Source organism: Hypomesus transpacificus, chromosome 14 (genome assembly GCF_021917145.1).
Source record: "Hypomesus transpacificus isolate Combined female chromosome 14, fHypTra1, whole genome shotgun sequence".
Taxonomy (NCBI): domain Eukaryota; kingdom Metazoa; phylum Chordata; class Actinopteri; order Osmeriformes; family Osmeridae; genus Hypomesus; species Hypomesus transpacificus.
Window position 1 is genome coordinate 4,276,105 of NC_061073.1, and position 219,534 is coordinate 4,495,638.

Here is a 219,534-nt window from a genome sequence, read left to right on the forward strand (position 1 = left end):
TGCATTGACTGAGAGTCTGGAATTGTTTTTGGCCAAACATGAAGTCGTTTTGCTCTCTTGTTGTCCAAGCCTCGATCTTCTGCAGTGTACATGTTTATGATATTATGCCGTTTTGCGGAGGAACCCGCATCGCTGCTTGCAGCTATATTTATTATTATTTTTCTTCTCCTTGCGCCCCAATATCTCAAAAAGTCCCTTGTCATAAATTTTCTAATTTGGCACATTGATACTACATCCAAGTGGGTACCCCCACACCAAATATGGGCCACATCGGACCATAGGGGACGCCACAGGCCACGCCCAAAAGTCAGATTTTCAAATTGATGGCATTTCCACCTTATTTGTCCAATTCTTCTGAAACTTAGTGTGCATGCCTCATTTTTCATGAGGAACAAAAAAGCCTCAAAGACCCATAAGGTCCGCCATGATGGATTTTCCTGTACAGTGATAATTTGGGAAAACCTTCAAAATTCCTCTTCTCTTGACCCAAAGGTCTAATTGACTTGAAATGTGGTACAGATATGTATCATTGACGTATTGAGAAACGTTACTTAAGGCAATTGAATCAAGTACAAAATGGCTGAAAGGGGTGTATTTATGTAAATGTCTACATTGCTTCAATATGTTTGTGTCACTAAATCAAATGTATTGTTGAAGGATGGTTCAAACCTAATAGGCTTTAAGGTGACATGCCTCTGAAGTACCATGCAAAGTTTTACCTTGATATGTCAAAATATGACTGAATTACAGCTGTTTGAAATTGGACCAAATCTAACAATGCTCGCCATTGGAGAAATGTCTTCTTTTCTGATACAAAAACTGAATGATCTAATGTCTAAGTCTGTGAATGGCTTAGTAGGATGAGACGCAGTGCTGATGTGGGAAGGGTGGTACGTTTGAATACAGTCAAAGGTACAAACTTTTTTTATTTTATTCTGACAGAAATTACAGTTTCAAGTCTTCTGGTTAATCCCAGTGTAACTATCTATTATGTAAATTTTACAACATTTTGCCATTTTCAAGGAGGAATCCGCCGTTGCTGCTTGCAGCTATATTTAGGGTTCCTTCGGTAGGAGGGAATAGTGAGTGCTCATGAGTTCAAATCCCCATTCAGCCTATTGTTGTTGGCCAAACATGAAGTAGTTTAGCTCTCTTGTTTTCCAACTTTCGATCTTATACAGTGTACATGTTTATAATATGTTTCCATTTTGCGGAGGAACCCGCATCGCTGCTTGCAGCTATATTTAGGGTTCCTCCGGTAGGAGGACCCTATTGTAATTGTTGGTATTCTTATTATTATTTTTCTTCTCCTTGCGCCCCAATATCTCAAGAAATCCCTTGTCATAAATTTTCTAATTTGGCACATTGATACTACATCCAAGTGGGTACCCCCACACCAAATATGGGCCACATCGGACCATAGGGGGCGCCACAGGCCACGCCCAAAAGTCCAATTTTCAAAGTGATTGCATTTCCACCCCATTGCTCCAATTCTTCTGAAACTTGGGGTGCCTGAATTACAGCGGTTGTAACTTGGACCAAATCTAACAATGCTCGCCATTGGAGAAACAGCTTTTTTTATTATACAGTTATTGAACTTTGTGTATTCCATGCCTGGGAATTGCTCAATTGGCTGAGATGTTGTGCCGGTAAGCAAAGGGTTATAGGTTCAAAACCAGTCAGAGGCATAGTTTTTTAAATTTTTATTCTGACAAAACGGTTTCTAGTCTTCCGATAAATCCTCCGGTTGTAAAACATAGCAATGCGTGTTTATTTGAGCCCATCACAACACTCCAATCGTCTGTTTAGCGAGACTGTGTAAACCACTGCAAAACAAGCCAGGTTCACCACAGTAGCTAGCTACTGGAGGTCAGATGGCTGAGCCGTTAGGGAGTCGGGCTATTAATCACAAGGCTGTTGGTTCGATTCCCGCCCGTGCCTTGTGTCCTTGGGCAAGGAACTTCATCCTACTTGCCTCGGGGAGAATACCCCTGTACTTACTGTAAGTCGCTCTGGATAAGAGCGTCTTCTAAAATGACTAAATGTACTTGTAGTCTACGCATGGTAGAGATAACGCTAATGGTTATCTCTAATGAAGTAAATTGATTGTTCAGGTGGATCCCTTGTCTGTTGCACAAATTTATTTCAGTAACCTAAGCCAGGACACATCCCCACTGATGCTAGGCATTATTTGAAATTCCCTTCAATGACAAGTGATGGCACTCCAAACAACCTTTCATAAAAACTATAAGTAAGTTATTCTTTACAGCAGCAACCCAGTCATCCTGTTGTCCCATTTTTATAGGAAATTTATAAGCAGTTTCAAATTTGGCTGAATCTAACAATGCTTACCACAGGAGAAACAGCTTACTTTTTAATACAGTAACTGAACATGACAATATTCAACACTGAGAATAGCTCAATGGGCTGGGATGGTGACCTGTAAAGTATAAGGTCGTAGGTTGGAATCCAACCATTATCTTTTGGCCTGTCATCATTTTGATTATCTGTTTAGTTAAACAGGATGACATCATTCTGAAATACCCTGCACAAATTCATGCAATTTCACCTTGAAATTCCTAACCTTTGTCGCAAAGCTGACCAAAGCTAATACTCTGCCCTTTCTATTCATACAATCTCAACAGTTGGTGTGTAGCAGAGAGGATAGAGACTGACTTGTAACCTTATGCTCATGAGTTCAAATCCCCATTCAGCCTATTGTTGTTGGCCAAACATGAAGTAGTTTTGCTCTCTTGTTGTCCAACTCTCGATCTTCTACAGTGTACATGTTTATAATATTTTGCGGAGGAACCCGCATCGCTGCTTGCAGCTATATTTATTAGGGGCCAAGCAGCAGCAAAGCTGCTGTGGCACCTATTGTTTTTGTTAGTTTTAGTATCATTAGGGGCCAAGCAGCGAATGGCAGGTGGCAGGCCCTAGAAGCGCTTGGTCGAAAGTTGTGAAATTTGGCACACTCATTGGGGACAGTCCCCTGGTCCAATTCACAAAGTTTCATGTCCCATACTTTGGCACTCTAGCGCCACCAACGGGTCAAAGTTGGAGTTGTGTTTACACACGCAACTTTTGAACCGTATGACCCATATTCAAAAATGAGGTACCATGGGATTCCCTGGATCAAGCCGAGCTCAATGCACACCATGGCGTCCATTTCCGGTTATATAGATTTTCCGCTATTTCCGGTTTTATCAAAAACCTCTGAATGCCTACTCCTCCTAAAATTTTTGTCAAATCTTCTTCAAAATTACCAGATATGCTCTTCAGACCAAGCCGCACAAAAGTTATGGTAGAGCATTTTGATCCCCACAACCGTTTGTCCGTGAAAGCCAATCAAAATCAGCAGAAAAGCCACCAAACAGGAAGTGAAGTCATATCTCAGCAGTTCCTTGAGGCAGTGACACCAAATTTGATATGCCTGCTCAGAACCTTAGTTTGATTATGTCCTCCAAAAATGGTGTCATGTGACTAAAAGGGGGCGTGGCCAGAAGCATAAACGTGTTTTGGCTAATAACTGTTGAAGTGTTTACCTTAATAAAGTAATTTCTTTGTCGGTTGATGTCTTGTGAGATATCAAACTTGACCATCGATAATATTTCATAACAACCGAATTGACGCGGCCGCCATTTTGGATTTAATGGAAAAGTGTAAAAACCTTTTACACGCCCCAAATTGTGTCCAATGTTTACTAAATTTGGCACAGATGATCTTCAGACCAAGCTTCAAAAAAGTGTTGGGATGGATTTTCCATTTTCAAAACCGTTTGTTCGGTAGAGCTGATCAAAGGCGGCGGCGAAGCCGCAAAAGACACGTTAGAGCATAACTCAGCAAAAATGTGTCCGATCATCACCAAACTTCAGTTCCTTTGTTCCCACGAGGAGCAGAGGAGGCCTGTGGTTTTATACCAGAAAAAAAACATTTGAACCGTCAGTACTCTTGAACGCAAACAGATATTTCAACCAAACTTGGTGTGTTGCATGAGTGCAACAGGTTGCTGTGACTTAATTGTTGTGCAAGTGCTATGGCTTGTCCTGCTCTGGACTGCTTGGCCCCTCCATTGCTGCTTGCAGCTATATTTATTAGGGGCCAAGCAGCAGCGAAGCTGCTGTGGCACCTATTGTTTTTGTTAGTTTTATTATTATTATTATTATTATTAGGGGCCTGTGGCACCTATTGTTTTTGTGATTATTATTATTATTATTATTATACTTAGGACTAGGTGTCTATGGCAGCCCATAGAACCGATTGGTGTGAAGTTTTGAAATTTGGCACACTGATTTGGAACTGTCTCCTGATTATCGTCACCAAGTTTCATGTTGATCCCTGAAGCTCTATAGCGCCACCAAGGCGTCAAAGTTGGAGGTACGTTTACGCCCACAACTTTTGAACCGTAAGACCAATTTTCTTAATTGAGGTATCATTGGATTCCTTGGATGCAGACGATTTGATTGAACCCGGTGACGTCATTGTCGTCATTATGGTTTTTACGTCATTTGTATTTTAAGAAATGCCAACTTTTTCGAACTAGTCGTAGGCCGTTGCTCCGATTTTCATGAAAATTGTAACAGATCATCTTCAGACCATGCCGACAAAAAGTTATCAAAAGTTTATTGATGAGCCAAATCGTTCACGAATAACGCGCAAACAATTTTGACAAAGAGGACGCCAAAGCGGACGTGAGGCCTTGACTCTGTGACGGTTTACCGTATGGAGTCGAAACTTTGAGAATGTCATCACGAGCATGTAATCTAATCATCTTTTTACCACAATAACCTTGATATGTCAAAATAGGACTGAATTACAGCCGTTTATACTTGGGTGAGATCTGACAAAGCTCGCCACGGGAGAATTGGCTTCCTTTTTTTTATAATGTAACTGAACACAGAATTTTCCAGCAGCGAGAATAGCTCACTGGGATAAGACGTGCTCCTTTGAAATGCAAGGTTGTAGAATCGAATCCAGCCACAGTCATCAAGTATGTCATGACACTGGTTTATCTGTTTAGCGAAGCCAGGTATGCCACAGCAGCTGTCTAGCAGTATAATCATAGTGGTAACGATAACGTTTCATTGTCAGGGGATTTATAGTCAAGAAGAAGCGGATTTATTGTGCTTTGTAGATATAACGCTGCTACATGTAGCCAGCGCATTCTTTCTCAAAATGACATGAATGTTTTTTATGAAAATGTTGCTTTTTAGCTACTGAATTTCCATATCGAATGATGCTTGGCCCCTTTGATTGCTGCTTGCAGCTATATTTATTATTATTATTATACTTAGGACTAGGAGTCTATGGCAGCCCATAGAACCGATTGGTGCGAAGTTTTGAAATTTGGCACACTGATTTGGAACGATCTCCTGATTATCGTCACCAAGTTTCATGTTGATCCCTGAAGCTCTATAGCGCCACCAAGGCGTCAAAGTTGGAGGTGCGTTTACGCCCACAACTTTTGAACTGTGAGACCGTTTTTCTTATTTGAGGTATCATTGGATTCCTTGGATGCAGACGATTCGATTGAACCCTGTGACGTCATTGTCGTCATGATGGTTTTTACGTCATTTGTATTTTAAGAAATTGCTACTTTTTCGAACTCGTCCTAGGCCGTTGCTCCGATTTTCATGAAAATTGCAACAGATCATCTTCAGACCATGCCGACAAAAATTTATCAAAATGTTATTGATGAGTCAAACCGTTCACGAATAACGCACAAACGATTTTGACAAAGAGGATGCCAAAGCGGACGTGAGGCCTTGACTCTGCGACGGTTTACCGTATGGAGTCGAAACTTTGGAAATGTCATCAAGAGCATGCAATCTAATCATCTTCTTACCACAATAACCTTGATATGTCAAAATATGACTGAATTACAGCTGTTTATACTTGGGTCAAATCTGACAAAGCTTGCCACGGGAGAAACGGCTTCCTTTTTTTTATAAAGTAACCGAACACAGCATTTTTCAGCAACGAGAATAGCTAACTGGGATAGGACGTGCTGCTTTGGAACGCAAGGTCGTAGGATCGAATCCAGCCACAGTCGTCAAGCATGTCATGACACTGGATTATCTGTTTAGCGAAGCTAGGTATGCCACAGTAGCTGTCTAGCAGTATAATCATAATGGTAATGATAACGTTTCATTGTCAGGGGATTTATATTTATACTAGGACTAGGAGTCTATGGCAGCCCACAGAACAGATTGATGCGAAGTTTTGAAATTTGGAACGGTCTCCTGATTATCGTCAGCAAAGTTTCATGTCGATCCCTGAAGCTCTATAGCGCCACTAAGGCGTCAAAGTTGGAGGTGCGTTTACGCCCACAACTTTTGAACCGTGAGACCGTTGTTCTTAGTTGAGGTATCATTGTTGCCTATTGTTGATGGCCAAACATTAAGTCGTTTTGCTCTCTTGTTGTCCAAGTCTCGATCTTCTACAGTGTACATGTTTATAATATTTTGCCATTTTGCGGAGGAACCCGCATTGCTGCTTGCAGCTATATTTGACATTGTTATTGATTTCATTGACAATATAAAGTGGATACTTTCAGTAGGCCTATAGATCAGTGAATTATGTTTCACAGATTAAAGGTCCCATGACATTAGGGCTGTCCCTGAGTAAGATTTTCTTTGGTCGACCAAGACTCGACTAAAACGTCTGAAAATCGACTAATCGAAATTTGAAACGTACAAATAACGTACAAATATTTTTGCATCTGACTCAATGGCTGCTGGACATTGCAGATTCAGCCACTAATAGCCTTCTAATAATAAGACTCGTATCACCAGTCCTGTTGTAACCGAATGCCGATGGTATTCAGTTTCCCTTACAATGTACTACAAATTAAAAACATTGTTTGTTTAACATACAAATCATCAGAGCATGCTTATCACTGCCTGAACTTGCAGCATGCGAATTCACGTAGAAGCTGAGTGGGGAACTGTGCAACAGAGAAAGATTTTGTTGTCTTGGCTGGAGAAGATAATGTCATTCGATTTGGATGTGACTCTCATAATAGGCCTATTCATTTTTCAACCCAGCGTGTTAGCATGAGCGAAGAAGGGCCAACTTACGTTTTTCAGGTGGTAGGCTACCTCATATTCAACGTCGAACTATGAAAAATAAACCGTTGTTGGCAGAGTTTGCATTCAACGTTTTTCGAGTCACCCGGTACTTTGTAAATGTAAATGTACTTTAATGAAATACTGCCATACCATATATTTCTTTGCCATTTTGACTAATAACACTGACAAAGTATGCTATGGCAGAGTTTGTAGTGTAGTAGTGTGTAGTGTATGGAGGATTATAGGGGCCAAAACTAAATAAATAAAAATTATAACACAAAGCTTAAATAAATGACTAATTATATAATGTAATGCCTAATTGACAGACAAAATATATAAATTACAAATTAAATGAGACACTAAATATATAAATGTTACGTGTATTTGTGTGTATGTGTATATATTTATGTTTTAATGTGTTCACATTTATTTATTTATACTTACATTTATTTATTTATCGTTACATTTATTTATTTATCCTTACATTTATCCACGGTATAACTTGCTGCAGCAAAATAAATCCGTCGTCCCACGTCACCAAGTCAGGGGGCGGATTCAAGCCTCTGATTGGTGGTTCAACTTGAATCGACTGCTTTTGACTATTCCAAGATGGCAGCACCTTGTGCGGATTCAATGAATGAAATATTTAATGCTACAGTGGTCGAAATGTTGGCGGTAGCTGAAGAGATGGAGGCACCTGCCAGTTCACTTCTTTTTTACATCATATTGAGAGCTTCGCTGAAATTATAGGAATGATATTGGCCCTAACTGACTCAGACATCAATGAAAATGTATTCACGATCCTCAGCGAGATGATACAGCATAGGGGTGGGAAAATCGATCTCAAGACCGACAGTGGCCGGGTTGGGAAACCCGGCAACTATCGATACCAACGTTGGTATCAATAGCCTGATTGATAGCGTGATAAGATCGATACTTAAGTTTCATTCCACACTTGAGTACACAACTCCCTTTACATCATAGTGGTTGTGCAAACACCGTCTAACTTCGCTCAAACTCACTTTGCCCCTCCCCTGCTAGGCTGAGTTGTTGCCGTGTACGTGCAGTAACACGACCCAGCGGCACACATTAACAGTATTTTTGACAAAACTCGTTGTCCTGTGTTTTATTAGGATCATAATCATGAACAATTAATTAAAGGAAACATTTTAAATGTTCATTCAAATATTCATATTGATGATGCATTCACTTAATCAATTATGAGGCATTGCTTTCCCCGACACGAAAGTAGATAAACTGCTTTTCTAAGCCAAAAGTATCGGTATTGGCAGTACTGGCCCTGTATTTATTCCTTGGTATCGGATCTATACCACATCGTGCAGTGTCGCACACCCCTAGCAGCTGTAGAGTGAGGCGATAGAGGATCCCTCTAGAATGAAGAGAGCTTGATCGACTGGTGGAGTCTGCCTGGTGTGTAATACTGTTCATTCACCAATCAGAGGCTTTAACCCGCCCCCTGACTTGGTGACAAGGGACGACTGATTTATTTTGCTGCAGAAAGTTACACAGTGGATAAATGTAAGTATAAATAAATAAATGTAAGTATAAATAAATAAATGTGAACACATTAAAACGTAAATATATATATATACACACAAATACATGTAACATTTATATATTTAGTGTCTCATTTAATTTGTAATTTATATATTTTGTCTGTCAATTAGGCATTACATTATATAATTAGTCATTTATTTAAGCTTTGTGTTATAATATTTATTTATTTAGTTTTGGCCCCTATAATCCTCCATAGTAGTGTATTGTGCAAAATACCAAACCAAAACAAAGCGCAGAATAACAAAAGGGAAAATAGTAACACCTTTTCTTTAAAATTATATATTTTTAGAGTTGCTTTATTTGTCTTAAATAATACAATCTACAATTTCTTTAGAACACTTTGTTAATTCAGCAATGATGACACAAGCGGGAATCAGATCTCACACTGCCATACGGCAGCTCGACTAAGAAAATCGACTGAGTGACATGCTGTTTTTGGATGCTTTTATATAGGCCTTAGTGGTCCCCTAATACTGAATACTTAGGTCTCTTTCCCGAAATTCAGCCTTGGTGCATATTTACAGCCACTATGAGCAGTCCCACAATAAGCTTTCCTCCGGACGTGCTGTTTCTGTGTCTATAGCTTTAAATGCTAATGAGGAGGAGAGAGGCGGCACGAGGGCCGGTCCTTCCTACAGGCGATATAGGCAGCCACCTAGGACTGCATGAAGAGTGGGGCGGCATTTTCCGAAGTGCATCCATTAATTAACTGTCCCGTACTACCAGTAGAGGGCGCCAACCGCGCCACGTCATATTCGTGTTGCGTTTGGGGGGGCGGCTGTAAGATGCCTCATATTTTCCCATTCTTATCTGATCACCCTGGTTTGCAGAGGTGCACACTCAGTCATTTCAGTGGGGGGAAAGGCGGATATCGTGCGTGCCATAACACCAACAGCAGAATGGTTATCCAAATAACTGTACAACACTCGCGTTACAGCATGTGTATTCACACACATACTTGATGCTATCTACCTTTACATTAGACAGTAACTGAGCTGTTAGCTGCAGAGCTAATGCTACAGCCACATTCTAAGGGTAACAAACTAGGTAACCATATACAGTAAAGCAACAAAATGATATAGCGTTAGTTGACTTGTCCGAGATGTGTAGCTGGACCAAGGAGAGTTAGTACTGATCCAGAATTTAATTTTAGACGGTCAGCAAGGCCAGCTTTGTATTGGCTCAAGTTGAGGAAACAGTCGTGGCGCAGACATACAAAACTTTGGGAAGTTGTGTCGGCGCATTTCCAGAGAAAGGGGAGGTAACCTTCCCTATCTTTACGTCACAAAAGGAGGATTTTCAAAACCGAGCATTTGAGCTCTCGTTTTCTCAAAGGCAGAGAAGAATATCAAGGGCTTTGTTTACACCTATTGAAATTTCTAGCCACTGGGGGACCAAAGGCAGGCTAGGGGAAACTCATATTAATGTTAAATAACCTTCTAAAGGGAAGTTTTTATGTCATGGGACCTTTTATGTGTTTGCACATTTGGAAATGTGCTACGATATTATAATCACCAGCTGCATCACAGATATGGGCACTATTCCTACCACTTTAGCCTACTTGTGGATTTCTTGAGACATGGATAGTTGGGCATATGACAGGAACAATATTCGTACAAATTTAGTCTCCTCGGTCAGTTGTTGTGTCTTATTTATGAGAATGCGATACAGAAAATACTAGACTATTTTACAGCATTGCATAGCACAAAGAAAAATATACAAAGGTTTACGTAAACATAGCAAACACCTCTGATGTTGACCGAACAGAAAGAGAATTTTTTTGTGGCGAGATTACCATATTTTTCGGAAAATAAGACGCATTTTCTGTAAACCGCACCCCACCAGAATGGGAGCTTTGTGTTTGTAAATAAGTGAGTATAAACTGCACTGGAATATATGCCGCACTTGATACGGGAACAATGATACCAAGAGTATAGGCGATCTTACAGCATGCCGAAAACGAAAGTAATTAAGTGTGTAATGTATGTTTTTCATTGCCCGGGAATGAACTAATATTTACCTTTAGATGCATGAGTTCAAAATATTTCCCACGGTCCCCAAAGCGTACGTTTTTTTTCCGAAACGGTTGCTAGCTAGCTTTAGTTACCTTCTGGGCTAAGCTAGCAAGCATAATAGCTAGAGAAAAAAGTGTAATGTATGTTTTTCATTGCCCGGGAATGAACTAATATTTACCTTTAGACGCATGAGTTCAAAATATTTCCCACGGTCCCCAAAGCGTAAGTTTTTTTTCCGAAACGGTAGCTAGCTAGCTTTAGTTACCTTCTGGGCTAAGCTAGCAAGCATAATAGCTAGAGAAAAAAGGCTTTCTATTTTTGTTTTGTTATAAAAACGTGCTATAAGCCTCATCGAAATATAAGCCTCACAACCACAAGAAAAATTTACAATCGGGGTATATACCGCGGCTTTATTTCCTAAAATACGGTCCATGGAAAGTCAATGCAAACATACCTACTCACGTCTAAAAACGCTTCAGCTTGCATATCAGGCATACAGTGCATATCGGCTTGTAAAAAAAAAAAAAATTAATTGGTCACGTGTTGTGTATTTTGAAATCAACCAATAATCGGGAAATTACAAAAACTTCACAATTGGCTGGTACAAACACACAGGGAGTGATTAGACCTTCACCAAGTCGGCCTACCCAGTTGGTAGTAACATATTTAAATATGGCTTCTGTTAAAAACAGCTTGTTGAATGTGTAAATTAAACATGTGTGCCCTGAACATTGGTAGTCAGCATGTAATTGAAACAATCATCAACGTATCTGAATTTTAAGTTAAGTAGGCTACTTCAGAGATTACAAATCATTTCAAATGTGAGAGAAATATAGGTACCAAAGCCACTGAGAACAACTGTCATCACCAGCTGCATCACGGGCAATGCACTGTATCTATAATGTCAGACATATGTGTGTCACCGACATTATTGCAGGCACTGTGCCCTAGAGCGTCTGCTAAATGACTAAATGTGTGTTTGTGTGTGCCACTAATTTTATCATGGGAACTGTGCACCAGTAGATTGAAATGACCGTAAGAGCTGGGTGCCAAAACGAAATAGCCAATACCACCAAGCTCCATTGGGGCCTATGCTTCAAAATGAGGAGCTAGGGGAAGGGGCTTGAATTAGACTCCACATAACACCGTTAATCCTTTTGTGATGTGGTTCTGTGTGTCACATTGTTATTCAGCATAGAAAATCTCAGGCCGGGAAGTGCAGCTGGGGGCTGCCCAATATCCCCTCCCATCATTGTCATCTGCCTTCTCCTCATCATCAACATCAGCGTTTTGATCATCATCAATGTGTTGGCCATCTTTAATCCTCATCACCGTGAACCACCTATGGTATATCTGTCGCCCATTTGAGGATAGTTGCAATTTAAGCAGGCATCTGTGTGATCTGGACAGCCTTTAAACAAGTAGGGAGTCAGATGGCTGAGCGGTGAGGGAGTCGGGCTAGTAATCTGAAGGTTGCCAGTTCGATTCCCAGCTGTGCCAAATGATGTTGTGTCCTTGGGCAAGGCACTTCACCCTACTTGCTTCGGGGGGAATGTCCCTGTACTTACTGTAAGTCTTTCTGGATAAGAGCGTCTGCAAAATGTCAATGTAAAGTAGTACACATTGTTTATAGTTGGTATATGAGATATGAATTTACAATCAAATATTGGATAACCTCCAAGTTTGTTTTTACAAGAGAGGCGCTTGGCTACAGCTTCCCTCCGACATACTGTCACAGTGTCAGTGTGGTATGTGCTCTAGTGTCCAGTCACCTTTAGCAGAGTTCCTAGATTAAACCCTTTGACACTCTTACCAGTTAAAAAGCTCTGTTGAATTATTCATTGCGGTCGAAACAAGAGAAAATGTTCTAAAAGAAAATTTACTAATGTCAAGGTTGTCCTGTTTATTTATTTTTTGTTCAGTGCTTTTTTCTCAAAAAAAAGGAAAAGCAAGGCTTCTTCACTTTAAAGTCATGACCCGTTTTGCCACTCTATCTCCGAAATGAGCCGGGAGAGTCTGAAATCCCTTAAAAACCCTGCTCACCTCAAGGTTACACGCTTGGCTTTGCATCTTTATTCAACTTTATTGGGCAGTGGGTGGGAGTGTCAGCTGTTCGAGTGTGAATAAATGAGACATGGTTTTGCAGGCAGGGTTTAGTCATTCACCATGATTGAAGCTTGTTTAGCAAGTGTAGCTTAACACTTATCTACCAGCCATTATTCCAGAAATCATTGGCACAAGGGAGTGTTTCTGTTCCTTTACTAACGCTAAAATGGGTTATACTGCCACGGCCAGACAGGTTCTTCTCTTGTGGCTATAGCACGTCATACTGTTAGTTTCATGACTTGTTACTAATGACAAGCCATCTCTTCTCCTGCAGTTATTGAAGAATATATATCCTTTCACATTCTAATGAGAGAGACAGAATCATGTTTGTCATTATGCTTTCACAATCATATAATAGTGTGATCAGGTTTTATTGTTTTGGGAACGAGGGATGGATCATTTCAGAGGAATGGTAGGTTGAAAGAAAAGTGGTTTGATATTTAAATAAATCACCATTGATTCATCTAGATTCAATGCCTCTCTCCGGTAGTCTTCTCTTCCCTGGCCATCTGTGAGCGTCTGCATGGAGCTGAGGGCGGAATGGACGAAGGGAGGGATGTGGAGGAGGAGAGAAGGATATGATGGGAGGTGTGGGGTGGTCCAGTTAGGGCTCTGCTTGGCAGTTGGCACACCTCACACAGCGAAACCAGCCTGCCTAGCCCTGGCAGTCCGTACACGAACCACAAAGTCATATACAGACTAGGCGCTTCTCAGAGAACTGATTGCTGCGTGTGATGCTATGATCTGCCTCTTCGCTATGTTCGTGAACGTCCTCTTGGACCCCCGACTTATTTCTGGCGTTGTGATTTGTTGATTTCATTCCCGGGAAACGAGCATTGATTCTTTTTGCTTGTGTGGTGTTGTTCGAGCGTTTCATCTCGTTTAATGCTCAGATGTGTCGCGGACAACAGGGCAGCTGCCCTTCGACGATGTCTAGACTGAAAACACCGGATTTCTATGTCAATAACGTTTGGATTTTTACTTCAATTCATGACATATGTACATTTTAGTAGCCTAATATGCATTTATAAGGTAAGAAAGTGTTCTTTGTTGGCTGCCTTTAATGTTAGCTTTTTTTGCATTTTGCATTGAGTGTGTTAACATGAGCTCTGAAATGGCGGAGCGTTCAAGTTTACAAGATGAATAACCATTCGAAAATGCTTCGTGATATATGACCCGACGTCTTATTTTGTGCAGGCTGATCATCCCCGAATGAGACCGTATTTTGTTGCACTGCGGTAAATCAGATGTCGGCGCGCGCTGTCGTCAATTGTTCGCTGTCACATCCATTCTGTGCCCGACTTTGCGTTGCGTGAGACTGGACGCTTTTCTACAGGTGCCGCCACCTCGCCAGACCTATATGGTGTTGGCTGGGAAATATTTAGTATTTACTCAAAGTACAACAGGACATGTATAGCCTTGACTTGACTGATTCACTGTATTGGATATTACGTAGGCCAGCGGTAGCCTATACTACTTTGGAAACATCAACAAACTAAATGTATGGGGAAATTTGCTCTTTTGTTTAATTCCTTTTCATTCGTACATAGAGAAAGTCACTTGGCTTAGAAAATAATTGCTTTTAAGACAAACCCGGAATGGATTTGTTTGAATATCTCAGGTCAATATATGATACAGTTTTCTGATCTGATCTCAAATCGTGTGATGTCTATCACAAGCTATATCGTCAAACGTCAACGCATATCTTTTTTAAGCTGGCTTTTTGAATGATTACAAGAACAATTGTCAAGCCAATGGCATAGTCTATATTATGCTTAACAACACTTACAGATATTTGAATTCCGAAATGCAATTATAGAAATATTGTTTTGCTTTTAGATGAAATCCTCATTATTAGGATATAAAATAGTAGATTTATACATCTTTGAAATAGTCATCGCTTATGTCTTTGGTGGTTAACACTTTGCTGCTCTGTTATCTGCCTATGTGTCTCTTTTGTATAGCCTAAAACATGAATAATCTCAACGTAATGAGGGATCCTTATAACTCCTCTCTTCCTCACTATTCACACTCTCCTCTCTTTCAATCTCTCTGTCCTCCATGCAGGATCTGCCCATCCCTCGTCGTCTAGATGAAGTTATCCAGCCATGCAATGTTCTTGGAAGGCCGTGATTCTGCTGGCCCTAGCCTCTATAGCCATCCAGTACACAGCCATACGGACCTTCACCGCTAAGCCCTTCCAGTTGTGCCCAGTCTCCAGCCCTGTGAACTGCGGCCTGGGCTTGGGGCTCAGTCTCGGGGGGCAGGAGGCAGAAGGTGGTGAGTTCCGGGGCTGTGAGGAGATCTCCAACTTCTCCTACAACGCCTCCAGGAAGACCCATGTCCTCATCCTGGCCACTACCCGCAGTGGCTCTTCCTTTGTGGGCCAGCTGTTCAACCAGCACCAGAACGTGTTCTACCTGTTTGAGCCCCTCTACCACGTCCAGACGGCGCTCATACCGCGCCTTTCTCACAGCCGCAACACAGTGGACCGCCGGGTGATGCTGGGCGCCAGCCGCGACCTCCTCCGCAGCCTCTATGACTGCGACCTCTACTTCCTGGAGAGCTACATCAAGCCCCAGCCGGCAAATCACAGCACTGATAAGCTGTTCCGGCGGGGCGCCAGCCGGGCACTGTGCTCCCCTCCTGTGTGCGATGCACACGGCCCCGCCGAGGCAAACGGAGACGAGGGCGAGTGTGTAAGGAAGTGTGCCTTCCTCAACATGACGCTGGCGGCTGAGGCGTGCCGAGAGAGGCGCCACGTGGCAATAAAGACGGTGCGAGTCCCAGAGGTGAGCAACCTGCAAGCACTGGTAGAGGACCCCAGGCTTAACCTGAAGGTGGTGCAGCTGGTCAGGGACCCCCGGGGGATCTTGGCCTCACGCATCGAGACCTTCAGGGACACCTACCGCCTGTGGCGCATCTGGAGGGCCACTGGGCGCAGGCCCTACAACCTGGACCTCACCCAGCTCAGCATGATGTGTGAGGACTTCCTGAGCTCTATCACCACGGGGCTGAGCAGGCCTGCCTGGCTCAGAGGGAGGTATATGCTGGTGAGGTACGAGGACCTGGCTAGGAGCCCCCTGCAGAAGACCAGGGAGATCTACGAGTTCCTGGGCTTGCCCATGGACAAGAATGTGGCTGACTGGATCCAGAACAACACGAGAGGGAGCAGCGACCTGTCGGCCAAGCACAAGTACGGTACGGTGAGGGACTCTGCAGCCAACGCGGAAAGCTGGAGGCTCAAGCTGCCTTATGACATGGTTGATTACACCCAGACGGTGTGTCAGCACACCCTGCAGGAGTTGGGCTACAAGACAGTGAACTCCTCCGAAGAGCTGAAGAACCTGTCCATCACGCTTATTGAGGAGAAAACTTTTCTACCGTTTTTGTAGCAAAGGTCTTACTTATCGTATCCTTATTAAACTTTACTGCACAACTATTTTTGATATATTTATATTGTAGCCTTAATTTCCTTATTTCATATTTGCACTAAACCTCCAGAACCTTGAAGGTGATCCTGTGGTAATATACTACTGAACCACGTCCATATCAGCACAACACCCATTCAGACAAACGCTGTTTAGGACCTTCAGTGTGCATCTAGTGGTGAAGCAGATGAGAGGTGTTCAATTCAAGTGACATGAACAAAAAGAGAAAAAAAGCACCATCCTACTTCAATCTCCTGAATGCTGGCCGTTGCATTGACAAACGTGAATGTTGATTATTTGTACATCCAGTTCAACTGACCTACAACGTCTTTACTCACTGTACCCAATAAAGGTTGAAGATCTCATAACTGAGCTACTGAAATGTATGATAGGATACTATGTGCAATAAAAGAGAAGTGAATGTTTTTGTCCACCTTAGTGCTTCAGTAGCTTCACATCTAGGTCCCTGTCACATCCAGACAGCCAGATACTTCAGGACAACAAGGCTGACGTGACAGTCTCTGAGGTAAGGTTAGACCAGGTTAGAGTGTCCTGCTATCTGCTAGATCTAGGATCAATACAGTATGTGATGTTTAACCTTGCACCAGGTCAGGAGATAATATAGGCTGCAAGCAGCAGGTGACAACACAGTCTTTAACCAGATGAGTGGCTAGGCTGGAAGGGCATGTCACAGAGGTGTCTGCCATGTTGAAAGGAAGCGTGAAAGGAGAGGAAAAGGGAAAGAGTTTCAGGCAATCTCCGTACAAAGCTGACCTCTTCTCTAGCTGTCTCCTCAAGTTAGTATGTGAGATGGTGACAGCGTGTCAGTCACTCACAGCCAGGCAGATCTGCTAAAGCAGATCTAGCAGGTCCAGACTCAGAGCAGCTTGTGTTCAGTACAAACTCAAGAGGAGGGTTTAGCTTGAAGATGGAACTGATTGAGGAGGCTTGGTCAAACAAACCAAATGTAATCATGAGGTATTTCACTCAATCTGGATCCGTCATTCTGAATCCTCCCTCCTAGCACCTTCTCGCCAAAACAACTGATGTGCCAGGGAGAGATGCGTCACACCCATATGGTAAATCTGATAAGCGGACACCCGCAGGATTTGGTTCTTTCTCTCTGTTGTTTTAGAAACATCTCTGATCACAGATTTGTTAGGTAGTCCCTGCCAGCTCTTCCCGCCCCAGTGAGAACGACACTGCCCGGCTCCTGCCAGTAAATGAGCTGCTACGCTGAACCCCATTAAAAAATGTATCACTGCTCTGGGCGAGTCGATTTGTTTGTTCGCAGTAAACAATATCAAACCCTGGATGTTGAATAGTTTCCTGGAGTATCTGGAGACACTTGCTTGTCTCTGCAGTAGTTGGTGTCTTTCCTTCACGGCTATGACCTGCTATCCCCCGAACCCATCCTCTCTTCTACTCACTCCCTCCTCCCATCAAGGAGACAGTTCTGCAAGTGGGAGATGGTCCAGCAGGGTCCTGGTTCAGGTGTGTTCAAGCTCTCTGTAGGTGTGAAAATAATGGACTTTTCCATCCAGCTCTTCGATTGATTTCAGCTGCAGTCATGCCTTCTAATCAGTTCATTGACACATATGCACAAGCGCACTCAGGTGTGCACGCAAACACACACACTGGCACACAGACAGGTACACACACACACAGGCAAATCAGACATGCATGGAAAGGCTCATGCTGTATTCCATCTCTCCTGTGTGCTGAGGCAACAAGCTGCCCAACTGAGAGGAAGGGCTAGTCTAAGATGTGTTTGCCCCTTCCCACTACCTCTGGGCCTATTGGTCAGATATACTGGCATCCAATCAAATCTATTGGTCACACCTGTTGGACATCCAATCAAATCTGGTCTCTAGAGATTCAGGGGCGTGTCCAGACATTTTTGATAGGGGTGACACCAGGGGTGGCCCGCCTCTGACTGGGCATATAGCCAATCATATATTGGGGTGGCCAATCAGATTTCAGGGGTGGCCCGTGCCACCCTAGGCCACTACCTGAACACGCCACTGTAGAGATTCACTTTCCCATGACTGTTGGAACTACTGGATGGCTTAGGCTGTTGTTCAGACACTTATAGTTCTATACCAAGACCATATACTTTGGATATCATATATATACATTTATATATTAGGGCTGTCAAAGTTAACGCTTTAATAACGCGTTAATAACGCGTTAACGCAATCTCACTTTAACGCGACAAAAAACATTGTGGCGTTAACGCAGATTTCTTTTTGACCCTGGGAATCGCCTGTCGTCACATGACTTCGACTGCCAACGGTAGCTGAATGATGGAGAGAGGGCTTTTAAATGGGAAGTTCTATTTCAAGAAGTTGCAAGACGGCTCGGTTGACAAAACTAAGGCTGTGTGTACTGATTGTCAGGCTGAGTTTAGTTATCACTGGAGTACTTCCAGCCTACACTATCGCATGCAAGCAAAGCACACAGCTAGCAGCAGCAGCGTTAGCACTGTAGCAGCAGCAGCGTTCGCTCCTGTAACAAATGGCAGGCAACACTCGCAAAAGAAGCGTTCAACAAAATAGAAACTTTCTTGTTCAATATTAAGGTCAATCTGTGGTTGCTTAAGTATCTGAAGTATGTTTGAGTGAGATTTGAATATTATGGAGCAGGATATCGTAGTAGGCTATGAGACAACATGTCTTAAATGTATTTTATTTTCCAGAAATGTTAGTTTGTGAGTGAATAAAACTCCCTCACAATTTAAGTTGTGTTCCATCTGAACTTCTAATGTAGACATGATCATCCAGTTAGGCCTATGTGACGTACACCCTTTTACATTTAGTCATTTAGTAGACGCTCTTTTTTTCTTTTAATGTTTTGTTTTTTAAATCATTTATTGGGGTAACATTTTAACAGATTAAATAGTTTGCGATTAATTGCGATTAATCATGTGAAATAATGCGATTAATCGCAATAAAAATATTTGAATCACTTGACAGCCCTATTATATATACATTATATATGATTTGTATAATATATACATTAATGATTTTTTTTATATTGAAGTGTTTTTATGCACAGCTGGTGTGTCCTCAAATACAATCACCAAAATAAGCAGGCTAGGGGTGAAATAAAACACAAGGCCAATGTAAAATACAAGTAGCTTTATATAGAATACAGCATCAGTTTTGCAAAAATAGTTCTATGATAGACAAAATCTACTGAGTCTTAAAGTCCAGTTTGAAGTAACAGTCTCCAAGACATATTTACTACAGTAGCTGAAAAAAATGTGCAGAGGAAAGCGATAAAAACACACAGAGGGAGGTCAGAAAGCATTGAAAATGAAACAGAAATACAGGCTGCTAATGCTAGCATTGTAGATACTGTATGCTTTAGAACTACACCTTGAAGCTTGCGACACAAGAACAAAAGAAAAACGATGCAGAGTGGGAGTGTGTTATATGTTCCAACTGAAAATGGTAACAGTGACAATTGTGTAGTGTTAAATGCAACCGAACCAATTAAATCCAAATGAGTATGTCTACAGTAAGATAACACTCACTTCCATGGACAATAATTCAGTTGTCAATGTGTAGTAAACAAAAAATGAAATGGAATGGGACAAGAGTTGTGGAAAACACGTACGGGGTGTGTCGATGATAGGTATCCCTTCACCTCCGGCCATGTCGGGCTTAACTACTGTATCAGTACGTAATTAATCCCCAGAAGCACATACACTGGAGTACAGACGGCAAGAAAATAAACATGAACAAACTTTTTTTACTGATGTTTATGTTGGTGTGACTGCTTAGAGGTGGAAAAAAGTTTGTTTGGACAGCTCAAGCTCAAACTTAGATAATTGAACACGGCGTGGAAAGAAAGAAGTGCCGAGAGCAGGAGTTATTCACCATGCCCCCTGGATGAAGCTGTCCATGGATTTATGAAGCAAGAAAACGATCCATCCCCACCTCCACTATAATACAAATTAGTAGAAAAAGAGCTCCACTTATACTCACTGTAGGACTCACTGAGGCAGGCAAGCCTCAAAACAAGGTACATACTTAATTATACTGTATCAGCACGATTAACATATAAAAACTGTTCATTTCACTGATGTCTAACAATCAAAAGTAAAGTCGTTTTGTTGTCATATAGGCTTGATAACTATCCTTGATAACTATCCCTAAAAACTATCCTTTCAAGCACACTGATTTTATGTGTATTGGAACTGGAAACAAAACTTGGATAAACATAATTGTTTTGTTTGAGAATGGAGTTGGTGCTGATTTTAAGGCCAAATTCTTGTTAATCTATTTCAAATGTAACATTACAACATACTCACTCCTACTTTCTGAATCTGGTGCAAATTGTTCATCTGTCTTGTGCAAGACAGCAAACAGAACATTGTCCTTATCCAGAAATATGACCGACCCCCTCTCCCTCCCCAACTCCCTCTCCCTGTACATCTTTCCCACTCACTCCCCCCACCCTGCTTCTCATCAATCAGTAGTGAGACTCCAACGTTAGGACAACCTCGGCAGTGAGCTAAAACATTCATATCACCTCCCACATCCTAATAACCCCCCTCCCCACCCATCCCATCCTCTAAAACCCTTCTCCACTCGTCCTTATGAATCAGGTCTCCCACACACAAACCAATCCAAACACATAGTAAACAGGAAATGGGCAGTGTGTCTTGGTGGGGCCGTGGTCTAATCAGACTTGTCTTTCTTCTTTGGTGTGACTTTATTGGCCACCGCTGATCCCACCGCTCCGACGCCGCCTGTCACCACGGAGACGCTGCCCTTGACCAGGCCCACCCCGGCAGCGGGTACACTGGTCACCGCCGTCTTCGTGAGTTCAAAGCTTTTACAGCCCACCCAGGCCACACCCCCTAGCGTGGCGCCCACCGCACCCCTGGTAATGTTGAAGAGGCCACCTCCCACTCTCCACACAATGCCAGCTTCAGTCTTAGGGTGATCTTTCTCCAGGTCTGTGAGGAAAAGAGGGGGAGGGAGGGAAAGAGCGAGGTAGAGAGACAGAAGTGAGGGAGAGAGAGAGAGAGATGGACAAAGAAGGAGAAACAAAGAGAATGAAAGGAAGGAGGGAACAAAGGAAGAATAGAGAAAGAAACATAGAGAATAGGTGAGACAGAGAAAAAGGAATGGTTATATTATGTCTGCAAAGCAATAAAACAACAATACCGTATGACTTCCCCTTGGGAACCTTGAAATAGTGAGAGAGGTAAATAAGGAAATATAAAATGTTTATGTTTCTGTGAGTCTGTGTTGTGTGGTGGTGAATAACAACATGTGTTTGGTTGTTTACAACTCAGTCCCAGCACTAGATCAGCCATCAGCCAGGATGACTCATAGGCATCCACATATAGGAAAGAAATATGTGTGATAAAGCTTTTAACTGAAACCTCAAGGGGGAGAAAGAACACAGAAGAGAGACAAATGGGGCCGGATGAAAGAGAGGTAGAGATGGAAAGGATAGGGAACAAGGAAAAGGAGATAGAGGGGAAGACTGAAAGAGAGACCGGAAGAGAGAGAGGGTGCACAAGGAGAGAAGAGAAGGAGAGTAAGATACAAAGAAAGAGAGGCGAGAGAGGGAAAGAGGGGACAAGATAAAAGGGTAGAGAAGAGAGTGTACGTGATGAAAAGAGAGGTGATTGAACTGGAACTGACCCAATCTGTCTTGTAAGAGCACCATGCTAATAAATGTATTTAACGTTCACTGAAGTCATGTTCATGCTGTGTAATGGATCATCATATTTTGGATGAATCTAGTCCATTGATTTCAGTATGCCCCCTACCTCTCTCTACCCCCCCCCCCCCCCCCCCCCCCCGTGTTATCTCTTCACAGATAGCAGACTGCTTAAACCCTGCCCAAGTGATAAACTATTCCCTGTCACGTCCTTTTGTGATGTGGCGCCATGATATATCTCCTTCCTCCTCAATCCACCATGAACATGGAGGTGGCAGCCTTATGTGTTTTCCAACTCTCCCTCCCCCTTCCCCCTCCCCATTCCTTCCTCTGTCCCCAAGTGTCAGAGAGAGAAACAGAGAGAGGGGGAGAGAGAGAGAAAGAGAGGGGAAGAGAGAGAGCAGTGAGAGAGCAGGGTGAGAGCAGAGAGAGAGGAGGATGAGAGCAGAGGAAGATGTCCCTCGACTTGTCTATGTCATTCCTTCTACACAGACGTGAAGGCCATCCAGTTTAGCTGTTAGCACACACACACCCACATACCCACTAAAGTGTGGAATCCACTTTGGCAGCCCTAGTAGGATCAGGGCAGAACCTGGAAGGATGGTTGAGTGTAGAGCAGCTTCTCAGGCACGTTAGAACAGCTCCTTCTCTCTACTCACGACGCTGGGATGCTGGCAGGCCCGCTGCTAGTGCTGCTTCTATTTAGGGCTGCCTTCATCGAAAGACTGAAAGCAGGAGCAGCAGCACCACCCACACACACACCTAGCTACATAATGCTGGCCATCTAGAAGGGAGTGGGCTAGTGTTCAGATCAATCCAGATACAGAAGATGGCTTTGCTCTCTAATCCCAGAGTCCTAACTTCTAGAGACCTAACTCTTACAGTTCAGGGTACAGTAACTCGCTATCAATCCCAGAGGAACAGAGAAAGACAAGCAGACTGTAGAGTTCAGCTGGTGTACTATTAGTGCTATAGAGTATTAGTTAATATCTGTGATTAGGTACAAGTCCAGAGAGGAGGCAGGGCTCCAGACTAACTTTAACCTTGTTTACACTGGTGCGCCTAACTTTCTTATTTAGGTGCACCCAAATGTTTCCTTGCGTCGCCACAATTTCAAGGTCACCTTTTTATCACGGTCCATATACATTCATATATAATATGTAAATGATCCAAAACAAGAATAAGGTGTAGGTAAATAATTTTTTATTTGAAGCACAATTAGAATAATAATATTAATATTTTAAGTGCTTCACTGAGCTGCCAAACAAAACATTTTAGGCAAAATAAAACATTTCAAAATATAAAGTGCTACTATTTAAAAGTGCTTCCCTAAACTGAGACCTAACATTTCATGTCATATAGCGGGTCCCCCCTTGCTGTCGCTTGCCATTCAAATTCCCAACACCTGTAATTTGGCCTTCTTGCCCTTTGGCCTTGAATAAACCAGCTGGCCTTACTCTCCCTAACATCAAAATCACAGCTCCATGGGTTAGCTCCATGGCCCAGCTCCGTAACTCAGGGGTGGGAAATTCTTAAAAAAAAAAATTGATTAGCTGGTTATCAGAAGAATAATACGGAGCCCCTAAAGGGACATGAAAAAAAAAGAAAAAAAAGAAAAAAAAAAAAAAATCTGAAAGGTTCTCGTGCGCACGAGATCCTTTCTGGTGCGCACGAGAAAGTATCTTCTCAGACACTGTTACTTGTAGGCGAGGTGGAGGCTCGAAAACCACATTATTTGGTGGCCGTTGGATCACCAATAAAAACTGTGCGAGTTGCAGCATATTGCTGCTGCCATCAACTGTGCCAGCGATACCCCGAGTCGAGATACAATTTGAAAACAAAAGCGTTTTGTTATGAACAGTATTAAAGTTTGAAATGATAACGAGGACGTAAAGTGTTGCGATTGCGCCGGGGCTTATAACTGTATTTCCAGTTTTTGACATGATGATATATGCACATTATTAAATACATATTTTTAGTTATACACTGTGTTCTGCAGTTATCTAAAGGTAGGATGTATGATGTTATCCTGTATTCCATGCAGTCAGGGCATCTCCTGCAACCATAGTGGACCATGTGATGTTGAGACCGCCACATTTATAAATGAGACCCCTGCTCAAGACGGGTGTATCCCTTGTGCCAAAACAGACAACACAACTCCAAATTTGTTTTTAATGTCTTTTTAGATAATATAGTGGTGGCGACTCGCAAGCAAACGTCCTTAAAAGTCATGTAACAGCAGATCTAATGCACGCTTCTGTGCATGCGGTATCCACCAGATACTTAAGCGTGGTAACGAGAACGTTTCTCGTTAGCACCAGAAAGTTTCTCGTGCGCACCAGAAAGTTTCTCGTGCGCACCAGAAAGTTTCTCGTGCGCACCAGAAAGTTTCTCGTGTGCACGAGAAACTTTCGATTTTCTTTTTTTTTTCATGATTTTTTTTTTCTTCGTGTCCCTTTAGGGGCTCCGTAGAATAAGGATATTCTGTAAATATTTTGAATTTTGGTGTAGGTAAAATAAGAAAAGACTATAGAAGTAACAGTAAAAACAAAAACAAACATTACATCAGTGTTTCATTTTATTTTTAACTAGTTAATCTTCCCAAACACTGAAAAGTTGTTTTGCAGTATGTTAAAGATATGCAATTGATCAACTTCATACAAAAGCAATACCTTTTTTCAGTTCATTTTGTTCTGTGAGAGAAATCCAGTTGGCTTAAACAAGTGCATCAAAATCTGTCTGAATGTATGAGGTGGATATGCGAAGGAGAGCAGACAGGTGATGATCCAGGTCTGCAGTTTAACTTGCAAACCATCAGCAGCCCGCGGCCACTAAATCAGTCAAGTTCTTTAAGTCAGTCAACATTCTTTAACATTCCATATTAATGCGCATCAAATATTTCAAATTGAAAAAGAAGGCAAAGATGTCCCTCTGGCTGTTGCGTGGCAACGATTTATGTAGGAACTATACTTTGTAGTAGCGGAAGAAGAAGTTTATTATTAAACTATTTTGTTTCTAATTGTTTTTATTGATGAAACCATATCAAATATTTGTAGTAACAGTTTTAGAAAAGCAATAAGCCCCGCGAGTCCGTGGTTTACGCTGATTTTAGAACAGGTAAGGGGGTTTTCGGCACTCGGCTTCGCGTCGTGCCTAACAACTCCCCTTACCTGTTCTAAAATCAGCGTAAACCACGGCCTCTTGGGGCTTATTGCTTAATAATATACTAGAGTAACAAACTAACAGAGAACACTCTAATAAATAGAGAGGGTACAATTTCTGTGGAAATTGTAGGGTGTGCTTGCTTGCGTCGGTTGCAGAGGGGTCCGTTTTTTAATGACATTTTAAAAACTGATATTTCAGTATATTTTATATAAAAATGCATACTTATTATTTATAAAGATGACATTACATTTTACATTTAGTCATTTAGCAGACGCTCTTATCCAGAGCGACTTACCGTAAGTACAGGGACATTCTCCCTAATGCAAGTAGGGTGAAGTGCCTTGCCCAAGGACACAGCGTCCTGTGCACCGGCCAGGAATCGAACTGATTGGGTGCCCCGGGCGAGTTTATCACTTGCAGCCCCCCCCCCATCTTGTGCTGCCCCCTACCCCGCCGACAGTACACGGAACGAGGACCGCTCCTATCTGGCGGCACAAACGACGGAAATGCTGCAAGGCACCATCTCAGTAAGCAGGGGTGCCTGCAACTGCCTGAAGGGGGCGCCAATATGCCAATTCCACACAAAGTAAAATGATAAATACGAGAAAACCGCTCAGATATTGTTTTTTATTTATGCTTGTGCACTCCACGTGACATGAAAAAATGCCGCTCCGGGCGACTGCCCGGTCTGCCCATGCCTAAAACCGCCCCTGGGTCTATCCAATTGAGCGAAGAGGCATTGTTTCCGAGTTCTGTTGAAACATGCCCCACTCACAGCCCAACAAAGCGGTATCAGACTCATATCCGAGCCTGTTTAAGGAGAGCCTTGACACTCCCTATTAAGCCCCATTGTACCGAATTTTGTTGCAGTTCCACCAGAGTTCCACTGGGAGTGATCGCGGTGGAGTGCAAAATGAATGGGAGTCTATGGAGCTAAACGGCTACATTTGTCTCTTTGCCTGATAGTCGTTGAGAAATCTCAGATTTGATTGTAGTTTTTGCATGTTCAACATGGTTTACAGGTCAAAAGTTGAATGAACAAGTACTTATGTCAGGGGTGTCCAAACCTTTTTTAGTGGGGGCCAAATACAGAAAAAAAGACAAAGGGCCGGGCCACACACCAGAGGTGACATATTGACCAGGGGCGTAGCCAGTATTGGGCCAGGGCGGCACTGGCCCGCCCACATTACTCACTGGCCCGCCCAGGCAAATTTGATCAAAATGCATTTTTTGTTTGTTTGTATTATTCAAATGTATTTATATTAATATAAACCTGATTTATAGTTGACTGGTGTGTGTGTTTAATTTGTTTTTCCAAAAAAATTGGAACTGTTGAAGCAAGTTGTAGAACGAGCTATGTTTGCTAGGGGTTGCAAAGACTCTTTGCCGGCCTTTAGCCAGCTAGATAACTTTGCTAGACAATAGTCTGCTTTTTAGCCAATGTACTAACATCGCCACAATAATGGCTAAACAGGTGACCTGCCCCGGACGGTCTTTGTCCTGGATTCCTCTACTAGCCTGTTGTCTGGTAGGCTACCTTTGCTCTGTCATCAGTAGCGGCTTACCCATCGGGAGCACCGAGAGAATTCCAGATGGGCCGAAGCACTTCTGGGCCGGGGGCCGCTTGCCTAATAATTTTGTTTTCCTACAACAACAAAAAATTCGGCAGAAGATGGAGCGACACAGTTGGCCAGCAACACCGTTGGCCGGCCCCCCTTTCCCCCAGGGCTATCTGGGCGTCTATTAGTGCCGCATACACAACAGTGACACTGACAGATCGAAAGCTAGCTAGAGACAATATAAAGATGGAAAACCAAACTAAGAAACTTATACGTCCTAATTACGTTCACTAGACAATGTTTTATAAATTGAAAAAACGGCTATGTTCGTTTGTTTTATATAAAGCTCCCAAAAAAATTTGGCGCTCAGATCAGCAATTTAAAAAAAAAAGCATTAACCGTGGAAGTCCCTAACTAGCATCACATCAGGAATAGAATTAGCATGCATTAGCAGGGCGTTCGCTGTGGTAGGGTATACGAGACGGGTTCTTGTGGGCTGGTCTGGATCAAAGTCAGGGCCTATTTTTACTCCCAGTCCGTCCCTGCCTGTCATCCTGCCTCAGTGTGTACCGAACTCTTCTTAGATTAATTTTTTGCGTTCTGCCTGCTCCGTTTGGTACTTGTAATTTTGTGCGCTCTGCGCTTGTATCATCTACCCCAGTCTCCACTGAGTATTCGTTCCACTATGCTGGTTTGTCCAGCCTTTATTGAGCTCTGTTGGTTGAACATTATGTTTTAGATAGTGTTTTGTTGTTGCCTTTGTTGAATATTGTAAAGCAAAAAATGTTGCCACAACGTAGCGTTAATTATTATTTAAGTCATTTTTTCTAGGGAAAATTATAGGCCCACTCACTTTTGCACTGGCCCGCCCAAATTACAATATCTGCCTACGCCCCTGATATTGACGCATGAATATTGTGTGAATTTCGAACTCGCCTATAGTGTGAAGAACATTGGGTTAAAGTAAAGTTTATGTACCCCCTTAGATAAATATTAAAAATGAAAATTAGTTTTCGATTACTTACTTATTGAACTTGTATTTAAGTTAACTTTTATAAACTTTACTTTTACCGAACATTGCACTCAGTGGGAGCAGTGATACTGTCCTTTGGATTGAAGGATGGCTGACATGTCAGGAGAAAGTTTGGTGGTTGAGACACGAAGGACTTCACAGAGATGGCTATCAGTAATTCTAGTTCTCAGTCTGCTTTTGTTCTGATTTAACAGAGAAAATGTTTGTTCACATATGTATGTTGAGCCGACATGATCATCTTGGAAACGCAGGTTGAATTCTGTCACGAGAGATGCAATCACAGACCCAAATTTCTTCTTTTTAGCAGAAAGGTCAGCCTTCGGAAAAGCAGACTTAGTTTCAGACAGAGCTGGGAAGTGTGCAGCATTAAAGCCGCGTAGTTGTGTCTCAAACAGGCGGAGCTTTGTGCAGAAGGCTTTTATGTGCGCATACAGGTGTAGCACCAGCTGTTCTTTGCCTTTTAGGTTCTTGTTCAGTGTATTCATATGGTGCGTAAGATCAACAAAAAATGCCAGGTCGGCCAGCCACAGAGGGTCAGTTAGTTCATGAAAAGGGTCGGCCTCTCTCTTAAAAAAAAACGGTTGATTTCTGATCTCAGCGAATAAAACCGCTGCAGCACAGAGCCTCGGCTGAGCCAGCGCACATCAGAGTGGTAGAGTACATCCCCTTATTCAGCATCCACATCAGATAGAAAAGCCTGAAATTCTCACAGTTTTTACAACAGTGTTCATCACATCCCCCAGCTGGACAGTCTTGGCACACAGTGCTTCTTAGTGTATTATACAGTGCATCCTAACAGCAGGGCCGGCCCAAGGCATAAGCGAACTAAGCGGCTGCTTGGGGCCCCCATGGCCACCAGGGGGCCCCCAAGAGCACATTAAGTTACAGCTTAATTTTAAAATTATATTATGTTAATGGTAATTATACAAATTTGCAATAAAATCAATATTATGTTGACCGACTGGCAAGGAAAATAATAGCCAACTACTACTGGTTTAATATATTATCTTGGGGGCCTGCCTTTGTCAGCACTCATACAGCAACATGACGTTGTCGATTGTTCGAGAACAGAAAAGATCAGTCGGCAATCGCAATCTGACACGGCAAAAAGCAATGGCACAAAAAAGGACATATTCCTCTGGTGCAGAGAAAAGAAAACAGAGGAAGAGAAAAAACAATAAGATCAAGGTATGTTTGCAAATGTTTTAACCATAAACATTTACTGTCTAGAGATAAATGCATCAAACAAGCCTTCAACGTTAGCTAGAGCTAACTAGCTATCATTTTAGTGTAACACTTAGACTAGCTATCTTACAAAATATAACAAAAGCTAGCTCCATAGACCTTCATTCATTCTGCACTCGACCGTTAGCGCCCTCATATGGAACTTGAGTGGAACTGCAACCAGTTCAGAACCCGGAAGTTTCTTGAGAGTGGCAGTTCTACCCATAGATATATATAATGACTAGGGCTGTGTCTACTACCGCGCACTTGTGCACTTCGAGCACTGACTTTCAGAGCTTAGGGCGCTTCACTCACAAAACCAGAATAATTCAGTGCACTGAAAGTACCCGGATGGCGCACTGCAAACGGTCCAAAAAAACTGTGTACAACGATGGACACTACTCGCCCTAAACGGGCGCCATCTTGGCTACGTAGCAGAAAAGGAGGAGCCCTTTCGGCAGCTTTTTCCACTTGAGCGGAGAAGCTCATTCATTTTGGCAGGTTTTGCAGGTGTGGCGAGCAGATTTGCGTCCGTCAGTTCCACCAAGTGTTGCATTTGAGACAGCACTTATCAGCGACAGAGTGCACTGAATATGTAAGTGCACTGTTTTGCAGGGCACTGTATTGCAGTGTACTTCATAAAGTGCGCGGTAGTAGACACAGCCTAGATGTTTTACGTCGTAGTCTAGAACGTCCGCACATGGCGGCCATCTTGCTACAGTCAACTCGCTCACCCATAATATTGTGTTGATGTACTTTTTAAATGAGCATAACTTGCTCAATTTTCAACCGATTTCAAAACGGTCTGGTTTGTTATCAACGTCAGAAACGTTGTTATGCCACTGCATACTTATTAATAATTATGTAATTAAAAAATATATATAATAGAAGTATGCAGTGGCATAACAACATCTCTCTACAGACTACTGCAGGCAGCTGCAGGCAGATTCTGGTCCGCCTGCAGCGCTGCATGAAGTCAGTCCATGTCGAACGAACCAATTGTTCTGCTAGAGGTAGTCACACGTGTTTTCGTGATGTCAGTGACGTATAACGTCACGTCAGTGGCTAGCAAGTTAGCCACCTGTAGGAAAATGTTTTGATGTAACTGCTATCCTGTATAAGAATGATTCTGTATTCAGTATTACTTAGGTGCAAAGAAAGGCCTAACCCCAAATCTGAACTGAGTAAACATTCAAGACCCTTATCTTGGGGCTAAGGACTAAGAAGAGGGGGGTTTGGTTGTTTTAAGGAGATGCTGTGTGACAAAGACTATAGGTGGAGACGCAAAGGCTAGTGACCATTTGTTGACACCTAATGTGACGGAGCTTTTATGATTCCAGGACCGGAGATCCTGTTGTTGTGTTTCAATCAGGGTTGATGTCGTAAACACGCACACACTCTAACACGCACGCACACACGCGCACCAGGTCTATGCAAAAGAGCCAATGAAGAAGAGCCATAGGACATTTGCATGCCTTTGTCTTAACCAATGATTGTAAAGAGCGGGGCTGCTTAAATGGCTAGCTAGCACAACATGCTAGCAGACAAACTTTGTAGCACAATGGCGTGTGATGTTTTTGTCTCCTTGTGGGCCGGCCGCAAGTAATAAAGCTTTCTTAAACTTGTTCACCGACTGACTGTGCAATGCTTGATAGATTAATTCTTCTGACACCACCCTTAGCTTCACTTTTTGCCACAAAAACTTAATTTCAACTTAAACCATGCAACGGAACGTAACTCAATCGCTACCAAGACAAAACTTTTGACACCAACGTTTTCTATGTAGTCCAAATATTGACTGATGCTTAGGGGTGGGAAAAGAATAATAATAATTAGAGCTGTCAAACGATTACAATATTTAATCGTGATTAATTGCATTAATGTCATAGTTAACTCGCGATTAATCGCAATTAATCACACATTTTTTTCTATTCTAAATGTCCGTTGATTTCTTTTTCATCCATTATTTTTTCAAATTTCTATGCTCTTATCAACATGGAAAAGTGGTTCTGATTGCTTCGTACAAATGTTTTTTTCTAATTGAAAACAATATTGCAATCGCCTGGCTTTAACGAGCGGGCGGAGAATTTGCATCAGCTGTGTGCTTGGCCATCAAAATGGTATTTTAGACTCCACGACGTGCTGCGATGATAGCTCAGTTCACAACGACAGAACACACTGATCACTTTGGTCTTGTCAATGGAACCATTTGGCAACCTTTTAAAAGTAAACTTTCCATTCAGAATCTTATTGGCATCCATTTCGGCGTCTGGCACTGGCAATCAACTCAAAACGTAACGCCTACTACCAGAGAATGTCTAATATCCATAAACGGGCTCTGCTACTACTCTTTAGCCGGCTCGCAAGCCCAAACAAGTGGGTGTGGCGTGCCTGTTGTTTTGTTTCCGGTCTAGCTAGATCCGGCGCGGTATTGTAGATTTTCTAACGTCAGTGGTTGTTGCAACAGAATGTGAAAAAAACTACAGTTTTCTAGGTCAAAAAGAGCGTTAATTGCGCAATAAAAGAATTGACGCCGTTAATTTGGGTTTGCGTTAATAACGCGTTTAACTGACAGCACTAATAATAATATCTATGTGAGAGAACAAAGGTTGTGCCCTTGCCGAAGGCAGAGCACACCCAAATACGCCTATTCTTGCAATGAGACAACTCTTCATAAAGACTACATTAAACTAAACTAAGTCAAACAGAGCCACATACTTACCAGACATTAGGCACTCTTTAACATACTTTATCCTATTATCCTTATTAGCAAGACTCCCCCAGAGCAGAGATGCACAGTAGCATTGTGTCTTCACCCAGCCTGTAGCTTATATTACAGTCTGGGGAAACTATAGTGGCCAGTAATAAATAACTCTCATAAAACTGAGAGACAATAAAGAATGAACCTGTTGAGGGCCCTGTGTGGAGGTGAAGAGCAGCTGGAGAGGAGAGGAAAGGAAAGGAGAGTTTTTAACGAGGGTAATGAGTTCTGAGGGAGCTGATGCTGATGGTAGCATTTCCCTCCCTCATGGTGCATGATGGAATAGAAGGATAACAAGCCCTGAGACTCCTAAATCACCGCATGAGTGTTCTCCACATCCTGCACTGTAAGCACATCATCTCCAAACAAAGTGACCCACTCCACCTTTGCAAGCACCTCATCACCTTTAAAACAGAGACCCACTCCTCTTATGTCAGGCTGCAACGTCCAGACCTGCGCTGGCCTGGGCTCTGATTACAGTTGATGTTGATGTTGATGTTATTGTTGATGTGGGAAAGACGAAGACGGTGTTGAAGAGTCAGCTGTGGGGTGGTGAGGTTAGTTGTGAGGTGAGGTCAGCTGTGAGGGGGTGAGGTGTGGAGGTGGTGAGGACGTTAACTGTGAGTGGTGAGGTGGTGTATCGAGGTGAGGAGGTTAGATGTGAACGGGTGAGGTGAGCAGTGATAGCAGCTGTACAGCCGAGCGAATCCATATCTCCGGGTTGAACTACAAGCTGTTAGTAAACACGTCTAGTGGTGAGGAACATATAAATGTGTAGGCCAAGTGGGCTAGGCTTGAGTAGGCTGGCCTGGGGTGGGTTTGGCTAGGACTAGGATGTAGTAGGCTATATTGGGGTAGGCTATGTTGGAATAGGCTATACTGGGTTAGGCTAGAATGCAGGCCAATCATAGCTTTGATACCAGTTTGAAGATAACTGACAGTTAGAGAGAACTTTTTTGAAACTACTGCACTGTAAATTCAGCAAATCACAAAACCTCAATCTCCTAGACAATTTTCTCTTTTAATCTGAGGCTGGTTGAATGATAAAACGCTCAGCCTTGCTACCATCAAACTACACAGTAATAATAAATAGTAGTTACTAGCATGGTAACGGATGCACACGGCTCCATCGACACTGCTTTTGTCACTAGCCTGTCAGTGCACTCTGAACCTGTCTTAGCAGCCTCATTTAGGAGCTAGCCGTTCTCTCTCTCCAATTTCCTCTCTCTCTCCCGCTCTCTCTTTGTTCCTTTTTCTCTCTCTCCTCCTATCTCTCTCCTTCTCTCTAGTTATCCTTCACTCCCTTTATCTCTCTGCCTTCTCTCTCCATCTCCACCCCCCCCCCCCTCCCACTCCATCTTTCTATCCCTCTCTCCATGTCTCTCAGTCTTAATTATCGGAGGCTTCAGAGCAGACGAGGCCGTGTTAAGGTGATACTGGTGTCTCCGTGATATTTTCCTTCTCAACATCCCGTCTTTTCCGCAGTGCAATTAAAAGCTTGCTGCAAGTGTTTAAACCTGGCAGGTGATAATTATGTATTTTCTACCTCTTCTGTGCATACTCTGAGCATCGATACACTCACCCTTCAACTCTCTCTGGTTAAGTGGAGTTATAGTGTTGTTCTCTAACTAGCTAGAACACAAACTTTCTGATTTTGAACAATGAACAAATCCAGGATATGATCTATTACAGCCAGGACAGGACAGGACTAAAAGTTTAAAAAAATAACAGTATATCCTACTTCACATTTGCAATATACAATACGTACATATCACTCAATGACCCCTTAATCTGAATACTTTTTTGCCCCTTACATTTGTACGTCTATTTTTGCACAAGCAAAATCGGGCTCCTATTGTGCTTCTTTGTACCTTGAAGGCATAACACAACTGCTGAATCACATAGTTTATGTATGAGGCATAAAACTTTTAACAGGATCCACACACAGTCAGCTAGGCAAAAGAACACTGAACACTAAACATAGGGTAAGCAATTTAGTTTAAGATCAAACTTCTGAAAACATTGACGGACACTTTCCACTCTACAGATAGACAGACCGCCCCAACAGACACATGCACGCATGCATACACACAAGCACATACACACAGACACGCACACAAACAGGCACACGTAGACACACAGGTCCCCAAGTCAGCTGTAATATCAGAAGGTAGCAGCTTGTGGTCTGAGAGCAGTGCTGATGGGGCTAGACAGCAGGACTTTTAACAGGTAGACCTCCAGGAGCCCCTGAAGACTAGAGACTATGGCCCTGAAGACCTTAAAGACTTTAGCCCTGAAGACTGGAGCCTAGAAGATTGAAGCACAGAAGATTGGAGCCCTGACGACTGGAGCCCTGACGACTACAGCCCTGAATACCCTGAAGACCCTGATCTACAATAAGAGATGTGTTCCAACATCTCTCAAGCAGGGGTAGACAAGGGCTAGACAACACCTTCGCAGAGCTCGAGCAGCATGTTCCAAGTTCCGTAGAATAACATCATCATCATCGTACTTATCACCTTCATCTTTATCGCTGTCACCATCACTATCCCCATCATTGTAATCATTGCCATTATTAGCATTTTCATTACCGTCATTATTGTCATAATCATTGTCACCATCATCATCATCACCAATACCTTGGAGTTAAAGGTGATTGGTAAGGCTCAATACTCCCCCCCCCCGTTATCACACCCTGGCTATCCCCTGGTAATCGCCTCCTCCCAGGTTAACCCCCCTATCTCTAGTCTTATCGCCCATCCCCCTGGTTTTCACCCCCATTCCCCTGGTTATCATCCCCCTCTCTTCCTGGTTATCATCCCCCACGTACGGCTGTAGAAAGCAGGCAACTCGCCGTCACTCCATCCAAAGGAAATACCACTCTGGATTGATTCCCCAGTCAGGATAAGAATGTCAGTGTGTCCTGGGACAGCCCCACAGCCCAGTGCCATGTGAAAGCTCGAACATAAAGGTTGAGATAGACCTGGCTCTGTCTGGGGACTAGGGCTGTCCCCACTCAGTCGACTAGTCGATTTTCTGGTCGATATGCTCTTGGTCGACTAAGATTTTTTTAGTCGAGCTGCCGTATGGCAGTGTGAGATCTGAATCCCGCTTGTGTCATCATTGCTGAATTAACGAAATGTTCTACAGAAATTGTAGATTATATTATTTAAGACAAATAAAGCAACTCTAAAAATATATAAATTAAAAGAAAAGGTGCTACCTTTCCTTAATCTGCGCTTTGTTTTGTTTTGGTACTTTGCTCACGGCACAAGCACAATTGGCTGCAGAACTACAAACTCTGCCATAGCCTACTTTGTCGGTGTTATTACTCAAAATTGCAAGTATTTACATTTACAAAGTACCGGGTGACAACGGTTTATTTTTCATAGTTCGACGTACCACCTGAAAAACGTAAATTGGCCTGGTCCTACTTTGCTCATGCTAACGCGCTGGGTTGAAAAATGAATATGCCTATTCACAATAGGAATCACATCCAAATCGAATGACATTGGTCGTGTTTCCCAGATTCATTAAGAAGCTCTTAACGCTAAGAGCTTTTTAGGAGCGTTTTAAGAGCGTTCTAGAGCCAAACGATGAATTCTTCCTAAACAAACAACAGCTAACTCTTGCTCTCCTCCTCCTCCATGCTACATTACAGCTCCCAAGCTCCCAGCAGACTCCTCCTGAGGAGCAGTAATCAGTCTGAGTGGAGGAGGCGCAGAGGGAGAGAGGAGAGAAGAAAAGAGGCACAGAGAAAGGAGAGGGGAGAGAAGGGGAGAGGAGGAGCAGAGAGAGGAGGACACCTAAGTCTTTGAATATAGAGCTGTAGTGTACCTGCTCCCTGTCTAGCAGGAGCTATCCTGCTGGGATGGAAGGCTTCATCATTGATTATAAACTGAGCGAGCGAGACAAGGGAAATCTGCTGCTATTCCCTTGGATGATAAGGAGCAACAGCTCTGTCACATAAACACAGTAGTAAAATACTATTTTATCAACAGTGGAGTCCAGGCAAGTTGTAGAATGCATCATCTCCAAACCAGTCAGCCACAAATTTAGCAAGACAAACAGTCAGACAGCCATCTAGTCAATTAGCAAGCAGGCCATCCAGATACAGATAGTTCAGAAACTACCAGCCAGAGAAACAGTCAGCCAAACACAAAAACAGCCAGCCAGGAAAACAGCTAGCTAGACAGTCAGTCACACAGTCAGTCAGCCAGTAACCCAAATAGCAAGCCAAACAAAAATCCAGCAAACAAAACAAACAAGCAGCTAGGTAGCCAGACAGTCAGTGAAAAACCAGTGAAGACTATTTCTCTGCCCCTGGGTTGAAGGCTATTATCAGCAGCATAGTGGTGTACACAAACACAAAAGACCCAGAGCCAGAGGGACAAAAGTTAACAAGAGAGGACGTCATGAATAAATGTTTGTTCACATAAAAAGCGCAGAGCGGCTTCCTTTGGAACCTGTAGTCTAGTCAGGCTGAAAGCTAGCATGGGGGCATCAAAATAGCTTTTCGCTGACAAGACTATGGGACAGCACCATGACTGGACTGGTATTTAAGGCTCTGATTCTATCATGGTGCTCCACAGATAGGCCTTCCACAGACAGGAGAGAATGTCCAGACAGGAAGTGCAGAACATGCTCTATCATGTCTATCATCCACTGACAGGAGAAGAGAACATGTTCTATCATCCAGACAGGAAGTAGAGAACATGTTTTATCATGTAGACAGGAAGTACAGAACAAGCTCTATCACCCAGACAGGAAATAGAGAATGTGGTTTATCAGCTAGACAGGAAATAGAGAACCTAGTCTATCATCCAGACAGGAAAGAGAGAACATGGTCTATCACCCACAGACAGGAAAAAGAGGATGTGGTTTATCATCCACTGACAGGAAATAGAGAATGTGGTATCTCATCCAGAGGGGAAATAGATAACATGGTCTATCATTCAAAGACAGGATATAGAATGTGGTCTATCATCCAGACAGGAAGTATAGAGTATGTCATTGGGAGGATGGCCTAGTTTGCTAATCCAGAGGGACATGAAGCCCATCTCACTGCAGCTGTTGTTTTTAAAGCCCATTAATGTTATGAGGCAGAACTACATTTGCTTTCTCCTCCTGTAAGCGGGTCAGGGGATTGAGTCAGACAGTTCTGTGTCAGTCTCTCCATAAAAGATGAACATTTAGTCCGATGATTGGGGTGGTTTAGGGGGAGGGGGAGGAAAGGGTGACCTAACCCTAGGCAGATACTGAGGACAGTCATAGACTGGTAACGTAGCTCTGATGCTGTATCTATCTATGGATTCTCTCTCTTGCCCAAACTACATTCCTAACAGAAAACCTGTCCATTGCTCAGGGAAATGTTTAGTTAGCTATGGTCTACAGTGCACCAGTGCCTGTCCCTGACAGTCAGCAGGAAAAATAACCGTGAGTTTGTGCTTTACTGACAGAAGGCCGTCTGTAGAAAAACAAGTTTGTAGTCTGTGTGCGTGTGGCTGGATATGTTGTGTGTAAGTGTGCTACTGTGGGTGACTACATCTGCTGTGTGTGTGTATGTGTGCTGTCCTGTATGCATGTGGGACTGTGTGATGTGAGTGTGTGCAATTGTGGGTGCGTGATAGGGGAACAAATCAATTCACTTTTGAATGGCGATTCAGTCTTCTAGCGATTCACAAATTGTGTTTGTTTTTTATGTTTTTATTTATTTATGTATATATAAAAAGATTTAAAATCTTAAATCGAATCATGACCCCAAGAATCGATTTAAATCAAATCGTGAGGTACCAAAAGATTCCCACCCTAGTGCATGAGTGTGTATGTGAAGGCATGGAGCATTCACATTCCAAGGCAGCCTTCAAAGCCCGGGGGGCAGACCAACCAATGACACTGTTTATTACAGGATGTATTAATATCTCTTGGACAGGTAGATGTCCGTGTGTTGTGTGTGTGTTTGTGTATGTGTGTGTATGCATGTGTATGTCTGTATGTTTGTCTGTGTGATCAAAGTAATGTTCTATGGCAAGTAAGGCCATCCACTAGTCGTAACTAAGACAGTCGTAGCAGCATAACCTGAACCAAACATCACCAATCACAGTCAAAAACCTTGAACAAAAAACAACTTTCAATGCAACCTAATCTCCATTTAAGAGACCTCTTCTATTTCCAGGGTAAGCACATGAATAATGCATGGCGCTACACCTGGGCTCATCAGACGCCAGGTGAGAGGGGAAGGGGTGAAAACTGATTTTCAATAATTCAACAGACAGTCGTGTTTTGTTGTGTTGGCCTTGTGTCCCCCGAGCCAAACATTCCTCTCAACTGTGTCCTTGTGAAGCCGCCATATGGCTGAGAAACACTGAGGATTCCCAGTTGGATTGAATAGAACCCTGGAGTGAGTTTTTAACAAGTTTGTGATAATGTTCGTACGCTTACATGTGTCTGTTCTATGTGTGTGTGTGTCTGTGAGTGTGTGTCTGTGCGTGTGTCTACATGCAAGTGTTTGTATATCTGTTTGACTGCATGTAAGTGTGCATGTGTATGCCTGCATGTGTGCCTAGTGCATGCGTGTGTGTCTGTCTGTGCATGTGTGTCTGCATGCCTGTGTGTGCTCGTACTTGTGCACATTTTAGGCTTAGCCCCAGCTAATCCCTCACACTGTCTTTCAAAAACCGTATCGGCCCTTTAAGCTCCCTGCTCGCACTGTCTCCAGCCAGCTTTGATTTATGTCTTTAATTTGTCCTCACCTGGGGCACACAAAGGCTCTCTGGAGGCTCTGGGAAACAGCCCCCCTGGACCAGACAGGCCCATTCAACACGTTGCCATGGTTTGAGGGACTAGGTCATGAATATCATCTCACTGCTTCAATATTCAGGCTTCTTCTATGCTGTGTAACTTTCCGTCAATAGGCACAGCATGATATGGGGGGGACTGTTGGTGTAAGTGTAAGTGGAGTGTTTGTGTTGAAGAATAGAGAGAAGTGGAAAGAGCTGGTAAATGAAGTTGGTGTAAAAATTTGTAAATATCAGTGCAGATGGCGAGCTGAATCCCTGCTGATATCCATTGTTCTTAAGAGAGACAGCACAAGAAAAAAGTTGAGAAAAGGTAAGACAGAGAGACAGAAAGAGACCAAGAGACAAAGAATGGCAGAGAAGTAGGGGTGAGAGAGAGAGAGGTCTGTATGATACTGTCATCTCTCCAGCATTGTTTATCCTCTCTGATAGAATACAGCCCAGATGATAACAGGAAATCACACCGCAGGGGAAAATAATTGGGTGTGAAAAATAACCACTACAGGAGCAGCTTGCCGTTCCTCTTTATCTTAAATCTAAATGCTTTGCATTTGACAAATCAGAGGAAGACGTTCGTATCTTCTCTCTTTCTCTTTCACTTTCTCTCTATCTTCAATAGACAGCAAACGTTGTTGTTTTTCTTGTTTGTTTAAAATGCCTCCTGGCATCTTTGTGCTGTGTGCTGACAGGGATCCCTGAGGGGGATTTAACATGGACATTTTAAAAATCCATTCCCTTGGATGTCTTCACTAAAGCCTGTCTGTGCAGCCTGTCAGCATCTGATGCTAACATAGTCAGCAACACTTCCAACATCTTCCCTTCTTCACCTGTCGTTCCTCTCTTTCACTACATAATAATCAGCCACATCATGGCTGCACTCCCCCATTTCCTCCTCCCATCACCCCCAGCCATGACACATACCAATAATACCCCACACTGCAATCTTAGAACAGAGTATGCAGGATAATCATGTCGGTAGTGATGTACAAACAAAACCTCACCATACTGTCTGTCTGAGCACTGAGGATCTGCCCTAGGTTCACTCATAGCCTGGACTAAGGACCAGAAGATCAAGGCTGTTGTAGTCAAGTGCTAATCCCTCTTTTCTCTTTGATAAAACATTCTGGGAAGAGGCAGGCTGGTGAGGCAGGCTGGTCAGACAGGCTGGTGTATCAGGCTGGTCTGAATGGCTGGTCTGACTGGCTGGTCCCCTGTACCAGACACAGTATAAAATCACAGCATGACGCTGCATTTCATGGCTGGATAAACATCTCCGTCAGTGAGCTGACGACGCACTGAGCTGAAACAAATGGAAAGTGAGATCTTACTGGAAGAAGATACAGACTGAGAGACAAAGGGAGACAGGGTGAGAGGGAGACAGGGTGAGAGAGAGAGGGACAGAGGGAGATAGGGACAGAGAGCGAAAGACAGTTCCAGATGGCACCCAGGCATGTTCTGTCATAGAATCACAGGGTCTGACAATATCACACAGAGTCCATGGAGGTATTGCCTCAGGGACATAGATCTCATTCTATCTTTGCTTTGAGTGGTGTGTGTATTTATGTGTGTGTATGGGTTTGTCTTAGTGACAGTGTGCCAGCACTGTGTGTGTGTGTGTGTGTGTGTGTGTGTGTGTGTGTGTGTGTACATGTGTGTGTGTGTGTGTGTGTAGACTTAAGTGGAGGGTGCATTCATGTGAACATTAAGGGTTTGCATGTGTGTGACTGAACACAGAAGTGTGTGCATAGAGGTATGTGTATGTATGCATTTGTGTGTGTTTATATGAAGTAATGTACTGTGCAGGTAAGGGGATGGAGATTCCATTTGATGTAACCAATAAAGTAGTTCATCAGATTTCCATGCTAAACAACATCGTGTTTCTGCTTGTTTCATAGTGAAGGATATAGTACCTCCCTGTCCCCTGACAGAAAAGTCCTGTTCTGAATGGGTCAGTTCTGACTCTGTCGGTCTAAACTGGTCTGGTCCTTTTATGGGTTGGTCCAGTTCTGGGTTTGTCATGATTTAACTGGGTTGAAAAAAATAGCTTTTTGTTCCATAGCACCGTAAATATCAAACGTGTAAAGGAAACTTGGCATGAGACTACATCACATTGTCTCAGTCAGCCCTCAAGTACAATAAATACACCTGTCTGATGGGCACCATAAAGTAGAAATTGGCAACACACCATTCTATTACACTGGAACCTGGCAACCCACAATTCTATACTACAGTGGAACCTAGCAACCCACCATACTATATTACAGTCGAATGTGGCCACCCACTGTTTGGCCCATCATTCTCATTTTACTTTGCTTTAGATCCTAATCATGCAATGAACTAAAGCGAAATAATATTCAGTAGAGGTCACCAGGCTAATCACGACAACCATTACCCTAACAACACTGTGATTGCCCATAATTGTAATCCCTGAAATCAACTAGGCTTTAATAGTGTGTGATAATGACAGGGGGTGGGGCTGGATGGAAATACTCCCATGATGCAAGTGACTGGAACAAAAGGCTGGCAAGGGGAGGGCTGTCCTCATCAGACATCAAGCAGAAACACAGGAGAGACAAGACACCACACCAACACACACACACAAACACACACCACACAGGGCTGCCTGCGGCCTAACAGTCCATCCATCACAGTTTCACACGGCATCAAACAGTAGCACTGGTGTGTGCTGGATCTGTCACAATGATGGAGAGACCAGCATGCAACACAGGACAGGACAGGAGACGAGAGAAAAAACACGTCGATAAAACTTTCATTTTGTCCTATTAATAACTCATAACAGGTGGTATTCTTTGCAGCACCCTTCAGGAACATGTTTACAAGAAGTTTGGACAAATGAGCCATCCTCTTTTCTGCTGATCTCAGCTGAAATGATGAAACTCTGTGTTCAGAGATACCCTGGTGGTCATTTGATGACATGCATTCAAACAGTTTTAACAGTTTCAGCTGAATGTCTGGCCCTGAGCGTCTCTGACAGGTAAAGATGTGGCCTGACTACTATATTACACAGTCATGAGGCCTAGTAAACAGCAACATCTTGTTACATAAAGTCCAAGCTAGGTCAAGAGGGTTGGCTTGTGTATGGGTTTATGCAATGGAGATAGACAATTTGGTTAATTACAGTCTGGTTAATTACAAGGGGAGGTAAACAATCTAGAATCTACATAAAAGCATGTTTTTAAACACCACAAAACACTAACAACTTAGGGTTGCAGACGGGCACACGACTGTACTGGTGAAACGAATTACCGTAATTTCCTAGTCCTTGACCAAAAATAGCATTTGTTTAATGCCAAAGGAGCATCACCTAGTTTCTTTGTAGTGTCAAGATTAATTCAAAAAGAGAGGTAGGCCTATAAAAAAAGTCCTGTCAAGAGGAAGAAGGCAGCGTTTATATTCATATTCTCTTTTATGTTTCCTCACTGTATCCAAGGCCTATTTTACTGCTCCCTTTCTGCAGCCTAGTAGTTGCAATCTTGAGGTGGTTGGCTGCTGCTACCTGCATTAGTGCAAGGCCACTTTGACAAATGGACCCCACAATTCAGTTCTTTTTTTTAACCATGATGGAAATTCAAGCTTTCAAGTAACTCTGTGTGCAGTTACAAAATACGTGAAGAGAGAGTTAACACACAATTAAATATAAATATAAATAGCAGCAATGACATATCTAAATGAATGATTCCATGCATGCCTAGCGTATAACCAGGAAAAGGTCAGCTCATGCAGGCCAAAGGAGTTGAGAGGAAAATTCTAGACTAGTTGTTTGTGACTTCTACAAATAACAACAGAGACAGGTGTGTGATTGTGTAAATAAAACGTATGTTAAATGCACGACCCCAACCCAACTACTCCAAGTACCAACTAATTATGGCTGACTCTATACATTATTGCTGTATTCCTGACAGTGTTTTATGACCAAACTTGTATTTATAAATACTACTACACCTGGGTCAGTGCCCTCCAAGCCTGCTCCTAGGGGGCGACAGAACCATCCAGTAAGCCTTTGCTCCAACTACAATTCAATACACCTGATTCTAATAATGAACTGGCTGACAAACTAAATCAGGTTAGTTACATGTTAAGCTTGTTAAGGTAGTTGGTTCCAACCAATCACTGTCCTGATACAGGCTACACTGCCCTATGCCACAGGACTATCTGAGAGCCTGTTTCATAAACATGAACTAACAAGAAAACACTGGTGTTACATGTCCCTCTGTAGGCTACAAGACCACACTGCACCTTCAGAGACTTTTATCTCTCCATGCTGTCTGGGCTAAGGCTTTTACTCACGTAACACAGACTGTCGTGTGTGTCAATACAGACAATTCATCAAATGCCCCTACCAGAGAAGAGAACACTCTGGATCACTGCTACACTACAGTCAGTAGAGCCTACCACGCCGTCCCTCGTGCAGCACTGGGCCACTCTGACCATACCATGGTCCATCTGATTCCTGCATAAGGGCAGATATTAAAGCTCTGTAAACCTGTTGTGAGGACATCAAAACAGTGGACCAGTGAGGCTATGGAGGATCTACGGGCGTGCTTGGACTGTACTGACTGGGATATGTTCACGACTGCTACCAATAGTCTGGATGAACTCACTGAGGCTGTGACATCATGCATCAGCTTCTGTGCAGACTGCTGTATACCAACATGCACCAGGGTGAGCTTCAACAACGACAAGCCCTGGTTCCAAGCAGAGCTCAAAAGGTTGAGGTCAGAGAAGGAGGAAGCTTTTAGGAGTGGGGATAGAGACAGATTCAAGGAGTCGAAGAACAGGTTTAGCAAGGCGGTGAGAGGCTAAACGACTGTACTCTGAGAAACTGAAGCGTCAGTTCTCTGCTAACGACTCTGCTTCTGTCTGGAGAGGGCTCAGGCAGATCACCCACTACAAGCCCAGAGCCCCCCACTCCACCAATGATTCCCGCCTGGCCAACGACCTGAACAAGTTCTACTGCAGATTTGAAAGACAATTGGACAGTCCTGAACTACTCCTTCCCATCCATGAGGCCTCCCCCCCCTCTACAGTGACGACTCTCTCCATTCAGGAGGGTGAAGTTAACAGACTTTTCAAGAGGCAGAACCCCCGCAAAGCAGCTGGGCCGGACTCTGTCTCTCCTGCCACCCTCAAGCACTGCGCTGACCAGATGTCTCCTGTGTTTACAAACATCTTTAACACCTCCCTGGTGCCATGTGCCAGCCTGTCTCATGTCCTCCACCATCATCCCTGTGCCCAAAAAGCCAAGGCCAACAGGACTTAATGACTACAGACCCGTCGCCCTGACCTCTGTGGTAATGAAGTCTTTTGAGCGCCTTGTGCTGGCACACCTCAAATCCATCACAGACCCTCTACTGGACCCCCTGCAGTTTGCCTACAGAGCCAACAGGTCGGTAGATGATGCCGTTAAGATGGCCCTCCACTTCACACTACAGAATCTGGACTCCCCAGCATCCTACGCCAGGATCCTGTTTGTGGACTTCAGCTCTGCCTTCAACACCATCATCCCCACCCTGCTCCAGGACAAGCTCTCCCAGCTGAACGTGCCCAACTCCACCTGCAGGTGGATCACAGACTTCCTGTCAGGAAGCAGTGCGTTAAGCTGGGAACAAGAATTCAAGAATTCATTGGTTAAAATATAAAATGGCTTGCCATAGTCTGTAAAGTTGAACGCAATTACCAACGATTTCTCATAACTGCATTAACACTTCAAACACGGAGAGTTTTCTTAAATGCGATTCCTTTGATTCTTGTGGTTTTTTTAAGGAATCGCATTTGAGGCAACTCTGGCCGATTTACGACTGCTATTTCGAGTTCGGAAAGTCTTCTGAAGTTCGGAACAAATCCCAGATGAGAAAACTTTCATGAATGCGACAATTCAGAAGAAATTCCTTCTTAAATTCTTAACTGCGTTTGAGAATGAGGCCCAATGATGGTGCACTTCTACATAGCCATCATTGAGTCCATCCTCACCTCTTCTATCACCATCTGGTACGCTTCTGCCACTGCCAAGGACAAGAGCAGACTGCAGCGTATCATCCGCACTGCTGAGAAGGTGATCGGCTGCAATCTGCCTTCCCTCGAGGATCTGCACACCTCGAGGTCCCTGAGGCGAGCGAGGAAGTTGTGGCCGACCCTTCACACCCTGGACACTCCCTGTTCCAGCTCCTCCCCTCCGGCAGAAGGCTGCAGTCCATCAAGACCAAAACCTCACGCCACAAGAACAGTTTCTTCCCATCCGCTGTTGGCGGATCTGTATTTTTAGTTATGTTTAGTTTAATGTATGCACCTTCCTGCCAAAGTAAATTCCTTGTCTGTGCAAACATTCATGGCGAATAAAATCCCTTCTGATTCTGATTTGACAGAAGCATTGGCATACACTGTATGACATGCACTGGTGATTCATCAGAACAGAACAGAAGTAATTTGTCAATCACACAAAAACTCAGGATCATGTGTATTCTAGAGAATACGAGCTCAGTTGTCTCTGAACAGAGGGTCATGGATGGAGGATGGACAGAAGTACAAAGTATTGATGGGTCAGTGTTTACATTTAGGAGGGGGTGGGACCCAACAAAAGAGATATACAAGTTGTACTTGGGTGGTTCCCATACTGCTAGTGCCTTTCTCTCCCTCCACCTCTGACAGAGTTTGACTGCAGCTGTTCTCACCCTCTGGGGGCTCCTCACGGAGGTATGGTGGAATCTCCTCCTCCTGGTTGTAGTCCACCTGGGAGGAGCCAGCTTCTTCAACCACCTCGCTGTCTGTGTTGGGAACCTGCAAAAAAGAGAGTGTTTATGCTATTTTCTCAGTTTGCATAAGATTCTAATAGTTGAGTTGTTTTACAGAGGCAACACATCATGGTTTAATTACCTACTGTGACACAATGCTGTTATAATGTGAGTATGGTCAAAGTATATGGGGATTAAAGATTAAAGACACAGTCGGAACAAATGTGTGTTATGGTCAATCGATATGCGGTTTGCTGTGTTAGAGAAGATGTTGATAATCTGCAGTTGTTGACGCAAGGCAAAAATAATTATCATATCACCACACTGACACCACACAAAAGACAGCAGGAACGATGTCTAAGTGACAACGTGTCAGGTTTCCTCAGATATATAAACAGTTTAAACTAGGCAGCAACATAATCTGTAATTATTCGTTGTGACTGTGAGCAGAGGTTATTCGTGGAAGGAAAGATCAGAGTTAGCTCGTTGTAAATTCATAAATGATGAGTAACTCGGAGGAAATGTTGTGATGATGATGACACCAGTGCATTCACAGTACAAAATGGTATCTTGAACTAAGATTCCACAAAATACAGGCCGATACTTTCCAAGTCAGTGACAGTAGACTAGTACTAACTAGCTAGCAAACGCGTCAGAGAGCGAAATACACAAAACACGATCCATTATTACCGACCCCCCAACTCACCTTCATCGTCTAGCCCTAAAATTGCTGCGTTCTCTATTCCTATATTCAAAAATACGTTCCACACATCCACGATGCTACAAAACTTTGAATGTGTAAGCAGCAGCTGGTAAAAACACCATATAACACTGAATATGTTTTGTATTGGTCGTATTTTGCAGTGTTTTGCTGTCAAAATGTAAGCGGAAGTGACGTTTAGGATGTTTTGTTTGTTGAAAACCACCATGGTTTGCAGTTATTAATCTTGGCCACAAGGGGGTAGCCCCAGTCATCAAAGTCAATCTGATCTAGCCAACTATGGAGGTTTTTAGACATTTAGCTATTAAAAATGATCTATTTAATCAGTTGAATGTTACTTAAACGTTTCGGTTTTATCTCAGTGTATAGCTACGTGCTTATTACTGGGAATGCGCTTTTATGGAGAGTTTGCAGCCTGTCTGGTTGAAACGAGAAAACGACGGCGTTTTTTGTGTTGAATCTGTCCTACTGTTGTTTTATTTTATGTTACCCTAATGCATAAAATGTTTCCCCTAGTGAGACAATAACCTTAATAACCTTAGAAACGTATGTTTCCCAACTGATCAGCTATGCTCTGATCTAGAAAAATGAACGTTTTAAAGAAACGAACAGCAAAGTCGCCTTTAAGCTCACCCCTGCAAACTCCTGCGCTTTAACCCCCCTCTGCCTCGACCTGGGCACAGTGTGACATAGCAGTGTTGGCAGCTAGAGTAGCTGAAAGATGCCAATTATTTGCCTAATTATTTGTTCATTACATGTTAATGACCTAGGACACTAATGGTCCGCAACTCACAAGGATATATCTGTCTCACTTTCTCTTTCTTTCTCTATCTCTCTCGCAATCTCTCTTTTACTTTCTTTCTTGTAAACCAATGTAATTAATCCAAACTAAAATATTAATTAAGAATACATTTTCGTTTAGCCTGTTGTCTTCGAAGGTGCCCAAAGGTTTTCTTGAGGCCTTTGAGCGCGAGTTTTTTGTCTTTGTTTGAAGATGTCTATAAATAACGTCTCGGTCATTGACAAATTAGCTAATTCACCTGGAGTTTAACTCAAGCGGATTAGGTTAGTTCAGTATTGTGTGAAAGGTGAGATGGTGCTGCAATACGGTGCCAATTCAAACTAGGGATCGGTTACTGCCCAGATTCTTATCGTAAAAAATAGCTGTAATTTTTAGCTCTGAAATCATTCGGATGCTACCATGGGACAAAATCAAAGCGCGTCGGATGAAGAGGTTGAACTGGCAGAGATACAGGCTCTTTATACAGCTTTCATGAACAAATGCCCGAGTGGAGCTCTACACCTGCATGAATTCAGAAGTCTTTTTGGAGTTCCAAGTTCGTCAGTGGAGGAGAGTTTATACATGGAATTGATATTCCGGTCTTTTGATACAAACAGGGTAGGCCTAAACGAAAAAGTGTATTTTTAATCTGATTTCAGTTGTGGCTTATCTTTTCTAACAGCATCCTAAAACATCGCAAAATCAATTGAGGACTTGGACAGGCTACTGCTTGATAATACAATACCTCCTTGTTTTCAGGATAATGTGATCGATTTTATGGAGTTTGTGGCAGCAGTTCACCTTGTGCTACGGGGGAAACTCGAGGATAGATTAAAGTGGTCTTTTAAAGTCTATGACAGGGATGGCAATGGCAAACTGGACCGACAAGAGGTCAGGCACATCATCAAGGTACAGAGCAAACAAAGTTGTAAATGTCATTGGGAGTGTTACTCTACTGTGATAATGTGTTTTACTTCATGTCTTTTCAGATCATTTATAAAATAAACCAGAACAGCACTGGTATGACACCAAACGAAGTTTGCGACAAACTCTTTGAACTTGTGGATGAAAACCAAGATGGTAAATTTTCTGGTGGTTTACTTACATTCATAAGTATATTACTTATTCATAATGACATAACTTATTACTGAGGCTATTACTACACATACCAATCCAGTTAACACTATCTGGACAGTGTTAAGGTTAGTTTGTAGAACATCTAGGCCTATTTAGAATCTACAGACTGTCCACAGATGGACTATCCAACAGAAAAACAAAGTTGTGTTGATGAGTGATATTTGGGCGATGGTTTACAGAGTATATGACTGAGTACATAAGGAAAAGCCTCCTGACTACATTCTAATGACACAAACAGCATACAGTAGGCCCTATATTTAAATAAATATATTTATTGGCAATTAAAAGTATGACAGCCTATTGTAGGTTAACCCAGGTGAAACATTCTGCCCTAGGTTTAAGCAGTCTATTATATTAGAAAACAAGAACTATTCAAGATTAGACATTAAATTGAGGTCTGCTTGGTGCTAAGGTAATTTGTTCCATGGCTTAAAGGAGGGCTGAATGCAGGAACAGATCATGGTCTTTCTATGGAGCTGCATGGTCTTAAACTCCACCCACTGTCTAGTTTAGGAGGATGGGATGTTAGCTAGAGACTGGAAAAGGGTGACAGGGCTCTCAAACTATTCTTTCTCTCTCTTTAGTTATATTGAACTCCAGTTCATGTAGATGTTGATGTAGATACATATGTTGATGTTGATGTTAATGTTGATGTTGAGATTGCTCATCTTTCATCAGGTCAGATCTCTCTGTCAGAGTTCATGGAGGGGGCTCAGAGAAATGAGTGGATCATGAATATCCTCAAACTGGACGTGAATGCCAGTGGATGGTTCAAAGAACACTGGAGAAGGACATAATGAGGTTCCCTATGCCATACCTAGGCAGACTGGTAGAACTAAAGAACACTGAAGCACAATGTTGGATGGAGATTTCTGCTGCATCCAAGTCTTTCTTCAACACATCACAATTTTACACGTGCTGGTTGACCTGTTCTGTACCAATGTGTTCTCATCATATGTTCTGAAAAGCTGATGCCACAGTCAATCCAACACGGCTCCCAATCAAGGAAAAGCGGAGCTAAATCTTTGGTTTGGCTTTAATTCAATTCATTACACAAGAACAAGACTTGCTGCCTGACAGAAACACGTTGTGGTTCAGCTAAGGACGTATGCTCAGGGTGAAGACTGGCAGCAGCCATGTTTATAGATCACACAGATAAGGTTTCAGTATACCAGGCATGTAAACCCTGCCTACCTGCTGCAGCAGGTGAACTACTGTACACTGAACATCCGCATCAACTACTGAGCAATGGGCGATTGATGGTGCTGAATGTACATGGATGATCTTCAGTGACTAAATTATGCTGTGTAACAGTCGCACAGTGAAGATTCTAGCTTGTTGTGAAGTGAAAACATTGATAATTATTCTCACATCAATTTGTCACTTTGTCATCAACTTTGGAAATCAAACAAGGTACATTTGGCATGTTGTACATATTTCATTTAAATATTCGCATTCAAGTTCTCCAATATTTAGCAATAAGAAATGGCAAATCACTATATTCATATTTTTTCCATAAACATTTGGAGCTTGAAATTTGGTGATCGAGCACTTAGATCCATTTAGTTCATTTGAAATTTACAGTAAAAACAAATTCAGTAACCAATAACTTAAATATGACATTTCTTAAATAGGAAAGGTGCAACAGGAGCAGTGGGAACAATGGTTACCTTTCTCATCCCGAAATTTGCTCCATTCTGTTGTGATGTGACATCTAATGAGCAATAGTATTTTTACTAACTTGATGACTGAAGCCTCTTGACATTCTCACTTTACCAGCGCATTAGAGTACAAAGGAAAGTTTAAGTGATCACTTTATTAAAGTTGAACAACACCCATATCCTAGCCCGGTGAGAAATTAACTTCCTCTGAGTCCATTAAGTGGCTGTGGATAGATTCTGGGATGACAGGATAGAAATGTCTACAGACATTGTGTAGACTTGTGAAACTCTTGCGTTGTTAGCAGGAGTTGTCAGCTGTGTTCTGAGAAGTAAGCAAGTATGGAACAGAGCTGCTAGCTCGACATAAGGTGCCTAATCAATTCCCTGTTCCAAACTTTTTGTTCTGTTTAAGGACCCACCCATGCCCAATGCAAAACCTTTTAAAGGAAAAACATTTAATTCAGATGAGTTTTTCAATTATATTGTCTCTATATAATTATCACAACCAATAACTAGTCAATAAATGCACTGTTTTATGCTAATCTATTCTCTATGTAATACCTCATTTAACCAAATGTTTCACTTGCACTGTTTATCTGGTTAGGATGAGTGGATAGGAGGGTTGAAGAAACAAATTGAAATCTTTGGACAGAAGATTGGATACAGATGCTCTATCAACAAACTGCTATACACCATGTGTGAATATTAAACCTGACTATTTCTAAGCAGTTTCATACTGTTTCTGTTTAGTAAAATTTTAAGGCGAGAAGAAAACCTCTTGAATTTATTTACAGTTCAAAACACTCAGTAAGTTTCCATGATGGTATCAATTCGAATCTAGCTTTATTCGGACAATGCTATTTTGGGGGGCAACTGCTATTATCCTAATATATATGGCAGTGAATAAAGCAAATCATTGGCCGAAAGCATGTCATATCCCAGTACGATACGTGGCGCTGTTTTCATTATAACTATTGGTGATACAGCCATTTCCACTTGACCTCTTCACCACTCAGATATTGTGCAAAAAAAAAATGTAGAAAGTACACTTTCCAAATGTAGGCCTACACTTTATTACCTCTCATCCTAAATTGAATTCCTTGCAAGTTAGTGGGAAGGTCTACACGTTTCTCAAAGACAAAAGGGCCAGCTAGCAAGTGGCACCCATGTTAGCTTCGAAAGTTAGGGTTAGCTATTAAGAGGGATCCAGGTTAGCCTTACGTTTTGAGATTGTACTTTGTTTCCATCGTCGGGGGGAGGGCGGCGGGATCTCAAGCATGCGTAAAGTGAAGAGTCCAGTTCATAACCCAATTCTCCCTTTACAAGCATGCGATGTCCGAATTATCAACCGACTCGAACCGATTTATCTCGGGGTGTCGATCGGATCGTAGTCAGACCGCAATTATTCGAACAAAGTTGTTTACACGAAAGGGATCATTCTATTTCAGTCCAAATAAGCCAGTAATTCGCCATTAGGGCGTTTATGGAACGCCGAGTTAGTCAAAATTAAATAAGTAAATAGATAAATACATACATAAATAAATATGGCTATGAAATAAACTCTGAAATAAAACAAAGATGGCAATAAATATATAAATATAGCATTATATAATTATATAGCTGAATCTATTTACCGACATCAATAAATAAATAAATGTATTTATTTCAAAATGACGTTTTTGTAAAGACAACATTTATTTATTTCATGGGACTTTTATTTCCTAATGCCACATTTATTTATTTTTGAGACTTTTCCGCACCACATTTATTTCCACATATATTTCCACACCACATTTATTTCCACACCACATTTATTTCTGTGCTGTATTTATTTCCGATCTCACATGCAAAGGAGAGGGGCGTGGTTATCTTCAGACCAACGCAGCGGCACACCTAGATTCCTAGATAGCAATGCTACCTGTATGGGGGGTGACAGTGGCATCGCACTGCCGAAAAGCATACAATGTAGACAAGCTTTGCCCATAATGTCTGTGTCGTCTCTGCCTTTTTATCATTGGTTCCCAATGGGAGTGATGGCGGTGACCTAGTAGCCTACGTGTGGGGACTTGGGGGGTGTTCCATCAACGTTGATTAAGGGAAAGCGAGACTTATTTTGAAGTCTCACTTACTTTAGCGAGAGTTCCGTTCCATTAAGGTGGATTATTCTAGTTTTAGCTACGTAACCAAAGTTCGGAACTAGCCTGATCCGTGTCAGTCTAGAAGTCAAGCTAAACTGAAATGTGTTGCAAATAATTTAAAATAGGCGGAAACAGAATCTTAAAAGACAGTTCCGTCGAGTAAATTCCTGCGCGCAAAGCACTTTAGTCCGTGTTCGGAAACGTAAATTCAGACTTTGTGAAGTGCAGACATGAATGATTCACGTGTTTAGGCCTACTTCATCTCCCAAAAATATATTAATTTAAATTAACAAGTTAAGAAATAATGTCACTTTATCTGTTTTCAAAAGCCATTGGTTAATTGACATAAAATATGGCCTTAGAAACTAAGCAGAGCCTCAAGACAAATTACAATCAATTATGGCATATACGTTCTTTGACAAGCCTGTGGTGGATGAAGCTGCTCAGATTATACAAAGAGCGTTTATCCCACCAGCCCCAAGGGTCTTCAGAGACAGTAATGCTTCCCTGACCAGTATCTCCAAGGAGTCAGATGGCTGAGCGGTGAGGGAGTCGGGCTAGTAATCAGAAGGTTACGATTCCCCGCCGTGTCAAATGACGTTGTGTCCTTGGGCAAGGCACTTCACCCTACTTGCCTCGGGGGGAATGTCGCTGTACTTACTGTAAGTCCCTCTGGATAAGAGCGTCTGCTAAATGCCTAAATGTAAATCTGTGGCAGAAGTATAGGTTCAGCAGGCCCAGCATAGTTTATCTAGATTGTCATTGTAGATTGTCATTTTTTTTTAAATAAAAAAACATTATGTATATATACATATATATATATATATAAAATAACACTTTATCAACTCTTAAGGATGGCAATGAACACATAAGAGCAGCCGACCATCCTTTGTAGAAAGTAATAGAAAGGAGAGTAAACTATAATAGTAGAAAGGAGGGTAGTAGACTGCAATTTATGTAGGTAGGCCTAGACTATGTAGTCTGCTGGAATCACACACAAGGAAGCAAATTACCCACTGTAGCCAAGCCTTGACACTGTTCAGTCTGTCTGCATCTGTCTGTCTTTGCATGTGGAACGTTCTTGAACTATGCCAGGAAATATGAAGGGTATACTTTGCTCCAAGCAGTACCTGAATATATCATCAGTTGTTCCGGTAATCTTGAAACACAAAGAATCAAGGAGACTTTTTATTCAATTGTACAAAGTATTTTCATTGTTTAAAGTAGCCTATATGTTGACAAGCCTCTATATTACCTCTCCTCTGGCTTCCCCAATATTATAGGTGCAATATACTGGCCCCATGGGTGTATCCAGGCCCAGTGGAAGACTCAGGGGGTGACTGTGTGGTGCCCCCATGGTTGAAAGTGTTTCTAAAATGCCTTCTATGGCAAAATTAGACCAAGTGCCCTACTGTCTGCCATTCACATTGTGAAATATGCTTGAGTGCCCAGGATGCCCCACGCAAAAAATGCCAGTGTGCCCTCTATAAGTGTAAAAACATGTCTTAATGAGTTCCTTTATAGTATATAAAATGTGATGCAGTACCCTATAAGGTGCCCTTATAATGGCCTAAATTGGACTGTTCCCATGCCCTTACTTCCAATGGAAAAGGGTGCTGTTATGAAGTGCCCTTTATGCTGCCCCTACAAGACAGTGTCCCAAATGTTGCCCTTTCCAAAGAAGATGATTAGATGTTGTGCCCAACAGTCTCCGCTAATGTTCCCAGTAGGGCATGTTTTCCCAAAGTGAGTCTGTCACTGTCCAAGCCCCCTCTGGATCTGTGGAGGCAGACTATGTTAATTGGAAATACTCATGATATAATAATGATAGTCATGCTGAGCAATTTTAAATGACTGTTCTTCAAAACAAAGTGTGCAGTTTGGGTCACCTTCTGATCTAAAAAGTCAGTGCTGGATCTGTGCAATACTAGTCACTTCAGTGAATCCCTATTTTAGTCATGGTTACCTTTCCCTTTTATCTTAAATCTCAGCATTTAGCCTATCAGTTAATAAATGCGTGTGGCAAAGTAATTTTGAAGTAATTTATTGATTTTGTTCTAGATGTGAAGACAAAAACATTATTAGCCCTCATCAAGTGCAATTAACCATGGCTTTCTTCAGTGTTTAGAATTTTATCCAACAATTTTCAATTGCTGCCACATTCTTTTTTGGGCTATTATTCTCAATCTCCTGTTAATATATAAGAATATCGGCCATAGGCTAGCCTACTGTCAGAACGGTTTCAGACAGCTTATCAAATATATATACAGCTTATATATATATATATATATATATATATATATATATTTATGTGTGTTAAGTAGATTTGGTAGGTCTACAATTTACACATGTTAACGGTCGTAATGGTTTGACAAGTTGTCTCCCTTGCCATGTTAATTGCGGCAACATTGGCCTTTTTGGGGACAACTCCCCAAAAAACTCAAAAAATCTATTTACGCTGCTGAAACACCCCTCTGCTGCTTTGCGCTTTACTTTTTGCGACATAACTCCTCTTTTCGATGATCGCCTGATCTGGGCTCATAGTCTGGGCTGCACCATAGAGTTGATATAACTAGAGTAAGCTACTTTTGTCTTTCAAGATGGCGTCCCCATTAATTTCTATGAAAAGTGCTCAGTGGCGCAGTGAGGCAAGCGAGATCGCGAGACCGGACGCGGCCATCTTTCCACTTCCGTGTCTTCCTGTCTAACGTTAAACAGTGGCTCTTTTTTTCCCTAGCTCCGAGAGCGCATGTAAATCGGCTATCGGCCAATGTGAACTTCTGTGCTCGTGCCCTGTTATTATCCGCCAGCACATTTGCAGGCAACTTTCATTGACTAAGCAAATAAATGGATTGCTAGTTTACCCATTTCGGATTGGTTTCAAACTTAGCAAAAATCGGGAAAAAAAATTATATGAAAAAGCTAGTAGTATGAGCCAGGTTCGAGAATCAAACAAAAATTATTGGGGGAGATAGTTTTGTAAATATTGAATGGAGTTAATAGAATAAAAACGACCGGAAGAGTCGGAAACCTAACCGTACATGCAATACCACCTACATCCACAGGGGCCGTTGCTTCAAGCCGAGGGGCGAGGGGTGGGGGCTTGGGCTGCACAGTCTAATTTATTGAGGTATAGCTTAAATTAGCGTTGCCTGTTACTGGAACGGAACGTTAGTGGAACGGCTTGAGGCTTAAGTCTAAATTGACGTTTACCCAAGTGAGACTTATTTGTGTTAGCGCGACTTGCGTTAGCGACGTTGATGGACACGTCTTAGTTAGTTGCAACTTTAAATTGCCATTAATAACAAAGCGTTAAGAAACTTGACTTCAATTTGAAGCAGTACTGTAAATCCAAAGGTATGGGTAATGTCTGGAATGGTCTGGCTTCACTTCAGGTCTCGTTTCACTAAATGGTAATACCGGCATGGCATAATGGTGAGGCTAGATAGTTATAGCTAGGTGCCTTATCGACCTAGCTATCCACATAATAGAGGGTTTTCACAGACGTCACAGTCTGGGTAGTAACCCGGATGCGCGGCCATCTTGGAGGCACTCGATGTAAACAAGTCAACGGAGTACAACGAAAATAACGTAAATTCTACACTCTTTGGTACAACTGTAGCCATGTCTAAATGACCGAAAAGGTCACCAAAACATGTCCAAGATAATAATATGTAGGCTTATCTTATCTTATGAAACTAACTCAGATAGTGTACAGTGTACATAGCAAACTGGGGGTCTTTGAAATGAAAAGAAAAACACGATTGAGTGTCACTTGGCTACTAGTACACCTTGAGTATTGCAATGATATCATACAGGTATGGTTAGGTTGATTTAAGACGCTATTGCATTACTTACTTTGGCCTTCACAACACAACGGTCGTTGAGGACTTGGTACTGCATCTCCCTCACCCATCCACACACCATCTGATTGTAGGCCTCCAAACCTTTGTAAGCTTTAAGGTCTTCGGTATATGGGCTCGGCGAGAAAACCAGGTAGTTCACAATATCTGGATATCCAACTGAAGGCAGAATCACAGGGTCATCACAGATCCAAGAAAAGGGAGCTAGTTAACTGGTAGGGATCTGCACCGCCAATAAATAAAATTTTCTTAACATATCAACGGTTTTCTTGCGGTCCAAGGCCTTCCCTGTATGCCTTTGGATCTTGGACACGTTTTGGTGACCTTTTCGGTTGTTTAGACATGGCTACAGTTGTTCCAAAGAGTGTAGAATTTACGTTATTTTCGTTGTACTCCGTTGAGTTGTTTACATCGAGTGCCTCCAAGATGGCCGCGCATCCGGGTTACTGCCCAGAATGTGACGTCCGTGAAAACCCTCTATAGCAGAGCGATGTAGCGGTGGCAGTGATTGTCTTCTTTGTTAAGCGTAGCGACAGTTGCTAGTTGTGTTAGCTAACATGACCTGTTACTAATCGATGTGCGATGCCACTGTCACCCCCCATACAGGTAGCATAGCTATCTAGGTGTGCAGCTGCGTTGGTCTGAAGATAACCACGCCCCTCTCGTTTGCATGTGAGATCGGAAATAAACACAGCACAGAAATGAATGTGGTGTGGAAATATGTGGAAATAAATGTGGTGTCTAAAGTCAAAAAAATAAAATAAAATGTGGCATTGGGAAATAAATAAATATTGCCTATTTATTTATTGATGTCGGTTCATGGATTCAGCTATATCATTATATAATGCTATATTTATATATTTATTGCCATCTTTGTTTTATTTCAGAGTTTATTTCATAGCCATATTTATTTATGTATGTATTTATCTATTTATTTACCTATTTATTTAATTTTGACTAACTCGTCGTTCCATAAATTGGCACCGCGTTTATATATTTGCAGCGCGTTCTCTGTGTCAAATTAATGAAGATGTTTTCTTAATGTGCTTGTGTTTTGTCTATTTGCATGTGTTTTGTTAAGCTGTGCAGAAAGCACTCACCAGCAGCAACAGATCTGTAGCATGCGAACTTGGGGTTGATGAAAGGCGAATCCGTGAGTGGCGAAGTCAGCTACATTGTACACTTGTGATTTACTTGTGTAATAAATACTATGTTTTAATTTAAACAAATGAAATAACCGTTTTCAGATTTTTTTGGTGCAGCGTTTATTCAAGGGCGGAGTTTATTTGAGGGCGGCGTTTATTTGAGGGTGGCGTTTATTTGAGGGCGGCATTTATTTGAGGGCGGCGTTCAATCGAAGAAATAGGCTACGATAGATTGTGTTTGAACTATCTATGTTGGGTCTGTCAGAGTTGGTTATATCTATCTCCCAGCAATACCTGCCACGCCAGGATAGTGACACGGTTAGTACTGTACTCTACTACATTGGGAATGTACAGTACAAATTATGAAATTCTTACTATGTGCTCCATAGTGACATACTCCTGGGGGACGTGTGGTGAAAAGTATTTTTAGGTCCAGCCCTGGCTTGTGTGTTTCCAGCCCTCTGGATAATCACATAATGGGATTGTACCTGTGTGATCTTTGACATTAAGCAGCATTAAGAGCAGGCCCCTTCTTAATTAGCAGACTATATGGGGAGGTAAATAGTGTGTACAAAGGATTACTATGACTACTGCTGACACAGGTACGTTTAATGAACATATTGGTTTTGTGTTTTTGGAATTGCAAAATATATATATTGTATAAATATAGCCTATGACAATTTACTTATCGAAAGTTTTCACAAAATTGTTACCTTTCCATAAGTAGTTTCTGGTCTGACTGAGGGGTAGATGTCAGAGGTCACCCAACTTGGGGGCTTAGCCAATAAGAGACATGGGGGCTTCTTAGCCAATAAGAGGCGTCCTCTGGGGTTCTCTGTCCAGCTCTGTCTATAGTGGTTACATAACAAAAGCCATACATGCCCCAACAACAGCACTGTGAGACTGAATCTATTTAAATTGATGTCAGATACAGTTTGATTAATTTCCAACTTTGTAGTTTCAAACATATGTTTGAGTACAATTGAGAAAAAGGTCAAACATTTCAAAAGGCACTTTTTATATACACCTTCCGGTGGAGGTATGTATTTAAACCACATTGCTCAGTGACAGATGCCATGTTGATTGACAAACAGGGTTTCTGTGACATTGTGGAAGTATAACTGTCTGTTGTACTGCAGCATTCTGACCATTCCTGCTGTGACAGATTCAGAAGGCCATACCAACCCCAAGATATCCCTGCAGTCCCGCCATTCTGAAGCCAGGAAAAACACATGATCTCATTATTTCAATAGGTAGACAAAAAACGAATAATGAGAGTTATAATGAAAAACATGCTGTACCAAAGCTCAGAGCTGTATTTTGTAAACCTGCCCCCTCATACTTATCCTGTGTATTTAATTCAAGGTTTCACTCTGTCAGGATGTAATGGTTTCTGTCCTGTGTCATGTATAGTAGAGACCGTCTGTGTATATATCTGAACAAGGATCTGGGGAAGCTGGTGCTATTTTCAGTGGATAAGAATGCTAACTATGACAAGTGGTGGCATTGACACAGACCGTCTGGTCACATGACCAGCATAGCAACCAGGGTTCCAGGAAGTGGATCTCTAATGGAACAGTACACAGCGCTTGTTTCATTTATCGTTAATTATTTGGGGCCACCATGGTCATGCCTATTTAATTGTGAGGGGCTCAGAGGTGTGGTGAGGTGCGGAGGGAAACGGTGTGTGTGTTTGTCTGGGTTTGTGACTATGTATGTCTGTATGTATGCATGTATGTGTGTATGCGTGTATGTTATAGTGAGTTGTGTTTGTGTTTTTGTGTGCCTGTGTAAGCATGTGAATCTGTGTTGTGGGTATCTGACAATGTATTGTGTCTGTATGTGTGTGTGTGCTACTCTGTATGTATCAGTTTAACAGTGTGTGTGTTTGTTTGTGTGCTGTTGTTGTTGTTGGGTGCCAGTCCTGGATGTGGTCCAGCTGTTAAAGGGCCAAGGCCAGCGGCCTGCAGTAGGAGTTGACATGAGAGAATCACCCATGTGCTGAAATAACTAGGTAACCTGGTGTCTTCACTGTTGCACTCATGACCTCCACACCTCCACTGTTGACACTAGGGGTAATAAAAGGGTAATAATAGGGCAAAGAAATGAAATACCCTATTAAGAACAGACAGGGGGCTTCGTCTGTCCTCTATAGAACCCTACCCCCAACCTAATGCTAACCCTAACCTCCACCCTCACCTCATGACACATAGCATGTCTTATCCTAGTTTACTACAACCCTGATGAGCACTCACACTGAGTAATAGAGGAACTGGCTGGACCTGGCTGTCCCATGTTTTAAAGTATTGAAAAGAATGACAACTGTTTAAAACAAAGCAGGAGTAAAATGTGCATAAAGATATTGATATTTGATTTCCCTACATATAACATTCCTCACCATAACCCTAACCCACATATGGTTGCCCCAACCCTATTCCAAACCATACTCATAACATGTACCCTAACTCTAACCTTCCACGTCAATATAGTATGCAGAAGGCTGCCTCCGGTATCAATATTGTGACTCTGGAGATTGCGCCCCTGGAGTTTTAAAATAAGACGAGAAAGGATGAAAACATATTCCCCTTTTACACAGATATCAATTTGGCTCTGTGACTACCCCTGTTGCCAGTTTAATGCCGGTACAACAATGACCCCCCATTCTGTGTTTGAACTTTTTATACAGAACTGCGAGATTGCATGAAGGCGCCACATTCCCACCTTGAATGGCTTGTGTAAAAGGGGCTGAGTTGATAGATTTGGAAGAAACAAGAATGAGAAGGCATGGTCCTTCGTGGGTTATCTCACCACTCATCCCTTTTCAAAACTCATCCCTCTTAACCACTCATCCTCTTCAACAGTCACCCCTCTTCACCACTAATCCTCTTCACCACTCATCCCTCTTCACCACTCATCCTCTTCACCACTCATCCCTCTTCACCACTCATCCGTCTTCACCATTCATGCAAATTTTTATCAGTAAAGAGTGAAAAAACGGCGACTGGTTCAGACAGTCCCATCAAAGCTTTTCAGTGGGCTTAACAGACAGGTTAACTACTGTGGCATCAGTAGGCCTAACAGGCAAGTTAACAAATGTGGCATCAGCAGGCCTATCTGGCTGGTTAACTACCATCAGCAAGCTTTCTGAACATAGCCCGCCACAGCGCTGCTGTCTTGTGCCAGCTGAAGAAAGATACTGGGCCACGGTCCAATGACAGGGCATTACAGCGAATGGGGGGCGTAGTTTACTTGTCTCCTCTGACCTGCTGTTGGCACTGGGCAGCGAGGAGGGCCTTGTCTTTCTATTGGCAGAATAGACTTTGTCTTTATATGTCTTTATGTCAGTCCCTATCCACACCCCAGGACCCAGGCCGCTTCGAAACTTCCTTTGATGGTATGTTGAGAAGGTTATGTGGTAGGGTTGTTATGGTGGTTGGAGCCTGAATGACAAGACAAACACTCCATTATGACAGATGCACCCTCAGTCGGCTTATTTATAGTCACTAACCAACATACCTCCAGCACTGAACACACACTCACCCTCCTTTTACACCACACAACAATAAATTATCTTATCACACCATGACTAAGTTGAATACTCTATTATAATTGACTGCTAGGTGGGTATTCAATTCATACGCACAGTGTAGCTTTTCACCAATCCAAATCAATACTCCAAAGTTGATCCTCTGGCTATGAATTTCATTCTAATATTAAATTAAGTGTGCGTGATGGACAGGCAGAGCGGGCATGCATCCAGGCTCCTTATTCTTACAGAGGACAACCTACCTGTAAGCAACACATTGGCCCGTCAGGAGGGCCAATGTCTCCTAAAAAGGAGTTGGCTTGGGGAGGTATGTGAGGCCATGGGTCCTTGCTCCCCCTATTTAAATACAGAGAGCAGGTGAAGCCAGACACTCTCTTGTTCTCTGTCTCTGTCTCTCCAGGGAGCTTCCCTTCCTCATTACCTTTCCGGAACCTCAGGGTAAGTCCAATTATCATGCAGCTACTGCATTTTTAAAACTTCCATTTGATTAATTTAGCAGATGCTTTCATTCAAAGCTACATACAACTAGTGCACATAGTACATTCAGCAGACAATAATATGACAGTATAATAATATAATTATCAGAACCAGAAGTGCACAATTCGAACAGTATTGTGGTTAGCGCTGAGGAACATCTGTATGTACTTCAACCAGATCTGGCTCAGTTATACAGATGTGGCACTTGTGTCTGATGTGTCTCACATTTGGATCCTAAAGGACTGATCCATTGGTTTATTAAACCAAGAGAGAAAAATCAAGGGCACCCAAACTCTTTATTCAAATAGTAACTGACCCATGTCGGACTAGAACCAAGGCCATGTCTCATTAGAACATCAGTTAACCTGGTGTACCTATATATATTACATTGTTGCTCAAACAACTTTGGTTGATGTTGCACTATACATGCTGCTGTACTATGAAATATTGTAATTGAGATTATAATATCCCTGTAGTTGAGATATATATTGCTGCACCATGCTTGATACCTGAGATGTGGTTACTTTGCACTGTGCCTGGTAGACCGTTCCTTGACTCTGACCACTGACATACAGTAAGAACTTTAGACTTTGAACTTTTTTTTCTGCTGTATTTTCTATATTCACTATTTGAATGTCATTTGGATAAAAGCCTCCCCTTAATGTATAACATATAGGCTATATGTAAATAATGTGGATCTATGTGATGAATAAAGTCAATAAAGGTGTGTTTTGCTCTGGGTAATGCCCACTGTCTCCAAGGATTATAAAGACTACCTTAACTGTTTAAACATATTTGTCTGGCCTCTTATCAAGTGTGACTTAGCATCGTACAGCAAGCAAAAAGAGGGTTCAAAGTGTCTGAGATTGCAGGGCAGTGTCAGGTTTCCGAAACAGGATACGTGGTGTTCTCTGTGTCACTGACACCCTGAGTTGTGAGCAACACCTGGGGCTAACAGTAGCACTCCACAGGCCACTCAGATAGAAACACAAGACCTAGACCAGACATCCTCCTTTTTCACAGCACAGAGCCAGGGTCATGTCTGATCTGTTCAGCCTATTTCTATATAAGGTGAACCATGAGTTTCTGCCTTCTGAATACATCCCAGGGTCTGTTCAGAAGCTGAGTGTCATGATTAACACCATTGTAAGAAAATGTATGTCAGTACAACAGAGGCTTCAAGCTTGTCTACAGGTGAAGAATTGTTTCTGATATAGTTAAAGGTTCTGTCATGAAACACTGTCCAACACCTCGCCCTGTGTAAACACTCCTCTGGTGTGTGTTGTTATGCTACAGGTCAACAGCTAGCTAAGCAGACATGTGCGATGAGGAGGAGACCACAGCCTTGGTGTGTGATAACGGCTCCGGCCTGGTGAAGGCGGGCTTCGCTGGGGATGATGCCCCCAGAGCCGTGTTCCCTTCTATCGTTGGCCGTCCCCGTCACCAGGTAATGCTCACACACACACACATAAATTTGCACACTTGAAATCCACACACACACAAACTTAGAATCCACACTTACACACACGATGTCTACCAAACAAACAGATGTTTCTGTCATCTCTGTCTTCTTCTAAGCCAAAGTCATCAACACTTTACTTGAAAGGTCATAATGGATGCCTGTGCTATGTGTTGTGAGAATGCCGTTATGGGAATGTGCTTGCTAATCCCTGTAATGCACACTATAGGTGCATAGAACACGTGCTGTGAGAGATATGTATGAGGTATGTGTGAGGTATGTGTGAGGTATATGTATAGTTTTAGAGTCACCAGGGGTGTCAGCAGTTATGGCGGACCCTGTGAACAGGTGACCTTGTAAATCCCTCTTCTTGAGCCTCTTTACAATGGCCCTGTTCCTGACCACCTCTGTGCACCCCTCCTCCAGGGTGTGATGGTGGGTATGGGTCAGAAGGACAGCTACGTAGGAGACGAGGCCCAGAGCAAGAGAGGTATCCTGACTCTGAAGTACCCCATTGAGCACGGCATCATCACTAACTGGGACGACATGGAGAAGGTGAGACTTGGCCATAGACTACAGACCTGAGGACTGTAAGGAGACATTAAGTTCTGATGGAAGGGTCATCTGGTCTCATGAACAATAAGAAGTCATCTGTACAGATTAAAGATGAGGATGCTTGAAAATTTGTGTTTGTCCTGTCTGCCTGTCTTTCTGTTTGTGTCTGTCTGTCTGTCTCTATCTACCTATCTACCTATCTATCTATCTATCGATCTATCTGTCTGTTTTGACCTTTTTGTCAGTTGACCTCTGTCAGTAGACCTGTCTCTGTGTCAACATACCTGTCTAAACCCCACCACCTGTCTCTCTGTAGATCTGGCACCACACCTTCTATAACGAGCTCCGTGTGGCCCCTGAGGAGCACCCCACCCTGCTCACAGAGGCCCCCCTCAACCCCAAGGCTAACAGGGAGAAGATGACCCAGGTCCACACACACTCACGCACATATTCATGCATGCACACCTGTCCATTCACACATACACACACAGATACAACCACGCACAACTGACCACATACAGACACACACACCTGTCAAAACACATGCATTCTTAATGCCTTTTCTTCAGACAAATAATTTGTCTGACTTTCTTCTCCTTTCTCTTCAGATCATGTTTGAGACCTTCAACGTTCCAGCCATGTACGTGGCCATCCAGGCAGTACTGTCCCTCTACGCCTCTGGTCGTACCACTGGTGAGCCCACAGACACGACTGCTACATTGCCACTCTACCACACTGCTACAACACATTCACCTCATTTGCCTGTAAATCTGGGGCCCTAAACCAAAAAGCAGATGCAGCACATAATCTACAAATAAGTGAACATCTGTCAGCCTTAAGGGCTCTCAGACAGACTGCTGTGTGTGTTTGGGTGTGTTGGTGTGTTTGAGAGTATGTGTGTGTATGCGTGTGTGTTTGGATCTACACATGCTTCTGCCTCACCACTCAGATAAGAATGACTTCAACGTCTCAGAGACTCTGACCTGTGGATGCTATGACTGCTGCCAGGTATTGTGCTGGATGCTGGTGATGGTGTGACCCACAACGTGCCAGTGTACGAGGGCTATGCCCTGCCCCACGCCATCATGAGACTGGACTTGGCCGGCAGAGACCTGACTGACTACCTCATGAAGATTCTCACAGAGAGAGGCTACTCTTTCGTCACCACTGGTATACAAAAATCTAAAAACAAATGTCATAATTCATTTTTCATCATTCTGTTAAACAGTGTCGTTTAAAAGACTTTAAAGCTGGGTAGTTGTAGTTTCATTTGATTCACCACATAGTCCTATGATTATTGCATATACTAACAGCGCCCTCGGTTGGCCACGTAGTGTAACAGCATGCATTCATTGAATGATGGAAACGTTCTCATATTTGCTTGTGTCCACCCTACAGCCGAACGTGAGATCGTGCGTGACATCAAGGAGAAGCTGTGCTACGTGGCTCTGGACTTTGAGAATGAGATGGCCACCGCCGCTTCCTCATCCTCCCTGGAGAAGAGCTACGAGCTTCCCGACGGTCAAGTCATCACCATTGGTAACGAGAGGTTCCGTTGCCCAGAGACCCTCTTCCAGCCTTCCTTCATCGGTCAGTCTCAAACACAACCACCTGCTGGTATACAAGTAATGTAGTAATTGCAATGAACTGATGTAAAACGGATTTGGATACAGTTCATCGTGTTTAAAGTTAATCATTAATTGTGTGTGTGTGCATTTGGCAAGGCTATTCTCTCTCATATAGGCCTATATTTTTTTTTATTATGTTTTATTATTTTCCCACCCTAGCTCGTCCTTCAATTGTTTGCACTATAAAAAAATGTGCCCGTTTAGTAGCTTGTTAACTTCTGGGAGATAGCTAGCTACCTAAAACGACAAGGCAGCTGCAGAAACGCCACAGGCAAAGGCTAGGGTGATAACATATCAATTCTTCCAAGCTGTGATTATAGGGTTGCCAACCCAAACGTCCCGAATTGTCCGGTACATCCCGAATTATGGGTGATTTTGATTTGTTCCGTCATGGACAGCTCCAGTTACATATTCCAATTACAGCCTCACCGTCCAATAATAGGCTACTGTAAACGCGCCAAAACTCACAAACGAATGGGACACGGTTGTTGCTTGTTGGTGACAGTGTGTGTGTGAACTATGTGTGAACTGGCCACTGGTGAGGTATACGGTCTAATGCTATTTCCAGAAAACAACATGACATTTGAATTTGTCTTGACTATTACTATGGCCAATATTTCCAAGCAAATACAGTAGTGGTTTGCCAAAATTACACTGAAATGAGTAGGTTATGGTATGGCTAATCAATGAAACTTTGCAATTTCCATTATTATTGGTCAACCTGAAAGAAAGTGTCCCTCATTTGGGGTGGAGGAAGTTAAGCAACCCTAGATATCAACACCCTGTATTTTGTACGCCATTCGACTGGTTAGCTCCTGCGGTTCCCACACAGCGGTAGTCTAGTTACCTCAGCTGTATAACTTACTTACCGGTAGGGGGTCATGTCTGAATCTAGGAGCAAAACGGAGCAGAGCCGGCTTCTCCAGGTGAGGAAAAATGTACATTATGCCTGCTAGGATGTGGTCTTCTGTATCAGATAATCCAGTTCTCCAATGTACAGAATTGTGTTAGCCAGCTACAGCAGTTACATAATACTTAGGCTAGTCAGCTTTGTGTTCCCTGTATTTGCTCTGTTGAGCTAGTGGTGGGACTGATAGATTATTCAAGCAATTAACCACGAGAGGGCTATCAAATGATGATCATAAATTCTGTAAAGCAATCGAAGATACTGCCAGGATACTAGAATCAGCTTGTTTCAAAGGGGGTTCCGTATTAATGAAATGCAATATGAGTAATGCTTAAAAATATCACTAGAAGAAAACATTTTAGGGGAAGTTTTAATTTAAGTCATAACAGTCGTTTTGATGCAACTGTTTAAAATATGTGAGGCTGGCACATAGCCTATCACCATTCCTTCTTGCATTAAGGGAAATGAGAAGAGAATTGTTTAATTATACACTTCTCTTTTCACTTCACTGTAATGTATGAGCAGCAACAAACGTATAACGGCAAACAAACAAACGGCATGGCCTATTGAACCGTTTTAGATTATATCACATTAAATTTGGGAGGTTTTGCGCAGCGGAATTTCTGAGGGGATCTCAGTTTTAATTTAATCTCTGGAAATGACAGCAGCACACACAGTCCAACTGCATAAATAATTTATGAAGGGTGTCGTTTTTCATATAAGCGCCTGCTACCACTTCTTCATTCGATCTATCACTAGCCGTTCAAGCCCTTCTTTTAGAGCGTCCCTGCTCCTGATGCGCACTTTCATATCCTAAAGGCCACCTTCCAATCAACTCATGAAAATTCATTCAACTGTACTTTTTCAACAGAATATGCAAAAGCGGAATATTGAATAGTCTCCCTGGCCCTGCCTAACTAGTAGAAACTTTAAACATGCAGTTCAGAGAGAAGATAATTAGAATGTAGGTCAATGCAAATGTGGGAATGGGAGAGACTGTGTAGGCTCCATCACACAGGGTTGCGGAGAACCAGGATATAATCGTGGCTGTTTTCTCTCCTTTCTCCTGATGTCTCTCACAAGCATCAGGGTTTCCCTAAATGTGCCTTTTTGAGATCCCCTAAAGTTGTCAGTACAAACTCCAACACACCTGGTCAGAGGAGAAACTTTTAAGCCTTAGTCACAAGCAATATGGAAACAGTGTTCTTTACTACATTTACATTTAGCAGACGCTCTTATCCAGAGCGACTTAAAGTAAGTACAGGGACATTCTCCCTGAGGCAAGTAGGGTGAAGTGCCCTGCCCAAGGACACAACGTCATTTGACACGGCCGGGAATCGAACCAACAACCTTCTGATTAACAGCCCGACTCCCTAACCGCTCAGCCATCCAACCCCTGACTGTACTATGTAATGATGCATTTTGTTTCCTGTCTGTATTGAGGAAAGTGTTGAGCAGTTCCAGTGTTGGGTTCCTGACCTCCTGCCTGTGATGAGAGAGGTATTGCGTGGTTCCAATGTGAGTCTAATGACTGTTGTCTCTTCAGGAATGGAGTCTGCTGGCATCCATGAAACCACCTACAACGGCATCATGAAATGTGACATTGACATCCGTAAGGATCTGTACGCCAACAACGTCCTGTCAGGTGGTACCACCATGTACCCTGGTATCGGTGATCGCATGCAGAAGGAGATCACAGCCCTTGCCCCATCCACCATGAAGATCAAGGTGTGGGCCAACACATACACACTCAAGATCATGACAACTCTCTGTCTGTCTCACACACACACAAAATCTAATTGTTTTTCTCTCTTTGTCGCTCACAGTCATAGATATATGCACACACCAAACACATGCGGTCACCCACAGACACACACACATACATCTGACAATGGATAGAATAGATACAATTACAAAAAATATATTTCTATTTCAGAAACACTAGTCTCCTACATACCGACCCCTTCTGATCTCCCTTAGGCCAACTGAATGTCTCAGAAACCACATTAATCAAACAGCACAAAGACGGAGTCCGTAACACTGCATCACTCCCCTCCAACCCTCACCCACCCCACAAACCAATATACCCACTATCAGCTACACAAACGCACAAACACTTAAATCAATTTCCCACAATCCAGCAGCTGAATTGCTCTCAAACCCCACCTCCAAACAAACACACCACAAAAGAAATCAATCCTCCAGAATGCACCACCTAAATAGTCCTCGAGCCTTGCCTTCTTTTACCAAACAACACATTCTACCACAGTGGAATCTTATATCATTCAATACACAACACTCACTTACACACAGTCCCACAAACAGTCTTACACATCCTGATGCATACTGTAAAATAACAGGACCAGAAACATGAAACTAAGAACACAGTACCTCCACAGCAGCGTAGCCCACAGTCAGGTACATACAGGGGATAATGCATCATAGTCTGTCATATCTCTGACTGTATCTCTTTCCTCTCCCCCTCTCCCCCCTCTCTGTTCTTCCTCTTCCCCTCTCCCCCCTCTCTGTTCTTCCTCTTCCCCTCTCCAGATGATCGCCCCCCCTGAGCGTAAGTACTCAGTCTGGATCGGAGGCTCCATCCTTGCCTCTTTGTCCACCTTCCAGGCCATGTGGATCAGCAAAGATGAGTACGAGGAGGCCGGACCCTCAATCGTCCACCGAAAGTGCTTCTAAAGTCCCCCACCCCTCCCTTTGTTCTTTACCCGATCTCTTTCTCTTCTTTCTACTTAACCTCTGTCTTCCTCTAAACCCCCCAACCCCATCCAATGCCATGTTCCCCCCAGGCTTACCTATTTCTTGTTCCTCCAAACCACTGAGGCCCATGTAAAATCCTAATGTCCCCAAACACTTCAAAGACTTTCTAGTTTGGATATGTTGCTAAATAAATGACATCTGCCTTTTGACTCCGGGTTTGTGTGTTTTTTTGGGTGGTTTTGACTTGTGTGTGAGACAGATCCAGTGGTTTACATTGAAAGAGCTCATGTAAGTTGGAGAGAAAACACTCACAGTAGTAACTCCCACAGTCTTCATATATATGTGCCCCACATGTAACTCCCTCATTGTAATTAAGATATTTTTCTACTTGGACGTTTTCCTTTTCATGGAGGTAATGTGTTCTCTAAAATGATCTGAACTTGTGTGTATGAAGATGCACACAAGCTGCTACACACACCTGCTACAGACCATTTAGTCTGTAGCAGGTGTTCAAAGTGTCACCAGAGATGGGAAACTCAGTTTGTTCTGAGCCCTGTACCCATTGGTGAGTCAGGCCGGCTAGACATCCACAGACTAGAGGGCTTGTGTTCAAGTTCAAGTCTTTTATTGTCAGATGCACAGAACAACACAGGGTCTTGTGTTTCCCTCAGCAGCAATAAAAACAGGCCAGCGCAAACTAGGACAGCATAACCATACACTTCAGGCCTGTGTGTATTTGTGAGTGTACGTGAGTGTGTATGTGTGTGTGTTGTGTGTTTGTGTGTCCTGTGTGTGTGTGTCCCGCTACTACAGTTTCGCGCAGATGCTAGCCCTGTCTGGAACAGACAATAGCCCTTCATCTGATGATAATCTGGAGAGGATGGATGTGTGGCAGGGCCATTGTCCGAAGTGCCCTACTGTGTCTTACCGTCCCCTGATTGTTAAAATGGGATCGTCATGTGAAGTTGTTCTTCACCTGTAATGGGCTATCTACAACATCCGCCCAGATGTTACAGAGCAACCGCTTCTGTCTGTCGCTGATAGATGTGCATCTCACCAAGTTTTCAAAAGTTTTCATTTCCTAAAAATGAAAAGATTCAATCAATCTGGTGGGCTCATAGGGAAATTGCATTTCAAATGGTTTCGATTGCCCAATCAACCAGGAAGCTTCTATAATCAGATTCTGATCCAGTCTGACCCACTTTTACCGTACCTCATATCATTTATGTACAGTGTATAATGTCTGGTTTGGCCTCTGTTTATCATAATGTGTTGTCTTCTATGAAAGTTGTGTGTTATTTGCTATGCCTGCTTCCAGGAATTGCCCCTAAGGGATTAATCCTAAATATATTGTATATTGAATGTACTAAATAGTTTAAGTACTGCCTGTCTGTAAACTACTGTCTGTCTGTCTCTGTCAGTCTGTCTGCCTGCCTGCCTTGTCTGCTTGCCTGCCTTGTCTGTCTGACCCAGTTTAGGCATGCTCAGCTGAGCTGTGTAGGGCCAGTTACAGGAGTCAAAGACAAATGAAGGTGGGGAAGCATGGGAGGCCAGTGAGTAATGGTCTCGGGAGCCAGGTGGCTGAGTGGTTAGGGAAACGGGCTAGTAATCTGAAGGTTGCCAGTTTGATTCCCGGCCATGCCAAATGACTTTGTGTCCTTGGGCAAGGCACTTTACCCTTCTTGGCTCGGGGGAATGTCCCTGTACTTACTGTAAGTCGCTCTGGATAAGAGCGTCTACTAAATGTAAATAGTCTCTCATCCTCATCCTGCCTTCTTTTCCACTTCCTGCTCCTCCACCAATCACAGGGGGACAGATTATGACAACTTCTCCTGGACCAGAGGTACTTCTGGATACATACATAGGTAAGAAACACTGCTACTGACTGCACTCAAAACAAAAAAGGATGATAAATCAAGTGAGACATTTTCTCATTAAGTATAATTCCTGGTACTTGTCATTGAAGACTACATACAGCTTTTAAAGAGTCAGTTTACACAACAAATATTATAGAGCAGTCATATTCTCATGCAGAAATTATATATTTGGAGAGTCTGTATTTTGGTTGATTGCTCTTTCTTTGCGGGATTAGCTTCGGTAAGAATTACAGTGAGTGGTTTAATTGCACCTCCATTATAAACCCCTCCTCCCTCCACTGTGCGAGGCTCGCTGCTCCAACGCCAGGTCTCAAACCTCATTTTACCCCTCTCTGACACCCCCGAGATAATTTCGCTGGACACACTTTTCTCCACTGCACCGCAGCATACGATACCCCAGTGCTTGTTGAAAACGGAAAACTACCCGTGCTATCTGAATGCCTTCTGAGAAGTAGCCTACCGAACAGACACGCTCGCTAGTTTTCCCTCATCCTCAAGCGAAGGTGCATAAGTAGAGAAGTGCCGTACGGACAGTAGCCTACCTCCCATGAATCAAGGTAAGCTCCGCTATATTGTTAATTTCGCTACACAGTTTTTTTTGTGGTTTGTTTCGGTGTAAAACTAATCTAACCAACGTCCAGTTCGCATTGCTGAATGATAAGGGGTCTGATGACCTACATTTCCTTTTAAAATCTGCGTTATGAGAAAAGTTGGTTATGAGCAGTAATGAAAGAATCACCTGCATTGAACTTGAAAAATCAAGAGAAAGACAATTGAGATCATGCTTAAAATGAAAACGCGCATTAAACAAAAAAAATCTGTGATTTTATCAGCCCATTAATTTACCGTATTCTATGGAAAAGAACGCTAATCAGCAGAAAGCAAGGTGGCCTAAAGGATCAAATGATCTCCCATTAGGATGATAACTTAATTACCTCAAGTTACCATAATTCCTAAGCAACAATAGGTCTCATTATAAAACTATGATGACCCACGTCAGTGTGCGAATTATACAAGGACAATCGGGGGTCAATTTCTTCTCCAGGGAGTAAAGGGAACCTAGTACAGCGCAGGCGCGTGCATCTATCATTAACATTCTTGTGAATATTCTATAGCTAATTGCCATTACAAATACAATCGTGAGAAAGATATTATAGATTTAAATTATCTTAGTAATTGTTTGTATTAGCTAGCTAACTTACCTTTCTTGCACTTTCTCACTACGTGGTATACACTCTGAGGTGATTCAACCAGCTTCTGTATTGCACACTTATCCCTCGCGCGCTGTGCTTATGTGTGTGATATTCCCTGCCATAAAGTCAACATTTCTGTGTATCGCCAACTTGTTTTTAAATGAATGTGTTAAATATATTGTAATATTTACCATTACAGGTAAGAACGATATCCACACACACACCCCCCCCCCCCCCCCCCCCCCCCCCCCCGACCGACCTGTTGTTTTTACCTCTTTTGGGGGGATCCAAGTCTTAATTAGGGGGGTCAAACCTTAGCCTGGCTGTGCCCTCCTACTTCCGCTCAGTTTTTATTTTACTTCTGTACTACTATAGCCTGACGTTGTCATACTCATAATTCTAGTCAGAATATGAGTCTGAAAACCCTCCGTGGGGCTGTGACTACTGAGCGTGTTTCAACCGAACTCGTAAAACAAATGCCTCTTCGCTCAATTGGATAGACCTACAACCAATCAGAGCAACGTAATATGTTGTTTGTGGAAAACGAATTCAACCCAAGGGCTCTTTCGTGACGTTGTTGATTACGTTACTGTTGATCATCTGTCCATCATCGTATAAAGCCCGCCCTGGCAATTTCATTGGTCCGTCCAGATCCTGGTTTTATGTAGTTGTTACGGTGGCCCTGAAGTGCAAATGACACCCCCTAATATGAGTACATCCCCCAAATGAAAATACTCCCCCCCCCAATACGAGTCAATCCCCCCAAATCGGATGACTTGTTCACCTCCCCCCAAAAATGAAAATACTCCCCCCCAATACGAGTCAACTCCCCCCAAATCGGATGACTTGTTCACCTCCCCCCAATACAAAAACGCGCTCCCCCCCCAATACGAGTCAACTCCCCCCAAATCGGATGACTTGTTCACCTCCCCCCAATACAAAAACGCGCTCCCCCAAATGGAAAACAACATTACATTAACTCAAAAACACATTACATTAACTCTGAACGGAAAGGGTAGGTACTACACTTTAGCGCTGATTGGATGCAGTAGGCTAACTAACAAGAAATAAGAAATTGATCGACAGAAGTACAAAATGCAATAGCCTGGCAGAGTTACGTGCACCAGAACATTTGTTTGGCTATCGAAGAATGTAGCAAATAGTAGGCTTCTTAGGCAAAAGTATTTCGAGTTAAATGCAAAAATCGATAGCCAAACAACTATCCTGGTCCACGTTACTCTGTCATTGTGGCATTTCATTCTTCTGTAGTGGACTATTAGTTTTTTCTTCTGAAAAGTCCTGATTCCTTCAACTGCGTTTTTAGCGTGCGCATAGGCTACTTATATTGTGAAACGTTAACAGCAGATCTAAGATTATTTCATAGGAATGACCCTGATTAAAATAAAGAGTAGTGTAATGACTCTGAATTGTAAACATTAATGTTTCCTCTTTCCTTCAAATCAAAACGATTAATTTCATGATAATGACAGAGTTACGTGGACTAGTTGTTTGGCTATCGATGTTTACGTTTAACACTGCAATTTATGCTTTTGCATACATAGCCTATGCTACATGCTTCGATGCCCAAATAAATGTCCTGGTGCACGTAACTCTGTCAGGCTATTACATTTTGTACTTCTGTCAATCAATTTCTTATTTCTTGTCAGTTAGCCTACTGCATCCAATCAGCGCTAAACTGTAGTACCTACCCTTTCCGTTCAGAGTTAATGTAATGTGTTTTTGAGTTAATTTAATGTCGTTTTCCATTTGGGGGAGCGCGTTTTTGTATTGGGGGGAGGTGAACAAGTCATCCGATTTGGGGGGAGTTGACTCGTATTGGGGGGGAGTATTTTCATTTGGGGGATGTACTCATATTAGGGGGTGTCATTTGCACTTCAGGGCCACCGTAAGTTGTTCCCAATACGAGACCCTCCAGACCCAACTTCCCGACCAAATTTTTTTGTGGGCGGGGAGAAGTTGGGCTGGCAACCAGGCTAGTACTACTAGGTCTGGGCATATAAATCGGTTTTCTCAAATCAATTGGTTGTAGGTCCAATCAGCGAACAGAGGGAGTGGCGATGATGTTGATGTTGTGCGATAGTTTGAGTTGTAGTTCAGTAATGGCGGCGGAGAAAGATGCGAGCGAAGCTATTTGGTGCATTGTGGCAACGCTGCCGAATATCCAGAAGTTTAAGCCGAAGCAAGAACAATCTTTGCTGAATTTTGTTGTTGGCCATGATGTTGTGGCCCTTCTTCCCACGTGGTTCGGGAAAAGTTAGATTTTCCAGCTACGGCAGCTAGCTCCTTTACAGTAGTGGTGAAGGAGTTGGCTAAGGCAAGCGCTAGCTATTAGGTATGGCAGATCAGTGTCTCTGGGCAGATCCAATAGTTTTAAACTTCAACAGAGTACCCGCCTTCAAGGAAGTTAACGCTTGTCAATGGAGTGATCCCAGACCCTCTGTAGAATGAAATGTACGAGGGTCTGGTTAGGACCAGGGCTGCGTTTTTCAATAACGATGGATCGTAGCAACGATCGAGCAAAAAACTAAACCATCGATATTTCTTATGTGCGTTTCCCAAACATGCTCGTAAGGAGTAGGCTAATCCATGCGCTTTAAAGAGTTACGAATTTTCAAGAGACACTTTAGCTATGATGTCTTTGGGAACGGCCCGTAAAACTAAGATTTGTCCTACGATGGATTCTACAATCAATTTAGGCTTACGACGCTTTCGGGAAACGCAGCCCAGGCTATTCAAACAACCCCCCCCCCCCCCCGTAATTTGCACACTGACCCACGTGTTAGCACTGTACGATCAAAGTTGCGTTGCAGTTGCATCAAGTTGTCAGTGAATCATTCGGTCTTCTGCTATTTTGTGATAAAAAAGCTATTAATCCATCTTCCAACAGCCAGTCAGACCTGGATGAAAATACATCATATATTCATACGTATATAGCAACCCACTGATATACTGAGAGCTTCCTTTATAACTCCTGGCAGCCAACAGCAGCTGTCCATACTATCTCCTCCCAGTTTACAACATGGTACCTGTGATTCACACAGCTGTGTCGGTATCAGAAGGTTTCCGTGTGCTGCCCACGGTGCCGTGTCTAGGCCAGCTCTATGAATCTGCCTAGCCTAGCCTGACAGGGCGGCTGCCTCACTCTCTCTGGATGATGAACAGTCTGGCTGAATCCTTGGCTGCCATTGCCACTATTTGTGAGAGGTGGATGGAGATGTAAGTGTGTGTTTGTGAGTAGGAGGGGGGGGGGGGGGGGGTAGAGAACCTCTGTCCCCATCCTTCTCTGACACATTTACGCCACAGCGTTGGCTGGGGTCTTCGGCTCTCGATACTAAAATCAGTTAGAACCAGAGCACTCTTTGTACACGGCTCTTCTCAGCCTTCTACAATATACCTGAAATCCAAACCCGTAAGTAAACTATATCATCAATAAAACCAATAACAAATCTAACACACAAACCCGTGGTTTTATGCTAATACATATTTACCTCAGTACATTAAAACCTGAGAAAAGTGGAGCTAATTAGTACACTTCATCATGTTACTTAATGTGTAAGCACACTGTAAGGTGTTACTTGTTAAGAAAGCCCACAGATGTGTTCAGCAGTGTATTCCCTGAAGACCTCTCAGTCTACCAGGAGCACCACAGCGTCTCACATGGCTTTGTTTCCTCACTGAGGCTTCAGGACAGCACTGTTCAAGAATGCACTATTATGCTCACTTGACGTTTTTTTCCTGCTCCTCCTATTCTCGTAGAGAAGGGTACGGAGGGAAAGGCAGAGAGAAAGAGGTATGCAGATGTGTAGAGAGAGAGAGAGAGAGAGAGAAGAGAAGGGGAGAGAGATAAAGGGTGATGGGGGGAGTTAGAGAGAGGAGAAAGAGATGCATAGTAGCAGAGAGAGAAGGAAGGTGGAGATTGGTGAAAAAGAAAAGAGAGGAAGAGTATAAGGGAGGGAGAGAGGAGGTAAGAAGAGAGCATGGAGATGATAAAGAGGGGAGAAAGAGGTCATGAGAAAAAGATGGAGGCAGGGAAAGTGGAGAGAGGGAAGAAGAGGAGTGAGGAAAGAGATAGAGGAATGGAGAGAGGTAGGAGGAGAGAAAGAGAGGAGAGAGATAGAAAGGTAGCAAGTGAAATACAGGGAGGAAAGGAGAGATGGACTGTGGGATCCCGTGGGGGTACAGGCTAGGGGGTTCCATAGCAACAGAGGATGAGGACAGGATTTCTAACGTTGGCATTTTTAATCTGGAGTAAATCCTACAAGCTGTACGAATGCTTTGGCGACCAGCGCCTGCATGTCACAATGGCCTCTGATCTCCGCGGGCCAGGTGATGTGCTTGTCATCTCCAGGCAGACCTGGTAGTTTCATCCTCAGATACTTGGGAGAAGGTCAGCCTCCCGGTCTGCTGAATGTTCTTTGCCGTGTCCAATACTAATGAACACATTCTACCTGTGTCCCTGTGCTTCTCTCCGTGCCTCTAGGCCTCCTATTAATTTGAAGACATTTTCTACAAAAGGAAGAGTAGCTCGGCTTCCCTTTTCTACCAGCTATTATTTTCCAATAAAAGAACATGACGCAGATATCTCATTCTGCCTACACAATGCCATTAACTGTTGCCATTAACTGGTGAGAAAAACAGGATGTATGGTGGTATACTTCAATTCAAATCACTTTAATATTCCTAAAAGAAAGTCTAAGAAGAAGTAAGACATTACTAAACTTAAGTACTTGTGTACAATGTACCCAGACCTCCAGGGTTAAACTGTAGTTAATGTGCTGCCAGGCTTCTCATAGGACAGTAAAGCAGGCCAGCAAACAAACAGAGCCATATCAATATTTAAATTTAATGATCCGTTCCACATGCCCCCATGCATAATACATCCAAACACATCCCCAGGACCAGGGTGTGGAGGATCAGCTGGAAATGGGATTTCAGGAGGGGTAGGCATCATACATAGAGCCACAGAGTTCAGACCCTGCAGTTCAGCAAGGATGGCAGATGGGTGTTAATGTACTACAGTATCTAGTGGGAGGTATACAGTAAAGTAACTAGTAGGAGGTATACAGCACACATAGTACAGAAACTAGTGGGAGGTATACAGCGCATTAAATAATGGAAGGTATACAATACAGAATCTAGTGGGAGGTGTACAGTAAAGTAACTAGCAGGAATATATAGGTATATAGTTTAAGGACTTGATGCCAACGTGATGGGTAGCAAGAGAAAGCCCACAAATATTTGGCAGATTGTGTATGAAATCACTTTGGTCTCGTGGTTAGATGTATGGGAACAGTACCCATACAGAAGATTGGTGGTTTGATCCCCATCTTATGCAGAACAGATGTGGTTTAGAAATGATCCACTGACAGACAGCTCATCTGGTAGATCTTAAGAGCTGAGACACAAACTCCATAATCATATTGTCTAAATCACTTAGCAGGGCTGCATGCCATTGCCAGACCAATTCTCAAAAACGAATAAGTCCGGAACCTTTCAGTTGATTTCCAATTTCCAATAGACGTTACCATTAGGGCCAGACCAAAATGTCTCTTAGAAGGACCAAAAGTAATCTTGGTTGTTTAATGAAAATCCCTTAATCTTACCTCAATCCTACATCATGGTCAGGTGTGTGGGGGGGGCAAACAGGTGTCCTTCATCATGGTCTGGTGTGTGGAGGGGACAGAACGGTGCCCTACATCATGGGCTGGTGTGTGTGTGTGTGTGTGTTTGGGGCTGATGCTGAGGCTGGGGTTTGGGAGCTGAGTCTGGGACTGGGGCTGGGGTTTGGCAACTGAGGCTAAGGCTGGTGTTAGGGATTGGGGGCTACGGCTGGGTCTAGGGGGCTGGGGTTTGGAGGCTGGGGTTTGGCAGCTGGGGCTAAGGTTGATGCTTGGAATTGGGGGCGGGAGCTGGGCTTTGGGTGCTGGAGCTGAGGCTAAGACTCAGGATGGAACTGAACCTGTGCCTGGGGCTAGGGCTGGCACCCAGCAGGGTGTTTATCTCAAATTGCCTTTGTTAAAATAGACAGGTTCACACAGAGAGCAGTCAGCATGCAGGATCTGATCTCCAGATTGTTTTAACACACGCACACTTACACACACCCACACACACATACATACATAGGCACAGGTGCATCAAGGCACAAATGAATGCTGATTGTATTGGAAAAAGTGAAACTGACATAACACCTGGTCACTGATGTTGAATTCACATGTATTTCAACTACAAATTACAGGTTTAAATCAGTAGTTGTAATTTATTGAGGCAATTTGTAAGTATTCTTCTTTTTCTGGCCATTCGGTGTCATTGAATCACTGAGGAATAGTACAGGAAATGTTGTATCTTTTCTCTCCTCTGCTTTTCTCTTGGGATGCTTGCTTGCTTTCCTGGCAACAATTTCCCCACTGTGAAGTCTATGAAGAATTAATTACTTCTATATCCACATGAAATGACTAGTCATTTGTCCTTGAATGCGTCTTTCCCTAGCTCTGTGATTCAGTCTAAATATTGATTTGAGCTATTTTGACCTAAAATTGTTCGTCTATATCTTTTACGTAATGATTCATATGGAGTCTTTACAGACAGTTGACAGAGATGGTGTTCTCTCACAGCAACTACCTGGGGAGGGTGGAATGTTGCCTCAGCCAATGGGAGGCTGCGGGCTGATTAGGTAAAGCTAACAAGCTGCTGGTGGTTCTTTGGAGATGAATGACAGAAAAGGAGATAGGCCTAAATGTGTTTCTCTAACTTGTCTCTGGGGAAAAGAGAAAGCTCCTGCTCTGAGCTACAGTACTTAAGAATGCATAATGCATGTATGTTCATACAGCAATCATGTGGATCTTATAGTTTTATTTTCTGTACAGTATCAGTTTCTTAGCTTGTCTGCTAACATCAACAATGTTTGAAATATTAGCCGTCCAAAGCTTCACTGTAACAGACAGTGGACAGTGAACCAGCCAGGACTTTGGGTAGTTCTGGCTGGTTCATCTGACAGCATCCCAGATCTTTTCAGTCCTCAGTGTTATCCACAAGCTCCCGGTCCAGGCTGACTAGGCTACTGGTTCTGGTTCTGATTCTGTCTCGGTAGCAAGCAGCTGGTCTAATTGGTCTAACTCCCTGCCCAACAATGGCTGCCCTATTTCCTGTATCAAGATTGGCAGTGGCACCGCTGAGGCTTTTAAGTTGTCCAGACTCAGACGAAAGGCCTAACTGGAATCCAAGATGGCAGTTTTCCAGGTAGACAGTGAGTGATGTTGTCCCTCGTAGGAGCGGGCTGCTCTCTGGGGACCGGCCATGAACACTGGAGGAACGGTCACTGGCCTAGATCAGGCTGACTACAGCCTTAGCACTGAGGAGTACAGGATGTTCTCCATGACAACGCCTCTGCCCTCGGGTTATCATGTCTGTATCGGTTTGTACAAGAAGCAGACTTCTCCTCTCAGCTCTGAAGTGCTGTGTACCAACTAGCAACAGCAGTAATGATACTGTACTGGTTAAAGGGATATTTAATTTTGAACAAACGCCATTGTTGTTTTGTGTATTTGAATGAACCAAGGTTTTATCTCTTCAGCATGGGAGAGCCGCACTGTGTGTTACTGTATGTTACAAGAGCTATAACCGCAGCACTCATCCTAAGCTCTATTCCATTCCCAGCACTCATCCTAAACTCTATTCCATTCAGTTTTTTTTTTTAATAACTGTGTAGGCCCTGTTCTTCCTTTACTCTGTGGATCGTGTATTATCTGTTGAAGCAGGAATTACCTGAGAGCTGTAGGGAGGGCTTTGTACAGGTTGGAGCAGATAGACACTCAGACAATATCTCTCATAATCTGGACTCAAGGTGTTCTGCTTCTCTGGGATGGGGGTGGGGAGGGGATCGAGGGATGGAGGGAAAGGAGGGAGGTGGGAGTCCGTACATTAGCCTAGAAGAGAGGCTCCATGGTGGGGGGCCTGGGTGGTGACCCTGAGGTGAGAGGAGCATGCGGGTCAGCCAGAACTAGCTGTAGGGTTAATGAGTCCTACCAGGACACAGAGGCAGAGCTGGGACTGTCACACTCTGTACCGGGCTTGGCTGGCTGCGAAAGAGATGCCCACTGGGAGAGGTATAGGAGAGGTAAGGAAAGAAGGGGGCGGGGGGAGGTAGAGATGGCCACAGGGAGAGGTATATAGAAAGAGAGGTAGGGAAAGAAGAGGGCAGAGAGGAGGTAGAGCCAGACAATGGAGGGGGAAGAGAACCTGGTCAGTAACCCTAGCCTCCCTGCAGCCTGGCTGGGTAACAATTCTGGTCCTGTTCCTAGTCCTGGTTCTGGTGCTAGTCACCTGGGATATTACTCCTACTGCAGTATTACCTTCCAGGATTAGGGCTCTTTGCATCTCAGCCCACTTCTCTGAAAGTTGCTGTACACAAAACTTGTAAAAGCTTGTTTGCTTCAGGACATGCAGTGTCTGGCTGCAGGCAGCAGTCACCTTGGGAGATGAAGAGTTTATGGTCCCTATTCATATAGGGTCATATTGACAGAGACGTGATATTGGAGTTATGTCCTCTGTTGTGTGACTAAACTCATTACATCAGCCACCTGATCCCTTCCTCTGGGCTTTCAATAAGCGTTCTGAGTAAATGGACTGGATATTGCTGTACTGGACTGTAATGGATATTTGCTGGACTGGACAGGACTGGATGTTTCTGGACTGGATATAGCTGGACTGGACAGGACTGGATGTTGCTGGACTGGACTGGATATTGCTGAACTGGACAGGACTGGATGTTGCTGGACTGGACATGACTGGATGTGGCTGCACTGGACTAGACCGGACTGGATGTTGCTGGACTGGACTGGATATTGCTGGACTGGACAGGACTGGACGTTACTGGACTGGATATTGATGGACTGGATGTTGCTGAACTGCACTGGACTGTGCTGAGGTGAGCATGGTTTGACTCCCAGCCTTAACTCCCTGATTTGATTCCCAGTCTGGATGGAACCTCCCTGTCTTGTGGGGTTTGGTGTAACACCTTGTAAGAGCTCCCCAGCCTGTATTTGACTTTGGCCTATAGGCTAAACAACAGCTGCTGTTTCCCAGGCCTTAGTCTGTCTGGTCCAAGAGACTCAGGGTCTGCCGGAAATGGCCCAGGCAGCTCTGAGGAAGGATGTCTGTATGCTTGGCTCTGGGGGAGGAGGGGAACAAGGGGCTTGGAGGTGTGCGGGTGGGGAGAGTGGTTCATCTCCTGGTGGATTAGCACTTTTTATCAAATAATTTAGGGCTGTGGCCCTCCTCTCTCAGGAGTGGCGGCTCAGGGTCAGTTTGCAGGACGGACCAATCAGAGCAGCCATAGGGACACAGGCACCCAGCTGGGATCAGTGGTGTGTTTGTGACACGGCTGATGTTTTTGGTTTGTTTGCTGAAATAGATTATTTTTACTCCCAACATTGACTTATCAATGGCTATTGCCCTGTCCCCACTTGATAGAGGCTCCGTAGTGAATTTGATCTACAATATGTGATGGCAAAACACTGGCGTTTCTCAGGGCCCCTGCTCCCTCTCTGTCTTTACCTCGAACAGGATACTCCAGCCCTATTCATGGAGAACTACACTCTGATTCTAATAAGGAACTGGTTGATAAGCTGAATCGAGTTAGTTACGTCTAGGGTAGGAGGGAACAGGGTTGGAGTATAAACCTACAGGAGGGTAGCTGTCCAGGAACAGGGTTTTACAACCCTGAACAAGAATGCTCAGCCTAATAACGTCTGATGATGCAATGCAGCTTTTCAATTTTGGGCAGATTTTCTGTAAAGGTCATCATCAAATTATTCCACTTAAAACCTTATTTCACCTGTGTGGCTGCAGGGTTACAGATGTTATTACAGCTCTAATGCGGCCATCTTGTTCTTGTGGTGGTTGTTGTGTCGCAGGATGGATCACTCCTCTCGTCACTGTCAAGCGCTTCTGAGGCCAGTTTTGCACTGATGACATAGTCATGGCAGTAGATTTTAAGCAACCTGTCAGTTTCTTGTCTGCCTGAAAAAAACAAGTATGCGCTAAAAGAGGTGAGCTCCTAGTTCTCTTACCTCCTTTTTTTTTTTTCATCAGCTATCTATCCTACATTTTTACACTGTATGCAAGACACTGATTTATTCCAGTAATCTGTAATATGCTTTTCACATGACGATTAAAATGCCATGGTGTGAGCTTGCTAAACCATTCAGTCTGATTTGAAAAGCATTAATGAGTCATACTGGGGGAAACTGGGGCTGTATCATTTTGTATTTTCTTTCAACCGCCATCAGTATGGAATTTGGAAAGCAGTGCATGTCTGATTTTAAAAATGGTAGCCTGTGAAAGTGTGTCACCAGAGTTCCAAACTAGGGCAACAATAGCAAAGTTACAAGTGTGTATTTGTGTGAAAGTATATGTCCGTGTGTGTGTGTGTTTGTGTGTAGGAATGGAAGTGTGTGTTTCATGGAGTATGCATTATTTGGAGTTAAAGCTGAACAAGCCTCTCTGCAACACTTTCTCTCTCTTTCTGTCTCTCTCTCACTCTTCACCCTCCACTTCTCTCTCCCTCTCCCTTTTCAACCTCTCTCCTTCCTTTTTCCCTTCCTTCCATAATCCCTTCCTCCCTACTTGCCTCCTTTATTCTACCTCCTGCCCTCTTACATTACACCTCCATGTCTCCACTCCTCCCCTCCTACTCCTTCCTTCCCTCCTACTTTTCACTCTCTCCCTCCTCATTCCTCACCCCATCCCTTCCCACATCTCTCTTCTCTCCCTCTCCCCCTTTACTCGTCTTCATCTGTTCCTCCCCCCCTTATCCTCTCCCATCCCTTCCGTCCCTCTTACCCTCCTATCTCACATACCCCTTCCCCCCAGTACTGCGTCCAGAAGACATGCCTCGGAGCCCCACGTCCAGTGAGGAAGAGATGGCCCAGAGTCTGTCGGAGGGTTCTGGAGGGTCCGAGTCAGACAGCTCCAAGGACGAGGCCCGTGTGGAGAGACCCAGCAGGAGAGCAGATAGGCTTGGCAGGACCCCCCAGGACACCCTGGCCATCTGTGTGGTCATCCCTGACCTGCAGCAGTCTGTGAGTACCGCCCAGGCTGGGCTAGGCTACAGCTACTGTACATGTCCAGGACAAAGAGCCTTTTTCCTAGTGGGGTAACCCTTGAAAGTTACTGCTATAACTCATATGGGTTTCAAGTGGAACTGTGGTTCCATATGGTAAACTCTGTTCAAAATGCAGTTTGACCTGATAGGGTTCTGTTCAACACTACAGGTGCTAAATGTTTTACATGTAGTACAATAACAAGTGAGATACAGAACAGTAACACTGTAGAGACAGTACAAACACAGATACAGCACAATCACAGTTTTTGTCCTGAGGCACAGTGGTGGGTTTTAAAGTGAGGGGTCCAGAACAAGTCTTTGGTCTGTTGGTCCCTGGACGATGGGGGGTGGGGGTGAGGATGAGTGATGTTGCTGATGGTTCCTCTCTAGAGACTGGTTTCCATGACCTAGATACAGACTGCACCCCACCTCACCATCAACAGCGACCTCGCCATCAGAGATGTTGCTTTTAGCATGAAATCCCCCCAAGAATGGGTTTTATAAAAAATAAATAGATTCCTGCATGTTGGCTTACGCTTACTACATATTTATACTGATGTCAACTTTTTGAAATATTGATGGTACAGATTGGCACTTGAAGGGTACAGTAGAAGCGCTTCGATAACGAGGCCATGGGTGGGGATGTAGGGATGGCTGCCATAGCCCCAGCATACATCGAGCAGACCCAGCGATGCATAATGGATGACATGGAGGAAACAGTCACATGGCTGAAGGAAGGCTGCTTCTCAGCCAGCTAATCAGTTTCACAAGGACAGTCACTAGGGAGGTGGCATGATGAAACTAAAAATATTTTCTTGTAATTGTGTTTAAATGTGTCTGTATCTTATCAGAGGGTAACATACCCAGTCATACAAAGCCATTCATACATTAAATTATTCTCTGAATAACAAGCACAATGCTAAGCTGGAAACCCACTAATTGATTGAACTACTTCCGGTTATTGTTTTCTCTTTTTCATCAATAATCAGCACCCCTGCCAGTGTGCTCATGAATATGGAAATGACAATATTCGTTTAGCCTCTGTCAGAGAAAGGATAAGTAATTACTGTAAAAGAATATCATTAATACATGTTTTCATACTGGGTTACACTGAGCACCCCCAGTCCTTTTGACTGTAAACAAAAGCTATTTATTCACACTCTCTCACACTCTACACACCCATGTACACGCACATGCATCCAAATACACACACATACAAAAATGCACACACACAGCAAATGCATCCACACACCCTGGCAACACAGAAGTAAGCTATTGTTTGCACAGGCCCATCTGTTCTCTCCAACCTGCCAAAAAATAGGAATCAGTGTATGCATCTCTCTGTCCTACTCTGGAGCAGAGGTGTGTGAGGTTCAGAAACACACTGTAGACTGCACATGGTCACATGCTGTTTGAGACAATGTTTTCTAATCTTGCTTATGTTGTTGAATTCCCGGTTTAAGACCAGTTTCAGCTTGCACTGTTGTCACAACACCTTTTACATATCTTGTAAGAAGAAACCGCTTTGAAAGAAAGAAAAAAAACAGTACTGCCTTTTTTCAGTTTCTCACTTTTTTATCTTTCTCTCATTCTCTCTTCTTTATTTCTTATCTTTACGGCTATCTGCTCTATTTCTCTTTTTCTGTCTCTCCCTCTTTTTAAAATTGATCTATCTCCCCTCAATCTCTCTACATGGCTCCTCTCTTCCATCTCCTCTTTTCACTCTCTCCTCTCTTTCTTCTTTGTTCGCTCTCTTTTTCTCTCTCCCTTCCGGTCCCTGTCTCGGAGCAGACATGTCTGAGGTTTGATCCAGACACCACGGTGTGGGTTGCTAAGCAGCAGATCCTGTGCTGTCTGACCCAGCCGCTGAGAGACGTGCTGAATTATGGTCTGTTCCAGCCGGCCGTGGAGGGACGCCAGAGTGGCTTCTTGGATGAGGAGAGGCTGCTGAGGAGCTACCCCTCCCCCACCTGCAAGGGGGTCCCCACCCTGGAGGTATCCCACCCTAACCTCCACCCACCCTAAGCCCCACCCTGCAGGTACCCCTGCCTGAACCCACCCTTACTCTTACTTTCCACCCAAACCCTTACCCTAACTTCCACTCTAACCTCTATTCTAACCCCTACCTCCACCTAAAACCCCTTAGTTTCAAAAGCTACCCCAAAGGCGTCTCCAAGCTGGCTGTAAGCAGTCCAAATAAGTCTGCTGGTTGTGGAAGCAAGTTAGCCTTGTAAAGCCATCCTGATTTCATGGACACTCCAAGGTTAGCTACAGATCAGGAGGCAGCATTCTACAGGAAGGAGAGGTGGAGGTGAAGGAGAGGAGGATGTGAAGGAGAGATATGCCATTTATTTTGATTGAAGGCAGTTGCATCATATGTTCCGGGCTCCATCAGGGCTGGCCTGAGAAGATATCCAGCTGAGCCCCAAACCATCTGGTTTCCACAAGACAAACTTCCACTTCCTCCTCACCCCTGGAAGGCTTTTTTCTAATCATTATCAGAGACCTGGATCTGAGGCACCAGCAAGGATGTCTAAAACCTCATTAAAGGATACACAGCCCTGAAACAACTCTTTTTCAAAGCAGTGTGTACATGTGTGCATGCATATGTGTATTGTATACTGATGAGCCAGCATACAGAAGTTGGAGAGTCCCTCATGGACATCTTATCTTTTGTTGTGAACATCCTCTGTGTGTAGTCCCATGGTAGTTGTAGTGCTACATTAAAGGGAGGCTGGAGTAATTACTGGCTGAGGGATTGGTTAGCTGCCCGAGAGCTACTGTGTTAAGGCTCATGGTGTACATTGGTCCCACTCAACACCTTGTCTTCAGGATCAAGTAGCCTTGTTGCATCACTTTCACAAAAGTGGTTGACTCTGTGGAAGAGATCTGGAAGATGAAGAGGATGATGGAAGGACATGTTGAAGGCCCACGCTACTTCTGTCTGTAGTTGTAATAGTATCACGTGTGTGTGTGTGTGTGTATATATCCTGTATATCCACAATCTTTGTCCTTCGATTGTCAGTTCCGCTACAAGAGCAGAGTCTACCAGCAACCCAACGTCAACGAGAAACAGATCGCCAAGATTCATACACAGGTGAGACACACACAAAGGTAAAACACACACTAGTTTGTATCCAGCATCTGTTAGTCTGTGATCAGTAGTGCTTAAAGTTTAAGTAATGCTTTCTAAATGTCTGTCTGGATTAGAGTGATGATAGAGACGTCTTGTTAATCCACATTTTCAAGACAATATTGTTTATGTCCATCAGCTGTGGATGTCACTGTGCTGTTCAGCACGCACATACTGAGTTTAGACTTTGACAGGAAAACCAGTTTCCAGTAGAATTCCTATCAAAGTATCCCTGTATCAAAAAGGACATCACACTAAATTATTCACACTTCCAGAACCTCATTGATCTGCTTCCCTGCTGCTCTCCAATGCTTATCTGCTGGGTCCCCTCTGCGTGTGGGTGTCTGTGTGCACACACTAAAGGCTGTGTGTTACCGTGTATGCATAAGTGTGTGAATCCTAGATGTTGAAATGTAGATGTGTGTGTATACACATCACACATAAGTGTGCACGTGTGCTTGTTTGTGTGTGTGTGGTCCCCTCCTGGTGCTGGGCTATGCCTGAAGGCAGCACCTCTCTGGGACCTGCTCTCCTACTGTAGATATTTATACCTGGCCTGGAAACGGCACATGGACCGCCCTGTCCCTGGAAGAGCCAGGAGAAGGAGCAGAGAGCACAGACCTGGGTGACCATCCTTCCCTCCTCCCATTTGCTCATTCCCTCTACCCTCGTCTCATCCTTCTCTCCTTCCCTCCTCCCATTCTGTTCTTATTCCTTTCATCCTCCTCCCATCGTGCTCTCATTCCCTTTATCCTTTCTCATCCTCCTCTTCTTCTCTCCTCCCATCCTCCTCTTATTCCCTTCACCCTTATCTCATCAATCTCTCCTTCCCTCATCCTCCTTTCCTTCTTTCCTCCCAACATCCTAAGCTTCTCTCCTCTCCCCTCCACTTAATTTCTCCTTTCCTCCTCCCTTTTCTATTCTCTACTCTCATTTTGGCCTTTCCATTTGCTTTCTTTACCCTTCACACCCACCAACCCACCCACATACCTCCAACCCTCCACACACCCCACCCATCCCTCTTTTTCTCACATCTTCCTATCCCCTTCCCTGACATCCAAATCAAGCTCAGAGCCCTACTGCAGATCGAACCCATTTGATAGATAAAGGCACAATTACGACGTCTTATCTTTTCCTCCGTGTGATTAGCTGGCAGAAGATTGTTCTCTGAATCTACCTCCTCTCTGGTACAGAGGTGCTGGACCACAGGTGCTGAATCTGTACTGTCCTCCTCCCTCATCTGATCTGCTCTTTACTTCTCTTTTATGGGACGCATCCCTCCCCATCTCTCTGTCCTGCACGCTTTATCTTTCTTATTCTCTCTCTCTCTCCACCTCTTTCTCCTCCTTCTCCTACAGGCCAATCTAAAGAAGTTTATGGACCACATCCAGCACCTGCAGCTGGATAAGGTGGAGAAGATGCTGGAAAGAGGACTGGACCCCAACTATCATGACCCAGATACTGGTGGTACGTCTCTTTCGCTCTCGATCTCTCCTTTTCTCTCTCACACACACACATCAGTTTCTCTCTTTTACACTCACACACACTCAGGAGTCAATACTCAGTCTCCTACTGGTAGTGGCAGGGTGTTGATGGCAGAGTGTTCTGTTGTCTATAACACATTAATTATGGTATTATAGTTACTTTACTGAACGGGAGTTTTAGCTTCTTTTTACACCACTCGTAATCCTGAGGAAAATCTGAACTGTTTCACCCTCTCAGTTGGACTTGAAGGGAAGTCATTTTGTGCCTTTCATCTCATGAGATGTAAAACCGGGCGGTTTGATCTCTTAAAAAAAAAGTATAGATAGAAAGGTAGAAATGACTTCATTTCTCGGAAAGATACAGGTCATACTGTAGCAGCCAGATACATAAAATTACAAAACAACATACACATGAAAATATTAAAATGCTTAACTGTACGTTTCACCTTTTTGTGTGTGTTTTCATAGAGACACCACTGACCTTTGCGTCCCACCTGGACAGTGTAGTGCCCATAATCATGGCACTGAAAAATGGAGGAGCACACCTGGACTTCAGGGCCCAGGACGGCATGACGGCCTTCCACAAGGCTGTCCGGGCCAAGAACCAGGCCACTCTCAAGGTCCTTCACAACAGTCCCTCTACCTTGTCTACCTCCTTTCTTCTCTACTTCAACCTTCTCTCCATCTTCTCTACCTCCTCTACCTCTTCTATCTTTTCTCTACCTTCATTGGTTGAGATTTGGCCGAAACCGAATACCGAATCCTACTCTCATCCTCAGTCCATTAACACATTAATGAAGTAAACAATGTCCACTGCAGTGTATTTTTTTAATACAATTTTTTTACAGTAATTTTTTTTTAAAGAATAGGGACCATTATACCAGGAAGACAAGGGGGGAAAAAGTACGGTGTACGTGCAGGGTAGGAAATGTACATATTTTTAGGGGGCTTTTTTGCCCCCAATGACTGAAATCCAGGGGCATTTAAAAACAAAATTGGGGCACTTTTTGAAACTTAATAACATTTAACCTTTGTTCAAGATTATAAATATAGTTATTTAGGCTTACAGTATATGAGCAATTGTCATCAAATGGCAATAATAAGCAGGCATGCAAACAGGTCAGGGGTGAAAAAGGTGAGAACGATACGGCGAACCCTCGACCCTCTAGGGGGGTCCGGGGGCATGCTCCCCGGAAGAAAAAATTGTAAAATTGAAAGTTAAAGGCATCAATTTTGTGCACTTTGAGAGCAAAATTAAGAGGCTTGATCAATTTAGAAAACCTCTCCCCACTCTGCCCCTGATTGGCTGTGAGGTCTACGCAATAGGAGTGATCTGCACAAATCACGTAGGTGACCCATTTTGGTTTCACCTAAAGGTGAGAAGTTTGCATGCCTAAATAAGACTATTAAGCAGTAGTCTACAGATTCAAAGGATTTTCTTAGATTTCTTTTTACAAAAAACGTAAGAAAACAAATCTAACAAGCATATTCAATTTGGTTGTCAACCACAAGATAGCAGCTATCTAACTTATGTAGATGGGGGGGAAATCCCTCACTGGCTGCACTCTGTCAAACGTTTGCCAAGTTAGCTAACTTGCAAGCAAACCTTTGTGGCTAACTAACAAACTAGCAAAAGCAAAATACCCTAAATAATAAAAAAATTCTTTAGGGTGAAAAAGTTAAAAGGTAAAAGTTGACTGACGTCAACGCAGCAAACCACGAGAAGCTGAAATGTCCGACTTCACAGAGCCGTTTTCAACTCCTCCCCGACTGCGGTTGGCCACTCTCGCCGGTCATTTCATGCAGCCGCAGTCCATGTCGAACGCACCTATTGTTTTACGGCAAGCTCTGGTCACTTCCTTTTTTCTCTCGAGCTATCAACAACACAGCTGACGGGTTAGGCTCTCCTCGTCAATACACGTGTGAGAAAAGGGAGTCAGATGGCTGAGCGGTGAAGGAGTCGGGCTAGTAATCAGAAGGTTGCCAGATCGATTCCCTGCTGTGCCAAATGACGTTGTGTCCTTGGGCAAGGCACTTCACCCTACTTGCCTCAGGGGGAATGTCCCTATACTTACTGTAAGTCGCTGTAGATAAGAGCGTCTGCTAAATGACTAAATGTAGAAAGTTTTGGGTTGCTAATGCTCTGACATTCTGATTCTGCTTCGGATGCCATCAAGCGGGATCTCTGGTCGTAGTCAGTCCTTCACTAACCAATCAGCATTCATTTGCAACTCATTCAAATGAGTCTCTGCAGGTTGGGATGGCTGAGCTAAATGCCTGGTATTAATTAATAAATTCTTGAGAAAGAAAGTGTTATACAATCTCAACAGTGTATTAATGAGTAAACAGTAACTATGAAGTTTGACCGATGTTTATAAGACTACCGTAACACTAGCATGGTAGTGGCATTGCTACAAGTATTATGCTAGCTAACTTAGCCCGGAAGCTAACTTAAGCTAGCTAGCTACTGTTTCGAAAAAATAACTTGCGCTTTGGTAACCGTCAGAAATATTTAGAACTCACTCTGAAGGTACATTTTAGTTAATTCCCGGGCAGTAGGAAACAAACATTACACACTTACTTTTGTTTTCAAAGTGTGTTACACAACAGCATGCTGTAAGATCGCCTATACTCGTGCATTGCTTGGTATCAGTGTTCCCGTATCAAGCGCGGCATATATCCCAGTGCGATTTATACTCAGGTTTTCAAACACAAAGCTCCCATTCAAGTGGGGTGCCGCTTATAGAAAATGTATATTTTCCGAAAAATACGGTATATTCACAAATACCAGTGAGAGCCTGTGAAAGAAAATAGATATAGTCAAGAATGGCGGTTTCAATACAATTTAGTTAGTTAGTTTAGTTACTTAGTTACAACTTAAGAATGCATAGAGTACTCTGTGATCAGTCATGACCGAAGGTCGTGCTACAGGTCGTTCGGTAGAGTGATGGAGAACAACCATAAAGCCCTGCCTTATATAAACTTAGAACAAAGGATCTTTAGATGTTTAATCAATCAATATAGCGGTCTTTGTGATTGGCTTGCACTGGTCAGTGACAGTTTGACTCCACACAAAGTGTCCCACACTTCTTTGATGTCAGGGCTCCCTTTCTAAATGAGGAGATGGTTAATGATTCACAAACAGGATGTCTGACTTGGCCATCTCCTTGGCCAAAAGGTTAGGTCAGCTGGCTCAACTGCGATAACAATCTCCCCCAACCCCCAGAGCTAACTACAGGGTGGCCGCGGGTCCTTAAAACGTTTTTAAAAGTCTTAAATCACTTTTCCTAAAAACAAGGCCTTTAAAAAGTATTATATTGTCTTAAATTCAGATTGGATGGGTCTTAAAAATGTTTGTGTCATGTCACTGCGAAAATGCAGGCAATCTGTTCTGTCAGGTCGAATGTTTTTTGGGGGAGCGCTGCGTTGTCTATGGTTAGGTCAGAGCGTAGCCTACTGCGCAGATTTTGATGACGTTAAGCATCGGCAATACAGCAATGGTTGATAGCCACTCAACTTTGAAACATGGGGAAATTAAAGTTCAATTACAAATGGCTTGAAAAGAACGAGTATTCTTGGTTAAGGTTGGTGCCTGGAAATGCTTATGAAGAGAATTGCGTGTCGGAACAATTTCAAACTTGGGACAATGGAGATCAGAGCAATGGAATCGCACGTGCAGAGCAAAAAACAGAGACTACGAAGGGCACGCCTGAAGCCTGCAAGTGCTAGTTTCAGCTCTAACATTTCCATCGCTAGAAACGATGTCAACGCTACAAAGGTGGATGTTACGATAGGAAATCCAGAGCCAACAATGCCATCTGACCTCTGAGCAATTACACACTTTTTGTTAATGTTTTTAAACTCAACCGATTATTGTCATTTTACTATACTGTTCATTTTGAACAGACATCAGTGTTTTTATTTGGAAAGATTAATGTATATTTCCACTTTAGATTTGTATTTCCATTGTAAGTTTGGTCTTAAATTTCATTTAGAAGTGGTTTTAAAAGGTCTTCAAAAGTCTTAAATGTAACTTGTTTATACCTGTAGACACCCTGAACGAAGATCCTCTGGCTCTTAGTTAGGTATCATAAATACCTTAAGACTATCCGCTACATCCATTCTACAGCGCAAAGTATCCTGAAGAGCCTCAGCCTTTTACACTTCACTTAAAACTAGTTACTGGCAGTCCTTTATCAATGAACAAAGAAGCTTATATTCAAATCTTATTTAAGATTTAAAATTACTTTTCATACTTAAGGCCAGAATTTCCTCTACAAGCCTCAGTTCTCTGTGCTGACCATCCGCTCTAAGCCTCTCTATCGCCCCCTGCAGGCTCTGCTGGACCTGGGCTCCTCGCCCAACTATAAGGACAGCCAGAGCCTGACGTCTCTATACCACACGGTGCTGGTAGGGGGAGACCCAGCCTGCTGTGAGCTGCTGCTCCGAGCCCACGCCACGCTGAGCTGCCATGATGAGAACGGCTGGCATGAGATACACCAGGTGGCGCCTCTGTGTCTAACTATTATTTACAAATACATATATTTTACACAGATTTTGCATTTGTAATTGGTATTGGTAACCAATTGGTGACTTCTTGCCGGCTGCTATGCCACAATTTCCCCTTGAGGATCAATACAGTACCTACCTACTGTACCTACCTACCATACATTGTTTTTATTACAGGTTTGGCACGTTTCACAGGTGAAGTGGTTTTACAGACCCACTAGAGTGTTTATAAATTAATTAATTATATTATTATAATCAAATTATTCTTGGTGAAGAAATACATGTCATGTCTTTAAACTATCATGCTGGCCTTCAGTGTCTCACAGCGTGTAAATAAAATACAAAACCAATGCTTTAAAAATATTATTGGTTTTAAGATCTTTAAAAAATCTGACATTCTAGAGTAAGGGTTTAATTGTTTGCCTTTGTGGGTAAGCAACCTGGTCTAAATCATTTTAAGTGAAGAAACAGCTTGTTAAATGTCCTCAAAGGGCAGTGTGACACCTAGTGATCTGAACATGTCATTACAGCATTTTATGCTTGGATATTAGTAAACTCTATTGTCTGTCTGTTGTCCCAGGCCTGTAGGTATGGACACATGAAGCACTTGGAACATCTGCTGTCCTACGGAGCAGACATGAGTATTCAAAACGCTTCTGGAAACACAGCCCTGCACATCTGTGCACTCTACAGACAAGTGAGCCATGCACACACACAGACACACACACACATAGGCTAATCCAGTCATCTTTCAATGACACCTTCTGATAACTCAAGAAGAACTCAAATATCCAATCAGAGTGTTGCTGCAATTGTAACAGGAAACTAGACAGGGTACAATTTCTGTAGAAATTGTAGGTTGTGCTTGCTTGCGTCGGTTGAAGATGGGTCCGTTTATTAACACATTTTTACAACTGATATTTCTGCATATTTTATATTAAAATGCCTATTTATTATTTATGAATATTGCATAGATTTAAAAACATACATTTGTTGCTGCTCTTTTACAATTCAAAATACAAAAAGTGATGTGTAGAATGAAACGGTTGTCTTATTTCCCCTGCAAGAGGGAATAGTGATAAGATCAGTGTGCGAATTCCGTTTTTTTTTTTCCTAATTAAGACTTGGACCCCCCCCCAAAAGAGGTAAAAACAACAGGTCAAGGGGGGTCGATACATTTATATATCGTTCTTACCTGTAATCGTAAATATTACAATATATTTACTAGGCATGGGCCATATAAACGATATGCAATATAAACTATAAAAAATTGGCCTACGATAGAGATTTGAATTATATTGCACTCTTGCGATTATGCATGTTGGACGCAATCTAACCACGAAATGTAGGGGGGGGGTTGTTACACAGAACGTTGCACAACTTTAAAACATTTTTACGTATATCCTCTCCTACTCTTTCTTTAAAGCCTTACGAATCTACCTCTTTCTCTCCCTGACCCCGTCTTTCTGCTTTAGCAGCACTGGTTGAAGCCTCAAAATATTGCTAACAATTTCTGCATATATGCAGGTAGTGTTAAATAAGTATTTGGTCGGCTCCATGACGCGGGGTAAGTTGGGCTCGTGAGACAGCTCACCAAAAGAACGATTGTGAATCCACTTGTTTAGCAGATGAAGACGTTCGTAGGTACCTAGGTAAATGTCACCTCAACTTTCCTAGAATTGTAGCTACGGTAGCCTACTAATGCTGTAGGGTTGCTGACATGGCATAGCGTCGTTGCTAGTAGTGGCGGATTTAGTGATTTGGGGGCCCCAGGCGAAGACAGGCATGGGGCCCCCTTAACTCCTATTCTCACTCTTTTCAATCCATGTAATAATTATTAATATAAAGATAATAATAATAATAACTAGAGAGGGTACAATTTCTAGAGAAATTGTAGGGTGTGCTTGCTAGCGTCGGTTGTAGAAGGGTCCATTTATTAACTGTCATTTTTACAACTGATATTTCTGTATATTTTATATAAAAATGCGTATGCATATACTATTTATGGAGGTTGCATAGATTTAAAAGCATACATCTGTTGCTGCTCATTTACAATTCAAACTACAAAGAGTGAAGTGTAGAATGAAATGGTTGTCTTCTCATTTCCCCTGCAAGAGGGAATATTGATAAGCAGGGGCGGATTTACCCATTAGGCAAAGTAGGCAACCGCCTGGGGTCCCCAGCTGCCAGGGGGCCCCTTGAAAGACTCCATAAAAATACTATATGATCAATAATAACTATAATAATAATACAAATCAATTAAAAGTCAAAACCTTCCCCAAAAGTTTCAACAAAGTACCAACAGAGCGTTTATTTTATTTGTGTCAACACAGGCTTCCCCTCCCACCCCATTCTACTGTGGACTATTCCATAGATTCCAGCAACTGCCCAACAAAGCACGTCCTTTCAGTTGGTTAATATGAGACAGTAGAAGAGTTAAGTGAATGCAAAAAACAATTTGCTAAATGAAACGCAACTACCCGAGTGGAGCACAAAAGAGAAAGACAAAAGACGAGGGTAAACAAGTAGCTAGTTGCCAAACTGAAACTACTGAAGGAAACGTCATTTTTCTCTCCACTGGTATCCAATGATGCGGCAGCTAGCACAAGTGCTGCTCAGTGAAGTTTTGCTAGCAACAGCAGCTACTGTAGGCTAGCTTGCTCGTTGCACAATTTATCGGGGTCAGCTTCTCCACGCAGGTTTCTATACTGAGACCAAATTTGGCATTGTTACTGACAATGATTGCTTCCAGCAAACCTTTTTTGAATTAGCCATTTCCACCTTAATAAATGTCAAGCTTATTTACGTTTTGGGCGGCATATTTTCAGTCAGCAGATGGTATTCTTTGAATCGTGATTCCATCTGAAATACTTTCGGTGACAATGTTGTACAATAGCTTGCTTCAAAGGGGGTTCTTACTGAATTAATGCCATATGAGTAGGCTACATGCTTGCGCAACAGCAAGTATATGATCGAAGTGAATGATCAGACGAATAAATATTTGAGCTGCTCCATCAAAGTGTCCCTTTGAAGGAGAATGAGGAAGTCAAGCATGAAAGTAGCCTATTGCAGCATCCCTCCCCACCTCAAGCTGTGACACATCCAAGACAAGAAGACAATACTGCAGCTCTTGTTAGGGCATTCGCAGAGTCCATCAGTGCAGGTCACAATACTACGGATGAGGAAATAGGCCACCCATCCTTTCTACCTTTCCCTGCTTACTGTCTCCTATCTTTTTAGCCTATTTAGTCAACACCCTATGTCTCTGTTGGTCGTTGATTTCTTCACTGAGTTTGAGACGCGTCGTTCTTTAAGAGAATGACTCCCCTCTGTAATCAGACTTGTGCCCCAAGACTGTGGTGAGTAACTAATCTTTCCCTGTATCAATGTCCCTTACTTTCTTACAATGTGACAAATGCATCCAAGACGTCCTCTCTGCTATTTTGACTGCAGTGGGTGTGGTGAGTAGTACCTGATACGGTCCCTCCCACCTGGGCTGGACCAGTTCTTTCTTTTAATAACTTTAATCAATACCCAATCTCCTGGTTTGACTCATCCACTCTCTGGTTTACTGCTCCACCTGGAACAGAATTTAGCAGAAGATATCTCTTTTTTTAGTTAGCATTTTGAATAAAATCTGTTAACTTTTTGATCCAACACAAGTTCTTCAGAATTCTTATCTTTCCAGGTGAACATTGCCCTATTTATCCATTGTTGAGCAAACATATATAACAAGACAATACCTCATCATTTGATATTCAACTCCTATTACTTATGTCTAGAAATCTGTTTCTTTGTTCCCTTTTAAACAAAATCAACTGTTTTTCTCATTTCTTTCACCCCAAAAACATTTTCTTTCTCTCAAAACAGTTAAGTTTAAGACCTATATCCTTTTAGATTCTCTGTTTAACCAAATCACCTATTTTTGTCAAAGATATGATTAAAACCGTCATTATCCCAAACCAGAATTTAATCTGTATGCTTCTCAAATGAAAATATAGACTAAATAATGTTTCCAATGTAGCTATTAACAAAACATGTTTTCAACTATATTTTCCATAAAGGTCAGATAGGTAGAACTTCATAACTTGGTTTGGCTGCAGTCCAAAACAAGCTAATTAGCACAAACCATCATAACCACAATTTATCAGACATAATGAGTCTTCCCAAATTATTTCAGAACAAAGGTTATAATAACCCTCCTTATGCACTAATACCATTTATTAATACAACCTTATCACAGCCTAACTGTGTATCCCAAACATTGTGTCAGGCTCTTGATAAAACATGCAATCAAACTTAAAATCAAATTACAATCAATCTCCAAATAAAAGTATATTTTAGTTATTTTCTCTTTTTCATTTGTAACCAAATTGCATCCAATACCTTTATATCAAAATTCTTAAAAACCCTACATTTTACTATTTTGACTTAAAATGTTTTCCCATATACCTAAAGTATATGCATAGTTCCCATTTCAGAACATCAAAGTGTTTAAACCAATCATCTCTTCACAACCACAAAACGTTCTCTTGTTTCATTTCATAATCTTCCATGATCCTCTTAAACCAATCTTTTATGTAACTTTCTAATCATTTCCTCATAATGTTTTACATACATTTATTCAAACCAAAATAAAACATTTGTGAAAACACAGCTTCAAAATAACCCAACTGGAAATGTGCCACCAATTGATTCCATGTCAATGGATATTTGATGTGCAAGTGGTTATTAAAATCAGATGTAGCTAATAAAGTTACAATTTAAATTTAAAGGGGCAATTGACTGCAAAACCGATTTTACCTCGTCATTGTTGAAAAACGACAGTTCGGAGGGTAAACTGAACATACCGTGAATATCAAAGTCCATTGACACCTCTTTCCTATTCAAATCTCAAAAAGAAAAAATTTGGCTGTAAAACGCTAGCTTTTCAACAAAGCCACCGGTCCTACGTAGGACCGGTGATCGCCCTCTTATTGGCTCTGGTCTGTATCTTTGTCACGCCCCAGAATTTACATCCAGACCAGCCCGAGGTAGCGTCTATCTCCGATACTAGTTTAGCTGCGCGCTGCTCTGTGTAGGCTACTTATAAGGAATTACAAAGAAGAACGTTTTGAATTATAACAAGGATATTGAAAATGGACCACGGTCGTAAATGCTGTGTTCCAGGCTGTACAGGGAAGGCTAACACTCACAGTCTTCCCAAGGAGCCAAACATTCAACAGGCATAGCTGCTGTTGTCCATGAGAAGATCCCGGCGAAGTTCGACACTCAATCATTCATTTGCTCTGAACATTTCACCCAAGACAGTTTTGACAACCTTGGACAATTTCAAGCAGGACATGTTAGGAAGCTGAACCTGGAAAGAGGTGCTGTTCCAACCGTATGCTCATTGCAACCGCAAGCTATAAGGACAGTATGATGTTGTGCTAACAGTTATTAGCAATGCTAACGTTTCCTGTATAGCATACCAGGTAGAATGCTAAATACGTTTCTACACACATTAAATGACTCTAGCTAGACTAGCTGTAGTCGGCATTAGAAGGGAAGCTTCCGAAAAATAGCCAGAAAACGAACTGCAGTCTGGCTTATTGCTAACGCCTGTCTAGGTAATCTATTTGAAAGAACTGGAGAAAGGCAGGTTCTAGATACAGGATACGTTAGCATTGCTACTAACTGTTACTAGTAACACCTAGACTGTAGGCATGTAAACAAGTTTGGCTTGCTAGTTAACGCAAGAGCATAGAATGTGTGATAATTTAGCCTAGTTTTTGGCAATGGGGCTAACGTTGATTCATGTTCCTGACTGTGTTTCATTCAAATAAATAACCTGTGTAATGAAAATCTACAATTCACGATGCATGTTTGTCCAGATCTTTGTCATGTTATTTTACAGCAAGATATCTAGAGCTAGCTTAGCTAGCTAACTGAAGCTGAGTAGAATCACGATATGGTTTGGTTGCTAAGCTGTAGCCTAACGTTCCACCCACCTAAGTCAATCCAGTTTGCTTCAACAACAGAAGTGGAAACAAGTAATGTTATCATTTCAAATGATATATAGTCAATCTTTTGAAAACAGTGTTGTGTAGACACAATAGATTTATTTGCACGTTTTTATTTCAAGTCTCCAACTTCGGTGTTTCAGCGAGTGCTGCTGTTGGCCGTGTTGCGTTTTTGCTCCCAGCTTCACTCCTTGATAACCAACCAATCAGCGCGCAGCTAATCTAAATATTAATGAGCATACCATAAAAGGAGAAAAGCTAGTGTTTTTTCCCGGGAACATTTAAGAGGATCTGTCAGAGGGCATAGAACAGCACCCGGGCCATTTTCAACCCAACCAATGTTACATACCCTATTCGGAGACCTTAAGGAACAGTGTGAAATACCCCAAAAAAACAGTCAATTGCCCCTTTAAATCAAATCCTTCCTGTCTAAACGCAAACTTCCCATAACACACAATTAGGTTGCAATTATTGAGCGAATCTCGCCGTGTGATTTCAAAATTAGCATTCTACTAATTCTCTGACCCACATTTAAATCTGCTTTAAACTAACGTTATCATAAGTTTGTTTCATTAAATCCATGTTCGGACAGTTCAAACTGCTCCCAGACCTAAGTCGCTCATGCCAGTATTACGCTCCGTAATCACGTCAACCATGTCTTAATGTCCTTCAGACAAAATAAAATATAAATTCTCCCTTTTTCTTTTTAAAACTTTAAATTCACAATTTAACATGAGTACCATAAGCCCGTAAAACAAAAACCTTATTTTTTAACTTCTTAAATGTTTTATCAAAGCATACAGAGAATACTCCTTTGAATATTCCTATATTTACCAGCCATTACGCCCACAACATGCGTAATGCACGGACAATTCTTCAAATCTCAATTTTGCGGACCAAAAACCCTAAATGAAAATATTTTATTGGAATATTTTGTAGTTTGTATTATGATTTAATGTAACACTTGTTACTTTCTCAATTACTCTTAGTTTTTACTTGAATAACTCAAATCTATCACATTGTTTCCATAAGCGCCCGCTTCAAACTCGAATCAAACAAACAACGAGCTATGGAACAAAGCAAAAACTTTTTTTTCCCTCTTTGAACAACACATATGGTTGGCGTTTACCTTCTATTCACTTAATGTCACTAGTATAACTCTTCCAATTGTATTAGAACCAATTTATAAACCAGGGGTCCAATTTCTGCATTTTTATTGAATAACACCTCACAGATATGCCACATATAAATACAAGTTTTAGTCGGAAAGGCTTCAAAAAAACCTCCCTGTTTGGCTAGGAATTACAACAAATGTGGATCGTGCATTTGTTAACCACCAAACTCACATAATTACTCACATAATTATGCAGAATTACCCTCTGGGATCACCTTTGTAAAACTTTAACGTAACGGGACCTTTTTTTTTGCCCCCACCTTTCCTCTGAATTTCTGAAACTCTTGTAAAATGTACTCAAACGACCAAAAACCTTGTTAGCAAATGTTTCAAAATACTCATCACTTAACATATTTCAAAAGTAACCAAATTAATATGTAAAATTCGCTCCAAATTCATCAATTTCTTTAAATTTGCGTCTTTTCAATCTCTCAATTTCTAAATGAGTCTGCGCACGAGTTATGTTGTTACTCATCTGGATCTCAAATGTCAAGCTGCAATTCCTTTACTAGCCTGTACCTGCCACCATCGCTGTTGAGTCTGTCTGTAAATTGTTAGCTACAAATGTCGTTACCATGGTTGCAAATTCAACTTCCTGGACTCTCCTCGGTCTCAGGACAGCAAAATGCACTTTCTCCACGTTTTCACCGTTAGCCATTAGCTATTAGCTAACAAAGTCACAGCCTGGATCTTTTCCTGTCAGATCCCAAAGCTATCCCAGCAATTTGTGAAACACGTCAACAGACAGCGGATTGGCAAATTCGGTCGAATCACGTCAGACTTCTGATTTCTTTCTAGGGACAATTCTACCCTAGCCTACAACATGTAAAACAATTACACAAATGGTGTACACACAATAAAACCGCTATTTTAACAACTATACAATTAGTCCTCATCGACTAATACAATTAGTCCTCATCGACTAATTTAGTAGGCCTACTATCTTTTACGTGCGCACAGAGTAATTTATTACCTGTAGCCTACTCACAGGCTGTGGACCGGTCCGTTCACTTCAATGGCTTTCTACAGAACGTAGCAAAATAGGCTACTAAGCTGTTCCCGGTACCCCCGGAGCCATATAAGTAAACGTGACTCCTGTGATTAGCCTGCACAGTCTTACAACTTGGACCTGAATTAAGTAAATGCAAGAGATATAATTGCACGTAATTTATCTTTAACTCAAAAATCGAGTCCAAATTCTACATTGTACACTGAAAAGTCCTATCTTATGTTCACGCATCCGAATCCTGGTCGACCAGGCCTTGTCCTGTTCGTTTAGCTAGGATTTAATAACACATGTTTATGGCACGTGTCTACCACCAGACTCAGATACTCAACAAACACATCTCAGCAACAATAAACGCCACCCTCTAATGGCATTCAAACCCCTTTAGACTACCATGTGTAAATTACAATTCCCAATTCATCAGCAATAACAATCAGTTATTATGTGTCAAATTCAACCAATATACATTTACAGGTCAGGATCCATTCTGAGTTTAGTTCACGACTTCACAGCAGAGTATTTCAACCAACTCAGTTTTACTGCAATAGCATTCCCACAGAAATCAGCAATAATCTTTCCATTTGCTTAGGTATTTAACTACCACCAAACTCAGATATATTTCAAATATCTCAGTTCTGGTCGGTCAGGCCGTAACTGATTCTGTTTCCCGGAGCTCCCGGCACCATTTCTTAGCAAAACCTACAGTCTATTTACTTCACCGATCTTTCTGCTCCCGATACGTCACAGATCACGGGTCTCAGTAAATATGACGCCCTACTCGCTGCACTGGGTTTCCACCAGGTCTTAGCTGATAGGGACCAGAGTGCACCTTTAACGACTACGCTATGGAGTTTTTTAAAAATCAATTTGGAACACAAAATTCGACTATATATATATACAATTTCATTTGTACCTTGTCCATCGAAAGCTGTGCCTCTTAGCTAGTCCAGAATTCCGTCACCTTTCTACCATCCCCCCCCAAAAAAATTGCCTCTTTTTAAACAGCCATATTTGCTGCGAGGTTCTCCACCGTCGTGCACGTCTGCAAAATGTCAATTCTTGGTTCTGGATGATGTAAAGGATTTTGGAACCCGGCTATCGAAGGACCATTGTGTCAGAAATATTAATCTATCAAGCATTGCACAGTCAGTCGGTGAACAAGTTTAAGAAAGCTTTATTGCTTGCGGCCGGCCCACAAGGAGACAAAACATCACACCCCATTGTGCTACAAGTTTGTCCGCTAGCATGTTGTGCTAGCTAGCTATTTAAGCAGCCCCACTCTTTACAGTCATTGGTTAAGACAAAGGCATGCAAATGTTCCATGGCTCTTCTTCATTGGCTCCTTGCGTAGACCTGGTGTGCGTGTGTGCGTGTGTGTGCCTTTTGACCCCTGTGTAGCGTGGTTTGTACGGTTAAGATTAGCAATACTTAGTTTATAATAAAGTATAGTAGTTCGTGGGGGCACCACCTCTGATTTGTGAAAGGGACAGAGGAAACCTTATTTAATAATGTTGAATAATAGCACTCGTAATAATCAGTCAATCTTAAGTAGGGAATTCTATGAAAGTAGAGCAGATCATATAACGTGAGAGATACGCGAGTATTATACACAATGATTTATTTAAGAGAACGTAATTATAGTGAACACATACCAGATAAGTTATGGGTTAGTTGGGCTAAAGCAGTACAGTAGGCCTAAATTCTAATGAGAGCGCACTACACAATGACTGCGTAGAGCGCGTGTGGAGGGGGAGGGGAGAGAGAGAGAGAGTGAGGAAGAGGTAGAGAGGAAGAGGCTTCTATAGTAACAATGGACGATCAATAGCAACAGACCTAACAATGGTCAAGTTAAATCATTTGTAAAATACAATCAAACATCAACAATTCAATCACAACATGCCAATATGTCACAAGTAAGAAATATTGCAAATCGCAGTTACTTTTGTCGGTTTGAAGAACGGAGTCAATGGTTCGTTTTGTCCAACGAATAGGAAACGGAATCTCTCGTCAAAGTTCCGGGCGCAAAGTGAATATGCAGGTTATGAGGTAAAGGTTAGAGAATGTTGCGAACACCTCAAGTTGATCCTACGAACAAGCGGGGGTGATTGTACGTTTGGGGGTTTTATACTCCAAAGAACAGGGGGTTATCCGTGTGAAGGTGACCCCTCTCATTGGTCAGTTACTTCCACCTGGGTGTCGTCCTGAGATCTGCCCAGAGGTGTGAAGTGGCTGATAGCTTTGAGTTCCATTATCTCAAATGTCCATGGAATGCTTAACTTCAGAATATAACAAAACAACATTCATAACTGGTTTTGTTAGTATGATACAATTATTTTGATACCAAGATTGACTGATTTAACTATATCTGAGGGGGAGTTATAATCAAACATCAATTAAACAACGTTCTAGGTAAATGAGAAAAACACACATTATAACACATCGACTACTGTCATTGAATTAGTGTCTATTAGCCATGTAGTCCTCAGAAATATGTTTGTAACTCCACAAAAGAAAGTTCTCCCCTATAATCCTTTGTCTGATACTGTGAGACCATGTGGTCTCTGTTCCTGACCCCATGCTGGGTCAGGGCTTTGAAGCTCCTACTTCTGGGAGATAAGGACAAAGGGGGAAAGACCCTTCCCTTGTCAGGGGTAGGAGAAAGGTGTGGATGGTAACATGCTTTGTCTGATGACTCTCTGCTACACCTGTAAGCTTGACCACATGATTCACCCAACACAGATAAGGCCAGACATCTTTTATGGCCTTTCCAGTAAGAGAAAGTGGTCAGTCCAGGTCACCTTGTTTACATATGCCTCGTGTTACCCAAAGTTCAAATTTGGGGGTAGGCCTCTCTCTACACACAAGGAATGCTGATCGCAGAATCATTTTTATACAGGATAAATGTGTTACATCTTCAATTTCTACTAACACATGTTCTCTTTTCACAGGAACATTTAGTCAATCATAGCACAATGTCATAAAAAACACTAACATCAGATGGAATTACAGAAACCGCATTCTTTTATATGTGTCAGGTCTCACATTATATATAGATTATCGATTGTGTTTGCAATGAAGTTTCTTTTGAAGCCTCTACATTTTTGTTTTGTTGGGTTTAGTAAATGCATGCATTTTGTTTCTTTTGCTGCAGAAATTCTGAACAAAAAATGAATGACCGATCTCAGAGTAGCTTTATAGAATGTACGGTTACTGTATTGAAAAAAAGAAGACAATTGCTGCAGTAAAGGCTTCATTTGCAATAGGACATTACTGCAAGAAATATGCAATACAGCTGCCATTTACAGTATTACCCTAGCTCTGGCTCTTTTCTGAGCGCCACCACACATTCAAACTCCTCTCCCTTGCCCTTGTCCCACTCCTCTCCCTTGTCCTGGTACTTGTCTTCCTCTCCTTCGTGCAGGTATTACCGTATTCTTACTTTCTTCGTGTTGCTCCATATTGTTTTTTGTCCCACACAAGATCAGCACAAAGAGCTCCACTTTGCAGTATATATACCATATAGTCATGTGATTGAAAGAACCTTAACACCATAGTGTTTCCTAGTTGGGAATCAACTGTAATTTATAGTATAAATTATAACTAATATAGTATAACTTCAACCAGCTTTTTCTCAGTAGCAATGGAATAAATACAGGGGATATATTTGTTTCAATTCACAATATGAACAGCTGTTGACTTTGACTTCAGCCAATAAATTAGGTTTTGAACATTGTGTTATCTGTTCTGACATACAGTGTTAAAGCATTGGTAAATTTGTCCGTAAAAATCTATTGTTTTGGTCTTGGTTGAGCTTGTGTGTAAAATAAGTTCAAGCATAAAAAATGTGTGTTTACTCTATGCATTTTGTGTCAAAGCAACAAGAAATGTGTTAATTGTATAGCCAACACAGACGGATGTTGTGCTAACAGTTTGAGTTTCGGAAACTTGTTAAAGGTATTGAAAAAACTGTCATAGCGATTGTAAAAACTGTAAGATGACATCAAAATAATAATCCATAGTGCAGGGTTGCCGATGTTGTTGTTGTCCCTGGTGAGTTTTTTATATGTAAATAATAAGATCATGCTACATCTAACCAGCGGATCATTTCTTGCAAGTGTGTCAAAGTGGTATGTATTAACACAGTAGGCTTGAATAATAACCGAAGGCGTGAAGCTAGAGAGAGGATACAATGGGAGATTTCCTACATAAGCTAGATCTACTAGTTCAAATTGAAAACGGAGACTATCTTTTGATTAAGGTTCCTTAATCAAAATGCTGAACAGCATTCTCACAATAATATATGTAAGGGATAATGCCCAACGAGGTTATGCAACGTTATGCTAGCAGGATTCAAAGGCAATAACATTGTGTACGGTTGACAAACAGTAAATATAATTTTACAGTATGTTTGACAATAAGATTTGCTAGCTAACCAGCCATGTCACTGTCCCAAAATCAATATCAAGATTTTCACAAACAATATCGGCCATTTACTAGTACTAGGCTAAAGTATAGCCGCAGCCTGTGGAGCGAGTTGAATAGCAAATGGATGTGAGATGATCGCATCAAAGTTGACATTTTCTCCAAACACTGATTATAATTTGACAGTATGTTTAACAACAAGACTAGCTAGCTATCGAGCCATGTCATTGTCCCCAAATAAAATCACGATTTTTAAGAAGAAAATAATCGGCCATGTGTAGAGTTGCTGCTACTGTCGTGTTGGCCGCAGACTGTTTGAAGTAGATTGACTAGCAAGGTGAATAGCGAATGGGATGTGAGATGAGCGGTTACGTTAAACTGACACACTACATTCAGAAAAGAAACATTTTTCAAATAGGTTAAAATACATATTGAAGTCACTCATTGTTGTAAATACAAGTTAGCTTGTTAAAGTCTTTCAAAATTGTAAATGGAGGCTTTGACTCCGTCACTGTTGTTATGGTTACTTATTTCAGATACTTTGTACAGGCTCCTGTGTAGCCAGCGGAATAATTTAGAACGGTGAAAAGACAGTTTTGCTGCAATGACGCAGTAGGTGTCCGTTATCACCCTATAATGTACACCCCTGCAGCCAATCAGAATTGAGTATTCACCCAGGTATAAATGTAAGATAACAATGGTTTGTGCTCACCGAAGGCAAGCACACCCCAATTAACTGAATAAATGCCAGGTATAGCCTATCGGAGACAGTTGCGGTCTTTCCATGCGCCCACCTGCTTCGTTGACCAACCAGCCGGCAAGTCACTTGTACTAGCAGCAATAGCGGCTAACGTTACCTCAGCACCTGCTGCGTCTTTGAAGCACTCGGCCTCAACTAAACAATTTTCTTCTGGGTGGGAGAGGATCCTCTGTTCTGGTAGTGAGTGGGCCCACTGTGCAAGCTGTAACAGTATTGTCGGTGCCTCTTCTTCATCTCTGATACCCCTTTTCCACCAACTCATTTTGGGTGCCGGTTCGGAGCCGGTGCCTAATCGCGAACCAGTTCTTTCTCTTTCGACAGACTGGGAACCGGAAAAGTGGTTCGTACGTGGTTCGCAACGAGCACCACTTCGGAGCTGGTCTAGTTTACGAACCAATAAAGAACCGCTTGGGGCGGGGTTACCGTGACCAACAAAACGCTTTGGACACCATTGCAAGTTTTTACAATTCATATTTCAGCTAAACGGTACTTGTAAATCAGAATCTGAATGAAAATGTATCGAGAAGTGGGCAGTGTAGTTGCTGAAAATGTGCTTATTTTATTGATTGAGTTGAACAAACACCTCGGATGCGCCGTGTTTGAATGCCGATGTAAGTTCGCAAAACCATGAGCAACAACAGCAACAAAACGTCCGCCTTTGTTGATGTTGTGTTTGGCGCTACCGCGCTAGCGTTGCTGGGAAATATGAGATGTATACAGTGACGTAATGACGTGGCTCTGTGGTGGCTCTCGCCCGTGGATAAGCAAACCGGTTCTTAGTAAGCTCCGTTCTTGAACCAGCTCCGAACTGCCTCTAGCACCAGCTCCGAACTAGCTCCCGGTTCACTTTGGTGGAAAGGGGGTATGAGTGCCAACTTTTTCGGGGGGTTTTTCCCCCCGTATTTTGCACACTGAGTAAGACCGACAGAGATATCAGCGAGCCCTCAGCATTAGTGCCGTAGCTAAAAGTCTAGCAAAGATGAGGCTACTTTTCGCTAGGTACCTACAAACATGTCTTAATCTATTAGACAGTGGGTTCCCCTTCGTTTTTTTGGTGAGCAGTCTTAAAAAGCCCTACTTACCTGGCGTCATGGAGCCGACCAGCTAAATAGTTAATACTACCGTTGCTACTGTATCCCTGCCTGTTTGCGCTGTTGCTCAAGCTTGTGTGATGCGGCGCTGTATTGTTGCACGGTTTAGGATTATATCACAGTAAGTAAAATAGTGTGGTTCAAAGTACATAAGTGAAGTGAACATCATTTTGCTACCTGCATTTACCTACAGCTGGCAGCTGTGCTCCGATTCAGACCTAGCTACCCTTACAGAAAATAAGTATATTAAAAAAGTATACTATATGTATACTAAAATATGGATTGTACACTTTTAGTTCACTTTTGATATACTTTTAAAAAGTATGCTTAGAAAATAGTTCACTTTTGATATGCCCCCTCAGGATAGCAGGGCTGCCAACTTTTCCAAAAACCTTGGCGTGAGATATTTGTCTCCCCTCCCCCCCCCCCCCCCCCCCCCCAAGACGGCTGTATGCACGTCAATGTTGCTTCACTCCGTTAACCTGCGTGTCGTCCGTTACTGTCGACAACGTTAGCTTGGCTACTGGTTTGGCATTGCCTTTTCAGCGTGAGATACACAAGGTGTGACGTGAGAGCGTGAGAGTTGGCAGCTCTGGGCTAGCGCCAACGAGGCTCAACGTGTGCTCGCCAACCATATTGTGCGTGGAGCATGAAAATCTGTATTCCTTGGTTATTGTGCTAGGCGACTTTAACAAAGGCAATCTCACTCAAGAACTCCCCAAATACAGACAACTCATCAAATGCCCTACCAGAGAAGGGAACACTTTGGATCACTGTTACTCTTCAATCAGTATAGCTTACCATGCGGTTCCCGAGCAGCACTGGGTCACTCAAACCACGCCATGGGCCACCTGATTCCTGCATACAGGCAGAAGCTAAAGCGCTGTAAGCCTGCAGTGAGGACATCAAAACAGTGGACCAGTGAGGCTATGGAGGATCTGCGGGTGTGCTTGGACCCTACTGACTGGGATATGTTCATGACTGCCTCCAATAGTCTGGATGAGCTCACGGAGGCTGTGACATCATACATCAGCTTCTGTGAGGTCTGCTGTATACCAACACGCACCAGGGTGAGCTACAACAATGACAAACCCTGGTTTACAGCTAAACTCAGAAGGCTGAGGCTGAACAAAGATGCCGTGTTTATGAGTGGGGACAAGGACAGATTCAAGGAGTCGAAGAACAGGTTTAGCAAGGCGGTGAGAGAGGCTAAACGACTGTACTCAGAGAGGCTGAAGCGCAGTTCTCTGCTAACGACTCTGCTTCTGTCTGGAGAGGGCTCAGGCAGATTACCAACTTCAAGCCCAGAGCCCCCCACTCCTAACGACTCTCGTCTGGCCAACGACCTGAACGAGTTCTACTGTTGTTTTGAAAGACTGTCTCCGGTGTTCACCTAAATTTTTAACACCTCCCTGGAGACATGCCATGTGCCAGCCTGTCTCAAGTCCTCCACCATCATCCCTGTGCCCAAAAAGCCCAGGCCAACTGGACATACTCTCGCATTGCTGCGGTCTCCCGGTTGTGTAGATTCACCCTCTACAACATCCGGAAGATCAGGAGATACCTGTCTGAGCATCCACCCAGCTTCTTGTCAAAGCACTTGTCCTCTCCAAGTTGGACTACTGCAACTCACTGCTCGCCGGACTCCCAGCATGCGCAACCTGCCCTCTTCAGAGGATTCAGAACGCAGCGGCCCGCCTGGTCTACAATCTACCCAGACGCTCCCACGTTACCCCGCTCCTCATCTCCCTCCACTGGCTACCCATCACGGCCCGCATCAGATTCAAGACCCTGGTATTGACCTTTCGAGCAGTGAACGGGACTGCACCCGACTACATCAAGTCTCTCCTCCAGCCTTTCACCCCCACCCGCCACCTACGGTCTTCTTCAGACAACGGCCTGGTGGTCCCACCGCTCAAGTCCGCCCGGTACCAACACAAGCTCTTCTCCTGCCTGGCCCCCCAGTGGTGGAATCAACTCCCCACCTCCATCAGAGACACAGACTGTGTCTCCACCTTCAAGAGAAGGCTCAAGACGCACTTGTTCCGGGAGTACAACGGTACTTAGGAATAGTTTGCTGAACCCAATGCTAGTTTCCTCAAGGATCACAATGACTCTTGCTTAGAGACTTGTTGCTCTTGTTGGTTAGTGGTAACTGATTTAAACAGTTATATTTGCTGCGAAATATTCTATTTTAGTTAATCTTATTTAAATTTTTATAGTTGCTTGCTTTTCTAAAGGTACACGTGCACTTAGAGATTCATGTTGTTTAATTGGGGTGTGCCTGCCTTCGGCGAGCACAAACCATTGTTATCTCACATATATATTTATTATTTATTGTTTATTTTCGCGCCCCTAAGGCTCAGTCAATATTTAGACTACATAGACAACGTAGGTGTCAAAATGTTCGTCTTGGTCACGATTGCGTTGCTTCTATTCGGATTTACGTTCCGTTGCACAGTTTAGGAGGTTACAACGTTTTTGTGGCAAAAAAGTGCATTCTGTCAACGAAGGATACTCACTAGCCTACGTCACTACATCAGCACACGTTAGCTACGATAAATGGATACAAGGTGATATAGACGTTCTAGCACGCAAGTTGGAGCTTGGATTATGAATGAAAAATACCACCCCCAAAAATTCCCAACCATTGGACTTTGTTGAAAAAGCGATTTCGAGTGGAACTGCAATCTCGGATTTTTGATTTAGGTTGTGAAAGTCTTTGTAATTTGAGCGAGTGCGGGTTTTTATGATGAATTTTATGATGATTTGACTATTGTGAAGACAGCCAGGTGGTGAGATTTTAATGTAGGTTGCTGTAAAAACTTTGATTTGTTTGCCATGTGAGAGACCCGTCTTTTTTCTATTTGTATTTTTGGTATTTTTATATTGTAAATTATGGCAACTTGTATTTTAATTTATCGTACATTTTATTTAATTATATTTCCACTTAGTACTGCTAGTTTATGTACCCTTGGTATAGATAGTCCATATATTTAAATTTGTGGTTCCTATATGTTTATTGTATGCACCTTCCAAAAGCCAACGTAAATTCCTTGTCTGTGTAAACTTTTATGGCGAATAAATCTGCTTCTGATATACTTTTAAGTATGCTTTGAAAATTGTTCACTTTTTATATACTTTTAAGTATGCTTTGAAAATAGTTCACTTTACATTAAGTCATTTAGCAGACGCTCTTATCCAGAGCAACTTACAGTAAGTACAGGAACATTCCCCCCGAGGCAAGTAAGGTGAAGTGCCTTGCCCAAGGACACAACGTAATTTGGCTTGGCGGGGAATCAATCCAGCAACCTTCTGATTACTAGTCCGATTCCCTCACCGCTCAGCCATCTGACTCCCCCACTTTGGATATTCTTTTAAGAAGTATGCTTAGAAACAGAAAATGGCATACATTTCTTCTGGAGTAGGATGTACATTTTCTATTATTATACAGCAAAAACAGTCAAAATAATTTTAAAGTACATTACAGGTTACATTTTTTTTATCCATCTCCTTCTAATTATTCATGTCTATGAAAATCTATTATGTATTGTACACTTAATCTTTTTTGGTACTGAAGCTGTAACCTTAATTACTGCCAAAACATTCTGAAGCCCTATAATCTTATACTAATCATTATCAATTGGAGTATTAATGGCAAAAAAGAACTACTTGAGAAAGAAGCAGACAGAAGGGTTTCATTATGCATTTGAAGGTTATTCTGTCAAATTGACTGAAGAACGAAATAACAATGTGAAAAAATGAAGATAGCGTGGCTCATTGGTTGGTCAATTCCCATGATGCAAGGCGGTAAATAGTGTTAACATTTGCTGATAAGTTTGCCGTTTGTTCGAAATACAAATGTAACTTAATGAATTTCGTTTTTTAAATGTGTCTGCTTAGAATGTAGTGTTTTGTTGCGTGCTCATTGTTGTGGTGGTTTACCATTGTAACCATGAGTTAAATTACTGTTACGTTTCATAAGAGCTGGATTCTTAAAAAAAAAATCTACATTTGCACAGTGAATAGCTTCTTTCAGTTAAGAAACTGCAGTGTAACTTTGCAATAGCCCCTGTTCTCACTAAGTGATTTATAATCTGAGGCATTTGAGGGGCTTCCTTTAATTATTATAGATTAGTAAGTAATAGTAACATTTAATTTATTAAGTTTACTTCTTGAAGTACTTACATTAATTGAAAGTGCACTTAAAAGTATTGGAAAGTATACGTTGAGGCTCTTTAGGAAGTTTACTTCATGAACTGAAATTGCATTACACAAGTCACTTTAGAGTATTCCAAGGTATACTTTGAATTGCTTTAGAAAGTATACTTGATTAACTGAAAGTGCACTACACTTACGCTACTTTACAGTATTCAAAAGTAGACCTTGAAATACACTATAAGTGTACCAATTCAGTTTGCTTAGTACAAAAATAGTATATAAATAAGTACAACAATAGTATATAAATAAGTCCACTGCTAGTATACTTTAAGATGATAATAGTAGCGTTTTTATACTAAGTGTATTTACATTTATGCATTTAGCAAACGCTTTTATCCAAAGCGACTTCCAAGAGAGAGCTTTACAAAAGAGCATAGGTCACTGATCATAACAACGAGGTAGTCCCAAACATTGCAAGCAGCCAAAACATGAAGCATACATTGTTAAAACTAAACAAGTGCCAAAGGGAAGACCCATAAGAGCATGCGAGTTGCAGTAGTCCAACTTAGAGAGGACAAGTGCTTGGACTAGCAGCTGGGTGGAGTGCTCGGTCAGGTATCTCCTGATCTTCCGGATGTTGTAGAGGGTGAATTTACACGACCGGGAAACTGCAGCAAATACTTAAAATAAAGCTGAAGTATACTTCTTTTTTGTAAGGATAACTACTACACTTCTGCACATAGTCTGCAACCGACGCAAGGATCCCTCAATATTTGGACTACATATACAACGTTGGTGTCAAAATGGTCATCTTGGTCTCGATTGCGTTGCTTCTATTGGGATTTACGTTTTGTTGCACGGTTTAGGCTTGAATTACGTTTTTGTGGCAAAAAGTGTGGAACTCAGTGCTAGCCTAACGTCAGAACAAGTTAGCAACGATGTATAGATACGACGTGAATACATACCACATGCTAGTAAGACTATCATACCGTGGTGTACTAGCAGCATCATACATTTAGCAATTTCAGACTTGCATGTACAGTAAGTAATGTCACATTAAATAATGTATTTAAACTCAAGCTTGTGTGGTGCGTCGCTGTCTTCAATGCCACAGCCTAAACTTTAGCCATGTCAATCTGTTTGTGAAAACGGCTAACATGCCCTGCGGTAGCACTAGTTAAAGATTCCACGGCATGAAAATGTCACTTTGAGGTTATTTAACATTAATATGAGTTCCCCTAGCCTGCCTGTGGTCCCCCAGAGGCTAGTATAAACCAAGCCCTGGGTATTCTTCTCCGCCTTTGAGAAAATGAAAGGTCAAACGGTCCGATCTGGAACCTTTCCCTTCTCTGCTTTGCCTGCACAGAGAATTTGGCCTGCGAATGAGAAAATGAGCTACGACTGTGCAGCGCAATATAGTTTTTTCCTCGAGACACATCATGGCTTGCAAAAGACCGAAGCATGGCAGTTAGCCCCACCTCTCTCCTTCTCATAGCATTTAAAGCTACAGACACAGAAATGGTACGTCCTAAGGAAAGCTTGCTGTGGGACTGCTCGTAGTAACTGTAATTCTGCATCAAGGCTGAATAAGTCCCAAAGGGAAGAACAATAAGAGCGTGTAGTTAAACAAGATACAATTTGTGGAGTTCAGTGATTCTAACTTAACAAATAAACACGGAGAGATTTCTGATGAGTGTCAAGCACCATGCCTTTATTTCAACTGCCACTCTTACAGCCCCTCCCCCTAGGCCATCTCACATCCTGTCATATCAAAGCCCTTAACACTACATACCCCTTTCTAAGAACAGTTGTACTGATATGACAGATTAAACTAGTACCTCTGTACTGTAACCAACTATATCACAAGTTAACTGTAGAGTAATACCCAACTGTGTCTTATGAACAATAAGCATGTGCACATTAACTGAAAATCTAAACTAAGAAGGTGGGGTAGACTGCCCAATCCTTCTACTGAGTGTGGGGGTTTATTCTGCCCTGTAGAAGTCACTCAGTTTCACCAGGAGTAACCACTATTTAGCCACAAAGTCCTTCAGGTACCCTGGAGGCTGTCTCTCTCTTACAGGGTAGCGTGTCGGAGGCTCAGGACTGCATGGTTGAACTGAGCCCTGCTCTGCATGACCTGGCCCCACTTGCTGGCCAGTAGGTTGCTCTGGCTCTGGTAAGATGGTCTGGTGGGATGGTCTGGTAGGATGGTCTGGCAGGATGGCTTGCGCTGCTGGCGCCACTGGCGTAGAGACGAGGTGATTTCGGTTGCGGCGCAGATTCCCTCTGGGAGTGTCAACGATGTATGACCTTGGTGCTTCCGCCTGTCTTATCACTGTCCCCTTCTCCTTTGTGTCCTTGACCCAGACATGGTCGCCTGGTGTCAGACCTTTGAGATGATGAGCTCTGTCTCTTTTGTTGAAGTTCCAGCTCATTCTCTGTCTTTTCCTCTGTTCCACCTCTTTGAGTTTGGTTATGTCCATCCAGCTTGGGTTGAGAGATGACAGAGTGACCGGAACTGTTGTCCTGATCTGCCGGCCCATAGACAGCTGTGCTGGACTGTACCCGTTGGCGAGTGGTGTGGCCCTGTAAGCCATGAGTGCCAGATACGGGTCTTTTCCTTTCTGTAGGAGACCTTTAACTGTCCGCACAGCACGCTCTGCCTCTCCATTGCTCTGAGCATATCTGGGGCTGGACGTAACGTGTGTGAACCCCCACTGTGTTGCGAACTGAGTGAGGTATTCAGACGAGAACTGGGGTCCATTATCTGTCATGACCTCGGACGGTATGCCGTGCCGGGCGAAGATAGACTTGCAATGTTCCACTACTGCTAATGAGGTTGTTGATGTGAGTTTAGCTACCGCAATGAAACGGGAAAAGTAGTCTACCACCAAAAGGTACTGGTTTTCGTTCCACTGAAACAAGTCAGCACCCACCTTTGCCCATGGTCTATCAGGGAATACTGTGGGCAGCAGTGGCTCTTTGGGGTTGATTCTTTCTTTTGCACACGTGTGACAGCCCTCAACAACCTTCTGAAGCTGTGTACACAGTCCCGGCCACCAGACAGATTGTTTGGCTCTTTCACGACACTTTGCTATACCTTGGTGTCCTGCGTGCAGTTTCTGAAGGATGTCTGTCTGTAGCAGCTTGGGAATAACTAGCCTACATCCCTTCAGTAATAAGCCGTTTTCCACTGATAGCTCATCCTCGAAATGTGCATACGGCAGGTAAGCTCTGTCTATTGTGGATCTGTCTGGCCAGCCCTCAGTACAGTACTTGGCTCAGGATGTCGTCCAATTCTTGATGTTCCCTTATTTCTTGTAGCCTCTTTTCTGTGGCTGGGAGGGTTGACATTATCATGTGTACATACAGGTTGACTTCCTCCTCCTGCTCTGGTTGCCCTCTGTCTCGCAACGGCGACCTTGACAGCACATCTGCCGTGGCCAACTTCTTGCCGGCCACATGTGAGATGGAGAAGCACAAAGCCATTAGTCTCATTCTGAGTCTCTGAATGTGTGGTGGGAGCTCATCCAAGCTTTTGGAGCCTAGTCACGGAACCAGAGGCTTGTGGTCCGTTTCAACGTGGAACGTGATGTCCACCTGGAAGTCCGAGAAGCGCTCGCACGCCCATGTGATTGCCAAAGCCTCTTTCTCAATCTGAGCGTATCTTTTCTCAGTATCTGTGAGTGCTCTAGAGCTATATGCAACAGGCTTAAGGTGGCCATCCTCCTGCCTCTGGAGTAGCACTGCTCCCAGTCCAAATGATGACGCGTCAGCTGAGACAACCGTTTACACTTTTGTGTTGTAGAGCGCCAGCCCTGGAGGTGTGCTCAGCTCCCCTTTGATGCTGTCAAATGCTCTTTGTTGAACATGCCCCCACTGAAACACGTTTTGCTTCTTTAACAGGTCCCGGAGTGGCTGTGTCTTTTCAGACAGATGAGGTAAGTATTTACCCAGGTGATTCACCATTCCGAGAAATTGTCTCACTCCGCTCGCGTCCTCAGGTTCCTCCATGTCTGTCACTGCCCTCGTTTTATTTGGATCTGCTCTCACGCCTGCTGCATCTGTGATCTGTCCGAGAAATTTGACATGGCTTTTTGAGAATTCACATTTCTCACTTCTCAGAGTGACGCCTGCATCCTGCAACCTCCCCTGCACTGCAAATATTCGTGTGTGTTGGGCCTGTGTGTCTCCATACACGAGCACGTCGTCCATTTGGCACAGGGCACCGTCGAGTCCCTCAAGAATCTGGGACATTCTCTTCTGGTAGTGTTCCGGTGCTGAGGATATGCCGAAGCAGAGGCGATTAAAACAACCTCCCAAAGGGAGTGAGGAATGTTGTGAGCAGGGCAGACTCCTTGGCAAGGGGAATCTGCCAAAACCCTGAGTTTGCGTCGATTTTTGAGAATACTTTGGTGCCTTCTAGCTGTCCGAGCGTGTGTTCGACTGACGGGAGCATGTGTCTTTCCCTCTTGACTGACTCATTCAATTTGGTCAGATCCACACAGATGCGCACCTCCTCTTTGTCTGGCTTTGGTACAGTGACCATCCCAGCGCACCAATCTGTAGGTTGTTCAACCCTTGAGATTACCCCCATCTCTTCCATATGCGCAAGTTCATTTTTTACTTTAGACGTGAGAGGCAGTGGGATTCGTCGTTGGGTTGATATGGAGAATGGTTGGGCGTCTGCTTAAAGCTCTATTCTGTATTCACCGTCCATCTTGCCTAGCCCTTTGAACAGTGTGGGGAACTGTTCCTTGACTCTCTCGACTGAGTCCAGCACCACTGTATCTACTCTAGCCACTAGCCCTAATGCCTGGATAGCTGGACGTCCCAGTAGGCTAAACTTCAGACCCAGGACTACATACACTTCCTGTGTGGTACTTTTACTGTCTGTTCTTATAGTAGCTGTGAACTTCCCCTTCACTGTGATAGGCGTCAGACCCGGACCCTGCAGCACTCTCTTGGATCTCTCTAGCTCTGGGAACTGCCCCTTCTGAAATACGTCTTCAGCTAGCACTGTTACATCTGCCCCCGTATCTATTTTGAATACAGCTGTATGCTCATTCACTCTAAAGTTGATTAGCCAGGGTTCACCATCAGAACTAACTGTGCCTAGGAAAGCTATTCCCTCCTCATCTGACACTGCTGTGTTAACTTCGTTGAGGGCCCCTGACATGCACACTTTTGCATAGTGACCTTTTTTCTGACACAAGTTACATGCTACATCTCTAGCTGGGCATTGGTTTTTGCTGTGTGCTGGTGTTCTATCACACTACATGCACCGTGTCTGGTTACCTGGTTGTCTCTGATAACCGCTTTTATCAAATGTTATATCCTGCATTTCCTGCTGTCTTCCTTTGCCTTTGTCAAATTTGTATTCTGATTGAATGCTGTCCACGTCTGTACTTTCTGATTTAAAGTTACTCTTCAACAGGTCCTGTTGTTTCTTTACACTTTCACTCTGACGCGCGCACGTTACAGCTCTCTCCAAAGCTCCGCGTCCAGCTGTAGTTGCTCTGACAGTTTTTTATCGCGCAAGCCTACAACCAGTCTATCCCGGATCATTTCGTAGTGTAGCTGTCCGTAGCCGCAGTGCTCTGACAAGCAGTGAAGTGCAGTGATACAACTATCCACTGTCTCCCCTTGTTCCTGCTGTCTCTGATTGAATTTGGCCCGCTCAAAAATAAAATTCCTCCTCACCACAAAATGTTTCTCTAGCTTATCTATGACAGTGTTGTAAGCGTTTGCCTCCTCTTCCGTCATGTGAAGTGAAGTCACGCTATCTTCTGCCTCGTCCCCCATAGTATAAATTAACGTGTTCACCTGGTTTTCATCCGGCTGCAGCTCAAGACCCGATGCAATCCGAAATCTCTCAAACCTTCGTAACCATTTGGGCCACTCTTCTGGTTTTGTGAAATCAAACTTGGGTGGTGGGGGAATCTGGAATCGCTCCATCTTCTTTCTTTCTCGTATGCCGCGAATGTGAACTACGAGTCAAGTTAGCATCGCAAGCTAGCTAAACTTCAGACTCACTGACCGACTAAAATTCACGTGAGTTCCCTAAAATTAAGTCGGCAAACCACGTTTCATGTGAACCCGACTTTTTAACTGAAGTACTTCTGACACCATGTGGCGTTAAGTGATTCTAACTTAACAAATAAACACGGAGAGATTTCTGACGCGTATCAAGCATCATGCCTTTATTTCAACTGCCACTCTTACAGCCCCTCCCCCTAGGCCTTCTCACATCCTGTCATATCAAAGCCCTTAACACTACACAATTAACCCTTTACTGCCTGAACCAAAATTCTGAACGTTCCATATGCTGTTGAAATATGATATTCATATTGATTTTCATATTTTATGATTTTTCATATTAAATCATACACCTTAACTGTTTATACCATATCGAAGAGGAGAACTAGGGGATTTTTATAATGTGAATAAATATATGATTACTTAAGGCAAATCATATTTTATCAAGGTGGTTTCAGACAGCCATTCTTTACAAAAACTTCTCCATCCACCATACCTCATCAGACAACTTAATTTTTAACCACTTAAATTACAAGATGGAGAAAAACTTTGAGTGGGTGGAATATCCACAAATCTGTGGACAATGTAGAACGGAAGATAGATTAGAAATATCATATTTGTATTAAAAGTTATGACCATTCTAGTGACTAGTGGAGACATAGGGGAAACCGGAATTATCCTCCCCCAAAAGTAGCTAGCGCTATGGCTGGATACTCCTCTCGATAACAAAAAAACTTTCGAGATTCTTCCACAATCGACCGAATTGGCCAAACAAGGCATATACATTTAGTTTACAGTGGACATAATCTAGCTAGATAATGTTGCTTTTCCAAGTTTTTTTTTAATCTGCTCAAATCGAAGCTAAACAGTGCTACTACCATCATAGCTGCCTGTCTACAACAAACAAATTCTTCGTAAGTAAAAAGTTGAGACTTTTAATTGATAATATTGACAACACATATTAAGAAACTTGTCTTTACTCATAATATCGTCTCCGATTTCAATTTGAAGCTGTAAATCTAACCCTGTAGGCAATCTGCCATGGTATCCGCTCTGGCTCCGCCTCGGAAAACAATAGGTGCGGTGCGGACTTCCTTGTAGGCGGGTAGTCTGTTGAAGTTTAAAACTATTGGATCTGCCCAGAGCCACTCTGATCGGCCATAACCAATCGCTAGCATTCGCCTTAACCAATTCCTACTGTAACAGAGCTAGCTGCCGTAGCTGGAAAATCAAACTGTTCCCGAACCCCGTGGGGAGGAGGGCCACAACATTATTGCCACCAACAAAACTCAGCAAAACTTGTTCTTGCTCCGGCTTTAGTTTATAGATATTCGGCAGTGTTGCCACAACGGACCGAATGGCGTCGCTCGCATCTTTCTCCGCCGCTATTACGGAACTACAACACAAACTAGCGCACAACATCAACGTCATCATTCTCAGCCACTCACTCTATTTGCTGATTCGCCGGTAGAAAATCTACCTGCAAAATCTGATTTACGTACCGAATGGCCAGACCGAGTACAGAAGCAAAATCCAAATTGAGCGGAAGTACGTAGGAGGGCAGAGCCAGGCTATCTCCACGCAGGGAAAATGGTAACATATGGCATTGTTACTGACAATAGGTGCGTTCGACATGGACTGCGACTGCATGAAACGACCGGCGAGAGTGGCCGCTTGCAGTCGGGGAAGAGTTGAAAACGGCTCTGTGAAGTCGGACATTTCAGCTTCTCGTGGTTTGCTGCGTTGACATCAGTCACGGCCGATTAAGCGCTGTTTGCTTACTTTAATTTATTTATAATTAAACGTAGTCTTTCTGTTAGTGAAAAGGCGGAGTAAAACCCTTTCTTCCATAATTTTTTTATTCAATTGAACAGTTTGGTCCGGATTTGAACAGTGGCAAAACTGAAGGTGTCCGAATATTACAAAACACGCGTCAAAGTTGTCGTGTGTGAGTCTGGCCAATCATGAAATAGCTGTTTTGTCACTTGAACCCGTGCAGTTGCTCTTGAGACAATGCGCTCGGCTACACAGCCGGCAGTTCTCGAATCGGTCTCACGGTACTTTGATGGCGACGTCACAGTGACGTGTCCTCGGCGCCGTCTCAAGTCGGACAAAAAGTCTAACCAGAATTCACTGTTTCAAGTCAGCCGCCTGCAGCCGGCTGCAGCGCCGCATGAAGTCGGGTCATGTCGAACGCACCTAGTGATCGCTTCCAGCAAACTTCTTTTGAATTAGCCATTTCCCCCTAAATAAATGTCAAGCTTATTAATGCTTTTGGGGGCATATTTTCAGTTAGAGGACTGTTTGAATCGCGATTCCCTCTGAAATACTGCCGGTGACAACATTGTCAGAATAGCTTGTTTCAAAGGGGGTTCAGCTTGTTTCAAAGGGGGTTCATGAATGAATGCAACATGAGTTGGTAAATGCTTGAAAATATCACCAGAAAGCAAAAACTTAAGGGACGTTTAAGTCATAGAGGTTAGGACCATTTTTACACCGGATTGCCCAATATCTTCGTTTGATCCAACTTTTCAACTGAGGCTGCTATAGCTTAGGGTGACCAGACGTCCTCTTTTACCCAGACACGTCCTCTTTTACCCAGACACGTCCTCTTTTCTCGGACACATCCTCTTTACCCGGACACGTCCTCTTTTACCCGGACACGTCCTCTTTTACCCGGACACGTCTTCTTTTCGAGACCTAAAAAATGTGTCCGTCAGGGATTCCAAAATTGTCCAGGATTTTGCCTTGTCGGATATTTGTGTTTCTCGCTATCATTTGAGTGCATACAGTTTTTTAGATTTAGTCAAAATATGATGATCGGTAGGCCTATCATTTAGAAACTTTCTTTAGTTTTGTAATGTTTTCTTAGCCTACTGTACCTCAATTCTGACTTGTGTGCCGAGTCAGACACCTGGACTTCTGTGTGCGTGCTGCAGTGGTTATTTGGTAAGCTCAGTAGGGCGCGCTGACATGGAATTCTGCGGCATCGGTTTGTGTTTTCGGTTAAACTGCTTTGATCTTACAAGCATTGATTGGGATACTGTGTTAATTGTAAAAACTCAAAGTTTAGATTTTGCTGTGGCACAGCAAATGTATACTTGGTAAGGGCATCTCCCTTACGTTCCACCTTCTTGTGCGAGCACTGACTGTAGAGAGAACTGTCATTTTAATCAGATAATCCCCCCCCCTTTAATCAGTCGTCGTTGTCCCCCTGTTGACAATGTGTGTCCTCTTTTTCACATACTCAAATCTGGTCACCCTACTATCGCTTATCACTATTCCCTCTTGCAGGGTAAATGAGAAGACAACCGTTTCATTCTACACTTCACTTTTAGTATTTTGACTTGAAAATGAGCAGCAACAAATGTATGCTTTTAAATCAATGCACTCTTCATAAATAATAAGTAGCCATTTTTGTATAAAATATACAGAAATATCAGTTGTAAAAATTACAGTTAATAAACAGACCCATCTGCAACCAGCACACCCTACAATTTCCCCAGAAATTGTACCCTCTAGTTTATTTAGAGATATTGGTGGGCGGGGGGGGGGGGGTTAGGGTGGAGGACGAACGGAGGGGGGAGGGGTCAGTGTGGAGTAGGGAGGGAGAAGCGAGGAGTTTGCAAGATGTTGACTGAACAGCTCCGTCATGTGACTCCACTAATCAGCTAATACCAATCACCTGTGTGAGAGACTGAGTGGTGTGTATCTGGGTGGTTGCCACGATGATGGCGCAGCTGTGATCGTTAGCAGCTGATCAAAGGGCAGAGAGAATAACAGAAAATTACCTAGAATCCTCACCTCAAACAAATTAACTTAGACGCATAACTATACGTCCAATCCCAAAAATACGTTTATTTTTCTGAATCCCCCGGACTCTGCCGAACCAGAGATATCCTTTATATGTCTGTCCGGTCAGAAATACGGCTCTACCGGCAGTTTAAATTTGACACCAGATTTTCATTGGTCTCTATGGGTCGAGAGTTGGACTTTGTCTCGCTCTCGTGCGGCTCTGAACAAATGTAAGTCTGCTGGATTCCACAGACAACTGTCTACGACCAGCACAACATTTTCTATCTATTGATCCAAAAATGAAGCACTAAGAGTGAAAATTGTGGCAATGCTGGCAAACTAGAATTTATTTTGCAACTGGATTCTGAAGCTCCTCCCACTCTAGCATTTCAGTCCGCACTCTAGGCTCTCACATACATACCATGTACATTTTAGAAACGGTCTGAAAAACTCATGAAACATAGGGTCAGACATGCTGGTGATGTCGTATGTTGATTTGGTGTTCGGCTAAATAATAATTTGCATGAATGTACCAGAGCATTGATAGGGGCCTATTTAGTTTTAAAATAATGAGAAATTGCTTTTATGATGTGCACAAGTGACTAGAATAGATGATATGGAGGTTGAACAAGTACTTCAGAGATGACAAAGAATTTCAATTGCGATCTGAGAAATATCGTTACCAAACTTACTGAGAAGAACTGTCATCACCAGCTGCATCACTGACAGTGCATACTGTTTCTATAATTCCAGAAATCTGTGTGTCACCAACATCATTGCGGGCACTATGGCCTATCTATAATTCCTGGAATTTGTATGTAAGTTCATCACGGGCACTGTGCATTATCTATAGTTCAAGTAATATGAATTTGTGTGTTTCACTGGCATCTTAATCACTGACTGCATCACGGCAGTGGGTAACCTTCAGGGCCTTCTACGCCTTCAGAGAAGGCCTAAACAAATTATAAATAATAATATATTTAATACTAATAATAAAGTATTCAATAAATCATAAAAAAATATATATCTCATTTAATTTAATACAATACATTGAATACATTTTCTCTCATCTATGTTCTATAGTTAAGCTTACTGTCAAGTTCATGTCCTGAAAACATGTTATCCAATCAGAATCGTCTGTCTCTATTAAGGCCCAGTTAGCTGGCTCATTCATTGGTTAGGACTTCACAAATCCTGGGGAAGGCCAAGCTATGTGTTTTGGTGTGAATAGTGACGGGCAAATCGACCAATCACGCTTTGATTTCAAGTGGGCGGGAACAAAACATCCTAGGCCTTCATGAAGTCCTAATCTCTTGCAGAGTGGTGAGAGCGGTTAAGAGACAGAGGCAACGTCCACACTAGCCCGGGTAAATTTAGAAACGCATACATATGTCTGGTTTGCACCTCCCGTCCACACTAATACGGCGTATTCGGAGACATTTGAAAAAGCCGGGTTCGCGTAGTAGTGTGGACGGGGTCCACTGAGCTTTTCAGATACGATGACGTTCAGTTGCCATGACACTGGGGTTAGTTTGCGCTCTATAGCTATAGCTAATGTCAAGATGAACATGGAAGGTGAAAGAAATATGCTGCTCCATCTCGATCATTTATTTACCAGTTTAGTTAGTGTACTACTTCAGATACAAGTATTATCACTTAATAGATACGCGTTACTCCTACGCAGAAGGCGAGCGTTGTACTCGGTGTGCCTGAACAGATGTTATTGACGTTATGGTCTATTTGTTTACATCCGTGTCATCGTTAGCTAATTAAAGGATTGCACTTGTTTAACCCATTCAATTAATCGTATTGTTGCTTTTTTCCGCGATTATTTTTTTCTCGGCGGTGATGGCCGAGGTGAAGGCCCAGCTGTTGTACTCACGGTTCGCCATTGCATCACGGGCACTGTGGACTAGTCGTTAATAATTAGATAAACACCAAAATGACAGTAAAAGTGTTAACATCACCTCATTCCTGGACTTTCAATGTTATGCATTGTCCCAGGTTGCAGGCAACATTTGGTCTAGCATTATCAAGCTACAATAGAATGTTGTTAAGGAGTCTCCCTTGGAGTCAGCAAGCCTTCAAACTGTCCACCATTAGGAATTATTTAAACTCCCAGGATCCACCATTGTTGTTGGTATCCATGGTTGGAGTGGAGTGGACTTAAAGCCATTACAGACTACAAAGGGAGAGGCTACAATGAGACCCAGTCCTCTGTCCTACTGCCAGACGAGCTGAACTCCTTCTACGCTCGCTTTGAGAGGGACAGTGACCCCCCTGCAGTGGAGCTACCTGAAGGCCAAGCCAGTGGTGTGCCTACACTAATTGTAGCTGAGGTGAGGCTGTGCTTTAAGAAGATCAACCCTCGCAAGGCACCTGGCCCAGACGGCATATCAGGTAGAGCCCTTAGGGGCTGCACTGACCAGCTGGCAGGGGTCTTCAGCGACATCTTCAACCTCTCCCTTAACCTGTCTGTACTCCCACCTGCTTCAAGAGGACCACCATTATCCCTGTGCCCAAGAACAAGTGACCAAGGTCCAAGGTCACATGTCTGAACGACTATCGCCCAATAGCACTGACCTCTGTCATCATGAAGTGCTTCGAGCGGCTAATCAAATCATTCATCTGCTCCTCGCTGCCTCCCACACTGGACCCTATGCAGTTTGCATACCGGTCCAACAGGTCTACAGACGATGCCATCGCTCTGACTATGCACACCGCTCTCTCCCACCTGGACAAGGGGAATACATATGTGAGAATGCTGTTCATTGACTACAGCTCTGCATTCAACACCATCATCCCCTCCAGACTGGTCTCCAAGCTTGTGGACCTGGGACTAAGCACCTCCCTCTGCAAGTGGATCTTCCACTTCCTGACGAGGAGGCCACAGGTGGTGAGAATCGGTGACCGCACCTCATCCGTACTTATCACCAACACAGGCACCCCCCAGGGCTGTGTGCTTAGCCCTCTCCTGTTTTCCTTGTTCACCCACGACTGTGCGGCAACGCACAGCTCCAACCTCCTTGTTAAGTTTGCTGACGACACAACCATCGTGGGCCTCATCTCTCTCAGTGACGTGTCAGCCTACAGAGAGGAGGTTGACACCCTGACATCATGGTGTCAGGACAATAACCTCTCTCTTAAGATCAGCAAGACCAAGGTGATGATTGTGGACTATAGGAGGCGGCAGGAGGAGGAGCATGCACCCCTACTCATCAATGGATAGGAAATGGAGAAGGTCAGCTGCTTCAAGTTCCTCTGGGTGAACATCAGCAATGACCTCACCTGGTCTGTTCACACGGACAAGCTGGTCAAAGCGGCCCGTAAGCGTCTCTTCTTCCTGAGGAGACTGAAGAAGTTTGGTATGGACTCAGTCATCCTCACTAACTTTTACAGATGCACTATAGAGAGCATTCTGACTGGTTGTATTACATTGTGGTATGGGAGCTGCACAGACCGGGGCCGCAAGGCCCTACGAAGTGTGGTCCGTTCTGCTGAGTTCATCATCGGCAGGAAGCTCCCAGCCCAAAGGACACCTACCACACACGTTGCCTAAGGAAAGCCGGCAGGATTCTAAGAGACTGTTCCCACCGATCCTTCAGTCTCTTTACCCCGTTGCCTTCTGGCAGGCGTTACCGCAGCATCCGGTCGCGCACACGCAGACTGGACAACAGTTTCTACCCAAGGGCCATCAGGCTTCTGAATGGACACTGATATGGACATTGATTTTCTGCACACAAGTCACTTATGCACTGTCACTTTCAGCTACTGGTTGCTCTATCAGTAACTTTGCACTACTGTACCTCACTGTACCTCGCCAACAGGCTCCTGTATGGTCATTGACATAGTCACTGATCTGCAAATTTGCACTATTGAACTGTACTCCACTTAGATTAGAATAGGTTATAGGATTGGAACAGGTTTTTTTGTGCATTTAGGGTTAGTATAGTGTACTATCTATTGTTATCAGTAATTTAGGAAGTTTTAGTATTAGGGTTAGTATAGTCGATATTTATTACTATCTGTATATTTAGGAAGTTTCACTTATTTAAGCTCAGCATTGATGTAAATTGTGTTCCGTGTAATTATATGTTATGCCAGGTGCTTGCGTTGTCTTGTCTTAAGAATGTCAGTTCCCAGTCTACATTTACATTTACATTTATTCATTTAGCAGACGCTTTTATCCAAAGCGACTTCCAAGAGAGAGCTTCACAAAGTGCATAGGTCACTGATAATAACAACAAGATAGCCCCACAGCATTGCGGGTAGTCAAAAACAAGAAGTACATATTGTGAACAACCAAAAAATAGTGCTAAAGGGAAGAAACCATAAGAGCATGTAGTTAAACAAGTTAAAATTACACAACATTAATCTCTAAGTGCAGGTGTACCTGTAGGAAAGCAATAAAAATAGGATTAACTAAAAAAAAAAAAAAAAAAAAAAAGAATACAACAGTTTAAATCAGCTACCACTAACCAACAAGAGCAACAGTCTAAGCAAGAGTCATTGTGAACCTTGAGGAAACTAGCGTTGGGTTCAGCAAACCATTCCTAAGTACCATTGTACTCCCGGAACAAGTGCGTCTTGAGCCTTCTCTTGAAGGTGGAGAGACAGTCCGTGTCTCTGATGGAGGTGGGGAGTTGATTCCACCACTGGGGTGCCAGGCAGGAGAAGAGCTTGTGCTGGGACTGGGCGGTCTTGAGAGGTGGGACCACCAGGCGGTTGTCTGAAGAAGACCGTAGGTGGCGGGTGGGGGTGTAAGGCTGCAGGAGAGACTTGATGTAGTCGGGCGCAGTCCCGTTCACTGCTCGGAAGGTCAGTACCAGGGTCTTGAATCTGATGCGGGCCGTTATGGGTAGCCAGTGGAGGGAGATGAGGAGCGGGGTAACGTGGGAACGTCTGGGTAGATTGTAGACCAGACGGGCCGCTGCGTTCTGAATTCTCTGAAGAGGGCGGGTTACGCATGATGGGAGACCGGCGAGCAGCGAGTTGCAGTAGTCCAACTTGGAGAGGACAAGTGCTTGGACAAGCAGCTGGGTGGAGTGCTCAGACAGGTATCTCCTGATCTTCCGGATGTTGTAGAGGGTGAATCTACACGACCGGGAGACCGCAGCAAAGTCTAACCTTGTGTTGTTCTGTGTACCTGACAAATAAAGACTTGAACTTGCTCAGATTATATAATTGTGTGGGTGTAGTGTATGGTGACCTGGAGGCCCCCAATCAGGTCACCCCTCAGGTTCTGTTCCTGTGGTGAGACCACAGTCCCTGTGGTGTGCCTACAGTATAGTAGTGATGTTTAGACTGGGATTGGTTTACAAACAGTGTCTGTTCATACAGTATTCACCTCTTATCTGGAAACACTTTGTATACCTGAGGGTTTCCATAAACCCAGATAATATGATCAATATTTGAAACGCACGAGCATACAAACACACAGACCACACCACACCATGCGCACACACACACTGCAACCAGATGGAAAATGCAGTGGGAGCAGACAGTAACACCACCACTGTTTTCTACTCGATCTCCTCTCCCTGGAGATATGGCACAGATCATTAAGCCTTTCACTACACGCTGGGCTCAACCTTATGTGTGTGCACGTGTGTCTATGGGGGTGGGGGGGGTGTGTGCAGGTGTGTGTGTGCAGGTGTGTGAAAGTACATATGGGAGGGAGGGAAATTGTGTGGGTGTGTCCCTGAGTGAGTGTGCTCTCCTTCACAATAATTAGGTGTTGTGTGACAGTTGCTGGACTTTCTTTACATAGACTGGGAATTTTTACAGTGAAGTCATGAAAGTAGTTTTGATAATGATTAACAACCTTTATGATTAACAGAATTTCTGTAGGGCTCCATCCTGGTTTTGTTGGATAAACAAGTGGACCAATACCTGTTTAACCTCTAACACTGAATGATTATAGAAAGCAGTCAAGATAACATTAATATTATCGTTCATCTAAGGAACACAACAGTCCGATGAGAGCAAGCTGTAGGAGGATGAGCTTCAGCTTGTGTGTGTGTGTGTGTGTATTTTGTGTATTTCATGCAAACATGCATTAATGTGTATTTGCTAGCCTTTCTGTATATTTGCGCGTGCAACTATATGTGTGTCAGAGTACAAGCGCACGCGTGTGTATATGTGTGTGTGTGTCTGTATGTAGAGCATATCTCTGTGAGTGGGTTGCTGAATCCAGCAGGCTGAAGTGGGCTGTAGTGGCGCAAAGCTGTGTGCAGGCTCTGTTGCTCAGTGAGCCCAGGCTTAGCTTAGCTCTCCACGGCACATAGTCAGCTCCAGCCAGGTACACACAGGTTAGCCGGGCTTCTGCCCTACTGACGAGAGGCCTGGGAGAGGGGATTCACACAAGGTGAGCTACGCCACATCACAATGAACTGCTTCTTAATTGATTGAGTAATGTTGAACATGGCGCATGGGTGGATTTTGTGGTTGCAGCTGAGATTAGAAAAAGAGCAAAGAGAGAAGTGACAAAGAGAGTTGTTTTTGTTTTTTGTGAAAATGGTCGTTCTTGTCTTGTATCTTTTGTCTTTTCATCTCTTGTCACCCTCCCTCCCTCCATCTCATCCAGGAACACTGTGCCAGGATCCTGCTTGTTGGAGGGGCCAGTAAGAAGGATCAGAACCACAGAGGCCAGACACCATTTCAGGTATTTAATCTCCACCTCCTGTCTTCTCTAGGGTCGTTGGGAATCGAGAGAAGACAGCCCTAGTGTACTCTATCCATACACAGTCTGTTTACCGTATCTGGTAAGAGTCAGGGTCATTAAACCTCAATTTTATGAAGTGGCTGCTTTTTAAGGGGAGTGTAGGATCGGATGAGATAAAACATGATACATTTATTTTGGTCATTTGTGACTTAAACAGTAGATGAGTCACTTCTGTTCCCCATAAGTCAGCCTTTTATATAACCCTCTGTGAGCAGGAAGAAGGCTCCGGAATAATTAATCATGTTTTCGATTTTTATTTACAGCACATGCATGTGTCAGTGCTCACTCGACCACTCTTAACATCTCAGGGAAGCACTGCAGCTGTTGATGAAACCAGACCTGTCATTTCTGTGTATGATGCTTCATGGGGGTTGAGGGCCAAATTGAGAAGATAACCCATTGCCTCAAAGTCTATCCTGGGTCCTTCAGGCGTTTTTCTTCAATTTACCAACTTCTTACAGAGCCATTTTGCCATTTCTTTCTCATGTGTCTGCCTGGTTTTTATGACACCAACTGTGTTTCCCACATATGCAGAGTGAAAGCCCCCCCTCCCCTTGTATTAGGCTTCCTCACTTGCTGCTGATAATGGACAGATTGAAATCTGTTGGACCAGATGGGCCCTCACAGGCTAACTCTGATTCTCACTCATTCTCATGTAATACCTCCAGATTCTACTTCTCATATTCTAACTTTAGATTGTAGTTCTTAGTCTTATATTTTCTTAGTCCACTTCGCACCCAACCTAAACTAATCTCACTTGTTAGAAGAGGCTGGGCTGTTTGCATTGGAGTCAGCATGTCATGTCAGAAGTCTTTTTTTCCAGTAGCACAAACATACAGTGCCCTCCAAAAGTATTGGAACAGTGAGGCGAATTCCTTTATTTTTGCTGTAGACTGAAAACATTTGGGCTTGACATCAAATAATGAACGTGAGACCAGAGATCAACGTTTCAGCTTTTATTTCCAGGTATTTACATCAGGATCTGATGCACAACTAAGAAAATATCACATTTTGTTTGAATCCACCCATTTGTCATGTGATCAAAAGTATTGGAACAGATATACTTAAAACATATTTAAGTGAATAAGACTTAATATTTAGTTGCAAATCCTTTGCTTTCAATAACTGCAGCAAGTCTGTGACCCATTGACGTCACCAAACTTTTGCATTCTTCCTTTTTGATGCTTTCCCAGGCTTTCACTGCAGCCTCTTTCAGTTGTTGTTTGTTTTGTGGGGTTCCTCCCTTCAGTCTCCTCTTAAGCAGGTAAAATGCATGCTCTATAGGGTTTAAGTCTGGAGATTGACTTGGCCAGTCTAATACCTTCCATTTCTTGCCCCTGATGAACTCCTTTGTTGTTTTGGCAGTGTGTTTTGGGTCGTTATCTTGCTGCATGATGAAGGCTCTGCCAATCAGTTTGGTTGCATCTTTCCTTAAATTGGCAGACAAAATGTTTCTGTAGACTTCCGAGTTCATTTTGCTGCTGCCATCATGTGTTAAATCCTCAATGAAGATTAATGAGCCCGTCCCAGAAGAAGCCATGCAAGCCCAAGCCATGACATTACCTCCACCGTGTTTCACAGATGAGCTTGTGTGTTTGGGATCATGAGCAGTTCCTTTCTTTCTCCAAACTTTAGCCTTTCCATCACTTTGGTAAAAGTTAATCTTTGTCTCATCAGTCCATAAAACTTTGTCCCAGAATTTTTGAGGTTCATCTCTGTACTTTTTGGCAAATTCCAGCCTGGCCTTCCTATTCTTCTTGCTAATGAGTGGTTTGCATCTTCTGGTGTAGCCCTTGTACTTTTGTTCATGAAGTCTTCTGCGAACAGTAGATAGTGATACCTTCACTCCTGCCATCTGGAGGTTGTTGCTGATCTCACTAACAGTTGTTTTAGGGTCTTTCTTTACAGCTCTTACAATGTTTCTGTCATCAACTGCTGATGTTTTCCTTGGTCTACCTGTTCGACGTCTGTTACTTAGTACACCAGTAGTTTTCTTCTTCTTCAGGACATTCCAAATGGTTGTACTGGCTATGGCCAATGTTTCTGCAATGGCTCTGATTGATTTTCCATCTTCTCTAAGACTCACAATTGCTTGTTTTTCACCCAAAGACAGCGCTCTGGTTTTCATGTTGTTTTCACCTCTGAATACAGTCTGCATAGACAAAACCTATCTTACCCAATCTGAACCTGAGTGTAGACATTCAGTGGTATTTATTGATTGAATAATGTATGTAATAGGACACACCTGGGCAACAAAACACACCTGTCAGTCACATGTTCCAATACTTTTGCTCACGTGACAAATGGGTGGGTTCGAACAAAAAGGTGATATTTTCTAATTTGTGCATCAGATCCTGATGTAAATACCTGGAAATAAAAGCTGAAACGTTGATCTCTGGTTTCACATTCATCGTTTGATGTCAAGCCCAAATGTTTTCAGTCTACAGCAAAAATAAAGGAATTGGCCTCACTGTTCCAATACTTTTGGAGGGCACTGTACGCTTCATAGAAACTCAAATGTTAAGATGCTGCACATGCTCACAGGACTTTCTACACGTCCTGGTTACTTTCAACCCCCCAGCATGCTTCCTTCTCTCTTTCTTTTTCATCTTTCTCTCTCTCCTTCTCTCTGTCCCTCTTTCTCCGTTTTCCATTTTCCTTCTCATTTGCATGTAGGAGGGATGTTTATGTAATGTCAATATCTCTGCTGTGCACTCGTTCGCTGATGCATCCTCTAATTCTCTCTATTATTCATCCCCAACTTCTAAATGATGTTTCTTGCCTCACTGGCTGCTTAATTACATCCTCGTTAGTGGGGCCTCAATAGTTAGCCTGCCCAATAAACCTCCCTGTTAGGGCACTCTCACAAGTTCCACACATTTCCCCTGATTGACTGTCTGTTTGTGTGGCTGGCTGACTGTTTGACTAGTTGGCTTACTTGCTGGAAGGCCGTCTGCCTGGTAGAGTGACGGCCTGACTGACTAACTTAATGACAGGACGGCTGGGAGTTTGACTGACTGGTTTACATACTGGATGTTGGCTGGCTGGATGCCTAGTTTGCTGGCAAGCTAGCTGATTGCATATATTTTTGACTGGCTGGCTTACTAACTGACTGACTAACTGACTGACTGACTCACTGTATGGCTGACTGAATGACTGACTGGCTGACTGAATGACTGACTGGCTGACTGATTGGCAGGCTGACTGTCTGGTTGGCTGGCTCGTTGGAATTTTGAGCTGCATTCTGAAAACTGGAACAGTGTTCTTTTCCCATTCTTCCTGACCTAGTTTTCAACTGAACAATCACTTCTTGTTCTTTTCATCCCTCCATACCTCCATCCATCCCTCCATCTCTACACCTCCATTTGATATCTTTGTTGAGACCCAGAGGACAGGGAACAGGGGCAAAGATCTTTGAACTTGATTCAAGATTTTAATTTGTAATTTAATTTATGAAAGGCAACTGTTCTGTCTATTCTGTTGATGCATTTTAAATGAAGCCCCTGGTTGTCTTAAGTGAAACATAACTGTCCCCTGCTCTTCTCAATGACTTGACATGAGCCATGGTTCCAGCAGTGGAGGGCCCTGGCCATGCTGCCTGTTTTTACAGTACACCAGTAAAGATCTGACTCACAACGCTTCAGTATACAGCGGTACACATCTGGAAAAAGATGCATAGATGCAAAAATCAGGGTCAGATGTCTGAGCGGAAGGTTGCCGGTTCAATTCTTGCCATGAAATATGACGTTGGGTACTTGGGCAAGGCACTTCACCCTACTTGCCTCGGGGAGAATGTCCCTGTACTTACTGTAAGTCACTCTGGATAAGAGCATCTGCTAAATGACTAAATGTAAAGATGAAAATCCATGTTTATTGTTAGTGCTTTAAAGCCACCTTGGGGTCTAAAGTACAGGGTACATACAGGTATCCAGACATTGCTTCACTGGCAGGAACTTCCTGAGACAAAGATTATATTTATGTTACAAACTTCTGTTTCAGGTGGCCATTGTTGCAGGGAACTTTGAACTGGCAGAGTTCATCAAGAACTACAAAGGGATTGATACTGGTAAGTTCCTACTGTACACTAAACCTGCTTGTTTACAAACTCTGTGTGGATTTGTCATTGTGAAGAGCTGGGCTCCTATGGTAGTCCAAAATCGTTCATAGATTGTGAGCTGTACTGAATGGGGTATGTGAGTACTACTCAAGAACAGTGAGAAGAGTGGTGTTTTGTGAATGACGTATAGAGTATGGATCACAAGTGTCTTCTGTGGTTCAACTAGCCCTGCTGTTCCCTGTGTGATGGAAACATTATGTGCTTCCTCCTGGGCTAGGGTGACCAGATGTCCGGATTTCGTCTGGACAGTCCGGTTTTCCAGCCCTTTGTCCGGACCGCTGTTGCGTGTCCTCCTTTGTGCCCTTTTGTCCAACTTTTTGACCCTTCCTGCCCACGTCACAATTTACCAATTGCGTAGGCTTTCAGATGCCAAAAAGAAAGACCTCCTTCAAACCTACGTGGAGTTCAGAACTCCACTTTAACACTAAGAGTAGCAAAGATCAATATCGTGCCTTTTGTAAGCTCTGTCACATTGATATAGACGTGAGTAGTAGGGGGAAAGGGGCATTAGTGCGACATGCTTTTGCTAGGCAACGGCACAAGGATAATGCTAGTTCTGCCGGACACTTTTCCTTAACATAATTTTTTGGATGATAAACCAACCACCGCTGAGCTGACCAAATTATATATTTTAATTTCTATTACAATTGAAATAGTTTGGGGAATGGTACTGTCTTATTTTCTTATTTATCTTTTGACTAAACTTGTCTCACCAAAGACAACAGAAAATCAGTGCACTTGTTTAGAAGTATTGGATTTGTTTTCAAATTACAAATGTTGACTTACTTAAATGACTAATGTTATTGGCCGGGTTTCCCAGATTCGTTAAGAAGCTCTTAACGCTAAGAGCGTCTTAAGAACATTCTAAGGGCGCTTTAGAACGCTCTTAGAATGTTCTTAAGAAGATCTTAGCGTTAAGAGCCGAATCTGGGAAACCCGGCCATTGTCTTTATTTCATCCAAAAGCCCTTGTCCTCCTTAAAAAATTGTATTAGCTTAGTTATACGCCGGTAGAGGATTTTAAGACTGTGATTCGATGTTCTTTAATTCCCTGATGAATACGTAAGTTGATGTTACCGTTTACCGTCACAATCTGTAAATTTATTTTATCAACATTCTCAGCCCTTACATCGCTAATGCAACACACCGTGGACGTGCACTCAGAACCGACCAAATGCTTTTTGGCACTGAAATAAACACAAATAATTGAATTTGTATTTGGTCTTCTAAATGGCCTACAAATAGAAATCCAACAATAAGTATTCATATAGACTATTGTTCCTAAGATTAACATCACCTGTGACCATGCACCCTCCTGTAACTGGTGTTCCAGTAAATCTTTTTCAAGATTAGCCTTTATTCTTCTACCCTAAGTAGGCCTCCACCTTCATGAGGTGCAGTTTGTACAACTCATTTACTTGTAACTGGGAATACATGAGATTACTGTACATAAAATTCCACATGCAGAATTCACCTGCCATTAAATGAACATCTCACTGTATACAGCATCCATGCTCTGTTCAAAAGGATCAGAATGTGCAAATTGTTTTTTATATTAATTATTCTCATGATGTCAGTGTAACTGACAATTCCACACAAGCCTGTACATAAAAGTACATGGGGAGTGAACTACCAGTAGCTACCATACATAATTCTCTGCATACATTTCTGCGGCAGCAATGTCTCTTTGTCATCTTAATCATCATCATCATCCTGTGATGAAAAGCATTCTGAGGGGGTAGCTGCTACTACAAGTTGAAATAGGCACCAATTGATAGGCTATTTACTTTGTATCATGTTGAATATGATTAAAACCAAGGTTACGTAGAGGCTACAATTACGAGCGTATAGGCCTAAGCAAAATATGCCTTGCCTGTTCGGTAGTATGTTTTTATATTTAATATAATATTTAACATGCTATTTTATTATTTTAAGTCCACCAATTATTTTTTTTTCTCCTGAAATATTAACAGACAGTGGGGTTAAATGTTCAATGTATGGACTGGCTAATTGCATTCAAATGTATGTATTGACTCGGCAGCAATTGTCTCCCACGCCAATTGTATACGCTGCTACAGCCATGTAGTTTTTTTCTGGAATATGTGCTTAGATTGACCATAAACACAAAATAAAACTTATATCTGAACTGTGGTGAAGTAGGGCACATTTTTTGATCCTAGTATCGGAGCTCCATTGATGTTGGCTTTTAATAGTTGTCATGCCCGCACTTAACTCAGAGTTGACGTAGGCTACTCCGAGTTGACTTAACAAATTCAAATCAGCTTTTCTGGAACCGAAAAGTCGGAGTTACCCATTTTAGAGTAGATCAACTCAGAGTTTAAGTTAGGGTCACGGTTTGTCAAACCCGCTACCTGGAATACCCCCCTGGTCTACTGACAGCATACTCGTGTCTACTCCTCCCTGCTGTCAGTTCTCCTCCATCTCCAACCCTACATCTGAATCCACTCTTAGCAGGAGCAACACACAGTGGAGCTGACCTACATACACGGTATAGTAGCAGAGCAATGGAGATGAAGACACACACACATTTCCCCACACAAATGGAAGCCCACCTTCACACACATGATTAAATTCTGGTTCTCAGGTGAACTCACATGCATGCACTTGCACCTATGTGATTTTGCCCAGCCACATTTTCAGGTCTCATGCATACTTCAACTCTGAGTAGTGTTAATTTCCAGTGAAGCTCTGTAGAAAGCAGCTGGGCTTCACTACATATCTTATCTGAATCCATATTTCTTCCTGTATTGTATGAGGCAGCCTCAAAGTAGAGAAATGCTGGAGTATTTAAATCTCCCTTGTCATCTTTCCCGCTCATCACATCTCTCCAGCTGTTCTGTCCTGTCCACCCCCACCCCACATCCCCCACCTGGCTGCCCACTCCCCCACAGGCCCCCTCATCTGACTTCTTGAACTCATGGCGTAGTGTCACCGAGGTGCCTGGCGGGCTAGGATTCAAGCCCATATCAGGCGCATGTCTGCTGTGTGCTCTGCAACGAGCAGACGAGTTTTACTGTACACATGGTTACCTACACAGCATGCCCACTGGGTTGCCATGGCTGCTGTTTCCAGTAGTAGAACTAGCGATGCAAAACTGCTACTGGAGGGCTCTCTAAACACCCAGAGATACAGAATATTGTCTGAGATTCACCATTTGGTCACAGGAATTCAGAATGTTACCTAATCCGCTAAATTGACCCTTGTAAGTATGTAGGACACAGCAGTAGCAAATAAGTAGAGTTTTGTTCCTACAAGGCATCAAACACAGATTTCTCACTAGCTTTGCTAAAGCGGCTGTCATTAGACCAAGAAGACATCCAGGTGGTCTTAGGGCGACAGCCAGTCTCAGACAGGGTGAATACAGGATCCTAGCCAGCCACCATCTCCGCTGTTACGTCACACCATCTCCACTGTTACATCACATCACAAAGCTCAAAGCTGGATAGATACGTACTGTAGGCTATATGTGTGTGTAGGCTATATGTGTGTGTTACTGTATAGAAGTCAACTGTACATCTATGCCTTGTACGTGGCATGGACTCCCTGTCGTTGCCATGGTTCCCAGATCCATGAGATAATTGGCTTACGGGATATGCGACTTGGTTGGTGCCTGGTGGGGATTCCAGAGCTGTGTATGTATGAGGGGGGGGGGGGGTCCTCATAAAATGGTCCTCAACTAGTTTCTACCATAGTCGTTAGGGGAGAATGTCAGTTCTTGAGAAGCCTCTCTGTAGCGCTGCATTGTATGGAGAAATGCATTTTGTGTCACCATTCAAATGTTGAATGTTTTATCCCTTGTATCTATTTGTGGCTGTGAAGCACAGACAGACCTGGCTGACATCCTGTGCACTGTTCAATTGATTTATCCTGATCTGCTGATATCTGTTATTTCCTGAACGATCGTGCGTTTTGGTTTTAATTAGTATCTTGATGCTCCAGCTGGTATTTTACCCATTAAAGACCGCAGGCATTTGTCAGTGATGCTGTCTGCTGTAGACGCATTCTATAGGAGTGGTATTCCAGGGGGACCCCCAACCCCCTTCCCTTTGCACTCAATGCATCTCAATGCATTCAGCTTTCTCTAAGATGATTTTAAGTCAAGCTTAAAAATACCATGATATTACATGTATACCTTCTATAATGTCTTATTAATATAATCATAGACTTACACTGTAACACATTACCATTGCCCTACAGTAATACCAACAGTATAACACATGATACATAGACCACTAGTAATACTCCTGCTACATTATTAGTTGTGACATCATTAGTCGGGGATTGATCAGCAAGCGTTTTAAAATAGGACGAACATGAAAAAGCTCTAGATCAAGGTGACTCTTTAGGCAATTAAAATGCAAAATCCCTTCCTTTAGGACTGGGTAGTCTGTGTCATTTTCCCAAACACTCTCGTTCTCCAGGAATTCTCCCACATTCCTTTAATGATTAGAAATGTCTTCACAAGCACGTCCGTCTACAGAAACACGCTCACACGTGCGAACACACACACACACTGGGCGTCAGATAATTTCACAACCAAAAACAACTTGCAGTGACAAATTTAGACTTCCTTGCTGAGGTTGCCTAGCAACACAAAGGGTTTGTTTCCGATACAGCTGTTCCTTGGGAAGTGAGGGGTTAAGCATGCAGCTTTCCTGCGTTCCTACAGAAAAAATAATTTATGCATGTTTAATTTAGGCTGTATTTAATGAAATACTTCTGTATTTTTCCCAGGTAGTAATGTTTGGCACCCACAAATCCATCATGTTGCCTGACATCCACAGAGATTCTAAAATCTGTGTTTAGGCAATCAAGTCTGAATTGAAATCAGAGTGACTAGCAGTTGTTGAGGGTAATTATATGGGTGGGGGATGAACCAAAGGTTATCATTTTGAGAGGAACACAAGTGACACATTCTTGCTCCCACTCAAGAAATGATGTGTTGTGTTCATTCTCCCGATCTCTCCCTCCTTGTCTCTCTTTTCTCTCTCTCTCTCTCTCTCTCTCTCTCTCTCTCTCTCTCTCTCTCTCTCTCTCTCTCTCTTTTCTTTCTCTCTCTTTCATTTAATCCCCCCTGCACAGTCTGCTCTATGATAGTGTGTGCCTTGTGTCAAAGGGCTTTTCTGTGGAATATGGGAGAGAGGAAACAAGGAGAGAAAGAGCAGAGCAAGAGTAGTAGAAAGCAGAGAGAGAGAGAGAAAAGACTGTCAAGAGAGCCTACAGTGAAGGAAATTGAAAGAGTGCTGAGCGAGAAATAAAACGAGAAAGAGACAGAGAGAGTGAGTGAAAAGAGAAAGAGGATGTGTGTGTGCGGAGCAGCGCGGAAAGCTGCCATCCTGCCGGTGATATGAGGAATCATGTGGCGTGCTTCCCCTGCTCGCCAGCCTCTCTTCCTGTCACTCTGCACACACAGCGCTGCTCTGCTCTCTCTATAACAAACTCGGATCTACTTTGCCCTCCAGAGTGTTTTTCCAGCCCTGTTTTCAAGCCTGCCTAGTTTGAAAATGAACCATTAAGCAATAAGGAGTCACAGGGTCAATATGAAGTCTTTTTTAAATGCCTTGAAGAAAGAAGGTAAGACACTTACTGTATTGTAGAGCAGCATAGATTTACCAGCTTTTTTCCCTTGGTTTTTGTCTTTGGTTGGGCTGATATAAACTTTTTGACGAGACAGAAACGGAATGGTTTAGTGCTTGTTTCTCATCAGTCACTCAGGTTTATTCTACTATACAATGATTGTGTTTCCTCAAAACAAAGGCAATTTACTGACCAAAATGTAAAGCATGTTTAATGTGAATCAGTGGGATTCACTGGTGATCACAGTGATGCCAACAAAGTTACCGAAACACAATTCAGTGCATTTTTTGTTGTTACATTTAATTACAGCCAATAACAGCCTGTAACTCTTTGCCTTTATGCAAATGTTGACAGCTCCAGCTTTTCATAATTAGAATCAAAGAGTCTTAGGGGAACAGATACTGTTTGCCTGTGTGTGTCCCAAAGAAACTACTTAAACAAGTCACCGATCTGCGCAGTGATGTGTGCACTTTAATCATTGTTGAATTAGTAATTCTGTATCAGACTTATAGATATAATAGTCTTTAAGAGCAGTGGTGTTTGTTGTGGTCCCCTCCCTGGTGGAACATTCTTTGTCTTACAGTGGTGTTGTAGCTTTCTTATTAGTGATAGGCCATCTAGATGTTACCTCTGGAGGGGCCAAGGGACTGGGTGGAAAAGGCAGAGAGAGTTGAGACATGGGGAGAAAAAAATAATAAAAAAAGATGATGTCACAATGTCATGTGAGCACTCTTAATGACCCTACTCTCCAGGGTTTAACTCTGTTTATGCTGATACCATGCGTCTTCCTCTGGCTCGCTGTAACCCAGGCAGTAGAGACATACCCATTAACCCTGGCTAGGAGGGGGGAGCAGAAGGGTTGATGTAGGGTGGGGTGCAGGGAAGGGAGTGTCCTGGAATATGCAGGATGGTGACCCCAGTTTCACACTATCACATACTGTACTGTGTGTTACACTTCCGAGATAGCTTTGAGGTTGTCAGTACATCAGGAGTAATCTAAAATTATGCACTACTCTAGCTATGTGATCTAATTTCTTTTTCCCTCCCTCCTTTTCTCTTCTTCTCACCCTTCTTTTTCTACCTACTCTACCACATGCTCTCTCTCTCTGTGTCCACACCTGTCTGTCCCTCCTGTCCTCTCCTTCACGTGCCCTGTTTTGTTCTCTGCCGTTCTCTCTCACTCTCACTCCCCCTCAACCCCTCCCACCTCGCACCACACATACTCGCTCCTCCTGTTCTTCTCCCCCCTCCATCCCCCCTTTCTCCCTCCTTCGCCGTCCGCACCCCCTATCTTCCATCTTTGTTATCTTTTCCTCGTCTCTCCCTCTCCACTCTTCTTCTCCATCTCCCTGCTTCTTCCACCTCTTCACTCCTGCTCCCCTTCCTCATCCCTCCATCCTGCAACCCCCGCCCTTCCCTTCAGTGCCTTTCCGGGAGCCGCCGTCCCAGCAGCCCCCTCGCCAGCAGCCCCCCCGCAGCTCCCTTGCGGCCCCCCGCGTGCTGCTACGCTCCAACAGTGACAACAACCTCAACGTCCACTCCTTCAAGCTGCCTCCTGACTGCTCTCCGCTACCCTCCCCCTCTGCCTCCCCCCTGCGCAGCCTCTCCCCTCGCAGACCCCCCCAGATGCAGAGCAGCCCCAACGGCACCGTCAAGACTGTTGGCGGGGTCAGGGGCGGGCGTCCTCCGCCCAGGAGCCGCTCCCCCTCCCTGGGGCGTCTGGGGGAAGAGGGGAGGAGGCACCCCCCTCAGCGCCAGCCCAGGTGAGTAGCCTGGAGCCCAACATGCCTTATGTGGTGGCTATGTAAAACAAGATGGAGGAACAGAAAGTACGCATTGAGCGTCATATGCAGGCTTAACCCCTCACACCAAACAAACACATTCACCTTCACCTTGCATAGTGGAACAAAGAGGAACTCTGGAGGTTTTGATGAATAAGGGGAATGTTTGACCATTTGGGTTTCTTAAATACTATTATTATAATCAGACCAATACGCTGTTCTTATTGGTCCAGAGAAGTTCTCAGAAGCACGCAAAAATGTTTGCAGATTTCTGAAAGTTCGCAGAGGTCTGCAAAAGTTTTTTACGGTCCTAGCAACAAGCTAGGAGAACCTTGGAGATGTAGCGATTGACCTCCACAACATGGCGTCTGATCCAGATTTGTCGTGTTTGATTTGGGATTTCCCACGTATTGTTGTAGTATATAAGAAACCAAATATGGACTTTTCGACGGTCTCGGTCAACAAATGTTTTAACAAATCTCTGCTTACAAAGGCGTTTACAGACCTGTCAAAGTCCACATTTGCAGTTTATCATTTGGTCAGTAGAAGGAAGGTGTGTGTGTGTACTGTTTGGTAGTTTGAGAAAGTGTGTGTTTAGTGTTTGGTAGTTTGTGGAAGTGTTTGTGTAGTGTTTGGTAGTTTGTGGAGGTGTGTGTATGCAGTGTTTGGTAGTTTGAGAAGGTGTGTGTAGAGTTTGGAGAGGGCTAGGCAAATGTCCCTCTGGAACTTTTTTTCCATCTGAATATGAATTTTGTGGCACTAGTGCTGATAGCACCCTCTGCCCCAACAATGTCTCAGTCTCAGCCAAAAACTGTGCGATTTCCTCACCTAACACCCGGTGGTCTAGTGAGACCAGGTTCTAGCACAGTAAGTGGGCCATGCCAATTACTCACTTAAACGAAAACGGGAATACAATTAAACGAAATTGAATCTATAAATGTCAGAAGGGATCATGTGACCGTTCCTATTGAAAGTTGGCCTTTCCCTGCCCTTGCCTTTTTCTGGGTTCATCCTGCGTCAGGCTTGTTGTTCTGACAGCTAGCTACCTAGCTCGCCCTTTCTACAAACAGTGCATCAATGAGGTGTACTCATATCCTCAGCCCTTCTGGCTCCATGTATAATTGGCTCTCTCAAATGAGAGAGCAGATAAAAAATTGGGACACACTCCCTAGTTACGGGAGTGGTTGCTATGGCCATTGCCGTATGGTGCATATGTTTTTTCAGCAATGAGCTGGTGGTCCGTGGTGTATTAGATAATATGCTTTAACTGGAGCCAACCCATCCAAGCGCTAACAGCTGTAGAGTGTTCTGTGGATGGGATCCAATAATTGCTGGTTGATAGCTCGGTTTTCTCTGTGGACAGAGGCAAATCTCCACATTTAACTGCCAACACAAACAATATGACCATCACATGATTCAAACCGAGAAACCGTCTGTGACAGACTGTCTGTTTGGACGCTCTATCAAGTCTACTGTATTGTTCACCTATATCCAAAGCGGAGGTACTGTATCGATCGATGGTGGATCTTCTCACACAGTCTCCCAGGAACAGGCTGGTCATGTGATATAGGTCAATCTCCTGCTTTTCATTTGCTCTCAAGTAGTTCAAATTATTTCTCTCTCTTATGTGTACAGTATTTATAGAGTATATATACACACATATGTGTATATACAGTATATATAATGATGTTGATAAAGACAGATCTTGAACAGAACAGGAGGCTGCTCCTGCTGGTTCCTCCTACTCTACCATGGGCTCTCATGTGGGGGACCTATTTTCTTGTGCCCTTTCATAAATACCTCTACCCACGCCTGCTCGTTTTCCAAATTTAAAACCTTTATGTAATCAATTTCATCTAGGCCTGGAGGCCTGCTTTATATTTGTTTTTGTTTGTTGTAAACCAACAATCAGGGTTTATAGTTAGGCTAAACCATGTATGTTAGCCTTGAATATCATTATAATATCAATCTAACTATAGCGCATTCTTCTATCTGCCTTTCACTGTCTCTGGATTATTTATCACATCAGCAAATGTCTTTATATATTATTAATCCTGTTCATAAGCATCTCTTGTGTCTCATACCATCTCTTGCACATGTTCCTGGCACGATTCCCTAGCCATACAGCCATATAGATCATTCCTCAAGCTACCTCACAGAATCATGATGACCTACCCACAGCTATGTAGATTACCTGGTGGAGGTAAGAAATAACTATTGCCTTACATAAATTGAGGCACATTTGCCTAAATTGAGGCACATTTGCCTAAATTGAGGCACATTTACCTGCAATTAAGCCTTCTCAGCCTCCCCAACCTTCTCTGACCTCCCAACCCTCTCCCCATACTCCATCCATCCTTCCCACCCTCGCCCAGTCTCCCTACCTCCCCCCATATTCCCCAAATCCCCCTCCCCCTTTCCTCCCTCCATCTTCCCCCTTTCCTCCCTCCATACATTCCTAGTCTTCACCTATCTTCCTCAACCTCCTCCCCCCGTCCTCCATCTGGCTTCTCCTCTCCTCAGCCTCCTCAGTATTTCACCATCCCCCATATTCCAGCAAATCCTGTGTAAGAGCTGGTGTGTGTTTGTGACAGTGTGTATGAGCTGATGCGTGCTTGTGATGGTATGTGTAAGCTAATGTGTGTTTGTGATGGTGTGTAGTAACTGGTGTGTTTTTTGTATGTGCATTTGTGTTTTTTTGTGAGCGAGGGGGTAAACATGCCTGTATTAGCTAGTTCATGTGTTTTTTTTACAGTGTGTATGTGACAGGGTTTGTATGGTGTTTATGAACTAGTAAGAACAGTACGTCTGTGAGAAAAAGTGTGTGTGTGTGTTAGTGAGAGTGTGTATTTGTGACTGTAAGTGTGTGTGACAGAGGACAGCTTGGCTGTGAGACAGGCAGGAAGCAGCTGTCAGTCACCCATCCCAGCGCCCTTCACCCCTGCGCCATGAAGATTAGCAACCGCAGTCATGATCAAAAGGTCAATGATTGGTTTAACTGCTGCCATTTACGGTAGAAAGGTCACAATTTCTATTGCGCAACTTTGAGACTATTTAACATTTTTGTTGGCTTGCAGTGTTGCGCTTCGAATAATTTAACTAATTTCAATAATTTACTCTGCAGAGACAAAACCATTAGGCTATACTACTAACGTTAGAATCATAATTTTGTGAATATGACAGCACTCCTGAATCTTAAGCTAGGTTGAATAAAGACCATGCTATGTAATGAGATACTGTAATGTTGGGTAGCATCAGTGTAACAACAGTTATTGCTACAGACTGTGCGAAGCAGTGTACCGAACAATATTATAGCTAGCTGATGTGAAGAGGTCGACACATGAAGCAGATCTATAGGTCTGTGCTAGCTCGTTAGCTTGAGAGATGCCTTTGGCTGTGACTTTGACAGAGTCTCTGTAGAGCCCAGGGCACCTGTAGATGCTCTGCCCCATATACCACTGCTCTGCTTGGCTGCCTGTGTCACGCTGGGTACCTGATCAGGGGGGATAGGGGGTTGAGGGTGAGGGTTAGAACAAGCTCTCTGGAGCTGGGGCAAAGGGCTGAACTACTGTATGTATGGTTAAACCCAGCTTTCTAGGGCTGGGCTAAGGGCTAGACTCTGGGACTGGAACTGGGGTTGGGCTAAACCAGCTTTATTGAGATGCAGGCAGGGGGTTGTATTGGTCCAGGACTGGGGCTGGGCTTGGGGGCTAGACAGGCCATTTGGCCTTTCAATAGGCAATTTGGGACGAGGGATAAACTGTCTAGGACTGGGCACTAGAAAATGACTGTCTAGGGACTGGGACCTACACCATATTCTATAAAGTGAAATGGGAAAACTGAACATTAAATTCAAGCTGATTTGAGAATTCTAGAGCCAATATCTTCAGCAGTTGAAATCTCCATATATTCTTATTCTCACTTTTGCTTTCCGCTTACTCACAGAAATGTATTTTGGGCCTCCTCCCCTACCTTAGAATAGCCAGCCTAATTACTTCACCTCTGCTGTGGGGCCCCACAGCAGGGGCATGTGGGGCTCTCCCCTCATTGGCCTGAAAGATTTAAAAAGCTGAGTGGATAATTTCTTTGATTGGTTGTCCTGCCCTGCCCTCATGATTGTGTTGTGGAGAGGATCTCTGTGCTTGTGGGTGTGTGTGTGTGTGTGTGTGTGAGGGTGGGATAAAGAACAGAGGCCTGTTCCATAAAGCGAGTTATACCGAATAAGCCAGGCTTATGTCAGTTAGTCTGACTTATTTCTAGTTAATTCGATTCCATAAAGCCAGCTCAATGTAGTTCAAACTCAGTTACTATGGCAACTTATGCTTCGAAACTAAAGGCCGATTTATACTTCTCCGACTCTGTTACGGACAGACGCACGCAAGGAGTCGGACAGATTGGTTGAATTTATACTACTCCGACGGCTCTGCGTGCTGAAAGCAATTCACCGCCAGAACAGTAGATAACGCTGCACTGCGATGCTAGCTAGGTTATCGAAAAGTCTGAGCAAATTTACAAATTAGCCGTTTCATCAATAAAATAAGCACATTTTCAGCAACTACACTGCCCATTTCTCGTCACATTTTAATTCAGATGCTGATTTACATGTACTGTTTAGCTGAAATATGAATTGTAAAAATTTACAACAATAGAGGTCAAAGGATTCTGTTCTCTTGTTGGTCACGGCAACCCCGCCCCTGACTCAAGCACTTCTTAAAACGGACCAATCACAGCCAATGGGTATCCGTAAAATGACGGACGGATGGACGGATAGTCAGGAACATCAGGAGGTGCACGCAGAGCTCTCTGAGGGGTTCGGAGAGGGCACGGAGAGGGAGTTCCTTGACGGAGAGGGCGTTCCCTGTGTGCGTGTCCGTAAAAACGCAGAAGTATAAATTGGCCTTAACCTGGTCTGGGGCAGACTGACTGTCAGGCTTTGCCCGGGTTGTTGCTTAACTAGACGTTCCTGTAACACTGACCCAACGGGAAACCGATGATTTACCACGGACATTCTCATTTTCTCATTCTCCCTCAGTTCAATATGTACGCTACATTTATAGAAAAACTACTTAAATACATACAACATTTTGCCGAATTCATTAAACAATGATGAACATTGATTTGATACACACCATAGCCTACGTTGAACGTATGTCTATGGTAGTTTGTGAATGTTTAGGCATCAGGGATAGGCCTATATCTCAATCTAAATGATCCGAGTTTAATTATCATAGCTACATAATTGTTAACAGTAGCCTACAATTGCAAAACAAACCTAAATCCATACATTCATACATACATACATATCCTCCATTTTCCCGACCAAAAACCATGTTACAAATATTGGCTAGCCTACTGGTAGTGTTGCTTTTGTCAACAAAAATTATGACTAAATATCGTCGTCAACGAACCTTTTATCACGTTACACAACGTAAATGCTGGTCATGTGACGATGGCTATAATTAAATGTATAATGCAATATTGTTGACGAATAAAAACAAGACAAAATGTGGTTTACAAAATAAAAATGAGACGAAATGTTATAACATAACATTAAGTGGCTTAACATGTGTGACTAGTGTATGTACTGTGTGTGTGTATTTGTTTGTATGAGAGTGTAAAGTGGGTTCTTAGTTCCTACCTGACTGACTGCATGTGTACTAAGCATCCCTTGTTGGCCAAATACTATGCTAGTTATTGGGTGTGTTTGCCTTCGGCAAGGGCACAACCATTGTTATTTCACATATATATTTATTATTAATGTTTGTTTTTGCGCCCCTAAGGCTCAGTCAATATTTGGACTACATAGACAAAGTCGATGTCAAAAGGTTCGTATTGGTCACGATTGCTTTGGTTCTATTGGGATTGATGTTCCGTTGCACTGTTGAGGTTTTAATTACGTTTTTGTGGCAAAAGTGAAGCTAACGGTGGCTAACTTGCTAGCCACAGTCACTGACGCCACTAACGTCACCAACGTCACGAAAACTCGTGTGACTATCTACATTTACATTTATGCATTTAGCAGACGTTTTTAACCAACGCTTTTATCTCTAGCAGAACATTAGTCAAGCCCCCACCCCTCGCCCCTCGGCTTGAAGCAATGGCCCCGGTGGATGTAGGTGGTATTGCATTTACGGTTAGGTTTCCGACTCTTCCGGTCGTTTTTATTCTACTAACTCCAGTCAACATTTACAAAACTATCTCCCCCAATAATTTTTGTTCGATTCTCTAACCTGGCTCATACTACTAACTTTTTCATCAAATAATTTTTCCCAATTTTTGCTAAGTTTGAAACCAATCCGAAATGGGTAAACTAGCACCCCATTTATTTGCTTACGTCAATAAAAGTTGCCTGCAAATGTGCTTGTGGATACTAACAGGGCACGAGCACAACATTTCACATCGGCCGATAGCCGATTTACATTGAGCTGAATGAGCCATAGACTTATTGAATGAGCACAGGGAGAAATGGCTTGACTTGCCTGCCCTGTTGTAGCTAGTTTAGCAAATGGTTGTCACACTTACATGAAATATTGTTAGTATAGTTTATTCCCGTTATTTCAAAACAGATTTGATTTTTCGTTAAAACGTTCATGACATGATGGAAAATGTATCATGTAAAGCGCGAGCATAGATTGTTGACATGTCTATCTGGAGCAAAGACGAAGAATAATACTTCAACTGTTAACCACAATAGGAAATGATATATATTTAAATAATATTATTCTTGCCTTCAGAAGCTTCTGTTAAACACACCCATTATTCTTTTTTTGATCGTGTCATCAAGCCAGAATGCTTTTGTGGGACAATGAAGGTCCTCAGTGACTCTGTTTCACCCCCACTTACATCTGATGGAAACGTCTTGTAGCCTATATGGTTCTGTGAATATGCCCCTTTCAAAGGCAAATGTTCAATAAAGTATATTTTAGACAGTTCTCAAGCTTTTATTTATTACATTATTACCAAGTCTTGTTAGATCACGTTATATCCATAGGCGTTTGGTTTTGTAGGATGAACATATAAAACACAGGCCACATTTCTACACTGATGTTAAATTGAAGGCAGTGTGAATTTCGTGGCATTTCGTTTGAATATAGAGTTGACAGTAAGTTATGGTAAGTCTGCATTGTGGAAGATTTCGGTTACCAAAATAACTATTAACCTTTCTTTGCCTGGCGAGAACAACGACGGAGCTGTTCATGTCAACAGTTTATTTCATCCGATACAATGCGTTGAAAATCATACTCATATCCAGGGCCGGCCCAAGCCTTTATGGGGCCTTAAGCAGAATTGATTTAGGGGCCCCCCTGTGACGCAAATATTATTGATTATTTTTAATGCTTGATTATTTGCACACTATTTATCTAATGCACTAATTAGCAATGTTATTAGTTGTGTTGCTTACATCATAACATTGATTTTACCCTTATACAGTTTTTTATTTTAACAGAAGCAAACCCACAAGATTGGTCAGGTGATGATTTGAACTTTAAGTATTCAAAGTCATACAGTACTAAGTGGTGTACTTAATGTGGTATACTGAAAAGTAGCTAAATAAACCAGACAATGTATCTATTGTACACAAGTTAACCTCTTTAATAGCTTATGGTTTAAACTAGCAATGTGCAAAAGTGCAAAACATTCCACTCCAAATAACTTAAAGATAAACAGTATTTTGTCATTTCTTACAAAACTGATATTAAATTAAATACCTACAATATCAATAGGATTGTTGATAACGGACCTGCTGTATCATCAACTGTAGCACTGGCACTTGGGGCAGGAGGCATTGGTTGAGACCCAGCTCCTAAATATTTCAACAGTGCTTTTAGGGAAGATTATATGAGTACATAGTAGACGGATCAGAATATTAATTAAACAACATAAATGATTTCAAAGAGCAGCAAGCCACCTGTACACTTGAAACCACAACTCTTAATCTATAACTAGCTAATTGAGGCATAATGATATTGGAATATTATAACAATGACCCCAAAAGGGTAGGATGTATGCAAGCTACTCTATGCTAGCTTTGTTAGCGAGCTTAACTGTCAAGTAGCCAGCTTATGTTAGCTCACAACATAGCCTAGTTAGCAAACCTACCTTATAGCAAAGTTCAATGGCAATCAAAATGTATTTTGAAATGTATTTGGTAGTGCTGTCAGTTTAACGCGTTATTAACGGCATTAACGCAAACCCAAATTAACGGCGTCAATTTTTTTATCGCGCGATTAACGCTCTTTTTGACCTAGCAAACTTTGTAGTTTTTTTTCACATTCTGTTGCAACAACCACTGATGTTAGAAAAACTACAATACCACACCGGATCTAGCTAGACCGGAAACAAAACAACAGGCACGCCACACCCACTTGTTTGGGCTTGCGAGCCGGCTAAACAGTCGTAGCAGAGCCCGTTTACGGATATTAGACATTCTCTGGTAGTAGGTTAACGTTACGTTTTGAGTTGATTTCCATTGACAAGACCAAAGTGATCAGTGTGTTCTGTCATTGTGAACTGAGCCGGAGGGAATGAGCTATCATCGCAGCACGTCGTGGAGTCGAAAATAGAATTTTTATGGCACACAGCCAAGCACACAGCTGATGCGAATTCTCTGCCTGCTCGTCAAAGCCAGGCGATTGCAATGTTGTTTTCAATTTAAAAAAAAACTTTTGCACGAAGCAATCCGAACCACTTTTCCATGTCGATAAGAGCATTACAATTTGAAAAAAGAATGAATGAAAAAGAAATCAAGGGACATTTAAAATAGATACAAATGTGTGATTAATTGAGATTAATCGCGAGTTAACTATGACATTAATGCGATTAATCGCGATTAAATATTTTAATCGTTTGACAGCTCTAGTATTTAGCTAGTATGCACTCGCCTAGGTAAATCCACCTAGGTGAATGCATACTAGCAAAATACATGCCAATTTTAAAGGGGGGGATCTACCTTTTGTTATATTTTGTAAGATAGCTAGTCTAAGTGTTACACTAAAATGATACCTAGTTAGCTCTAGCTAACGTTGAAGGCTTGTTTGATGCATCTATCTCTAGACAGTAAATGTTTATGGTTAAAACTGTAATTAATCATGCAAACATACCTTGATCTTGCAGTTTTTTTCTCTTCCTCTGTTTTCTTTTCTCTGCACCAGAGGAATATGTCCTTTTTTTGTGCCATTGCTTTTTGCCGTGTCAGATTGCGATTGCCGACTGATCTTTTCTGTTCTCGAACAATCGACAACGTCATGTTGCTGTAGGAGTGCTGACAAAGGCAGGCCCCCAAGATAATATATTAAACCAGTAGTAGTTGGCTATTATTTTCCTTGCCAGCCGGTCAACATAATATTGAGTTTATTGCAAATTTGTATTATTACCATTAACATAATATAATTTTAAACTTAAGCTGTAACTTAATGTGCTCTTGGGGGCTCCCTGGTGGCCATGGGGGCCCCAAGCAGCCGCTTAGTTCGCTTATGCCTTTGGCCGGCCCTGCTCATATAACTAGGAAAAAAGCAACATATGTGATGAGTTCCATCTAGAATAGCCCTATATTTAGCCCTATAGCCAATTTCTAAAAACCAATTGAAAGGAATACTATACAGTTACAGCGTACATTTCCGTGAAGTTTGCATCATGTCTTTGATTCTTATCGGACTTGTACCCCATTCCGCCACTGCAATGCCATAGCTCACACGCTCGTAACCATATAAATCTATGCTCGCGACTGGTTGTTGCAAAGTATGATGTGTACAGCTAGTTGCAAGCGTGCACGAGGTCTTGGAGCTAGTGCTAAACAACTATTTGACTGGTCGGCTCCAGGACGCCGGGTAAGTAGCTAGCTCTTGAGACTTCTCACCAAAAGAACGAAGGGGAAACTTCGAGTAAGGTACCTAGCGAAAAGTAGCCTCAACTTTCCTCGACTTTTAGCTACGGCACTAATGCTGAAAGCTCGCTGATATAGCTGTAGGTCTTACTAGAACGGCGTATGTATGCATTGTTGCTAACGTGTGCTGACGTTGTGACTGTGCATATGTGAGAAAGACGCATGAGTGACAGAGAGACGGAGGGAGGGCAGGGGAAAGGAAATGCAGCTGAACGAATACGCTGCGTGTTTTAACCTAAATAGCGATTATAATTTCTTTTCACGAAACGCAATATGTGGCGGCCGGTGTTGATTCTGTGGCGCACCGCCACAAATTTTATTAATGAATGCAATATGAGTAATAATACGGACCCCTGCAACCAACGTAAGCAGAACGTTTCCCCAGAAATTGTACCCTCTCTAGTTCACATAGCAATCACACTGAACTGAATTTGGCATCAACAACATGACTTTAAATACCTTATTCTAGACCAATACACACATTTAAACAAATGGTTTTGGCATTAACATTCCTCCCGAAACTACTGCTTAGACTACTGTTTCGATTAAAAAGAGACTAAAATACAATTTTCATTGACTTAATGTTAATCTTAAATGTTATCAGCTTTCGTCGACTAAAACTAGACAAAAATAGTCATGGATAAACCTGACTAAAATAAGACTAAAATGCTCAGACTTTAGTCGACTGAAACTTGACTAGACTAAAAAGAGTATGAACATGACTAAAACAAAGTAAAACTAAAATGACAGCTCGACACAAAGACTAGACTAAAATAAATTAAACAGGCCGCCAAAAAACAAAACTAGCTACTGGATAATGTATTGATTAATACTAGGCTATTTATTTAAAACAATGTAAAACAAGTCCATTTAGATGTGTTTAGAGGGTGTCTGCTTTATCAATTAAGTAAAGGTCTATAAAAAAAAGGACCTTGACCTATGTAGCCTATCGTTCATGTCAAGCGTGGCGTGTCATCTTATTTTGATGAAGTGGTGGATGAAGGAGCTGTCATAGTACACGGGAACGTTCTTTCTGGAAGAGGTCTGGTGGCCGTGTACATTGCTTTTTGCCGTGGTGGATCGGTATGATTCAAGGTCTACCTCTCAGGCTGCTTAAGAATAGGAGTGCAACAAAAGATTATTTTGATAATCGACTAATCTAACGATTATTAGATCGATTAGTCGACTAATCTAAATCTTTTCATTGATTAATCAGAAAACTGTGAACAATTATTCAGCTTTTGCAATTTGTTAAAACATTGAGTTATACTTATTCTAATTTATAAATAAAACCAAGAAATCACTTCAGCTTTTGAAAAAAATATTTGTATTGCACTTTGAGCCAACTGAACAGGCTATTATATTATCTCTTTTTGTCCAATTGTGTCCAATCTAAATAAAAAATGCTCTCTAAGCATTGTTTCAATCATGTTGCTTCTAAGTATATAAAAGATAAATAAACAAAAATACGTAAGTTTTATTACAGACAAAAAAAGTAGGAATGTAAACAAATCTCTTGAAAGACAACAGGATTCTGTTCAATGAAAAACAGTGAGTAACAGTATAATTTCTACTGCTTTTTGTTTGTCTCATGACAATGGTCGTATACACTGAACTGTCTAACTGCTGTCTGTGGACATGTTGCTATGGTGTTAGTATCCGTGAAATACTGCGTAATTCGTTGTTATCATCTGGTGTAGCTAACTAGCCATCCAGCTTGAGCACACTCACCTCTTGCCGTTTCCATCTCCTCTCGTGCGGGGATGCTTTTCGTTTTAAATGTTCAAGCATGCACATTGTGCTACCATGGAAAACAAGTTCCGCCTTGCACACATTATATATGACAGTATTTTTAGTTGGTTCTTCGGCGAAACTTTCCCACACAACTTTTTCAGCCCCGTTTGCACCCTAAAATGTTTACCGCTGTTTTCTTCAATAGGGGTTATGCGCAACATTCTTCCGGGTTCTACAAAACAGATGTAACTACTTCCGGCCGGCCGCTTTTGAGGTAAACACAGCGTAGTAAAGGCCACCTACTATAGCCGGTGTTTAAAGGAGCTACCTTAATTACAATTTCCCATGTACCCAGGATTGCCAAACGGACTTCCAGAGCCCCGGGTAACCTGGGGAGTATTGCTCGCAGACGATTAAAACAGTCAAACGAAGACTGTACCTATAGAAGTCCAAGTGGACTCAAAGAATGCAGTGTTTGGCAATCAACTGCAACAACTACCAGTGTGACAGTATTTATTTACAGGTCAATTTTGTCGGTAGCGTAATCTTATACACCTGCTAACTTTAACGTTTTTTTTGGCCTAGTAGTAGGCTAGTAAACGTAATTCCTTCTAGGAACGATAGGTCCTAGCTATAGAAACCAGAATAATTATATGGATATGACACTAAATTAAAATGAGCTTCTTAAATTAATTTGCTGAATTCATATATTTCATTGATAACTTAGCTCTAGTTGTGTAGCTATGTAGCCTACTGTAACGTTGTAGTTAATGTGTAGAGCTAGTGTTAGTGCTACCTCCTGGGAAACGGTCTAACGTTAGGCTATTATAACGTTATATGAACTCATCACTTTATTCCTGTCACACTTACCCTAGTGTAGAGAGTAATACAACTTATAAAATCCTTGAACTTCCCTGTCAATATAAGTTATTTGGATCACCTAGCGCTGCAGATGTGTACAGAACCTATGGTACAGAAGTCAGAAGCGGAAACGATTACATATGCAATGTTGCCATCAATGCACATAACAGAAAACAGAATGAAAGAATGTGTGTGTGTGCATTTGTGTGTGTGTTTATAGTTTACATTTCCAGATTGAGTAGATATAAAAGCATAGATAGCACACAACAGAATCGACCAAGAGGTGAGAATGAAAGTATATCTCAGGGACTGGGAACTACAGTACAATACCTCATATCAACCTGTCACCTCACTGGTCTACCACTTTAATTCCTCCCCAAGGTTTCTTTACAACAATACAATTATTAAACAATATTATACTAGTTTTGTATATTAAACTGAATAGCTTCATTGATTGTCCTGACATACTGTGTGAATCTGCTTTTATACAGTTTTGTTCAACCACATTGTGGTTTAAATAAGCAATAAAAGATTTGCTTTCTTGGCTTACTTTAACCATGTGGTTGGACTGCCTCATGTACAGTGAGGGAAAATGTTTTTATACCCTGCTTATTTTGTACATTTGCCCACTGACATAGAAATGATCAGTCTATAATTTGAATGGTAGGTTCAGGCAGGAGGACTCAGTATGTCTTTACTAATACTTTATTGCACGCTATACAATACATGATTGTACATTTGATTTGATTGTACATTTGATTTGGTATTGTGGTTCTGCTCGCATCGGCTCCCTGCCGCATCCAACGAGACACCGTCTTGACCTCCGAGCAGAGAGCAGCGACGCATTCCCCCTACAAAAGGAAACAGAACCAAGGGTGGAGGCCGGGGTGGCGGAGGCAGCAGGATAACTGATGTCTATGTCGCACTAGCGATGCATATGCCGGGATACCCCGCTATATACCCCGCCCTATTAGGAGGGAGTGCCCTGCAGCATAATATGATGCGTTGCTAGTGACACGCTATGTCTCGCGTCCTCCTTCATGAACCAGCTCCGCTTGATTTATTTGACTGAACAACAACAATAAAATCCAGAAAAACGCATGTCAAAATAGTTATCAACTGATATGCGTTTTAATGAGTGAAATAAGTATATGACCCCTCTGCAAAACATAATACTTGGTGGCAAAACCCTTGTTGGCAATCAGAGGTCAGATGTTTCTTGTAGTTAGCCACCAGGTTTGCACACATCTCAGGAGGGATTTGTCCCACTCCTGTTTGCAGATCTTCTCCAAGTCATTACGGTTTTGTGGCAAATTGGTTCCCAAACTTTGTACAGTCCCGTACCCCTTCAGAAATGCTATCTCTATCGTTTTTTTCATGTTAGTAACCGCCCCCCCCCCCCCCCCCCCCCCCCCCCCCCCCCCCCCCCCCCCCCCCCCCCGCACACATATAACAGCCTATAACACTTGAAACTGTGAAATTGTCAGGGATTTAAGGACTCAGATGGAAATTTAGATCAAACTGAGTTTTATTAGCATTACAACCAGGTAAATGGAAATGAGAAACAAACAAGGAGGTCGAACTAACTCACTCAGGGGTTTAACGGGAATAACTATTTAACCCAATGATGCTGTTAACATGGCCCTCCACTTCACCCTACAGCATCTGGACTCCCCAGCATCCTATGCCAGGATCCTGTTTGTGGACTTCAGCTCTGCCTTCAACACCATCATCCCCGCCATGCTTCAGGACAAGCTCTCCCAGCTGAACGTGCCCAACTCCACCTGCAGGTGGATCACAGACTTCCTGTCTGACAGGAAGCAGTGCGTTAAGCTGGGAACACAAGTCTCTGACTCCCGGTCCATCAGCACCGGATCTCCTCAGGGCTGCGTTCTTTCTCCTCTGCTCTTCTCCCTGTACACCAACAGCTGCACCTCGAGTCATCCGTCAGTCAAACTCTTGAAGTTTGCGGACGACACCACCCTCATTGGGCTCATCTCTGATGGGGATGAGTCTGACTACAGGTGGGAAGCTGACAACCTGGTGACCAGGGGCCTCATGTATAAAGGATTGCGCAGCTTTCATACCAGAAGATGGCGTACAGCCAAAACTCGAAAAGTACCTACGCACAGAAATATTCACATGTATAAAACCAATCGTACGCCAGGTCCTGCGCACCTTTCCTTTATAAATCACAATCAACGTGAAATTGACCGCACGTGAACGAGCCACTGACCCCGCCTTGCCTCTTCCCATAAATGAATATGCAGATGGACAGTAAATGCACTCTGGAGGTAATTTCTTTGTCTGAATTACTGATTTCTTCGAATAAACGCCGCCCTCAAATAAACGCTGCATTGAAAATTTACGTTAAACTCCGCTGCGTTTATTCAAAGAAATACGACTGTGAGATCGAGGCTCTGACAACCGAGTGTGGGTTCAGTGAACCGGACCATGGCAGAAATTAAGAAGAAATGGTCCGATGTAAAACTTTAAATTAAGAAACGAGTGGTGGCGCATCGTAACAGCATGGCAGATATAGGGTTAGCGTGACATGCATTTCCTGAGTGATTTAGTCATTTTTTTGACACCCTCAAGTTTAACAGAAGTTATTAAGTGATGGCGGATTAAACAGAAGGCTATATAGCATTTCCCGTTTTGGGTTTTGCCATTTTGATTTGATCATCCACATTACATTTACATTTATTCATTTAGCAGACGCATTTATCCAAAGCGACTTCCAAGAGAGAGCTTTACAAAGTGCATAGGTCACTGATAATAACAACAAGATAGCCCCACAGCATTGCGGGTAGTCAAAAACAAGAAGTACATATTGTGAACAACCAAAAAACAGTGCTAAAGGGAAGAAACCATAAGAGCATGTAGTTAAACAAGTTAAAATTACACAACATTAATCTCTAAGTGCAGGTGTACCTGTAGGAAAGCAATAAAAATAGGATTATCTAAAATAGAATACAACAGTTTAAATCAGCTACCACTAACCAACAAGAGCAACAGTCTAAGCAAGAGTCATTGTGATCCTTGAGGAAACTAGCGTTGGGTTCAGCAAACCATTCCTAAGTACCATTGTACTCCCATTAATGATCAAACTTTAATTCTTATGTTTTTTGAATAGTGAACGTCATAAACGTAGTAGTGGAAACTTTATTCTGTAATATTTGGTGAGTTTCGGCACTTTTCAGTTCGAATTTGCCACGTTACAGAGCCAGACAAGACTTTACGGACCGTCCGCACATTCTTACGTCTGCTCAAAAGTTTCCGTGATGGCCCGCACATTCTCACGTCAAGTAAATCTTTATACATCACAAAGTGTGCGTGAAAACCAGCGTACGCAAGCTTTTTGTGCGTACGCAACGTTTATACATGAGGCCCCTGGTGTAGCCAGAACAACTTAGAGCTCAATGCTCTTAAGACAGTGGAGATGGTTGTGGACTTCAGGAAGAACACAGCCCCACTCACCCCCATCACCCTGAGTGACTACCCAGTCAACACTGTGGAGTCCTTCCGCTTCCTGTGCACCATCCTCTCCCAGGACCTCAAGTGGGATCTGAACATCAGCTCCGTCACCAAAAAAGCACAACAGAGGATGTACTTCCTACGGCAGCTGAAGAAATTCAACCTGCCAAAGACAATGATGGTGCACTTCTACACAGCCATCATTGAGTCCATCCTCACTTCTTCTATTACCATCTGGTACGCTGATGCCACTGCCAAGGACAAGAGCAGACTGCAGCGTATCATCCGCACTGCTGAGAAGGTGATCGGCTGCAATCTGCCTTCCCTCGAGGATCTGCACACCTCGAGGTCCCTGAGGCGAGCGAGGAAGATTGTGGCCGACCCCTCCCTCCCTGGACACTCCCTGTTCCAGCTACTCCCCTCCAGCAGAAGGCTGCGTTCCATCAGGACCAAAACCTCACGCCACAAGAACAGTTTCATCCCATCCTCTGTTGGCCACTTTAACAAGGCCAAGGACTCACACTGACTATAAATCACAATCTGCACAATGACACCCTGCGCATTGCAATTTGCACTATTGTATCGTTCTCTTGCACTATCTGTATTTTTAGGTTAGATTGTAAATTATGGCTACTTATATATATATTTTTTTTTTTATTCCCCTTAGTATTAGCTAGACCCCCCTTAGTATTAGCTAGACTTTGCTCCTTTTGTATAGTTAGTACACATATTTAAGTTTCAATATTCCTATATGTTTAATGTAGGCGGAGTCAGGCGGCTGAGCGGTGGGGAATCGGGCTAGTAACCTGAAGGTCGCCGGTTCGATTCCCGGCTGAGCCAATTGAAGTTGTGTCCTTGGGCAAGGCACTTCACCCTACTTGTCTCTGGGAGAATGTCCCTGTACTTACTGTAAGTCGCTCTGGATAAGAGCGTCTGCTAAATGACTAAATGCAAAATGTAAATGAATGCACCTCCCTGCCAAAGTAAATTCCTTGTTTGTGCAAACATTCATGGCGAATAAAATCCCTTCTGATTCTGATTCTCAAACAAGGCAAAACAGCTGAAAACCAAGGTACTTACCGTCAAACGCCGGAAGAACACAAACTAACAATGTTCAATTCTAAGGACATAAATAAACTAAACAGTGTGCAGAAGTGTGTGCATCGAATTTGAAAAGTGGGCGTGGCCAGAGCGGAGCTCAGCCAGAAATAATCACCACAGTAGCTGTTTTGAAACGTCCTCTGCCATGTCACTGATACGCAGTGAAACAGTGTTGTTTGATGAAGGCATTGTCTTTAGTTTTTTTTTTGCCTTTCCCCCCCAGCATTGCCCCAACCATATCCGCGGCAGACAGCAGTTTGAAATTGTTACACCCGTATTTTCTGCACTATAGGGCGCACTGGATTATAAGGCGCACTGTCAATGGTCTATTTTTTTCATATATAAATGCACCGGACTATAAGGCGCATTAAGTGAAATAAAGCAGTCAGATAAGTCAGTCAGTAAAACTTTTTTAAACGTGTTCACACTAACTGTCAACATTGTTCAAACGTTAATGAGCGTATTCACAATAACTCCTAACCTTGTTCAGTTGTAACACCTATTTAGCCTACCGCTAAATCGAACATTAATGTTGAATTCTCTCGCAGCTGCTCTATTCCCATGTTCTACTGCGTGACTGATAGCCTTGAGTTTGAAGTCCGCGTTGTAAGCGTGTCTCTTGACAGGTGCCATTTTGGGGTCCTTATCCATCTTACTCTCAGGGGGTCTACTGTAGAAATTATTATGGGTGCAACTTCCGTTGAGTAGCGGAAGTTGCGGTTTGCTGTTGGCTGGGACTATGTTAGTCCCAGCCAGCCGTCAACAGTGATTCTTTCTAAAGTAATTTCAACTGTTTTGTTTTTTAAACCCATGTTGTCATTTATATTGTTATTATTATTGTTATAAAAGTAATTGCGGAGCTCTGGTAAGCTACCTGTTGCGCTGTTCGCGGCTTTACTAACAACCAGATTTAGCTAAATCTGTGGCTACCACGACAGTGTGTTGAACACACACCCACAACAGAAAGGGATTGTTCTTGTGACAAACGGTACAGTTTCCATCGCCTGCCAACAGATGAGGACTACAAAGGAATGTAGCTGAAAAACCTAGCCTTGAAGAGACCACCCAAAACACTATCGTATGTGTATGCTACTTATTTCGTGGACAAAATACCGACGGAGGAAATCCGCATCCTATTTGTGTTTGGGCTACGAAAGACCTCTACAGATTTAGTCCCAGTTCTGCCAGTAAAGGTGGGATGCAAGTGTTCATATAGGAATTTTTGCAGTGCCCTGGTCCAGCAACACATGAGCACCCAGACGTTTGTATTTCACCCGACGATGAAACTAAAACCCAGAACCGGTGATGTGGGACTTTGAGGCTCTGATTAGGCTCTATGTCTGCTTTAAGGTAGACATGGTTGTGTCCCACCTCCTTACCGCGTTACCACGACAATCACCGGCTCCGGCGTAATTCAGGAAATGGATCATGGGAGCTAGGAATAAGGTGTTAATACAGGGACGGACTGGCCATCGGGGATACCGGGAGAATCCCCGGTGGGCCAACGGGGTTGAGATGGTCCAAAATACCGGCCCACTTCCATTACCAACCGGCCCTCTGACATCGTCAGCATTTCATATTATTTCATATGTTACTGCTTGAATATGTATAAATTGTTCTAAGACCTTTTCAGACTAGAAACACTGACTGAGCTTTAGGCCGAATCCCAATACTCCCCCTTACCCTTAGTTTTGCGCGTTCCCCTGAGAGCTAGTGGTGTCCCAATACTCTTTTTGAGCTGGGGGTAGGGCTAAGACTAAGGGGTATACACCCCTTAAAACCAAGTAAGATCGGGAGCTTACTTGAAACCTAGGGCTATGTGAATACTGCGCGACCGGCAACAATGGCGGCCAGATCATCCAGAGAGTCCGATTAATGTAATATTTTCAGTCCTGAACATATATATTTGCAACCATTTTCCTAATTGAAACGTTTCTAAAAATCACTATTTTTGTACGCTAATGTTACAGTGCTGAATTGCACAACAGTCCCGCATTTCTTTGACTAGCATATCTAAAGTTTTAAGTAAACTCCATCAGCAGCGAATTTCGTTTAATATCAGTGCATCACACTACTTGCTTCGGAGATATCGATACGTGCTAGATGACGTACCTGTAACCAAGTGGCGTCCCATTTCTTGAGATAGTGTAGAGATGTGTAGCCCTTACCCCTCAGTTTCGAGGGCCAAGGGCTAGGGGTAAACTATGGGCTAGGGGTAAAGGGTAAGGGGGAGTATTGGGATTCGCCCTTATACTGCTCCTCGCGATCTGTATTCACACTCATGGTGCCGATTTTTTGAAAATGTTCTGTAATTTATGTAATTTCTTTGTAATCATCCAAAATAATGCTAAGTGTGTGGGTATTTTTCCAAGTAGGCCAATGACTGGTCGATACGTGCGATGCATTGAGTGGACAACGCGCCGTGTTTTGAGTGGGCCGCGCGCCGTTTACTGAGTGGGCCGGTCTGACAGTATAACCAGAGAATGTCTAATAAACATAGAGTTAATATAACTAGAGACAGCTACTTCTGTCTTCCAAGATGGCGTCCCCATTCATTTCTATGAAAAGTGCTTACTGGCACAGTGAGGCAAGCGAGACCGTGCCATCTTTCCAGACCGACTCTTCCGGTCTTGCGTAGAAGGTTGTTCCTAGCTCAGAAACTCGTGCATGCTTGCAACTACCTGTATACGTCACACTTTGCGACAACCAGTTGTGAGCTGGAGCTAAGGCATTGCAGAAAACTGTCAGAAAGTGGTACAAGTCCGATCAAGAAGCAGATAGCCTACATTTGAACTTTACGAAAATCTGTAGTACTGTAGTATTATACGTGCAGGGCCTATACGTTTTTCTTTTTTGCTTCGTGTTTATAGTTTAACTGCTTATGTATTGTGTCGGATAAATAAACTGTAAACTTGGCTCCGTCGTTGTTATAGCTTTGCAAAGCAAGCTAAATTAAGCATATAGGCCTACCTTTGTTAGTATTACAATTATGATGAGTGTTGTTTACTATTACTAGCTTATTGTTAATGCCATCGTTGTGGTGTTAACTGACAAAGTTCTAACAATATAACGACCATAACAATATTGAGGTTATCAGACATGATTTATTAAAGGAGACATGAAATGCTGTTTTTGGATGCTTTTATATAGGCCTTAGTGGTCCCCTAATACTGTATCTGAAGTCTCTTTCCCGAAATTCAGCCATGGTGCAGAATTATAGCCACTACGAGTAGTCCCACAATAAGCTTTCCTCAGAATGTTTTGGTGTCTGTAGCTTTAAATGCTAATGAGCAGGAGAGGGGCGGCAACATGCGCTATTGTTTACAACGGATGTATCGCAATGGCTCGTAGCCCCCGTTGCAGTAAGATGCCTCGAATTTAGCCATTCTCATCTGATCACCCTGGTTTGCAGAGGTGCACACTCATAGTCATTTCAATGAAGAGAAAGGCGGATTTCGCGCGCCATAACACCAACAGCTAGCCTGGCTGCCAGCCCAACTTCTCCCCGCCCACAAAAAAATGTGTTCGGGAAGTTGGGTCTGGAGGGTCTCGTATTGGGGACAACTACAGAAAACCAGAATCGGGACGGACCAATGAAATTGCCAGGGCGGGCTTTATACGATGATGGACAGATGATCAACAGTAACGTAATCAACAACGTCACAAAAGAGCGCTTGGGTTGAATTAGTTTTCAACAAACAAGATATTACGTTGCTCTGATTGGTTGTAGGTCTATCCAATTGAGCGAAGAGGCATTTGTTTTTCGAGTTCGGTTGAAACACGCCCCGTAGTCACAGCCCAACAAAGAGTTTTCAGACTCATATTCTGATTAGAATTATGAGTATGACAACGTCAGGCTAACCAACAGCATAACGGTTATCCAAATAACAAAGAAGTGTACAACACTGGCGTTACAGCGTTTGTATTCACACACATACTTGATGCCATCTATCTTTACATTAGCAACAGTAACTCGTTAGCTGCAGAGCTAATGTTACAGCAACATTCTAAGGGTAGCAAGCTAGGTAACCATATACAGTAAAGCAACAAAATGATATAGCGTTAGTTAACTTACTTGTCCAAGGTTTGTAGCTTGACCAAGGAGAGTTAGTAATGATCCAGAATTTCATTTCAGCGAGGCCAGTTTTGTATTGGCTCAAGTTGAGGAAACAGTAGAGGCTGAAATGTTTTGCGCAGACATACAAAACTTTGTGAAGTTGTGTCGGCGCAATTCCAGCGAAAATCAAAGTAAGATACTGGTTGTGCAGAAACTTGGATGAAGGAACTAAAAAATACTTTTGTTTTGATTTGTACATCCAAGCACTGAGCAACTGTTATGCTTCGTTTGTTTGTTCGCCTTGAAACCGATATCGCACCCGCCTTTGCACGGTGGTAGCTCAGTTTCTCATGGGCGGACCACATGATCTGGACGGGCAAAGCAGAGAGAGGGGAGGTAACCTTCCCCCTATCTACGTCACTAGGGGGAGATTTTCAAACAGAGCAATTGAGCCTTCATTTTGTCATAGGCGGAGAAGAACACGCAGGGCTTGGTTTACACTTATCGAAAATTCTAGCCACTGGGGGACCAAAGGCAGGCTAGGGGAACTCATATTAATGTTAAATAACCTCATAAAAGGAAGTTTTCATGTCATGTCTCCTTCAATCTTTGTCTTTGCCTCAGAATAACATGTCAACAATATGTAACGACGCCGTAACATGCCACGATATTATAACTTATTATATTAGGCTGTAATTACGTTTGTCATGCCATAAGCATAATAGCGTTCATTAGAAAATGGTTAAAACTGCTTTAAAATAACTGAAATAAACTCAACAAACAACCGTCATGTATGTGCAACCATCTGTAAAACGTGCTACAATAAAGGCAGACAGCTGTAGATTATCAAGTCTTTTCTCCTTGTTCTCATTCAACTCAGGTAAATCAGCGATTTGCAGATGCTCCCTTTTGTGCTCGTCCCTGGTTCGTATCCGCAAGCACGTTTCCAGGCAACTTTTCTTGACGTAAGCAAATAAATGGGGTGCTAGTTTAGCCATTTCGGATTGGTTTCAAACTCTAAAATCTGGAAAATAAATTCTATGAAAAAGCTAGTATTATGAACCAGGTTCGAGAATCGAACAAACATTATTGGTGGAGATAGTTTTAGACATATCGACTGGAGTTAATAGAATAAAAACGACCGGACGAGTCGGGTAGCAAATCGGAAATGCAACACCACCTACATCCACCGGGGCCGTTGCCTCAAGCCCAGGGGGGAGGGGTGGGGGTCTGCTAATAAAGGGAGAACCAGAGAATGGCTGTTTATCAATCCACGTTTTTTTCCATTCTTGTGTTCTTGCGAACTCGTTGGACGTCATCTTTTGTTGCCCAAGTACGGTTCCATTCCAAAGAACACAAGTCACCAAGAACGCCAAAAATACCCGGAAATGTTCCTGATCCGTCCCTTTTATCAGGGATGCATCGGATGGTGACTTCGCCAGCGAGAACGCTTCTGATTTCCCAGAAGTCCCAAAAACTACAATCAAATCTGAGATTTATCAACGACAATCAGGCGAAAGAGACAAATTTAGCAGTTTATCCCCATAGATTCCCATTCATTTTGCACTCGACCGCGATCACTCCCTGTGGAACTGCAACAAAATTCTGTACAATGGGGCTTAATAGGGAGTGGGCAGGCTCTCCTTAAACAGGCTCTGGGAGAACTGCCACTCTTGGGAAACTTCCGGGTTCTGAACTGGTTGCAGTTCCACTGTAGTTCATTATGAGGGCGCTAACGGTCGAGTGCAGAATGAATGGAGGTCTATGGAGCTATAGCTACCCCTCAAAATCCACTTTTCTCAGGATATCATTTTTTGCCTAGTAATTTGAATTCTGAATTCGAAAGGGGAGGCAAAAAAAATACACACCGCTGGGTGTTAGATTTTTTTAAAGTCGCCTTTCTGTTCTAAAAAGCCTTTTAAAATGTCATTGACGTCATAGATATTGTACGGCCAGAGATACCGCTTGACGGCAAGCTCTAGTTACTTCCACTTTTCTCTTGAGGCATCGACAACACAGTTGACAGGTTAGGCTCCCCCTGTCAATACACATGCTAGAAAGAGTTTTGGCTTGCTACTGTTGTTGCTAATGTTGCTAATGCTCTGACATTATGATTCCACTTCGGATGCCATCGAGTGGGATCTCTAGTCGTAGTCAGTCCTTCACTAACCAATCAGCATTCATTAGCAGTTATGGGCAACAACGACTCACCCTGTAAGAAATCGAAAGGAATCCATGTTGAACGTGCAAAAACTACAATCAAATCTGAGATTTATCAATGACAATCAGGTGAAAGAGACACATTTAGCCGTTTAGCTCCATAGACTCCCATTCCTTTTGCACTCAACCGCAATCACTCCCAGTGGAACTCTGGTGTAACTGCAACAAAATTCGGTACAATGGGGCTTAATAGGGAGTGGCAAGGCTCTCCTTAAACAGGCTCTGGTATAACTCCCGAGCCACTTTTTCCCCCCAGTCCGTCCATGCTGTAATATTATGGAGAAGCACCGTATGTATTACTACGCGATTACTCGCCGTGTACCACACAAAATCACTTTGAGGTCAGTAAGCACAACCAGAAGTAATCCATATATAAAAAGCTCCGGATTATAAGGCGCACTGTCGTTTTTTGAGAAAATTAAAGCCTTTTAAGTGCGCCTTATAGTCCGGAAAATACGGTATTTATGTTTGTTTTTTTTTCACTTTTCACAAAAATCAAATTTTGTCCCGCGTTCTCCCTGAACCACTTCGCGTACCCCCCCCCCTCAGTTTGGGAACCGATGGTCTATGGGATTAAGGTATGTAGACTGGCTAGGCAACTCAAGGACCTTAATGTGCTTCTTCTTGAGCCACTCCTTTGTTGCCTTGGCCTTGTGTTTTGGGTCATTGTCATGCTGAAATAACCATCCCTGACCCATTTTCAATGCCCTGGCTGAGGGAACGAGGTTTTTCACCCAAGATTTGACAGTACATGGCCCCGTCCTAGTCCCTTTGATGCAGTGAACTTGTCCTGTCCCCTTAGCAGAAAAACACCCCCAGAGCATAATGGGCCTTGTTCTCGAACATTTTCTTAATTTTTTTCTAAATTGTTTCTTATGGGCTTCGGAAAAACAACGTAAGAAAAAGACATCCGCCAAATTCCCGAACGCTTGAAAATGTGTTCCTATGCAGCAGAAGTTTTCTGAGCTGTGCTCCCCGGGAAGAGATTGCTTAAGTTGAAAGCGCGTCTTCGTGCTCCTGAATTTGCATACATACACGCCCCGACAGCTCGTTATAAGGGCACGCAACAGCAGTGACGTGTGCAGTCAGAATCGACACAATTAGTAAAGCAACAGGAATGCAAGTTATGTCCAAGCGAAAAGCAACCGGTGCACAGGTGCATCGGTGCAACATACCAGTAAGATGAGCAGTGGAATTGTTCTCCACCGGATCCAACAGTGTGCACATTAAGCAAGGTTAATTATTATAATTATTTTATAACTTAAAAATCCGAGGATGTCTCTTATGGCAAGCCATTTTATCATTTAACCAATGAATTCTTGATATCCAAAATTCGAATTCTTGATGTCAAAAATACAATTCTAAGCTTTTTTTTATAAGTATGACAAGCCGTGTTATCTTTTAACCAAAGAATTGTTGATATCTAGAATTCGAATTGTTGATATCTAGAATTCGAATTGTTGATATCTAGAATTCGAATTGTTGATATCCAGAATTGAATTGTTACGCCGCTGTCTACAGACTATGGCAAACCGTTTTTTCATTTAACCAATGAATTCTTGATATAAAGAATTCGAATTTTGGATATCAAGAATTCGAATTTTGGATATCAAGAATTCGAATTTTGGATATCAAGAATTCATTGGTTAAATGATAAAACGGTTTGCCATAGTCTGTAGACAGCGGCGTAACAATGCCTTGGCGGGCCCGAGTGAAGATCTCACCAACGGGCCCCTTACCGACCTATCGTCAGGCAAAATTATTGAGTATTGAGCTTAGCGATGCACAGGGAAATTTAGGCTACTTATGATGCACAATTAAGGGTAACGACTGCTCCTTCTATGTGAAGGTAAATGACGGTTTAAAAAGTGAACGCCTCTGACTCGCGAGTCTCTGGCTCTAGATATGCTTGCAATAGGCCTACAACACGGAATGAGCATAATGGAACAGTTAGTGATGAGCCGACATATCTGCAACGTTTGAAATAGAGCACAGAGATGAGAAGAAATCTGATCATTTGCCGATGCTTATCCGATGTTATGAATGACGTTTCGATCTGTCATGTGTGCTATCTGGGTACTAGTCACAAAAAACAGTCACTTCAATGGTCAATATTTGATTTTATGTTCGTTAGATATTTTCCGACTACATCCTGCACATAGTTTACAATATCTAACCTGGCTGCTGCCTGGTATAGCCTAGGCCTATATTTGAATTTTGATGACGTTTAATAGCCATGTCAACTGCATACACCAGACAGTAAACGTTATGTAATTATTAGCCTACCCTGGTGGCTGAGTTTCACACATTGCTGTTGCTGGGCTGGGGGTCAGACGTAGCATCCTCTTCAACACGCTTCGCCACAAATCCAAATGAGGATAGTTTTGATAGCATTGCCACCCTTACATCTTGCTCTTTTCGTTGCTGCTTTCTGGGGCCACTTTTATGTTTGAAGGGCATGGCATGGGGTAGCCTAATTCGCTTCAAAACGCTAATGCAACACAACTGTAGTATCCCAACAACAACTGTCTGTGGTGTTCCAACAACTGGATGGGAACAATTGTGTGTGTTGTTTCATTCAGCAAAAGGCAAATGAGGAAAAAACAATTATTTACTGTTGTTAAGACTGACTGTTTTTAAAATGTTTATTGGGCAGGTGACTGCTGGCAATGTTAAAGCGAAGCAAGGGGCCCGGTCAGGTTGTCTCACTTTAACAATGAGATCGAGGACGGGCCCCCTTTCGCCACGGGCCCTAGTGCAGCTGCCCTCCCTGCACTCCCTATAGTTACGCCACTGTCTGTAGAGTTGATGTAAACGCAATCACCAACGATTTTTCATAACTTAATTAACACTTTGAACACGGAGACTTTTTTAAATGCGATTCCTTTGATCCTTATGTTTTTTTAAGGAATCACATTTCCTTTTGCTATTTCGAGTTCGTAAAGTCTTCTTAAGTTCAGAACAAATCCCAGATGAGAACTTTCATGAATGCCACATTTTTTCCTAAATCCAATTCAGAAGAAATTCCTTCAGAAATTCTTCTTTACTGCGTTCGAGAATGAGGCCCAATGTTTCCACATCCTTGTTTGACGGTGAGGATGGTCTTCCTCCAAACACGGCAAGTTGAGTTAATGCTGAAGAGCTCGATTTTGGTCTCATCTGACCACAACACTTTCACCAAAGTTCTCCTCTGAATAATTCAGATGTTCATTGACAAACTTAAGACGGGCCTGTACATGTCCTTTCTTCAATTGTTTTCTTGGTGACCTGGGTCCCAGCTGCCTTGTAATCATTGATAAGATCCTCCCGTGTAATTCTGGGATGATTCCTCACCCTTGTCATGATCATTGCAACTCCACAAGGTGAAATCTTGCATGGAGCCCCAGACCGAGGGAGATTGACAGTTCTTTTGTGTTTCTTCCATTTGCGAATAATCGCACCAATCTTGTCCCTGACATCCTTGGACAGCTCTTTGGTCTTGGCCATGGAGAGTTTGGAATCTGATTGATTGATTGCTTCTGTGGACGGGTGTCCTTTATACAGGTAACAAACTGAGATTAAGAGCACACACACTAATCTCAGTTTGTTTCACTCATTTTCTGGATTTTTGTTGTTGTTATTCTGTCTCTCACTGTTCAAATAAACCTACCTAAAATGAAAGACTGCTCCTTTCTTTGTCAGTGGGCAAACGTACAAAATCAGCAGGGGATTAAAAAAAAATTCCCCTCACTGTAATGACGTCATATTCAAGGCCACCAGTTCTACTGTTCTCCTGCCAGCAGGAGGCTCCCTTGCACAACCTTTCACTGTCTACCATGGAAACTCATCCTCTAGTGTAGACGAAACCAGTTTGCATGTATTATATAAAGGAAAGTGTGAAGTTCACCCTCTTTTTCTTCCTCTCCTCTTGTCTTCTTTCTTTTTCTCTCCTTTCCTCATATGTCTTTCTCTCCCCTCCTACCCTCCACTCTACCCTCCTCTTCCTTTCTCCTCAGTCCTCACAGGGGTCGTGAGGCCCTAGCAGGCCAGGATCCTCCGACCCAGAAGAGGAAGTTGTACAGTGCTGTTCCAGGAAGACACTATGTGGTGGTGCGGCCCTACCAGCCCCAGGCAGAGGGGGAGATCAACCTCTACAAAAATGACCGGGTCAAAGGTGAACGTCATCCTCCCTTTGCAGGCATTTTCTGGAAAGGATCATCTCTCTGAGCACTGTCTAGATGGGATGATAACCCTTTGTTCTGCCTCTTTCTCTCTGTCATTTTCTGTTTTTTTCTTTCTGTCATTTTTATATCCATCTCTGTCTCTCCTTTTCCCTCTCTTTGTCTTTCATTCTCCATCCCTTTGTCATTCCATCTCTACCCCCTCACTCTCTATCCTTCACTCTGTCCTCCCTTACATCCTCCCCCCTCCCTATTTCTCTCCCTCCAGTTTTGTCGATCGGAGAGGGGTGTTTCTGGGAGGGCAGTGCCAGAGGAAATGTGGGCTGGTTTCCTGCTGAGTGTGTGGAGGAGATCCCTACCCAGGCCCAAGAGGAGAGGCCATGTAAGGCCACACACACACACAAATGCGTACATACACACACACACAGACACACAGACATACTAACTCGCTACTCACTCAATCACACACAGATCCACACACACACTCACACTCACACAGAGAAAAACTTCGCACAACATACTCACAGTTGCAGGTCATACAACAGCTAACCAGTGGATAAAACATGCAATACAGCCTCTCCGAGCTAAACCAAACAGAGCAGTCCGAGGCTGGACACTGTGTCTGCCTCCCTTGTGCTCTGATGAGCATCTGAATATGAGAACAGCCTTCTGGCCATGGCAGGCTGTTAATTCAATTAGCACTCAACTGCATGGACAGATGCACGTACACTCTCCCACACACATACATGCACATGTGTAGACATACACACACATGCACACGCATGCATGCACAGTTGAGCACACACTTGCATGCATATGCACATGCACACACATGCATGGACGCAAATACACACATATTGAAGGCACACGCATACACACACATCCATACATGCACATACACTACACTACACACTAACCTACATGCATATGCAGGCATTACACACTCATGCCTGCATGCGCCAATCAGACTCTCTTACACACATACATAAACACAAAATACATGATACTGTATTCATTGTCCCAATCACACAAGATGTATGTTCACTTTCTAGTATGTGTCAGTCTTGTGCACATGTATGATCTTATGTAACCCAGCTTCTGTCGTGTGTGTGTGTGTGTGTGACACCCTGTTGATTGGGGATGAGTCAAGGACATCTGTCCATCCACAACAGCAGCCCTGCACAGAACACAGGCCACAGTGACAGAGGCTTCAGAGGGGATTTAGACGAAGTGTTGTCTAGCAAACTGCCTTCTCTTTTGTAAATCTTCCCTAGTATTCTACTGTGGGATTTCATACGCATGTGTGGATATTTCAGTGTCCTTGCTTGTCTATTTAGTCACGTGTGTGTGTCTGTGTGTGTGTATGTGTGTCCTATGTGTGTGTGTGCTTGTATGCTGTGCGGCTGTACAGTGTGTGCGTGTTTGTGTGTGTCTGTAACAGTGTGTGTGTGGCTTACACACGCTAGCCTTACTCCTGGGGGCAACATTCTGTTGAGAGTTATTTTGGTCCAAATAAATGCTTCCACCTCAGTGAAGCCAGTGTTCAGTGGTGCTGTGGATTTGTGCTGTGGATCTGTGGTGTGATCAGTATACACCGTTCAACTCGGGCCAGAGACCAAGTAGAAAGGTCTCTGAAGTACACTAGTATAGAAGGATATGTCAGTAGGTGGAGAGAGAATGTGTGTGCAAGTGTTTGTTTCAGCATATCTCAACCTCTATATGATTCATCAGTGTTGGAGACCATATGGATTCAACTAAAATACTGTGATACATGATTAATCTATTATTTTAATTTGAAAGGATTTTCCTACCCTGGTCGGTGTTTCAAACACAGAGATGTTTACCCTGGCTACTTGATTGATATGCTGTATATAGGCCCATGGTATCTGTCCATATCCACCTTTAACCAGAATGGTCAAATCCATTCCATCGCATGTTTGGAGTAATCTAGTGATGACTATGTTGCTAATGCTTCCTTAGCTGTAAACTCTGTCCTGCTGCTGTAGGTAACGTTCTCAAGGGCACAGGCTAATATTACTAGGGGTGACGGGAGCAGTATTTAGGGTAAACCAACCTCTTAATCATTTCATTCTAATAATCTAGGTCCCCCTGAGAGAGTTGGTGGGGGTACAGGAGGGAGTGTGTGAATGACTTCTGAACTAACAGGCTAACTGGAGCAGCAGTGTTTGAGAGGATAAGCATTGTGATTCGCTGGGAGGGCTCTGACAGGTGCAAGGCAGTGTGGATCATCATTGACATCATGACTGTTTCCTGTTTCTATTCCTCATCATCATCATCCTCCTGTTTCTACTCTTCCTTCTCCTCTTTGTTCTCATCCTCCTCCCTGAGATTGAAATTATTGGTTGTTCATGGTTCTGCCCCAGAGATTGGTAGCAGCAGGAGCACGCTCAGTCAGGGTGACCTTGCCCAATTACAGAGGTCCATTACATATACCTGTATAAATACCGAAGTATATGAAAATAATTGGCAGGCATTTACGATTCCTCTCAATTGGTTCTCTTGGGAATGAGCCATTGGTCTCATTGCAGTGGGCACACATGATTTCATAACAACCGATGCATAAGATACAGTAAGCCTCTGATATTCAGACGAAGCTACTGAGAGAGCACTCTTCTAGATGCTTACACTGAAGAATGGTGTGTAGGGCTGTGCAATATGACCAAAATGTCATATCCTGATAGATCATTTGTTATCCTGATAACCATACATGTGACAGTATGGCACATTTTCAGTAAATTCAACAAATAAATTGTTTATATAAAATGACCACATGAAGAGGCCAACTTCGTATACAAAAGTTATTATACATTCGACAAATAAAAAGTGCTTACTCATATTAGATTTGTCTCCTTTACAATGCCCGAAATTGCGACCATTTTGGTCGCATATGCTCCCGAAATTGTATCTGTGCGACTTCAAAATATATTTAGGAGTGAAGAATTTGAGAGTGCGGAGTGTAAAACTTGTACAATTGCATTGCTTGTATTGGATTGTTGGATATGTTCTGTTGCATGGTTTTGGTTTAAAAAAAAATTGTGGAGCACGGTGGCTAACTAGATAACTAATGTCACAACGTCACAAACCCACACACAATTTTCTATAGTAGAACATTAGTTTTACAGCTCAATACCTAACAGCTGCAGAAAGGCCACAGGCAAAGGCCATGATGATAACATGTAGCTTGCTATGTTTCCAGGCTGTGATATCAACACCCTGTATTTTTGTATGCCCTTCGACTGGTTAGAATTACCCTCACCCACCCTCTCTCCCTTTCTTTTCTCTCTGTCTCAAATACCCTTTCTCTCTACACACATACACACCCAACTACGGTAAACACATACTGTCTTGCTCTCACTTCTTACTGGAGTTGACTGCTCTCCTACCTCCCAATGCTCCAAATGGTTGCATTTAGCATTTGTTGTTACTGACAACAATCTTTTGGTACCTCACGATTCTATTCTTGGGGTCATGATTCGATTAAAAATTGATTCACAATTTTTCAGAGAAAAATCTTAAAAAAAAACGATTCACATACATTTGTGAATTGATCTGAATCGCTAGCAGACTGAATCGCCATTCAAATGTGAATTTTTTACCTCCACCCTATTGTTTAGGCTAGGCTATATACGTTTTGGGGGGCATATTTTCAGTTTGCAGGAGGTATTAAAATCGAGATTCCAGCAAAGGTACTACCAGTGATTTTTTTCATTAGATTGTTTCAAAGGAGGTTCTTTATTAATGAAACGCAAAATTAGTTAATGTTTAATAATATCACTAGAAGGATATATCAAGGAAAGTTGAAGTCATAATATAGGTTAGGACAGTTTTTACACAGGATTGCCCATTTTCTTTGTTTAATGGAACTATTTCAACTATGTGAGACTGCCAGAAAGCCTATCACCATTAACTCTTGCATTTAGGGAAATTAGAAGAGAACCCTGTTACATTCTACACCTAACCTAAGTGTAAATGAGCAGCAACAAATGTATGCATTTCAATCTATGCAATCCTCATAAATAGGCTATTAAGTAGGCCTATACATAATTCTTTATAATATACAAAATTATTATATCGCAACGACAGTACGAGTGCTCTGATTGGCTAATGGGTAGTCATGCCAGCCGCGTATTGACCTCATCGCCGGTCTGCGGTCTGATAAGGATTATTATTGCCCTCCTCTGACATCATCTGCGGTCTGATACGGATACTAGACGAAGACTAGACTCTTTGAATCATAGACATATCTATGCTTTGAATCACTTGTGTCGTTATTTTGTGTTGGAATTAAAGCCATTTTAACAAAACCGTGTTGTCCGCTTTCTATCAAAAGTAATTGGTTGCTAGGCATCAACACACCGTGAGAAGACTTCAGAGTTAGCTACAATTAGCCTAGGATTTACTTTCACTTACAAAATGAAAAAAGCTCAAAATGCCTTATAATAAACTAATTACTAACCTCGACCGTTCAGTCATCCTCACTCTCGGTTAGTAAGTAGTTAATATTAGTTGTAAAATGTAAATAATAAAACTGACCTATCTGCAACGGACGCAAGCACACCTCACAATTTCCCCAGAAATTGTACCCGCTCTAGTTGGTGTTAAAACAGTACTTATTAAATAGATTAAATCATACTCTACCTGAACCACAATGTATAAAATTACTATGTTTTGTTATGTAAAAGAATGCACTGAAATATTTGCATTTAAAGTATAACTTTTCAATGTATATAAACCATGTGCATGTTCAGTAACAATAGCTCGGCCTCTCAGCTTGGCTGCTGCTGGTGAGTGTGACCCTCCCTCACACATCTTTGGTTTTGGCTATTGGTCAACTGCATGTCTGATTCACAGAAACAAAAGGTGAGGCTTTTAGTCTGAGCCAACAGTTAGAAAGAATGTTCTTGAGCATTTAGGTCAATTATATTTTATTTCTTATTGTTTTTTTTAATGTAATTATATTAACTATGTTAATGTAAATATATTGATAATTCATAACTTAAATACAAACATTATAAATAAATAAATTTCTTCTGATATGCAAGCCGGCTCCCATCGTTCACCTACAAGGCCCTTTGAGCCAACTCATTCAACTGTCAAACAAGATGTCAGAAAAGTTGAAGATGTAACCTTTTATTCTGTATAAAATGATGATGTGTTTAGCCTTGTGTGTAGAGTGTCCCCTCCTAGAGAGATACACTTGTCCCCTCCAAAAGAGATACCCTAGTCCCTTTCTAGAGAGAGATATACTCTAGTTCTCTCCTAGAGAGATACCCTAGTCCCTTCCTAGAGAGAGATCCCCTAGTTCCCTTCCTAGAGAGATACCCTAATCCCTTTCTAGAGAGATGCCCTAGCAAATTAATTAATGTAATGCGGAACTATTGTTAGATAGTAGTGTTCTTTAGGGACATGTAACCTGTAGCCACTTCTTTTGTCTTCCAAGATGGCGTCCCCATTAATTTCTATGAAAAATGCTCAGTGGCGCAGTGAGGCAAACGAGAGCACGAGACTGGGGGCGGCCATATTTCCACTTCCGTGTCTTCCGGTCTAGCTTTAAAGAGTGGCTCTTTTTTTCCCTAGCTCCGAGACCTCGTGCACGCTTGCAACTAGCTGTACACGTCATACTTTGCGACAACCAGTCGCGAGCATAGATTTATATGGTTACGAGCGTGTGAGCTAAGAGCTTCACACTGCCTTCAATTTCACATCAGTGTCGAAATGTGACCTCTGTTTTATATGTTCAACCTAGAAAGCCAAACGTCTATTAATGGATATAACGTGATCTAACAAGACTTGTTAATAATGTAATAATAATGTAAAAAGTCTAAAATATACTTTATTGAACATTTGCCTTTGAAAGGGGCATATTCATAGAACCATATAGGCTACAAGACGTTACCATCAGATGTAAGTGGGGGTGAAACTTAGTCACTGAGGACCTTCATTGTCCCACAAAAGCAGTCTGGCACGATCAAAACAAGAATAATGGGTGTGTTTAACAAAAGCTTCTGAAGGCAAGACTAATATTAATTAAATATATATCATTTCCTATTGTGGTTAACAGTTAAAGTATTAATCTTTGTCTTTGCTCCAGATAGACATGTCAACAATCTATGCTCGCGCTTAACATAATGCTATTTGCCATCATGTCATGAACGTTTTTACGAAAAATCAAATCCGTTTTAAAATAACGGGAATAAACTATATTAACAACATTTCATGTATGTGTGACAACGATTTGCTAAACTTGCTACAACAAGGCAGGCAACTCAAGTCATTTCTCCCTGTGCTCATTCAATATAAGTCTATGGCTCATTCAGCTCAATGTATATCGGCTATCGGCCAATATAAACTTTTGTGCTCGTGCCCTGTTAGTATCCGCGAGCACATTTGCAGGCATCTTTTATTGACGTAAGCAAATAAATGGGGTGCTAGTTTACCCATTTCGGATTGGTCTCAAACTTAGAATAATTTTTCCAGATTTTTGCTATGAAAAAGCTAGTAGTATGAGCCAGGTTCGAGAATCCAACAAAAAATGAACGCGTTAATTGAACAGAAGTTTATGAACTAGTTCATAATTTTGGTGAACGTGAACTGAACGTACTGTATTACTGCCTTATGAACAATACTGTGAACGCGTTCATTCTGGTGTCTGTGAACGGCACGTTCACCTTTTTTAATTTTGTTCAATAAGGTGCCAGATTTCTAGAGACTTCCAGGCGAAAAACACACCGTTAACAGTCCTGTATCCAGGGTTGCCCAACCAGTCAATCGCTGCGTGTGCTTTCTTCTACTGTCTATGCCTGGCGAGTGTGAGAGCGCTGAAGTTGCGTAGAGGCCAAGAGCGGTATTGCAGACACATAGAGATTTCAATCTGGCAACGGCAGCCCGTGAATACGGGCGCATTGAAGATTAACTAGTTCAGTTCATTTCCACAGCCCATATAGAACCACAGACAGCAATAATTTAGAAAAATTATAGCTCACAACATTTTTGGGAGCTGTGAACTTAGTTCAACATTTTGAATTATGAACTATGAACTGTACTAATTCATCTTCAATGCGCCCGTATACACTCGTAGAGGAACCTGGTTTGTTTTTCCTCCGTTGTACTGAACTCTTACCGAACCGTGATGTCTGAACCGCGGTATGAACCGAACCATGACTTCAGTGTACCGTGCCACCCCTAGTATAGATTCTTTTGGTGCTATTATATTGTACTGATTGTGCAGTACTAGTAATAGATCTGAGTGAATGTACAGCATGAGGAGCATATTCTAGCAGTTTTAAACCATCCTCCACAGTCTGTAGCAGCTTCTCTCTAACCATTCAGAGCAACCCTCATGTACATTCCTGATTGATATATTTCCATGGTAACATGCTCTACACACTGTACCAACACCGTTGCTAAGGAGTGGGCCTTGGCAAGATTTTTTTTCCTTTCCTTTTTTGTATTTTTTTTTCTCTCTCACTCTGTTTCTCTCTCTCACAAACACTCTCTATTTCACAGCTCTAAGAGCAGAGCTTACGTATGATTTAGATTTGTTGTTCCGTGTTCTATGGAGAGGGTTGTGGTGATGGGCTCGTACCTGGTGGTTTTGGGGCTGGCCCAACTTTGCGGAGTGGCTAGCGTTGAGGCTGTGGCCTGAAGACCAGGTGTGAGGAGGGCTGGCCGGGCCGCGGGGCAGAGAGTGTGCTTGGAGCGAGACACTGCGTTTGGGGAGAGAGTTTTACAGAGGGCAGATGGATGACCCTGCCAAGGCAAGGAAGAAGGTGCATTTTGGAGGTAGGAGAGCAGCCAACTCCATTAAGAAGTGAGAGCAAGAGAGTATATGTGTGTTTACAGTAGTTGGGTGTGTATGTGTGTATATGTATGATAGAGAGAGAGAGAAAAGAAAGGGAGAGAGGGTGGGTGAGGGTAAGTCTGGAGGGGGCAGCATAGGTACTGTAATTGGCCTGGTTTACATTGTTTGGAGTTGTGTGTATTTTTCCTCAAAGGAGGAACAGCATATGGACTTGTTACATCCTTTATATTCCTTCAATTGTCCTAAGAACACCTCTATGCGATGTCAGTTCAGCAGGATGTTAGCTCCTAGCTGACCAAGGTGATGGTTTGCTCAATGTAGATGGAGAACTTTGCAACCAACTGGAAATGAAAATGTTTTTGCTTATAACTGCAGTATACTTTTCTGCACTTGCATGTGCATCATTAGATTGTACTGATCATTCAGTTCATTAATCATTGGATTATTGCTCTTATAATGCATAAGAGGAGGCAAGGGATGGGCTCCTTATCGCACCTTAGTTTGATATTCCAAACACACAGCAAACACCTGGCTGGCAGTGTACAGAAGTGTATACTCAATAGGGGGGAGAAGCTCAACGCGATTAACTTATCAATAAATCTAGCTGCAGGATTGTTTTAGAATTTTGCAAAGCAAATGTTACCCTCATGCTTCATTGAAGCTAGTCCCTATGCTAGGCTCGGTTCTTTGCTAGACTAGGTTAATGCTAACCCAGTTGATGCGTCATTGAAACTAACCCCTATGCTAGGCTAGGCTGGCTTTGCTATTCAACTAAGTACTTATCTGTAATTATCAGCACTGTGCACACTCATGTCAAGTAGTCTTTTGTTTCTAGAGATTCTTGCTGACAAAAGTTTGGTGACACCAAAACTAGCTCAAAACGAGCTCAAACTAAAGAGCGGCAGCACCGCAAGCCAGAAAAACTTGCAGGCAAACAGACAGACAGAGAGAGAGAGAGGCAGGCAGACAGGTTTTCGGGCAGGCTTGCGGGCAGGCAGAGAGCCTAAGTCACGTCGTGGGCTAGCAGATATACATCTGATTCTACTATTAGCTGAATCTATTTTTTGTTGTTGTATGGAAATAAAACTTGAAAATAAAAAACAGAATTTAGGTGAACTCCTGTTTTAGTTGTGACTGAATGTTTCTGAAGAGACAGCAAGATTCTCATCCAGAGCCAGGGCAGGCTAGGCCGCAGTAAATATCCCTCTAGATGGATTAAACGTAGGTAAAAGAAACCACGGAGCTCAGCCTATCAAAGAGTATGTGCTCAGAAAAGAAATCTGTGACTATGACAACAGTGAGTAGGCTGGCAGGGAGAGAGAGCTGTATCCCACGCAGACTGCTGACAGCTGATATCATCACAGATCAACAGAGAAGCACAGAAATTCCACAAACCATTTTAGTCCCAACGTACAAGTTTACTCAAGCCTTTTCAATCCTGGAAATGCATGTGAAATATCCTGATCGTTTCCAAGAGATTAATCTTGACATGGGATGTCCTTTAAGGATTGCATTTTCAATGTGAGGTTAGCAGTGTCTGTCTGGACGAATTATTTTCTGTGGGAACACACACACACACATAATGATGTAATAACTGGCCCCCCTCTGACTTCTCTGAAGACATGGCAGGCAAGGTCCCTGGCTCACACTACACTCTCACGTGCACACTCACATGCACCAGCAGGGTTTTCCACTGTGTGAAGCAGTTCATCGATTTGCCTCCAGTAGTTCACCGTCACTTTATACCAAAGCCATAATAGACCACCTCTTAACTGATTGTGGGTAATTGTTCTTGACATGCTGCTCGTGTCTGAAGGAGCTTGTCTGTAAAAATCGGATAGCTCACCTCACCTGTATGACCAAGGAGATGGTCCCTATCTTGTCTGTACAATCTTCATAGGCCTAAGTGGCTGTGGTATTGATCCTGGGCCTCAAAGTGAAGTGTCCTTCCTTGCACAAGCTCTAAATATTGGCCACTGGCTCTAATGGATTTCAATATCCTGGCAGGGAATTGAAATTCTAATCGAGTTGCTCTCAAAGTGATACTTTTTGGATAACTTTGAAAGAAAAATGTAAGGTAGAAAATGTTTTTGTAATTCCATCATGGATTGGACATTTTACATTTACATTTAGTCATTTAGCAGACGCTCTTATCCAGAGCGACTTACAGTAAGTACAGGGACATTCCCCCCGAGGCAAGTAGGGTGAAGCGCCTTGCCCAAGGACACAATATCATGTGGCACGGCAGGGAATCGATCCAGCAACCTTCTGATTACTACCCCGACTCCCTCACCGCTCAGCCATATGACTCCCCTTTTTCAAAGCACTTCCCAAATTGAATGAGTTTTAAAATAGGTTTGACCCCTGATCGTTGCTTTAGGGCTGGCTTGGTCACTGTTTGGTCAGCAGAGGAGGAGTGAGGGTTCTTCATTTGATTTGATGGCCTGGTCTGTAAAAACAACACCTGAGAAAAGAAGCTTGTTCCTCACAACGAGTTTCTAAGAATCCCTAGCCTGCACCAGTTCTCCTTCACTTCGCAGCTGGTTGCTGCTCAATACTTATACTCCCATTGATACAGTCTCAAAGTTGTATATCTCCTGAATACTCTGAGTTGTCATTGGTTGTGTTAGTCTTTGGCATGGCACAACCTATATTCTCTTCATATATATGTATTTATTAATTACTAATTATTTTCCCACCCTAACTGTTCCCTAAATTTTTGCACTACATAAACTATGTTGGTGTCAAAATAAGCTTCTTGTACCCCGAAAGCATTGCTTGTATCAGCTGGAAGGTTCCGTTGCACGGTTTAGGCATAATGTTTTGTTTAGGCTAAGGTTTTTGTGGCAAAAATGAAGCAAACGGTATCTAACTAGCTAGCCACAGTCACAAACGTAACTAACGTCAAAAACCTGTGCCTACCGACCTACAGCAGAACATCAGTTCAGCAGCTTCTGGAAGATAGCTAACTAGGTAAAACTGCAAAAAGACAGCTGCAGAAACGCCACATGCACAGGCCAGGGTGATTAACATCTTATGTAGCTAGCTATGTTTCCAGGCTGTGGGGGGGGGGGGATGATTTAAACCTTCACAAAATCCACACGCCCAACCCAAAATCTACACATTTAACACCCTCTACAAAATATGGTTAAGGCTGGTCCTCAACACGTGCCATTTTCAGTCGCGGAAACTACTTTTCAATACTTTTAAATCTGGACTGAAGCAGCAAACATTCAGTGTAAGAGCCAAACAATAACATAACATTATTTATAATAAGTTTATTTGATTCACAGCTGCTACATATAGTGTTTTGACCTTGACAACCCAACTGCATTTTACCGCAAACTTGCGACTCGTTAACTTTCTAAAGAAGAACCCTTTCCTGCCGGACCATTCAAATATGGGTCGAAAAAGACCCATAGATCCCGCCTTAATAACTTTGCCATCCAATCACCGATTTTATTTCTGAAAACTGCCAGATACTCATGACAACTTAAGCTCAAAGCACATATCATTGGTTAAGGGGTTAGTGGGAGGGGGAAATAAATCTATCGTCTGCAACGGCAGCCATTGTTTTCTGAGGCGGAGCCAGAGCGGAGACCATGATATGTGTTGTCAATATTGTCAATTAAAAATCTCAACTTTTTACTTACGAAGAATTTGTTTGTGGGAGTGACGCGAGTGTTTTCAGGAAAGAATGACGTGTCCGGCTTGGCCATTTGTGACAGGCAGCAATGACGGTAGTAGCACTGTTTAGCTTCGATTTGAGCAGATTTCTAAAAAACTTCGAAAAACAACATTAACTAGGTAGATTATGTAAACTGTAAGCTAAATGTACATGCCTTGTTTGGCCAATTCGGTCGATTGTGGAAGAAACTCGAACGTTTTTTAGTTATCGAGAGGAGTATCCAGCCATAGCGCTAGCTACTTTTGGGACAGGATCATTCCGGTTTCCCCTATGTCTCCACTAGTCACTAGAAAGGTCATAACTTTTAATCAAAATATGGTATTTCTAATCTATCTTTTTAACTGAAGTACTTCTGACACCATGTGGCGTTAAGTGATTCTAACTTAACAAATAAACACGTAACTCGGCCAGGCTATTGCATATTTCATATTTCTTGTTAGTTAACCTACTGCATCCAATCAGCGCTAAAGTGTAGTACCTACCCTTTCCATTCAGAGTTAATGTAATGTGTTTTTGAGTTAATGTAATGTCGTTTTCCATTTGGGGGAGCGTGTTTTTGTATTGGGGGGAGGTGAACAAGTCATCCGATTTGGGGGGAGTTGACTCATAATCGGGGGGAGTGTTCTCATTTGGGGGATGTACTCATATTAGGGGGTGTGTTTTGCACTTCAGGGCCACCGTACTTTTTTCTTTCAAGCTTGCTGCGCACAATGCACTACTCGCCTATAGAAATGTCCCTTGCTTAAAGGTCACATGATATGAGGTTTTTGGATGCTTTTATATCCACCTTTTTCCTGGTTAGCGAATTAACCCATGATTCATAGCGGGTTTCAACCGGAAGCTGGTTCTCATTTTCCGGTTCGAAGCTTGTGTACGTTTGATAGCTCGTAGATTGCTATCTTGTTTGCTGTAAAAGCCGGTGTTTCTCCATGGATGAAGCACAAATGGACAAAAAACGGAGGTGGATACACACCATGGATGTTTTAACAAGTCGTGACGACAGTACCGTAACAGTCCCTCATCCATCCCGTCTGAGTGGCTAGATGACATGAAGCAATGACCCAATGTTAGCTACATCAACGTTGTTAATTCGGTTCCTCCGGTAGGAGGGAACCTATTGTTATTGTTGGTATTCTTATTCTTATTAGGTTCCTTTCGGTAGGAGGGAACCTATTGTTATTGTTGGTATTCTTCTTATTATTAAAACCTTGCGCCCCAATATCTCAAAAAGTCCTTTGTCATAAATTTTCTAATTTGGCAAATTGATATTACATCCAAGTGGGTACCCCCACACCAAATATGGGCCACATCGGACCATGGGGGGCGCCACAGGCCACGCCCAAAAGTCAAATTTTCTAAGTGATGGCATTTCCACCCCATTGCTCCAATTCTTCTGAAACTTGGTGTGCATGCCTCATTTTTCACGAAAAACAAAAAAGCCTCAAGGACCCATAAGATCCGCCATGATGGATTTTCCTGTACAGTGATAATTTTGGAAAACCTTCAAAATTCCTCTTCTCTTGAACCAAAGGTCTAATTGACTTGAAATTTGGTACAGATATGTATCATTGACGTATTTAGAAATTGTACTTAAGGCAATTGAATCAAGTAAAAATGGCTGAAAGGGGTGTATTTATGTAAATGTCCACATTGCCTTAATATGTTTGTGTCACTAAATCAAATGTATTCTTGAAGGATGGTTCAAACCTAATAGGCTTTAAGGCGACATGCCTCTGAAGTACCATGCAAAGTTTTAGCTTGATATGTCAAAATATGACTGAATTACAGCTGTTTGAACTTGGACCAAATCTAACAATGCTCGCCATTTGAGAAACAGCTTTTTTTATAATCCAGTTATTGAACTTTGTGTATTCCATGCCTGGGAATTGCTCAATTGGCTGAGATGTTGTGCTTGTAAGCAAAGGGTTGTAGGTTCAAAACCAGTCAAAGGCATAGTTTTTTATTTTTTATTCTGACAAAACGGTTTCTAGTCTTCCGATAAATCCTCCGGTTGTAAAACATAGCAATGCGTGTTTATTTGAGCCCATCACAACACTCCAATCATCTGTTTAGCGAGACTGTGTAAACCACTGCAAAACAAGCCAGGTTCACCACAGTAGCTAGCTACTGGAGGTCAGATGGCTGAGCCGTTAGGGAGTCGGGCTATTAATCAGAAGGTTGTTGGTTCGATTCCCGCCCTTGCAAAATGACGTTGTGTCCTTGGGCAAGGCACTTCATCCTACTTGCCTCGGGAGAATATCCCTGTACTTACTGTAAGTCTCTCTGGATAAGAGCGTCTGCTAAAATGACTAAATGTACTTGTAGTCTACGCATGGTAGAGATAACGCTAATGGTTATCTCTAATGAAGTAAATTGATTGTTCAGGTGGAACCCTTGTCTGTTGCACAAATTCATTTCAGTAACCTAAGCCAGGACACATCCCCACTGATGCTAGGCATGATTTGAAATTCCCTTCCATGACAAGTTATGGCAGTCCAAACAACCTTTTATAAAAACTACAAGTAAGTTATTCTTTACAGCAGCAACCCAGTCATCCTGTTGTCCCATTTTTATAGGAAATGTACAAGCAGTTTCAACTTCTTCTAGTAACAACGCTTACCACAGGAGAAACAGCTTACTTTTTAATACAGTAACTGAACATGACAATATTCAACACTGAGAATAGCTCAATGGGCTGGGATGGTGACCTGTAAAGTATAAGGTCGTAGGTTGGAATCCAGCCATAATCTTATGGCCTTTCATAATTTTGATTATCTGTTTAGTTAAACAGGATGACATCATTCTGAAGTACCACAAACAATTTCACCTTAGTATGTCAAAATATGATTGAATTAGAGCAGTTTCAACGTTGGCTGAATCTAACAACGCTTACCACAGGAGAAACAGCTTACTTTTTTATACAGTTACTGAACATGACACTACTCAACACTTATAATAGCTCAATGGGCTGGGATGGTGACCTGTAAAGTATAAAGTATTAGGTTGGAATCCAGCCATTATATTTTGGCCTGTCATAATTTTGATTATCTGTTTAGTTAAACAGGATGACATCATTCTGAAATACCCTGCACAAATTCATGCAATTTCACCTTGAAATTCCTAACCTTTGTCCCAAAGCTGACCAAAGCTAATACTCTGCCCTTTCTATTCATACATACATCACTTATGCTCATGAGTTCAAATCCCCATTCAGCCTATTGTTGTTGGCCAAACATGAAGTAGTTTTGCTCTTTTGTTGTCCAACTCTCGATCTTCTACAGTGTACATGTTTATAATATTTTGCGGAGGAACCCGCATCGCTGCTTGCAGCTATATTTACCTTTTATTTTCTGAAGGTGTTGATGGCGAAGAGTTGCGTAATTACACAAGCACAGAAGCATATACTTACTTGCATAGTAACAAAATAGGTAGCCTACAGTATTGTTGAAGAAACACAGCAGCTTTATATTTTTGAAGACAGCAGTAGAGCCCAGTCAGAGTGTCAATGAAGCTAAACATACAGCATGGGTAACGCTGAGGGAAAGTGGAGTCATTGACATTTACTCATTTAGCAGACGCTTTCATCCAAATTAAGCGACTTCCAAGAGAGTGCTTTACAAAGTGCATTGGTCAGTGATAATAACAACAAGATAGCCCCAAAAACATTGCGGGTAGCCATGAAGCACAAATTGTGAACAACCAAAATAAGTGCCAAAGGGAAGAACCATAAGAGCATGTAGTTAAGCAAGTTACAATACATTAGCTACAATACATTGAGACAATTGGGTTAGGGAAGTCATGTAGCCATGCAGCAGCTATTCTGTGGAAGGTAAAAATATAATACTACATATGCACAGCACTTGACAAAATGTACTTTTACACTTGTAATTTAATATGTTCATGCTTACTGTCTTTATTTATCCACCTACTATTAACATTACCATTAATAATGGCAATATTGATAGTGATGCCATTATTGCATTATTGCGTAGCCCAGATACAGGATACAGTTCGGTAGTTTTTTTTTTTAAGAAATGGAAAGAGCAAACATACACTTTCTTTGGAGGGTGTTTTCGTTTCAAAGCTGCAAGCCACGCTGTTTTGCGTTCCTTATTCCTTGGCATGGAGTGCAAAGCATAGGGCAATGGACACGAACAATTTCTTCGAAGTTGTTGATGTTCGAAGCAAGACGTTTCCGACGCAAATCTTCAATTTTATTTTTTCTTATGGCAACCAACAACGGCACAAGTTGAACCTGAGCTCATGTTAAGAACATTTAATTAAACACAACTTATTCTAATAAATGTAATGTTGCCTTCTCTGTCGATATCATGTATTGTACGCTAGTAGAGGTTAGACGCTGAACAGGAAACACAAAACCGGAAGTAGTTCAGCACCGATTGGTTGCTGGCAAGCCCCCACCCCTCGCCCCAAGGCTTGAAGCAACGACCCCGGTGGATGTAGGTGGTATTGCATGTACGGTTAGGTTTCCGACTCTTCCGGTCGTTTTTATTCTATTAACTCCATTCAACATTTACAAAACTATCTCCCCCAATAATTTTTGTTTGATTCTCGAACCTGGCTCATACTACTAGCTTTTTCATAGAATAATTTTTCCCTATTTTTGCTAAGTTTGAAACCAATCCGAAATGGGTAAACTAGCAACCCATTTATTTGCTTAGTCAATGAAAGTTGCCTGCAAATGTGCTTGCGGATACTAACAGGGCACGAGCACAAAAGTTCACATTGGCCGATAGCCGATTTACATGAGCTCTCGGAGCTAGGGAAAAAAAGAGCCACTGTTTAAAGCTTGACAGGAAGATACGGAAGTGGAAAGATGGCCGCGTCCAGTCTCGCGATTTCGCTTGCCTCACTGCGCCACTGAGCATTTTTCATAGAAATGAATGGGGACGCCATCTTGGAAGTAGCGTACTCTAGTTATATTAACTCTATGGTTGCTGGAGAAACAGGTGGATAGGCCTTAGTGGTCCCCTAATACTGTAGTATTAGTGGTCCCCCTAATACTGTATCTGGAGTCTCTTTCCCGAAATTCAGCCTTGGTGCATAATTACAGCCACTATGAGCAGTCCCACAATGAGCTATCCACAAGACGCACTGTTTCTATGTCTTTAGCTTTAAATTAGTGGTGGCCATAGAATGTTTTTTTAATCTAGATTAATCTAACTGTAATATTGGGGTTAATCTAGATTAATCTAGATTAAAATATGTCCTTTGAATTCCGCCGAAGGCAATCAGAATATGTGCGCTACCCAAATAAAGACTAAAAGTAAGTCTTTGAGAACGGGTTTCTCAAGCCAGGTGGCGCATTTAGACCATCATCTCCTATTTCGAAATGCATCACAAATTGCTTGAGAAAGCTGTTCTACTATGATAATTGGTGATGAAAATAAATTATGGTCCATAAAATGTAGCCTACTTGTGTTTATTAACTGTTTATTAGATTAGTTAGCTTGGCTGATATAGATGTGCTGACGGGCCTGCCTTGGTTGCACTCAAACATCGTAGTTTGACGACGACTCTTCCCGGCATCTTCCGCATTAAGGCCGATTTATACTTCTTCGTTTTTACGCACACGCACACGGGGAACGCCCTCTCCATCAAGAAACGCCCTCTGCGTGTCTTCGCAGAGCCCTCGCAGAGCTCTGCGTGCGGCTCCTGATTTTCCTGACTATCCGTCTGTCCATGCGTCTTTTTACGGATACCCCTTGGCTATGATTGGTCCGTATTAAGAATCGCTTGCGTCAGGGGTGGGGGCGGAGTTGCCGTGACCAACAAGAGAACAGAATCCTTTGACCGCCATTGTTGTAAGTTTTTACAACTCTTATTTCAGCTAAACGCTACATGTAAATCAGCATCTGAATTCAAATGTGATGAGAAATGGGCAGTGTAGTTGCTGAAAATTTGCTTATTTTATTGATGAAACGGTTCATTTGTAAATTTGCTCCGACTTTTCGATAACCTAGCTAGCATCGCAGTGCCATCTACTGTTCTGGCTGTGAATTGCTTTCAGCACGCAGAGCCGTCGGAGTAGTATAAATTCAACCAATCTGTCCGACTCCGCCCGACTCCGTGCGTGCGTCTGTCCGTTAACGGAGACGCAGGAGTATAAATCGGCCTTTAGTTCAGGGATGCTTTGCGTTCAGGGATGTTTTGTGTGGTATTTGAGACTGGAAGAACTCCTACAGTAAACGAATTCCGCATAGCACAAGGTGCAAACAACCTTAGGCCACGTTTACACATAGCAGGGTATTTACAGAAACAAATATTTCTGCCCCTCCATTTTCAAAAATAACGTCGTACACACACAAGTACGTTTTCAAAAATGTTTCTGTTTACATTAACCCGCATATACGCCCCCGAGCGCCATCATAACTATGCCAAACCTGTAGACGGCAGTGTAATGTGAAGGATAAAGCCATGCAAGCCAATCAGAATTGTCAAAATCAACAACAACTACGAACAACACGATCGACTTCCTTCACCTTTCAGGCGCAAGGTTCATTTGTTTGAATGATTCACAAATGTGATGCACAAATGAATTTCGTGATTCAGAAATGTAACGCAATTCAAAAATAAATTACCCCATTACGCTATTTGTGTTCGACTTCATGCAGCACCGGCAGTGCCGACAGCCGGCTGCGTGAAGCTGAGAAAGCCATGGCTCCTTCAAGTCAGCCAGGCTGCAGGCACATGCAGGCGATGCCGGCGCTGCATGAAGTCGAACGCACCTATTACTATAAACGGGACGCTCACATGACGTGATGCTTTTTTAGTCCCATACTGTGACGTTCGAGAATCTAAAAAAGAAATCTCCACTTTGGAGTTTTTAGAATTGATAATTTCCATGATAAAACCTCAGTTTTCGTGTAAATGAAGGCCCAAACCGCATGAAAATATATGCGTTTTTCTCCTGTGTAAACGGGGCCTCAGTCTTGTCGAGGTTTCCATTGGGAAGCTTCTTAAAAAAAAAAATCCCTGAAGCAAACCAGGCGGCTTCATAGCTGCATCCATGTTAGCACGTCACGTTTGACGTGGTAATTTCATACACAATTAAACCATACACACAGGTTCTCGCCCCCTACAGTGCAATTCGGCTTGGTATACATCCGCGCTAAAATATCAAGGTGAAAGTCATCATAGCTTGCGTAGTATAGACCCAGCTCCCAACCCAACTTTGAGAATAGATTAACGGCGATATTTTTTTATCGCCTGATAAGAGTCTCACGTCATCGCAGCACGTTAACGCCGATAACGGCCCACCACTATTTGAAATGCTAATGAGGAGGAGAGAGGCGGCACCATGCGTTAATGTTTACAATGGCTGTATCGCAACGGCTTGTAGCCCCGTTGCTGTAAAATGCCTTGAATTTTCCCAATTCTCATCTGATCACCCTGGTTTGCAGATGTGCACACTCAGTCATTTCAATGACGGGAAAGGCGGATATCACGCGCGCCATAACAGCAGAAAGGTTATCCAAATAACAAAGGAGTGTACAACACTCGTGTTACAGCGTGTATTCACACACATACTCGATGCTACCTACCTTTACATTAGCTACAGTAACTCAGCTGTTAGCTGCAGAGGTAATGTTACAGCCACATTCTAAGGGAAGCAAGCTCGGTAACCATATACAGTAAAGCAACACAATGATATAGCATTAGTTAACTTACTTGTCGAGGTTTGTAGCTGGACGAAGGAGAGTTTGTACTGATCCAGAATTTCATTTCAGCAAGGCCACCTTTGTATTAGCTCAAGTTTAGGAAACAGTCATAGCTGAAATGTTTGGCGCAGACATTCAAAACTTCGGGAAGTTGTGTCGGCGCATTTCCAGAGAAAATAAAATTAAGACACTGGGTCATCACTGTAAAAATACTTGCAAACTTGTTCGTTTGTAAGCCACGATGTCTCTCGAGGATAAAAATACTTGCACTGTCATAGCTCAGTTTCTCATGGGCGGGCCATATTATCTTGGCGGGCAAAGCAGAGAGATGGAAGGTAACCTTCCTCCTTGTGACGTCACAAGGAGGAGATTTTCAAACCAAGCGTTTGAGCTTTCATTTTCTCAAAGGCGGAGAAGAATACAAAGGGGTAGGTTTACACCTATAAAAATGTCTAGCCACTGGGGCACCAAAGGCAGTCTAGGGGAACTCATATTAATATTAAATAACCTCTAAAGTGAAGTTTTCATGTCATGTGACTTTTAACCCACTACAACAGTTGTACAAGTTTGATATCAGCTTTGGCTGGGACATCAATTGTTAATGCAAGCGCCAATTCTTTTTGTTGGATTCACTAATAGCGCTAATATTATTTTTTGAGCTTCAAGTAATATTGTTTTTATGTTAAGTCAAAATATGATGATCGGTAGGCCTATCATTTAGAAACTTTCTTTAGTTTTGTAATGTTTTCTTAGCCTACCTTAATTCTGACTTGTGTGTCGAGTCCGACACCCGTGCATGCTGCAGTGGCTATTTGGTAAGTTCAGAAGAGCGCGCTGACATGAAATTCTGCAGGCATCGGTTTGTGTTTTCGGTTAAACTGCTTTGATTTTACTAGCGAGGATTGTGATACTGCATTGATTTTTTCCTGGATTATCGATCTAAATTAATGCACTGACTAATAAAGTAAATTGTTAAAACTCAAACTTTAGATTTTACTGGGGCACAGCAGATTTATACTAGGGTACGTGCCCCAGTAAACTGGGTCTAACGACGCCCTTGGTCGGGACTCCAACATTAACACACTGACAACATTGTATTCAGAATATGAAATATTTTTACAGCACTTTTTGATGTGTGATTGTGTAAAGGTGTTCACGAGATACCAAACTTTCGTGAACTTGTGAATTTTCCCAGCCGTCTTGTCTGTAATTTACAGAGAAGCAAATCATGGAATTTGCTTTACAGCATCTTCAAGTAATTTTAGACCACAGTTAAATTGGAAACTCGCCAAACCGTATTTCCATCAAACTTGTTATATTTAGCCAGTTAGCCAAAAATAAATGTTAAGCTTGTTAACTTTTTTGGGGGAATATGTTCAGTTAGCAGATGGTACCGTTTGAATCATGATCCTAGCTAAGATATTGCCAGAAGGGTTTCATTATTCGAAATGCGAAATTCAAAAACAACAGTAGAAGAGGAATAGTAAGTCATAATGGGAGTCAGGCGACTGAGCGGTTAGGGAGTCGGGCTAGTAATCTGAAGGTTGCCAGTTCGATTCCTGGCCGTGTCAAATGACGATGTGTCCTTAGGCAAGGCACTTCACCCTACTTTCCTCAGGGGAATGTCCCTGTACTTACTGTAAGTCGCTCTGGATAAGAGCGTCTCCTAAATGACAATGTAAATGTAAATATAGTTTAGGAAGAACATTTCACAGGATTGTCCTTTTTTCTTAGTTTTGATGCAGCTGTTTCAACTAGGCTATGTGAGTCTCCCACATTACCATTAGCCTACCTAAGGAAAATAAGAGAACACTTCTACACTCACGCTTTGTGGAGTAAATAGGCAGCAACAAATGTATGTTGTATGTTTTTTAATTGATACAGTCTTCGACAGTATGTATGCATACATATGTATTTTAAATATACAGACATACTATCAGTTTAAAAATGTAAGTATACTTATGAAAACTCTTGCCTTTGTCCAAATGTTTGGACGTTTTATATTAGTTTAATTAATAGGTTTGGAGGTGATATAGTAAAGAAAATGCCCCCGGCTGCAGCGACCGCAAGCACACAATTTCCCCAGAAATTGTACCCTCTCTAGATTATTTAAATAAGTTTGATTCTGTGTAATCTAAGTAAAGGGTCTCTACTGTTCATTCTGGGCCATGTCTTCAATCCCTGAACTCTTTTATTAAGCAGGTCACACAAGCAAACACAATCTGAGAATGATTCATAATTATTCATAAGGTTATAAGAAGTTTCCTATAGCGACTATTTTGTAATCTCCTTACTAATGTAACTTTCTTCTTGCATTCAGTCAGCCACTGTTAAAGAAGAGGAAAGTTCAACATTTAGAAATGTTGAGTGTCCATACTCAGGTTTATGATATTATTGCAATTATGTCTTTTACAGACCGTTCTTTGGTACCAACCACTGACATGCTGTTAGAACTGTGCACTTGTAGTCCTTGATTATCATTTGCACCTACTACATGCACTACGTTGGTTTGGATAAAAGCGTCTTCAAAATTAATATATGTAAATGTATTGTGTTCCAGATGCCAGAGCTGATCGGGCTGAGAGGAGAAAGCTGTTTAGACACTACACTGTAGGATCGTACGACAGCTTCGATGCATCAAGGTAGGACAACTACAGAAACAAACTTGGCTAACCCACACCAAGGCTTGTAAAGTTCATTGAAGATGATGTCTATCTTTAAGAATAACAGCATTTCATTGTATGACATTTGATATAAAATACTTTCATGTTATTTTACCATTAGCATTATGGGAATGTTAGAAACACATTCAAATTCTGTCTTATTTGTAAAAATACAGTATATTTCTAAAATGGGATACGGTTGCAATGCTGCGCTGTTTTTATAATTAAGCTATTGTATCAATAGTTGTAAAAGGTTATTGATCTCGTACAGTCCAATATACAGAAACAGTTTACCATTGTTCCTCATCCAGAAAAAACAGGTCAATGGCCTGTATATGCTCCTTCTAATGTATGTGGGACTTCAAACCATAAATCATCATTAGCTCAAAGGTGTTGAGGTAGAGAAAATGACAATGTTGACGCAATCCAACAACATCGAGAGGGCAGCTTCCCATCTGTGTGTGTTTGCATTATATTCATGTATAGGATATCACACATTCACATTCACACATAAAAGTACTGTCAAATCGAATTAGGTAAAGCGTTTACAGTTATTTCCTTCATAATTCTTTTTTTCTTCTCACAAGAACCATTTTTCCTGGTTTGGTGTTTTTTTCACTTTCTATAATTTCTACATAAAAAATATTTCACTATCAACCAACAATCCCACAGAACAAACAAGTAGCCTCATTGAACAAAACTGCTTTACAATAAAACTGTACAGAAAATAATAAAATAGATCTAAAAACCGAACAGTATAGAACAGAACGTAATAGAACAACACATTCCCTGTGGTGTGGGGGGTTTGAGCTGTCAGGACCTGCTTGGTCGTCGGTCTGCCAACGCTGGACCAGGTTGTCACCCGGAGTCCAGTCTCCATGACGGCCAACAGCGAGTTTCCCGGTCCCATCCAACGTCTATAAAGCCGAACAATGGATTTTTGTGTTTCAAAACCCATTGACACTGTATGACTATGTTTAGCTTGTGTTCTGCTCCTCTCCTACCAACCGTCTCTGGAGGAGGGGATCCCTCTCTGAATTGCTCCTCCCAAGGTTTCTTCCATTTTTTCTCCCGTTGGGAGTTTTTCTTGTCTTCCTTGAGGGTTTAGGTTGGTTGAGGGGCAGATCTATGGGTGCATGTGAAGCCCTCTGTGACATGCTTGCGTGTAAAAAGGGCTATACAAATACATTTGATTTGAATAACCTAAAACAGAATAGAATGGAACATAACTTTGCAGAATATAATAAAATAGAACATAATGTGGTAAAATATCAGTTAAAAGATCAGTTATACTCTATGAACATGGTCAGTGAATATGTGATAAAACCATAGCACTGTCAAGAAAACACAATACAAAAACCCCATAGCAAAACCCATTTATAGCAAATCTGTAGTGGAGGCCCTTGAGAACTTTCTATGGGGTGATGAGTGGGAGTGTGTGATCTCTCTCCCCTCTCTATTTCTCTTTCCCTCTCTTTCTGTCTCTACTTCTTTCACCCCCTCCCTTTCTTTCTCTCTCTCTCTCCATTTCTCTCATTCTTTCCTTGCTCTAACTCTCTATCTATATCTCTCTCCCTGACTCCTTCTCTCACCGTCAGATGGTGGATGATGTAAGGCTGAGCTTGGGGCTGAGCTCGCTCCTGGGCACCCAGAGCAAATGTTATGCAAACATCCACTACAAAGCCTCTGACCAGGAAAACATGAGCTCTGAGGACGTAGTGTGTGGTCCTAATAGACTCTCTAGAAATAAAGCCTTAAAACAATTACATGCAATTGTATTCATCAAGCAGATGCTTTTAACCAAAGTAAAAACAAATAATGCAATAAGTATAGCAGAAAATCAAGCATCAGAAGTGCATATTTCTGGAAGTATTTCAGCGGTTATACAATGTCCTGTATTGACCATACACAATGCAAATTAACCACATGTCAGCTACCAGTCACGGTGTAACAGTAATAATATCTATCTACAGGGCAACCATAACTTCTCAACTACAATATTACATACATACAGTGCAGCAAAAATGCGTGGAACTAAGTGTTCCATCTAAGTATGACTGGTCTAGAGCTGTGTGTAGAATGTGCTGCTGATCAGGTCTAAACTAGTGAGTCTGTTCCTCAGCTCCATGCATAGTTTTCTCTGGTCTCTGGTTGCGTGCATTCTGACACTGCTGGTTTGGCTCTTGTCTACACTGATGGTGATTCTTGGGGTGGAGGGGGTAGAGGGGTAAAGAGAAAGATTAAAATAGGGAGGGGGGAGTCATGACAAAGAGAGAGCAGAAAGAGTAAAGAGAGAAAGAATGCAGAGATGAAACATAGAGAGCAAAGAGTGTGCAAAACGATAGAGGACAGTGCAGAGATAAAGAATATATAGAGAGCAAAAAGGGAGAGAGAATTTAAAGAGAGAGTAGAAAGAGAGAAATCAGAGAGAGAAAGAGCTGGAAGAAAGAGCAAAGAGAGGGGGCAGGGAGAGAGCAGAGAGAGGGAGCAGGGGGAGATCAGAGCGAGGGCAAGGGGAAAGCATGAAGAGAGAACAGGAAAAAGGGCAGAGAGTAGAGAAAGACAAGAGAGAGACCCTCTATTCAACTGTATTCAGACTCGCCTCCTACTTTATAGAGTGACAGGCTCAGAGTACACAGAGCAGGTTGCCATGGTGACGCAAAGGCAGGAAGGAAGTCCGTGCCAGTGCCTTTCTGCAGACTGCAGGCTGTCTTGGCATGTGCCACCGAGGTGAAGGCCACACAGACTCTCCTTGTGTACCCTGTCTCTCAACATCTCCTGTGGAGTGTATCCAGTGTGAATCATGCTATTCACCTGTGCCTTCCTAAAGTCTTCAGCCAGCCATGGCCTCTGGTAGCAGATAAACATCCTGGAATAGACCTTCTCATTCTTCTCTCCATCATTGTATACAACAGTAGGCCTATTGATTCTTTCACAAGGTTGTCCTTGGAAAATATATGTATAGGCATTTCACAGACTTTTTAAATTAATATAATCTATGTTTAATACTAATCTCATTGCTGTGGCAGTATAACATTGATGACCTACTAGGTCCACAGCTAGGCTTAGTGCATCTCAGACATCGTCACCACGCCTGCTCAGAGAAGCTGGAGTGTTACCATGGTAACCTGGCTTCCCACAGTCCCTGTTGCTAGCTACCGCTGCCTGGCTAGATCACACACGCAGCATATCTGCATCCGAGTTCCTCATCTGTGCAACACTAGGGGGCTTGATTCTGTTGGCCTGTCCTCTACGCCTGGCCTGTGGCCATTTGACCGAGGACAAGATTGAAAGAGCATATTAGGTAGATGTTATTTAGCTCTGTTTGCTTTATGGGTCCACGCTCTATTATAATGCATTATTTACCAGATGATTTCACAGGATAGGTTGTTTTTCTTCTCTTCGCTCACTAGGCTATACAGGTGTTTCTTTTTTATTAAATTAAGTGTGATCAATTGGCAAAATTACCCTATATTCTTTCGGAATTAATGTGACACAAAAAAATCCGAACAAATTTACTACAGTAGGGGCTATTTCTTGGGTCACATGGTAATAGGCTATGCAGCAAACCAAACAGATTACATCTCCCGTCACAGTTGTGACATGTAGCTACACATGTTAAATCCGGGTGTTGCTATTTAGGGCAGTCAGACGGCTTTTGAAGAAACAAACAACTTAATCGGTCTATCTCACAGAAATAAATAACTCTCTCAACCCTCATTCATCCATCCATTCACTCATATTTTATTCCCCTACCCCGTCATTCCGATCCCTCCCTCATTCCCTGACCCACTCCCTCAGCAATGTTTTTTTTTTCTCCGTCTCGTGTTTTCTGCTTGCGCTTCTCATCACACAACTGGGGTCCCCTGGTGGAAATGTTTCTCTCTAACGTCAACCCTTGTCGCCGGCTCAGGCCAGCACTTTCTTATGCCACAGCAACGTTTTCTGTAAAGGTGGGGTTGTTCTTTGAAGGTGCTCGGTGACGGATGGTGAGACGCTGCCACATCGCACTGTTCACTCTTGTAGTTGATTAATTCCGTGTGCGGGCGACGTGAAGATGAGAAGCTCGGGGCGAGCAGCTGTGGCGATGATGAGGATGATAGGATGCAATAACGGTCGTTATGCGCGGAATTTTCTCCACAGCGACTGTGTTATTGACGAGAAGACGGTAGTTCTGCAGAAGAAGGATAATGAAGGATTCGGGTTTGTGCTACGAGGGGCTAAAGGTAGGACACGGACCCGCACTCCTAGTGACTGTTCGCTCCCCCCCCCCCCCCCCCCCCCCCCCCCAACAACCAACCGACCGACCAACCCCTTGTTTGTGTTCGTGTAGTGCCTCTACCCCCCACTGTTTGTTTCATCAGTGAGAACCATCACGAACACTGTTTAGCACCTTTACACCCATACAGCTCCTGAAATCCCAATACTTTATCACATGCGAAAGGTCTGACAGTCACATGGGTTGTTTGTGAGCCGAGGTTGAATAGACAAAATGACGCGCACGGTTAGCTCTTCACCACTGCGCTGTTACTCACCAAGTTTAATATAGCCTAGATCACAGATTTATTTCTCCCCCAACACGCTGCCACGCTTGTCACCAATAAATCCTCAAAGTAGCCTAAGGTTTCAAAATTGTATACTTTATATTAGCCATGTAAAACTTACAATTGTATTTGTCCAGCCTACAAAATAAGCACCGAGCGTCACAGGGTTTTAGCATGATAAATGTCTCCAGTAGACGGAGCAGGGCTGACTAGCAACTGCCCCAAGCATTTCCCCCAAAGCACACAAGTGATTTATCCTTCGTGTCACTTGTCACCTCTGGTTTCTTGGAGTGGCCATGACTAAAGTTCTTAAGGGAAAACGTGCTCTATACTCTTCCTCACTCTCTTGACTGAAAGAGAACTATGCTATTTAACAATGTTTTGTTTGTTTTTTGTATATAAATCTGAGATCCGTATATTTAAGATTTTTTCTCTCAGTGGAAGAACATTTCACCCTAATATCAGCTAAGTAGTGTTAAAATGCCTTGTGGATGCATGTTGGAAGTGGTATGGTGATGGCAAGCTTTGAAAGCTGCCATCATGTGTGCAGTCACTGATCACACCATACTGTCTTCATGCTCTTCAGCTTTCACATCTGCAGTGTGGCCGTAATTGCCATGTGGAGAAGCCCAGTCATCTTACTCACTCAATCACTCACTCACTCACTCACTCACTCACTCACTCTGTCACTCACAAACACACCTCACACACTACTATCTCTCTCACTCAGGCACACAGACACACACACACACACTACTATTAAATTGCTTCCCCTCTGTCTCGCTGTCTCTCTCATGCTCTGTCTCAGTGTCTCTCTGTCACCTTCTTTCCCCTTTGCTCTCTGTCTCTCTCTGTTCTCTGTCCCTCCTTCCATCTCTCCACTGGACAATACCCAGTATACAGTAGGGAGTTTGGACCCAAGAGAAACTCCTCCTGACCTCGACTGTTACCCAGCCCACATCCAACCAGCATTAGCAAGGAATTGGGATTTTTGACAACAACATGACACTGCTTGTAAATCACTATCTTACAGTACTATACATGTTTAGTGCTGTGACACATCCAATTATGAACCCAGCCATTTTCACCATTTGGTTATGTGTACCGTTGTCCTTGATTTTGTCATAATGTTTAGTGTTACAAGGAGCATGGCATCTGTACATCCCAGCATTGTTGTCTCTTGAGTGTTAACACAGTGTGTCTGGAAACGTGACAGGACACACAGTCCTCCACACCATGTTCCCCTTCCCTTATGTCCAATGTATGAGGACATTGTCTGTCTCTGTGATAATGCTGTCCCACTGTTCTTAACTCTCTCTTTTCTTCCCCCCACCCGCCTCCCTTCCTTACAGCGGACACCCCCATCGAGGAGTTCACCCCAACCCCTGCCTTCCCCGCCCTGCAGTATCTGGAATCTGTGGATGAGGGCGGAGTCGCGTGGCAGGCGGGGCTTAGGACAGGAGACTTCCTGATAGAGGTAAGGAGAACTTTTCCTATTGGACAGGGTAACCTAAGTATAATGAGGCGTGTTCCCATTGGACAGCACCAGGGGACTCCCCGAGTTTATGGGAATGCGTGTTTGCTGATCTGGAATCTACCCTGAACTGCTGCCAGGCTTGGTCAGAGGCCTATCACATGCAGGTGGGGGTCTTGGTACAGGACATGGTAGTGGGTACAGGCGCTAGCATCCTAACCACCCTAGCTATGGGTTTCTGGGAGGAGAAGACTGGCTGATTTACGGGTGGAGATAGAGAGACAGAGAAAATGAGAGAAGGAGAAAGAGAGTGTGTGTGAAAAACACTGAGAGAGAGAAGGAGAGAGAAAGTTCGAGTTGGTTCTTTCTCACAGTTGTCTCTTCATTTTCACATCAGCAAAACAAACACATTTGTTTGCAACATTTAAAACTCACTTGGCTTCTGTCTGTGTTAATGTTTCATGTGTGCATCCTACTTTCCCCAGTGTCAGAAATGGGTGGATGTAATTTTGCATGAGGCAGGGAGAAGAAGGGGGAGGGAAGCCATGTCGCTCATGTGGCATGACAACACAGAGTATGGCAGAGTGCAGTGGAGTCCAGTATTCATTAGAGCATGATAATTGTGTTTTGGACATCAGCTGAGTTTTGAGCCGCGGTGCCATGATGTAAGACTGTCTTTTAGGAGACAAGTGAACATCTTCTACCTCATTTGTCATCCTAGCTAAACGAAAATGGCTCTGAACTAGTTCCCTGTACTGAGCCCAATATGCTTTAGAATACAACATTTAAAATATGTTTACTGTTCTGACTCTGTTGAATTAGTGTGTACAACATCATCTGTTCTGTCTATAAGGAAATATATTGCGGCATGTTTATGAAGAAATCTCCAGTCTGCTGCAATGAAAGCTTTAGAAAACCAATCACTGGCCTGTTTTAGCAGTCTGAGGGGCTTTATATGCTGTATATCTGGAAAACGACATGGTGGTTATTGTTGTTGTCTTTGCTGTTGTTTGTGTCACCATCCTCCCTTCTTTACCTGTAACTCTGCAGAACAGACCCGAGGATGACCTGGTCTGCTGGGAGGTGTACTGCCGTGTATGTGTATGATCTAGCTGTGTAAGCTCTAGATGTGTTTGTATGATCTAGCTGTGTATGATCTATAGCTGTGTGTGTAGAATCTAGCTGTATGATCTATTTGTTTAGTATATATTATCTAGTAGTGTAGGCTATATTTCTAGTAGTGATCTAGTAGTGTAGGCTATATTTCCTTGGCTACTTGTGTATGATCTAGCTGTATCTTATCTCTGTATGATCTAGCGGTGTAGGATCTGGCTGTGTCTGTGAGATCTAGCAGGTGTAGGATCTACCACTACAGGATATATCTGTGTGTGTATGATCAATCAGTATTTCATGTGTGGGATCTAGTTGTATATGATCTAGCAGTATATATGCATGGTGCTACTGTTTATGATCTACTTAGCTATGTATGATAAAGCTGCGTCTGTGTATGAACTAGATTGTGAAAGATTTAACTGTATAGTCTAGGTGCGAGTGTGTGCGATATAGCTGTATGTGATGTAGCTGTGTCAATGTGTGAACTAGCTGTGTGTGTGATCTAACATAATGACTGCCGATGTTTCCGAAGGTTTTTATGATAATGATGACTGGACTTGGTTTACTAACTGTAAAACAAACACACCATATTTAGGGCTATACACTCAGCTCACGATTCCATACATATCACTATACTGGGTTCACAATACAATACGTATCAGTTTACTGGGTTCACGATACAATACGTATCACAATATTTGGAACAACATTTTTAAATGAAACTGAAATTCAATTAACAGATTTATTTCCAAAACATTTTCAATAACTTTCTTTGTTGTACTGACAACTTAGTTATCTCAGTTCAAGCGATTTCTCTGAATACAGTGAATGTGCGTGTGATAGAGGTGCAGACTCGGATGTCATATACAAAATATATTGCAATAAGTACTATACATATTGTAAAGATTTTGCAACACAATATATTGTTACACCCCTACTTATTTTAAACCATTTTGTAGGAAGGCATCTGCTAAACGGAAAGTAAATGTAGATTACAGAGAGTAACATGTAGGATGTGAAGGCTCTAAAGAAGAGTGATTTACAGTAGAAGCGTCCAGAAGCTAGATTGGTATGTAAGCTGGATTGATTGGTGGACATGTCAATGACCTCAGGGTGATCAGTCCACTGAATCACAGGGATCACTTCAGCTGCTTGTGAGTGTGTTTGTATGCATGCGTCTGTGTTTGTGTGCACATATTTGTGTGTGTGTGCACGTTTCTGTGTGCTTGCACATGCGTGTGTCTGTATGCATTTGTCTGTGTGCATGTGTGTATTTGTTTGTGTGTCGTACATGCACGCGTGTGTGTGCATGCACATGTGCTGGTGTTCTTGGGCTGATTTCTGCCTCTGGCTGTCCTTCCAGATGTTGAGTGAGAGGATTTAGATAGCTGCCCAGCCCTGATCAGGACTGAGATCAAGCTGGGATCCTGCTGTCCAGGCAACGTGTCACAGGGAACAATCACTGTACAGCATTATAAGGAGTAGCCTAACATATACACATACACAAACACATAAACACACAGACACATGATTACAGCAGGGAACAATCACTGTAGAGTATTAAGGAGAAACACACACACAGCTGGAACAGTTACTGTACACAGTACAGTATGATTGATATAACAGTAGTACACACATTGTACACACACGCACATACAGGGGCTTGGCATGCGTTTTTTGTAGTACAGTTCTGTTTGATTGCAATGCAACAGGGTAGACAATCAGACCTCACTTGTTTGAACAAGCTCTCAAGTGTTGTAGTTTTATTGATGGAAGTACACAAACAGTACACAAAGTGTTTACAGAGCACCTTCTCTCTCTACACAGACACACACACATATAAGCAGTCTGCACATACTCGCTCACACACACAAACGCCCACACATACAGGCTCACGTACAAACATACACACACGCGGCTTTTCCCCTCCCTAGTGACCTGGGGCCTGTGTGGAGGGACAAGAGCCCAAAGCCAGCAGGCAGAGATGCCTCGGAGGTACCTCTTGGCCTAATAACCACCCAACCTGACCCTCATCTGATAACCCCCCCTGGTAGCACTAACCTACTTAGGGGACACTGTGCTTCTTCTCCATTTGTCTGTGGCGGTCTAGCTGATTGTGTGTGTTTGTGGGTGGGTGGGTGGATATGTGTGTGTGGTTGTGTACAAATTTGATGTAGCCATCTGTCATTGTTTCTCTGAAGATTGGTATTGCAGTATAATAACCACTTCACTGACTATACCCAAAAGTGTTGCTTTTGTCCAAAAAAATTATGACTAAATATCGCCAACGAACCTTTATCACGTGACGAAAACGAAACGCAACGTAAATGCTGGTCATGTGACGATGAGTATAACTGTAATTGTAACCGTGCATGTCCACTACAGCGGAGCGGAGCGTCAGCTTCCAATCCATTTTCAATGAAACTGGGCGTTGACGCTCGCGTACGCTCCCACAATGCCCTACACCAGCGTCAACGCCCGATTTCATTGAAAATGGATTGGAAGCCGACGCTCTGCGCCGCTGTAGTGGACACGCACCGTTAAGCTCTATTTTGGAAGTCGCTTTGGATAAAAGTGTCTGCTAAATGCATACATGTAAATGTAATTAACTAAATGTACAATGCAATATTGTTGACGAATAAAAACTAGACGAAATGTAGTTCTCAAAATTAAAACGAGACGAAATATTATAACTAGAGCTGTCAAATGATTAAAATATTTAATCGCGATTAATTGCATTAATGTCATAGTTAACTCGCAATTAATCTCAATTAATCGCACATTTGTATCTATTTTAAATGTCCCTTGATTTCTTTTTCATCCATTCTTTTTTCAAATTGTAATGCTCTTATCGACATGGAAAAGTGGTTCGGATTGCTTCGTGCAAAAGTTTTTTTTTTAAATTGAAAACAACATTGCAATCGCCTGGCTTTGACGAGCAGGCAGAGAATTCGCATCAGCTGTGTGCTTGGCTGTGTGCCGTAAAAATTCTATTTTCGACTCCACGACGTGCTGCGATGATAGCTCATTCCCTCCGGCTCAGTTCACAACGACAGAACACACTGATCACTTTGGTCTTGTCAATGGAACCATTTGGCAACCTTTTAAAAGTAAACTTTCCATTCAGAATCTTATTGGCATCCTTTTCGGCGTCTGGCGCTGGCAATCAACTCAAAACATAACGTTAGCCTCCTACCAGAGAATGTCTAATATCCGTAAACGGGCTCTGCTACGACTGTTTAGCCGGCTCGCAAGCCCAAACAAGTGGGTGTGACGTGCCTGTTGTTTTGTTTCCGGTCTAGCTAGATCCGGTGTGGTATTGTAGTTTTTCTAACGTCAGTGGTTGTTGCAACAGAATGTGAAAAAAAACTACAAAGTTTGCTAGGTCAAAAAGAGCGTTAATCGCGCGATAAAAAAATTGACGCCGTTAATTTAGGTTTGCGTTAACGCCGTTAATAACGCGTTAAACTGACAGCACTAATTATAACGTTATTTCGTCTCGTTTAGTCGCATTATTATTTTTAGCCAACTCATGAGGCTGTGGTTAATGTGTCTCATTTTAATGTTTGCATTACACGTTAGCCACTGGAGCTGAAAACGACTGAGAGTCTGAGACAAACGTCTGTGACTAGCGTGTGTTTGTTTGTGAGAGAGTGTAAAGTGGGTTAATATGTGTGACTAGTGTGTGTACTGTGTGTGTGTGTGTGTGTGTATTTGTTTGTATGAGAGTGTAAAGTGGGTTCTTAGTTCCTACCTGACTGACTGCATGTGTACTAAGCATTCCTTGTTGGCCAAATACTGTAGCTAGTTTTGTCATTCACAGAGCAATGACACTGAACTGAATTTGGCATCAACAACATGACTTTGAATACCTTATTCTAGACCAGAGGTCGGCAACCTGCGGCTCTTTAGCGCCGCCCTAGTGGCTCCCTGGAGCTTTAAAAAAAATATGAAAATGGAAAAAGATGGTGTTAGCATATTTTTTGTTTTAACCTCTTAAGGAGTAGCGTCACAGATATGTGATTCTGAACATTCCAACCTACTATTTTCCGATAGACAAAAACTATAGGACATTTCAGCCTGACGTCACAACAACAAATATCTTACTTACGGGTGGATAACATCGATCATGGCTGGCAATGGTAAATCTTAACAAGCCATTGAAGCCAACAGGATTTTCCATGTCATTTAACCACGAACACGTTTTATGATTATTATGATCATAACACGTTTCATGATTATGATCTTGTGAACTGAAAAACGAGACGTTCCCGATGTCGTTGCTGTTGATATTGTTAGCGAATAACGGTATTATTGTAACAGTGTATCAAACTCAGTGGCGGCTGGTGCATTTATTTCCAGGGGGGCCACAAGCATAGTTAGGCTAGTATCTCGCCTTGCTAGGGGGGTCCGGGGGCATGCCCCCCCGGGGAAAAAAATTATGTCTTAACAGCAGAAAGCAGTATTTTGGTGCATTCCTAAATGTATTTACTAATTTGTCAATTGAAGTGATGAAAACGTGTTTTCCCCTGTCATTCGACTGTTGCTGAATTAATAGACCAATTTTTTGTTTGTAAACATTCGGGATGCGCCCACTATGTGGCTGCAGAAAACTGGGAAAGGATAGCATTTAAACGGCAAAAGGACCACACGGATCATACAAATAGTTAGATTTAAAAAGACCAAAAAATTCGAGGAGGACAGCCTATAAGAGAAAAAGCGATTCCCCATTAATCTGTCGCATTAACATTTTGATTTGGGTCACAAAAGTCTTGAAATTTGAGTGAGAATGTCGCCCGGTACAGTACAGACCGTATAGTCGAACGGCATGTCTTCACGTCATGACTCATGTCACTAAGTTCATAATTTTACAGTTTTACAGTCAATTCTACATCTAAAAAGTCGACCAGGGCAGCTTTCAAGAGAGATTGGAATTCCGCTGTTCCGATTATTTTAGTGATTTGTTTAAACTGGCAATCTGAGTGAGACTGTGTCCCGTTACACAGTTGTTGACCATAGCCTCACTCACTGGTAGTGTACACAATGTTGTACTTCACTCCATTATACACCAGAAACGTCAGGGCGGACTATCGTAGAAACGAGCCTGCTGAAGATAGCCAGCTTCTCGGATTTCTTTAAACAAGCCTGTTTCATTCATCATTTGCCTGAGGAAGCGACCTCCGTTAGCCAGGCTAGTTTTGCCCGATCACTTGGTCAGGCTATATAAAGGTATCGAAGTGACTTTAGTGCATTGACAAGTAAAAAGTAAATATACTTGCCCAAATGACAAGTGCCTCAAAAAGTTAATGTCAAGCCCTGTAATCCAGTGAACAGATATATATGATGACCTGATCGACACTCCAAGTGTATTATACTGTACCCGGGAGAAGTTTGTCTTTTGCAACCGACATGCGGAATTTAGCCAGCTTGACAGTCGTGTGACGTAGGGTGAAAATTGGTCACGCCGATCAGGTCCAACATTTCTTTTTTAAAGGACGTATTTTTAAGCGACTTGACTGGATTGCAAGTTTCCATCACGACGTTAGCTAGCTAGCTAGTTGTATAACGCTAGAGCTATGGTAGCTACAAGTTCTGTTCTGAGAGAACACCATGACAACGTAAATAAACAACTTCTTAAATGCGATGAGTGATGTGATTGGATGTGACATACATAAGGGGCCCTATCATAATGTATTTGAAAAGCCCTCTAGTAAATCAGCAGTTTGGGGCGCAGGTGTTCTGCGCCCCGGCGAGGTCCTATCTCTTGCATTGAGAGGAGCGAACTACGCATGTACAACTTATAACGACAGTCAATGGGGCTCCTTGCAAGTAGCTTGCGCCCAGCCGGAAATACGTAGCCTATCAGCTAACTTTAGACAACATATATCTTTTTTTCTTCCAAATTTTTTTGCAGATTCAATATTCTATTAGCTATATAATATTGACTTTACTCATTAGATATGTTTTTCTTTCTTTTTAAGTCTTATTAAATTAAGTTTCAGGTCGGAATGTGATGCAGCAGTGGTGGGGCGGCGCCCTAGCGCCCTCTATGAGCCGGCCGCTGCTGATCAAACTCATAGTGACTGAGATCGCTAGCTAGCTAGCTACTGCTGTACTGTAGCTACAATATCCAACTTATCGATTAAAGATTTTCTGGACTGCGTGAGCTTTCTAGCTATCTGTCTGCCTGGACACAGTAATTTGCATTAGGGGGTTAGTAAAGTACCTATCTATCTTATTGACTATGGAAACTTTATCATATGGCTTCACATTTTACATGAGGAGGCTAACAAGTAACACTGGCAGGAAGTAGCATTGCTACGAGTGTTATGCTAGGTTGCTAGGTAACGGAAGCTAGCTAGCTTTTTTAATGAATGCTCATTATTTGTAGCCTACTTATCATTTTGATAGTAGACTAATATAGCTAATATAGACACTTACAGCATGTGTTGCCTTCATTATAAGGCTTATATAAGGCTTTTAATTATTTGCGGCTCCAGAAAGAATTGTTTTTTGTTTTTTTGGTCCAATATGGCTCTTTCAACATTTTGGGTTTCCGACTCCTGTTCTAGAGCAATACATACAATTAAACAAATGGTTTTGGCATTAACATTCCTCCCGAGACTACTGCTTAGACTACTGTTTTGATTAAAGAGACTAAAATAAAAAATTTCATTGACTTAATGTAGACTAAATGTCTCAGTTTTCGTCGACTAAAACTAGACAAAAATTTCATCAGTTTTCATCGACTAAAACTAGACGAAAATAGTCATGGATAAGTCTGACTTAAATAAGACTAAAATGCTCTGACTTTTAGTCGACTGAAACTGGACTAGACTAAAAAGAGTATGAACGTGACTAAAACTAATAAAAACTAAAATGACAGCTTGACACAAAGACTAAAACTAAACTTAAAACAGGCCACCAAAAACAACACTACTACCCAATCCAATTAGCACATATATAGGTATAATCCTGACTTTACCAGCAGGTCATGCAGATCTAATCCTGACTACCCACCCCAGGTCAGGTATATAGATCTAATCCTGACTATCCTATCCTAATAGCAATTATACAGATACAATCTTGACTATCCACCCTATTAGCACAGATTCAATCATAGCCAGTCAACCTTCCTACTAGAAACCATACAGATCTAATCCTAGCTAGTCAACCTTCCTACTAGCAAATATACAGATCGAATACTGACTATCCACCCTACTAGAAAGTATACAGATCTAATCCTGACTAGACAAGCCTACTAGAAAGTATACAGCTCCACACAGGGACAAGTCTGACCAGCATCTCTAGTTTGCTGCACATGCTTGTCTGAGGCCTACGCTTGAGTATGGTGCAGCACTGGTCACCTAGCAACCAACTCTTCACACTTGTGTGTGTGCTTCCCAGTAGTGACACTGAGTATATTGTAATTTACTGTTAAACTGTGTGACGACATCAGCAATTGTGTCTAAGAATGTTTGTGTGTCAGAAAAAAAGCTAGTTGAAGAGAGAGGGAAAGGGATAGAAGGAGACAGAAAGGCAGGAAAAGATATTAAAGTAGAAAAGAAGTGAGGAGAAGAGGAGAGAAAATGGGGAAAGGAGAATGAAAGAGAAAGATCCTCTGATCATGAAGATGCAGAAGAACTGGGGTTGGGGGCGTTTATTAACGCGTTCTTCACCTCCCTGTGTCTGTCAGACAGACACTATTGATTGCTGAACCACTGGTCTGCTTTTTTCGTCATTGATGACATTCCATACGGGAGGGGCTTCTCATGCACGTAGTTTATCAAGATCCTTCTACTGCACCAAGTGGCCTCACAAATGCATTTTAAACACATCTCTGTAATACTAAGAAGATAGTATGGGTTTTGTGGCATTGTGATCAAGAATATTGTGGTATTTTCTTGGTGATAAATCATAGGTTGTTTATTTTGTTCAAATACAGCTTTGACCCTGAATACTCTGTCTGCGCATGACGTCAATTATATCGGTGTGTGTGCATGTTTGCGTATGTGCATCCATCATCTGGATGAGATGATGAATCATGTGGTCTGTATAGATTAGAGCTTTAAATGCCCATGTTTGTGCTTCTCTAATTAGAAGTGTGAGGCTGGTAGATTATTGGTATTAGCTGGAATGCCTCCTCTCTGTGTCTGTGGTGTATACATGGTACCTGAGGGCCTCCCGTTTCACGCAACAAGGTTATGTAATACCAAGGCTGCTGTACGCTGAGACTCAACGTTATATAATGGCTGACTCTCTCTCTCTCTGTATATATGTGTGTGTATGTGTGTGCTCACACTGCACCCTGTTTAGTACAGTGCGCGTGTTAACTCTTGTGGAAGTGACCAGAAGTGACAGTGGAGCATATTTATGAAGTATAAAAGGTTCTGCAGACTCTGGCACAAAACGCTTCTGGGCTAAACCATTGGGCTCCTTCACTCTCAGACACACATCCTACTATGAGGTACACACCCTGCCTGTAGGACGGGCAGGACACAGTTGCCTTGCGTGTAGAAGATGTTGTTGTTGTTCTTTCCATAATAAGAATAAGAGGAAACGTACTATAGGGACACACACATACACGTGCATGTAACAGTGACACTGGGAAATGCACACACGCATGCAGGAGTGTCCACTGAAGATATGTGTTCTCTGCATTTCCCATAGCACGCTTCCTCCCAGGGCAGCCAGGAGCAGTGGGCAGCAGGCCTGGGGCCTTCTTGCTGTGAAGCAAAGTGCAAATAGTGATGGGTACCGAAACCTCGTATTAAACTAGATTAACTAAATTTGTATTCTGCTTTCGGTAATGGAGAAATTAAGAAAATATATTTTCTATTTATTATTGTTAAAATAAATGTTTCTTCCACATTTGATCTCACCAACCATTTCTAATTTGCGATAATGCGGACGAATGTCTTAAAATTGTTGTTATTCGAAATCCAGAAGCGCTGTCTGTCTCACACAACCAGCGCGAATACGCGCACACACAATTTGAAAGCTCCCACTAAGTATAGTGACGATGACGGAGAGAATCAAACACTCCAGAGTGTGGTTACACTTCACTAGGATAGATTCAGACAACTTGCTGCCACAAGTGCAACAAACAATTTGCGTGCAAGAGCTGTATACCACTAAACCAATGTTCAATTGAAATCAGGGCTCTCAAGTTTTATCAAACGTTTGGCGCAAGATTACCATACATGTGAACGCATACAAAACCATGAAGCAATGTGAATTCTATTCTCAATTTGTTTTGTTTTTATGAAAAAACACAACACAAAGTACCGATAAGAATACAGTTAAATTATCGGATTTACAAGTGGTATCGGTAACAGTACCGTTAAAACCTCAACGATAGCCATCCCTAGGCCTAAGTGCAAAGCAATGTGCCACATGAGACCATAGAACTGTACAGGTGTCTCAGCTGATTCTGACTGGTTAGCCTCCACCCAGCAAAAAACCTGGTTGGAGGAGGCCTAGAAATATCTACTGTAGAATTACCTTGATAACGGAGCTGTTACCCTAGATATCACATCATACTTGGAACCTGAAAGGTGTCATCATGGTCTTGTGGTGAATACTAATGGATGACCGTGGTTCAGTCCCCTGGTCACAGCACACATTGTAGCATATTAGATGATGCCAGTTACCAGAATACTGCCTATCTTATCAATGTTCAGTCGTCTGTGTGTTTGACTGATAAGCCGTCGTCTGTCCACCAGGTTTTATCGAGGTAGGAGCCACCATGAAGCAAACAAGCCGAGGTTTAATTAAATGGCGGAGTGTGCTGCCGAGTCAGTCCTTGCCACAGACCCCAGTAGGAAGCATTATTGTAAGCCGATTTCCACTTCAGATGCTGTGTGACAAAAATTGTTTTTTGTTTTGTTGAGAGAATTAAGCATCTGTTCCTTCCCTTGCGGTTTTAGCATGTTTAATGTCCTCCCAATCTGGAGTGTTCGGGGCTGTATGCTCCACCAACATGCCCAGATTAATGAGATTAGGAGGCGCTGGAGAGATGACAGGTGATTGTTTCTTATTGGAGATATGATTTGCCTCTCGTCATGCTGCACCTGAAACCAAATTAGCTCAATCTGTCTGGTCTGCCTGCCTGCCTGCCTGCCAGCCAACCTGTCTGTCTACATGTCTGTGTATCTGTCTATCTGTTTGTTTGTTTGTTTGTTTGCCTGTCTGTCTGTGTATCTGTCTGCCTGTCTGCTCCTGTCTGTCACCTAGACTGCAGAAATGTCTGTGCCCAGATCAGATAAGCGCTACAGGGCCTCCATCACTGTACCAGCTCTTTGGTTACAGGAAGTAAAAGACCGAGGGAGTAAGGGTGGAGTAAGGGAGAGATGGAGGACAGGAGAGGGAATGTAATAAAGGAAGGAAGGAATTACAAGAATCTTAATTGCAAAACAGAAAAAGAGAACAGCAGTGTGAAGCCAGGCTACAAGCTGCAGGACTGTCGTTGTGAGGATCGGAGCTTAAAAAGAGAAAGAGACCCGGGGTGTTCAGATGGCAGATGGAGCTCTGACCGACCTGACTCCAACTCTCTCGTGCTGGTGTGCACTTCTCAGACTTGACCAGAACCACAGAGATCACAATTGAACTCTCTTTATATTCCCCTTTCAATCTATCCATCCATCACTCCATCCTCTATCCATCTATCTGCACTTCCCTGTCAATCTCTTTCTCTTCATATCTGTTTTATCTCTTTTCTCCATCTCTATATAATACATTTAAAGTATAATAATACAATGAATGATCTCTTTGTTTTCACTTGTGTTTGGCAATAAAGATTAAATATCCCTATTGACCAAAACGTAAACATCCATATTGACCGACCATCCCCTTGTATCTGCATGAAATGGTTTGATTCTGCCATAGCGCACTTATCGGTGACGGTGTTTAGTTGCAATCAGTACATGCGCTAGTCGCTAGAATGTCGGGCCGTAAACACAAATCAGGGTTTCGGAAGATCAGAGACAAAAGAAAGAGAGGACAAAAAAAGACAAAAAAAAGGGTTTCAATCAGTAACCTAGTTTTACCAGGAAAGGTGGGTAGCCAATCTGTGAGTGGTATTAACTTGTTGGTTTAATGTCCATATAAGCTAGGCTATCTTGCTTCCCAGCAAACAAGGGACGTCCTGGGGACGTCATTTTGTTAGCTTGGTCCAGTGTCATCACCACCACCTTTGAAACAAGCTATTCTAACGTTGTCACCGGCAGTATTAGATAGAAAAGCGATTGAAACAGTATCATCTGGTAACTGAAAATATGCCCCCAAAAAACGTAAATAAGTTTGTCATTTATTTATTGGGAAATGGCTAATTCAAAAGTAGTTTGCTTGAAGCGATCATTGTCAGTAACAATGCCAAATACGAGCATTTGATCTTAGACTAGAGCCCTGCACGGTGGAGAAGCTGACCTGGGTAAATTGTGCTAAGCTAGACTAGCTGTTGTTGCTAGCCAAATTTAAAGGGATTGTTTGAATGCGCCGGAAATGAAAAACGTTTGTTTTGACATCAAGTTTAGGCTGTGGCATTGAAGACAGCGACACACCACACAAGCTTGAGTTTAAATACATTATTTAATGTGAAATTACTTACTGTACATGCAAGTCTTGAATTACAAAAATGTATGATGCTGCCAGTAGCCTACTGTGCGCAACAGTCTTACTACATCTATGCACATTGTAGTTATGCGTCGTTGCTAACGTGTGCTGACGTTGTGATGTTGGGCTTGCACTGACTCCCTTTGGCGACAAAAGGCACTTTTTGCCACAAAAAAAAAGGGGGGGGGGGTCACCTCAACCCCTAGACACTAATATGCTAGTAACTGTTACACTACAATACCAAGTAACTACTAAAACTCAACCCCAGTAACTAATATACTACACCCCCTATAACAATTACACAACAAAACCCCAGTAACTAATATCCTACACCCCCTAGCAGGGGCGGCTTGTCCATAAGGGCGATTGGGGCGACGTACTGTCTAGGGGAAAAGGAAAAATAAAAAAATAAAAAATAATTATCCTGGTGTATAAGCGCAATATCCTTGTAAGTAATAGAACGACGTCAATAAAAAACTAATGTATGTCATTGTTCAGGTAACAGTCATTCGGTCAGCCTAAAGTCTTGTATAGACCACAGAGTTAATATTACTAGAGGAAGCAAGTTTTGTCTTCCAAGATGGCGTCCCCATTAATTTCTATGAAAAGTGCTTAGTGGCGCAGTGAGGCAACCGGACGGCGCCAATCCTTGCACTTCCGACTCTTCCGGTCTAGCGTTAAACAGTATGTGCGTTAGACATGGACTGCGGCTGCATGAAACGACCCGCGAGAGTAGCCGCTTGTAGTCGGAGAGGGGTTGAAAACGGCTCTGTGAAGTCGGACATTTCAGCTTCTTGTGGTTTGCTGCGTTGACGTCAGTCACGGCCGATTAAGCGCTGTTTGCTTACATTACTTTATTTATAATTAAACATGGTCTTTCCGTTAGTGAAGAGGCGGATAAAAACCCTTTCTTCCATAAATTTTTCATGAAATAGCTGTGTTGTCACTAGAACCCGTGCAATTGCTCTTGAGAAAATACGCTCGGCTACACAGCCGGCAGTTCTCGAATCGATGTCACGGTACTTTGATGGCTACGTCACAGTGACCTAGCTTCAGCGCCGTCTCAAGTCGGACAAAAAGTCTAACCAGAATTTGCTGTTTCATGTCAGCCGCCTGCAGCCAGCTGCAGCGCTGCATGACTTACCCAGCTTCAGCAAGTCCTCATTGCTTGTCCACGATTTCCAAAACTTCTGAAGTAAAATTGCTGCAGCAATGAGCTCAGGGTCAGCAAGCATGTCTCCAAACCGTCGCTGTATTCCTTCTTGAAGGGCAGTAATCAGTGGCTGGCAGAACTTGGATGATGTTCTGAGGCGGTCAAGCTTCACAGTTAGGAGTGTTATAGTGGGCACCAGCCATCCCATGTGACCATCCACCTCTCCCAGCAATATGTTTAGTGCCTTTGAGATTGGGTTCATGGTTGATGCATATTCTGTCAAGAAAGAAAGTTCTGCAGGGCTGAACCTGTAATACACCATATCAGAATATGCATAATGTCATTAAGAGACATATGAGAAATATTTCACATACCTAGATATACACAGTGTTATTAAACAAGTGAATATTCAGCTATTCTGAATATTTCAACATGCATAAGCATACATCTGAAAACAATAGCAATTCCAACCAAAACTAGAGAGGGTACAATTTCTGGGGAAATTGTAGGGTGTGCTTGCTTGCTTCAGTTGCAGGTGGGTCCGTTTTCCCTTCTAGTGATATTTCAAGCATTTAGCCTACTCATATTGCATAATTCATTAAGAACACCCTTTGAAACAAGGAACCCCCTTTGAAACAAGCTACTGTAACGGTGCATTCACACTGCAGCGGGGCGGGCAGAGCGGGGCGTCGTCTTCCAATTCATTTTCAATGAAACCAGGCGTTGACGCTCGTGTGGGGCATTGTGGGAAGATGAGCGGGGCTTCGTCGCTCGCTTAGGGCATTGTGGGAAGGCGAGCGGGGCGTCGAAAGTTGGATTTTCTCAACTTTCTGTAAATGAGGAGCGTGAAAACGCTGGCGTTGGCCAATCGGGTTGGTTTCTTGTTTATTGTAACGTAGCAACTGTTGGTAATGGTAAACATTTCTAGGTTTAACAATTTCAAGATGGAAGAGCAACTTATCGTATGTGTCTTCATACCCAGTATTGTATGAAACGTCTATGTTCGATTACAGAGACTTAAACAAAACAAAAATGATGCCTGGCGCAGGGTTGCTGAGGTTGTCGGCGTCAATGTTGTGTATTTTGTACTTTAATTCAGTTTCGTCGCATTACGTAACTTTCTTCTGTGCTAGCTGCATAGTCTAGCTAGCTCACCAGGCACACGATTGACATCCAACGTTGAAATGCTGGCTGGCAGCCACTCGCTATCCATGCAGTGAATGTGTAGTGGCAAGTCATAATCTAGCGATTGATTTGCAGAGATTTCGAGTAATATAATAAAAGGGTACACATGTCAACGTTTATGTCTGATGTATCTTTTTTGTAGATAAGATCTTGAGGGATCTAGAAAGCGTATCGAATTTTTGCTTAATGTGTGTAAAAGTTGTATTTTGTCTGCACATTTGCCATGACATTATACAAACTACAACAGTGATTTAAGAAAATACTACAGCTCTGAATTAATCTGTCTGACACGCCCCCGAGCGTGGTGCACTGTGGGAAGGCCAGCGGTGCAGAGCGGTAAAAAACGCTGCAGTCTGAACGCACCGTAACAACGTTGTCACTGGCAGTATTTCAGATGGAATTGCGATTCAAATAGTACCGTCTGCTAACTGAAAAAAAAAGTCCCCCAAAACGTAAATAAGTTCAATATTAATTTAGGGGGACATGGCTAGTTCAAAAGCAGTTTGCTAGAGGCAAGCTATCTGCCGTTGCTATCCACACTCCACTGATTGTTTGAAAGCGCAGGAAATTAGAACGTTTCTTTTGTAAGGGATGATTAAGCAATAAGCCCCAAGAGGCCGTGGTTTGCGCTGATTTTAGAACAGGTAAGGGGAGTTGTTAGGCACGACGCGAAGCAGAGTTTTCGCCAGTTTTGTTTCGCCATGAAGGGGCTTATTTCCCCGATAATGACCGGCGTTCTATACATTATCCCGCTTATTACACGGCTACTTGCCAACAAAAATAACTTAACACAGTGTGTCTTTTTACAACGTATTTGTTACCATTTGTATTGTTGATCAGCAGAGAAATAGTTTGCCAAAGAGTTGAACTTCATAGACTGAGCATCATTTAGGCTTCAAATCAGCTGACGTCGCTAAGCAACAGAGTACGCTGGGGTTGAAAAGTTACCGGACTACTTGCGAGTGCTACGAAAGATGTGAATCCGAGGCAAAAAGGCCACTTCCCTTGACAGCGGTCAAATATGCATAGCAAATGTCAAATATGTGAAAATGGTTCACCGCAGAACGTTGGGAAGCCCCATTCAAGTGAATGGAGCATTCTACAGCGTTAAAGAACAGCCGTGTAATAAGACTTAATAAAGTTTAGCCATAGCTGTGGCATTGAAGACAGTACTGTAGCCATGGGCGTCAGCAGCATTTTGAGAGTGGGGGGGACACATTATGCGGGGGGTCTGGGGATTTCTCCCCATACATTTTTTTTAAAATGTAGATGCAATTTCCCGCATTCTGGTGCATTTACCACAACTATTTACCATAGTTGTTATACATATACTGAGGGGCTGGACATTAAAATATTTTGAAAACTAAACTTCACAATAAGCAATGGGACATCTTCAACTACCTGTCACCTTTCAGCACTCACCTCAGCAACATTGCTGTCTCCACTGCCCCGGCATGCTGCCCCTGCCTCTGACTCACTCTCAATGTCTACCACCTATATCAGGAGACATGGAGATGCATTGAGCATTCTTTCATATTGATAACAATAAGGTTAATGTAGATTTTTCATATGAAGATTTCTGAGATGTAAATCAAATTCACAATTGGTATAGGTTTAGTAGCCTAATAATTATGTAGGATACATAAAAAATAGCATCTCCCTAAAGCATGACTGGACAGTTCAGAAATGATCATATTTGTGTTCAAACCTGTAGTCTTTTCCACAGATCACATCCTTAGGATGTAAGCTTTCAGAAAATACATGGTTTAGGTGGTTGAATCAGTTTCCCTAAATGGCACAGCCCAAAAAAGTATCAGCCATATATCCTACTCCATTTACCTAAAGACTAAAGACACTTTGTTGCCACAAAAACGTTATAACCTCCTAAACTGTGCAACGGAACGTAAATCCAAATACAAGCAACGCAATCGAGACCAAGACAAACCTTTTGACATCAACGTTGTCTATGTAGTCCAAATATTGACATAGCCTTAGGGGGGCAAAAAAAATAATAACTAGAAAAGGCTGTTCCTGCGAAACAGCAGGGAGAATGCTGAAAACCTGAATGGGAATAGGTGACCATGCTAAAAAAGCTGAACATTTTGTAGAAAAAAGTTATAAGCTGAAGCTTCAAAGCGCCCGAAAGGTATTTTAAATAGGGGCTGGAGCTGGACGAAGGCTTAAAACTACAGAAAAGAGAAGAAAAATGCAAGCAAAAAGTGACAAAAATCAGAAAGAAGAGGAACGATGCATAACATTTTAACATTTAGCAGAAGATTATTTGCTGGAGTTTCAAAAGGCCTAAAATGTATGTTAAAAAGGACCTGCAGCAAGATGAAGGCAGAAAAGTACAGAAAAGAGAAGAAAAATGTGTGATGTGTTTTTTTTGCCTCCCCTTTCGATTTCAGAATTCAAATTACTAGACAAAAAATTATATCCTGAGAAAAGTGGATTTTGAGGGGTATAGCTCCATAGACCACCATTCATTCTGCACTTTACGTTAGCGCCCTCATATGGAACTTGAGTTGAACTGCAACCAGTTCAGAACCCGGAAGTTTCCCGAGAGTGGGAGTTCTCTCTTTATTAGACATTCTCTGGCTCGTCCTTGTGAAAATGTGAAAGCTTTGATCGTTGCCAAGCAACACATTTAAGAGCCTATCAGAGCCAGTCCACGGGCTTATTAGACATTCTCTGAGCCTATCCGAAGCGCACTTTATAGCTAGCCTATCTCCCTTCAAAACAAGCCATGGATAAAGAAAAACAAAAGAAAAGGAAAATACATTTTACTGATAGAGAAATTTGAAAACATATAGTTTGTATACTGAGAATAGAAGCGTGTTCACGGGGAAATGTATAATAATATCAACACAAACAAACAGAAACAATCAGCTGGAAATCGATCAACAACAAAATGGAAAAAAAAAAAACAGTGGATTTCTGCTACCACGGACGACTTTCTCGCCTTAATGCCCTTTCCATGTTGCCTATTAACAAGACGCGCTGCATGTGCGATCAAACTAGTGTTAGCCCTAATTAGGCTACCATGGATAGGATATTTCCAACTTACGCCTGCTCCGCACTAGGCGTAAAATGTACACCCAGGTGCAGCACATAAAGGGCTTAAGTCTAACTGGTGCACTAGTCGTAACTTTAAGTTAGTCGTAACTTTCAATTCTACGTACGTAACTTTTCAATTCTGCGTACGCCCAGCTGGTGCACTCGGCTCCAGTTGCTGAAGTCTGGGTTGAACGAATTTGAAGGTAAAAGGACAACACTGGAATGACTTGAACTTGCTGGAAAAAGTTAGCAACCGTTGGTCATTGGCAACAGACTGGCAACATTTCTAACCTAGAATCAAGGTTTCAGGTTCAAGACGGAGGAGAAACTAATCATGCGTAACTGCACACCCAGTCCTGTTCAGACAGTTTAAGATGACATCAAAATAATAATTCATAGTGCAGGGTTGCCGATGTTGTCGTTGTCCCTGGTGAGTGTTTTATACGTAAATAACAAGATCATGATACATCTAAGCAGCGGATCATTTCTTGCAAGTGTTTCAAAGTGGTATGTATTAACGCCGTAGGTTTGAATAATAACCGAAGGCGTGAAGCTAGAGAGGATGCACTGGAAGATTTCCTACATAAGCTAGATGTACAACTTCAAATTGAAAACGGAGAAGATATTTAGAGTAAAGAATAGTTACTTTAAATATGTGTTCAATATCATCAAATAACAGTAAAAGTTTTCCAGTTACTTAGCGTTTGTTCGTAGGATTAACGCCAGCTGCAGCAAACACTTACCCTAGGCCTGGTTTGGCTGTTCGTGACGGTCAGCTATGACAGTGAGCCTCGATTTTTGCAGATTTCTGTAAAACTTGCTAAAATAAAAACGATCTAGCTCGATTATGTACACTTTAAGCTCAATGTACATATCTTGTTTGGTCAATTGAAGTTAGTGAGAGAATTTGAAAGGCTGCTCTCGCTTCAAGGCTTAAAGCTGAAAATCTATAAATGTGAGCTCTTTAGTAGTTAAATTGGCTGAAAGAGGACAACTTTTCCTACATTTTAAGGTAAAACTTGTTTTTGTAAGTTAAACTATATGAACGCCAGAGGAATTTGTTTGACAATTTGACAATAATTTGCACAAAAACCTTAATTCATTAAAACGTATAAAAGTGAGAAATACAAGAAGTCATAGCCAACATCAACTGAAGGAGCTGAACGTTTTGATTAAAAAATTGTAGGAATCGGTGAAAGTATGCAGGACTAGTTAAAGGCAAAAAAAACGGCGGAAGAACTAAGAAGTTGATAAATAATAATAATAACTAGAAAAGGCTGTTCCTGCGAAACAGCAGTGAGAATGCTGGAAACCTGAATGGGGATAGCTGAACATGCTAAAAAAGCTGAAAATTGTGACATTTTTCAGAAAGTTATAAGCTGAAGCTTCAAAGTGACCGAAAGGTATTTTAAATAGGGGCTGGAGCAGGACCAAGGCATGAAACTACAGAAAAGAGAAGAAAAATGCAAAACAACGTGAAAAAAAATCAGATAGAAGAGAAACAATGCATACCAACGTGAACATTTAGCAAAAATGGAGTTTCAAAAGGCCTGAAATGTATGTTAGAAAAGACCTGCAGCAAGATGAAGGCAGAAAAGAAGGAAAAAATGCAAAAGTACTGGCAGTTGGAAGATTCTGCTATGAAATGTATTTTTGAAAGGACCTGGAGTAAGATGAAGGCAGAAAACAGAAGAAAAGAAGAAGAAAAATGCAAAAACAAAAAGGGGAAAAATTCAGAAAGATGATGAGCGGCAGGCAAATTTGAAAATTGAGCAGAAAACCAGTTGCTGAAGTCTGGGTTGAACGAATATGAAGGTAAAAGGACAACATTGGAATGACTTGAACTTGCTGGAAAAAAGGCAGAATTGATTAAATGGCTGAAAAAAAGTTACAAGTCCGAGCAGAAAAAGTTGAAGGTTTAAAGAAGGTGATGAATGATGTTCATATTTATAATTATTTTTCATCCTTATAAAATGAAGTCACCTAAAGATGCTAAATATGTTGAGAAGAGGGAAACATTTGCAGAAATTTAGTCTCTGGAACTCTTTTCTGAGCTGGAAACTACTTGTGGAAGGACAGTGGAACAGTGAAGAGCGTTGGCCAATCGGATTGGTTCCTTGTTTCTTGTAACGGAGCAACCGTTGGTCATTGGCAACATTTCTAACCCAGAATCTAGGTTTCAGGTTCAAACGGAGGAGAAACTAATCATGCGTGCCTGCACACCCAGTCCTGTTCAGACACTTAAAGTAAGATGACATCATAATAATAAATAGTGCAGGGTTGCCGATGTTGTCGTTGTCCCTGGTGAATTTTTTATACGTAAATAATAAGATCATGCTACATCTAACCAGCGGATCATTTCTTGCAAGTGTGTCAAAGTGGTATGTATTAACACCGCACTGTGGGCTTGAATAATAACCGAAGGCGTGAAGCTACAGAGAGGATGCAATGGAAGATTTCCTACATAAGCTACATCAACTCCTTTAAATTGAAAATGGAGACCATCTTTTGATTAAGGACAAGTTCCTTAACCTCTGTTGTCAATATCGCCAATAAAAAGTAAATACTCTTCAGTTACGAAGAATTTTAAAGGTAGGATTAACGCCAGCTGCAGCAAACACTTACCGCAGCCACGGCTCGTTCGTGATGGTCAGCTATGACTGTCTTGAGCTTCGATTTTTGCATATTTCTGTAAAACTTGCTAAAATAAAAACGATCTAGCTAGGTTATTGACACTTTAAGCTCAATGTACATACCTTGTTGTTTGGCCAATTTGGTCGATTGTGGAAAAAAGTCGAACCGTTATTAGTTATGGAGAGCCATCAGGCTAGCTCGATTATGACAATAACAAACATTTACCTAGCATCCACACCTCAAACAAGTTAACCTAGAAGCAAAACTGTACGTCCAATCCAACAAATAAGGATATTTTCCGAGACCCAAGACTCTGCCGAAACCATTGATATCTGTGCAGTCAGAAAAACAACTCTTTTGGCAGTTTCCAAAACGTCACCCAATTCTGCTTTCATGGTGCGTGTCTGTTTGGTTGCCACGGTGATGGCGCAGCTGTGCTCGCTAACGAGCTGGGCAGAGAATCACAAATTTAGCTGTAATCCACACCTCAAACAAGTTAACCTAGACGCAAAACTATATGTCCAATCCAAAAAATGAGGATATTTTCCGAGACCCAAGACTCTCCCGAAACCAGACATGTCCTTTATATGTCTGTGTGGTCAGAAATACGACTCTACCGGCAGTTTAAAACACGTCTACTTTCGAAATTCTCTGACGAATTTTACCCACCTCTCGATTGAAGTTAGTGAGAGAATTTGAAAGGCTGCTTTCGCTTCAAGGCTCAAAGCTGAAAATCTGTAAATGTGAGCTCTTTAGTAGTTACATTGGTTTCAAGTTTTCCTACATTTTAAGGTAAAACTTGTTTCTGTAAGTTAAACTATATGAACGTCAGAGGAATTTGTTTGACAATTTAGTTGAATATCAGAAAAAGAGGAGCCAGCAGAGTGGCCTGCTGGCTGCTCAATCATAAAAATCAAGAAGGAGCTAATTTTTTCATGTATTTCAAACTGTCACAATTCAAAATTGGCTGAATATATTTGAAAGAGCTGAATCATTTGGGAATAGCTGAATGTCTTGTGAACATTTAAAGGCTGAATGGTGTCTCTCGCTGAAAGTATGCTGAAGTAGTTAAGTTTGAAAGAGGAGGAAGCTTTTTTATGATTTGAAAGGATTTACCATTACTTTCAACGGGAGAATAATTTGCACAAAAACCTTAATTCTTTAAAAAGTATAAAAGTGAGAAATACCAGAAGTCATAGCCATCATCTCCTGAAGGAGCTGAACGTTTTGATACAAACATTTTAGGAATCGGTGAAAGTATGCAGGACTAGTTAAAGGCCAAAAAACGGCGAAAGAACTGAGAAGTTGAAAAGCAATAGTGAGAATAGTGAGAATGCTTAACAGCATTCTCACAATAATAATAATAATAAAGAGAAACAGGAAAACAATAGTGAGAATGCTTAACAGCATTCTTAACCTTTGTCCTTTGTGGAAAACCTTTGTTAACCTTTGTGGAAAACAATAGTGAGAATGCTTAACAGCTTTCTTAACCTTTGTCCCAAAGCTGACCAAAGCTAATACTATGCCCTTTCTACTCATTCATTGTCAATAGTTGGTGTGTAGCAGAGAGGATAGAGAGGCTGCCTTGTAACCGTATGCTCATGAGTTCAAATCCCCATTCAGCCTATTGTAGTTGGCCCAACATAGTCGTTTTGCTCTCTTGTTGTCCAACTCTTGACCTTCTACAATGTACATTTTTATAATATTTTGCCATTTTGCGGAGGAACCCGCATCGCTGCTTGCAGCTATATTATTATTTAGAACACTATTAGCTTATCAGCCATGTCTGTGTCATGTCTCAATGCCTATCCCTTATTATGAGCCGGGCTGCTGATAATATGTAGCTGAACACATAATCTTGCATAATCATTGGGGTGTGCTTGCCTTGGCGAGCACAAACCATTGTTATCTCACATATTTATATATATTGATTGTGAGAATGCAAAACACATTGCTCTCAACACTGTTTCCAGAATTTCTCAAAGATGGCTTGAAGACCGCTTTCCAGAACCAGTCAACCTTACAATCAAAAAGAGCCTCATTCTATGGTCTATGGCACAGCCCATGTAGCCTGACGTTGTCATACTCATAATTCTAGTCAGAATATGAGCCTGAGAACTCTCCGTTGGGCTTTGACTACAGGGCGTGTTTCAAACGAGCCTGGAAAACAAATGCCTCTTAGCTCAATTGGATAAATCTACAACCAATCAGAGCAACAGAGTATGTGACGTGTGTTAAGCGCCGCATAGTTGTTGTCAACAGAACTAAACTGAAAGGCAGCTAAATCTTTACTGACTAAACTGCAAGCAGACTTGAAGTATGCTTGAACAATGAATACAAACGATTTTTGCCGGTGTTGTAAAATTAATTTAAGTGTAGGGGGAGTTCTTGTTCACACGGTCAACCTTTTAGAGCGAAACAATAAAGGGCAATGCATTTACAAACAAGTTCTCCGTTTAGGATTACAACTCCACAAAAGAAAAGGAGAAACCACAATGGCCACTGGGTTTTCATTGTGTCCCATCTTCTTCGCGACCATCGGGGACAACTGATAAATTAAACTTTTACCGAATCCTGTAGGAAGGACGGCAAAAACATATTTCCCATCGACAAACGCCTTGATTGCGTCTCTCTGTTCCTCTTTCAAAATTAATGCGCTGTCGATGTCTTCTAAAACAGACTCGATGGCAGAATCATAACATCCCAGATCTCCAGCGGTAGCCATGTTTGTTCAAAACAAATTCAACTTAAGCGCTCTTTTGTGTCGTGGGTGATTACGTTACTGTTGATCATCTGTCCATCATCGTATAAAGCCCGCCCTGGCAATTTCATTGGTTCGCCCAGATTCTGGTTTTCTGTAGTTGGTCCCCAATACGAGACCCTCCAGACCCAACTTCCCGACCAAATTTTTTGGGGGGCAGGGAGAAGTTGGGCTGGCAGCCAGGCTACAGCCCATGATCATCTCCTTCCCAACATAAACAAATAAAGGCCGACTCTCACTTACATTTAGTCATTTAGCAGACGCTCTTATCCAGAGCGACTTACAGTAAGTACAGGGGCATTCCCCGAGGCAAGTAGGGTGAGGTGCCTTGCCCAAGGACACAACATCATGTGGCATGGCGGAGAATCGATCCGGCAACCTCCTGATTACTAGCCCAACTCCCTCTCCGTTCAGCCATCTGGCTCCCATTAAACCACACAACATGCACTCTCAGGGTGACCAACGAGATTATTTTAACTAACTAACAAACAACAATATTACAAACATCTAACTGAACGAACGCAACAACTGAAATCCCTTGCATCGCTGTTGTAACCAAACTATTTTCCACAAGTCTTGGCGTTTTTTGACATGCCGCACTGCATGCTGGGTACCCAAGAACGCTGACGCTGATTATCTAGCTTTGCTCCGACTGCGTGATACGACGAGATGCTAGTGACGTGCTAAGGTCTCGGCGTCTCCTGAAATGTAACACGTCTTTCTGCCTTGAAGCTGTGTGCGCATCATGTGCGTCAAGACCCCATGTATATGTCAAGATAACATCCAAGCTAACAATTTTGCCAAATCTGACTGCAGCTTTGTATACCATATGTACTGTGTTATGGTTGTTTGAGTTAAACAACTTGCTTAATGAATTCAATGGCTGTTAAATGTCAGATCCAACTATACATTTATAAAAGAGAGAGTTCCAATCAAATCTGAATTATTTTTAAACCTAGAGGTTTAAAAGACAACCTTTGCCTAAACTGACATGCACCAACTCAGAGAACTGAGTTTCAACATCCATTTACACATTTAGTCTCTATTTTTTACTCTACTCTTAAGCATAACTATGTTTAACTTAATGTCTGCGCCTCTCTGTCACCAACTGTCTCTGGAGTGGGGGGTGGTGGCTTCACAGGTTGTCTACAGGTGCAAACAAGTTACATTTAAGACTTTTTAAGACCTTTTAATACCCCTTCCAATTGAAATTAAAGACCAATTGTACGATGGAAATACAGATCAAAAGTGGAAATATACAAACACTGATGTCTGTTCAATATGAACAGTATGGTAAAATGACAACAATCGGTTGAGTTTAAGTACATTGCGCAGGCCTCTGTATGACCCTCCAGACCTGTAAAAGTGAAGAAAGGATCCATGTCAGGTGTGAAAAATGAAGCTTTTTACATCTACACTTGACATAAACTACAGTTTTGACTGTGAAATGCAGTGGCATTACTTGAGCTTGAATCCAAATGTGTTGAACTGCTGGAGACCCGGCCATGCAAAGTCACTCAAAATATTTGGCTCAATTCCAGGCTCTGGCAAGAGTATTTAGCTCTAAACTGGTCAATATAAACATCTGACCAAAGACCAGCTCAAACTTTGCCTGTAAACAGTGATTCTGACTGTCAGAGACCTTTAAATAGGCTGACCGAGTGAAACTAGCCTGGCTAACGTAGGTCGCTTTCTCAGGAAAATGACAAATGAAATAGGCTTGTTTTGAAAGATCCTAAATACTGGATCTTTTCCAGTAAATATCTTCAGTAGACTCTTGTCTACAAAAGCAGCCCTCCCTGACGTTTTAGGACTAGAATTGAGTGAATTACGATATCGTTTACACACTGCCAGTGAGTGAGCGAGCCGAGTCTGTCATTGAGGCTAAGTCAAAACAATGTACCCTCGGGACGCAGTCTCACTCCACTTGCAAGTTTTCCACAAATCACAAAAATAATCGGAGCATCTGATACAAGCACAATTCCTACATCTCCGAAAGGCGGCCTTTCTCGAGGTTTGGTAACTAACACATTTTTGGTGTCGACCGAACTGTGAAATGGTGAACTTATGAACATGACGCAACCAAAACATGGCTGCCGCCTAAGCCTATGCAGTCTCCCTGGCGCATAGGCTTATTACAAAGACTTTCACGAGCCAAATCAAATTTCTGAGCCGACAGGTCTGTGGGGAATCGCTTGTTCTCCTAAAAGCTGCCCTCCTCTACCTTTTTGATGAATTCGCCGAGATGCTATATGATTCACTAATTACACAGAGAGAAAAGCTAGCTACTTTTCGAGTTCGGTTTTCCATCACTTCAACTCACGATCTAAAGGTCTCAAAGTGATCAAACCTTAACCATAACTCAAGAGTAGTGTACTTTCACGAACCCAAACATTGATTCTAACTTAAAATGTGTAAAAATAGGACTTACCGAACGTGGCTGCCTCCAGCACGCTATAAGGCAATTCCAGTTGAAAACAACAATGGCCGCCGAAAAAGAATTTATATTCGTAACGGCGAGCTGCGATTGGAAGCAAAATGAGGGTGAGGGTGGGGCTTGGTCAGCACACCATTTCCAGAAAGGATGTGTGTGCGTCTCGCCAAGCTCGAGCGTGTGTCAGTAGGTTGACCACCTGTTCCTCTTTTCGCTGTATAGCACAGCATTTTTTATATGCGACCTGCGGAACAAGGGGTGAAAATGCTGTGCGACACAACTTAAAGCGGGACAGGTGGTCACCCTAGTGTCAAGGGGCAG

General features: G+C 42.5%; 5 protein-coding genes across 5 annotated transcripts; 4 read left to right on the forward strand and 1 right to left on the reverse strand.

Moving 5' to 3' along the window:
* The first annotated feature begins 13,324 nt into the window (after positions 1-13,324).
* chst1 (carbohydrate (keratan sulfate Gal-6) sulfotransferase 1) lies at positions 13,325-16,562 on the forward strand. Its single transcript, XM_047034256.1, has 2 exons — positions 13,325-13,801; positions 14,837-16,562. The coding sequence occupies exon 2, from the start codon at positions 14,878-14,880 to the stop codon at positions 16,162-16,164; it is 1,287 nt and encodes a 428-aa protein (XP_046890212.1). The 5' UTR covers positions 13,325-13,801; positions 14,837-14,877; the 3' UTR covers positions 16,165-16,562.
* Positions 16,563-19,325: 2,763 nt separating this feature from the next.
* Positions 19,326-46,081, reverse strand: zgc:101566 (Transmembrane protein 263-B-like). The gene is made up of 3 exons (XM_047034048.1): positions 45,880-46,081; positions 45,114-45,219; positions 19,326-21,169 (listed from the first exon to the last, which is right to left on the reverse strand). The coding sequence occupies exons 1-3, from the start codon at positions 45,883-45,885 to the stop codon at positions 20,889-20,891; spliced, it is 393 nt and encodes a 130-aa protein (XP_046890004.1). The 5' UTR covers positions 45,886-46,081; the 3' UTR covers positions 19,326-20,888.
* A 695-nt stretch (positions 46,082-46,776) lies between these two features.
* Positions 46,777-49,897, forward strand: guca1g (guanylate cyclase activator 1g). The gene is made up of 4 exons (XM_047034047.1): positions 46,777-47,293; positions 47,435-47,584; positions 47,665-47,755; positions 48,491-49,897. The coding sequence occupies exons 1-4, from the start codon at positions 47,096-47,098 to the stop codon at positions 48,607-48,609; spliced, it is 558 nt and encodes a 185-aa protein (XP_046890003.1). The 5' UTR covers positions 46,777-47,095; the 3' UTR covers positions 48,610-49,897.
* Positions 49,898-60,498: 10,601 nt separating this feature from the next.
* acte1 (actin, epsilon 1) lies at positions 60,499-68,116 on the forward strand. Its single transcript, XM_047033888.1, has 9 exons — positions 60,499-60,604; positions 61,940-62,090; positions 62,529-62,657; positions 62,974-63,084; positions 63,266-63,350; positions 63,666-63,827; positions 64,056-64,247; positions 66,739-66,920; positions 67,743-68,116. Exons 2-9 carry the CDS (start codon positions 61,962-61,964, stop codon positions 67,884-67,886), a joined length of 1,134 nt encoding a protein of 377 aa, XP_046889844.1. The 5' UTR covers positions 60,499-60,604; positions 61,940-61,961; the 3' UTR covers positions 67,887-68,116.
* Positions 68,117-70,099: 1,983 nt separating this feature from the next.
* shank2b (SH3 and multiple ankyrin repeat domains 2b) lies at positions 70,100-194,433 on the forward strand. Its single transcript, XM_047034685.1, has 16 exons — positions 70,100-70,341; positions 81,868-82,076; positions 83,891-84,094; positions 85,125-85,196; positions 86,591-86,699; positions 87,185-87,336; positions 91,052-91,219; positions 91,806-91,922; positions 126,265-126,342; positions 130,402-130,468; positions 137,540-137,879; positions 165,226-165,383; positions 165,659-165,772; positions 187,143-187,224; positions 191,389-191,471; positions 193,142-194,433. The coding sequence occupies exons 1-16, from the start codon at positions 70,332-70,334 to the stop codon at positions 193,390-193,392; spliced, it is 2,214 nt and encodes a 737-aa protein (XP_046890641.1). The 5' UTR covers positions 70,100-70,331; the 3' UTR covers positions 193,393-194,433.
* Positions 194,434-219,534: the final 25,101 nt, after the last annotated feature.

Bases quoted from the DNA above. Each gene is read 5' to 3' on its own strand.
- zgc:101566 (XM_047034048.1), bottom strand. The intron at 21,170-45,113 runs GTGAGAACAGCT...TTTTCCTCACAG, and splicing joins CCGTGAGGAGCCCCCAGAGG to ACCTGGAGAAAGATCACCCT.
- shank2b (XM_047034685.1), top strand. The intron at 87,337-91,051 runs GTCCTTCACAAC...CGCCCCCTGCAG, and splicing joins AGAACCAGGCCACTCTCAAG to GCTCTGCTGGACCTGGGCTC. The intron at 191,472-193,141 runs GTAGGACACGGA...CCTTCCTTACAG, and splicing joins TGTGCTACGAGGGGCTAAAG to CGGACACCCCCATCGAGGAG.
- chst1 (XM_047034256.1), top strand. From the start codon at position 14,878: ATGCAATGTTCTTGGAAGGCCGTGATTCTGCTGGCCCTAGCCTCTATA.
- acte1 (XM_047033888.1), top strand. From the start codon at position 61,962: ATGTGCGATGAGGAGGAGACCACAGCCTTGGTGTGTGATAACGGCTCC. The intron at 63,828-64,055 runs GTATACAAAAAT...TCCACCCTACAG, and splicing joins CTACTCTTTCGTCACCACTG to CCGAACGTGAGATCGTGCGT. The intron at 66,921-67,742 runs GTGTGGGCCAAC...TCCCCTCTCCAG, and splicing joins CATCCACCATGAAGATCAAG to ATGATCGCCCCCCCTGAGCG.
- guca1g (XM_047034047.1), top strand. From the start codon at position 47,096: ATGGGACAAAATCAAAGCGCGTCGGATGAAGAGGTTGAACTGGCAGAG. The intron at 47,294-47,434 runs GTAGGCCTAAAC...CCTTGTTTTCAG, and splicing joins GGTCTTTTGATACAAACAGG to GATAATGTGATCGATTTTAT. The intron at 47,756-48,490 runs GTAAATTTTCTG...ATCTTTCATCAG, and splicing joins TGTGGATGAAAACCAAGATG to GTCAGATCTCTCTGTCAGAG.